This window comes from Symphalangus syndactylus, chromosome 1 (genome assembly GCF_028878055.3).
Source record: "Symphalangus syndactylus isolate Jambi chromosome 1, NHGRI_mSymSyn1-v2.1_pri, whole genome shotgun sequence".
NCBI lineage: Eukaryota > Metazoa > Chordata > Mammalia > Primates > Hylobatidae > Symphalangus > Symphalangus syndactylus.
The window spans coordinates 94,864,116-95,144,848 of record NC_072423.2 but is presented as its reverse complement, the minus strand read 5'-3'; the positions used below and the strand labels follow the sequence as shown (position 1 = coordinate 95,144,848).

At 49.1% G+C, this 280,733-nt stretch overlaps 11 protein-coding genes, 2 long non-coding RNA genes and 2 other non-coding genes across 42 annotated transcripts in view; 7 read left to right on the top strand and 8 right to left on the bottom strand.

Moving 5' to 3' along the window:
• Window positions 1–6,947: 6,947 nt before the first annotated feature.
• Window positions 6,948–7,029, bottom strand: TRNAS-GCU (transfer RNA serine (anticodon GCU)). The gene has a single exon. It is a non-coding gene; the product is annotated as a tRNA-Ser (tRNA).
• A 390-nt stretch (window positions 7,030–7,419) lies between these two features.
• On the top strand, window positions 7,420–9,768 carry B4GAT1 (beta-1,4-glucuronyltransferase 1). The gene is made up of 2 exons (XM_055264330.2): window positions 7,420–8,649; window positions 8,899–9,768. Exons 1-2 carry the CDS (start codon window positions 7,594–7,596, stop codon window positions 9,088–9,090), a joined length of 1,248 nt encoding a protein of 415 aa, XP_055120305.1. The 5' UTR covers window positions 7,420–7,593; the 3' UTR covers window positions 9,091–9,768.
• Window positions 9,769–10,010: 242 nt separating this feature from the next.
• Window positions 10,011–17,716, top strand: BRMS1 (BRMS1 transcriptional repressor and anoikis regulator). 3 transcript variants are annotated; one of them, XM_063643905.1, is made up of 11 exons: window positions 10,011–10,170; window positions 11,496–11,593; window positions 12,884–13,029; window positions 13,432–13,522; window positions 13,722–13,849; window positions 14,009–14,088; window positions 14,185–14,281; window positions 14,841–14,933; window positions 16,269–16,333; window positions 16,771–16,810; window positions 17,164–17,716. In XM_063643905.1, exons 3-11 carry the CDS (start codon window positions 12,891–12,893, stop codon window positions 17,169–17,171), a joined length of 741 nt encoding a protein of 246 aa, XP_063499975.1. In that variant the 5' UTR covers window positions 10,011–10,170; window positions 11,496–11,593; window positions 12,884–12,890; the 3' UTR covers window positions 17,172–17,716. The 3 variants fall into 3 exon arrangements, with proteins under 3 accessions (XP_063499975.1, XP_055120417.1, XP_063499974.1); XM_063643904.1 differs by having other exon boundaries at window positions 10,046–10,170; window positions 11,496–12,288; XM_055264442.2 differs by lacking the exon at window positions 11,496–11,593.
• Window positions 17,717–18,192: 476 nt separating this feature from the next.
• Window positions 18,193–22,974, top strand: RIN1 (Ras and Rab interactor 1). Of its 3 annotated transcripts, none has more exons than XM_055263910.2 (10): window positions 18,193–18,729; window positions 18,888–19,068; window positions 19,170–19,284; window positions 19,364–19,436; window positions 19,548–19,639; window positions 19,795–20,532; window positions 21,011–21,130; window positions 21,391–21,522; window positions 21,640–21,791; window positions 22,294–22,974. In XM_055263910.2, the coding sequence occupies exons 1-10, from the start codon at window positions 18,644–18,646 to the stop codon at window positions 22,768–22,770; spliced, it is 2,166 nt and encodes a 721-aa protein (XP_055119885.1). In that variant the 5' UTR covers window positions 18,193–18,643; the 3' UTR covers window positions 22,771–22,974. The 3 variants fall into 3 exon arrangements, with proteins under 3 accessions (XP_055119885.1, XP_055119814.1, XP_055119729.1); XM_055263839.2 differs by having other exon boundaries at window positions 18,194–18,382; window positions 20,825–21,130; XM_055263754.2 differs by having other exon boundaries at window positions 18,194–18,729; window positions 20,825–21,130.
• A 13,891-nt stretch (window positions 22,975–36,865) lies between these two features.
• CD248 (CD248 molecule) lies at window positions 36,866–39,427 on the top strand. The gene has a single exon (XM_055294399.2). The coding sequence runs from the start codon at window positions 36,883–36,885 to the stop codon at window positions 39,154–39,156; it is 2,274 nt and encodes a 757-aa protein (XP_055150374.2). The 5' UTR covers window positions 36,866–36,882; the 3' UTR covers window positions 39,157–39,427.
• Window positions 39,428–53,549: 14,122 nt separating this feature from the next.
• TMEM151A (transmembrane protein 151A) lies at window positions 53,550–58,490 on the bottom strand. Its single transcript, XM_055263634.2, has 2 exons — window positions 58,244–58,490; window positions 53,550–56,009 (listed from the first exon to the last, which is right to left on the bottom strand). The coding sequence occupies exons 1-2, from the start codon at window positions 58,316–58,318 to the stop codon at window positions 54,678–54,680; spliced, it is 1,407 nt and encodes a 468-aa protein (XP_055119609.1). The 5' UTR covers window positions 58,319–58,490; the 3' UTR covers window positions 53,550–54,677.
• A 2,887-nt stretch (window positions 58,491–61,377) lies between these two features.
• Window positions 61,378–66,234, top strand: YIF1A (Yip1 interacting factor homolog A, membrane trafficking protein). 3 transcript variants are annotated; one of them, XM_055263303.2, is made up of 8 exons: window positions 61,378–61,639; window positions 62,325–62,536; window positions 62,701–62,805; window positions 62,935–63,013; window positions 64,855–64,912; window positions 65,077–65,232; window positions 65,649–65,742; window positions 65,831–66,034. In XM_055263303.2, the coding sequence occupies exons 1-8, from the start codon at window positions 61,609–61,611 to the stop codon at window positions 65,975–65,977; spliced, it is 882 nt and encodes a 293-aa protein (XP_055119278.1). In that variant the 5' UTR covers window positions 61,378–61,608; the 3' UTR covers window positions 65,978–66,034. The 3 variants fall into 3 exon arrangements, with proteins under 3 accessions (XP_055119278.1, XP_063491705.1, XP_055119349.1); XM_063635635.1 differs by having other exon boundaries at window positions 61,391–61,639; window positions 65,649–66,234; XM_055263374.2 differs by lacking the exon at window positions 65,077–65,232 and having other exon boundaries at window positions 61,400–61,639.
• A 173-nt stretch (window positions 66,235–66,407) lies between these two features.
• On the bottom strand, window positions 66,408–72,173 carry CNIH2 (cornichon family AMPA receptor auxiliary protein 2). 2 transcript variants are annotated; one of them, XM_055263435.2, is made up of 6 exons: window positions 72,047–72,173; window positions 68,281–68,349; window positions 67,834–67,881; window positions 67,466–67,578; window positions 67,222–67,365; window positions 66,408–67,043 (listed from the first exon to the last, which is right to left on the bottom strand). In XM_055263435.2, exons 1-6 carry the CDS (start codon window positions 72,125–72,127, stop codon window positions 67,016–67,018), a joined length of 483 nt encoding a protein of 160 aa, XP_055119410.1. In that variant the 5' UTR covers window positions 72,128–72,173; the 3' UTR covers window positions 66,408–67,015. The 2 variants fall into 2 exon arrangements, with proteins under 2 accessions (XP_055119410.1, XP_055119498.1); XM_055263523.2 differs by lacking the exon at window positions 67,834–67,881.
• A 919-nt stretch (window positions 72,174–73,092) lies between these two features.
• Window positions 73,093–82,622, bottom strand: RAB1B (RAB1B, member RAS oncogene family). Of its 2 annotated transcripts, XM_055263086.2 has the most exons (6): window positions 81,832–82,622; window positions 78,672–78,744; window positions 78,289–78,384; window positions 78,081–78,176; window positions 74,636–74,767; window positions 73,093–74,541 (listed from the first exon to the last, which is right to left on the bottom strand). In XM_055263086.2, the coding sequence occupies exons 1-6, from the start codon at window positions 81,843–81,845 to the stop codon at window positions 74,347–74,349; spliced, it is 606 nt and encodes a 201-aa protein (XP_055119061.1). In that variant the 5' UTR covers window positions 81,846–82,622; the 3' UTR covers window positions 73,093–74,346. The 2 variants fall into 2 exon arrangements, with proteins under 2 accessions (XP_055119061.1, XP_055119150.1); XM_055263175.2 differs by lacking the exons at window positions 74,636–74,767; window positions 78,081–78,176 and having other exon boundaries at window positions 81,832–81,985.
• Window positions 82,623–82,663: 41 nt separating this feature from the next.
• On the bottom strand, window positions 82,664–92,840 carry KLC2 (kinesin light chain 2). 12 transcript variants are annotated; one of them, XM_063643619.1, is made up of 17 exons: window positions 92,606–92,803; window positions 91,655–91,893; window positions 88,520–88,750; window positions 88,300–88,369; window positions 87,458–87,680; window positions 86,749–86,836; window positions 86,544–86,645; window positions 86,277–86,450; window positions 86,055–86,154; window positions 85,422–85,471; window positions 85,259–85,326; window positions 84,750–84,858; window positions 84,501–84,659; window positions 84,296–84,420; window positions 84,023–84,080; window positions 83,841–83,930; window positions 82,664–83,638 (listed from the first exon to the last, which is right to left on the bottom strand). In XM_063643619.1, the coding sequence occupies exons 2-17, from the start codon at window positions 91,880–91,882 to the stop codon at window positions 83,555–83,557; spliced, it is 1,959 nt and encodes a 652-aa protein (XP_063499689.1). In that variant the 5' UTR covers window positions 91,883–91,893; window positions 92,606–92,803; the 3' UTR covers window positions 82,664–83,554. The 12 variants fall into 12 exon arrangements, with proteins under 12 accessions (XP_063499689.1, XP_063499697.1, XP_055118577.1 ...); XM_063643627.1 differs by having other exon boundaries at window positions 91,655–91,930; window positions 92,747–92,790; XM_055262602.2 differs by having other exon boundaries at window positions 91,655–91,930; window positions 92,606–92,766.
• On the top strand, window positions 88,833–90,911 carry LOC129472891 (uncharacterized). Its single transcript, XR_008654138.2, has 2 exons — window positions 88,833–89,229; window positions 89,896–90,911. It is a non-coding gene; the product is annotated as an uncharacterized lncRNA (long non-coding RNA).
• Window positions 92,841–104,287: 11,447 nt separating the features above from the next.
• On the top strand, window positions 104,288–106,551 carry LOC134737300 (uncharacterized). The gene is made up of 2 exons (XR_010122045.1): window positions 104,288–104,927; window positions 106,284–106,551. It is a non-coding gene; the product is annotated as an uncharacterized lncRNA (long non-coding RNA).
• Window positions 106,552–106,651: 100 nt separating this feature from the next.
• PACS1 (phosphofurin acidic cluster sorting protein 1) lies at window positions 106,652–268,125 on the bottom strand. 3 transcript variants are annotated; one of them, XM_055262484.2, is made up of 24 exons: window positions 267,551–268,125; window positions 155,078–155,165; window positions 141,021–141,110; window positions 140,216–140,341; window positions 135,074–135,218; window positions 134,726–134,817; window positions 134,562–134,642; window positions 131,538–131,597; window positions 130,550–130,710; window positions 130,094–130,187; window positions 123,799–123,879; window positions 120,773–120,888; window positions 120,496–120,631; window positions 119,160–119,264; window positions 118,374–118,480; window positions 117,497–117,651; window positions 117,194–117,304; window positions 115,994–116,096; window positions 115,457–115,499; window positions 112,538–112,580; window positions 112,107–112,242; window positions 109,726–109,952; window positions 108,348–108,467; window positions 106,652–108,214 (listed from the first exon to the last, which is right to left on the bottom strand). In XM_055262484.2, the coding sequence occupies exons 1-24, from the start codon at window positions 267,901–267,903 to the stop codon at window positions 108,099–108,101; spliced, it is 2,889 nt and encodes a 962-aa protein (XP_055118459.1). In that variant the 5' UTR covers window positions 267,904–268,125; the 3' UTR covers window positions 106,652–108,098. The 3 variants fall into 3 exon arrangements, with proteins under 3 accessions (XP_055118459.1, XP_063499517.1, XP_063499525.1); XM_063643447.1 differs by lacking the exon at window positions 267,551–268,125 and adding an exon at window positions 214,642–215,054; XM_063643455.1 differs by lacking the exon at window positions 267,551–268,125 and adding an exon at window positions 213,318–213,415.
• On the bottom strand, window positions 189,505–189,609 carry LOC129461675 (small nucleolar RNA U13). The gene has a single exon (XR_008650649.1). It is a non-coding gene; the product is annotated as a small nucleolar RNA U13 (small nucleolar RNA).
• Window positions 268,126–269,498: 1,373 nt separating the features above from the next.
• The window catches only part of SF3B2 (splicing factor 3b subunit 2), a 17,161-nt gene continuing 5,926 nt past the window's right edge, over window positions 269,499–280,733 (bottom strand). For 4 of the 7 annotated variants that reach the window (XM_055262376.2, XM_063643509.1, XM_055262289.2 and 1 more), the window contains exons 8-22: window positions 280,262–280,358; window positions 280,007–280,098; window positions 279,370–279,585; window positions 279,075–279,212; window positions 278,818–278,898; window positions 278,404–278,631; window positions 277,697–277,846; window positions 276,657–276,746; window positions 276,437–276,544; window positions 275,307–275,414; window positions 274,877–275,019; window positions 274,690–274,791; window positions 270,346–270,445; window positions 270,058–270,243; window positions 269,499–269,717 (exon numbers count right to left, since the gene is read on the bottom strand). In XM_055262376.2, the coding sequence (XP_055118351.1) occupies window positions 269,646–269,717; window positions 270,058–270,243; window positions 270,346–270,445; window positions 274,690–274,791; window positions 274,877–275,019; window positions 275,307–275,414; window positions 276,437–276,544; window positions 276,657–276,746; window positions 277,697–277,846; window positions 278,404–278,631; window positions 278,818–278,898; window positions 279,075–279,212; window positions 279,370–279,585; window positions 280,007–280,098; window positions 280,262–280,358 (1,911 nt within the window). In that variant the 3' untranslated portion in view covers window positions 269,499–269,645. Of the gene's footprint in view, window positions 270,244–270,345; window positions 270,446–274,689; window positions 274,792–274,876; window positions 275,020–275,306; window positions 275,415–276,436; window positions 276,545–276,656; window positions 276,747–277,696; window positions 277,847–278,403; window positions 278,632–278,817; window positions 278,899–279,074; window positions 279,213–279,369; window positions 279,586–280,006; window positions 280,099–280,261; window positions 280,359–280,733 lie in introns of all 7 variants that reach the window. The other 3 variants (XM_063643497.1, XM_063643504.1, XM_063643502.1) reach the window with 1 other exon arrangement.

The following is a 280,733-nucleotide window of genomic DNA, read 5'->3' as shown; positions in this document are numbered from 1 at the left end:
GGCTGGGTGCGGTGTCTGACACCTGTAATCCCAGCACTTTGGGAGGCCACGGTGGCCTAGGGCAGATCACCTGAGGTCAGGAGTTTGAGACCAGCCTGGCCAACATGGAGAAACCCCGTCTCTACTAAAAATACAAAAATTAGCTGGGCATGGTGATGAGTGCCTGTAATCTCAGCTACTCGGGAGGCTGAGGCAGGAGAATCACTTGAACCTGGGAGGTGGAGGTTGCAGTGAGCTGAGATCTCGCCACTGCACTCCAGCCTGGGCAACAGAGCAAGACTCCATCTCAAAAGAAAAAAGAGAAAAAAAAAAAACACCTTATTGCTTAAAAATGCTAGTGATCACCAGAACCTTCAGTAAGTCATAATCCTGAAACCTTTAGCAAGTTGTAATCTTTTTGCTGGTGGAGGGTCTTGCCTGGATGTTGATAGCTGCTGACTGATCAGGACGGTAGTTGCTGAAGATGGGGGTGGCTGTGCCAATTTCTTAAAATAAGGCAACGATGAAATTTGCTGCACTGATTGATCCTTTCATGCAAGATTTCTCTCTAACATGCGATGCTGTCTGATAACATTTTACCCACAGTAGAAGTTCTTTCAAAATTGAAGTCAATCCTCTCAAATCCTACAGCTGCTTTATCAATTAAGTTTACGTAATATTCTAAATCCTTGTTGTCATTTATCAGTGTTCACCGCATCCTTGCCAGGAGTAGATCCTATCTGAAGAAACCACTTTGATCATCCATAAGAAGCAACTCCTCATCCATTCAAGTTTTCTCATGATATTGCAGCAATTCAGTTACATCTTCAGACTCACCTTCTAATACTAGTTCTCTTGCTATTTCCATCATATTTGCAGTTACTTCCTCCACTGAAGTCTTGAACCCTTCAAAGTCATCAACATATTCCAAGGTCTCCAGTGCAGTGGCACAATCATGGCTCACTGCAGCCTAGACCTCCAGGTTCAGGTGATTCTCCCACCTCAGCCTCCTGAGTAGCTGGGACTACAGGTATGCGCCACCATGGCTGGCGATTTTTTTGTATTTTTAGTAGAGACGGGGTTTCGCCATGTTGCCCAGGCTGTTCTCAAACTCCTGGGCTCAAGGGGATCCGACTGCCTTGGCCTCTTGAAGTGCTGGGATTACAAGCGTGAGTCATGACGCTCGGCCTCACTTTCTTATCTTTTGTGTGTTCACTGGGGTAGCACTTTTAATTCCTTCAAGAACTTTTCCTTTGCGTTCACAACTTGGCTGACCATTTGGCACAAGAGGCCTAGCTTTCAGCCTATTACAGTGTTCACCATGCCTTCCTCACTATGTGTAATCATTTCTAGCTTTTGATTTAAAGTGAGAGAAGTGCAACTCTTCCTTTCACTTGAATACTTAGAGGCCAACATAGAGTTATCAGCCTAATTTCAATATTGTTGTGTTTCAGGAAATAGGGAGGTATGAGGAAGGGGAGAACAGTCAGTCAGTGGAGCAGTCAGCACATACACAACACTTACTGATTTTTTGATTTTTTTTTTTTTTTTGAGACAGAGTCTCGCTCTGTCCCCCAGGCTGGATGGAGTGCAGTGGCACGATCTCGGCTCACTGCAAGCTCCGCCTCCCAGGTTCATGCCATTCTCCTGCCTCAGCCTCCTGAGTAGCTGGGACTACAGGCACCTGCCACCTTCAATCTGTAAAAAAAGAAAATACAATTATCTGTGACGTGCAATAAACCTAAGTGCAATAGAGTGAGGTATGCCTGGCTGGGCGCAGTGGCTCACGCCTGTAATCCCAGCACTTTGGGAGAGGAGGGGGGTGGATCACAAGGTCAGGAGATTGCAACCATCATGGCTAACACGGTGAAACCCTGTTTCTACTAAAAATACAAACAAATTAGCCGGGCGTGGTGGCAGGCGCCTGTAGTCCCAGCTACATGGGAGGCTGAGGCAAGAGAATGGTGTGAACCTGGGAGGTGGAGCTTGCAGTGAGCGTAGATCGTGCCACTGCACTCCAGCCTGGGCAACAGAGCAAGACTCCATCTAAAAACAAAAAAAAAAAGTGAGGTATGCCTTTACCCAGAAGTAAAAAGGACTATGAATAACTGTATGCTAACAAATCAGATGAAATAGACAAATTCCTGAAAACACACAAACTACCAAAACTGATGCAAGAAGAAACAGGAAATCTGAACAGACCTATAACAAGTAACCAGATTTAATCTGTAATCAAAAACCTCCCAACAAAGAAAATCCCAGGACCAGATGGCTTCACAAGTGAATTCTACCAATCACTTAAAGAATTAACATCAATCCGGCCCGGCGCGGTGGCTCATGCCCGTAATCCCAGCACTTTGGGAGGCCGACGAGGGCGGATCACCTGAGGTCAGGAGTTTGAGACCAGCCTGGCCAACATGGTGAAACCTCGTCTCTAGTAAAAATACAAAAATTAGCCGGGCGTGGTGACACACACTTGTAATCCCAGCTACTCTGGAGGCTGAGACAGGAGAATCGCTGGAATCCAGGAGGCAGAGGTTGCAGTGAGCCAAGATCATGCCACTGCACTCCAGCCTGGGTGACAGAGTGAGACTCTGTCACAAACAAAACAAAACAAAAAGAATTAACAACAATCCTACAACAGTGTAGTGTGCAAAGTAAAAAGAAATTTACAACAATCCTTCTCAAACTCTTCCAAAAAATAGAAAACACTTTACAACTCATTCTATGTGACCTGAGGCCAAAGTAATATACAGACCATCCCAAGAAAACTACAGACCATATCTCATATGAATATAGATGCAAAAATCCTCCACAAAATACTAGCAAACCTAACCCAGCAACATATTAACAGAATTATACACTATGACCAAGTAGGAATTATTCCAGAAATGCAAGATTGTTTAACATACGAAAGTCAATCAGTGTGGTCGGGCGTGGTGGCTCAGCCTGTAATCCCAACACTTTGGGAGGCTGAAGCAGGTGGATCACTTGAGGTCAGGAGTTTGAGACTAGCCTAGACAACATGGTGAAATCCGTCTCTACTAAAAATACAAAAAATATTAGCTGGTTGTGGTGGTGCACACCTGTAATCCCAGCTAGTCGGGAAGCTGAGGCAGGAGAATCACTTGAACCTGGGAGGCAGAGGTTGCCATGAGCCGAGATCGCGCCACTTACTCCAACCTGGGTGACAGAGCGAGACTCCATCTCAAAAAAAAAAAAAAAGAAAAGAAAAGAAAAGAAAGGCTGGGTGTGGTGGCTCATGCCTGTAATATCAGCACTTTGGGAGACCGAGGCAGGCAGATCACTTGAGGTCAGGATTTCGAGACCAGTCTGGTGAACATGGTGAAACGGCATCTCTACTAAAAATACAAAAATTAGCCAGGCATGATGGCGCATGCCTGTAATCCCAGCTACTCCGGAGGCTGAGGCACGAGAATTACTTGAACCCAGGAAGCAGAGGTTGCCGTGAGCCAAGATCGCTCCACTGCACTCCAGTCTGGGAAACAGAGCAAGAATGTCTCAAAAACAGAAAAAGAAAATCAATCAATGTAATACACCACATTAATAGAATGAAGAGGAAACACCACGTGATCACCTCAATTTATGAACAAAAAGCAAGTGACAAAATCCAACACGCTTTCAAGATAAAAAGCATGTGACAAAGTCCAACACTCGTTCAAGATAAAAAGCATGTGTCAAAGTCCAACACACATTCAAGATAAAAATGCTGAATAAACAAGGAATAGGTGGAAACTTCCTTCACCTGATAAAGGGCATTTATGAAAAATCCACAAATAACATCATACTTAATGGTGAAAGACCTAAAGCCTTCCCCCAAAGATCAGGAACAAGAGGGGGATACGTGGTTTCACCATTTCATCTACTCAACATTGTACAAGAAGTTCTAGCTAGAGCAATTTGGCAAGAAATGAGCTTCTACATTGGGGTGGGAAAAAAATGGCAAGAAAAAGAAACAAAAGTTAACCAAATTGAAAAGGAGGTAAAACTATTCATAGTCACAGTTGACATAATATATACATATATAGAAAATCTTAAGGAATACATGCATACACACAGAGACACATACACACACACACAGACACGTACACACATACACAAACTTTTAGAGCTAATAAAGTCAGCAAAGTTGCAGAATTCAAGATTAACACACAATAGCCTGGCTCAGTGGCTCGTGCCTGTAATCCAAGCACTTTGGGAGGCTGAGGCGGGTGGATCACTTGAGGTCAAGAGTTCAAGACCAGCTTGGCCAACATGGTGAAACCCTGTCTCTACTAAAAATATAAAAATTAACTGGGTGTGGTGGCGCACGCCTGTAGTCCCAGCTACTCGAGAGGCTGAGGCAGAAGAATCACTTGAACCTAAGAGGCGGAGGTTGCAATGAGGTGAGATCACACCACTGCACTCCAGCCTGGGTGACAGAGTGAGACTGTGCCTCAAAAAAAAAAAAAAAAAAATTAACACACAAAATTCAGGTTGGGCACAGTGGCTCATGCCTGTAATCCTAGCACTTTGTGACGCTGAGGCAGGTGGATCACCTGAGGTCAGGAGTTTGAAACCAGCCTAGCCAACATGGCAAAACCCCGTCTCTACTAAAAATACAAAAATTAGCCGGATGTGGTGGCATGTGCCTGTAGTCCCAGCTACTTGGGAGGCTGAAGCTGGAGAATTGCTTGCACCCGGGGGGCAGACGTTGCAGCGAGCTGAGATCGCGCCACTTCACTCCAGCCTGGGTGAAAGGGCGAAACTCCATCTCAAAAAACAAACAACAACAACAACAACAACAAAAATTCAGTTATATTTCTATACACTAACAATGAACAACGTGAAAAAGAAATTAAGAAAACAACTCCATTTATAATAGGATACAAAAGAATAAAATACCTAGGAAAAAATTAACCCAGGAAGTAAAAAACTTGTCCATTGAAAATACAAAACACTGGCTGGGCTTGGTAGCTCATGCCTGTAATCCCAGCACTTTGGGAGGCCAAGGTGGGCAGATCACCTGAGGTCGGGAGTTCGAGACCAGCCTGACCAACATGGAGAAAACCCCGTGTCTACTAAAAATACAGAATTAGTTGGGCGTGGTGGTACACGCCTGTAATCCTAGCTACTCCAGAGGCTGAGGCAGAAGAATCGCTTGAACCCAGGAGGCAGAGGTTGCGGTGAGCCGAGATCGCGCCATTGCACTCCAGCCTGGGCAACAAGAACGAAACTCCGTCTCAAAATAATAATAATAATAATAGGACTGGGCACAGTGGCTCACACCTGTAATCCCAGCACTTTGGGAGGCCAAGGCGAGTGGATCACCTGAAGTTAGGAGTTCAAGACCAGCCTGGCTAACATGATGAAACCCCATCTCTACTAAAAAATAATACAAAAAATTAGCCAGGCATGGTGGTGCACTCCTGTAATCCCAGCTACTCAGGAGGCTGAGGCAGGAGAATCACTTGAACCTAGGAGGCGGAGGCTGCCGTGAGCCAAGATTGCGTCATTGCACTCCAGCCTGAGCAAGAACAAAATTCTGTCTCAAATAATAATAATAATAAATAAAAAATAAAACACTGAGGAGGTCAAAGAAAATCCACATGGCAGCATGTCTGACTTCTGAGCCTCCAGTCTGCAAGGCCTGTGCTGAAAGGATCTGCACTTGCTTTTCTCCTCTTTACAGCCAAGGTCACCAGTGGAAACCCCCAAGGACAATACCTTGTCTCCTCCAAGGCCCATCCCTCGTGCCTAACACAGTTCCTGGCAGAGAGCAGGTATTCAGTGTGTGTTTTTGCACTGGGCTGCAAAATAAAGGTTTTCTGATCACTCTTCAACTCAACAACCTTGGCACCCTACTGCCTGTGGAATAGCAGGACAAACACTTTATCCTTATTTGAAGCCCTGCCCAGTCTGTCCTGACATCCCAAAATTCAGAGCACTCTACCTTATAGGGGCCTCCCTGGCTCAGCCTAAAAAGTTGAGTAATATACGGTAACTGATTTAGCAGTGGCAGTGTCTGCCCTTCCCACGGCCTCTCCTGTTCTAAAGAGTCCACAGATGAATTAATCCACAAATACTTATTAAGAGTATAGTGGCCTGATATTGGAATGTTCAAAGCCTTCTGCTTAAGAGTTTGTGTGTGGCCGGGCGCGGTGGCTCACACCTGTAATCCCAGCACTTTGGGAGGCCGAGGTGGGCGGATCAGGAGGTCAGCAGATCCGAGACCATCCTGACTAACACGGTGAAACTCCGTCTCTGCTAAAAATACAAAAAATTAGCCAGGCGTGCTACATGCGCTAGTAGTCCCAGCTACTCAGGGGGCTGAGGCAGGAGAATCGCTTGAACCTGGAAGGCAGAGGTTGCAGTGAGCCGAGATCACGCCGCTGCGCTCCAGCCTGGGCGACAGAGCAAGAATCCACCTCAAAAAAAAAAAAAAAAAGAAAAGAAAAAAAAGAGAGATTGTGTGTGTTGGGGAGCAGGGCGTGTGGACACAAGGTCTCCGCCCTGGGAGAAGTGCTGGAGAATAGGACAAGTACCACTACTTCGGACGGGGAGGGCGATGCCTCCAATGGGGGCTTCCCTGATTTCTGCAGATCATACACTGGCCCCCAACTTCACATTGACCAGAATCCCGGTTCTAGTCTTTTCCGTGCCACCAACCCCTGGGCCCTCTTTCTAGAAGGAAAGAAAACACCTTTGGCCTCTGCCCAGAGCTACAGATACCTGAAGTAGGAGCAGGCAGGAGATGCGTGGTGGATAAAGACCAGAGAGACTTGGGATCGAATTCCACTCTCACCCCCAGTTCAGTTTTCTTCAGCTTGCTGCTCCAAACAGGCAAGATGTGAAAATTAAGATGCCTCACCCCTCTCACCTCCATTTGAGTTTTCTCCAGCTTGCTGCTCCAAACAGGCAGGATGTGAAAATTTAGATGCTTCCCCCCAACCCCTATAAAACACGGCCGACGAGGATGGGATTCGAACCCACGCGTGCAAAGCACAATGGATTAGCAGTCCATCGCCTTAACCACTCGGCCACCTCGTCCTACGTAAAAGAAATCTGTCCACATTCACTTCTCTCTCATCTACTCCGCACCTTCCAAGCACTACCACTTACCTCTTAACGCAGACCTCTTCGGACACAGAGGAAGGAGAAGCCGCTGAATGAAGGGAGCGTTTTGATTTCCTTTCTGCTGAGCCCGTACCATCCTTTACCACGCTGCAGCCGAGCTCTGCCGCGGTTTCCCTCCGAGTCCGGCCGAGCGCGCCGCGCGTTCAGAGCGCGCTCGGTCCAGGGTGCGCGCGCCGGCGGGGAGGGAGGGGACTGCGTCCCGGGAAGCCGGCGGGGCCCGAGCGAGCGGGGCGTCTCCACGGCGCGCGGCCGAGCGGAGGGCCGTGGCTCCTCCTTCCTCGCAGGGGGCGAGGCGGCGCGCCGGGGGCTGGGGGCTGCGGCTGGCGGCAGGCGGCGGGCGGCGGGCGGCGGGCGGGGCTCGGCTGGCCTCGGCTCGCCTCGGCTGCGCTCGGCAGGCTGCGGTAAATCCGGGCTTGCTGCCGCTGGCGTAGTCTGTGGCCCGGTGGTCCTTGCTGCGCGCCCCGAGCCCCGAGAGCCATGCAGATGTCCTACGCCATCCGGTGCGCCTTCTACCAGCTGCTGCTGGCCGCGCTCATGCTGGTGGCGATGCTGCAGCTGCTCTACCTGTCGCTGCTGTCCGGACTGCACGGGCAGGAGGAGCAAGACCAATATTTTGAGTTCTTTCCCCCGTCCCCACGGTCCGTGGACCAGGTCAAGGCGCAGCTCCGCACTGCGCTGGCCTCTGGAGGCGTCCTGGACGCTAGCGGCGATTACCGCGTCTACAGGGGCCTGCTGAAGACCACCATGGACCCCAACGATGTGATCCTGGCCACGCACGCCAGCGTGGACAACCTGCTGCACCTGTCGGGTCTGCTGGAGCGCTGGGAGGGCCCGCTGTCCGTGTCGGTGTTCGCGGCCACCAAGGAGGAGGCGCAGCTGGCCACGGTGCTGGCTTACGCGCTGAGCAGCCACTGCCCCGACATGCGCGCCAGGGTCGCCATGCACCTCGTGTGCCCCTCGCGTTACGAGGCAGCCGTGCCCGACCCCCGGGAGCCGGGGGAGTTTGCCCTGCTGCGGTCCTGCCAGGAGGTCTTTGACAAGCTAGCCAGGGTGGCTCAGCCCGGGATTAATTATGCGCTGGGCACCAATGTCTCCTACCCCAATAACCTGCTGAGGAATCTGGCTCGTGAGGGGGCCAACTATGCCCTGGTGATCGATGTGGACATGGTGCCCAGCGAGGGGCTGTGGAGAGGCCTGCGGGAAATGCTGGATCAGAGCAACCAGTGGGGAGGCACAGCGCTGGTGGTGCCTGCCTTCGAGATCCGACGAGCCCGCCGCATGCCCATGAACAAAAACGAGCTGGTGCAGCTCTACCAGGTTGGCGAGGTGCGACCCTTCTATTATGGGTTGTGCACCCCCTGCCAGGCACCCACCAACTATTCCCGCTGGGTCAACCTGCCGGAAGAGAGCTTGCTGCGGCCCGCCTACGTGGTACCTTGGCAGGACCCCTGGGAGCCATTCTACGTGGCAGGAGGCAAGGTGCCCACCTTCGACGAGCGCTTTCGGCAATACGGCTTCAACCGAATCAGCCAGGTGCTTATAAGGGAGAGGGCAGGGGTAATGGGGCAGGAGGGGTGGTGGGATCAGGGAGTTATGAGGAGTGGCCCTGGATGGAAAGGAGGCAATGAAGCAGGAGGGATCATAGTTCAGGAGGTGGGTGGATGGTGTGGAAGATCCAGGATACTTCCAGAGGGCTGAGGATGCTGGACTGTGGCTTTAGGGAAGTCAGTCTCAGCCCTGTCAATGTCATCAAACTTTGCTAACCTGTCTTTCCTCCTACAGGCCTGCGAGCTGCATGTGGCGGGGTTTGATTTTGAGGTCCTGAACGAAGGTTTCTTGGTTCATAAGGGCTTCAAAGAAGCGTTGAAGTTCCATCCCCAAAAGGAGGCTGAAAATCAGCACAATAAGATCCTTTATCGCCAGTTCAAACAGGAGTTGAAGGCCAAGTACCCCAACTCTCCCCGACGCTGCTGAGCCCTTCCCTCCCCTAATCTGAGAAGTCAGCCTCTTGGCTCCTCAGGCCACCATTTAGGCCTGACTGGGGTAAGAAATGTCGCTCCACTTTACAGAGGTAGCTGTGGTGTTGAAACACTGGACTTGAATATGGGGTGCTGGGATCGAGTCCTAGCTTTACCACTAACTAGCTGTGTGGCCTTGAGTAAATCCCGTTACCTCTCTGAGCCTCGGTTACCCTGTCTGTAAAAAGGGAGGTGAGAATACCTACCTCACGGAACTGTTGGGAGGCTCAGATGAGATGCTATATGTGAAAACATTCTGTAAGCTTCGTACAAATGTGAAGTATTAATATTATCGCAGTATTATTATTGTTGTTATTATTATTGTTGTTATTAACAATCTTGGGTGGGTAGTAGGAGAGCAAAAAGTATGAATGGGATGGAGCTAAAAAGTCTGAATACTTAATGAAATGGACTTTTTGGAAAGAAATCAGATGAAGGCATAAAATTTAGTTCTTAGCTCTTGAACAGAAGGCTAAAATTCCTGGTTCTCTCAGGCCTTCGCCCTCAAGGGTTCTGGAGGAGGGAAGGGTCTGCAGGCTCCATGGGTGACAGCCTGAGATCTGTTCCTTCAACAGGCTGGGCTGGGTATGTGCCTACTGATGACAATGTGTAAATAAATGCGTGTTCACACCCACAGCTGGCTCCGTTACTCTCCTGAGCTGGGGGTGGGGGGATCGGGGCCAGCTTCTCCCCTTGCAAGCCGTGGGGAGATGGCCGCGGACGAAGGGCACCGTCTGCAAAGCACTGAGACATCAGGGCCTTCCCTGCAGGCCGAAGGCCTGCGCGAATGTCGGCTAGTTACTATGGAGACCGGCCCGCGGTATCCCAGCATGCCTCGGGACCAAACTGTCCAATTGTGAGCATCCCCGACGGTCGCCTCCTGATGATGCACACGGAAGCACCGATAGGCTCTGCCTCCCGGAGAAAAGGGAGCCGCGCAGCGCCTACGGGAGTCGGGCGGCAGCAGCCGGTACCGGCAACCACGGGCACCTTTCAGGGAATCTCGGTCGTGAGGCCAGAGGCCCCAGTCACCGCGGTGCGTATCGCCTTGCATGGCTTTTGGTTCGGTGTCTCCGGTTAGTTGAGCAGGGCCGGCATAATCTCCTCCTCCGAGGCCGAAGCAGAGATTTAACCGGCCTGACGCGTGCTGGGCTGCAGGCGAGCCAGCGATATTCCGGCCCGCTCCGGCGCATCTAGAAGGGAGTGGGAGGCCCCCTGGGCGCTGCGGAGAAGCTGGGTTGACCTCTGCGAGAGTGGGGAGGGTCTGCCTACCCTAGGGCACTGCCCCGGAGGAGCTGCCATTCTGAAAAGATAAATTGCCTGTGTACAGCGCTTTACAGTGTGCTTTTCCATCCCTTACCACCTGCGAGCTCCTCCACACTCAGAGCAGGAATGGTTATCCGCTTTTTGCACCCGGGGTAAGGTGGGAAGGTTGTGACTTACTCATAATCAGAACCAGCTGGAGGAAAGAAAGGCTTCTGGAAGAGATAGACTTAAGCTGCGTCTTACAAAGTGAATATACTAACAGTGAAGAGGCATTGCAGATGTTGGGAACTGAGACTTGATAACGGGAAAGATGAAGCTGGTTTAGAGAACCGAGCCTTTCAAGTCAGGTGCAGGTTATTAGTGAAATTGTTGAGGAATATGACTAAACGCTCACCTAGGCCAGGCTTACTATACACAACTTGAACTGGTGTCAAGGAAAGTTTGCTACCATTACAGGGACCTGGGACTACCGAAAAGTAAAAGCTAATGTCTGCCTCACAAAAAAATTTTTTGTTAAATTTGTATTTGCAAATCCTCCAGTCATCAAGTGAACCAGCACTGTGCTAGGTAAATAAGGTACGTGTGCAGCCCCTGCCCTAGTGAGGCTCATAGACTGACTGGGGGGACAGACATGAGAACAGGCAAATAGATATAAACAAAGCTTCCTGGAGGGAGTGGTGTCCGCAGTGTTCTAAAGGACTACAAAGCAGTGTCCAGAGAAGTTGGAAGAACAATAAAATAGAAGCCTGCAGGGGGTTGAGAGATTATCTGCTGAGAGGACTGTTTTCTTCTTAGGTGATCCCTTGGGAGTACTTGGCACTATCAGTACAATTACTACTTGGCAGTACTTGGCTTTCTTCTAAAACTCTCTTTCTTCCGACTTCGGGTTTTGCCTCCTCCTTTGTAGGGGTCTCCTCATCTGCCCCTTTGGTGACCCTGGGCATCTTCTGATCGCACACATTGTGCCTTGCTAGTCGCACCTTCTCCTGTGGCATGAAGAACTTGCTGTATGCTGACAACCAAATCCCTGCAGCTCAGATTTCTCACTGAGACTAGACCCATGTTCCCCCAGCTGCTTTCCTTCTCTTATTTCAGGGTCTTTGCTACTGACTCTACCTGCAATATTCCCTCAATAAGTGCAGCTCACCCAGCTGGTCCATCTTTGGAAGCCTCCCTGCTGCATCGGGCTCCAGGTCCTGGTTATATACCCCTCCCTTATGCCCCTGGTCTTAACTCTTCTCCTACCATGGTTATAGTGTGCTCCTTTGCCCCTCTCTCCCAGGAACTTGTAAACTCCGTGAGGTAAAAGAGTCACACTTGGGCCCCTGCATACCATAGCGTCTGACGGTACCTAGCATATGTTAGATGTTCAATACATGTTAGATGAGTCAGTAAAAGAAGGAATGCTTACCAGTGTTCAGTGTTGCTGAGCATACAATTAAAATAAGCACTGAAAAATATTGGCATTAGCCACAAGGAAGTCATTGGTTAATGCTACGGGATCAGTTTCAGCTGAGATTGATGACATCAAACAAGTGGGAGGTGAAAGTAGGAACAGCCAGTGTTCATGAGACCTTGAAAAGTGTAACTGTGAAGTGGCAAACGGAGCAGTTAGGTGGAATGGATGAGGTTTTGTGTTTCTGTGTTTTGTTAATGCTAGGAAATACCCAAGCACATCTAAAGTTTCATGGGAAGGAGGCTGCTAAGAGTTAGAAGCTGAAGACACAGAAAAGAGAGGGGAGCACTGATGACCTGCGGTCCAAGAGGAAGCAGAAGGAGATGGGATTTGATCCAGAGCACAATGAAAGACAAGGAGATTGTAACGTTATCTGGAAGAGAAGCCGAGGGCATTATAGGCAGAAGGAACAGCTGAGGCAGAGGGCGGAAGGTAGAAGTGCAAGCACTAGCCATTATATGGTGGGATGAAGGAGCTGGACTGGTAGGTCAAATCCAGTCTGGGAAAGACCTTGAAAGCCCCAGTTAGAAATTTAGGTCCAGTTCGGGTGTGGTGGTGGGTGCCTGTAATCTCACTGCTCGGGAGGCTGAGGCAGGAGAATCGCTTGAACCCAGGAGGAGGAGGTTGCAGTGAGCGGAGATCATGCCACTGCACTCCAGCCTGGCAACAGAGCGAGATGCTGTCTCAAAAAATAAGAAGAAAAGAAATTTAGGTCCAGTTGCAAAGGCAGTGGAGAGTGCCCCCTGGGCCTTTCCTTTCTGTGGATCACAGCCTTGGCCAGTATTCCTAGGATTAGGATCACCAGTGACATCCAAGAGCAGGAGCAGTTCCACAGCTCCCAGCCTTCTGTGAGAGGTGCAGATGGCCATTTGCACCCTTGTCACCCAGTTTGTGCTCAAGGTGTGGCCAGGCCAGTCACTTCCCTGGCTTTCCCCATCTGGGATCAGGTTGGGTTCAGCTCCCTGCTGCCTCTTTCCCCCTCTGAGCTGTGGGCAGCCATAAGTGATAGCTCCATTCCTTCTCCCAGAGTCCAGATGCCCATCCAGCCTCCAAGCAAAGATACAGAAGAGATGGAAGCAGAGGGTGATTCTGCCGCTGAGATGAATGGGGAGGAGGAAGAGAGCGAGGAGGAGCGGAGCGGCAGCCAGACAGAGTCAGAAGAGGAGAGCTCTGGTGAGCCCCTACATACACACACACACACACACACATAGCCCCTATACACAAGCATGCACTCACACGCACACGCATGCACACACAGCCCCTACACACAAGCACGCACACGCACACACAGCCCCTACACACAAGCACACATGCACACACACAGCCCCTACACACAAGCACGCATGCACACACACACAGCCCCTTCACACAAGTACACATGCACACAGCCCCTTCACACAAGCATGCATGCACATGCACACACAGCCCCTACACACAAGCACACACACAGCCCCTTCACACAAGCACGCATGTGTGCACACACACAGGCCCTACACACATGCAGGACGCACATGCACACATGCGGGTACCCACCACTCCTCCCCAGAGCTAGCCCTTACTGGCCTCTTGTCCCAGAGATGGATGATGAGGACTATGAGCGACGCCGCAGCGAGTGTGTCAGTGAGATGCTGGACCTAGAGAAGCAGTTCTCGGAGCTAAAGGAGAAGTAAGCATGGGGACACCTTGGGCTGGGTCTGCGAGGATCTGGGATGAGGAGGTGGTGGGCCTGGTACTGGGCAGGTATGGTTGGTGTCCAGGAAGTACACGCCTAACAGCGGGCTTGCTGTGGAATGGGTGCTGGGTACGTGTTTGCCCAGGAGTGATGGGTGAGCAAATAGGTGTACGGTTGCCTTTTTACCACCCAGGTTGTTCAGGGAACGACTGAGTCAGCTGCGGTTGCGGCTGGAGGAAGTGGGGGCTGAGAGAGCCCCTGAATACACGGAGCCCCTTGGGGGGCTGCAGCGGAGCCTCAAGATTCGCATTCAGGTGGCAGGTCTGTGGGTGGTTCTGCACCCTCTTCCCCTCCCAGAACCCATGGCACCCTGTCCCCTTCCTCTCTCGTTCCTGCCCGGCCTTGCGCTTTGCTCTCAGCCCTCCTATGTGGGCACCGGGCTCCCCAGCCAAGCAGGGACCCTCCTCCCTTTCTCTGCAGGGATCTACAAGGGCTTCTGTCTGGATGTGATCAGGAATAAATATGAATGTGAGCTGCAGGGAGCCAAACAGCACCTGGAGGTGGGCCTGATTGGGCACACTGGGGGCGAGGTGGGGCGCAAGGCCTGAAGTGGCCCCACCCCATCCGCCCTGCTGAGCTTTTGCCCCCTCTTCCAGAGTGAGAAGCTGCTGCTCTATGACACGCTGCAGGGGGAGCTGCAGGAGCGGATCCAGAGGCTGGAGGAGGACCGCCAGAACCTGGACCTCAGCTCTGGTGAGCACGAGAGCCTGGGCATCCCGGAACTGGGCCCTGCTCTGTCAACGCCCACCCCTCTTTGGACTTTAGATGTCCTGAAGTCAAGGGGACAGTCAGAGGACCTGCCTCTTGGGGTCAGTGTGAGGACTGAAGGAGACCAGGCCTGGAAAGGGCCTGGCACACAATGGGGTCTCAGGCAGAGTGGGTCTCCCTGTCCTCTTCTGCCCCTTCTCTTTCCAAAACAGGTATCAGTGTGACATGCAGTCACATGCAATAGCTCTAGTCCCCTCCATGTTCATAGTACCTGTGTTCATGTGGAGTCCTGGGGTGGCAGGAATTGTCGTTATCACACTCCACTAAACAGATGAGGCTCACAGAAGTACAGCGGCCTCTTCCCAGGGTTGTGCAGCTGTGCAGGCAGGACCTGAACAGCCCTAAGGGGCTTCTACCCCAAGTCCAGGGTGGTGATGGGGCAGGGGAGATGAGGCCAGGCTGGCCCATGGTGCGGGCAGAGGCTACAGAAAAGGGAGTATCCTGTGGGCCAGCACCCCAATTCTAACTCTGGGTCTGGGGGCAGAATGGTGGGACGACAAACTGCACGCCAGAGGCAGCTCCAGGTCTTGGGACTCCCTGCCACCCAGCAAGAGGAAGAAGGCACCTCTGGTTTCTGGTATCCTTTCACCCAGCATGGCCTAAAAGTGGGCAGGATGTTTTGGTCACCTCCAGACCCGGGGGAGGGGGTTGGAGGGGACATGGAGGACAGTCACACTAGATGCACTCATGGTTGCTTGGTGTCATGTGAACATGTCCAGGCAAATCCAGCTGTCAGCAATTTCTTACGGGGTCCTGGGTCTCTCTGGGCTATGTGGACCCTAGGAAAACAGAAACGGGCTGGGCTCCGTGCTCACATCTATAGTCCTAGCACTTCGGGAGGCCAAGGCGGGTAGATTGCTTGGGCCCAGGAGTTCATTTCGAGACCAGCTTGGGCAACATGGTGAAACCCATTTCTAGAAAAAAATAACAAAAATAGCCAGGCATGGTGGTGTACACCTATAGTCCCAGCTACTCTGAAGGCTGAGGCAAGAGGATTGCTTGAGCCTGAGAGATCAAGGCTGCAGTGAGCCGTGATGGTGCCACTGCACTCAAGCCTGAGTGAGGTTTGGCCTTTGAGGCCTTTCCATCTCCTGGGGTTGTCCAAGCGGGTTCCCAGCTTTCCCTGGGGAGTCTTTGCTCATATCCCACCCTCCTCTTGGAAGTCCTGCCTGTCCTGACTGTCCAGGGCTCATCTCAAACGTTACCTCCTCTGTGAGGCCTCTTCTGGTCTTACGCTAGTGCCTATGGCTTCACTCTCCTGTGCGCTTCTGTGCCCTACCATGGGGTACCCACATGCCAGAGGGCACCGGCTGCCTCCGCCCCTCTCTAGGCAGGGCTAGCTTAAGCTTAGTCCAGGGCCTGCTGTGCTTTCATCTGTCCTGGCAGAGCTGAGTCCTCCTGCCCCCCTGAGGGCATTCCTGCAGCAGCCAGTCTTAGTCATTATGGCTACCTGGTGCTGGAGAGCAGGCCCAGGCAGGGAGGGAGGAATCTGGAAGGCCATGACTTGAGCGAATGGAAGGTGAAGGCATGGAGACATCAGGTAGGGAGCACTGGGGGAGGGGGAGTTGTCTCTGAAGGGACAAGCCCTGCGTCTGTCTTTGGATCAGGGAAGGGGCCAGGTCAGGGCCAGTGCTGCAGGGTGAGATGGGATGGGCCTCAGCCAGCTGACCTCAAGACGAGGTGAGGGTGAGCAAGGGACGGGGAACAACACTTGGTGTCCTCCATAGACTTGGTTCCAGGAGGACCCCCGGAACCAGGGGGCTAAGAGGTAGGAGGTGGAACCTGAGCTCGGACCCAGGTCCTCAGCTCCCACTCCATGCTGTCTGCTGTACCCCCACTCCTGAATGTCAGGTGGGTGGCCCTGCCCCCATCACCTGCCACCTCCACTGGGCTTCCTTGACCCCCACCACAGGCCCATACATCGTGTACATGCTTCAAGAGATCGACATCCTGGAGGACTGGACGGCCATCAAAAAGGTGGGGCCACTGCTGCCCACGTGACCTGCCCCACCTCAGGGCCCCCCACCCTGGCAGCAGCTCTGCCATCTGCAGGCCTGGGAGTTCTCTGCTCCCCAAGGCTCCCCTATCTTCAGCCCAGGGTCCCTGGGTCGCAGTTGGCTCACAAGTCCTCTTGCTCAAAGCGGCCCTGGGAAAAGGGATTTCTAGTCTGTGTCAGCCCCTTCCTGTTCCAGGGCAGGTTTTGATGGGGTGGGAGGGTGGCGGGGAGGTGGGAGAGCCGCTGAGCTGGCCAGCGGTCAGGAGCATGGGAGCTCTGCTTGGGTGGGGCCTGTGCTCCTGGCCCTGGGGGCACAGCACTGAGGCAGCAGCCGACAGGCCACAGAGGTGGGGGTTGGGGCGGGGATTACCAAGCTGGAGGTGGGCTCTCAGGGGGGCTTTTCTTCTCACCCACCCAGGCTAGGGCAGCTGTGTCCCCTCGGAAGAGAAAATCGGATGGTAAGAACCATGGCTGTTGCACGGCCTCCCCTGCCCCCTTGCCATCCCCTTTCCTCAGCTCAGCCTCCAGGAAGGAGCCCAGAGAGAGGCTGTGACTGTTTCAGAATCAGTGGCCCAAGAAAGTTAGGATGGTCTAGATTTGAGGGGCTTATGGGAGTTTGAGGAGCAGGAACCAGGATGGGGCTGGGGAAGCTCTGGGTTGATGGAGCTCACACTCAGGAGGGGTCAGGGAGGGCCGTGGAGCTGCCCAGGAGGCCTGTCCTGGGCCAGCCCAAAGCCACTCAGTAAGTGGCTGCCTCCCTCCTTTCAGCTTCCTCACTGATGACAGTTTTCTCTTTCCCACATACGCACAGGACCTTGACCCTGCTGTTCACAGCCACGGGGACCCTCAGAGCAGCTGGCACCGCACCCAGGATTCTCATCCTCCTGCCGACAGGCGGACCCACAGGCCCCTCAGGATCTGCCCAGCCAGGCTCCTGTGGTGCTGCTGGGCCCTCCCACTCCAGCTGGCACTGGCCTGGACTCCTCCTCTGCCCTCCTTGAGGCCTGCACAGCTGTGGCCATGTTGCTGACCTGGCCAGGCAAGGCTGCTGTCTCCATCCCTGAGCTGCCTGCCACCTCCCACTCCTGAAGATCCACCTCCTGGGGCTCCCCTGACAGAGAAGACAGCCGAAGTCGAAGCCACATCCTCTTGCTGACCTTGGATGCAGGCTTTCCGGCCTCAGGGCCAGGGAGCCAGTTTCCACTGTGCGGGAACTCTGAGTCAGACGTGGGATGGGGGTCTGTCCACCCTGGCTGGAGCTGGAGGCAAGATGCCAGGCCCCCTAGGTTTTCTCAGGGCAGTTCTTGGTGTCTGCCTCTCAGATTCCAAGGACTGGAATTAAAACCTTTCCTGGGACTCTGGCATGCTCCGTGTGTGTGTGATTTACCTTGCAAGAGAATCAGGGCTTCCGTGGGGAGCACCTGAACCAGGCCGACTTCTGGGGTGCCTGCAGATTGCCACCCCTTGCACTATCCAGCAGAGGCTGGAGCATTGTGCGTAGGGCCAGGCTGGGGAGGGGGAGGTGGGCACTGGGCTGCCTGGCGCTGGGCAGAGTCAACATATGGCACCGGGAGAGTGCCTCGGTGGGGAGGGTGGGTGCATGTGCTTGGAGCCTGGGTCATGTCTGCACCTGTCCCAGTTGCCTGGCAGATTGGCAAGGCAGGCTGACAGAGCCTGCGTGCGTGGGAGGCAGCCGGCAGCACCACCATGTGCTGACGACCTCACAGCCAGACTCCCCCTGGTTAGCGCTGAGTGTCAGAACCACCCCCAGAACCTCAGTTAAGCAAATAGGTTGGTTTCCATGGAGACATGGCGTATTTTCTCCATGGCAACCTAAAATCCTAAAACCCAGGTTCAGGAATGAGTCATCTGTGGGCAGTAGAGGGTGCTGTCCCACAAGGCTGACCTGAGGCCAGGGGCAGATGAGCAACTGACCACAGACCCAGAGGTGCCCCCAGAGCATGGCTGGGTCCTGTGGGGACTGAGGCCGCTTAACCACTTCCCGCCCACCTGTGCAATATGAGGAGCTGGTGAGGCTGCAGGAGGCTGTGTGTGGAGGTGGCATCCCCCCAGCTGGGGCCCTCAGAGCAGGGCTAGCATGGAGGGGACCCCTGACCCCTGAAGCAGGGTCCAGAACAGAGGAGGCGGGCACTGGCCAGGCAGGGTGGACACACAAGAGTTAACTGGCGGGTGTGACAGGCGGACCGCCCTCAGGAAGTGTTACTCACTGGGGATGTGCGTGCCTTGCCTTGGGACTGGATTCTCTTCCTGAAGCGAAGGAGCTCCCAGCCATGGAAAGCCCTGGAGAGTCAGGCGCGGGCTCTCCTGGAGCCCCCAGCCCGTCCAGCTTCACTACTGGGCACCTGGCGAGAGAAAAGTTAGTGAAGTTGGCAGGGCAGCCAGGTGGGGCAGGGAGGGGCTGCGAGAGGAGGGCCTATCCGGGGATAGAGAAGGTGGGAAACCCGGGAGTGGGGAAGAGGAGAGCAAGGGTCCCAGCCCCTGGCTCGATGCTCAGATCTGGGTGCCTGCCCCCAGGCCAGCCCAGGACCCACTGTATGACGCGCCCAGTGCCAGCGGCGGGCAGGCAGGCGGGCCCCAGCGGCCAGGGCGCGTCGTGAGCCTGCGGGAGCGCCTGCTGCTCACCCGGCCCGTGTGGCTGCAGCTGCAAGCCAACGCAGCGGCCGCACTGCACATGCTGAGGACTGAGCCCCCGGGGGTGAGTCTTGCCCCACCCTCCAGGGACTGGCCAGCCAGGGGTGGGAGGGAGAGGGGTGGGACGCCAAGGTCCTGAGCTGCCTGAGCCCTATCCACTTGCAGACATTCCTCGTGCGGAAATCTAACACCCGCCAGTGCCAGGCCCTGTGCATGCGGTTGCCTGAAGCCAGCGGCCCCTCCTTCGTCTCCAGCCACTACATCCTGGAGAGCCCTGGCGGTGAGGGGCTGGCCTGGCGGGAAGGGGCTGGAAGCAGGGAGGTTCCCTAGAGAAGCACCTCACTTCCCTCCTCTCTCAGGCGTCTCCTTGGAGGGCTCGGAGCTCATGTTCCCGGACCTAGTCCAGCTCATCTGTGCCTACTGCCACACCCGGTGAGTCTGCCCGCAGGGTGCCTGGTGTCCACGGGCCCTGCTCCTTGGGACAGCCCATCCTCCCCACCCCCTTTGGCCCTCACTCCCTTCTGCTCCCCTCTCTGGCCTCAGGGACATCCTTCTCCTCCCGCTGCAGCTCCCCAGAGCCATCCACCGCGCAGCCACCCACAAAGAGCTGGAGGCCATCTCCCATCTGGGCATTGGTAAGGGCTCCCTGCCACCCACTGCACAGACGAACAAGCTGAGGCTGAGGGGAAGGGAAGGCTCCCAGCACACCGCCCGAAGCCCATGCCTTGCCTTGGTTGGGAAACTTCCCCTAACCAATCCTGGAGGCCCCAGTCAGTTTCTTGTTTTCTAGAGTTCTGGAGCTCCTCCCTCAACATCAAGGCTCAGCGGGGCCCGGCTGGAGGCCCAGTGTTGCCCCAGCTGAAGGCCCGGTCCCCTCAAGAGCTGGACCAGGGCACCGGAGCCGCCTTGTGCTTCTTCAACCCCCTGTTCCCGGGGGACCTAGGGCCCACCAAGCGGGAGAAATTCAAGAGAAGCTTCAAAGTGCGCGTGTCCACAGAGACCTCCAGCCCCCTGTCTCCACCTGCCATGCCGCCTCCCCCCATCCCCGTGCTGCCAGGGGCAGTCCCCAACCAGACAGAGCGGCTACCCCCTTGCCAGCTGCTACGGAGGGAGAGCTCAGTGGGGTACCGCGTGCCAGCAGGCGGTGGCCCTAGCCTTCCGCCTATGCCCTCCCTCCAGGAGGTGGACTGTGGCTCCCCCAGCAGCTCCGAGGAGGAGGGGGCGCCAGGGTCCCGGGGGAGCCCAGCGACCTCACCCCACCTGGGCCGCCGGCGGCCTCTACTTAGGTCCATGAGCGCCGCCTTCTGCTCCCTACTGGCGCCGGAGCGGCAGGTGGGCCGGGCGGCGGCAGCACTGATGCAGGACCGACACACAGCCGTGGGCCAGCTGGTGCAGGACCTACTGACCCAGGTGCGGGCCAGGCCCGAGCCCCAGGAGCTGCAGGGCATCCGTCAGGCGCTGAGCCGGGCCCGGGCCATGCTGAGCGCGGAGCTGGGCCCTGAGAAGCTGCTGTCACCTAAGAGGCTGGGTGAGGCTCCGTCTCTCCATAGCTCCAGCACTGCCCCATCCGACCCTCTGCTCCCCTCCACAGCGCCAGCCTGTCTGATTCTGTTCTGCTGCTTTATAAACCCACCTTGTCTTACCACTGTTCGAGAGAGTTCCATCCCCTCTCTACCCCAACTCTTCTGTCTCACCCAGGCTACCTCCTCCTGCTTTCCTTGCCTCTCCTCCCATATTCTACCCCTGCTCCCTTCTCCCCCTGGCCTCTGCCCCCCATACCCCCAGTCTTCCCCTGACCCCTCCCTGTCCCTCCTCGGCAGAACATGTCCTGGAGAAGTCATTGCATCGCTCTGTGCTCAAGCCTCTCCGGCCCATCCTGGCAGCCCGCCTGCGGCGCCGGCTTGCCGCAGACGGCTCCCTGGGCCGCCTAGCTGAGGGCCTCCGCCTGGCCCGGGCCCAGGGCCCCGGAGCCTTCGGGTCCCACCTGAGCCTGCCCTCCCCAGTAGAGATGGAGCAGGTGCGCCAGAAGCTGCTGCAGCTGCTCCGCACCTACTCACCCAGTGCCCAGGTCAAGCGGCTCCTGCAGGCCTGCAAGCTGCTCTACATGGCCCTGAGGACCCAGGAAGGTATGTCCCTGCCACCACCTCACCCTGCCCTGCCCCTTTGTCAGAGGCGGGCCCCCCAGCGGCAGGTCCCCAGGACCCTGGAACAGCCCTGAGGGAGAGAATGAGCCCACCCTCCCCTCTTGCAGACGGTGAAACTGAGGCCTAGAGAGGAGCGCATCCTCTCCAAAGTCCCTCAATGGTTGCTAGGTCGTGGGGAGGGGTCACTGCCTAAAGCAAGTCCCCACAGGGGAGGGGGACTGCCTCTCACCATGTCCCCACAGGGGAGGGCGCGGGTGCCGACGAGTTCCTGCCTCTGCTGAGCCTCGTCTTGGCCCACTGTGACCTTCCTGAGCTGCTGCTAGAGGCCGAGTACATGTCGGAGCTGCTGGAGCCCAGCCTGCTCACCGGAGAGGGTGAGGGACCCCCATCCACTTCCCCGTCTGGGTGGGCCCTGAATCAGCAGGGAAGGGGAGAGGGGATGGGGTGCCCCACACCCAGCCTGAGCCGTGTTCTTCCACCCTGTGTCCCAGGTGGCTACTACCTGACCAGCATCTCTGCCAGCCTGGCCCTGCTGAGTGGCCTGGGTCAGGCCCACACCCTCCCACTGAGCCCCGCGCAGGAGCTACGGCGCTCCCTCAGCCTCTGGGAGCAGCGCCGCCTGCCTGCCACCCACTGCTTCCAGGTAACAGGCCCTCCACCGTGTCCTCAGAGCCAGACACCATCCCCGCCTTTCACCTTCCTGTCCTTGGTGAAGAGTCCAGACTCTGTAGCCAGATCCTGGGTTCTAATCCTGGCTCTGCCACTGGGTTGTGGGGACTTGGGCAAGTTACTTAACTACTTTGTGCCTCAGTTTTCTCATCAGTAAAATGGGGTAATAGGACCTACCTCCTGGGGTTGAGGTGAAGATTAAATGAGTTAATGCAGGAGAGCGCTTGGTGCACAAAGTACTCACTATCAAAGCTTCGTCTCAGGCTTATGAGCTCCCTACTGGGCTGTCCTCACACCTGCGGCTGTGGCCCACAAGCCAACCCCTGGAGCTCACAGAGCTTTTGCCGCTTGCCTCTCCCACTGGATTTCCACCTCCCCACCCTGTCCCTGCACAGCCCAGAAAGCTGATGGCTCAGCTTTGGAGCCAGATGCATGCCAGCCAGGGCTGAGTACTTGTTTTTGCTTCTCCTGCATAGCACCTCCTCCGAGTAGCCTATCAGGATCCTAGCAGTGGCTGCACCTCCAAGACCCTGGCTGTGCCCCCACAGGCCTCGATCGCCACCCTCAACCAGCTGTGTGCCACCAAGTTCCGAGTGACCCAGCCCAACACTTTTGGCCTCTTCCTGTACAAGGAGCAGGGCTACCACCGCCTGCCCCCTGGAGCCCTGGCCCACAGGCTGCCCACCACTGGCTACCTTGTCTACCGCCGGGCAGAGTGGCCTGAGACCCAGGGGGCTGCGACAGAGGAAGAGGGCAGTGGGCAGTCAGAGGCAAGAAGCAGAGGGGAGGAGCGAGGGTGCCAGGGAGATGGGGACGCTGGGGTCAAAGCCAGCCCCAGGGACATTCGGGAACAGTCTGAGACAACTGCTGAAGGGGGCCAGGGTCAAGCCCGGGAAGGCCCTGCTCAGCCAGGGGAACCAGAGGCAGACGGAAGCCGGGCAGCAGAGGAGTAGCTTGAAGTGGCCAGAAGGGTCATTCGGGGCGGGAGACCCTGAGCCTGCTGAGAAATCCTTTTAGCGCCAGCAGCCCCACCCAGGGCCCTGTGCTGTGTCTGCCACCGCCTTTGTCTGATACTTGTCTCCAGGGAAGCTGGGGAAACTGCCACATCTGAGGAACTGGAATAAAGATGAGGGGGCTTGGGGGACCCCCAGACTGTGTGCCCAAGACCCCTTGCCTCTTGTTCTTCTCCCCCAGCTGAGGGTGAGCCAGCCTGCAATGGGGAGTGTGCCAAGTGGGGGTGAATCCGACGGATGCCCAACCTCTGACGTGGGGAGGGCGATGGTCTCAGTTCCTTTTACCCTTCCCCTCATGGGCATGGCTGAGGCAGGGCTCCACCCAAGTATCCCCCACCAGGCTGGGACTTCCAGACCCTAAAAGGTTCCAATGGCTCTTAGGTGTCAGGAGGATTTAGAGAGGCCACACAACAGCAGCAAAGGCTCGAGGCCCACCCCTGTCCTGGACACCTGAAGGACCTGCACCTGCAAGCCTCAGTACTCTCATCTGTAAAGTAGGGACACTATTGCTGCCCTGCTCGGCTCCCAGAAGTGTCCCAGTAATCAAAATGGGTGATTTTGCTACAAGCAGAGCTCATGGCAGAAAGGGAGGGAGAGAGCTGGGCTGCTAACTCTCTCCCGGAGTCCACTGTCTGCCAGACAAGGCTCCCACCTGCTGACGCCCAGTTCAGGGAGGTTATTCCCCTGGAAATCAGGCCCTGGGGAGAAAGTACCCAAGTTACAGTCTCTCCCCAAGATTTGGTGTCCTCCCAGGCCCTCCAGCATCTCTGGGGAGATCCACCAGCTGGCAGATAAGCTTCCAGAATGGAGAGGGGGCTCAGAAACCATGCTCTCTGCACTAAACTCTTGGCCCTCACAAAAGCTTTACTTGGCCATGGCTTGTTGGGCCCGCCGAGGGTCAGGAAAGTGATTCCCAGGATGTCATACAGCAAGTCCTTAAGGGTTCCCCCACCCAAACCAGGGCATCAGGTTTCAACTCCACCCTCCATTCTAAGCCACCCACAAAGGCCAGGGCAGCCCCCAAGGAAGCCCAGAGCAGGCAGCAAATCCAAACAAGGAAAAGTGCCTACGACCAACCACGAGGGGGCGTGCACGGCCTGGGAAGCTGCCGAGAGGGTGACCACCCAGGGGCGAAGGCGCCTCCAAGGCTGCAGCAGCACAGGGGGTCCCGGGCCTTGTAGTCCGGCAGCGTCAGGCAACCTGGGGACAGCGCAGGGGCCAAGGCTGCTGGCCCCCAGGTCCCTTAGATTCTGGGATCTGGGTAAGGCCAGCCCCTTGGGGGCCATCCCCAGGAAGGAAGGAATTGTCCCCCCATGGAGGACGACCCCAGAGGCTCTCTCCTCGGGCACTGAGCACAGAGGGGACGTCAGCCCAAATGTCAGACATGACAACTGGGAAGTAGAAATCGTGGACTTTGACTTTTTGGGTTTTTTTGTTCGTTTGTTTGTTTGAGATGGAGTTTTGCTCTGTCGCTCTGGCTAAAGTGCAGTGGTGCAATCTCGGCTCACAGCAACCTTCACCTCCCAGTTCAAGTGATTCTCCTGCCTCAGCCTCCTGAGTAGCTGGGACTACAGGTGTGCACCACCACACCTGGCTAATTTTTGTGTTATTAGTAGAGACGGGGTTTCCCCATGTTGGCCAGGCTGGTCTCAAACTCCCGACCTCAGGTGATCTGCCCGCCTTGGCCTCCCAAAGTACTGGGATTATAGGCGTGAGCTACCGCACCCAGCCAGACATTGACTTTCAGATGAGCAGTCCAGATACAGCCCAGTTGCAGGGCTCCCCTTTTTTTGTAACTAGGTCACCAGCAGCTCTTCCCTCCCCACTTCCGTGCCCTCCCAAGGTTCTCGCTGATAGGAAGTGTCCTGTTGGCTCTTCTGTCCTTCCTCCCTGTTTCACCACGCACCCCTAGTGCCTCACACAGTCCAATGCTGAGCACAAATGCCATAGGTGCTCAATAAATGTTGTTCACTTATTGGAGTTTGATAACCAGGAGTGAGGGACAGTGAGGCAGAAACCTGGGGAGTATAAGGGAGGACTGGGTTCTGGGAATCAAACACAGGATGTGTCAAGCTCAGTCCCAGAGGAAGGACCTGGAATGTTTGTAGAGGGTGCTCGGAGGATCCCAGGGGCCGGATGTAAAACTGGTCTCATGGGAATGAGGCTCTGGGGCCTCTGCAAGCCCTTCCCACCCTTGCCAGGCTCAGCATGACCTGACCCCCTCCCTGCCCTCCCCAGTGATGGGGCACCACAGGGAGCTGCTGCTGCCTGGGTCTTGTGGTTTTTCTTCTCAAGAAACTCCGGGCTGGGCCTGGTGGCTCACACCTGTAATCCCAACACTTTGGGAGGCCGAGGTGGGTGGATCACCTGAGGTCAGGAGTTCAAGACCAGCCTGGCCAGCATGGTGAAACCCCCGTCTCCACTAAAAATACAAAAATTAGCCAGGCGTCGTGGCAGGCACCTGTAGTCCCAGCTACTGGGGGAGGCTGAGGCAAGAGAATCACTTGAACCCGGGAGGTAGAGGTTGCAGTGACCCAAGATCACACCACTGCACTCCACCCTGGGCAACAGAGCAAGACTCCATCTCAAAAAAAAAAAAAAAAGAAAAAAGAAAAAGAAAAGAAAACAAAAAAGAAACTGATTGGTCAGGGGTCCAGGCCAAATCAGCATCAACAAGATTATGATCTTGGGGCAGAGCCTCCAGGCAAGGCAGACAATGATAGGCCAGTGTAAGACCAGTCTCATTAGCCCCATTTTACAGATGAGAAAACTCAGACTTGCTCAGGGAAAGTGCCTTGTTACAGGACAAAGGGCTCAGATACCAGGTTCTGCAGTCCTTCAAAGCAGAGGGGCTGATTTATATGTCTACTCAGCACATCTATCAAATGTCTGTTATAGGTCGGGTGAGGTGGCTCAGGCCTGTAATCCTAGCACTCTGGGAGGCCGAGGTAGGCAGATCACCTGAGGTCAGGAGTTCAAGACCAGCCTAGCCAACATGGTGAAACCCAATCGCTACTAAAAATATAGAAATCAGCTGGGCAGGGTGGCTCACTCCTGTAGTTCCAGCTACTTGGGAGGCTGAGACAGGAGAATTGCTTGAACCTGGGAGGTGGAGGTTGCAGTGAGCTGAGATCACACCACTGCATTCCAGCCTGGGCGACAGAGCAAGACTCCAAAAACAAAATCAAACAATAACAACAACAACAACAACAAAAGTGTCTGTTATAGACCAAGCACCAAGCGCCCCCAGCTCCAGCCAAAGGGAAACAGGTCGCATCTCTCCATTTGCATGGTGTGATCTGGGTGGTAACTGAAAGCTCACTGTGTCCTAGGGATTCCATGCCACCCCTTCCCCAGCCTTTGTCCTTATAGAAAAAGAAGCCAAGGCTCCAAGAGGTGACATGCCTGGCCCAGCGTCCACTGCTGCAAGGCAAGACTGGAACTCTGACGTTTGGATCTATTAAAGAGCAGCCGGGTCATTTCCTTACTTGGAAACGTTGCCCTTATCACTCCTAAAGTCACGGTGGTTCTGTATGCAAGTTTATTGTCTGTTTCCCTCACTAGAATGCCAGAGCCAACCCTGCCTTGTTCGCAGCTAAATCTCAAGGGCCTTGAACAATGCCCGGGCCAGAACTGGCACTTGTAAGTCTATGTGGAATGACCGATTCGGAAAGACGCAGCCTAAACCGTCCCTCCGCTTTCCTGGGGTGCAGGGTGGCGCATCCTTCATCGCTGCCACCAGGGGGCAGAGCGCGCCTCATTCCTGGCCACGTGCAGGGTCCCCTCCGCTGAGGCGGAGGACCCAGGGGACTCAGTGCTCCCAGCCTGCTGCTAGGAGGAAAGCGCCCGGCGGTGGGTCCCTGGGACCCTGCGAATGGGGGGTGAGGGAAGGGCTGCATATCCCTGGTTCTGTGGGCCAGGGTGCTCCAGGAACCAGGGGCCTACTGGGTGGCCTGAAAGGGGTGCAGCAGAAGGCAGTCATTGAGACCCACACTACCCTGCCACACCTTCAACACAGAGCGTCTAGCACCCTGCCATGGCCTTGCAACCCATGTTCACACCCACAATTAACACACAGTGACACTGTCTGACCCACATTCCCACACAGGGTGCACACCCTGCCAGCCACGGGCACATGCAACAACCCTGGGGCACCCCCAGGGTTAACAGGCACACCCTGACACTGTCAGCCATTCACTCCTGCGCAGGATAGGGCGCAGGGACACACTGGCGCCCCTCCTCCCAGACACACCCTCACACAGACCAGCCACCCACTCAGACATCCCTGGATTTGCAAACACTGAAATATTTCAGCACCCTTGTTCTTGGGTTCAGAGTGTGACTCCCGGACACACACACACGGGGACAGGCTGACACAGAGACACATGGTGACCACCTACACTGGGATCCCATGATGCACTAGACCTACCTGTGCAGAACTGCCACTGGCACACTCCATCCCCCACTCAGACGTGACGGCGCACACTCTCCCGAGACACAGCACACGGCTGCCCCTTCCCACTCTCCAAGCATTGGAAGTGCAAACACACACAGAGACACACTCACAAAGACACACAAACACACACAGAGACACACTCACAAAGACACACAAACACAGAGACACACACACATAGACACACAGAGACACACACACAGACACACAGACACACAAAGACACACACATAGACACACAGACACACACACAGACACACACACAGACACATACAGACTTTTATATTTTGAAGCACACAGAAGCGGTCCATGCCCTCTCCTGAGTCACCTCACTCCAGCCCTGGCCTGTCCCACCACCACTCACCCACCCCAGCCCATGCTAGACCCTGGTGGGAGATGTGGGTTGCTGAGAAGACCCCATGAGGGGTGTGGTGACCCCACTAGCCAGGCAGGAGGCAGAGGCAGGCAGCGCTGGGTGGGGAGGCCTGAGCTCATCAGATTCCAGCCTGAGTGATTCACGGGAAGAGCCTGGGGAGGACCCTGGAGGAGACACTGGCTCAGGGGCTGGGGCATTTGGGGCCTGAATGGGCTTTGGACCGGAGGGTCCTGGGTCCAGAGCGAGTCTTGAGTCTGGGGGCAGAGTGCTTCCTGAGGGGATGGCCCAGCCTGAAGGGTGCCTGCTGGGCGCAGCCCCTGGGAGGGGCTCGGGGCTCAGCTGAGCCGCAGGATGAGACAATCGGCCCTTCCCACCTACCCCACCCAGGGCCAGGTGCCCTGACCCCACGGCTTCCAGGTCCCAGCAGCTGGGTGTCTAGCAGGGGTTAGGCCAAGGGTGGAGGCAGGGGTGTGGTGACCGTCTTGGCCCATTTTGGCCCCTCAGGCCCTCAGGCTCACGGCTCAGAGGCCCCAAAGGGCTAGGTCCGCCTGGCTGGGTCTGGGCCAACCGGGTTACAGCCCCGCACAGCCCTGCCAGGCGAGGCCTCTGCCAGAGAGCCGGGAACGCACGGGCTGTCCCCATGCCAGGGATGTTTTCCTGCTGAGATCGAGCCCTGTGCTCCTGCCACCCCCAGAACCCCTGTCTCCCGGGCCAGGCTGATGCTCAGAGGAGGTGGGGCCCGCAGCGCCCAGACCCAGCTGCAGGGTGACAGGAAGAAAGGATGGGGCTGGGGGCAGGGCAGGGGTGCAGGAAGTGCCTTTCTTGGAACTCTGCACAAAAATAGTCCATTCTGTCCCTACGCCAAGTCTCAGGGTCCCACGGGGAGGTGTGTGTCACCAAGGAGACCCTCAGCTGGGAGGGGCCAGTGCTGACCTTAGTCTGGCTTCTGCTAGCACCTCCCTCCCTCCACCCTCCACCCCTCCACCCCTCCACCCCCACTGCGGCCTCTGCCCTACTTTGAAGTCCTAACATAAATATCATGTCTGCTTGGGTTCCCCTTCCCGGCCTGGTCACAGCCCCCAGACCTGGCTTCCACCCCAGCCAGCCCCATGGGGGTGTGGTGCCAGGAGACAAGAGGGAGGTCTGGACCACCCAGGGAAGGTGTCGAGCCAGAGACCCTGAGACAGAGACAGGGAGATACCGGAGGTGGAGAGGGGAGACTGAAGTGATCAGAGAACGGAGAGACAGACCCCAGAAACCAAGCAAGGGACGATCCTGAGGGCAGGAGAGGAGAGACTCCAGAGACAGAGAGGGAAGAGAGGGGAGCAGAGAGAAAGAGACCCTGCAGCAGAGAAACGGAGTGAGACCCTGGGGACAGGAAGGGGCAGGAGGAAGAGGGCACAGGACAGGAAGCAAAGGGGAAAGTAAGAACCTTCAGAGAAGGTTCCAGAGATGGGGTGGGGGAAGGCAGGGACAGGGGTAGCAGGGGGAAGGATGTGGTGGAAAAAGAAGCGTCCCTGGCAAGTGGGACCAGCCATCTCGATTTCCCGGGATTGGCGGGGGTGTGGGGGTGTCCTAGGACATAGGACTTTCAGTGCTGAAACCAAGAAAGTGCTCAGCAAACCTGGATGAGTTGGTCGCCCTGGGTGGTAGGCCTCTGGCAGACACCATGGGGACCACAGTGTCCACTCCACAGGCACCCCTTGCACAGGTGAGGAAACTGTGACCCTGAGAAGGGCTGCTCCTACACTGGGCGGGAGGCCTGGGCCCTTCTAGCTCTGACACGTGCTCTGGGACTCCGGTTCTTGTGGGCAGATGGGGCCAGATGTTCAGGTCAGGATACTGCCAGGAGAGGGAACTGGGGTCCCAGCTGGGCCGAGGTTGGACAATCTGGGGGCAGCCATATGCTGCTCCCTCACAGCTCTGGGCACAGGTGTGGACTTGCGGGGACACACGCACATCACCCAGCTGTGCACTCACGGCAGTCCCAGGCCTTTGCAAGCACACACATGCACACGCACACGCACACACACATGCACACGCACACACACATGCACACGCACACACACGCACATGCACACGCACACACACATGCTCACATGCAAGCACCCAGGAACACGAACATGGCCTCTCACCATGGTAAATACACCCCCAACCCTCAGCCCACTGAAGGGTCGGCAGGATCCTTTACCCTCAGGGGCTAGGCCTGGTCTGGACCACACTTTCCTGGGCTCCCCTTCCCCAAGCCTATTCCTCCCACACGGCCCAGTCTCCAGCACCACTACCTCCCCTTCGGGCAGGGATCTCCCATCCAGAAGCACACAGGTTGGGGAGGGGGAGGAGGCTGCAGTCATTCCCTTCCCTCCCCAACTCTTGCCTGGGGTAGGTGCCTGGTCTTGGGTGGGAGGGACCTCCCAGCGCCCACCCAAAACCAGAGGCCTCCCACCCACCACATGTCAAAGCTTCCTCCTGACAGCCCGAAGGCTGGGGTGGTTTGGGAAGAATTTAGGCGTGGAGGGAGATGGGGGATGGGAACAGAAGAAAAGGAGAAAAGGAGGTGATTTGTACACAAAGCAATGTGCTGGCTCAGCGGCCTGGCGTGCCAAGGCCGTCCAGGACGCCTGCCTGGGGGGCGTCCCCTAATCACACTCGATACCCCACCCTGGCTGTTCCACTGGGCCTTCTCTGGGCCAGCCCCTCTTCAGGCCACCCTCACCCTCACCCCCACCCCCGCAAGCCCACACATGGCATCCCAAACCACCATCTGCTTCTTGCCTGTCCCAGTAGCTGCAAGACAAGGCTCCTTCTTGGGCCATGGGCTTCTGTGTTCATGCTCTTCTTCAGATGAGCTCCCCTCACATGGCTATGATCAGAGCAGGGAACCCCAGCCTCCTGACCCCCGATGTGAGCTGAGCCTGGCCTCCTGAGCTTGGAAGGTACATTGTCCCTACCCTCAGCCAGGGAGACATGTTGGCCTCAGAATCCAGCGGAAAACAGGCTGTTTGGTACCACGAGAAGCATCACGCTTGATCCCTGCCAGTGGTAGTCTAAGTTGTCCTGTCCTCCTGGGCTGCACTTCTGCAGAGCCGCAGAGTTCTGTTCTGAGCATGTCATTCATCATGGTGGCTGCTAGTTATGACTTAGGACCTCCTACTTCTGCCTGTGGCCCTGTATCCAAACATGCATCTCAAAATCTTCTCATGCACACACCTGCCCACCTACCCATCTATCCATCCATCCACTTACTCATTTCTACATCCTTCCATTTAGCCTCCTGTCCACCCAACCACCCATCCACCTATTCTCCATGTAAACATCCTCCCACCCACCCATGCATCCATGCATCCATCCATCTATTCACCCACCCACCCATGCATCCATCCATCCATGCATCCACCCACCCATGCATTCATACATGCATGCATGCATCCATCTACCCACCCACCCATGCATTCATCCATTTGCCCATCTACTCATGCATCTACCCACCACGCACCCATGCATCATCTATGCATGCCTCTGCCCACCCATCCACCCACCCATGCATCTGTCCAGCCACATACACCCCATGCATGCATACATCTATCCATCCATCCATCCATCCACCCATCCATCCATCTTCTGCCCAAGCATCCTTCTACCCAGTCATGCATCTGTGCATACATGCATTCATCCATCTACCCATCTACTCATGTATCCACCCACCCACACACCCATGCATCATTCATGCATGCATGCATTCACCCATCCATGCATCCATCCACCCACACACCCACCCATTCATCAACATCCATGTATCCACCCAGCCAGCCACCCACTCATTCATTATCCATGCACGCATGCATCCATCCGTCCATCAACCTATCCACTCATGCATGCCTCCATCCATCCATGCATCCATCCATCCATATATCCACCCACCCATCCTCCAAGCATTTATTGTATCAATTAGCATCTTCTCTCTCCTAGGCTCAAAGACTAGCAGGAAGAACAAGACCCCAACCAACCGCTCTCCAGCCCCTTAAACCCAGATCCCTGATGCTATGCCCACTACATCCCCCAGACTCACTAGATAAAACAGTTCTTGGGCAGTCTCAACCTTACCTCACACAACCTTGGGGAGGCTGCTGAGTGCTGGGCACCCTCCCGAACTGAGCAACCAGATGCCTCTCCAAGTCTCATTCCTAATCCACCAGACACTTAGTCTCGCAGAGGCCAGAGGTGGCCCCTCCTGCCTCCTTCTCCATCCCTCAGGCTGGCTCAGGCCTCCTTCCACTTGCTAGTAGGCCCAGCCAAGACATCTGGAATTTGGCCTTTGACCTTTCTTCTCCTGCTTTGCCTGCTTGCCCCCCAACCCCTCACCCCCTCAGAGGCTGGACTCCTGACCTCTGATCCCATCCACCCACTTGTCAGACGGCCTGCAGCCGTCCGTCCCCTTAGACGCCCTAGTACTGGCCATTGCCCGAATCATGACTGGGCTCGCCACACCCTTGGACCAGGCTCAGGGCTGCCCCTAAGGAGCCCCCGGAGGCTGCCTCCCCCAGCCCGGCCCGCCCTGCCGCCAGGCTCTCCAGCCAGCTCCCTCCCCTTTCCCAGACTATTGCAACAGCCTCCTAACTGGTCCCTGGCCTCCAAGCCCCCTCCACCCACCACACACAAGCCACAGAGATCTCTCATCATACCTCTCTTCCCCATGGCCTCCAGGAGGGAGCCCTGGACTTTTAGGGACAACTTCAACACCTTTCAAGACAGGCCCCTACTCCTTTTCTCCACTCCTCACTGTCCCTAACAATGTCCCTCACTTCAGCCTGGTGGAGTCCTTTGTATTCTCCAAACCCATCTTGAGCTCTGCCACCTCAGTAGTCTTGCCCAGGCTGTGCCTTCTTTCTGGTATGCCTTCCTCCCATCTTGTTTTTGTTTTTTCGAGATGGAGTCTCTGTTACCCAGGCTGGAGTGCAGTGCTGTGATCTCGGCTCACTGCAGCCTCCGCCTCCCGGGTTCAAGCGATTCTTGTGCCTCACCCTCCAGAGTAGCTGGGACCACAGGTACCCGCCAACACGCTGGGCTAATTTTTGTATTTTTAATAGAGACGAGGTTTCACCATGTTGTCCAGGCTGGTCTCGAACTCCTGGCCTCACGTGATCGGCCCACCTTGGCCTCCCAAAGTGCTGGGATTACAGGCGTGAGCCACTGTGCCGTGCCCCGTCTTTGGTTTTTGACTTGAGGCTTAACTTTCAGACTCTGCTCACATGATGCCTGAGGGTGCTACAGCAAAAAGAGAACTGGAAAAAGAATTAGGAGACCTTGGCTCTAGTCCCATTCCTGCAACCGACACTCTTTGAAACTCCTTGTACCTCAGTTTCCTCATCTGCAAAAAGGCCTGCCGATTGCCAGAGGTGATCTGACTTCATGTGGAAAGCCAGTGAGTGTTGGGGACAAGTGGGCTTTGGCTGCAGGAAGAATCCCAGCTCCCCACTGTGTCTCCCTGAGCCAGGTTCATCACTTCTTTGAAGTTCATTCACGAGGCATCGTGAATGAGTCAGGAGCTTTCTAGGCTTGGGGATAGAGCAGGGAACCAAATAACAACCCTGCTCTCATGGAGCTCACAGTCTCCAAGGGCAGAAGTTCTCCCCTGGGGGTGATGTTGCTCCCAGGGAACATGACATTTGGCAATGTCTGGAGTCCTTTTGGATGGTCCAACTGGAGGGATGCCACCGGCATCTAGACAGGAGCCAGGAACACTGCTAAACACCTTGCAATGCACCACGCAGTCCCTACAACAAGTAATTACCCAGGCCTGAATATCAGTAACTCCAAGGTTGAGAAACCCTGACTAGGGGAGATTTGGGCCATAAGCAATAAGCAAATCCACAAGTAAATTTATTTTTTTTTCTTCCTTCCTTCCTTCCTCTTTCCTTCCTTCCTTCTTTCGTTCCTTCCTTCCTTCCTCCCTCCCTCCCTTCTTCCTTTCCCTTCCCTCCCCTCCCCACCCTTCCCTTCCTCTCCTTTCCTTCTTCCTTCCCCTTCCTTCCTTCCTTCTTTCCCTCTTTCTCTCTCTCTCTTTCTTTCATTCGTTCTCTCTTTCTGCCAAGACCAGCTCGGTCAGGGAGACCCTAACCCAGTGGTGCTAGAGGAATTAAAGACACACATACAGAGATCTAGAGGTGTGAAGTGGGAAATCAGGGGTCCCATAGCCTTCAGAGCTGAGAGCCCCGAACAGAGATTTACCCACATATTTATTAACAGCAAGCCAGTCATTAGTATTGTTTCTATATATATTAAATTAACTAAAGTATCCCTTATGGGAAACGAAGGGATGGGCCGAATTAAAGGAATAGGTTGGGCTAGTTAACTGCAGCAGGAACATGTCTTTAAGGCACAGATCACTCATGCTATTGTTTGTGGCTTAAGAATGCCTTTAAGCGGTTTTCCGCCCTGGGCGGGGCCAGGTGTTCCTTGCTCTCATTCTGGTAAACCCACAGGCTTCCAGTGTGCACGTTATGGCCGTCATGAACATGTCACAGTGCTGCAGAGATTTTGTTTATGGCCAGTTTTGGGGCCAGTTTACGGCCAGATTTTGGGGGGCTTGTTCCCAACATCTTTCTTTCTTTTCTTTTTCTCTCCCGCTCGCCTCGCCTCTCCCCCCCCCTCCTCCCCTCTCCTCTTTTCTTTTCTTTTCTTTACCACAGTCTTGCTCTGTTGCCCAGGCTGGAGTGTGCGGTGGTGCAATCTTGGCTCACTGCAACCTCCACCTCCCAAGTTCAAATGATTCTCCTGCCTCAGTCTCCTGAGTAGCTGGGATTACAGGTGCACCACCACGCCCAACTAATTTCACAAGTAAATATATTTAATGTCAGATAGTGATAAGTGCAGAGGGGGAAAATGCAGGAAGCTCCAGTGGTCAAGGAGCCCCGGGGGGGCAGTGTGGGGTGGGGTGAGGTGTTCGAGGACTCTGGTACTTGAGCTGAGCCCTGGAGAAGGTAAAGAAGCAGAGCATTTTTATATTGCAGGAAGAGCATTCCAGGCAGCGCGAACAGCCAAGACCAAGGCTGTGAGGCAGAGTGTCTGGGGCATTTAAGGAACAGCAATGAGGCCAGAGTTTGGAGGCAGATCACATAGACCTGGAGGCCATGGCAAGGACTGTGGCCCTTCCTCTAAGCGAGATGGGGGCTCAGAGGGTTCCGACTGGAGAAGTGACCAAATCTGACTTGGATTTTGAAAGGATCCCTCTGGCAGGATGGAGAGGGCAAGAGAGAGACCAGGGGAGAGGCTGCTGGGGAACTCTAGATTGGCGTTGCTAGCCACCTGGGCCGGAGGTGGGTGGCAAAGAAGGTGTCCAGGAGTGGTCAGATTCTGGATCTCTTTAGAAAGTGAAGCCAACAGGATTTGCTGAGAGACTGGATGTGGGCTGTGGGAGAAAGAGAGGAGTCAAGCATGATCTCAAGGTTTGGGGCCTAAGCCAACAGAAGGATGAACTCCTCCATCTTGACTTTTGTCTCCTGAGAAGGGGAGTCATTCTGTGTGTGTCACATGTATAGACCTTGTAAGAAGGAATTTCCAGGCATATGGCAAGAACTTCCTAAGCCCTGGTTCTCAAGGGGCTGGCTGGGTCTGCAGGGCCAGCCTAGGCACTGTAAGGTGGTTTGCAAAAGCGCGCCCTGGTCTCCACCCACCACACATGCTCAGAAGACTGAGGAACGTTTGCTTCAGGCTCCACAGCTGACAAAGCACATTTGCAAACACTGAGTGCTGTGACACAATATCTCAGCCCTGCCGAGCTAAAAATCCTGGACTCATTGCCCTCATGTTGCAACTGAGAAAAAAGGAGACCCAGAGAGGGCCAGTGACCCCCCTGCAGTCACAAAGTCGATCCATCTGTGGCAGAGGGGGAAGCTGCATCAGGGCAGTTTACTGAAGGGCAGAAACTCTCCCCCACCTCCCCACCCTGTTTCTAACTTCTGCTAAGAGTGCGGCGGGTGTGCACGGGTTAATCCGCCAGCCAGCTCCCCAAAGGCCATCCTGGGTGATGGGCTCAGTGCACATGCCTCCAGAGACCTCCAGGAGGGGCAGGAAGAGGACCCTGGCAAGGCCCACACAGCAGGCCCCAGGGGCAGGGAGGGCTCCACACACGTGACGCCTGTGTCACATACACACATATATGTCACTGTGTGCCCCATGCCCATACATGGCCTTGCATGGGTCCCCTCACAGCCTTGCACATCCTGAGTGCAGCCCAGCCCCCACCCAACCCCCTAAACCACGCACCCTGCCTTCCTGATGCAGGAGCCCAGAGAGGCATTTCCTGTTTAGGGGCTGCCTCCTCCCGCTCTAAGCCCAGGTTCCCAGGGCCCCAGGCTGAGCTGGGGTGAGGGGAGGGCAGCCCCTGGCCCCCTCACTCCCCCAACACCCCCACACGCTGGCCCAGCTGGAACCAGAAAGCTTGAGGGTAAGGGAAGAGGCTGAGGCAGGGGCTCAGTAAATAAATGAGAGGCTGAGGATGCCTGTGCCTGGGCGACCAAGCTGTTTCCATTCACGCCCTGCACCCGAAGCGGAGGTCTTCATATGTCAGGCCATGTAGAATGCCACACCATTTTTGTATGTGCACCTAGGGTCTCAGCATGTCAGAATGTGTGTACGCGTGGGAAGGGAGTCATCTGCAGGCCAGCATAGGTCTACGGTGAGGTGAAGGGACAAACAGCTTGGCAGAGAGTGCACTCTTGCATGGGGTTGGGGGTGGGGGAGGAGCATGCGCGATTCTGTGGGGCAAGAAAGGAGTGGGCATGAGGGTGTTCCCGTGCATGGCGAGCAGCTGGGCTGAGACTGCTCCCGGGTGTGATGGGGCTGCTGTGTCCAGATTTGGGTCTCTGAGTCTCTGGGAAGCGACCTCACCCCACAGCCCCGAGCCCCAGCTTGAGGGTCACAGAGCTCGGCAGGCTGGCTTTTCCCACCCCCTGACTCTCAGCCCCATGGGGCCTGGGGCAGCCGTCAACTGCGCCTCCTCCCCTCCTCCGCCCCCCACCTTAGAGCCCCCCACCCCACTGCTTCCTGCTCTAGCGGCCCCCGGGGGAGAGGGAGCAGGGAGCTGGCAGCCGCCCCAGCCCACTCCTTACAAGGCCTGAGCCCGGCCCCAGGCCCGCCCCCGGCCCGCCCGCAGGAGGCCCCAGGCCCTCCCCCTGTCAAGAGCTGCCGCCGGCCCGGGGCCGGACCAGTCCGGGGGCATCGCGATGCTGCTGCGCCTGTTGCTGGCCTGGGCGGCCGCAGGGCCCACACTGGGCCAGGACCCCTGGGCTGCTGAGCCCCGTGCCGCCTGCGGCCCCGGCAGCTGCTACGCTCTCTTCCCACGGCGCCGCACCTTCCTGGAGGCCTGGCGGGCCTGCCGCGAGCTGGGGGGCGACCTGGCCACTCCTCGGACCCCCGAGGAGGCGCAGCGTGTGGACCGCCTGGTGGGTGCAGGCCCAGCCAGCCGGCTGCTGTGGATCGGGCTGCAGCGGCAGGCCCGGCAATGCCAGCTGCAGCGCCCACTGCGCGGCTTCACGTGGACCACAGGGGACCAGGACACGGCTTTCACCAACTGGGCCCAGCCAGCCACTGGAGGCCCCTGCCCGGCCCAGCGCTGTGTGGCCCTGGAGGCAAGTGGCGAGCACCGCTGGCTGGAGGGCTCGTGCACACTGGCTGTCGACGGCTACCTGTGCCAGTTTGGCTTCGAGGGCGCCTGCCCGGCGCTGCAAGATGAGGCGGGCCAGGCCGGCCCAGCCGTCTATACCACGCCCTTCCACCTGGTCTCCACAGAGTTTGAGTGGCTGCCCTTCGGCTCCGTGGCCGCTGTGCAGTGCCAGGCTGGCAGGGGAGCCTCTCTGCTCTGCGTGAAGCAGCCCGAGGGAGGTGTGGGCTGGTCACGGGCTGGACCCCTGTGCCTGGGGACTGGCTGCAGCCCTGACAACGGGGGCTGCGAACACGAATGTGTGGAGGAGGTGGATGGTCACGTGTCCTGCCGCTGCACTGAGGGCTTCCGGCTGGCAGCAGATGGGCGCAGTTGTGAGGACCCCTGTGCCCAGGCTCCATGCGAGCAACAGTGTGAGCCCGGTGGGCCACAAGGCTACAGCTGCCACTGTCGCCTGGGTTTCCGGCCAGCGGAGGATGATCCGCACCGCTGTGTGGACACAGATGAGTGCCAGATTGCCGGTGTGTGTCAGCAGATGTGTGTCAACTACGTTGGTGGCTTCGAGTGTTACTGTAGCGAGGGTCATGAGCTGGAGGCTGATGGCATCAGCTGCAGCCCTGCAGGGGCCATGGGTGCCCAGGCTTCCCAGGACCTCGGAGATGAGTTGCTGGATGACGGGGAGGATGAGGAAGATGAAGATGAGGCCTGGGAGGCCTTCGATGGTGGCTGGACGGAGATGCCTGGGATCCTGTGGATGGAGCCTACGCAGCCGCCTGACTTTGCCCTGGCCTATAGACCAAGCTTCCCAGAGGACAGAGAGCCACAGATACCCTACCCGGAGCCCACCTGGCCACCCCCGCTCAGTGCCCCCAGGGTCCCCTACCACTCCTCAGTGCTCTCCGTCACCCGACCTGTGGTGGTCTCTGCCACGCACCCCACACTGCCTTCTGCCCACCAGCCTCCTGTGATCCCTGCCACACACCCAGCTTTGTCCCGTGACCACCAGATCCCCGTGATCGCAGCCAACTATCCAGATCTGCCTTCTGCCTACCAACCCGGTATTCTCTCTGTCTCTCATCCAGCACAGCCCCCTGTCCACCAGCCCCCCATGATCTCAACCAAATATCCTGAGCTGTTCTCTGCCCACCAGTCCCCCATGTTTCCAGACACCCAGGTCGCTGGCACCCAGACCACCACTCATTTGCCTGGAATCCCACGTAACCGTGCCCCTCTGGTCACCACCCTCGGTGCCCAGCAACCCCCTCAAGCCCCAGATGCCCCTGTCCTCAGAACCCAGGCCACCCAGCTTCCCATTATCCCAACTGCCCAGCCCTCTCTGACCACCACCTCCAGGTCCCCTGTGTCTCCTGCCCATCAAGTCTCTGTGCCTGCTGCCACCCAGCCCCCAGCCCTCCCCACCCTCCTGCCCTCTCAGAGCCCCACTAACCAGACCTCACCTATCAGCCCTACACATCCCCATTCCAAAGCCCCCCAAATCCCAAGGGAAGATGGCCCCAGTCCCAAGTTGGCCCTGTGGCTGCCCTCACCAGCTCCCACAGCAGCCCCAACAGCCCTGGGGGAGGCTGGTCTTGCAGAGCACAGCCAGAGGGATGACCGGTGGCTGCTGGTGGCACTCCTGGTGCCAACGTGTGTCTTTTTGGTGGTCCTGCTTGCACTGGGCATCGTGTACTGCACCCGCTGTGGCCCCCATGCACCCAACAAACGCATCACTGACTGCTATCGCTGGGTCACCCATGCTGGGAGCAAGAGCCCAACGCAACCCATGCCCCCCAGGGGCAGCCTCACAGGGGTGCAGACCTGCAGAACCAGCGTGTGATGGGGTGCAGACCCCCCTCATGGAGTAGGGGGAAGGGATGTGCACTGGACACATGGCTGGGGCTGCACCAGAGACCCATGGGGGCTGCCCAGCTGGACAGATGGCTTCCTGCACCCCAGGCCCAGCCAGGGTCCTCTCTCAACCACTAGACTTGGCTCTCAGGAACTCTGCTTCCTGGCCCAGCGCTTGTGGCCAAGGATACACCAAAGCCCTTAAGACCTCAGGGGGCGGGTGCTGGGGTCTTCTCCAATAAATGGGGTGTCAACCTTACCCAAGGCTTCTGATCCCCACTGGTGCTTGAGGGAGGTTCTGGGAGGACTCAGAAAAAAGGAAGGGATCTTCTTTCAGTTTGTCTGAGTCCTCAAAGAGATAAGGTAAGATCCCTTTAAGGGAAGGTATGCCTCAGAGATTCTTAGGGAAGCAGGAGCCCAGAGAGGGCAGAGCCTTGCCCAAGGTCACACAGTTGAGCCCCCCAGTGGGAGGTTTGGCATGGGGAGAATTTCGTATTTATTCCTCATTTTACCAAAGCTCCAAGAAGGTGGGGCTGAATCTGGGGGAGGGTTGTGGAATTAGGGCATCTGCTGAACTGGACTGCGGTTTAGGGGTCAAAGTAGGCTCTGGGGCTGGTGATTCAGAGGAGTGAAGGAGGGGTCTAGTGGGTGAGTTGCTCCTTTCTTCAGACACTTCCCTTCCCGTCCCTGTAAGCTTCGCAGAAGTTGGGGGCTGGGGCTCAGGGTAACTCAAAGGGACTGCCAACCCCTGGTTTGTAGGTGCTCTTGAAGGCATTCCTCCTCTTGCTCCGGGGTGGAGGCTGGGAAGGGAAGGGCCAGGAACCCAGGAGAGATCCCATGCTAACTGCTTGGACAGCCGCAGGAGCAAGGCCTTCTTTTGCCAGGGCCGCACTTTGCTCCTGTCCGTGTTGGCTGGGGATGGTGGGGGACAGACAGAGCTCAGCAGACCTGAGCTTGAGCGAGGGCTCCGGCTGCTCAGGACTGAGGTGTCCCAGGAACTGGAGGGCCTGGTCAAAGATCACAGCCTGGTGGGAGTGACCTCCCTCATTTCGGGCTCACTGCTTTGGGGGGCGGGGGTGAGACCTGGGCAGGGGAGGCGCCAGTTCCCACCGCCTCTGTAATTTTTCAGTTACAGCCTCTCGGGGGCCTCTAATTAGGACGGGGCAGAGCCGCCACGACCACCCGGGCAGGCTAGGAGGAGTGGCCCAGCGCCCCCTTAGGGCCTGGACCTGAGCTGGAAGGCTGAGCTGGGCCCCAGGGAACCAGGAAAGGAGGGGCCGGAGCTGGGGATGAACCAGGGGGTCGCGGAGGGGGCGGAGGGAACGCTACGCACCGCCCCCGGTCCCGGCTCTCACGTTCCCCTAACTCAAACCAGACGTCCCCGCCAGATCCTGCACAGCTTTAACCTCGGAGACGCCGTCGGGCAGGTTTGCTGGATGCCCATGAGGGTTGCGAGGCGGCCCAGACGGCTGAGTCTGGGAAGGAGGTGAGGAAGCCTGGGGAGCGACAAGGCCTGCCAAGACGGGAAGGTCTGGAGTCCCCTCCTTGACCTCGGGTAGGGATCTAGAGCGCCTTGAGGGCAGGAAGGAGTTAAATACACTGCAGTCGGAGGCGGGGGATGGGAGTGGGGAAGGGGGCCCAGAGCCGGCTCTTTGTCATCTGGTAATGAGCACCAGATGCGGAGCTGCGTGCAGGCCTAAACAGACGGCTTCCTAGGGCAGAGCCCCCGCCTGCGCCCGGCCCGGGCTCAGCCCACTTACTCGCAGGCCCCGCCTCATTCGGGCGCGGCCGAGAACTGCATACTGCGGCGGTATCAGCCCGGACCCGGGAGCTACGAGCCACGCCTACTCGCTGCAGAACCGAAGGGAGACCCCGGGAGCTCTCCAGAGGCCCCGCCCACAAAGCCACAAGCCCCGCCCCTGCCAACTCAAAGATTCCAGCAGCGCTTGTGCCCGCCCCCTGCCCTTTTGTCCCCGCCCAGTCACCCGCCCACAACCCACAAGCCCCGCCTCCTCCGCTCGGCGCGCGCAGATTGGCAGAACTATTAGTCTCGGCTTCTAGGAGGTATGAACTTCGCCCCGAGTTTACACATTCTCTTCACGCGGCGCTACAGGCCCCGCCCAACACAACTGCAAGCTTCGCCTCACAGATCCCTGGACACTGCAGGGAAATCCCCCAGAGGTCTTAACTCTGTCGGGGGACGTTGTAAACTCCGCCCTCCAGGGAAACGTGTGAAGTGCCCCTCAACCTCCTCTTCAGGCTCCGTCCCCAGCTACAAGCCCCGCCCCCTCTCACGCTCACAAAAGTGGAAGAACTGCGCCCTTGCAGGACTGTCACACCACACGTCGAGCCGAGGTAGCGGTTCACCTACACGGAGCCCCGCCCCCGGGGCCGCCCACGAAAGATGCAAGCCACGCCCTCGAGGGGGGCCCTCGAGTCCCGCCCACCCAGAGCGTCCTAGCTGCGGCCTAGCGCACAAATACCGCTCTGCGAAGAGCGCTACCGAGCCTCATATCGCACGCCCCGCCTCCCACGGGTGCTAGCCCCGCCCACACTCAGGCTCACCCTCTTGGGCGCAAGCCCCGCCCACTCCCTTAGCACCTTCGGGATATGCCCAGATCCACCAGTCCTCCGAACCCCTCATCTCTCACCAGGATGCCCTTGAACCTGGCCCTGGAGCCCTCTTCTTCCTCCACCTACGGTTTCCGTTTGTCCAGATTTCGGGTTCTCTGGGCGAGCCCGGAGACTGGGCCTGGACAGCCGGGCAGATGGCGTCGATGGGCCTTTGGCGCCACCTGGCCTCGGCCCCGCGGACTTACAGCCACCGCGAGGCCTCGGCAGGGCCTCTCTCTCAAAGCGTACTTACTAATCGCTCAGTAAGTAGCTGCTTAATTCATTAAATGTTAGTGTTACTTAAATATCTGCCGATTCCCCCCACGGGACAGCCCATCCTTTCGCAGATGCCCTTCGTCGTATGTGGAAATTCGTCCCTAAGGGAGCTTCGCACTGGCCTTCGAGCCACCCTATGAGCTGAGCGCCCTTGACAGTCTCTAAAGTGGCTGGCTGGTCGATCTCTTGCTGTCTCTCCCCGACAAATCCTTTCGCCTGGAGGGCGAAAGCATCGCCTCTCGTCTGGCGGCCTAGAATTCCTAGGACCACGTTTCCCCCGCCCCCACCTAGTGCTCCAAAGGCTAGACACCTTCCCTGGGGGGTGTGTTGCGAAGGGGTGGGTTTGGGCGAGGAAGCCCTCAATTAGGAGCTGAAGGTCGTAGTTTTTAGGGACAGTGTCTCAAGGGAGACCCTATCTCAGCTCTCATCTCTACCTCTGAAAATACCAGCCTGGAGGGCAGGAGACGCTGAAGTTGAGGGCTAGGAACCCAGTAAAATATTTTTCAAACATTAGTGCGACAGACAGGGAGCAACCCTTGAGGAGGAAGGGAGCTGACACCACTGAGCTCCAGCTGGGCCCTTTGCTTCCTGCCTTAGCTGCCAACTTTGCCCTTGCCCACCTCCGGGCAAATCAGGCCTGGGGAGAGGGATTCTTTCCAGACCAGGTTCCAATGCTCGTGCACTAGCCATTACAAATGTAAATAGGATTTAGTGCTAAATAATGACGATAATAATAGTGAATGCTTGAAGCACTTCTGTTTTGTTTTTGTTTTTTGTTTTTTGTTTTTTTGAGACGGAGTTTCTCTCTTGTTGCCCAGGCTGGAGTGCAATAGCGCGATCTCAGCTCACTGCAACCTCCGCCTCCCAGGTTCAAGCGATTCTCCTGCCACAGCCTCCCAAGTAGCTGGGATTACAGGCACCCACAACCACGCCTGGCTAATTTTTGTATTTTTAATACAGACAGGGTTTCACCATGTTGGTCAGGCTGGTTTCGAACTTTTCGCCTCAGGTGATCCGCCTGCCTCAGCCTCCCAAAGTGCTGGGATTACAGGCATGAGCCACCATGCCCGGCCTTGAAGCACTTCTTACATGCCCGGTCCTTTTTTAAGGGCTTTACTTGGCTTAATCCATGTAAGATTCATAACAACCTCCAAGAAGTAAGTGCCATTCTTACCACAATTTACAGAGTAGGAAGCTGAAGGCACTTGCCTAACTGCATTAAGCCATCTGCCCTAGTTGACCAACTAGTAAGTGGAAGTTTGAACCCAGGCAGATCCTATGATCTTTACCCCCTACAGCAAAGCCAGTCCATATGCGATAGCCAAGTCTCTAATCAGAAAATGCCCACACCTGGCCAGACGCAGTGACTCAAGCCTGTAATCCCAGCACTTCGGGAGGCTGAGGCGTGGGGATCACTTGAGGTCAGGAGTTCGAGGCCAGCCTGGCCAACATGGCAAAACCCTGTCTCTACTAAAAATACAAAAATTAGCCAGGCATGGTGAGGGTGCCTGTAATTCCAGCTACTTGGGAGGCTGAGGCAGGAGAATCGCTTGAACCCAGGAGGTGGAGGTTGCAGTGAGCTGAGATCATGCCATTGCACTCCAGCCTGGGCAACGAGTGAAACTCTGTTTAAAAAAAGAAAAGAAAAGAAAAGAAAATGCCCACACCCTGGGAAACTCACTTTTAAGGGTGAGGCTGCAAGACGCAGACTCTCAGAGAGGCTGATGGAACTGAGATTGACCAGAGAGATTGAAGCCTTCCTCCCCCAAGGAGAGTTTGTCGTCTGTGGCTTTGGCAGGTGATGCTGGTAAATAAAGCATTTGCTGGGATCGTGGGATCTGGACCATGTGCCCAGGCGAGGTGCGGCCTTGGGACATCTGTCAGCCCATGTGTTAGCCTGGTTTCAGTGAGTCCAGTGATTTTTCTGGGAGGCCAACTGGCACAGTGGTTAAGACCTAGCACTCTGCATCAGCCTTGTTTGCATGCCAGCGCCACTGCTTAGTGGCTGGGGGAACTTAGGGACATTCCTTTATTGCTCTATGTTTGCCTCCTCATTTGAAAAGTGGAGATACTATAGAGGAGGAAGGATTCTATATGAGGAAAACCAAGGTTTCCTGCTTGAAGCCTATGAGTATCTTCAGGATGGTGCAGGAACCTGCTATCAAAGACACTGTCTGCTTTAGCTGGCTCTGGGGATCCCTGAAGACAGAGTCCAGAAACTGATCATGGGGAGAGCTGAATTGGCAGAAACTGACGTCTGAAGCCCACCACATCCCTGAGGTAGAGGCTTTGAACACTCTCCGTCACTTGTCTTGGGTGTCTCAGTAATTTTTTCCTGACACCATTGGCCGAAAAATACCTAACAGTTTCATTTCATAAATAGGTCCAACAACATAGTAATTTTTTCATGACACTATCGAACTGCTGTTAGGTATTTTTTGGCCTATGAATGTCATGAAAGCATTACTCCACAGTTCCATTTCATAATGCAGTGGCTCACGCCTGCAATTTGGAAGGCCGAGACGGGCAGATCACTTGAGCTCAGAAGTTTGAGACCAGTCCAGGCAACATGGCAAAGTCCTGTCTCTAAAAAAAAAAAAAAAAAAAAAATACAAAAATACTAGCAGAGTGTGGTGGCATGTATCTGTGGTTCTAGCTACTCAGGAGGCTGAGGTGGGAGGATCACTTGAGCCCAGGAAGTGGAGGTTGTAGTGAGTCGAGATTATGCCTCTGCATTCCAGCCTGGGTAACAGAGAGAGACCCTGCCTTTAAAAAAAAAAAAAAAGTTAGGTCCAAACAACATAAGAAATACTTGTTGGCGGCCGGGCGTGGTGGCTCACGCCTATGATCCCAGCACTTTGGGAGGCTGAGGCAGGTGGAACCCGAGGTCAAGAGATCGAGACCATCCTGGCTAACATGGTGAAACCCCGTCTCTACTAAAAATACAAAAAATTATCCAGGCGTGGTGGCACACATAGTCCCAGCTACTTGGGAGGCTGAGGCGAGAGAATTTCTTGAACCCGGGAGGCAAAATTGCGGTGAGACAAGATTGCACCACTGCATTCCAGCCTGGGCGACAGAGTGAGACTCTGTCTCAAAAAAAGAAAAGAAAAGAAATACTTGTTGTCCAGGCACAGTGGCACACACTTGTGATCTCAGAACTTTAGGAAGCTGAGACAGGAGGATCGCTTGAGGCCAGGAGTTTGAGGCCAGCCTAAGCAATATAGCAAGACTTTGTGTCTAAAACATTAATTAATTAAATAAAAAAGTATTTGTACAGAAAAGAGGTACTTGTGTTTTGGCTTTTTTTTTGAGATGGAGTTTCACTCTTGTCGCCCAGGCTGGAGTGTAATGGCGTGATCTTGGCTCACTGCAAACTCCATCTCTGATCTTTGCACACTGCAACCTCCACCTTCTGGGTTCAAGCAATTCTCCTGCCTCAACCTCCCGAGTAGCTGGGATTACAGGCACCTGCCACCATACCTGGCTAATTTTTGTATTTTTAGTAGAGACGGGGGTTTCACCATGTTGGGCAGGCTGGTCTTGAACTCCTGACCTCAGGTGAACCTCCTGCCTTGGCCTCCCAAAGTGTTGGGATTACAGGCATGAGCCACCGCACTCGGCCACTTGTGTCTTAATACCAGCTAGATAAAAAGTGGTGGGCAACTTTTATGTGGCAGTTTCTCTCATTAATAGGCAAATAATAAAGTGTAGATTTAATTTTCTGCCCTCCCAGGTGTTTTACTGCAGGACTTGCCCACAGAGCACCTGCCTAGGCTATTTTCCTGGTTCCTAAGAGGGTAACTTACACTCAGAGTTCCCATATTGGCTTCTGACCCAAGGGCTATTTCAGGTAGAGGCCACTGGAGCCCCCTGCACACTAAGATAATAAACTGTTCATTCATTTATTCAATATTAATTGAGACCCTGCTATGCCTCAGAGACTCCACTAGGGATGAGGGATACTAAAGTAACTAGATAGGAGAACAGCAAGTATACTTATGATAAGACCACTTAGGGCACTGCCCAGGCAAGAAGAGATCTTAGGCAGAGGCAGAGTTGGAATAGGAGAAGATGGCAACATTGAGGGGTGGCCGGCAGGAAGATTTGAACAGGACTCAGTGACTGGCTGAATTGAAGGAGAAGAACTGTCCTCTCCTGGGTAATGCCATGCACGGAGATGGAGACATAGGTGAAAAAGGTGCTTTGGGAAGATAGATGATATGGTCAGCTTGGGCTATGTTGAGTTTGAGGTGTTGGGAAGTTATCTAAGTGGACTGCTTGGTAAGATACCTGGCTACCCGAATCTGGGGCTCAAAACCGAGGTCCAGGTTCAAGGTCAGATTTGAGTTTCCATTATACCCCTCTGCTGGGAGAGTCCCAGAAACCACCAGCACCACCACCTTAAGCATGACAAGGAGTCCTAGCACTCCTACCCATGGTTTCCCAGTTTGGCTTCGGAAAGCGACAGAGGGCACTCCTACTCCTGACTTCATATATGTCCACATTGTTTGAGTTTCTACATGATTATGTTTTCATCTCAGAAGTTAATTATGGAGGTTTGAACTTGATCTTTTTAAAATTAGGCTGGGCGAGGTGGCTCACGCCTATAATCCCAGCACTTGGGGAGGCTGAGGCAAGAGAATCATTTGAGCCCAGGAATTTGAGACCAGTCTGGGTAACATAGTGAGACCCTGTCTCTTAAAATAAAACAAATGAAAAACGTGGTGGTGCATGCTTGTAGTCCCAGCTACTCAGGAGGCTGAGGAAGGAGGATCACTTGGGCCTGGGAGGTCAAGGCTGCAGTGAGCCGTGATCACAGCACTGAACTCCAGCCTGGGTGACAGAGTGAGATCCTGTCTCAAAAAACATTTTTTTAACTTAATTTAACTAGAGATAGGGGTTTCGGTATGCTGCCCAGACTGGTCTGGAAATCCTGGCCTCAAGCAATCCTTTGGCCTTGGCCTCCCCAAATGCTGGGATTATAGCCATGCGCCACCATGCCCAACCGGAAGTTGATCTTTATTAAAATAGTCTCTATACTTTTGGCAGTCTTTTTTTTTTCTTTTCTTTCTTTTTTTTTTTTTTTTTTTGAGATGGGCTCGCTCTGTTGCCCAGCCCAGGCTGGAGTGCAGTGGCACGATCTCGGCTCACGGCAGCCTCTGCCTCCTGGGTTCCAGCAATTCTCCTGCCTCAGCCTCCCAGTAGCTGGGATTACAGGCATGCGCGCACCACGACCCCCGACTAATTTTTGTATTTTTAGTAGAGACAGGGTTTCACCATGTTGGCCAGACTGGTCTTGAACCCCTGACCTCAGGTGATCTGCCCACCTCGGCCTCCCAAAGTTCTAGGATTACAGGCGTGAGTCACCACACCTGGCCCACTTTTGCAGTCTTTTATAGCACAATGTTATTGTCTTTTGTAATGTATCGTGCTTTTTTCTTTTGAGATAGGGTCTCACTCTGTCACCCAGGTTGGAGTGTAGTGGTACAATCATGGCTCACTGCAGCCTCGACCTCCCAAACTCAGGCGATCCTCCTACCTCAGCCTCCCAAGTAGCTGGAACTACAGGCGTGTACCACCACGCCCAGCTAATTTGTGTATTTTTTGTACAGACGAGGTTTTGCCCTGTTGGCCAGGCTGGTCTTGAACTCCTGACCTCAAGTGATCCGCCTACCTTGGCCTCCCAAAGTGCTAGGATTATAGGCATGAGCCATAGCGCCCAGCCTGTATTGTGCTTTTATAACACATAAATTGAAACTATTCTACTGAAAAAAGTATTTGTATTTTGGTCTGTTTTATTTTATATGTTTTTTAAAAAGAGAATTAAAATACATCTATGGCCAGGCATGGTGGCTCATGCCTGTAATCCCAGCACTTTGGGAGGCCGAGGTGGGTGGCTCATGAGGTCAGGAGATCGAGACCATCCTGGCTAACACGGTGAAACTCCATCTCTACCAAAAATACAAAAAATTAGTCGGGCGTGGCGGCACACACCTGTAATCCCAGCTACTCGGGAGGCTGAGGCAGAAGAATCACTTGAACCCAGGAGGCGGAGGCTGCAGTGAGCTGAGATTGCACCACTGGATTCCAGCCTGGGCGACAGAGTGAGACTCCGTCTCAAAAAAAAAAAAAAAGAAAAAGAAAAAAGAAAAATACATCTATCTTTTGGACTATGACCATGGGTTACTGAGAACTAGCCAATTTTGAGACTAGAGTCTTGCTCTGTCACCCAAGTTGGAGTGCAGTGGCATAATCATGGCTCACTGCAGCCTTGACCTCTTGACCTCCCAGCTCAAGCGATCATCCCACCTCAGCCTTCTGAGTAGCTGGAACTACAGGTGAGCTCCAACACACCTGGCCAATTGTTAAATTTTTGGTAGAGATGGGCTCTCACTATCTTGCCCAGGCTGGCTTCAAACTCCCAAGCTCAAGTGATCGTCTCACCTCAGCCTCCCAAAATGCTGGGATTACAAGCTGAAATTTTACATAATACAAAGTTTTAAAGAAAGAACAGGCCAGGGGTGGTGGCTCATGCCTGTAACCCCAGCACTTTGGGAGGCTGAGGCAGGCAGATCACCTGAGGTTAGGAGTTCAAGACCAGCCTGGCCGACATGGAGGAACCTCATCTCTACTAAAAATACAAAAATTAGATGGGTGTGGTGGCGGGTGCCTGTAATCCCAGCTACTCGGGAGGCTGAGGCTGGAGAATCGCTTGAACCCTGGAGGCGGAGGTTGCTGCAGTGAATGGAGATCACGCCACAGCACTCCAGCCTGGGTGACAGAGTGAGGCTTGGTCTCAAAAAAAAAAGAAGAGACAGCTGGGCCGGGTGGCTCACGCCTGTAATCTCAGCACTTTGGGGGCCTGAGGTGGGCAGATCACGAGGTCAGCAGTTTGAGACCAGCCTGACCAACATGGTGAAACCTTGTCTCTACTAAAAATACAAAACTTAGCCGGGCATGGTGGCATGCGCCTGTAATCTCAGCTACTCAGGTGGCTGAGGCAGGAGAATCGCTTGAACCCGGGAGGCGGAGATTGCAGTGAGCTGAGATCACGCCACTGCACTCTAGCCCGGGTGACAGCGAGACTCCATCCCAAAAAAAAAAAAAAAAAGAGGCGGCCGGGCACGGTGGTTCACGCCTGTAATCCCAGCACTTTGGGAGGCCAAGGCGGGCAGATCACAAGGTCAGGAGATCAAGACCATCCTGGCTAACACAGTGAAACCTCGTCTCTACTAAAAATACAAAAAATTAGCTGGGCATGGTGGTGGGCACCCGCAGCCCGAGCTATTCGGGAGGCTGAGGCAGGAGAATGGCGTGAACATGAACCTGGGAGGTGGAGCTTGCAGTGAGCCGAGATTGGCCACTGCATTCCAGCCTGCGTGACAGAGCGAGACTGCGTCTCAAAAAAAAAAAAGAAGAGGCTTGCCGTGCAGGTGCCTGGCTTAGGCAACTGGCTGAATGGTAGCTCTATTTCCTGAGATGGAAGACAGAGAGAAGCAGTGGTGGTAGGGGTGGAAATTACAGGTTCTGTTCCTGCCATGCTGTGGGTAGCCCATGTCAGGAGAGAGCAGAGGCAGAGGCCACTGGGGTTTGGGAGCCAGGCTTTGCACCCCTCCTCAGGCATGAATTCTCCTCTTGAGAACGGTTTAGAACAGAACACCCTGGCTTGATGTTGACTCCAAGAGAGTCTGAACACGTGGCCACCCTGTCTCCCATCAGGAGATCGTGAGCTGAGAGCTGTCCATCAAACACTGGGGTTTCTGGGTCCCTCCTCTTCCTGGCTGTGCAGGCCCAGTGCCATCCCTCATGAGGTGCAGGTGGGTTTAGAGCCTTGTGACAGTGATCATGTAACATGTGACAAATCACTCCAAAATGTAGTGGATTAAAACAAGGATTTATTTCCCCCCATTCTATAGGACAGCAGTCTGGGCTGGGATCAGCTTGGTAGTTCATCTGCTGGTCTCACCTTGGGTCACTCCTGAGGCTCCTGTCATCTGTGGCTCAACTGGGGCTACAGTGTCTAAGATGGCCTCAGTCATCCCATATCTGGAGCTGATGCTGGCTCTTGGCTGGGGGCCTCAGTTCTCCATGCAGCCTCAAATCTGTCAGGAGGCTTGGCTGGACATCTTTACAGATGGTGGTCTCAGGATTGCAAGAGGGCAAAGGTGGAAGCTACAAGAGTCCTTGAGGCCTAGCCTCTGAAGTGGGCTAACATCTCTTCCCTCACATCTGACCGGTCACAACAAATCACAAGTCCAGCCCAGATTTAAAGGGGGAACAGATTCTACTTCTTTTCTTTTCTTTTTTTTTTTTTTTTTTTTTTTTTGTGAGACGGAGCATTGCTCTGTTGCCCAGCCTGGAGTGCAGTGGCGTGATCTCATCTCACTGCAACCTCTGCCTCCTGGGTTCAAGTGATTCTCCTGTCTCAGCTTCCTGGGTAGCTGGGACTACAGGTGCACACCACCACGCCCGGCTAATTTTTGTAGTTTTAGTAGAGACGGGGTTTCATCATGTTGGCCAGGCTGGTCTTGAACTCCTGACCTCAAGTGATCCACCTGCCTCGGCCTCCCAAAGTGCTGGGATTACAGGCGTGAGCCACTGCGCCCGGCCTGATTCCACCTCTTGAGGAGAGGAGTGGCAAAGAATTTGTGGCCATATTTAATCTACCATAGGCCTGAAGGTCCCCATAAATGATCTGAGCAGCTCACTCTGCCTGGAGTAGGCCCATATCTGACATGCCACCACCTTCCTCCCTTAAACAAGCACTATAAAGAGCTTGGTGTTCATTTTGCAGATCACTTCACAGGTATCAATCAGTTAGGAATGGCAAATGGCATTTGGCTCAGTGGTCGATTGCATTTTTGAAGATGGCCACTAATACATCTCCCATCCCACATGCTTTTCTAACAATGTGACATTGACAAGCCTCCACAGAGAGATGAGATCCTATATTCCCTCCCCTTGAAACTGAGTGGACCTTCATAGTAGCCTTGACCGATGGAAAGGGGCAGAAGTGATGCCATGTGACTTCGGAGGCTAGATCATAAAGCGCAATACAGCTTTCACCCTCTCGGTACACTTGTTCTTGGAACCTAGCCACCATGTTATGAAGAAGGTCAAGCCGCTTGGAGAGGATCTGTGTGGGTGTTCCCACCAGCAGCCCTAGTTAGGCTCTCAGCCCTCAGCCCTCAGCCAGCAACAACTGCCAGACATGTGAGTGAATGAGCATTCAGATGATTCAAGCCCCAGCTTTTGAGTCTTTCAGCAGAGGCCCTGAATGTCATGGAGCATAGAAGCCATCCCCATTGTGTCCTATTTGAGTTCTTGACCCACAGAAGCCAGGAGACAGCATAATAATTATTGCTCTTTTAAGCCACTAGGGTTAGGATAATTTGTTATGTAGCAGTAGATAATTAGTAAAAGCTGCTGGTAACAGAGACAAAAAAAAAAAATGGGCTTAAGCAGACTTACAGTTTATTTCTCTTTCTCATTGAAGTCTGGAGGTAGGCAACCCAAGGGATGATATGGAAACTTGCATGGTGTCATCAGAAGCCCAGGATCTTTTAAATTGTTGCCCTGCTATCTTCAGCATGTGGCTACAATTTTCAAAGTCACTTCCTGCTCCAAGATAGCTGCTGGTGTTCCAGCTATCACATATGCATCCAAGGCTGAATGCAGGCTGAAGCAGAGAGGACAAAAATGGCCTTCACCAATACTGCTTCTATTCAAGGGGCATTCTTGGAGACCCCTTCCAGCACCTTCTGTTTATATCTAATATCCTAGAATTCAGCCACACAGTCATACCATATATGCCAGGAAGGCTGGAAATGTTGCCTTTTAGCTGGGCACATTGCCATCTGCAGCAAAACTGGGGTTCTGTTTTTGGGGAAGGGAGGAGAATGGATAGTGGCCAGTGGGCAGTTGTTGGCTATGGTGTTAGAGCAGAATGGTGGAAAAAGTGTCTTTCCCATGGCAAGGAGCTGAAACCAGCATGCTGGCCTCCCTACATGCTGGAGCCTTTTTTTTTTTTTTTGAGACAGAGTCTCAGGTGGAGTGCAGTGGCGCAATTTCAGCTCACCGCATCCTCTGCCTCTCGGGTTCAAGCGATTCTCCTGCCTCAGCCTCCTGAGTAGCTGTCACAGGTGCCCGCCACCACACCTAGCTAATTTTTGTATTTTTTGTAGAGACGGGGTAGGGGGTCTCACCATTTTAGCCAGGCTGGTCTTGAACTCCTGACCTCAAATGATCTGCCTGCCCCAGCCTCCGAAAGTGCTGGAATTACAGGCATGAGCCACTGTGCCCGGCCACCCTCTGCGGCCTTGTTGAACGTTTGGGCACCATAGAGTTTTCCACCTAATTTGCTTCTGAACGAGGAACTGATTTCACACCCAAAGAAGAGAGGCTGTGGGTTAACGCACAGGGAGAACTCTAGTCTTTCACTCCACCCTCCCCACAGAGCCAGCAGGTAGCTTTTGCTAAATATCCTAAAATGCAGCCTTGACTGTATCATGTCCCTGCCCAACCCCCTTCCATGCTTCCAGATTGCCCAGTTTGCTCCAGTTTGCTCCAGTTTAAGGACAAATTCTAGGATTTGGCATGGAAGCTGCAGCAAAGCCTTCCATGGCTTCTTGCTTCTATCTCTCTCCTCGTCACACCTCAGCTCATGCCCAGCAGCCAGGCCTTTGTCTGTCCAAGACGCCGCCTGCCCTGTCTTTGCTTAGGGAAATCCACCCATTCTCAGCACCCTTCCCGGGTCACCACTAGCCCTTACGCCATCTTTGCGTGAAAGGGAAAAGGGTCCCCCTTCTCCAAGTGGATGTAGCTCCATGCCAGAGTTTGGGGAGTGGCCTGTAGGCTGGATTCCATGCACGCTTGCCCCTTAGCCCACTGCCCTTGCCCTTTACTGCTGCACATGTGACAATGCCACGTCCAGGAATCTTTCAGAGCTCCATCAGGGAGTCAGGACCTTCCTTTTCCCTGATGTTTTCTCTGCCTTTGGATTCCATGCCAGCCTGCCCCGGTTTGGGGCTGCCCTTTCCAGCTTTGTGTCCTCTGACCTGCTTCATGCCCTTTCCCTCAGACTGATAATGTCAGTAGCCGCTGGGGGACACTGAACTCGAGTCACAGACCATAGCTCTTTCTCCCCACTTTGGGGACCGGCCACCACTCCCTTAGCCCTCAGCATGCCCAGCAGCAGAACGGAATGCCCCACTGAGCTGGAAGAAGGGCCACCTTGACAATGCCTTAGCAGTGACCCAGGCCCAGATACCAGAGTCAGGGGAGCCAGGTGCTCAGAGCGACTCACACTTGAGTCTCAGAGGCCCCAGGCTACGCAGGGGAGGTTTCCTCTCCTCCGCTTACTTGGTTCCTGGGAACACTGGAGCCCAATTCTGAGTCCCTTCCCAGAACCCCTCATCGTGCCCTGAACCACAGGGGCCCATAATGCTTGCAGTGGAGGGCTTAGACCCACGACCCAGGAATGCACAGGCCTTCCATTCCATACCTTTATTTAATCTGCATCTTCTCAGCCTCCTCCCTTCCCCACCACCCCTTAGAGGGCGTGGAAGCCCTCGTTGAAAGAGAAGGAACTCCTCTCCCCTCCCTGGGGGTCAGTGTCCCCTGGGCCAAGACTCGTTGATGGGAGAAGCAAGGGCCTGCGTGGTGGAGCAAGGACATCATCCAAGAGGCTGTGGCCGAGGCCCGGCCCCTCGGATGCCCTCTAGGCCTGGGCCCCACGGATCATGAGGAAAGTGAAGAGTAGATAAGTCTGGGAGGGCAAAGAACGGGCATCCCTGCGTGTGTGTGGCTGATGGAGGCAGACATGGACTTTGGGAGGCAGGAGCAGAGGCCAGGGGATATGGGGACCAGGTGAGGCCCTGAGAAGGAACCCCAGGTTGTAGGGGTAGCTGAACGTGGGGGGAGGGTGCGGTGGGCACCAGGGGAAACAGTATGGGTGGATGGGGCAAGGCTGTGCTCCAAGAACCAGGCTCCCAGTGGAGGAACGGCACGGCTAGGTCCGATCAGTGACTGGCCCTGAGCAGTGGGCGAGAGGGCAGGCAGGGAGAGGGGCCTATCAGGGCAGGATGGGAATGTTGGGTGAGTAGCAGGGCCAAGGCCGTGGTGCCACCACAGCCAGCTCTTCAGCCCCAGGGAAGCCAACCTGGCTGGGCATGGCCCCAACCCTCCAATTTGTGCTTCTGCGTCACTAGGGGGGCTCCCAGCATGGCCTCAGCCCCGGCAGGGAAGTGTCCACAGGCAGCCTCTGCTGCAGGCAACAGCTGGCCGCAGGACTCCTCCTCCATCCCAGCCTTTCTGGAAGCTTCTTCTCCTGCCCTTTGTGAGAGGCCTTCAGGCCAGATCATCGGCCATGGGGGTGGGTGGGGGGTGAAGCCATGCTGGGGGCGATTCTTAGGCTCCACTTAGGTGGCTTCCATTTCCTCCAAAATGACCACAGGTCACTGCATTTCAGTCTGTTTAAGGACCCCCACCCCCACCCTCACCCCTGCCCCTTGTGTGTGGCTGGTCTGTTTTCCCGCCTGTTTTGGACAACAATCACTCGGGCATCTAAGCCCATGGTGGAATGGTGGGGAGGGGGCCACTCTGGGGGCCGTGGGGGTCTCAGAGCGCACCCTGCCCATCCCCCTGGCAGCCGCTGTCTCCGTGGACAATGAGCACCGGGAAGTAGAGGGCGTCCTCATAGCAGGGCGGGCTCTCAAGGGGTTCCGTGTCCTCTCCACGGCGCCCCAGCGGCCCCCCGCTCAGGCTGCGGAAGACCCCTGGTGTGGCCCGGCCGCCAGCACCCAGCGAGAGGCGGCTGCGGCTGAAGGGCAGGCGGGGCCCGCTGGGCCGGGCGGGGGGCAGCGAGTTGCTGCTGACGGAGCGGCGGCAGCGCTGGCAGCCTCTGAGGTAGGCGCCCGAGCCCGCTCCCATGACCACGGCCTCCGAGTAGCTGGGCACCAGCTGCCGGTTGGAGCAGATGTGCCACTCGAGCTCGGTGAAGTCCACTGTGGCCACGCGGGACAACGGGGGCCCGCTGGGCACGGCCCCCGGTGGGGGCGAGCTAGCGCCAAAGAGCTTCTCCACCTGGTAGTGCACGTGAGCCGTGCCATAGGCGGCCACGACGCGCAGGGGCCACGACAGCGTGGCCGCCGACACGAGCCAGAAGACCCAGGCGCGCGCGTACCAGGGTGGGCTGCGGGGGTCGGCGAAGACCATGAGCGACTCGCGGAAGTCCACGTCCTTCAGGTGCATGCCCTCGCGCGCCTCCAGGTAGTCGTCCAGGCCCTCGTTGGCGCTGAAGAAGCGCGCCCGCTGCGTGAGGTACGAGGCCTCGGCCTCCGCGCTGCCGAAGCTGAAGCACTTGGTGAAGCGCAGCCGCGTGGCCGCGTGCTCCGCCAGCCCCACCAGCTCCTTGGAGACGTCGCGGACGCCGTGCGCCGAGTAGTCAAACTCGCCGCGGGCCGTGCGGCTGTCGGCGCGCTCATGGTACACCTGTGTGGTGGTGTAGGCGTCGCCGTTGCGGTAGCGCGTGATCTGGCGGGTGCGCCGCACGTAGTGATAGCTGGTGGCCTTCCACCAGACGCACGGCGGCGCCTGCTGCAGCCGGCGGATCAGCGCCAGCACCGTGTGGGCGTCGGTGCGTGGCGCCTGGCAGGACCGCACGTGACAGTGCCAGCACTCAGCCAGGTAGAGGAGGTAGAGGAGGGAGACGAAGGCCAGCGGGATGTACAGGTAGCCATCGGAGCAGGGGCTGGCCGGGTAGGTCGGTGGCGGGCCCCCGGCTCCCCGGGCCAAGGCGGCCTCGGGCCCCAGGACCAGCCGCGGCACTGTGGCCAGGCGACACCAGGCCACCACGGCCCCGCAGGCGTGGATGAGCAGCGTGAGGAGCAGGCACTTCCAGTGCGACTCGCGGCACAGAGAGCTTCCCAGGGACTGTTTCAGGGGCCGCTGCTGCAGGTGGGCAGAGAAAGGGAAGTCTGTGTCAGGTGGGGCCATCAGTGGGGCCTGCCACTTTGCTTAACCCGGCTGAGGGAGGTGATACCGTGAGCCCCATTTTACAGAGGAGGAAACTGAGGCTTAGAGGGATGAGCGGCTTGCTCCAGGCTTCACATTTCCAGCTCACTCACAGTGGCGCTGCAGATTCAAACCCAGGACTCGCTGCCCCAAACCCATCCTCCACTGTGCCCTGCTAGCACTCGGCCAACCGCACACAGGACACAACAGGCCCACCTCAGCCAGGAGGGATGGATCCTTACACTGGCTATTGTGGGTTCTAGTCCTGGCTCTGCCCTGATTTGCTGTGTGGACTTGGCTATATCTCTGCCCTCTCTGGGCCTTGATTCTTGGTCCTGTTGGTCTGGGAAGCCAGGGTGGAAGGGGTCTGAGGTGTAAACAGCATGGGATTTGGAGTTCCACTGCCCAGGAGCCAGTGCTGGCTCCACCACTTACTGTATGACTTGGGCAGGTCCCTCATCCTCTCTGGACCTCAATTTCCTCATCTGTAAACTGGGTCTATTGTGAGGATTCAACAAGATCATATGTGTGAAGATGTGAGCACAGGGTCTGGCCATGGGAATAAATATGATCACCATTACCCTGAGACTCCCTCTGGTCCCTTGTTCCACAGGGACTCAGAAGTCTCGGCAGAGGCTTTTGAGTTGACAAGAAAGAGGGAGCCTCAAGAACGGGGGAAGTGCGAGTCTTGGGGTGGGGAGCAGATGGAGGGCCATCCTCCACTCCCCATCTGTGCTGAGCAAGGGGGTGGGACACAGCTACTGGGCAGCAGAGGGCTTGCCACACCCTCCCTGGCAGGGCTGCCAGCCTAGCCACATCACCCTCAGGTGCCCATGGAGAGAGAGGCAGGTAGGGATAAAGTGGGGAGAGGGGAAGGGTAAAAAGGGGAGGAAAAAAGTGGAAACAACAAAAGAGGGGTTAGGGGCCACCTCTCCTACCCCAGACCTACCAGGCCTCTAGAGGCCCAAGAGGAGAGGAACCACCCCCCAGCCCAGCCCAGATACAGCCTGTCCCCATCACTCAGCACGGGAGCACAGCGCCACCTGACCTGCAAGGCCTGTCAGGTGCACACACACTTGTCCACGCCTCTCCAACACATGCTCCTCACAGACCCACCCACCATGGAGGGCCACACTGCCTGTCACCCAGGAAACTCCAGATCCTCGCCTGTCCCCAGGGCACAGACTCCCAGAATCGTAGCATGGTACACATACACATACACACACACACACACACACAAACACACACACACACACCACATACCCATCCACCACAGGACACACACGTGCACATACACGTTGCACACGCAGTGAAGCCCAGAGACATACCAGACCTTCACCTGACCACAGTGCACATCTCCCCACCCCCCACTGCAAACTGACCCCCATGCTCCTCAGACTCCACAGGGAGAGACCCGCCCACAACGGGACTCACTCACATGCACACACCTAGACCACTGGGTGACAACCGGAGCCAGGCACACATTCGCCCCTCACCTGACTACAGGGCACACACATCCAATTCACACACCCACACAACACACACACAGAAGCAGGCTACATTCACCCAAATGCACACACAGCCCCACTCACCACCCTATCACCCCACACATCACCCGGGGCCCCAGGTCCTGCAGACCTTCCTGGCTAGGGCTGAGGAGGGGCCGTCGGGGGTCCCAGCCAGCAGAATGGGCCCTCAATCCTCACCTCGAGGACAAGGAGAAGGGGTACCCAGGCGCCTCCCTTCCTCTTCCCCTCCTCCCCTCTAGGCTCTGCGACTGCTGCTGCATTGCAGGCGCTGCCCGGACACCTCGTGAGCGGCTGGGCCGGGCTGGGGACCTGACCCCGCGGCCCTGGGGGTGGGGGCAGCATCCCCCGCTGCGCTGCGGCACTGGGACGCGTGGGGGCCAGGCGCTGACGTCACAAGACGGGCGAGGCTGGATGAGGGGGCGCCGGGGGCGGAAGTCGCCCCGTATATTGCTGTTCAGCCGCCCCACCCCTACCCCCAACGCGGGCCCCTGGACCCCTGGCAGGGCGCAGGTGACCCCAATGACGTCATTGGCCGTAAGGGCTCTGGGACTTCCCTCCTCAGCCCCTCTGTTGGGGTCGCCTTCTGCACTGGTCCCTCTCACGCCGCCCCAGGCCCGGCTCCGGCCCCCCCCGCGCCGGTACCTCTTCCCGCAGCGGCTCGCCGTCCGGGATGAGCGCGGGCACCTCCCCGCCATCGCCACCGCCGTCCTCGGGCATGGTGTCCTGGCTGCTTGGGCGGCCCCAGCCCGAGCACCGGGCATGATAGGGGGGAGCACGGAGGGCTGCGGCGCGGCCCCCGGGGGCGTCCGCTCGGCTCAGCGGCCGCGGAGGGAGTGCGCGGAGCTCGAGCCCAAGCGCCGCGGCAGCGGCTGCGGCGGCAGCAGCGTTGGCGGCCCGGGTGCCCGGCGCCCCGCCCTCCGCTGACCCCGCCCCCGCGGCACCGGCGGCGCCGCCGGCAGCGCCTGGCACCGCGGGCGCTCCGCCCGCCCCCGAGAAGCCCCCGCTGGGCGGCTGGACCCCTGGGTTCTCCTCCGGCCGCGCTCGCGCTCGCGACCTTGAGCTGGTCTAACCCTCTGGCGCCTGAGCTTCCTGGGCTGTAAAACCCTCGAGGAAGGAGAATCTCCAAGGTGGGTGGGCGCTCGCAGGGTCCCATCTCTAAGGAGTAGGCCCAGAGTTAAGCCCACCCAGATCCCATCCCTGAAGCCTCACTTGGAGAAGAGGGTAGTTACAGCTGAGAAAAGCGTGGTGAGTCTCACTGGCTGGGCAGGGGTGCTGGGCTCAGCTTAGGACAGGCAGGCTGGGGCCAGGACACAAGGGACCCTAGGCCGCGTGACCTTGGGCCAGCATGCTCCACTCTCAACCTCAGTTTTCCCATCTGAGAAATGGGGATAGAAGCTGGACTGAATGGCTCATGCCTGTAATCCCAGCACTTTGGGAGACCGAGGTGGGAGGATCACTGGAGCCCAGGAATTCCAGCAGCCTTGGAAACATGGTGAAACCCTGCCTATACAAAAAATTAAAAAATGAGCTGGGCATGATGGTGTGGTGTGCACCTGTATTCCCAGCTACTCGGGAGGCTAAGACAGGAGGATCGGATCAATTGAGTCTGAGAGTAAGAGGCTGCAGTGAGCTGTGTTTGCACCACTGTTCTCCAGCTGCGTGACAAAGTGAGACCCTGTCTAGAAGGAGAAGGAGAAAGAGAAGGAGAAGGAGAAGAAGAAGAAGGAGAAAGAACGAAAAAAGAAAGAAAGAAAAAGAAAAAGAAAGAAAGAAAGGACATAGAAAGGTTTTGGATTCAGTTTACAAGCATCCATCATGCCCTGTACTTCAGCCTGTGTGACAGAGTAAGACCCCGTCTTGAAGAAGAAGAAGAAGAAGAAGAAGGAGGAGGAGGAGGAAGAGGAAGAGGAGGAGGAGGAGGAAAGAAAGAAGGAAAGAAAGAAAAGAAAGAAAGAAAGAAGGAAAGAAAAGAAAGAAAGAAAGAAAGAAGGAAAGAAAGAAAGAAAGAAAGAAAGAAAGAAAGAAAGAAAGAAAGAAAGAAAGAAAAGACATAGAAAGGTTTTGGATTCAGTTCACAAGCATCCATTGTGCCCTGCAGTGACATGGGAACTGACTTGCATTAGATGACCCCCTCCCAGGTACACGTGGCCCCAGTGCTACCTCCTAGCCCTTCAGGGCCTCAGATCTTCACATCTGAGCCTGGGTCTAGCTTTGCTCCCAAATCAGACAATCTGGGCAGAAAATGAGCTGCAATACTGGTGGGTTAATTCATTGAGTATGTGCGTGTGTTCAGGCAAACAGCAACTCAAAGACCATTCAATTAAACATCCTTACCCACTTAAAGATTAGGTAACTGAGATGTGGACACAGGAAAGGACTGGTCCAGGGTTTTGTCTATTTATTATGTATTTCTTGGACACAGATGTTTATTAGGTGTCTTCTATATGCAAGTATTGTGCTTGGCACTGGGAAGACAAGGGTGGAAGTGGAAAATGACAACAGGGCCTGTCCTCATGGAACTTACATGCAGGGCAAATTGGGTGCACCCAGAGGGGGCCTAGAACCCAGCCTATGACCTCCACCCCTGACCAGGTCAGGTCTCTGTTCCCTTTGTCCCTCTGAGAGGCACGAGATGAACTGGCTCTTAAAGATAACTAGGCTTATGGACAAGTGGATATGAGGGGGAAGGGCATCCCAGGTGGAGGGGACCTCTGGGCAATGGCACTGCAATCAGACCACGTGGGCTGAGTTTGGGGAGCAGGAAGGTCATCTGGTGTAACTGGATACCTGGTAGCTAATTAGAGAGGTCGCAGAGAACCTGCTCATGCTCTCTAGAAAGCGGTGGCTGAAGGTCTGTGAGAGGGAGGCCCCCGAAGACTGTCTCCGCGGGGGTGGGAGTGATCAGAACCTAGGTGGAGAGAAAGGAACCCCCGGGACTACAAGTGAGGCTTGGGGGCCTCACTTCGAGAAGACCACAGGCCCCGCGATGACTCAGGAGTTTAGGCTGCAGCTTCAGGACGCATATCAGCACACCTCTGCCCCCAAATCTGCTGGACTACGGGAGAGTCTATGAGACATGCCCGAGGCAGGATCCTGCCCCACCTATACCACCCAATCTCTCAGACTTCGGATCCTCTGGGCCCCAGTTTTGCAGTATGCGTGTATGTGTGCGTGCGGCCACGCGCTCGCACCCCAAATCTTCCCATCCGCAGGCCCCCGGGAGTCTACAGGATGGCGGCAGAGGCGGGAGGGCATTTTCAGCACCGGACGACGGACAGCACCCGCGCGGAGAAGAGGAGTGGGAGGCGGGAGGAGTCAGCATCCTGGGGCTTGCTTGGCAGCTCTGTCACTGATAGGTCCGGACTCCCACCACCACCTCCGGGGCTGCCAGGGCTCCGTTCCAAGATTGGGTGAAGTGTAGGTGACGGGGGAGGAAAACAAGCCCAGAGAGGGAGGAACAGGCGCCCCGAAGGGCAGGGCTTGGTTGGAGCTCGACCGCCCCATTCCCTCCCGGAGTACGTCCCACCAAGGAAGCTTTGTTCCTGACTCCGGCCGCAGGTTACCTCTCGGCTCCCTGGTGTAGTCGTGGCAGGGTACGTCAAGTGCCTCACTCCGCAGGCGCGCAAATAATTCTCGCCCACCTTCTTCCTTAACTCTTCTATTGGCTGTTCCCACCGTGAACTGGCAAGCCCGTGATCCAATCCCAGGCACCGCAAGTGGCTCCGCCTATCCCTCACCCGGATGTTGCCTTCTGCCGAATCCGCTCAGGGCAGAGCTCGTCAGTGGCCAATTGGGAGAGGGGAGGGGCGAGCCGGCGCCGCCGAAGAGCCAATGGCAGGCGCGGGGGATGACGCCACGGACATGGTGGCCGAGACCGGCGAGGTGGGGGACGTGTTGCGCGGCCGGGTGGCCTCGGTCGGTACCCTGGGCGCGGAGCAGCTGCCTCATTAGTATTCGTACCCACGAGGCGGCGCAGCGGGCCCTCGGGGAGAGCGAGCGTCGCGGCCATGGCTTATCACTCGGGCTACGGAGCCCACGGTGCGTGGGGCGCGGGCGGGGCGCGGCGCGGCCGGCGGGGGGAGTCGGCGGCGCGGCCCGCTCACCCCGAGGGAGATAGCGACTGGGACCGCTGCCCAGGGCGGGGGTGTCACTCGGGTTCCTGCCCCTCGCAACACTCCAACACGTCCCGGACTTCGCCCTCTCGGCCCAGTCCTGAGACCGGGCGGTGGTAGCACAGCTGGGAATCCTATGCCGGAGTCGGGCAAAAACGGGGTCCGCCTCCGCCTCCAGAAACTCCTTTGACTGTTGTGAACCTGGGGAGGTCTCTGAGCACTGTCCAGGGCCTCCGGGTAGCCAGCTGTCGCTTCTCCCCGCTTTGCTCACGGAAGGATGCCCTCCCAGTTATTCTCACCTAGCAAACTTCTACTCACTGTGGCTCAGTTCAGAGGTCACTTCCAATGAGAGGCCTTCAGAAACCCCGAGTGGGCAACCAGTTCTAGGCGCTGCCTCAGCTCTTCCTTTGCCTACATTTAGCAACGGATTTCTCGCAAAGGATCCGTCATCAAAGTTTTTTCTCAGTTAGCTCCCCCTCACCCAATTTGGGGTCCCCTCACTGATCGGTGCCTGCAAGACCCGTGCAGGGCTGTCCAGCCAGGGAGGGGGCGGTGGTTTGCGCTCATGCTTGGAATTTATGTCATCTATTCTGATACCTCCAAACCCACAGGCTCCAAGCACAGGGCCCGGGCAGCCCCGGATCCCCCTCCCCTCTTCGATGACACAAGCGGTGGTTATTCCAGCCAGCCCGGGGGATACCCAGCCTCAGGAGCAGACGTGGCCTTCAGTGTCAACCACTTGCTTGGGGACCCAATGGCCAATGTGGCTATGGCCTATGGCAGCTCCATCGCATCCCATGGGAAGGACATGGTGCACAAGGAGGTGTGACCTGCCCCCGGGGCACGGGTGGCAGAATTTTTGGCTAGGGCTGGGGCGTCATGGGATTCCACCCGATTCCTCACAGTGCTCTCAGGGATGGAGCACACAGAGGGGCACCCTGAGGCCTGGGGTGCGGCTTGCCCACAGCCTCCTCTCTCCCCTCCCAGCTGCACCGTTTTGTGTCTGTGAGCAAACTCAAGTATTTTTTTGCTGTGGACACAGCCTACGTGGCCAAGAAGCTAGGGCTGCTGGTCTTCCCCTACACACACCAGGTGAGCTTCCTACCAAGGGAGCTGGTGGGCCTTCCTCATTCTGCCCGAGTCTGGCCCCCAGACCTCAACCCCCTTCTCTCCTCTTTTCTCTTTTTCCTCTCCTGATGTGGCCGCTGCTGCCACTGCCAGAACTGGGAAGTGCAGTACAGTCGTGATGTTCCTCTGCCCCCTCGGCAAGACCTCAACGCCCCTGACCTCTATATCCCCAGTGAGTCTCCAACCTGGGCTGGGGAACATGGTGGGATGGGGTCGAGGGGGACTTGTGCCTTGAGGGATGAATGGGAAGAGAGGCTCAGCTACTGAGTCAGCATCTGTTCTTGGTGCTTTGTGTATGTGTGGCAGTTGCAAGACACCAGGCAGGCAGTGCAGGGTGACCAGTAAGGAGCTTCCTGAATGTGCCTTCAGTGTCCCCAGGACACCCTTTTGAGACCTTCCTGTCCCTTGATTTGGACTATATCCCTCCCCAGCCTGGAGCTCTGGGTTTAGACCTGGCTTTGCAGATTCCAGCTGTGGGACTTCAGGCTGGTTATTTGTACTTTTCGGTGAAACAGGACTAATGTAGTCCCTACCTCAAAGGACTGTTGGAGAGATTCAGCAAGGTGATGTTTGCTCAGCACCTCACCTGGCACACAGGAAGGACGTAGGAAACATTAACTCTTATCATCGTTATTGCTTGTCCTCCAAGGCGTGCTCTGTTATCCCTTCTTCCAAGAAGCCTTTCCTGACCCCCTGAGCAAGTGGTGGCTCCCTTCTGGGTTCCCACAACTGCCTGTCCACATGGCATTTTTCAGGCTGCCCACATGTACAGGTGACTCTTCTCTGTCCTGTTGGCTGCACAGGGCCAGGCCCATCGTGGACACCCAGGGTGAGTGAGTGTGCAGGGACCAGCCCGCAGATGAGCTTCCAGTGAGGGCAGCCAGTGGGACTGAGGGCAGGCAGCCAGCCTAGGTGTGCTGGGCAGCACAGGGGCTTCCATCCTTCATCACGTGTGCCCATCATAGCCACCGTGTAAGGCTGGAACTGGCATCCCCATTTTACATGTTGAAGCCAAGCCTCAGAGGACCTTCAGTATCATTGAGGCCTCAGAGTTGACAGGTGGTACAGCTGATTTCCTGACTCCAGAACTCCAGACACTCCCCGCTGGTGGTCATGTCAGTGCTTTTTTTTTTTTTTCTTCTTTTGAGACAGGGTCTCACTCTGTTACCCAGTCTGGAGTACAGTGGTGTGGTCTTGGCTCACTGCAACCTCTGCCTCTCAGGCTCAGGTGGCGATCCTCCTGCCTTAGTCTCCTGAGCAGCTGGGACTGCAGGCTACAGGCGCCTGCCATCAGGCCCAGCTAATTTTTGTATTTTTAGTAGAGACAGGGTTTTGCCATGTTGCCCAGGCTGGTCTTGAACTCCTGGGCTCAAGTGAGCTGCCTGCCTTGGCCTCCCAAAGTGCTGGGATTATAGGCATGAGCTACTGTGCCCAGCCAATTCTAGTGCTTTAAGCGGGGCAGAAGACAGAGTTAAAACTGCTACTAATGCCCGGCTCCCAGTGGCTCTGAGCTTTTATGAATACTGCCCAAAGTTAAAGTTGGAGTTCCCTGCATTGTTGGGCAGCCAGAGCCCTAGCCAATGCTGAGACTTAGAATTGCTGACTGCGGTGAGGTCATCTCCATGGCCCCAGACTCAGGACAGCATGGGTGTCCACTGAACCTGCATTCTGGTCTTGCCAGAAACCAGTTTGGTCCCTGTATAGGCGGAACAATGGCCTTGGCCCACGATACAGTTTCTGAGATGCAGCAGAAAACTGATGAGCTTCCCAGCACAGGGTAAGGAAAGGTGGCTTGTGGTCCTGGAAGAAGGGTCAGGTGGCATTTACACAGTGGGAGAGAGCTGATCGGAGACAGGCACCCCAGTCAGGGCATTCGGGAGCAGAATGTGGAGGTCAGGCCATGCTGGGCTATGCAGAGAAGGAAGTATGGGACGTGTCAGTGAACCCGAATGCCTAGTAAGGCAGCTCTGATGGAGGAAGCCAAGCTGATCGCATCTCTCTGGCACTTGGCAGCGATGGCCTTCATTACTTACGTGCTCCTGGCTGGGATGGCACTGGGCATTCAGAAAAGGTCAGTGCCAAACCCCTCCCTTACCCTCCCCTCCCTGTGAGCTCTTCCCCCAACCTCCCTAGGGCATATGTGGTGGTCCCCAGCTCACCCTCTGTTGCCCCAGTCTATCTTCCTCACCCCTGCCTCAGGATGCCTGGCTCTGAGCCACCCCTGCTTTGGCGCAGGTTCTCCCCGGAGGTGCTGGGCCTGTGTGCAAGCACGGCGCTGGTGTGGGTGGTGATGGAGGTGCTGGCCCTGCTCCTGGGCCTCTACCTGGCCACCGTGCGCAGTGACCTGAGCACCTTTCACCTGCTGGCCTACAGTGGCTACAAATATGTGGGGTGAGCACTTGTGGGCCAGGGGGAGGTAGCCTTGGGTCTGGGCCTGCATAGCTGTAGCCTCAAACTGTGACCCTGGATATGTCTCGGCCACCAGTGACCTCTAGCACTGCTCTGTTGAGAGGGAGCAGCTGTCTCCAGCAGTCTCCTGAGGACCTGCGTGCCATGCAGAGGTTGGGGAGGTGTTGAGAGTCACTCTGCGAGAGTCTTGGGGAGAGAAGGGGGTCTCAGATCCAGGTCCTGGGGCTGAGTCCTGGGCCTTCCATATCCCTTTGGGGTCTGGGTCCCTGTGGGGACAGATTGAGAGTAAAAGGCGCTGTGGGAGGTGGGGTCTAGCTGGGCTCTGGGCATTGGGGGTAGGGCCAATCTCAGGCCTAGACCCTTGGGGGTCACCAACCCTTTCCTCCTCCCACCTCCAGAATGATCCTTAGTGTGCTCACGGGGCTGCTGTTCGGCAGCGATGGCTACTACGTGGCGCTGGCCTGGACCTCATCGGCACTCATGTACTTCATTGTGAGTCTGGCGCGCCCCCCATTCCCCTGCCTTCACTTGAGGGCAAACCTCCCCCTCCTGGCCAGGCTTCAGCTCTCCTTTCTTCCAGGTGCGCTCTTTGCGGACAGCAGCCCTGGGCCCCGACAGCATGGGGGGCCCTGTCCCCCGGCAGCGTCTCCAGCTCTACCTGACTCTGGGAGCTGCAGCCTTCCAGCCCCTCATCATATACTGGCTGACTTTCCACCTGGTCCGGTGACCCCCTGGCCCCAGATGGCACTGAGTTTTTCATTCATTGAAGATTTGATTTCCTTGACTTTGTCTGGCCCTTGTTCCTGGGGCCTGATGGGGAGCTACAGATACCTCTGGGCCTCTATATTGCCCAGGGGACCAGGCTTGGGGCTGTCTAGGAAGAAGGTGGACCCAGGGAGGGCTTCATGACTTTGGTGACCTTGATACTGCCTTGTAAGGGTTTCAGCAGCCTCAGCTGGGAAAGAGAAGATGGAAGGAGGCTGCTGAGGGGACCTGGAAGGCCTCTGATCCCTCTGGGGGGCTCCAGCAGGGTCTGTGGGCTAGTGGGGTGAGACAAGCCAGGCTGGGGATTCAGCTTAGGGCTGCCCCCTATACAGTCCCTGTAATCAGCCCCCATCTCCTCTTCAAGCTTTCCAGGAGCAGAACCGGGGCCCACATATTTGCAGTAGTTTATTCATGTTTTGTCACAAATGGCCGGGGAGGGGGTGCCGGACTCCTCCAGGCGACATAGAAAATAGGTCCAAGAGACAAGGTGGGCTGGGGTTGGGGCAGATGGAGACAGGGCTGGAGAAAGAGCCTAGGGGAGAGGGGAGGGCAGACTAGGGGTGGGGCTGCCCCCCTGCTGAGCCTGCTCATTCCCGGTGTGGGTACCCCCCCACCTGCAGGGGGAGCCTCAGGGTGGGGGTGGAGGGGGTGGCCCAGAATTTCCAGGGTCAAGCTCTGCCCCTTGGCAGGGCCCAAGTTTCCCCCGAAATGGACAAGTTCGGAGGTCCTGCCCCTTCCAGGAATGACTGCCATGCTCACAGGCTGGCAGAGGAGCCCCTGCCCCTGTTTCGAGCTCTGCCCAGCCGCTCTAGTCCAAGGGGGAGGGCTCTGAAGGCGGGGGGGGGGTGGTTCCCCGCAGCAGCAGTTTGGGGGTTGGAGAGGCTGGGGGCACCAGTGCCCCCTCCCTCCCCAGGGCTGAGGCCTCTGCGGCCAAGGGGCAGGGCTGGGGGTGCACAGGCGTCCGGTCCGTTCTGGGCTCGCTCCCTGGCCGGCTTCCCCCTTAGAAACTCACCAACGTATAAACCATACTGTGGGAAGATGAGCCAGTGAGCCTAGCCCTGCACACACACAGCCACCCAGATGCCCACCTGGCCACACCCTGGGCTGCCCTCAGTCCTCAAGGGCAAAAAGCAGGAACTTGGGATTGGAAGCGTGATGCTGGGACATCCCTTCCCTGAGTTCTGACTGCCGTGGGCAAGGCCTCACCTGTACAGGTAATAGAAGAAGGAGAGCAGGTAGAAGGCAAGTTTGCACCAGGACTCCTTCTGGCAGTAGTTGAGAATGTCAGCATTCATGATGGAGACCGCATCATACATGACCTCAGAGCCATCTGCAGGACGGTGGAAGTACCTGAGGCAGACAGGGGCTTGAGTGTCTGCCATCAGGGCTCCCACCCCCATCCTGCCCGTGATCCCCATCTCAGCCTCCCCAAGGCAGCTGCTACCCTCACCTCCAGAGGTGGTAGAAGAGGAGGGGGATGTTGAGGCCCAGGGTCACCCACTCTGCTGCACACAGAAACATCAGACAGAAGAGGCCGTGGATGGAATATTCTGGGACCACCAGCTGGGGGAGTGAGGGTGAGAGGTCAGCAGCCTGGTGCTATGACAGACCCAGGCTTCAAGGGCACAGAGAGGAGCTGGGGTTTGGGAGGTGCCCACCCACTGTGACCTCTGGGGATTAAAAGGCCTCTGGCTTCCCACTCCCTCCCAAGTAGAGTGGATCAAACAGGCCCAAAGCAGGGGAAGGCCTGGTTCTGGGCCACAGACAGTGGGGGCAGCGCTGGGCTAGGAGCCTCCTGCCCCCAGCCCTGACACTGACCTTCCTCAGGAGGCAGCAGATGCGTTCGATGTTTTTTAAACGCTCGCGCTGTTGGGGGAAGGAAAAGGCCGCGATGGGGGAGGCGGAGAAGCAGGTACTGGATCAGCTTCCACCGCCCCGCATGTGGCCGCCAGGGGGCGCCAGAGCGGTCTCTGCGGCACTGTCGGCGCGGCCGGGAAGCAGCCGCGCCGTCCCCATGGAGACCGTCACCATGGAGGGGCCTTCACCCGCGTCTCCATGGCAACGGCCCAGAGCCTGGCAACCACCGCCCCGCCAGGAGGAACTCAGCCCTGAGCCCGCGCCGGGTGTTTGCTGGGGGCGGAGACAGAGAGGAAGGGGGTATGGCCCCCCACCCCACCCCCGTCTTCCCGTCTCCCACCCCCAGCTCACGACAGATGGAAAGACAGACGGACGGACACACCTCGGCACAGCACATGTATCACTTACTGCCCGCGCAGGGTTCCCCTGGTCGATGGGGTTCTTGAAGTCGGTCCGCAGCTCATCAAAGGCTATGATCTGGGGGAGGGGCGTGTGCCCGTCAGGGTTGGGGCAGCAGCTTATGTCCTCCCCTCAAGTCCTTCTATGGGATAGTTTACTGAAGAGGACCAGCCAGGTGGAGCTTGTTGCAAAGGTGGAGAAACCGAGGCCCAGGGAGGGGCAGGGCCTGGTCCAAGGTCATTACAACAGTCCAGAATGGAACCCTAGCGTCTGGATGCCCAGTTCAGGCCCATGTCCACTACACCCCCTTCCAAAACATCCCGAGACATGGCCTCGTGTCTGTCCTGCCCCGTCTCAGGCCCTGTGCGGAGCACTGGGGCTCCAGAGGCCTGGGATGCAGCATCTGCCCGGGAGGAACCCAGGCCCAGAGGGATGATCACTCTACCTTCCAGGTGATCAGGGTTTGGGGTACAGGGAGGACCTGAGGTGGGCGCTTAACCCTGTGTGGGGGGTGAGGGAGTTCAGGCTCGACTCGGAGTAGGTGTTGGTGAGCAAATGGGGGAAATGCAGTCCAAGCAGTAGAAGGTGCAATGGCAGAGGGGTGAAAGGTCAGGAGACATTCTGGAGGCTGTGGGTTTCATGGGGCTGGCATGACAGCGCAGCGAGCAGGAAGAAAAGAGAGTGGTGAAAGAGGAGTTGGAGAGTTCAGCAGAGCCAGACATGGGTGCCCTGCGAGGCCAGACCAGGATTTTGGACTTTAACACAAAAATATTGGGGGGAGGCATTGAAGAGTACACAGCAGCAGAGTGGGGTGGTCAGGTCCATGTCTTAGGATTGGTCCACGTCTCAGGATTGGTGGGGCAGGAAATCCGAGCTCAATGACAGTCACAGCTGAGATCTAAGTGGTGCTTCTGCTGGCCGGTATGTGGATTAACTCATTTAATTCTTACAACCTAATGACTTAGGTACTAGTTTCATTTTCATGTCTGTTTTGCAGATGAGGAAACTGGGGAAGGTTAAGTGACTTGTCCAGGGCCACACGGCTGGTTAGTGGATTCTAACCCAGTGTGACTCCAGAGTTAAAATTCCTAACCACTGTGTCATACTCAGGCCAGACCAGCAAGGGGACGGTTTGGAGGGTTAGGGGCAGGGCTGATGGTGGTCTGAGTGAGGAGAGTTGTAGTGGAGACGGAAGGCATGTATGGGATTCTACAGCTCTTTAGGAGCCAGACTCCAGAGGGTTCAAATGGCCGAGAAGTGAAGGCAGAAGTCTAAGGTGGCTTCAGGTGTTGGGGTGTCTGACAGACAGTGTCCTCATGGGTGGAAACTCTCTAGGGGAGCAAGTGTTTGAGGGGATGATGGGATGGGCCTGGAAGGAGCTGACAGGTGACTTGGGGGAAATGGGCTGGCAGAGGAGCCTGCTGGGGTCCCCTCCCGTCAGCTCCAGCCCCAGGATGAGGCAGCAGGCCCACCACCCCCACGCATCCCAGACCCCAGACGGCTCAGAGAGAAAGAACATGGACTTCCTGGAGGGAGCTGGGGCCATCTGGATCACCCCCGCCCCTGCCCAGCTCCCCATTGACTCTGGGCAGCCGCCGCTTGGCACGCACAGCAACAGGGTCCACAGGGAGCAGAAGGGTGCCGTCTGTGCCCCAGAGCTGGCACCACCAGCAGGCGGCGGGCGTCGCGCCTCCCACCCCCCAGCCTGCTTGGCGCTGACTCAGCCCCCCGGAACAAACAATCCCCCATGGTGACAGCTGACACGCGTCACTCACCGCCAGGGTTGCCTAGGAACACTGGGGCCTGGGCTGAGGGCCTGAAGTGGGATCTGGGGTCCTGCCCTGTAAGAGTCTAGTTCTTAGCAGCTGTGGACTGAGGACCACACCTCCTATCCCCCTACCACCCAGCAGACCGCACTAGGTGCTCTGATGTGCACAGGCCCACTTTGCCGGCGAGGAACCAGACTCGGGACAAATGACTTGCTAAGATTGTCCAGCTAAATGGCTGAGTGGACAAGAGTACCTCACACAGGTGCTCAATCAATATCTGTTGAATGAACAAAGACATTTCTTCAAAGCTTGGGCCTTTCCTCCCAGCCTGAGCACTCCACAAGGGCAAAGTCTGGGTTTTATTCATCCTTGACCCCCTCAAAGCCACCCAGAGCCTGATCTTTGGGAAGCATCAATGCAGGCGTGGTGGATAAACTGCTGAGAATCCCCTGAGGACAGGGACCCTACAGGGGCTGTGGGAAGGCCCTGGGTGGGTAAGGCCCCAAAAAGGGGCTTCTTGAATTTCAGGAGCCCTTCTCCCAGGAGCTGGTCAGCTCTGCATTCCCTAGCCTGCGGCCGCCAGCTCCCTCCAATCCTTAGAACCCTAGCCCTCCTGCCCCTACCCCACAGAAAGAAAAATAGAGTAACTCGGGGTGCGGGGGAGGGGGGGAAACACAAAGCAACCAAGACCCAGAGAGAGAGCAGAGCCAGGCCAGGGAGTGACAGTGCTGAGGTGCCTGTGGGGGCTCACTCCTCACACAGTAGGTGTTCAGTCAGTCTATGGAATCCCGATGTCAAAGAGCAAGGTGTCAGGGGATGGCAAAGGGAGCGCAGGGGGAACCACGGAGCAGGCGGCAGGTCCCAGGAAGAGAAAGGAGAGAGGAAGTGGGGAGCCCGGGAAAGAAGCAGGTGAGGCACCGGGAGGAAGGAGGGAAGGGCTATGGGAAATGGGATCGAGGGAGGGATAAGAGGACCCCCGAAAGGGAATGACAATCAGGGAGGTGTGCGCGGGAGGTGTGAGCAGAGGATGCTGGGCTGAGCCGGCCAGGGCCGAGCTGGGCAGGCTGTTACAGAGACAGGCACGGGGTTTGGGTGGGGGTGGGGAGGGAGGGCAGTAAAGTGGGGCCAGGGGCCCCCCAACAACCAGCTGGAGGCTGATTGATAGTTCTGTAGTGAGGGGAAGGGAGCCAGGCAGAGGAGGCCCTGGAGGAGAGGGGCTGGGAGGGGAGGAGGAGGGAGCCTGGGGGAAGCGATGGGTCGGATGCAGGATAAGGAATGGACATTTTGAAGAACCAGGTGTGAGGCTAGGCCAGGGTGAGGGACAGACCAAGGGGTATGTGAGACAAAGGGGAAGGGGAACAGGAAGAGGAGGGAAGCTGGAAAATGGAGAGGAAACCTGGGGGGCTGGGAAGCCCCCAACAGGAGGGGTAGGGAAACCCAAGGTGAGCCGGTGGTGGGGGCTAGGTCTCTGGGAGCTGATGAGAGCCAACTGCTGCTTGGTCAGGGAGGGGGCGGGGAAGGCAAAGGGTTAATGGGCTCTGAGATCTGTGGGTCCTGTAAACAGATGCAGTTGCCGTAGCAACCAGCTCCATCACTCTGGCTGGAAAAACCCACAAAGGAGGGGGGGGCAGCAGACAGACAAACTGCCCGACGGACTAATGGAGGCGGCTGGATGGTGTGGGGGGGGGGGGACGTAGAAGAAAATAAAGGAGCAAAAATTCCAGAAATTCCACTCCCCACCTCACGGGCTGCATGGGGCAGAGGACGAGGGCAGAGGAGGGGGTCAGGGACCGACTGACATACACACAGACAGGCGGGGGCGGCGGAGGAAGGGGGGCCCCAGGAAGAAAGCCGACCATGGGGGGTGTTAATAGGGGCGAAGCCGACAAGCCAACGGCTGGGGGATAGCAAGTTTCCCCTGGGCTCTGAGACCACCCGCCCTGGGTCCCTCCAGCTCCGCGTGGCCCCTGCCCCCCACCCCGCCCCCAGCCCCAGCCCGGCCTTACGTGCCAGATGACAAAGAAGATGAGGGAGGCGCACAGCACCAGGGTGAGCATGTAGCAGAACGCGGCGAAGGTGAACGCCATGGCCCCCGCGCCGGGCGGCGGCCCGGGGGGCGCCAGCGCGGGGCCCGGGCGCAAGGGGACGCCCCCCGGCCCGCGCTTAGGGCCGGCCGGGCATGGCCCGTGCGGCTCGGGGGAGGTGGGTGATGCGGCCGGGACCGGGACCGCGGGGCCGTGGGGGGCGCGGGGCGCGGGCCGGTGGGCTCGGGGGGCGCGTCCGCTGCCGGCTGCCCGGGCCCCGATCGCTCATCCTGCGATCCCTCGCCCGCGGCTCCCTCGCTCTCCAGCCCGCGAAGCCGGCGGGGCGGAGCCGGGGGCGGGGCCGCCGCTCGAGCGGCCTCGGGCGGGGCTGGGTCTCCGCGCGCCCCTCGTCTGCCCGCCCGGCTCGGGCGCCACCCCCAGCCCCGACGAGCTCGCGGCCGTTCACCCTCCGGACAGCATAGACGCGGCCGCCCCCCAGCACCCCGCACCCCTAGGCACTCCAGCCACCAGCACGGTCGCACTCGGCCCCCTCGGGCGGGCGCTCAGGGCAGAGGCTGAAGTGCGAGGCACTTGTCACTGTCGGAGGCGGCAGAAGCACCTGGCTGGGACACACAGTGAAGCCAGGACAGGGGCTGAATGGGGGCAGCGGGGTTTTGGGGGGCGCTGAAGGAGGTCGGGCCAGGTGCAGTGGGGGCCCTCTCATCGGCTGCCCGACCCCACACCTCTGCCGTGTGCCCCGCGGGAGTTGGCGAGGGCACGGCAGGTATGAGCTGAAGGCCGCCCGCCTCTTTCCCTGACAGAACGGTGCTGGGCCCTTGGGGACAGACCACAGAAGCACAAGCAGCTTTCCTGGCCCCAGGAAACGGGGTCAAGGGCTTTCGCCAGCAGCCTTAGGACACAGAAACCAAGCCAGGACCCCCGTGCACCCCACCAAGCCCAGTGTTCCAGTTCCATCCCCCCACCCCAAGGCTGGGCTTAGACCACAGACCACACTTGGCCACCACAACTTCCTTGCAAAAACCCTCAGCTCACCCGAGGGCCAATGGAAATTTATTAATTTTTTTTGTCCTTTTCCATCTTTCCCCAAGTGGCTTTTCCTTGCAAAATGCCTGACATGACACCAGAGGGGAACCTGGGAGCGGGGGGCACCCCAAGGGGCAGCCCAGGGACTTAAATACAAGCTGGAGGGCAGGGCACAGGTGGGACAGGCAAGAGACAGCACAAGGGACATGGCTTCTCAGGGAGACCGAAGACTTGCTTTCTTGCAGGAAACAGCTGTGCCAGAGGGCAGGGGACTAGGATCCTGGGTGCAGAGTGGGTGAGCAGAGAGGCCCCCAACCCTGGATGGAACCCACATTCCCCAAAGAAGTAGCGGCAGGGGATGGGGGCCTTCCCTGGTGGGCTCCAGAGACCGAGGGGAGAGTGAGCCAGATGTGCTGCCTCGGGGAAAGGGAGGAGGTGCTAGCAGAGTGAGGGTTAAGGCTGGTGCCCAGCCTCTGGCACGGTGGGCCTTCCGCCTCCACCTCACATGGGGACAAAGGGGCACGGTGGGCAGGCAGCGCATGGGTCTGTCTCTGGCAGGGCAGAGGGCGGCAGAAGCAGACTCCCTCCAGGCTCAAGACACAGGCCCAGCGCTGCTACCCACCCACCCGCCCTAGATATACTCAGACCCCACCGCAGCTGGACGGCTCGAGCTGGGAGTGTGGGAGGGGAGAGGAGGCGGTGGGGAGAGGAAAGGGTGGGCTGCTGGGCCCCTGTGGCCTCCATGCCTGTTCTGAGGTCCAGCCCAGGGCGCTGGATCCCAGGTCCTGGATCCCCTGGCCACACTCCTGGCTCTGGGCACTGACTGCAGCCAGGGCAGTAGAGGCCGGGGAGACCCTCAGCTCTTGGGCAGGACAGCAGGAAGGAGGAGGAGAGAAACCCAGTGCAGCATACATGGGGGTGGGAGGAAGACCGACAGAAGAGCCCTCGTTCCAAAGAAAGGTGTGTAGGGGGGCATCTTGGAAAGTCACCTAGAGGCAGCAGCAGAGCAGGCCTCCGCCCTGCCTGGCCACAGGTCCTGAGTGTCCTCCCTTAGGGACCCTGACAGAACTGGGGCTCAGGGCAGCAGGCAGATGGGCCAGAGGGAGATGGGGAGCCCAGGACACCCCAAAGCCACAGACTCAAATGCCCCAGGAGAGGGAGAGGGAGGCACCTCCTGCCCCCTCCAGGGACATCATCTGGAGAAGGTGCCCCCTCTTGTCCCACTCCATGTGCCCCTCCTAGCAACAGCCACCGCCAGCCGGCTTTACAGGGGTGCTGTCGATCTTGAGATTGGGCCGCTCGCCCCCAGACGCTGCTCCAGGCCCCATCCGCTTTTTGATTTCAGCAGCCATGGTCATGAACGCCTGCTCGACATTGGTGGCATTCTTGGCACTCGTCTCCAAGAAGGGGATGCCCAGAGAGTCTGCAAACTCCTGACAAGGGAGAGGAGAGAAGAGGAGGGGAGAGCAGGGTGAGGGGCAGCAGGCTCCAGTGCCCCCACCATGGGCAGACCAGCCCATCTGCTACCTTGGCTGTGGTGTTGTCCACCACCTTCTTGGTGGTGAGGTCGCTCTTGTTGCCCACCAGGAGCTTATTGACATTCTCGCTGGCATAGCGGTCAATCTCCTGCAGCCACTGCTTCACGTTGGCGTAGGATTCCTAAAGGGGGCCAGGGGCCAAAGTTATTTTGCTCCTGTCACCCCTACCCCAGGCCCGGAGAACAAGACCTTCTCTGAGGGGAACAGTACAGCTCCGGGTGCCTTGAGTCCTGGGTTCAGGGATGTAGAGGAAGCCCTCTGCTCCAGGCTGAACCTTCCTCCTTGCCCTCCTCCATCCAAGACCCCGAACAGCCCCAGCAGCCTGCCAACTGCCCCAACACCTCAACAGCTGCCCCAACTTGGGCCTGCCAGCTCTGCTCCCTGCAGCTGTCTCTCTTCCTGAGACGCTTGCAGGCCTAACCACATGTGAGAAGCAAAGACAGGGCGGAAGGGAGACAGGAACAGAGAGTAACAGGTCTGCAAGTCACAATTCCCACCGTGGCCTGAAAATCCCTTTGAGGTTTGAAGCCTTGGAGCACAGAAGGTCGAGGGTCCTCTCAGAGGCGGCCCTGGCCTGTGGGGAGACAAGAATCCTGGGAACAGCCTAAAATTCATCCTACTTTTGGCACCAACAGCCTCATTACTCGGCTTCAGACTCTCCCAGCAGCTTGTGCCCCTACCCCACACACAAAGGCAGGACTTTCAGGAAAGTGCTCAAGCTAGGGCCACTTTTCCTCCTTAGGAGCCAGAGGCCTGGTGATATCACACGGGCTCAAACTTAGACCTCCTGCCATGTTCCAAGTTGGGTCCTGTGCTAAGTGCTGGGGACAAAGGGGGAAATCACACTTGGGCCCGGCCCTAACATGTTCACGGGACACTAGGTGAATAGACCAGGCCACATACAAGGGCAAAACAGGTTAGAAGGCAGGGGCTGGGGAGCCCCCAGACCACCTCTGCTTGAGGTGGGAGCAACAGTGGACCTAAGCCTGCAGGTGATAACTGGCCTTGTGCAGGAGAGGTGCCAGCTGGGGAGCCAGCATGTGCCAGGTCACTGAATGGGAGGGGCATGGTGTCTCTGGGGAATGGGAGGAAATGGAATGTTGCTGGGATGCAGACACTCAACAGGGAGGGGAGAGGGGAAGGGGAATAGGGAGGGGGGAGGAGAAAGGGGAGAGGGAGAAGCGGGGAGGAAAGAGGGGGGATTGGGGAGAGGCCAGAGCACAGACTGTCTTAGCCTGGCTAAGTCTTAGACTTAGACCACGAGCCAGTGGGCGTTTCTTAGGCCAGAAGCAACAGAATCACACCTATGCTAGTCTTGACAGGAGGCAGAGGCCAGATCAGACTAGCAAGATAGAGACCAACTGCGAATGGTTGGAATAACCCAGGGAAGAGAACGTGCACCGAGCCGGGGAAGCACACAGGATTTAGTCAGACCACCGCTGCTGAAGGCCTGGCTCAGCCATTTACTGTGTGACCCCAGGTATGTCACCTGACCACTCTGAGCCTCAGTTTCCTCATTTCTATAAACAGTACCTCCCAGAAGGGCTGATTGTGAGCATGAAGAGAATGAATGCAGGCTTGTCTCATAACAAGTGCTTAATTGGCAAGAGCTGCTGTTATCCTCATTACTGCTATTATTATGAGGGGACAGATTTGAGAAAGATGATGGGGAGAGAATAGAGGGGACTTGAGACTGACTGGATGGGGGAGGGAAGAGTTTTCTGGTCAGGCTGACAAGGATTGTGTCACAAAGATGGGGATGCAGCTGGGGCATGGTGGTGTGTCTATAGTCCCAGTGGCTTAGGAGGCTGAGGCAGGAGGATCCCTTAAGCCCAGGAGGTTGAGGTTACAATGAGCGATGATCACACCACTGCACTGCAGTCTGGGTGACAGAGTGAGACCCCACGTCTTAAAATAAATAAAAATATTAAAAATGGGGATGGAGGCACTGGTTTGGGGAGAGATAGGCCAGCGCTGGACATCTGAGTTCTGCAGAGGCTGCTTGAGGGTGGGAAAGGGTGTGCTCAAAAGCTAAGAGTCCTCCAAAACTGGCTTTGCCCTTCCTGTGAGACCAGCGGCAAGTTACTTAACACCTTTTCAAGCAAGTTTCCTCATCTAGAAAACACAAACCCCACCATTTAGTTTACTAGAGAAGATCATGAAGATCAGGATTAATACAGACACAAAGTGCCAGCGTAGACATGGACAGAGGAGGGACGCCACAGCCACGGCTGTTAAGATGCAGGAATCACAGAACACAAGGCAAAAGCAAACCACAGAGTGGCCACAGCCATGCACAAGAGTAAGGAGGAGAGTCCAGGGCAGTGGAGAAGCACCAAACACAGGGTGATGGGAGGCAGCACTGGACAGACCAGCAAATAGACACTGACAATAGAGAATCGAGTGCTGCAGGAGACTGAGGAGCTGGGGACGGTCCACTTTTCAAGGAGAGAGAAGAGAACAGTGTCCAAAGCCACGAGAGGTCAATCTGCTGAAATAAGGTCACTGGATATACGGCAGTCAGGTGGGCCTTGGTAACCTCTCTAGGTGGTATGTAGCTTCCTCACCGCTCGTCCAGAGCTGGGGACATCGAGTCCCTGGTGAGCTAGAGCCCGGCTGCTCCTCAGACAGGGACTCTTCCCGGCCCACAGCTGATTTAAGCTTCTCCTTATCTCCAGGGCTTGGCCCTGTTAAGCAACAACATTTGGTAGAAAAAAACAAAGCAGGTGGAATGAGCCATCCAGGCTTTCTGCCTCTGCCACCGGACTAGCTGAAGGACCCTCGGCAAGTCACCTCACCATCCTGAGCCCAACTCCTTACCTGTGCGATGGGAACACAGACCTCTTCTGAGCATCAGAGGCAATCTGAGGGCTGGGCCAGGTTCTGTAAACTACAAGGTTTCATGGAACCATTTTCAGCTCTTGCTACCACCGCCAGTCACATGGTTCTAACGCTGCTGCTGGAGGCAGAGCTTCTGGATCTCTGCTCGCATTGGGCCCAGATCTCAAGCTTCCCCGCTTCTTTGTCTAAGGCCCTCTAATTGTCCCCCTGCACCGTGTCTTCACACAGGAAGCCACAGGCCCAGCATAGCAGCCAAATGCCTGACTAAACTCCCACAACACACAGGTGCCCAGAAGGTCTACAATAAGGTGGCAAGTTTGGCTTGGCGGGGAGGGAAGGTGTGAGGCCTTGTCCTGCCAGAACCTGCAGCAGGGCCTTCGGAGGATCCATTTCTGTGGCTGTTTCCCTCCTTGTGAAATGAGTCCAAGTACAGTCACCTATTTTTTTTCTTTTTCCTAATTAGTTCCTGCAAGCAGACAAATACAGTGTCCTTTCCAGGAAGCATCAGGAAAGAGAGGATGGAAGGAGGAAAAAGAAGAGTCAAAGACCTAAGGCTAAGGAGGCCAAGCTGAGGATGGCTAGTCCAGGAGTACCTGGTCAGTGACGTCATACACCACGATGATGCCATGAGCCCCCCGGTAGTAGCTGGAAGTGATGGTCCGGAACCGTTCCTGGCCCGCTGTGTCCCACTAGGAGACAGGAGGCAGAGGAGCAGGTCAGCTGAGGTCCAGAGTCCCAGAGTCCCTTCCCTCCCAAGGCGGATACCTCTGTACCGGGGATTTTGGGAAGAGCGACACTCACGATCTGAAGTTTGATAGTTTTGCCATCCAGCTCGATGGTTCGGATCTTGAAGTCCACCCCGATGGTGCTGATGTAGCTCTCTGTGTATGTGTCATCCTGGAAGTTCAGGGGCCAGTGAAATGATGGGAGTGAATGAGGTGAGGCCCACTTGGAGAGCCTCCCTCCAGCTGCCTGCCCCAGCTGGGTCTCCAAACCACCAAGCCCCAATTCCCAGCACTCAGCTGGCCAGCCCTGTCTTGTTCAGGGCAGATGTGCTGGTGGCAGGTCTTACAGCTTCACCCCTGGTTCCCAGATCTTGAAACTACTGTGCTGTGGGTTGTCCCTTCTCCCCCCAGCTGCCAGTCAGGACCCCAGGTGGATGGTATGGGAGGCTTCTTACTCACAGCAAACCGCAGGAGCAGGCACGACTTGCCCACGCCTGAGTCGCCAATCAAAAGCAGCTTAAACAGGTAGTCACTGGAGAGAGAAGATGGGAAGGCGTGAAGGGAGGCAGGGAGCCCACCTACCATCATCCTGGAGTCACAATTACAGGATTCCCCCACCCCATGAGGCATCCCTTGGTTTATTTTTATTTTTTTTTTTTAGCAATAAGGTCTCACTCTGTCACCCAGGCTACAGTGCACTGAAGTGATCACGGCTCATTGCAGCCTCTGCCTCGCGGGCTCAAAGTGATCTTCCCACCTCAGCCTCCCGAGTAGCTGGGACTTCAGGTGTCCACATCCACCACCACTTCTAACTAATCTTTTTTTTTTTTTTTTTTGAGACTGAGTTTCACTCTTGTTGCCCAGGCTGGAGTGCAATGGCACGATCTTGGCTCACTGCAACCTCCGCCTGCCGGGTTCAAGCAATTCTCCTGCCTCGGCCTCCCGAGTAGCTGGGATTACAGGCACCTGCCACCATGCCCGGCTAAGTTTTGTATTTTTAGTAGAGACAGGGTTTCACCATGTTGGCCAGGCTGGTCTCGAACTCCTGACCTCAGGTGATCCACTTGCCTTGGCCTCCCAAAGTGCTGGGATTACAGGTGTGGGCCACCACACCTGGCCCCTGGCTAATCTTTTCATTTTTTGTAGAGATGGGGTCTCACTATGTTGCCCAGGCTGGTCTCAAACTCACGGGTTCAATTGATTCACCTGCCTTGGCCTCTGAAAGTGCTGGGATTACAGAGGTAAGCCACTACACCTGGCCATCCCTTGGTTTAGAATACTATGGTGCTCACCAGATCTTCCCACCAGTCCCGGTCAGGGAGGGCTGATGCCTCCCTCCACAAACAGCTAGCCCAAAGGGCTCTCAGCTTGCTGAGTCTAAATTCTCACTTTATGGAGAAAGAAATCAAGACACAGAGAGGCATGTCACCTGCCAAGGCGACAGAGCTGGGTATCCTACCCTGATTTCTGAGACTTCATGGTTTGGTCCAGTAGGGGCTATTTAGGGAATCCCCAGTACATGCCCTGTGGTGTGCCTGGCTTGGCAGAGGAGGCCCCAGAATTAGAAGCCAGGGCCCAGTCTAGAACCTATTAAGTGGAAAACCCATGTAAAGAGACTTGATGGCCGGGTGCTGTGGTGTGTGCCTGTAGTCCCAGCTACTGGGGAGGCTGAAGCAGGAGGATCCCTGGAGCCTAGGAGTGCATGACCAGCCTGGTGATGCAGCATGACCCCGTCTCTCTTTTCTTTTGTTTTTTCGAGATGGAGTCTCACTCTGTCACCAGGCTGGAGTGCAGTGGCACGATCTCGGCTCACTGCAACCTCCAACTCCCTGGTTCAAGCGATTCTCCTGTCTCACCCTCCAGAGTAGCTGGGATTACAGGCACGCGCCACCATGCCTGGCTAATTTTTGTATTTTTAGTAGAGACAGGGTTTCACCATGTTGGCCAGGATGGTCTCGATCTCCTGACCTCGTGATCCACTCGCCTCGGCCTCCCAAAGTGCTGGGATTACAGGCGTGAGCCACCGCACCCGGCCAACCCCATCTCTTTGGAGACAACAACAACAACAAAAAAAAACCTGTTATAAAGTCACCAGGAAGAGGTGGTCAAGTTGCAATGAAAATTGCACTTGAGGCTGGGTGCAGTGGCTGATACCTGTAATCCCAACACTTTGGGAGCCCGAGGCACGAGGATCATTTAAGCCCAGGAGTTTGAGATCAGGCTGGGAAACATATCGAGACCCTGTCTTTACAAAAAATTTAAAAATGTGCCAGTTGCGGTGGTGTGCCTCTGTATTCCCAGCTACTCAGGAGGACAAGGCAGGAGGACTGCTTCAGCCCAAGAGCTGGAGACTGCAGTGAGCCATGATCGCGCCACTGCACTCCAGCCTGGATGACAGAGAGAGACCCTGTCTCAAAAAAAAAAAAAAAAAAAAAAAAGGTAAAAGGTAATCACATTTAATATTATTGAGTTCCAACCTGTGGACAGACCCTGTGTGAAGTACTTTAAATGCATCATCTCATTTAATCTTCACAACAGTTCAATGAAGTCAGTTTTGTCACTGTCAACTAATGAGGAAACCAGAGGCCAGAGAAGGGAAGTGACTTGCCCTAACTTACACAGTTTATCGCTTTAAGACTCAAACCAGGTTTGTCAGACTCCAAAGTCCCTTCGAGAGCCTGCTGGTTCCCTTCTCTGTTCCCCTCCCAATCCAGCTCAGAGCTTCACCCTTCCCCAAGGAAATCTGAGACCTGGATGTGGAGGAGAAAAAGGAAGTGGCAGAAGAGGAAGAAGATAACTGATACTTGGGGAAAACTACTAGTCCTGGGCATGAGATGTGGGCCACCTACCCGCAGGGGGAGTGACCAACAGTGAGGAGAGTCTGAGGACCAGAGAATCCCACTGGAAGGGGGAGAGCAAATTCCATATTCATCTAAACTTCACAGGCAGTGTGACAACCAAGGGAAGGGGTGTGACGGTGGCGTTGGGGGCCTGAGCAAAAGCGAGGAGAGGGCGGGAAAGGACGGACCGCCGGGAGCGACAGGACAGCGCGACCCAGGCAAAGGGTAGGAGGCAGCCCCGGAAGAGAGGACCTGCGGGAGACGCGACCCAAGCGGCTCTTCGGGGCCTCCCGCGTAGTTGGCTAGCTTCTGGGCCGGCCCCAGGAGCCGGGCTTCAGGAGAAAGAGGATAGAGGGATTCACTGCCCGACCTAAAGGGCCCGAGCCTGAACCCGAGACCAGAAACTATCAAGACGGGCTCCAAAACTCCGGGACACTTGTCAAGCAGCAGGTGGGGAAACTGAGGCCTGAAGTGACCGGGACTGCGGGGTCATCTGACCGATAAGGCCTGGTAGGACTGGTGTCTCGGACTCCAAGAGCTATCCCTCGGGGTCGCCACGTCTGGGCCCCGGGTGCGAGGGGTCGGGGTGTTGAGCCGGGGTCCCGGGGCCCCTGGGGGGAGGGGCAGAACCCGGATGTGGGGGGGGGAGGTCAGCGGAAGAGGGACCCGGATGTGGGGACGCCGCACAGTCCTGACACGGGCTAGACAACCCCGGTAAGCGTACGGCCCTGTATTCGGGATCGAGGCTGCGCTGGACGGCGCGGGCGGGGCTCACTCACTATTCGGGGTTCATGGCGGCGGCGGCGGCCCGCTCGGTCGCTCCCAGTCGGCTCTGCTCCGCCTCCCGTTCCAAGATGGTGGCCACTCCGCCCCAGAGGCCCCGCCCGCGACGCGCAGGCGCAAACGTCCTCTTCTCAGTCCTCGCCGCGCTGATTCTCGGAACTTGTAGTCTGAGATGTTCTCCAACTCAGCCCCGCTGCGCAGGCGTAGTCGGGGAGCCCGCGCCTCCGCGCCCACGCCCATCACTGCTGGCGCATTGCCTTCTGGGGCTTGTAGTTTGCACGCCGGACGCACTTAGGCTTGAGGACAGTGCTGCAAAGCCTGACCGCGACTCGGTGTTTAAAAAGCTCAATTTAGGGCTGGGCTTGGCACGTTTCACATCTGTCTGACGGAGGCAGTCATCCTTGCCCTCCCAATACCCACATTGTGAACATTAAATGAGAATGTGGGTTCTAGTAAGACTAGTAAAAGTTCATTTGTCCAGGGTTCTTCGTGTACTGGGCACTCCTAACTCGCAGCCGCGTGTCATCACCCGCATTTCATAGATGAAAAAACTGAGTCTCGGGAAACTCACTCAAGGTCAAAAACTTTGTGAGGAGCAGAGCTCATAAGAGCCCGCGGTCTCCAGAACCCCACAACTGAGTGTTTTAGGGAAAGCCTGACTTGTGGGCCCCCACACAATTCCGGGGTGGGGCAGAGTATCTGGGCCCAGCTGCGCGGACAGCGGTTGACCGAGACACACTGTCCCCCACTCACGCACGACCCTTCCCGGCTCCACCCCAGTCTAGAGACGCTGGGGGACCCCGACCTCCGTCTCAAAACAAGCCCGGCTCAGATTCAAACCGTCTTTATTACTACAGCAACATCTGAAAATAGCAGCCGCCTCACCCGCAACAGGGGGAGCCCCTCCTGCCACCAGGGGACCGTCGCCGCCCCTCGCGAGAAGCAGCAGGCGTGGGAGGAGGCGTGGCAGGATGGCTCGGTGGGCGGCGCCCGGGGCGGGGTCGGGCCGTGCCTGGGCGGGGGCGGGTGGGAGGGGCAGTGCATAAGGCCGGGATGCGGGGCAGGGCCCGGCGGTGGGAGGACGGACTAAGGGAAGGCCCCCGTCCTGGGGCACGGGGCGATGGCGGGGGTAGGACGCATCCCTCAGAGGCCAGGAGGAGCGCGAGAAGGTCCCAGGACCCCCTTGGGAGGCGCCGCTCCCAAGAATGTGGAGCCTGGGAGATACCACCGCACGGAATGGGGGTGATTAAGGCCTGGGCGGTACCACTAGAAGAGGGACGAGGGGGCCCGGGTAGTACCGTGGACTGAAGGGAGGGGCGCGGCCAATAACTTATTTCTCTATATACAGAAGCAACGGCCGGGTTGAGTCGGGAGGGAGGGCGAGGGTGCCGAAGGGCCGGCGAGTGCTTAGTGTTCTTGGGTCGGGGAGGCCAGGCCACTGAGTCTATGGTGGAGACTCCAGCCGGCACCTCCTGCTGGCCCCGAACCTAGGGAAGAGGGCCCTGCTGGAAGGAATAAATAAGGGATCGAGCTGGAGTGGGCAGGCCCAGCCTCCAGGGCTCAGGCTGAGATGACAAGGGAGAAGGTTACCCTGAGATTGAACAGAAAAGACAGGGGCTGTGGGAGAGACAGGTGGGACAAGCAGCAGGCCCATGCGCAGGGCTGGGGTGAGGGGGGTGTGCCAGGTGGGCGCTCTGGTGACTGGCTGCCCCTTCAGCATTAGCCCACCAGGGAGCTTCGTCGGGAGAGGTCCATGGAGCTGGAGCTGAGAGTGCGGCTGTCAGAGAGACCTGTGCCTCCAGGCTGTGGGCAGAGGGGGCAGGTGGCTCAGCCCTGTGCTGCTGCCAGTCTGTGCTGCCCTGGCCTGAAGGGGCCTGACCCGGCAGAGGCAGCCGGAGTCCCTGAGCTGGGCAGAGGCAATGGCAGTTCTGACCCAAGGCCACGCCCTGGTGCCCTGACACTCCCACCCATCTCCACGGTGACTGTGTTAGCACTGATCACTTACACGTCCACCCCCAGGAGAGGCTGGGTTCCCCTCATGTGTCTCCCCGTTGTCCACCCCAAAGTAGGCCTGAGACAGAGCCAGGAACTGTTGCTGGATGAAGAGGCATGCTGGAGGGAAGCTTGGCAGCGCGCATGCAGCCCCGGCCGCAGCTGCCCAGTGCCCAGACACCCGCCTGCCCTTACCTGGGTCTGCTCTTCCACGCTTTTGTTGAGGAAGTTGAGGGAACTGGCCCGCTTCATCCTGAGGGAAAAGGACAGCCTGGGATTTGCCCAAGGAGGAACTCAGGGGAGACGGGGGCAGGGAGCAGGGTGGGGCTGGGGAGGGAGCAGACTGGTGGGTGGTGGAGCCTGAGAGGGATAGGGAGGTTGCCTGGGGTCAGTGGGGCACACTCTGGGTCAGGAGCTCATCCGGGGTTGCTGGGTGGTTCTTGAGGCTCACCTTGGTGGGGGGCTCACCTGGGGTTAGGGGGCTCCTGGGGGCTGCCCCCCTGCAGCTTCTTTACCAGCATCTCACTGCTGCGCCTCAGGGCGTCCCGGAGTTTCCCAAAGGAGCCGCTGCGCCGCAAGGAGCCACTGCCATCCTGCAGGTGGACAGGCTCGCCTCTAGGCCCTGCTGGCCACCTAGGCTCCCAGCCTGGCCCGGCCCAGCCCCCGAACTCACCCCATTCCACTCAGCTGTAGGTCCCGCATCCTCGAGGTCAGACTCAGACCGAGGCCCGGCACCCCCGGCCACGTCTCGGCTGCCGCGGCGGTCTCCCCGCCCGCCACTGCCATCTTTCAGCAGTTCCACCACCTTGGTCTGGCTTGCAGGGTCCAAACCCTGAGGGAGGGGCAGGGATATCAAGCCGTGACTGGGCCACACCCAGGGCCACACAGGTGTCTGCCCACCCCCTCCTGCATGGAGCCCCACCTGCTTGCGGTTACGGCTGGCACAGTCCTCTAGTGTGTGCGCGGCTTCCAGCTTGCCCTGGCGCCGGTACAGGGCCCCCAAGCTGCGCAGGGTGGTGTTGACTGTCGGGCTGTGGATGGGACAGTCTCAAACTCCATGTTCCCCCCAGACCCAGGGCCCATCCTGGCACCCAGCCCACAGGGGGCCCTGAGGAAGCATGGACCTCTGGGGTAGCCAGAATCCATTCCCTCCCATGTCAACCCCTGTGCTGGGCCCACCCAGCCTCTTCTGTCCTGGGGAAATCACCCCAGGGCCCTCATGGGATGTTGTCACCAGGACCAAAAGCTGGGAGACCTGGAGCAAGAGAATTAGGCTGAGAATTAGGAGACAGAGCCTTCTTGGGACAGGTGACCTGTGAGTTGGGCCTTGCCAGATGAGCAGCAGAGGAGGGGTGTGTTGGGGGTGAGAGTATGGAATGTGGAGCCCGCCCTGTCGTGCCCTGCTCCCCAGCCCAGCCCTGCCCCCCTCACCTGTCTACTTTACAGGCCTTGTACCAGCTGCCGTATTCCCCATAGGGGGCACTGTCCCGGCGCTTATCCTGGAGGAAAGAATGGTCACACGAAGTGAGAGCAGGCCCCCCTCTGCACATCCCAGCCTCCTCTGACAACCGCCCAGCCTGCCCCACAGAGCTACCTTGCTTTCCTCCCGCTCCTCTGCATGCATCCAGATGGGCTTGTTGTCCCCTGGGGAGAGAAAGGGGACTGTCACCAGCCTACCATATAGGTCTCACCTGGTTGGGCTGGACACAGGACTGGGGTCAGGGGAGGGGAGACCACAGTTGGGCTTCGTTGAATGAATGAACAAGAATAAGACCCAAAACATTACTGACCCTCTTCTGGACAAAGAGATGAGCAGAACAGATCCTTGCACCTCAGGCCACAGCCCAAGACATGTGCTAGGCCTGAATGATTGGCCAGGCTCCAAGGGACTCAGGAGCAGGAGATGACTGACCATCCGGGGCCAGAGGTGGTTTCCCAGAGTGGGAGATGCTGGAGCAGGCCCTCAAGGTGAGCAAGAGTCGCCAGTGGAGAAGGGGGATGCAAAGGTGTGTGAGGCACTGGCAGGCCAAGGGGGCTACATGAGTTGGGTATGTGCTCATGTGTGCAAACGTGAGCACAGGTGGCTGGGCACCATCTGAGGGTGAGGCTGGGGACCAGCCAGGCCAAAGCCTGAGGGCCTGCCCTGCTGAGGGATTTGTCCTGGGTGCTGATGGCAGGGCGGGCCTGGGATGGATGGGCTAGAGGCATGTGGCGACCACGCACTCACCATTGACAGAGCCAAACTCTTTCTCATGAGCGCGGGTGAGGATCTCCTTGTACAGGGTCTCTGCATCCTGGTACTTGCCCTGCTTCAGGTAGCAGGAAGCCTGGAAGCGGGAGACCCAGAGAGTGAGCAGGATGCATGCAGCCAAGCCTTTTTCTCTCCTTCCCCAACCTCATCCCTGCCTCCCTCCTTCCCATCCTCCAGCCCCTCCCAGCCCCAAGGTACCAGGTTGTTCTTGGTCTTGGCCACATTGGGGTCATCGGGCCCGAGGCGTGTAGCATAGATCTCCAGCGCCCGCCGATAGTAGTATTCCACCTCCTCGGCTTTGCCCTGGTTCTGGCACAGCAGGGCCAGGTTGCTGAGCTGCTTGGCCACATCTGGGTGAAACTTGCCCAGGACCTGGGATGGGAGAGGGAGCCAGGGGTTGGGCTCAGGGCTGCCCAGGCCCCTGCCTCCCAGACCCCCGGCCTGCCCAGTCCTGCCTGTTCCCACCTTCTCCCGGATCTCCAGTGCCCGCTTGCACAACGGCTCAGCCTCCTTGTACTTGCCCCTCTTGCCATACAGGACCGCCAGGTTGTTTAGTGTCGCAGCCACCTGGAGGTGGGAGAACGGAAGCTTTGTGACCCAGGCCCTGCAGGACTCTGGGACCTGCAGGGGATAGGGCACAGCCCCCACCTCCCACCCAACCCTCACTCACAGCTGGGTGGTCCTTGCCCAGTGTTTTCTCCCGGATGGCCAGAGCATCATTGAGCAGGTGGGCAGCCTCCTTGTACTTGTTCTGATCCCTGGGAGCAGGTGGAGCATGGTCAGGCTGTCCTCCAGCTCAAGGCCCTCCCCAGTGGTCTGCAATCCCTGTGGTCACTCCTGTACTCACTGAGTGAGTATGACAGAGTGAGACCCAGAGTGTGGGGAGACCTGCTCAGCTCCTGCTCTCTGAGCTCCAGGGGCTGTAGGCAGTTTTCTCACAATTGGCTGGGGTGCGTGGTGCTGGGGTCCCACCGACTGCCTGGTGCCCAGTGTCCTTGGGTGCCACATGGCTCTCCTGCTGCCCCTTTAGCGTGTCCCGCTCTCCAGGTCCCAGTGCCTTTGCTCATGCTGGCTTTTTGCCATGGGAACCTTTTCTAGCCCTCTTGTGTTTGGGCAAACTCACTTTCTGGCAAAGCCCCTCCTCCAGCCTTGGTGCCTGGAGAGGCTGTGCGGACTCCCCAGGACCCCTGGAGTCCTCATGTGCAGTCCCTCCCCAGTTCTGGCCAAGCCTCTCTCTTACACTAGACAGTTTTATTTGCATCTGTAGCCCAGCTCCACGCAGGTGGGCCACGAGTCCTGGCCCACAGCAGGCACCAAGGGTTAGTGATCCAGGGATGAAGCCTTCCAGAAGAATTTGGGCACCCCCAGAGAGTCCTCACCGATAGACCAGTGCCAGGATGTTCAGCATGGTGGCAACATCAGGGTGGTCGTGGCCTGACGTCTTCTCCAGGTCTTCGAGTGCCTGTTTGCAGAGTGGCACAGCTACCTCGTAGCGGCCCTGTGAGGCGTATTGGATCACCAGGTTGTGCAGGGTGCGGAGCCGGGCCGGGATCTCGTAGCCCCCATGCTGACCAGACACATCCCCTCCTCCTGGGCTAGGGGCTGCAGGGCCAAGGGCAGGAGGTCAGATGTACCATCTGCCCACTGGGCTGGGATGGCACATGCCAGCTGTGCCTTTGAGCCACTTGACACATGGCACTGGGCAAGTCACTAACCACTCTTTCTCAGTGTCCCCATTTATAGAGTGGGTCTAGTTACCCCATAGAAACAGTGGGTAGAGGCCCAGCTCCAGTACTTCAGGCTGTGTGTCCTGGGGCAATTTGCCTAACCTCTGAGCCTGTGTCCCTGTGTACAGAGTGGAGGCCCCAATGCATAACCAGTACCATGAGCAAAACAGGCACTGGCCTCATTGTGGCTGCATGTGCCTCCCTCAGAGGTGACTTGGAGAGGAAGAGAACTCTCCCAAGGGTCAGGGGAGCTAGTGGCAGAGCAGCACTGGAAACCAGGCTGGGACTCCACAGCTCTTAACTGTGATGTCTGCTCCCCACAGAGCTGGGGGGATGTGAGAAGCAGCAGCACGTACAACCGTTCTTGAAGCTCTAATACACTAGGATGTCATGATCAGAAGTGAGGCAGGAAGGAACATGGCAGCCACTCAGTCCCAAGGACCAAGAGTTCACACAACCTTTCCTTCCCCCACTCCAGAACTGCCCATCTGTACCTGGGCTCTGCTCATCCTCATTGGGGAACAGGTCATCCAGTGTGTCTTTGGGGACGTCCCCCTTCTCCTCCTGGGGAGGAAGACAGGATGAGCGTCAGGGAAGGAGGCACAGGGCAGCCGGGGTGTCCATGGGCTGGGGTGGAGCCGAATCTGCTCCATGCTGCCCCTCCCTGCTCCCAGGCCCCCTTGCTGGGCAACAGTGACCATGGCAGGAGCTCACGTTAGGGGAGGTGTCTTCATCCAACTTTCGGATCTGGCTCATGAACAGCAGGTGCTGCTTCTCCTCCTCGAGCTGGGCCACGGCCTGCTCACTGCGCTGCAGCTTCTGCTGTGTCCCCGCCAGCTCCTCACGCAGCCACTGGTTCTCCTGTACCAGGCGCCGCACCTGCGCCCGCAGCTTCTGCTTCTCTGATTCTACGGCCCCCAGGTGGCTCGACAATGCCAAGATCACCTGTGCAACCAGCCCAGGTAAGGGTCAGAGCCCTGTCGACCCCCTCGCCTATGACTGTAGCCTGGGCCTAGTTGGGCTCTGGGACCCAGTGAAGGGCCAGGCGTGGCCCTACAGTGAGGAGCTGCAGGTCTTTTCTCTCCTTGTCAAGGGATAATCCCCTCAAGGCCCCAAACACACCATAGTGCAAAGCCCAAACCCAGGAGGCTTGGGAGTCCCCAGTTCCTTCCTTCTGGGATCAGGAGAACCCCAAAAGGGCTAGTTGGGGTGCTGTGCTTTCCCTGAGATACTAGCCCCTTCCTTCGTCTCTCCCTGGGTTGTACTCAAGCCCCTGCTGCCACAGCCACTAGGTTACTGCTCCCTGCCCCAGGGCTAGCGCTTGCCCACAGAACTCTGCTAGATGGCTGAAGGGCCACCCAAAGACTCCATCCCCACTTCTGCTGAGGGGGCCACAGCATCCCCTGCCTTTCTGCAGCTCCCAGGTAGGGAAGGGGCATGTGTCCCAAATGCTCAGTGGGCATGAGGAGCCACAGGGGCAGGAAAAGTATCCAAAGGCCTTGGCCTCAACCCCCACCCCTCTCCCCAGCCTCTATAACTCCTTTCCTTAGTTTCCAGTCTCTTCCTGCCTTCCTGCCTAGGGTCCAACCTCCCTTCTTGCTCTCTCTCTCTTTTTTTTTAAATTTGAGACAATGTCTCACTCTGTCACCTGGGCCAAAGGGCTATGGCACCGTCACAGCTCACTGCAGCCTCTATCTTCCAGGCTCAAGTGGTCCCTCCACCTCAGCCTCCTGAGTAACTGGGACTACAGGTGCACACCACCACACCTGGCTAATTTAAAAAATTTTTTGGCCAGGCACGGTGGCTCACGCCTGTAATCCTAGCACTTCAGGAGGCTGAGGCGGGTAGATCACGAGGTCAGAAGATCGAGACCATCCTGGCCAACATGGTGAAACCCCATCTCTACTAAACATACAAAAATTAGCTGGGTGTGGTGGCTCGTGCCTGTAGTCCCAGCTACTCAGGAGGCTGAGGCAGGAGAATCACTTGAACCTGAGAGGCAGAGGCTGCAGTGAGCTGAGATCGTGCCACTATACTCCAGCCTAGGCAACAGAGCGAGACTCTCAAAAAAAAAAAATTTTTTTTTGTAGATACGGGATCTCATGAACTCCTGGATTTAAGCAGTCTTCCCACCTGGGCCTCCCAAAGTGCTGGAATTACAGGCATGAGCCACCACACCTGGCCTCCACCCTTTCCCGGTCCTTCACGGTCCAGGGTCATTTCTGCAGTGGTGTCTCCAGCTAGTCACGCCTCCCGCTTTGCTCCAGCTTCACACTTGGCCTTGCTGCCCATGCCCTCTGTGCAGACTGTTTCCCCCCCTCTGTGAGAGTGCGTGTGCTCCACCAGGCATGGGGCCCCTGAGTGGTCCTCCCTGCCTCTGACGGCCAACTGGCAGGGAGTGAATGTCCTTGCAGACAGGCTGTCTGAGACCCTGTACTTTGTAGTTGGTTAGCAAATGCCTAAGTGACAGGTGTTTCCATAACCACTAGCTTTAAAAAAAAAAAAATTCCCCCAACAGCCTGGAAGTGTACACAGCAGATGGCATGATCCCTATTTTAGAGACAAGGAAACCAAAATGATACAACTTCCCCAGGGTTCCCATGCCAGGCAGGGGCTCAGCCAAGCTCTGAAGGGAATAAAACAAGTCTAACTCCTTGTACATCCCAATGGCTCCTGGACATCTCCAACTGCATATCATCCTTGCAGCCTCAATTAAAGGGGGCCAAAACAAAGTTCTGATCCACCAAGGCCCTCTCCTCCCTTAATTTGCTTAAATCACAAACCTGGGAGTGATGCTGCCTTCCTCTCTCTCCCTTATTCCACCCCCAGGTCTTGCTGGATCTACCTCCAGAACATCCAGAACTGGTCCCTTTTCTCCACCGTCATAGCCACCCCTTAATTCCAAGCACCGGCTCTCATTTGAATTCCAGCAGTGGCTTCCTAACCACTCACTGGAGAGTGATTCCATCCTCGACCCACTGAGGTTTATTCTCCACATCTCAGCCAGAGAGAGTTTTTAGAAACTCAAGTCAGACTGTGTTGCCTGCCTGCTTAAAGCCCTCCAGAGGCTTTCTGATTTCCTGAGAATAAAACCCAAACCAACCAGGCCATGATCTGGCTCTTGGCTTCTTCCCAGGCCTCTTCTGTCCCTCTCTCGCTTCCATGAAGCTCCAGTCACACAGTTCTTCCCCGAGTTCCTCCACCACAATCTCTTTCCTACCCTAGGACCTCTGCACATGCAACTTCTCCCCTGCCTCCCTTTCCTGGAGGCTGGTTCATTTCTTCCCTCAGGTTTCAGTTTGTCATTTCCTCACAGAAGTCCTGCCTGACCAGTAGACAAGACTCGCTGCTGTGAGCGATCATAAAATCTTGTTCTTTTCTTTGCAGAACTCATCACAATTTGTAACAACCAATTATTTCTGTATGTGTGTTTTTGTCTCTAATAGGGCAGGAATCTTGTCTATTTTGTTGGGCCCTGTATCCACCTAACACCCTGGCTGGCACTCAATAATTCATCTGTTGGCGAGTGAATAGAAGAGTGAATTGGTGGGAGGCTGTGTTTCCTTAAGGATTTTCTTTCTGTTCTCATATGCCATCCAGTCTCCCTTAGGTAGAGGGGAGCCGGAAATAGGGCTCTGCGTGGGGGCGAGGGTGATCATGGTCTCTTGGGGCAGGGCTGGGGTCGCCAAAGTGCATTTATTTCTTCAAAAGGTATTTACTGGGGTCCTAACATGGGGCTCCAGGAAACAGACGGTTCCCTGCTCAGATTCTTCTCCTACATTACCGGATTCCTCTTGAAGGCTCGATCCCTCCAGTGACCGCCCACCTCAGTACCCCAGACTGACCTACCTGGGCCTCCCCCAGCCCAAGCTCAATGGCTTCCAGGGAGCGACGCAGGAGGATGCAGCGCTCCTGCGAGCCAGGCTCGGCTTCGCCGGCCTCAGGCGCAACCAGAGGAGCCAGCAGGGCACGATGCTCCCCACGCAGAGTCTCCAGTCCCTGGATGACGGCCTTGGTGCCCAGCACGATCTCATCCTGGCTCAGCTTCTCCTCCCGCGGAAGCACCATCATGGCCATGGTTGTGGCGTCTGTGAGGACGAGGGTGCGGGCAGGCGGGCGCCGGGTCTGGGGCCACACCACCGTCCGCCCCGGATTAGGTAAACAGGCGGTCCACGGACGCCTGAGTCTCCCGTGTGCCCAGGTCCCCCAGCCGGCGGCCCGCACCGTGCCCGCGCTTGGCCTACAGAGGGCGCGCCCGGCTTGTCTAGGCCTGGGAGACGCAATGCGGTGCAGCCGGATCGTGCTTCGGCCCCAGACCACCGGCTTAGGCCGACTTAGGCGGCTCAGTGTCCGGGTTTCCCCAGGGACCCCCTAACCAGGACAGGTATGGGGAACGTGGGGGCTCACTACTGTGCAGGAGACCCTGGCCCCTCCGGCGATCCGGGCCCAGCCCCTCGGACAGCCCCATCCCCAACAAGCAGGCCAAGCCGCGGAGCCCATCCTCCCGACGAGCCGACCCTGCGGAGGCCCTCCCGCTAGAGGGGCTGAGTACGCGGCCCCTAGTCCTTCTAGGCCACGCCCACGACGACCCCTCCCCTAGGCCAGCGCAACGCCCTGCGGCCTCCCCTGAAAAGGCCGCGCCCCCGCCCCGGGCCACCCGGGACCGCGCCCCCTACCAGGGCTGGCCCGATCCTCCCGCAGGCCGCGCCTACGACGACCCCCTCCCCTAGGCCGACCCGGAGCCTCCTCCCCCGCTTTAGAGCCTGACCGGGTCTCCCGGCCCAATCGGCCCGCGCCGACCTGCGCTTGGTGCTCGGGCCCGGCTCCGGCTCTGGCTGCCTCCCGCTTCACCCGGACCCGCAGCCGCGAGCTGGTCCCGCCGCCTCCATCCCGCCGGCCTTCCCAGCAGCCCCAGCGCCGCCTTAAAGGTGAAGCCGCTACCTCGGTGGCGTCGGAGGGGGCGAAACACGCTTCTCTCGGCCCGTTCGCTGCCTTAAAGGAGCGCGGGCCGGGCCGGCTCCAGCGGGAGGGGGACAGGGCGGGGCCATCGAGGAGGGGGCGGGGCCGTCGAGGCGGGGTCGGAGCGAGGACCCGCCAGGGGCGCAGTTCCCGGGGCCCGCCAGTCCCGAGGGGTGCCCTCGGCCGCAAAATGCCGCGGGGCCTCAGCGTGTAGAGCTGCTCGGGAGGTCGAACCCGAAGGTACCTAGTGTGGCGCCATGGCGCCACCGAGGACGTCGGGAGAAACTGAGGCGCAGGGAGAAGGTTGGGCTTCCTGGAGTACAGAGCGAGGCGCCACTAATTGAGCGCCTACTGCGTGTCGCGCTTTAGTGCCCTGGGTTCATTGACTTAATGCTCACGAAGACCCGAGAAGTGAGTGCCGCTGTTATCTGGCTCGCAGATCTGACCCCAGGCTCCGCATCCCGGGGTCACATCTGGTGGCGGATGCACCATCTCTGACAGAGGTGGTTCAGCGCCCTTAGCTCAAGCACATCCGGTGACAGGTAGCTTACTACATTCGACTCTGAGACAACTCGAAAGGTTAGCAAAAATTTCCTCTGATAGACCCCGAAGTGCCTTCCTGCAGTGCTCATCCACAGCGCTAGCTCTGTCTTCAGAAAGAAAGCTGCTCCCTTGTGTCAGTTAAGGTATTTGGAGACAGCGATGGTGCCCCGCGTGGTCTCATCTCTTCCCTGGGCTGCCCCTGGTCCCTTCACTCAGTCCTACCGCAGTTTCCTGACCCTTCCCCATCCCAATTTCTCCTTTCTAGGTGTAGTCTAGCTTGTCAATCTGGGTCCTGCTCAGAAGGTGGTGATCAGCCCAGGGCCCAGTGACCAGAGACAAGGAATGAACTGCACAGATCAGAGGGACAGTCCCCCCATAATAAGGATGCCACCTGTCCACACACAAAAAAGCTGCAAATCAGGCTGCCTTTGACACAAGTGAAGACCCTCTATTTTACACATCCAGTTACATCCAACCAGGTTCTTCTCAAACCTGTGCTCTGCCAATGATTTTTTTTAAGAGACAGGTTCTTACTTTATCATCCAAGCTGGTGTGCAGTGGTGTGATCATAGCTCACTGTAACCTCAAACTCCTTTTTTTTTTTTTTGAATGGAGTCTGTCTCCCAGGCTGGAGTGTAGTGGCACGATCTTGGCTCACTGCAACCTCTGCCTCCAGGGTTCAAGCGATTCTCCTGCCTCAACCTCCCCAGTGGCTGAGATTATAGCACCCACCACCACACCTAGCTAATTTTTTGTATTTTTAGTAGATATGGGGTTTCACCATGTTGGCCAGGATAGTCTCAAATTCCTGACCTCAGGTGATCCACCCACCTTGGCCTCGGCCCAGCCTGTAACTTCAAATTCTTGGGCTCACAAAATCTTCCCATCATAGCCTCCCAAGAAGCTAGGATTACAAGTGCATGCCACTATACCTGGCTTTTTTTTTTCCAATTTATTTTCTTAGAGACAGGGTCTCGATATGTTGCCCAGGCTGGTCTCAAGTGGTCCTCCATCTCGGCCTCCCAAAGTGCTGGGATTACAGGCATGAGACACTGTGACTGGCATGTAGCTAATACTTTCATTTGTGCAACATTCAAAAGACATACAAAGACTGGGCTCAGTGGCTCACACCTGTAATCTCAGCACTTTGGGAGGCTGAGGCAGGTGGATCATCTGAGGTCAGGAGTTTGAGACCAGCTTGACCAACATAGTGAAACCCCGTCTCTACTAAAAATACAAAAATTAGCTGTGCGTGGTGGCGCATGCCTGTAGTCCCAGCTACTGGAGAGGCTGAGGCAAGAGAATCGCTTGAACCTGGGAGGCAGAGGTTGCAGTGAGCTGAGATGGCACCACTGCACTCCAGCCTGGGTGACAGAGACAGACTCTGTCTCAAAAAAAAAAAAAAACCTTAAAAAAAAAAAGGCAAACAAGCAAGTTACAATGAAATGTAGTTATCTCTGTGACTGCTGTCCTCAGCCATCCAGCCCCCGTCTCCGGAAGCACTTTCTGTTGTTTCTTACGTCCATTGATTATGTTATTTGCATCAGTGCTGAGCTTGTGTTTATCCTTGTCCATTTCAGCTAGTCAGTTTTCCTCCAGGGCCTCTGAGGTTGGAGTCTTTTGCGTTTGGGATCTGTGGTCCTTCAGCCCTCACATTGGCCTTTTTTTCCAGATATATTGCCACTGGTTGGGCTGGGCTCAGTGGCTCATACCTGTAATCCTAGCACTTTGTCAGGCCGAGGCGGGCAGATTGCTTGAGCTCATAAGTTCAAGACTAGCCTGGGCAACATGGTGAAACCCCATCTCTACAAAAATACAAAAATTAGCTAGGCATGGTGGTGTGTACCTGTAGTCCTAGCAACTCAGAAGGCTGAGGTGGGAGGATGGCTCAAGCCAGGAGGTGGAGGTTGCAGTGAGCAGAGATAACATCATGCCACTGAACTCCAGCCTGGGTGGCAGAGCCAGACCCTGTCTCAAAATATATACATACATATATGTTGCACTGATTGCACTTTGGTAAGTCTGCCTCTGTGCATAGAGACTACATCCGACCATGACTGGAGGAAACAGAATATGGAGCGCAAGGCACTTAAGTTCTTCTTCATGACACTGGGTTTCAAAATCTTTTGAGAAATAACTTTCTTAGAAGGCTTTCCCTCTAGAGATTGAGATTTGGTGGTGCCAGGGTGAATCCTGGGCACCTCTTGGGACTTATTTTTTTTTTTTTTGAGATGGAGTCATGCTCTGTCGCCCAGGATGGAGTGCAGTAGTGCAATCTTGGCTCACTGCAACCTCCACCTCCTGGGTTCAAACGATTCTTCTGCCTCAGCCTCCCGAGTAGCTGGGACTACAGGCGCCCGCCACCACACCTGGCTAATTTTTGTGTTTTTAGTAGAGATAGAGTTTTACCATTATTTTTACCATTTACCATGATCCGCCCACCTCGGCCTCCCAAAGTGGACTTTTTTTTTTTTTAAGAGACGAGGTCCCACTGTCACCCAGGGTGCAGTGGAGTGCCACAATCATAGTTCACTGCAGCCTTGAACTCCTGGGCTCAAGTGATCCTCCTGCCTCAGCCTCGAGTAGCTGGGACTACAGGAAGGTGCTCATCATGCCCAGCTAATTTTTATTTTTTGTAGAGATGAGCTGTCCCCCCAGTAGTTCTTGAACTACTGGGATCAAGCGATCGTCCCACCTCAGCCTCACAAAGTGCTGGGATTACAGGTGTAAGCCACGGAGCCCGGCCGCCTCTTGTGTCTTTAAAACTTAAGTGGTGCCTGTGCTGTGCACCCTGGATTGAAAGTGCTGTTTCAGTGTCTCTGCTTTGCAGGTGAAGAAACTGAGGCTCAGAGAAGTGAAAGGCGGCTGCACCGGGCTCAGTGGACTTTTTTGTTTGTTTGTTGGTTTTGAGACAGAGCCTTGCTGTGTTCCCCAGGCAGGAGCGCAGTGGCGTGATTTCGGCTCACTGCAACCTCCACCTCCCAGGTTCACGCCATTCTCCTGCCTCAGCCTCCGGAGTAGCTGGGATTACAGGCGCCTGCCACCACACCTGGCTAATTTTTTGTATTTTTAGTAGAGATGGAGTTTTACCATGTTGGCCAGGCTGGTCTCAAACTCCTGACCTCAGGTGATCGGCTCGCCTCGGCCTCCCAAAGTGTTGGGATTACAGGCGTGAGCCACTGCTCCCGGCCAAGGAGCACATTTATTTTATCACCTTTTTCCCGGTAAATGGAGAGAACACTTCTCAATCACCCTTTGTGACTTGTGCAGGTTCCTCGCTCCGATTGTTCTGCTCACCGTCTGCAGGCTTCAGTGGTTCCTTTGTGATTCTCCTTAGGCGCTGGCTGCTCTGCCTGGTGTGCTGGTGGGGGAAGGCTGGGCCTTCCCTGCTGGTTCTCTTTTTCTTTTTCTTTTTTTTTTTTTTTTTGAGACGGAGTCTCGCTCTGTCGCCCAGGCTGGAGTGGAGTGGCACAATCTCGGCTCACTGCAAGCTCAGCCTCCTGGGTTCAGGCCATTCTCCTGCCTCAGCCTCTCCGAGTAGCTGGGACTACAGGCGCCCGCCACCACGCCCGGCTAATTTTTTGTATTTTTAGTAGAGACGGGGTTTCACCGTGGTCTCGATCTCCTGACCTCGTGATCCGCCCGCCTCGGCCTCCCAAAGTGCTGGGATTACAAGCGTGAGCCACCGCGCCCGGCCTGGTTCTCATGCTCTTATCGCTTAGCCTCGCATGTGTTCGGCCCTTTCAGCCACTTGGCTTTTTATCTTGTCTCTGAGGATTGCACTGTGTGTCTCCCAAAGGAAGAGACTATTACTTCATCCTGCACTCTCCTATGCTCCCCCAGCAGCTGCTGATCTCATGCAAGGCTGCTGATGGGCACTGAGTAAATGGAGAATAAAGGAAGAAATCCATGCCCAGTGGTGATTCAGCTCCTTATGCTCTTTCCACAGTGCTCAGCAGCCCCCTGTCATCCCATGCCTGGGAAGTTGTTCTTGCTACTTTTAATATTACTGTTTCCTCCCTGAAAATCACTCCCACTTCTCCTACTCCATCCCTTTAGATCCTCGGAAGCCCTCGTCCCACTGAAATCTGCTTTCTTAAATTATTCTTTTTCTTTTGGCTAGATTCCCTCCCTTTCTCTGAAGTGGCTGGGGCACTTTTGCCAAGGCTATCATCCCACTTGAAATGTCAGCAGATAAGGCCGGGCACAGTGGCCCACGTCTGTAATCCCAGCACTTTGGGAGGCCGAGATGGGTGGATCACTTGAGGTCAGGAGTTTGAGACTAGCCTGGCCAACATGGTGAAACCCCGTCTCTACTAAAAATACAAAAAATTAGCCAGGTGTGGTAGCTCTTGCCTGTAGTCCCAGCTACTTGGGAGGCTGAGGCAGAATTGCTTGAACCTGAGAGATGGAGGTTGCAGTGAGCCGAGATCGTGCCACTGCACTCCAGCCTGGGCGACAGAGCGAGACTCTGTCTCAAAAAAAAAAAAAAAAAGTCAGCACATTCACCCATAAGTGCTCAAGATGGGAGGCTCCTTAAAGACCGTGTCTCCCCAGCTTCCTGAGCTTCCTGAGGGGCCCTTGTCTACCTTGGACACCACTAGTTGTTGGTTCTTTCTGCCACCGAGCCAAGAATCAGTCCACTCAAAGCTGTCCCCAGAGGCTCCTGGTTCCTGTCCTGTGGCCATATGGCAAATCTGCACCCTCTCTTCCTTGTGACCTCCCAGCCAGGGTAGATGGATCCTACCCTGCTCAGTGGAGGGACCGCAGGCCTTGGGGTCAGACACAGCTAAGTTCAAAGCCGCGTTTCTCCATTTGCTAGTGGTGTCACTTTTTAGGCATGGGCTGTTATTTTACCTGCTTCCTCATCTGTAAAGCAGGATTCCTACTACCTACTTTGTTGGGTCATCCAGAGAATGCAATAAAATGGCATAAAGGGGCTGGGCGCGGTGGTTCACGCCTGTAATCCCAGCACTTTGGGAGGCCGAGGTGGGGGGATCACGAGGTCAGGAGATCGAGACCATCCTGGCTAACACTGTGAAACCCCATCTCTACTAAAAATACAAAAAATTAGCCGGGCGTGGTGGCTCGGGAGGCTGAGGCAGGAGAATGGCGTGAACCCGGGAGGCGGAGGTTGCAGTGAGCCGAGATCGCGCCACTGCACTCCAGCCTGGGGGACAGAGCAAGACTCCGTCTCAAAAAACAAAAACAAACAAAAAAGGCATAAAGGCGGCCGGGCGCGGTGGCTCACACCTGTAATCCCAGCACTTTGGGAGGCCGAGGCGGGTGGATCACAAGGTCAGGAGATTGAGACCACGGTGAAACCCCGTCTTTACTAAAAATACAAAAAAAAAAATTAGCCGGGTGTGGTGGCGGGCGCCTGCAGTCCCAGCTACTCGGAAGGCTGAGGCAGGAGAATGGTGTGAACCTGGGAGGCGGAGCTTGCAGTGAGCCGAAATCGCGCCACTGCACTCCAGTCTGGGCAACAGAGCGAGACTCCATCTCAAAAAAAAAAAAAAAAGGCATAAAGGCTTAACATTAGGCCTTGTACATAACAGAAACTATTCTCATCACCATCAAGCTTAGTATTCAACAGACCCTGTGCTAGTGAGTGCAAGGTGTGGAAAAAGAATGAGAAATATGGGGCAGCTTCTGCCCGCAGTGTTGTTGGACAGAGATGCACTCAGAATGAAGGTGAGCCACAAATGAGGCGGCAGAGACTGAACGGAAGCAAGCATGAGCTTTGTGGTGTGGACAGCAGGTGCCCATGTGATCAGGAAGGAGATCAGCCCAGCGAGGGATGAGCTCACCTTTCCCCAACGTCAGCTCTCCCACATGGTGGGGAGGCCCACATCTCCATCTCTGGCCCAGATCAGTACCCTGAGCTCTACCCAGAGCCATATATTCCATTTCCAGTTGGAATAGCACTAAGTCCTGTCCAAATCTGCAGGGATGTTCACACAGGGCAGTCAGTCTGTCCTGGACTCTCTTTCAACTCTGTTTTCTTTTTTTTGAGATGGAGTTTCACTCTTGTTGCCCAGGCTGGAGTGCAATGGCGTGGTCTCGGCTCACTGTAACCTCTGCTACCAGGGTTCAAGTGATTTTCCTGCTTCAGCCTCCTGAGTAGCTGGGATTACAGGCATGCGCCACCATGCCCGGCTAATTTTATATTTTTAATAGAGACGGGGTTTCACCATGTTGGTCAGGCTGGTTTTGAACTCCTGACCTCAGGTATCTGCCCGCCTCGGCCTCCCAAGGTGCTGGGATTAAAGGCATGAGCCATCGTGCCAGGCCTCTTTTTTTGAGATGGAGTCTCACTCTGTCGCCCGCCCAGGCTGGAGTGCAGTGGCGCGATCTCGGCACACCGCAACCTCTGCCTTTCAGGTTCAAGCGATTCTCGTGGCTCAGCTTCCCAAGTAGCTGGGATTACAGGTGCCCGCCACTATGCCCAGCTAATGTTTGTATTTTTAGTAGAGACAGGGTTTCACCATGTTGGCCAGACTGGTCTCAAACTCCTGACCTCAAGTGGTCCGTCTGCCTCGGCCTCCCAGAGTGCTGGGATTACAGGCGTGAGCCGCCATGCCCGGCCTCAACTCTTGTTTTCTAACCAGCTACCAAAACCTGTTAATTCAACCTCTTAAGTCACTCTCAGATTTATCTATTTTCCTCCAACCCTTCCACCTTTACGATGTCCTCATCACATCTTTTCTAAATGGCTGCTGCAGCCTTCAAGCTCATCTGCTGGTCTGCAGAGCAGGTCTTGTTTCTCCCGGCGTGTTGTATTAAGATCTTTCTAAAATACATCGTCTCACTTCTCTGCCTAGGTCCCTTTACCAGCTCCCCTGTCTCTCAGGACAGAGTGTGCAATCCTTGCTCCGGCTCACAGTAGTAACAGTAACAGCTACAAGGCTCCTCAGGGCCTAGACTCTTCCTCCACTCCTGCCCCATTGGCACTCATCATCCCCATTGTCTCCAGCTGTACTGAGCCCTGTGTGGTTCTTGGCATCGGCCACATTCTCCCTTATCTCTGCTTTTGAAATATGCTACTTCCTATGCCCAGAACATCCATCCTTGTCAGATGTCTTCAGGATGCCACTCAGGTGTCATTCCTTTTGGGACATCTTCTTAGACACCTCTTCCTGCAGGGTGGACATCCCTCCTGTGTGCACCAGTGCAACCTGTCACGCTGTGTGGTGATGGTCTGTTTTTCTCCCCTACTGGCCTTAGAGTTCCTGTATATGTTGGGACCCAACCTAGGTTCATGCTGTACCTAGGAAACGAACTAGTGGGAAGTTAATAAAAGCCAGATGTATGGATGGTTGGGAAGATGGGATCTGAGTAGGGCCCTGAGATATGGCCTGAGTCAGATGGTGGGGTTTAGAAACCTGACCTCTTCTCAGCCGATCTGTGTGCATTGGACAAGTGACTTAACCCTCACTCACACATTGAACCAACCTTTATCGAGGGTCCGCTGCATGCCAGGGTGCTGGGTACTGCAACAATGAGTCCGGCGGCTTGGGTCTTTGTCCTCCTGGAGCTCTCATTCGAATGTGGTACAGAGACATTTGCTGCAGGTAATAGTGAACTCTATGACTGAAGAGACAGAGGCTAACAACCAGGCTTTGGGTGGGGTGGTTGGGGAAGGCTCTTGGAGGAGGTGATACAAAGGCCACATCTTAAAGGAAAAGGAGCTTACTCTGGGGTTGGAAGAGGGATGTGAGCACTGAAAGGTCAGGTGTGGCGCAAGGGTGGTGAGCATGGCAGGGGGAAAGCAACTAGAAGTGAAGGTAGTGAGCCAGACCACGGGCCTGGTGGACGGTGGTTGGCCTCTATTCAGAGGGCACTGGGAGGACAGGACGACAAAGGACTCTATGCGAGGAAGATGCCCTGGCTTACAGTTGGAAACAGTGTTTGGGAGGCAGCATGGACAAGAGTTGTTGATGGATTGGGAGGGGTGGCGCAGGATGAGTCTGGGTTTCTGGCTGGAGTAACAGGATGGATGCTGGTGCCATTACCGACTGGGGAAGATCAAGGGAAATCAGGAGTCTTGCTTTGGCCATGTGAAGTCTGGGATGACTGTGAGTGTTCAGGTCGCAACATAAGTGGTTAGATGGGAGGCTCTAGAGTTGGGAGGAGAGGCTCTGACCTTTGGTTTCCTCCTTTGCAAAAGGAAGCATCAGCAGAATTGATTTCACAGGGAGGGCTGCTTTAAGGACTTGATGAAATAAACCATGTAAGGCACTCAGCAGCAGCCTGGCTCAAAGGAAATGCCCTGTAGGTGACGGTGACAGCTATTAATGCTATCAGTCCTTGGACACAGCAGGTGAAAGGGGTGGCGAAAGAAACAGTTTAAAGATTAGTCTGAAACCTCCTGTACAGGAGAATCCCAGATGATGCATGTAGGGATAATCAATGCCTCACCCGAGTGTGGGCTGCACCAGCGACTTCCTTCCAAAGAGAACAGCATGGGAGCAGGTGTGTGGGACTTTACAGTGAGGAGCCCAGGTCAACCTCATCAGAGATGTCATGTTGACGGCATGTGCCCTTGACAGGCTGCGCTGAGAAGGACATTCACCTTTGAGGTCTTCCTCCCCACAACCTATAACCTCCGTCCAGCCACAAGAAGAACATCAGACAATCCCCAACTGAGGGACATTCTACAAAATGCCTGACCAATACTCCTCAAAACTGTCAAGGTCATCAAAAATAGAGATCAAAAAGTCTAAGAAAATGTCACAGCCCAAAGGATCCTAAGAAGGCAGAATGGGCCGGATATGTTGGTTCACACCTGTAATCCTAGCACTTTGGGAGGCCAAGGTAGGATTGATAACTGAGGTCAGTTCAAGACCCTATCTCTATCAAAAAAAGAAAGAAAACAAAACAAAACAAAGAGCCAGGTGTAGTGACACATGTCTGTAGTCCCAGATACCCAGAAGCCTGAGGTGGGAGGATGGCTTGAGCCCAGGAGTTCCAGGCTGCAGTGAACTAAGATGGCACCACTGCACTCCAGCCTGGGCGACAGAGCAAGACCTGGTCTCTAAAATCAACAACAAAAAAGAAGACAGAATGACCAAGCGTAGTGTGGCATTCTGGGTGGGAGTCTGAAATGGAGAAAAGACATTAGGGAAAAACTAAGGACATGCATAAAATAGGGACATTTATTTATTTATTTGAGACAGAGTCTCACTCTGTCGCCCAGGTTGGAGTGCAGTGGTGCAATCTTGGCTCACTGCAACCTCCGCCTCCCAGGTTCAAGCTATTTTCTTGCCTCAGCCTCCCAAGTAGCTGCGATTACAGGTGCCCGCCACCATGCCCGGCTAATTTTTGTATTTTTAGTAGAGACAGGGTTTCACCACATTGGCTAGGCTGGTCTTGAACTCCTGACCTCAGATGATCCACCTGCCTCAGCCTCCCCAAGTGCTGCGATTATGAGTGAACCATCGCGCCAGGCCAAAATAGGGACTTTAGTTAATAATCGTGCATCACGATTGACTCACTAGTTATGACAAATGCACATGAATGTAACATGTTAACAGTAAGGGAAACTGGCAGGGCGGTATATAGCCACTCTTTCTACTAGTTTTGCAACTTTCCTGTAAATCTAAAGGTATTCTAAAATAAAATAGTTTACTTAAAAATAAAACCAGTCTGGAGTTGGCATGCAGGTTAGATAGACGCTCTTCCACTTTCTGCACCAAAAGGCCATCCCTTTGCCTTTAGTCTCTGGCAGACCTTGGGCAGCTCTGCTCTGGTCCAGCCTTAACTCCTGGTGACTGGGCACAGCTGCTTCAGGGTCTGAGTCAGCACCTTCCACCTGAGTTGCCTGGTGCTCCAAACTGCCCCTACACAGCTGGTTTCCTCCTCTTTGCTCGGGGTAGGAGTCTATCTTCTTACTTGTGAGCCTATGAGAAAACCCAGGTGTCTTTGGGCTAAGGCATCAGTTAAAATGTCTTGAGTAGCACATCTGGATTTGGGACCCAATTCCAGCAGCAAGAGGGAACTTCATTCTGTAAACGAATATGTATTGTGCACCTATGATGGGCCAAGCAGTATTCTGGGTGCCAAGGATACAACAGGGAAAAACATTTCCTCTTTTCTTGGAGCTTGCATTCTTGTGGGAGAGACAAATGAATAATTAATGCCAAGGAGTGAGAAATATGAGTAAGAAAAAAAAAAAAGAGGGGTTGGAGAAGGGAAGGCCTCCTGAGGTGACATTTCAGCCAAGACCTGAATGAGGGAGCAAGTCACATGGGCCTGAGGGCAGCAGCAGGATGGACAGCACCAAAGGTCTGTGCAAAGGCCCCGAGGCTGAGTGGTATTTGAGGAATGTTGAGAGGCCAGTGAGGAAGTGTAAGAGGAATTAAGATCCAGCAGCTCCTGGGAGATCAGACCATGTGTCAGACCCTCACAGGTGAGGCTTCAGCTTACACACCTAGGTAGGTGGGACACTCTGCACAGTTTGGATCAGCAATCCAACATGATCTGCTCAGCTCTGAAAAATCTCTGGCTATTGAGTGGAGAACAGGCTACAGGGAGAAGAGGGTGGGAGCAGGGATAATTAGGAGCCTATTGCAATATCCAGACAAGAGATAATCGCAGTAGAGGAAGGGGCGAGGCACTGTCAGGGTAAGCCTGGAGGATTTGCTTATGGATTAGATGGTGGGTACAAGAGAAACAGGAATTGAGGAGGATTCCCCAGTTTTCGGCCTCGGAACTGAAGAACGGAGTTTGCATTTATTAGGAGGGAAGTCTCCCCAGGGGAGCACATTTCACACCATGGGGCCGAGTGAGCTCCCTTTAGGGCTGAGTGTGGGGAGAGAGGAGGCTACATTAGAGGCTGGAGCCCCGAGTCCTCCAGGGTTTCGAGGCTGGGAAGCTGAGGACACCGTAGCAAGGGAGGCCAAGAAGGAGAGGCCAGGGAGGTGAGAGGAGAGCACAGAGCTGTCCACAGGCCAGGTGGAAAGACTCCAGCGGGTGATTATTTGCATCCAACGCTACTGATAGGACTGGGCAACCTAGGTCACTGGCAACTGTGGAAAGGAAACTTTTGGTGGGATTGTGAGGAAAAAACTGGAAGGGAGTGGGCAGAAGTGGAGACGGGGAACACATACAGCTCTTTGGAAGAGTTTTGCTCTAAGGGGAGCAGAGACAAGCCATGGCAGCTGAAGGGAATCTGGAAGTCTCTGGTCTTTAATATTGAGCTATACCCACTTGGGATGCATGTAAGTGGGTGGAAAGTCCTGGCAGAGGGGAGAACCCGCGGTGCAGGAGAGAGGGCGACTGTAGGAGAAAAGCCCTCAAGGAGTGAAGAGGGATGGGCCCCGAGGATGGGAGCAGGGTGGGGCATTTATTGCCACAGAAGGGGAGGCTGAGGATATGGTGTCAGATGCAGATGGGCTGAGAGTTCACCCTTCACCCTCTCTCCTAGGTCTGGGAACCTAAGAGGGCCAGAAGCTGGGGTCCAAGTCTACTTGTCCCACCCCGTCCACTGGAACTCCCTGGCCCCCAGCTCTGCACAGCTCCTGCCCTGCAGCCCTCGCCTGGCTGTGCTCCGGGAAGGCCTCGTGGGCACTTCACCCTGCTCTGCAGCCACACTCACGCCCTGGTCCAGGTCACACAGGTATGATTTGCTTCTCCTGGCCTTTCCTCTCACCAGCGCCGCTATCACCTCATTTAGAAGGCAGGTATGATTTTCATTTTCTAGGCTCAGAGAGTTTGTGCAGGGCCACACAGCTGGGTCCCTGAGCCTCTCTATGCGAGGTCGTCTGGGCACAGGGCTTGGGGAACTCAAGACTGAGGCCAGTGACAGCAGGCTCTGGATGGCCATCCACTCCTCTGGGGCTATACCTGCAGGGCAAGGATGCCAAGCGCTGCCTCTCCTGCAAGCCTTCACTTCTGGACACTTCTTTTCTTTTGAGACAGAGTCTCATTCTGTTGTCCAGGCTGGAGTGCGGTGGCATGATCTCAGCTCACTGCAACCTCCGCCTCCCGGGTTCAAGTGATTCTTGTGCCTCAGCCTCCTGAATAGCTGAGATTACAGGCACACACCACAACGCCCGGCAAATTTTTTTTTTTTTGAGACGGAGTCTCACTGTGTCGCCAGGCTGGAGTACAGTGGCGCGATCTCGGCTCACTGAAACCTCCACCTCCTGGGTTCAAGTGATTCTCCTGCCTCAGCCTCCCGAGTAGCTGGGATTACAGGCACGTGCCACCACACTAAGCTAATTTTTGTATTTTTAGTAGAGACGGGGTTTCACCATGTTGGCCAGGATGGTCTTTTTTTTTTTTGAGACAGAGTCTGGCTCTGTCCCCCAGGCTGGAGTGCAGTGGCACCATCTCGGCTCACTGCAAGCTCCGCCTCCCGGGTTCACGCCATTCTCCTGCCTCAGCCTCCCAAGTAGCTGGGACTACAGGCGCCCGCCACCACGCCCTGCTAATTTTTTTGTATTTTTAGTAGAGACAGGGTTTCACTATGTTGGCCAGGATGGTCTCAAACTCCTGACCTCGTGATCCGCCCACCTCGGCCTCCCAAAGTACTAGGATTACAGGCTTGAGCCACCGCGCCCAGCCATGGCCAGGATGGTCTTGATCTCCTGACCTCATGATCCACCCACCTCAGCCTCCCAAAGTGCTGGGATTACAGGTGTGAGCCACCGCACCCAGCCAATTTTTTATATTTTTTAGTAGAGACGGGGTTTCGCCACATTGCCCAGGCTGGTCTCAAACTCCTGAGTTCGGGCAAAATGCCTGCCTTGGCCTCCCAAAGTTCTGGGATTACAGGCGTGAGCCACTGCGCCTGGCCACCTCTGGGCACTTCTTCATAGGGGAGGCTGTGTTTGCAGGCCTGTCTTGGAAGCCACTGGAAAAACCGGGTGCCCAGGGAACAGTGGCTACCACTGCTTTCCATCTCTAAGTCAAGGGCAGGCAGGAAAAGGAACTCCACAGATGTACCTCAGCCCTATTCCTCCACCTGCAGAGGCAAAGACCCCACTGGCTCAGACTTCACCAACGTGGAGCAGGGGAGAGAAGCTAAGTTCTGACCTTTGATCAGAAGATGGGGAAGCCACACTCAACACGTCACTGCCTTGGGAGGTGGATTTGGGGATGGTGGGTCCTGGGGAAAAATGGGCCTTTGGTGTGGAAATGACATCTTTCCTGTTTCCGACCTCTGCCTGCCTCATGCCAGGTGAGACACTTTCATGCCTGTTTCCATGATTGAGAACATGGGAGTACGCTTCTTTCCACCTGCGTTCCTGGTGGATTTTCACTGGAGTTGGGCTGAACTGTGGAAAAGGGTTTGGGCAGCTCCTGTGGCACAGTGAGGGGGCACAGAAGCCCAAGGCAGTCGGTAAGAAATTACCAGTTTATTGAATGAAAAACCCAACATCAACTCAGTCCCTCCCACCCCCATCTCCTCTCTCTGGCCCAGGAGACACTCAGGACAGCAGGGCTGAGCCCTGGGAAGGGCTGGAGGAGAGCTTGGGGGAGGTATGGAGAATGAGAAAAACACTTTCAAAATGAAGTTCTGTGCAAAAACTTCTGGGGAGGAGTGAGAGGACAAGAGAAAAGCTCCAAAGGGGCTGTGGGGCGCGGAGGGCTGGGCTGGGGCCCTGTGTCCTCAACCACTCCTGAGAACGTGGACGGTCAGGACTGAGGGGCTCAGACCCCGGGTTGGTGAGAGGGAGGTGACAGGGAGGGAAGGAGCCTGCTGGAGGGAAACCTGGCTGGGAGGATGGGTCTAGGCCCAGGCCGGTGCCTAAGGAGGGGGAAGAACAGAGCAGGGAAAGGCAGAAAAACTGACACAGTAGGAGGAGGGAGATGAATGGGAGATGAAACAGAATGTCTGAGGGGCCACAGACAGCATGTATGGTGGTGGGGGTCTGCCTCCCATCTCTCCAAGTCCAGGCAGAGCTGTGCTGGGTGAGGGGCTAGGAGGCAGAGGCAGGAGCATCATCAACAAGGGTGGAAGCCACGAAGACAGCGACCAGTGCACAGGGTGTGTCACATGGTACAACCAAGAGACTTGGCATGCAAAGAACCAAAGAAACACTCAGGACACACACGACATCTGCAGGGAACCTGGGGGTGGTGAGGAAGTCGTGCACGGGTAGTGGGGGGAGACTGGGAGGCCCCTCTGTCCTAGAAACACTGCGTCACCATAGCAACAGGGTCCTGGAGGCGGGGGAGCTGCCTCCTGCCCCTGTGAGCTGTGAAGCAGGGGTCCCCTGGGCTCAGGGTGCCCCCTTACCCTCCCTTGGGAAGCTCTGGGGCAGGTGGAGAACCCCACAAGAGTGGAAAGTGGCCCTGGGTCCTGCTGGAGGCGGCAGAGTGAGTGGATCTGGCAGCTGCATCTTAGAGGACACCCTGGTGGCTGGAGGGGCCGGGGAAGGACTAGGCTCTCCTGCTGGGGACCAGGATTCCAGTTTTCTCATTTCCGGGAAGGAAACTGATACCACAAGGAAGAGGTTGGAAGTCGGGTGAAGGAAGGCCTGGAGGACTCAGTCCCAGGGACTATGGGCACCAGAAGGCAAAACCAACACGCCTTAGGCCTGGAGCAGGAGGGAGAAGGGGAAAAGCGGGAACCAGGAGGGGCTGTGCAGGGGTGGGCTGGAGGGGAGGGGAGGGGAGGGGAGGCGTCCCTGTGGCAGTGTCCTTCGGGACCTGGGCGAGTGAGAGGCAGACCCTGGTGCCAGGGAAGGGATGCTGGGCCCGGGCCTGCTGGCCTCCCCCTGCCCGCAGGCGGTGAGGCTGGTGGCAGTGCCAGGAGAGAAAGTGGCTGGGGGACAGGGCCTCAGGTGGCCTTGCTGCCACTGAAGAGTCCCACTGGAAAGTGCTTGACATGGGTGGGCCACTGGGCTGCCAGCTGGAAGAACTTGATGTCACTCCACTCGACCCCATCGATGGACACTGGGGGTGACAGGAGAGGAGGGGTGACCAGACTGCTCAGGCCATCTCCCCAGGGCCCCTTGGGAAAGGCCATTGCCTGCCTCCCTCTCCAGTCCCTTTCTTGCCCTCTTCCCAGCCCTGCCCGCCCTCGCACCTCTCAGCATAGTCTGCTGCTGCTTGGCTGAGCAGATGAGGCGGCTGATGCCTTCGATGACTTGGCTCTTGGAATCCACCTCCTTTTCTCGGGGTTTCTTGCTCAGGAAGATGGTGGGAACTGGAAAGCAAGCAAGGCCACCTGTGTCCCAGCCCCTGGGGAAGCCGCCACCCCTCTCCTCCCCAGCCCACTGTCCCCTTCTTCCTGTGGCGAGGGGAGGTGATCTGCAAACCAACCCCTCCTCCCTGGCGCTGGGCTGTGGGTCAGGATCTTCAGGTTCCTGACCCGGTCCAAGCACTGGGCTGGTGACTTTGGCTAAGGTCCCACTCCTCCCCCTGGGGCTCAACATCTTTGCCTGTTCAGCAAAGACCTTGGTCCAGATGGTCTCCGAAGTCCTTTCCAGCTGGAACGTTCTAGGCAGCCTGTGGGGCAGGGACCTGCCTCCCTATCAGGCGCATGCTCTATGCAGGGGCCAGTGCAGCATGAGTTTGTCCTCACGCTGTCCTGGGGATGCCGGAGAGTGCTCCCTGTTCCACTCCCACTCCAGAAAGGAAGCAAGGACAGGGAGGACACTGCTGAGCAGGCAGCCGCCCCTTGCAAGTTTCCGTGCTGCAGGCCGTGGGTTTTGGCTGTGGGCCTGGCACAGCCCCCTGCCTCACCCCCCAGGGGAACTCTGCAGAGGGGAGTCACACACAGAAATAGGCACAGCTGCTTTGGAGCACCCAAAGGAGGCAGGGTCAGGGTCATGCCAGCGCTGCAGGTGTACTACCAGTTGCGAGTCCCCAGCTGGCACCAACGGTGGCAGGCACTGCTGTAGCACTGGCCCAGCCATGGGGGTTCCTGCCTCATTCCCACGCACAGGAGCCAGGCCAGCTCCAACTCCCCTCCAGCTCCTTAAGCTACCCTTTCTATCCAGAATGGACTGTATGCCCCTTAATCCTGAAAACACAACCACGTCCTTTTGCTCATGATGCCTCTTTGGAGCGGCCTCCAGGGCTGGGTGCAAGTGCTCCACTCCTGCGTCACAGGGACCCGGAGCTGTGGTATAGAGAGGCCTCTCCCTGTCTGCAGTCCATCCCGGACAGCAGTAGCCAGAAAGGCCCCCTTCATTACACAGTAGCAGCTGCCTCAGCCCCTAAAGTACTGGAGCTCAGCAGAGAGTGACCAAGCGACTCTCTGCAGCCTCGGTTTCCTGCATGACAGAAGGAATGGCCTTGTCCCTCGAGGGGAGGTGGGACTGCCCCCTCTGCACCCCACGCCAGACCATGGGATGCTTCTTCATCCCAAATATCCCCAAAGCAGATTTATTCCCAGGCCCTGAGAGAGGAGATGGGAGGCCTGGTGGCCCCTGGTCTTCCCTGGCCTTGGGGGTACTTACCTTTCTTGTTCTTTTCTTTGGTGACCACAGTCATGGCCATGGTGCCAGAAAGCTGGGCCTCCCCACTATGGGGCAGGCGGGACACCTGCACCGAGCGGAAGACACTCTTGAGGGTGTTCTTCGAGCTGGCGTCCCTCTTGTCGCCTTCCCTCCTCCGCTCCCCGGGGTGGCCCAGCCAGTAGTCCACCTGGAGGCCAATCACGTCCCCATATGGGCTATTGGGGCTCCTGAGGAAAGGGAACAAAAAGGAGAGGTCAGCTCTGCCTTCAGCTCCCAACTACATAGGCCTGATGGGGTAGGGGCCACGCCAGCCCCTGGGAGGGCAGGCTGAGGAAGGCTGTGGCTCTGTTCCCTCCAGTCACACAGAGCAGTTCATGTAGGAGAGGAGAATCAGGCTGATCTGAGAACAAAGCCGGGGAGAATAAAGGCCCAAGTCACGAAAAGGAAACCAAATAAAAGCTTCACAGGATGACAAGGGCAGCAGAGAAGGAAGCTTTATGAAGGAAGTGTGTGTGTGTACATAAGTGCATGCGTGCACACACATATAACACACACACACACACCCAGCAGGCAAAGCCTGGGCCAAACTGAGCCTCGAGCTGGAGAGAAGACCTGAGCCTGGCAGAAGCCCCTGCGGGCGGCTCCAGTGCAGCCTCAGGACAGTGGCTGGTGCCGCCCGACCTGCAGCTTTCTCCTTTTCATGGCACTCTTAGCTCAGCGATAATTTTAGCTCCCGGGAAAAGGGCTGATGTGTCTTGAAAGGAGGTGTCAGACACAATAGGTACACAGGCTAGGAAAGTCATCTGACTTTTCTCTTTCTGCCTCATTTCGGAGGTTCCATTAAAAAACAAGATTAACTTGGAAGGGAAAGGAGGTGGAGGGAAGGGTTGGTGCCAAGGCTCCCCAAATCCATGCTGGACAGGAACCCTTCCACTGTGGGGTGAGATGAGAGAAAACGCCTCCAAGAGGCCAGGAACCTGAGGTCCCCAGGGCAGAACTTGGCCACGTGGGTACTTCCTCCTTTCCTCTACTGTTCCCTCCAGAAGACCCTGGAGGGAAGTGCCCCGAGGAGTAGAGAGTACCGAGGAGGTGCGGGAGACCAGGGACTGGGATTCTAGCTCTGCGGCAGACCTCGTGCCACCCAACACATTACTGGCACTTTGGGGGAAGCCACCGGCCAATGCCATCCTCGCTGTTGCTACAAGGAAAGGGAAGAGGTGAAGGTGGAAGGCAGTGAAATGGGGGAAGGGAAGGCAGGCTGCTCCTTCCCAGCGCCGACCACGCCTGCTCTCCTCACCTCAGCCTTCTTGTCAGGAGCCCACCCCTCCACCCTCTCTCTGCCCCTTGCTCCTGGACCCTTGATCTAAGCTGTAGATACTTGAGATCCTAAAGACACGGCCTCCTGCTATATCACCGCTTCCAGTGGTCTCAGAGATTCAGCCTGAACCCAAGCTCCGCTGCTTGTTCCCGCTCCGGCTCCAGCTCTAGCGCCTCAGCAGGGCCGCTTCACTGTGCCAGGCGCTGACATGCATGTTCTTTTTCTCTTCTTTTTTAGAGACGTGGATTGTTTCCTTTAGAGAGGCCCTCTGACTGTCACCAAAGGAGACAATCCACGTCCCTAAAAAAGAAGAAAAAAGGAGGACACTAGAAAGGACAGCCCAATCCACGTCACTACGTGGCCCAGGCCTAGCTTTGAACTCCTGGGCTCAAGCGATCCTCCAGCCTTGGCCTCCGGAATGGCTGGAACTACAGGATGAGGCCCAGTTTCCATGTTCTTATGTAACCTGCTCCACAGTCCTGTGAGGTGGCCACTTCACCTCTCTTCATTAGATGAAATTGAAGTTCAGTAACTTGTCTAAGCTAAGGCAGTGGAGAGACAAGACAGAACCACTCAAACCCACGTGTTTTATTTCCCAAGTGCCATGCTCTTTCTACCACCTGGGAGGTCCCATAACAACACCTGGGAGGTCCCATAACAAGACACTTGCACGGCACTTTACAGGCCTCTCTGCCAACATTGTCTCATTCAACCCAATACTGTGAAACAGGGCAGAAAGTGTCCTCCCATGACCAGTGACCAGGCCGGCTAGTGATATGTCTCTGAATTCTAACTTTAGTGTTTTGGGTTTTTTTTTTTTTGAGAGACAGGGTCTTGCTGTCACACAGGCTACAGTGCAGTGGCGCAGTCATGGCTCACTGCAGCCTCAAACTCCTGGGCTCAAGCAATCCTCTTGCCTCAGCCTGAGTAGCTAGGACCACAGGTGTGCACTACCATGCCCGGCTTCCTGTGGCTACCTTCTAAGCCCATGTGCCTGTCACTGTAATCAGCCGGGTGGGCCTGATGGAGGGCATGGCAGGACAGGTACGGGCAGAAGCCTTACCCCACGATGGCCAGGGCGCTGCTCATGGATGGGGAGGAGGGAGGGGTGGCCGTGGCGTCTCGGCTCAGGCCCGAGCTGGAGGGTGGTGACGTGGAGGGCACAGTAAGGCTGACCACAGGAGAATCGTCCCCATCGCCTGTCAGGGGACAAACGACAAACACAGTTGGCCAGAGGACGCTATCCCTGACTTGGTAGTGGCAAGGAGCTGGGGTTCCTCCCATCCTGTGGCCTGCTTTTCTCCTTTGGCCCCAGGCTCCTCCCACATCCCCCAGCCACCACTGCAGCAGGGGAGTGAGGGCACCCACAGGCTTCCTGCTCAAGCTCTGACTTCCCTCAGGGCATCCAGAGCTTAACTTTTGGCCTGCTGGACTAGAGGGAAGACAGGGAGGGCACCAGCCTTACTCCACAGAACAAGGGAGCTCCAGGCTCACCTGCTGTGGAGGGAGAGTCTTCAACCAGACCCACCTTCACCACCTGCAAGGAGAGAAGAGGCACTCATTAGATCCTCCTGTTAAAGCAGGCATGTTCTGATCCAACCAGAAACAGACGGGTGGCACAAGAGTCATCACTACACATTATTTTATTGTCGGCTTTAAAAACTTTGCAAATCTGGGCCAGGTGTGGTGGCTCACGCCTGTAATCCCAGCACTTTGGGAGGCTGAGGCAGGAGAATCGCTTGAACCCGGGAGGCGGAGGTTGCAGTGAGCTGAGATCGTGCCACTGCACTCCAGCCTGGGCAACAGAGCAAGACTCTATCTCAAAATAAATAAATACATTAAATAAATAAATAAGTAAGTAAATAAAAGAATCTTTGCAAATCTGGAGCAGCCCAGCTGTAGAAACAAAAAAAAACAAAACAAAACCCAGTTGCAACAATGAGGTGGGGCATGCAAGACTTTGCAGCTCTTCTCTGGGGATAAAGGGCTGAAGGCAGGAACCACTGTGATGTCCTGATGTCGTTTCTCTAAGGTCCTATGGGCAGAGGGCCTAGGAAGATGGCTCTGTCTCTGCCAGGTGGGAGAGTCTAAAGGCCAAGTGGACGTGCTAAGGTGTGGACACCAGCCCTCTCCTCTCTGGTCTTCCTGGAATCTGGAGGTGTACTGAATGGGGGTGGGGGGATTCCTTATGAATTTTCAATTCTCCATAGAGAATTCTGGAAAGGACAGCCTGGGCCCTCCAGTGGCTAGAAAAGAACACAGCCACAGACTAGGTGAGCATCCAGGCTGTGGTCTGAAGTGACAGGTAAAGTCCTGGGCCCTATCACCTGGGCCCAGTCCCAGGCAAAGAGGCAGCTGGGCTGGGAGTCCAGAGGGCTGGACCCTGGTGGGGCGAAGTCTACCACACAGGCCTGCAGGTGGTTGCCTGGAGGCTGCCGCTACAGCAAGGCTGTGTTCGCTGAAGTCTGTCCCGATTCTCTATGCTCCCTTCTTTTGATTCCCGGAGAGGAACAAATTGCCACTCTGGGGCTTCCTGGATACAACTCCCCTTCTCCCCTTGTTCGCCTGGCATTTGATGAGGTTGCTAGCTCTTTTGGTTTTTAATTTGTTTTAAATTTGTTATCTCTCTCTCTCTCTCAGTTGCGAGGCCTGAGTGAGCAGCAACTCACAGCTCCACGAAGATGTCAAACCACCAGCCACGGCTATGGGCCATGGTCTTGGGGCCTGTAATGTGGCTATGGGAGCAGCCCAGGGGCTAACCGGGGACTGGCTAGACTGCAGGACAGGAGGCTCTGCAAGGCATGAGAAGGGGCTGCTGGATTTCCCCAGCTCAGATGTCTCCTGAGATCACTCAAGACATCCACATCTTGGATGTGCAGAGAGCAGGGACAGCAGGGAGCTAGGCCCCCTCATCCACATGAGCCCCTCCCTGTCTACAAGCTATGAGGGAACCTCAGGGAAATTACAAAAAAAGATACAAGCTGGCCAGGCACAGTGGCTCAGGCCTATAATCCCAGCACTTTGGGAGGCCGAGGCAGGTGGATCTCTTGAGTCCAAGAGTTTGAGACCAGCCTGGGCACCATGGCGAAATGCCATCTCAGCAAAAAAATACAAAAATTACCTGAGTGTGCTGTGCACGGTGGCTCACGCCTGTAATCCCAGCACTTTGGGAGGCCAAGGCAGCCGGATCACGAGGTCAAGAGATCAAGACCATCCTGGCCAACATGGTGAAACTCCATCTCTACTAGAAATACAAAAATTAGCTGGTTGTGGTGGCACGTGCCTGTAATCCCAGCTACTCGGGAGGCTGAGGCAGAAGAATCACTTGAACCTGGGAGGCAGAGGTTGCAGTGAGTTGAGATCATGCCACTGCATTCCAGCCTGGCAAGAGAGTGAGACTCTGTCTCAGAAAAAAAAAAAAAAAATTTGCCAGGTGTGGTGGCATGTACCTATGGTCCCAGCTACTCAGGAGGCTGAGGCAGGAGGATCACTTGAACCCAGGAGGCAGAGGTTGCAGTGAGCTGAGATTGTGCCATTGCACTCCAGCATGGACAACAGAGTCAGACTCCATCTCATAAAAAAATAAAAAATAAAAAAAGATAGAAGCTGGTTTGGAAGGGAAATGCAAAGCTCTTGTAAGTGGAAATCAGAGTTTTCAGTCCTGCTCCGGTGCCATGCTCCGGCCTCTGGCAGGGCTGCACAGCTCCCCCAGACCCCTCCCTAGGTCAGGCTGAGCCTGTGGCCCAGCTGCTGATGAACAGACAGCCGGCAGTGCACCTGCCATGAGACTTCCACGGGGTTCTTCCTTGACTTTCAAAGTTTACTAGTATAGAGATTTCTCCTTGGCTAAATAGAAAAGGAAAGAAGAAAGCCTTCCTCTCAGTGGCCTATCCAACCATGAAGACAGAAGTATCTGTTTTCAGACTTTTCTGAATGCTGCCTTCCACTACTGCCAAAGCAGCTCCCTTTCCAGTGAGCCACATCTGGACATCACTCCCTGGGCGAAGGCAGCGAGGTCAGGGCCTGGTGTAATAAACAGGAGACACCAGTGAGGGACCCAGGAACAGTTCATGATTTGGAAAAGGCGGACACTAAAAGGGACAGCCCAATCCACGTCTCGGCCCAGAGTTCCTCCACCTCTGCACTACTGACACTTGGGGCCAAGCCATTCTCTGCTGCGGGACCTCCTGTGCACTGGAGGATGACCAGCGGCATACCTGGCCTCCACTCACTGGGTACCCCCAGTATAACAACCAAACACGTCTCCAGACACTGCCAGGTAGTCCCTGGAGGCAAAATCTCCAGTGTCTGGAGAACCACTGTTCTAGATGAATCTTTTGTTTTCCTGTGTAAGGGGGAACAGGAAGACCAGGAGAACGGGTCAGGTGCGAAGCAGAGGGAGTCAGTACTCACGCCAATGAAGGGAATAAACTTCTGATAGGAGTCTTCATCAGGGCTGTTGGGAGACACAGGAGAGCTTCATAGTTAGTAGGAGAGACAGGGAGGAGTGCTGGGGAATGGGCCTTTCCTATTTCACTGTGGCTGCAGCAGAGTCCAGGATGCTGGGCTGCCTCTGCTCATCACATCCTGGGGCAGCATGGGGAAGGTCTGGGACTTGCTGTGCATGTGGAGCTCACAAAATGAGGGCAAATAACCTGATCATGTAAGCTACGCTCCCTGCTTCCCACGTCTGAGTTCCAGCTACGAGGATGGGCTGCTTTATACTGAAGGGCAGGAAAGGAAACTGATGAACTCAGGCTCCTATGGGTGGGAGGCCCTGGGCAAGGAAGGAGTGCTGGGGAGGTGGTGGTAAAAACCACTCATATCCTTTTGGGTTCCTATGAAGGAATATAGCATGTGGAGAAGGAAAATGTGAAAAAGCAAGGAAGACTTAAGATTTCTCTAACCCACCCAACCTATTTTTAAGAAACCCCTCAAAGTCAAACTTACAACTTATGGCGGCAAGTCAGCATGGCTTCGGCCACAGGAAGCTGGTGTGTCGTGGCTGCCCCATTGACGTACTGCATCACCCGCCCTGCCACGTCCAGTTGCTCTGCAGAAAAGCCAAGAGATCACTAACTGCCTACTGACTTCAGCTGGCAAACCTGCAGACCCTCTCGGAGAGGGCTCCCTTCCTGAAACCCGTCAGACTCTAGGAGTTGAGTGAAGGATGGGGCTCTACGGTCCTTCTGGTTTGAAGGAATCATGAGCCCAAGGATGGTCCTCTCCCTTCCAATCTTTGCAGTTCCTCGAAGCCCTGCTCTTTCTTGGGCCACTCACACCCTTCTTCTCATGTCCACTTGCTCCTGCCTGTCCTTGCACATACCCGTCTGGTGGCCTGGAGGAGCCTCACCCCACGGACCTCTGCCATCACCTCCTTCTCAGCTGCGCCAGGCCCTCACTACCTCTGAGCATGGAAGAGCTCAACCTCATTCTGATCCCTGCCACCTTTATTTTTTTATTTTTATTTTATTTTTGAGACAGAGTTTCACTCCGCTGCCCCGGCTGGAGTGCAGTGGCATGATCACACTGCAGCCTCAACCTTCTGGTCTCAAGCAATTCTCCCACCTCAGCCTCCCAAGTAGCTGGGACTACAGGCACACACCACCATGCCCAGCTAATTTTTGTATTTTTGTAGAGACAGGGTCTTGCTATGTTGCCCAGGCTGGTCTTGAACTCCTGGGCTCGAGTGATCCACCCACCTTGGCCTCCTAAAGTGCTGGGATTACAGGTGTGAGCCACCGTACCCTTGACCCCTGACACCTTTATCTGATATTCAAGAAAGCACCTGGTTGGTGTGGTGTTATTCATTTATCAAGTGACTGCTTTGTCACTCGACTGCTATTCTCTGCTCCTTGTATTTCATCTCTACAACTAGAGATGCCCTGGCCACTATGCCAGCATGGCCCTCGTTCCTTCCAGATGAACAGGAGCAGAGCAAATAGCAGAGGCTGAAAACTGGCAGAGTGGAGGGGCTGTGCACAGTGAGCCTCTGCTTAATAAACACTAATGGAAAAATGAATGGGCAGAGTGACTGGGAAGGTGAGAGCTGCAGGGAGGAAAGCAGCATGACCTCAGCCTCCTCCTGCAGCCAGGCTGGCACCTGTGGACCCCGGGGGTGGGAGTAAGCTCCTTACCCGGGGCCATTACCTGACACTGGTGGCTCCGAGCGACTGAACAGATCTCTCCAACCAGAATCCAGGAAGGAACTACTGTATTTACTGTCGACTGACCCCAAGTATTTGGCCACAGGGTGAGAACCTGGTAGATGGAAAACCAGAGGTGGTGAATTCATCAGGAGATGAGACAGTGTGGGAGCAGCTGTCCCTGGCCACGGCCTTGGTCTCCTTGACTGTCCCTTCCTAGGCCCCAACGCCACCGTCCTGTTCCAGATGAGGCATCTGTCTACAGAACCATCATGCCCAACGCCCTCCTGGTGCCTCCCGTCTTTACCGAGGGGGATGATGAGGAAGCGCATATAGCCAAGCCAGTCGGAGGTCTTGTTGGCCAGGGACTTGACAAAGAACCTGAGGATGGAGCTCAGGTAGCTCTGGCCTCCCACAGCAGCCACCTTCACGGGCCTCGGCATGGAAGAGTTGCAGTTGCAGCTGGGGAGGAAGGGGAGCGTCATAGCAGTGCTCAGGGGGTGCCAGGATCCTGCCCAGGGGGAGGCCCAGAGCTGACTTTCTGTGATCTCAACAACCCACAGGGGAAAAGCAAACCAATCCACAAAATAAAACAGAGAAGATCATACAGGGAATAAGCCACAGTGCTTTCACAATCAAGAGAAAAATCCAGGGTCAGAGGGCATTGCCCATGAAGCAGACAGAATAGCTGAGGCTAATGTAGGACTCAGCAGTGTGCCTGGGATGCCCGCAGGGTGCGTGCCCCCAGGCCTGGAATCCATAGTTCTCTTTTACAAGGGCAAGGGACTTGGGCCTTTTAAGAAGGCCCTGAGGGTGGGGAAAGCACTGACTCTTGAGTGTCTAGCAGCATGTTGCAGATGGAAGGAATAAAAGATCTTTTTAAAACCTGTGTGTCCTCTCCTTCATCATGGGTTTAAGAGGATGAAGCAAGTCAAGGCATGGTGGGAGTCCAGGCAGGGAGGCAGGGAGCACAGGAATTGATATTTCCACCCCCGATCCTCTGGGGTCTGCAGGGGCCTTGAGCCCTACAGCCTGCTGCCGCCACCCCCCTAAACATATACGCCCCTCTGCAGATTCTTGGTCTGATGAGGCCGGGAGGGTCTATCATTGCTTAGAATTCAGGGTAGGAAGATGAGGTCAGAGGGAATCTCTAAGGGCAGGAGAAGGGAGGCCAGAGCCCTTACTAGCGCTGGATCCGGGTGAGCAGGGCGGACAGCACGGCCTGGACCTCCACAGTGGAGCAGGTGCACACCACAGGCTTCCGCTGGTCCTGGAGCAGCTCAGCCACATACTGGGATGGGGAGGGAGGAGAGCAGGGACACAGGTGAGAACACACCACTCCTTCACTAGGGCCAAGAGGCAAGCGAGACCCAGACCGAGCTGCAGGGCCCCTGTCCTCTGCAGTTCAGACCGAAGCTGGGCAAAGGCAGCCAGGTCTCCGGAATGCCAGTAAGGAGAGGGTGGGGCCGACCCACGAGACACGCAGAGTGTGAGAGATGGGAAGCCTTAGGGGGTTTCACATGCTAGGACACTCCAGGTGCCCCCGGCACCAGTGTCTAGGCCAGGTAGACAGCGGTGAGGGAGCATGCAGGGATGCTCTGCCCTGCTGACCTGCCTTCACAGGGCAGCCCTGGAGGTTACAGCCAGGTGCTTCTCCAGGGGCCTCCGTTCCGCTATGCTGCCTGATGCATGTGGTGCCCTGGAGGAATTACTGTTGCTTTTTGTTTGTTTTTTAACATATGAGGAAGCTGAGGTGCAGCAAACTTAGTGATTTAAGATCCTGCAAGTTGGACAATGACAGAAGTTGGACTAGAACTCAGAGTTCTGGGCTCAGTTCAGAGCAGGCAGGGGCGGATGGAGGGGTGAGTTTCCCACCTCCCCACCCAATAGCATGGAGGCCACACTGACAATGCAACCGGGCATCGCCTGCCCTCCAGGACCCCACATGGCCTCGCAGTTTCAGCACTTACCTGGCCCTGCCAGTCAGTGGTGTTCACCAGGATGACATTTTCTGGGAGGGCTGCATCTGACACCAGGATCTGATTCAGCTGGTCATACACCACCTTTCTTGGAATCTGCAGGAACAAAAGAAAGTGTCTCTTGTTAGGGAGGCCCCGGGGAGCCTGAGGGCAGGGCTGCTGGATTGGTGCATGGGGAGTCTCTGGAGCAGGGGTGTTAGAGAGAACAGATACGAGGACTTTGGGAGGGAGACTCAGTCTCCCACTGGCCAGACCAAGATGGAAAGGAGGAGAAAGAAGCAGCAAAGCGAGTCCTTAGAGGACACGTGGAGATGAGGAACAAAGCCACAGCGGTTGTCCTGCCAGGGCAGGTGGAGAGGATGGAGGTGCAGCAAGCCTCGCGGATGGGAAACGGTGTGGGTGGCAGGAGGAGCAGCAGTGTAAGAACCAGGAAGGGAGAGGCAGAGGGCAGCCACCAGGTGCTCAGAGAAACAGAAACGAGGGCAGTAGGGAGAGAAATAATGAGAGTGGCAGCGAGTGCTGTGTGGGGACCTGCTGTCTGAGGGAACAAAAGGTATTTCAGGAGCAGTGATTAACAAGAAGGACAATACCTCACCCCAGGCACTGGGCTATTCTAGTCTCAAGTTCATTTTCAGCCATGTAATAGCATGGAGCTCAGGAGGCCACACTGACAATGCACTTGATAAGTTATCAGGGGAATGAACAGGCTGGCTGTTTAACCCTAGCAGAACTGGAACTGTGTAAGGTGTGCTGGGAAAATCCCTGTCCCAGATCTCTGACACCACAGGCCTTCAAAAGGAGAACACAATTCCCGAGGACCAGTTCTTCTGACTTCTTCTCCAGCCCACTCTCAGGTCCTTCCATTGAAACAGTTTAATACTGTTGGCTTCCCGGCTTGAAAGCACGATGACCAACCATAGCAATACTCAGGTCGGGAGCTCAGGTCAGGGTGTCCCATGAGATCCAGAGGCTGCTGTCCTCTGCAACAGCGGATTCACAGCACAATCTCCAGACTGATGTCTGATGAAGGCAGAGACACTGGTGGTGTGGAATCGACACTCACAGCCATGACAGGCCAGGACCGCACTGCGTTTCTGGCTCCCCTGCCTGCGCCCCAGAGGTCAGCGTGGAAGCCAGTTCCACGCTGGCAGTAAGCAAGGAATATAGGAGACCTCTCTAATTTAGTCTTTCTTCAAGAGTTTTTGTTCAGAGCATTTCCAAGTATTCCTCTTCTCTCCAACTAACTGTCCAAGGAAGCCAACAAAACAGAGCCTGAAGTTCAGGGAATTTCAGAGGGTCCCGGTGTTTTGGGGGCACCCAGAAGTACCTGCGTGCTGTGGCCCAGATCTGGGGAGCGCTCGCTGTCGGAACTGTTGGTCCTCTCACTTAGGGGCTTGGAGAGCTGCCGCTCCTTCAGGGGCGTGCTCCTCTTCTGCCGGGGTGTGTGCACCCCCTCCACTTTGCTGCCAGGGAGGTGGAAAAAGGGTGGTGAAATAGCCCCTCCAACCCCAAAGCTGCTGCCAGCCCCGCTTTCCCTCAGCTCCGAAGCCCACGCTAAGCACAGCTGCAGGCTGTACCCTCTGCTTCCTTTCCATCTGCAGTACCTGGGGGAGGCAGAGCCCTGGAGATCTGTTTTGCTGGACTTCATGGGAGTTTTGACTTTCTCCGGCACAACCAGACTCGTGCTGGCATCTCCAAACATGTCCTGGTCAGTGATTTCCTACCACGGAGGAAACAGTGAAGATGACCTCCCACTCAGTGACCACCCAGGAGCCTCCTGAGGAGAGAGTTACTCATTCTCTTTTCCCAAAAGCAAGTGGTCCTAAAGCCCCTGCCTCAGCCGAAGGAAAATTGCCACTGTTCGCGGGTGACGAGTACACCCCGTATGGGCACCATATGCTGCAATCCAGTAAATAACCAGTTACAAATGACCTGCTGGCACACGAAGAGTGGACTGATGATCTGCTGTCTCCAGGAGTGAAGAGGGGACCCCTAGATGCATCTCCCTGGTGCCCTGACCGGAACTTATCTGGTCTAGAAGACCAGGGAGGGCCATAGCCCCATTCCTTACCTTGGCCAAAGCCACCTGCATCTCCGTTGAGATTCTCCCTTCCTTCCTCATCCCCATGCCACCGCTGTCTGTCCCCACTCTGGCCACACTCTCACATCCACCCTCTCTATCCCACCTTCTGAGCCCAGGCCTTTGCCTTTCCTCAGATCACTTTTTTTTTTTTTTGAGATGACTTTCGCTCTTGTTGCCTAGGTTGGAGTGCAGTGGCGCAATCTTAGCGCAACCTTGGCTCACCGCAACCTCTGCCTCCCAAGTTCAAGCAATTCTCCTGCTTCAGCCTCCCGACTAGCTGGGATTACAAGCATGTGCCACCATACCTGGCTAATTTTGTATTTATTTTTTAGTAGAGACGGGGTTTCTCCATGTTGGTCAGGCTGGTCTCGAATTCCCGACATCCTTTTTTATTTTATTTATTTATTTATTTATTTGTTTATTTATTTATTTATTTTATTTATTTTTGAGACGGAGTCTTGCTCTGTCACCCAGGCTGGAGTGCAGTGGCGTGATCTCGGCTCATTGCAAGCTCTGCCTCCCGGGTTCACACCATTCTCCTGCCTCAGCCTCCTGAGTAGCTGGGACTACAGGCACCCGCCACCACGCCTGGCTAATTTTTTGTATTTTTAGTAGAGACGTGTTAGCCAGGATGGTCTCGATCTCCTGACCTCGTGATCCGCCCGCCTCGGCCTCCCAAAGTGCTGAGATTACAGGCATGAGCCACCGCCCCCAGCCTAATTCCTGACATCCTTTTAAATTTTTTTAGACAGGGTCTTCCTCTCTTGCACAGCCTGGAGTGCAGTGGCATGGTCTCAGCTTGCTGCAGCCTTGAACTCCCGGGCTCAAGTGGTTATCTTACCTCAGTCTTCCAAGTACAGGTGCATGCCAGCATGCCTGGCTAATTTTTTTGTATTACTTTTTTTTTTTTTTGTAGAGACAGGGGTTTTTCCATGTTGCCCGGGCTGGTCTTGAATCCCTAGGCTCAAACAATATGCCTGCCTCAGCCTCCCAAAAGTACTGGGATTACAGGTGTGAGTCACCACACCTGGCCAAGTCTGATTCTTTAGTGGGGCCTTTGAGGCCCGCCATGACCCAGCCTGGGCCACCTTTCTAAATTAATCTCCCATGCCTCCTCCCTGGGCCCACTACCTCCCTAATGCTCCAGCCCTCAGGGAGGACTCTGCTACCAATGCAGGCCGCATACCTGCCTACTTCCCTGCCTCTGCGTGGACTTTTATGTTTTCAAAATGTTTACTGAGGGCATAACTTCTATAAAGTAAGAAGCACAAATCTAGAATAGTCAACTTTAATTTTTATGCAAATATGCCCCCAGGTGACCATTAACCAGATCAAGACAGAACATTCCAGCACTCCTGAGGGCTCCCTATGCCCCTCCATCTCCCCTGGGTAACACGTATGCTCACATCACCCTCATGGATTAGTTTTGCCTGTTTGTGAGTTTCACAGAACTGGAATCCTATGGCGTGCATTTTTTGGCATTCGGCTTCTTTCACTCACTCAACATTAAATTGCTGAGATTTGGCCAGTCACTGAAGAGTTTTAATCAGGAAGTGACACAATTGGAATTTAATTTTGAAAAGGCTACACTGTACTTGCCACGTGCAGCATGGACTACGGTGGGGCCACAGTGGAAGCCGGATTATTCAGATTACTGGTGAACTAGAAAATATAAGTTAGGGTAGTGAGTTTCAAATTAATCTTGAATCAAGCCTAAATATATAGTATCTCTAATGTAGTCTTATTTACTATAGAAAACATAAGGCTAAAATAATTCTTTCACAGATTCTAGTCAACTCCCAGCAGGTCCCACCGTGAGGCTCGTCCCTAGATGGCATTCCGTAAAGTTCTCTGCTCCTTCCCCACAAGGGTCCTGCCTCTGGTCCCACGGGATGAACTTTGATGTAACCTGCAAAGCCCAGCTCAGATGTCGCTTCCCCAGTTTGCACCCCTGTACCTCTCTGTGGCCTCCACAGAGAGGTACAGGGGATGCAAACTGTGGCTTGCTCATGTTTGCATTTCAGTGCCCAGCACAAGCAGGTGCACAGTAAATGTTTCTGCAATTCGACCTGTAAAAAAACTGGGCATCCCAACCAACTCAATTCCACTTCACTGGGGCTTAGGCCTGCACTCCTGGGCAGCTCCAGCACCTCTTAGAACATGGACCAGTACCAGTCAGAGACTGAATGTTGTGGGTTGCCTGGCCACGGAAAGAACAACATCCAATGAGGAAGGGATGATTTTCCAGGGAGAACGCTGGTGACAGATGGTGAGAAGTTTCCCCAACTAGCATTTGGTCAGCTCTTATTAAAGGGCAGAATGAGGACATTTCTGGTATACTAAGTTTGAGAGCAACCTGGTGTCTATACCAGCTAGTAGGTTGCATTCCACGGGTAAGGATTTCAGGAGAAAGAGAGTGCAGGACATTCATAAGCCTGTAGATTTAGGTGAAATTTCTACGGTGGTCCTGAAGGTCCTTCTGCCTTTATTTCTAAAGGGACAAACACTATTTGAAACAGCTGAAACAGGAAACTGACCCATACATACCAGAGTGTCTGTTTCAGTCAAGCTGTCATCTTGGTTTTTAATCCAAGTAGATTTAACTTTTTCTAGAGCAGCCAATTCCATCTGCAAAAATTATAAGAATTAGTTATCACTGATCCAAGTAACTACCACTTTAATTTGTTTTACTAGGACCCTATGAAGCTTAAAATACTTTCATTTAACCTCAAACCTCATAAAATCTTCAGGGCTTTTATCTTATGGGGGGGTACATTTCTGTGAAAACCAGGTTTTGGAGGGATCAGTTATCTTTGTCATCAAGTCAATAACATGGAGATTCAGAACCCAGAAATTCTGACTCCATGAGATGTCACTAGGCAAGAGAAGCTCAAAATTTAGATGGCTTTGCTATTGCATCCATGAAGTCTTTGACCCTGGATCCAGTGAATACCCTTGCCCAGGAAGGACATAGAGGGGAGGCCTCCTTTGCTTGCCAGAGAAAGGAGTATGCTAGGTTCAGGTCTTTGATTTTGAGACTAAAGACATCCATGGTAGCCAAATGCTTTTTGCCTGGTGGCAACATCCAGAAAACCCTCTAACAGGATATACTAAGCAGAAAGACACCCAATGTTAAGTCATTTAGGTGTAAATTAATTCTCCATTTGACCTCAACTCTTATTAGCATTTCTCATAAATATTAAAAATTTCCTTTGCAAATATAGACACACAACCAGATTTTCGTATTTGTTAATATTGCTTCTTGCTGTGCAGACAGCAACTCAAAGTCACCAGCAGTGACTTGTGGGTTGTAGGTCTTAGATGCAGGGAAGGTACTGGCTTTAGTGAATCTTTTTGTTTCTTGTAGGGAACCACAGGAGGCAGAAAGTATAAATGATATCCCACTTCCTCCCAATGACACAAAGTCCTTTCTCTGAGTCAATCATATAATACTGAGAAGCATCAGGCTAGTAAGTTCAGGGTCACCTGGTAAACTATGGAACAAGGATCACCACAGCAGGCTCCCTATGTCACACTCTAAACCAGGGTTCCTCCACCTTGGCACGACTGACATTTGGGGCTGGGTCATTCTTTATTGTGGGGGCCTGTCCTGTGTACTATGGGATCTCTGGCAGCATCCCTGGCCTCTACTCACTAGGTGCTGGTAGTGGCAACTCTCCACTCCCTAATTTGTGACAAACAAAAATGTCTCCAATCATTGCCATATGTCTGGGAGGCAAAATCATCCCCAGTTGAGAACCCCTGCTCCAGGCCATTTGCAGGACTAACTCAGCATGCCTGAGCCAGACCCTGGGATCCCAGATCTTCAGACGGTTTGGCTTGTGTAATGGCTCACAGCCACAGAACAAGTTGCTTCCAGATTGCAGAGCTAGCTCATTTTCACCTTATCTATATGATCAGCCAATGTTGTTGTTGCTGTTGTTTTTTTGAGACTGAATCTCACTCTATTGCCCAGGCTGGGGTGTAGTGGTGTGATCTTGGCTCACTGCAACCTCTGCCTCCCGGGTTCAAGTGATTTTCCTGCCTCAGCTTCCTGATTAGCTGGGATTACAAGCGTCTGCCACCATGCCTGCATAATTTTTGTATTTTTAGCAGAGACAGGTTTTATTATGTCGATTGACCAGGCTGGTCTTGAACTCCTGACCTCAAGTGATCCGCCTGCCTTAGCCTCCCAAAGTGCTGGGATTACAGGTGTGAGCCACCACGCCCAGCCTCGGCCAACGTTAATAGAATCTAGAATCACAGAAAAGCTCTGGTTAGACCTGAGACTAAAGATAATTTCACTCCATTTTCGATCTCAATATGACAAATTAATTAAATGTGTTTTAAAGAGAATGAACTGGGTGATAACACAGGTCTGCTGGGAGGTTTTGAAGTAGCACGCCTTGTTGTTAAGCCATATGACAGCTACAGCATTGCTTCCATGTCAAAGCTGCAACATTTAGTAAGATCTTCCCCCCCAGCTTTATTAAGCTATAATTGACAAATAAAAATTGTATATATTTACAGTATACAACATGTTTTGATGTATGGATACACTGTGAAATGATTAAATCAAGGTAATTAGCATATCCATCTCCTGATAATATCTTTAACTTGGATTGGGCTTAGAGGACACCTGCTAGCTATTTACTGGCTCTTCCAGATGTCCCAGACAATCCTCCTGGGGACAAATTCCCAACTTCACCACATTTCTCTTCCTGCTTTTTCCCCCAAAAGATGCTGGAACACCAGCAGGACTCCAGCTGTGTCTGACCAAGTGTTTGGCATGGGATGTGGACGAGGCATCACTAGAGGTCCCAGAAGTCTGCACCACTGTGCTCATGGACAATGTCAGCTGCTGAAGGGTAAGAGTGTAGGCCCGTGTCAGAGAGAAGGGGGCAAGAGTGGGTGATGTGTAGGCTATCATTTCATGAAGGACTAGGCTCTAATGCCATTATTTATAGTGCTGTGGAAATAGCGACTTGGCAGCAGGCAGTCCTGGCTGGAAGTCTGCATCTGTGGCTGCCCTAACTGAAGCACTGTCAGGGCTCATTGTTATCAGCTTGGAGAACCAAATTATGTTGCCATTGTGTGCTCAAGCCTTGGGAAAATTCAACAACTGGAATAATTTGTATCAGCAGAAATTCTTTCTGGTTCTAGCGATAAACTGAATCCTCTAAAATGTGGGGAACAAAAAGCAACATCAAGAAAAATAAACAAATAACAGTGCTAGGAAACCAGGGAAGAGAGGACACAAGTTGAGGTGGTGTGTGCACGCCTGTCTACATGTGCACAATCTCGTGGTTTTTCCTAATCCATTCAGAAGAAGTTCTCCATTTAAGAGCACAGCCTTGTTCTGCTGTTCCCAAAGCGCCTTTCATACCAAAGGATTCCAAAGTTTCACATCCACATCCAGACATATGGGGCTCTTCAAAATAGAAATATCAGCACAGAACCAGCAAAGTGAGTCTGAAACGTGGCCAAGGGAACCGGAATTTGAAGGACTCACTAAAAAGACATCTAGATTCTATCAATTTTAGGAGTCCACAACTGAAATGGCACCAAGGAATTATAATAATAAAAGCAATAGTAGTCGGTGAGCAATGAGCAGTGCTCCGTGTGCAGTCAGTCAGTCAGGCACACCCCACGCGGCAGTCTGATGTGCATGATCCTGTTTCATCTCCTCACTACCTTGGGAGGCATGAGCTTTAACACGTACCTCGTAGATGAGGAAGCAAAGGCGTGGTAACATGCCCAAGATCACAGTCAGTGGAGTGGTGGAGTCAAGACTCAAACTCAGAAGCCCTACCCCGTGTAGGGCTTGCCAAATGTGTTTTTGCTCTGACAGGGGCCCTTAGGCCATCATATTATAAAGGCTGACACTCAACTGGCTTTTTTTTTTTTTTTTTGAGATGGAGTCTTGCTCTGTTACCCAGGCTGGAGTGCAGCGGCGGAATCTTGGCTCAATGCAACCTCTGCTTCCCAGGTTCAAGTAATTCTCTGCCTCAGCCTCGCGAGTAGCTGGGATTACAGGTGTGCACCACCATGCCTGGCTAATTTTGTATTTTTTGTAGAAACAGGGTTTTGCCATGTTGGCCAGGCTGGTCTCGAACTCCTGACCTCAAGTGATCCACCCACCTCGGCCTCCCAAAGTGCTGGGATTACAGGTGTGAGCCACCATGTCCGCCCTCAATTGGCTTTTGAGCCAAATGGGCTCCTATACCGACACCACAACCCTACAGATGAGGCATCGAGGCTCAGAGTGTCTAGGTAATTTTTTCTGTAAGTTTTATAAGTCAGGTAACTAACATTTATTTAACATCCACAGTGTTAGGTGTTCTGCTTACTGCTTTTGGGGCACTGTCTCAGTAATTTAGTTACATTTTGTTACATTAGGGCACTTGCTCTACATTCCTGGAACACTGAGAAAGAGTCCTCCCTCAGCCAGCTCCCAGGTATCTTTCTAGAGTCACCCCATATAGTTAAGAGGGAATTTGGCTCTCATGGCCAGGGGTCGGGTTTGCCCACGTGGATGGTGTCAATTCAGCAGGGCCATTCAGCAGTTCCATGTGAGGAAAAGCAGCTCCAAGCCACGTCCTAAACACTAACACTAAAGAAAGTGAGGTGGCTGGGTACACACTGCCACACTGCACTCCAGCCTGGGGACTACAGCGAGACCCTATCTCAAAAAAAAAAAAAGGCCAGGCACAGAGGCTCAAGCCTCTAATCCCAGCACTTTGGGAAGCTGAGGCGGGTGGATCACCTGTCAGGAGTTTGAGACCAGCCTGGCCAACATGGTGAAACCCCATCTCTACTAAAAATACAAAAATTAGCCGGGTGTGGGGGGCACGCGCCTGCAGTCCCAGCTACTCGGGAGGCTGAGGCAGGAGAATCGCTGGCACCCAGGAGGTGGAGGTTGCAGTGAGCCAAGATCACTCCATTGCACTCCTGCCTGGGTGATAAGAGCGAAACTCCGACTCAAATAAAATAAAATAAAAAATAAATTTAGAAAGGGTTTTTTTTTTTTTTTAAAGCGAGGTCTCCTCAGTTCTTGGATCCCCATGAACCCGGCCTGGAACGGCGTCTAGGGTGCAGGGTCTGCAGGGGCAGGCCTGGGGTTTCTCCCAGGGTGGAGTCTATTTGGGCTGCAGTTTCCCACTCATTGCCTCACTAACATCACGTGGGGCGCTGTCCTAAGCAGGAAGAGCGGTGAGCTGGGAGAGAGCCCCACCTGGTGGCAGCAGGCAGAAGGGCAGCCAGGGGATGCCCCAAGAGAAGGTGATTTCCAGGACAGGCACCTGCCCTTTCAGACCCCTGCTTTTCAGTGGTAGAGGCCTCTCCTGTTTCCTATCATGTCCGCACAATTACTACCGATCTGCAGGGCGAGTTTGGTATTCCCCCTGGGGAATCATGACTAGGCTTCATCTGCCAGTAAAGCAGGTGAACAGGAGGACTTAAAGGATTTGTTTCTTTGATCTACAGAAAAGACACTGGGCTTTGGAGGGCAAATCCTAAGCTGGGCACTCACATCGCGACAACGCTCACTTGCCTTCCATTGTAAACGAAGGAAGAGCAGCTTCCTAGGGCCTGAGGTCACTTCAGGCTCACACCCACCCCTGCCTGTGATCTGCTGAGGGAGCAGGGCCTTTCTAGGAGGGGTGGAGCAAGGCCCAGGTCATGGCTCCAGCTGCTACAGTACATGCCCCTTTTTCCCCTTGCTCACCAGGAAAAATGGAAACCTCTTGACTGAATTATAAATTTTCTCGGGGCACTGCTCCCTTCTATGGATTCTTGGCCCAATAAAGCCTACTAGGGCCTCCTGAGCACATCTCAGTGGCTCCCCTCCTCTCCATACCTGCTCCTTCCCCAGCCTGGTGCGGGGCCACTCACCACTGGCCAAACGCCCACTCCATGCCACACTCTCAGCTACGACAGAACAGACACGAAGGGAGAGGTTTTTGTTTGTTGAGATGAGGTCTTGTTCTGTCACCTAGGCTGGAGAGCAGTGATGCGATCACAGCTCACTGCAGCCTCTGCCTCTTGGGCTCAAGGGATCCTCCTGCCTCAGCCTCCCGAGTAGCTGGGTCTACAGACGTGCACCACCATGCCTGGCTAACTTTTGCATTTTTCGTAGAGACAGGCTTTCGCCATGTTGCTCAGGCTGGTTTCGAACTCCTGGGCTCAAGTGATCCACTCGCCTTGGCCTCCCAAAGGGCTGGGATTATATATCTGAGTCACCGCGCCCAGCAGAGGGGGAGACTGTATGTGTTCTGAGAGGGAAGTCTCTGGGCCATGGCAGAAACAGACCAAAAGGAACAACCCGGCCTGACACAGCAATGACCCAAAAGAGCTAAGCTCCCAGCCAGACTGAGGGGAGGAAAACTGAGGCTGAAACAAGATGAGGCCATTTTCTTTCTTTCTTTTTTTTTTTTTTTTTTTTTTTTGAGGGAGTCTCGCTCTGTCACCAGGCTGGAGTGCAGTGGCTCAATCTTGGCTCGCTGCAACCTCTGCCTCCTGGCTTCAAGTGATTCTCCTGCCTCAGGCTCCTGAGTAGCTGGGACTACAGGTGCACACCACCAGGCCCAGGTAATTTTTGTATTTTTAGTAGAGATGGGGTGTCACCATGTTGGCCAGGATGCTCTCAATCTCTTGATCTCATAATCTGCCCAACTCCACCTCCCAAAGTGCTAGGGTAACAGTCGTGATTCACCGTGCCCAGCCAATGGGGCCACTTTTCTAAGGTCACAACATGAGCCCTGATCAGAGATGCAGAGGGCTGGAGCGCCAAGCCCTGACATGCCACGGTCCCGCCCCGCCCCGCAGCCGCGGTCGCGCTCACAGGGCTGGTGGTGTCTTTTCCAAGGCTGCCCTTGCTGTTGAGGCTGCCAATCTCCGTCTGGGAGCTGGACTGCGACATCCCCTCAAAGAAAGGCCTGCGGTGAAGAGCACAGCCAGGGTCAGTGCTGCCAGAGCTCAGAACAGCACGCTGGGAGAGCTGAGTGGAGCTGGCATTCAGGGCGGGTCAACAAGCTACGGGTGTCCAGAACGCCCGGTGAGCAGGGAAGTGCAGGGTGAAGAGGCGGGGTGGGTCAGGAGAGGGGGTACTTCCTGAGAGTCCTATAGGACTTCTTTCAGTGAGAGGCAAAACAGTGACCTTCTCCAAGAGAGCCAGAGGTTCAGAAAGGATGAAGGATCAAGATTCCCTGGTAATAGAGGGGACAGCGAGGGAGGGGCCAGGAGACTGCTATGGCCAGGAAAGAGAGTCCGGAGGCCAGCTACAGAGAGGGGGGCTCACTTGAGCTTGGGCTTTGGAGTGCTGAGGATGCTTTCTGTCTCCTCCATCTCAGGGCCACTGTCGCTGGGGTTGTACATCTCCAGACTGTCATACAATTCATCCAAGTCCTCTTCCACCTCCCGTATCTGCTCGCGGGACACATGCTCCAGCCCAAAGCCCACCTGCAGGGAAAAAAGAGTCTCTGAATTTAGGGTCATCCCTATTAACAATTTTGGTCGACGAGCAGCTCCTTTCTCTTGGGCCACCCTTATAGTCCTGCTTAAGGGACACGCCAGAGCTTCACACTGGCTGGAGTAACCTTCACGTCATTTCCACGATCCAGTCTGAGGGCAGGGACATGGTGAGGCCACCTTCCCCCCAAGTTCCTGCCACCACTCCACACTGTGAAGCTGTGCCAAGAGGGATAGCTGAGGAATCCCAAGGCCCAACGCCCGTGTGGGCTCTTCTTACCCTCCTTACAGCCCACAGGAAGGCAAAGCAATCGCTCTCAATAATTTTCATCTTTATCCCTCTGTTAGCCCACTGAGAGGCCTGTGGAAACGGGCCCCTCCCAGAGCCCAGGGAAAAGACTGCTCCTCTCTCAGCGGCCCATTCCTGGTTATTCCAGGGCTGACCACCAAGGACATTTCCACCTCACAAGCTGCTGCTCACTGATGTTCCCGTGGGATAAGAGGGGAAATTAAGTGACAACCGCAGCAGCATCCGCCGGGTCTGTCCCTGTATTGCACACCAGAGGCTTGGGCATCACCAAGGGTTGGGTGTAGATGTGCTGTCCTGCGTTGTGTGCATAGCCTCTTTCTCTCCTCCGCTCGCTTAAGTCCTTCTTAGCTACCCTCTCCCTTAGGGCTCTACCAGGTATGCCACTGGGAGCAGGAATATTAATCCCAGAATCCTGACACTCAGTGGCAATACAGAGTGTACTCCAGGGATACTGGGTGAAACCTGGGGAATTCTACTCACCATTAACCTTGGGAGTAAGAGGCCATACCTCATCTGAAACTTTAAACCGCTTCAGGAGGGCCACAAACTTCTGTTTGATGTTAGGTTGCTGTAGGGACAAATCGCACGATAGTTCTCAGCAACGTCCACTTGGGGTCAACTCAAGTCAATAAACACCCACCAGAGCCCACTTTCATGACGAGCTATGGGAGGACACGAAGACTGGAGGACTTGGTCTCTGCCCTTGGCACTCAAAGCCTGTCAGGAAGACAGGCCAAATTCCAGTGTAGCTCCTGGGCCTTGGGTGCAGCTGCAGGGAGAAGGAATGTCTATCCCCAGGTCCTCCACCCCCCTGTACCCCAACACCTCCCAAATATGGGTCTCCAGCTCATCTCTTTCTCTTGCCCTTCGGATTCACAGTGCCCACTGCTGACTCCTACGTGCGCATGCACAGTGCGGGCACCTCAGCCTTACCACCTCCACGGTGGAATGCAGCGTCTTCTCTTTGCACTCCGATCCTCTTACTGATGTCGCCAACACACCTGAACCCACATCTACACCTGGAGTCTCTCCTCGTTCTCCCCGCAGGCCCATTCTAGCTACCCCAGATCCTCCCTTTTCCATCTGTGACACCACTGTTTCCAGTCAGGCCTTTCTCCTCGCCTCTCTGGGATCATAGCAACAGCCTTCAGCTGACATCTCATACCCTGCCCGCCTGTTTCTGGTCTTGTTCCCTCCACAGCCCACAGTGGTCCTTTCCGAGTGCAAACCTGCTCATGCTACCCTCTGACTAGAAGTCTTCATTGGCCTCCACTACTTGAACAGAGCTCAGCGGTCAGGCCTGTACGTGTCCGAAGCCTGGGTCTGCCTGTTTCTAGCCTTATCTCTCTATTTGACCCTTCACACCCCATAGTCAAGTGGAAACTCACTGCTTCGAGTTCCTGGGAAAAACTGCATGCTGTTGTACTGGGCCTTTTTTTTTTTTTGAGATACAGTCTTGCTCTGTCGCCAGGCTGGAGTGCAGTGGGGTGATCTCGGATCACTGCAACCTCTGCCTCCCTGGTTCAAGTGACTCTCCTGCCTCAGCCTCCTGAGTAGCTTGGATTACAGGCACATGCCACCACACCAAGCTAATTTTTGTATTTTTAGGAGAGACAGGGTTTCACCATGTTGGCCAGGATGGCCTCGATCTCCTGACCTCATGATGCGCCTGCCTCGGCTTCCTAAAGTGCTGGGATTATAGGCGTGAGCCACAGCACTGTACTGGGCCTTTATACAGGGTATCTTCTGCCTTGAATAAAAATTTTCCCCCAGTCTACTCGGTGAAGTTTTATTTCAAAAAACCCACCTCTCAGCATCTCATCTGGGAAGCTGTCCTGGCACTCCTGGGACAGGTGGCCACAGTCCCTTGGTGTCATTGCAAAGCTCTGTCTTATGGCACCTGTCCTACTGGGCTGTAATTATTTGTTGAAATGTGTGGTGTCACTAGACGCTGTGCACTTGATGGCATGGACTGGGCCTTATCTCTCTGTCTCTGGGCACGATGCTTAGCTTGTGGTTATATGTACTTCCTGCCTGAATGACAGACTCGCCATCTGGGGATGAAAACAATGAACTTGCGAGGCTGACAGGTCTTCAAAGAAAGGGCAGAAAGGGCATTCACAGAAGAGAAAAAAAGTCAAGCTCCCAGTGACAGAGCAGCACGAGACATGTTCAGAGAAGGTCAAATACATCTGTGTTCTTGGTGGGAGAGAAGAATGCGCATGTACAGAGGAGATAGGCACTAAGGGAGGTCACTAAGTCTCTGGGATAGAACTGGAAAGTGCCTGAAGCTTAAAAAAACACCTCAGGGGGAGTGAACATTAGCAGGAGCACTGAACTCCGGTCGTGTGCCAGGGTCATGACAAGGAGGAGACCCCACATAGGAAGAGGTGACTTATGAAGCTCTGGGGGCACCCGCTGGGAAGAAAATAGGGCCGCTTTCTGGTTACAGAGCAGGAAAAAGAAAGACTCAGCAGCAGGGGCTGACTAGAGAGAGATCCTACCGCCACTCCCTATTTCCAGAGTGCAATGGAGGTCAAGCATTTGGGGCACTGGTGACACACCTTATGGGGAGCATTTGGAGCACCAATCAAGAGGTGGATACCTGAGGACAAGGAAAAAGTCCTCCCGCTCCCTAGTTGCTGACTGGATGGGAAATCCAGGTCACAGTCTCACGGATTTACCTGAAGTCCAGTGACACCTCAGTGTGATGGAAGAGGTGACAGCATCTGGCCTCCGTTTCATCCCTGAAGGGGTGGGCATCTCGGCTCTCAGGGGGTTGGTCCCTAGGCTAGCTCTGCACTGGGGAAAATCAGGATGCCTCTGGAGAAATGGAGCTGTGAATTCCCCTTCGGAAATGCTCCCAGCACTTCTGGCCCTCCCACACTTCATGCAGGCACTCCAGAATCTGTCAAAGACCACCTAGGAATTCAGGTTTTTAGCTTCTCAGTTCAGGACTCAAATGTCATCAAAACAGTGACTCTTGAGGAAGTCTTATGGAGGAAAAGTATCAAAAGGCACCTGGTCTCCAGGGTTATGGATCCGTTCAGGCAGGAATGGTATCTGATGTAATTAAAGCTTAGCAAGCCCAGGGTCATAGGAGCACCCCACGACTAGCCTATTATCTCTGCATAAGTTCAGCACATGATTAAAACTAGTGCTACTCCTAGAGGGAGCTGGCTTTCTCCTTGCAGAGGACAGCATGTGACATGAAGCAGCCACTGGAGTGGGTGGGAGGCGGTCTGTTCCCTGACAGACCACTATCTGTTCTGAATTCTACAAGAAGGGTTCTCCTCCTTTTTTCTATCTGACGATAACCCGAAGGATGTAACACTCTTATCAGTAACTGTGGTTCCCAACAACAGTGAGTCTAATTGGGCGGTGGTGAGGATATAGAGTGTGCATGGGAATTGTTGAAGGGATGACCCTGTGTTGATTTTAAGAAGCCTCCACTAGGCCTGAATATGCTGCTGCCAACCTACCCCCAGACTGAAAATCTTAGCCAACCACTCCCCAGACCTTTGAGGCTCACCCTTGTGATGGCAGAGGTTGAAGTTAGTTTCCTCCGGGTCTTCTTCACTTTCCGGAGATCTTCGTCTTCGTAGAACAAGTCCTAAGTGGGTACAGGGACAGAATGAGTGTGGGAAACCCCAGGAGCTTCTTGGACACGCCATGTGAGGGACCACAGAAAGTTACCTGCCCATGCAATGGATCATCGCTGCCTTCCTGTTCTGATGAGAAACTCTCTTCCTCTTCCTCAGAATAATTGTCAATATCAGGAGAACGATCTGCAACAGACACCCGAGTAAGATAACCTTGCAATGGGAAAATCTGACCTAAGAGACTTCGATGGGCTGGAATCAATGGTTCTCTTTGGGTGGAAACACAGCCAGGGTGGAGGGGAGGGCCAGGGCCAAAGCCACATTTTACTTTCAGGGGTCTCTAAAGGTCTCTTGCCCAGGAACATCTTGGGCACTGTCTTGTTCAGCTTTCCCAGGATGGGCTCCCTCTTCGTAGGGTCTCCAGATACTGCATGCATCTTACCAGAGAGCTTGGATTTGATTCCTTCATGGTCAATGGGCTGGCTGGACAGGGAGTAGATCTTTATTTCTGCCACAGGCACAGAGACATCCTTCACATTGCTGTGTAGGCCAAGCACCAGTGCGCCTTCATTAGGATGCTGCATCACCTAGGAGCCAGGGGAGGTGGTGGAGGCGTGTTACTACAGAGGCACCTGGAGAAACACAGCCAAGGAACGCACAAGCCCCCCAGTGGCAATGGCATTCTGCTGATATGTTTTCTTCCTTACTTTCAAATCCATGCCTACTGTCCTACTGCTTCACGGTCTTACTTTATTATTATTATTATTATTATTATTATTATTTTTTTTTTTTTTTTGAGACGGAGTCTCACTGTCACCCAGGCTGGAGTGCAGTGGCGTGATCTCGGCTCACTACAACCTCTGCCTCCCAGGTTCAAGCAATTCTCCTGCCTCAGCCTCCCAAGTAGCTGGGATTACAGGCGTCTGCCACCACGCTCAGCTAATATTTTTTGCATTTTTAGTAGAGACAGGGTTTCACTATGTTGGCCAGGCTGGTCTCAAATTCCTGACCTCGTGATCTGCCCGCCTTGGCCTCCCAAGTGCTAGGATTACAAGTGTGAGCCACTGCACCCAGCCTGTTTTTTATTATTTAAAGATGGTCTCACTCTGTCACCCAGGCTGGCACTCACTGGTGTGATCACGGCTCACTACAGTCTCGACCTCCCAGGCTCAAGTGATCCTCCCGTCTCAGCCTCAGTTGCTGGGACCACAGGCACATACCACCATGCCTGGCTAATTTTTAAATTTTATGTAGAGATGGGGTCTCACTATGTTGCCCAAGCTGATCTTGAACTCCTGGGCTCAAGCAATCCTCCTGCCTTGGCCTCCCAAAGTGCTGGGATTACAGGCATGAGCCACTGCACTTGGCCTAAGGTCTTAACTTTAAAATTATCCCCAGAAGTGCTGGTCAGGGCCATGTGCTTAAAGATAACAATAACGATTGAAAATGGCTGCTCAGGCTGGGTGCGGTGGCTCACACCTGTAATCCCAGCACTTTGGGAGGCTGAAGCAGGCGGATCATAAGGTCAGGAGATCAAGACCATCCTGGCTAACACAGTGAAACCCTGTCTCTACTAAAAATACAAAAAATTAGCCGGGCGTGGTGGTGGGCGCCTATAGTCCTAGCTACTCAGGAGGCTGAGGCAGGAGAATCGCTTGACCCCAGGAGGCAGAGGTTGCAGTGAGTCGTGATTGTGCCATTGCACCCCAGCCTGGGTCACAGAGCAACACTCCGTCTAAAAAAAAAAAAAAAGAAGAAAAGAAAAGAAAATGCTTGCTCGGCCAGACACAGTAGCCTGTTCCTGCAATCCCAGCACGTTGGGAGGCTGAGGTGGGCAGATTGCTTGAGTCCAGGAGTTTGAGACCAGCCTGAGCAACATGGTGAAACCCTGTCTCTACTAAAAATAAAAAAATCAGCTGGGTATGGTGGTGCATGCCTGTAGTTGCAGCTACTCAGGAGGCTGAGATGGGAGAATCACCTGAGCCCAGGAAGTCAAGGCTGTAGTGAGCTGTGATTGCACCACTGCATTCCAGCCTGGGTGACAGAGTGAGACTCTATCTCGAAAAAAAAAAAAAGAAGAAAGAAAAGAAAAAGAAAGAAGGAAGAAAGAAAGGGAGAGAGAGAGAGAAGGAAGGAAGGAAGGAAGGAAAGAAGGAAGGAAGGAAGGAAGGAAGGAAGGAAGGAAGGAAGGAAGGAAGGAAGATGGAGGGAGGGAGGGAAAGGAAGGAAAAGAAAGAAAGGAAGGAAGGAAGGAAGATGGAGGGAGGGAGGGAGGGGAAGGAAAGGAAAGAAAGGAAGAAGGAAGGAAAGAAGGAAGAAAGGAAGGAAGGAAGAAAAGAAGGAAAGAAAGAAATGGTTGCTAATCTCTAGGACTAATTTTAGTGTAAGTCCTTCACAGAGAAACTCGCTCTTGAGTCTGGGTGAGGCCAGGCCTATAGGTGGTGGTCGCCTGTCACTGGCAATGAGGAAAAGGAGCCCAGTCTACAGGGAATGGCAGAGCCCGGCGTAGCAGGGGCAGTGGGTGCTGGTGGGAATTCACTGCCTCCTGTCTCCACACTGACACAAACACTGACTGAGCAGGACAGAAAGACGGGCTGGAACTATCTCAAATTTTCTATCATGGCCACAGAATTGTTCCTACTTAATTTACTAAAGTACAGAAATAATTTTAAAAACAGATTAGTGGCTGCTTTCTTCTTCCCGTTAGGATTGAGAGGAACTGCCTGGCACACAGGGAGCTGCACCAGTGAGTACATGCATTGAGAATAATCACAGCCTGACTTCTTTTTTTTTTTTTTTTGAGATGGAGTCTCGCTTGGTCACCCAGGCTGGAGTGCAGTGGTGTGATCTTGGCTCACTGCAAGCTCCGCCTCCTGGGTTCACGCCATTCTCCTGCCTCAGCCTCCCGAGTAGCTGCGCCCACCACCACGCCTGGCTAATTTTTTGTATTTTTAGTAGAGATGGGGTTTCACCGTGTTAGCCAGGATGGTTTCAATCTCCTGACCTCGTGATCCGCCTGCCTCAGCCTCCCAAAGTGCTGGGATTACAGGCGTGAGCCACTGCGCCCGGCCCACAGCCTGACTTCTTACTATTCCAAAAGGGAATTAGAAACATGGAGAAAGAAAAGCTATAAAAAGGCATTGGGTTAGAACTGAAATTATCGATGTGTGCTCACGGTTAGATAGATCTGGACCTAGACCTGAAAGGAGCTGTGATGTGTGTGTAGACACGAGCACATGTGTGCATACAGACAGATCTTTCTCAGCTCTGTCTGCTCAGTGGGAGTGGATGACACCCAGCTGGGGACATGGGCACTCCTGGTACCCAGATCTTGGTTTCTGAACACCATTCTCCACTGAAAAGAACCAGGGCTCCTCGGAGAATCTGCTCATTCTGGGAGCTGGGTCAGGGAAAGTACAAGATGAGCCTGAAATGTTTTGTACCAGAAAGTATGGCAGGATGTAAAGAATGATGAGACATAGTACTAAGGACTCGAAGCCGGCATGAAGGGGCTCCCATGGGCCAAATCTGATAAGTTTGTGCATCAAAATAAAAAAATGTAGTACAGATGCAGCCCCATCAAATAAAACAGGAATCCACGGTCCATAACTGACACAAATAAATGAGAGCAAAGGAAAAGCACTATCTTACTAAAGAAAACCAATTAATGAGGCCGGGAGCAGTGGCTCACACCTGTAATCCCAGCACTTTGGGAGGCCAAAGCAGGCGGATCACTTGAGGCCAGGAGTTCAAGACCAGCCTGGACAACAAGGTGAAACCCCATCTCTACTAAAAACACAAAAAAATTAGCTGGGCATGGTGGCAGGCCCCTGTAATCCCAGCTACTCTGGAGGTTGATGCAGGAGAATCGCTGGAACCCGGGAGGTAGAGGTTGCAGTGAGCTGAGATTGTGCCAGCGCACTCCAGCCTGGGTGATGAAGTGAGACTCTGTCTCAAAAATAAATAAATAAATAAAGCCAGTTAATAAATATGTAAGGAATGGTGGGATTAGAAATTCACTGTCTGGTAAGCATCAAAGTATAGTGATGACCAATTCAGCCAAGAATCATGAATAGATGCTAAAACTAGTGGGTGGAATGTGATAAGGAAAAAGATAGTTACCTATCTTTTTCTCCCCATAATATATTTATTGCCTCGAAAATATTTTTTCCAGTAAGTACAAAATGCTTATTAATTAACTTTGTGGTGGAAAAACCCTGCAGACTCCCTGTTAACCAAGTGATAATATCAGGCCGGCACAGAGGCTCATGCCTGTAATCCCAGCACTTTGGGAGGCCAAGGAGGGAGGATTGCTTGAGCCTGGGAGTTTGAGACCAGCCTGGACAACAGAGCAAGACCTCGTCTCTAAAAAAAAAAAAAAAAAAAAAAAAGGTAAACGCTGGGTGCAGTGGCTCATGCCTGTAATCCTAGCACTTTGGGAGGCCAAGGTGGGTGGATCACAAGGTCAGGAGACTGAGACCATCCTGGCCAACATGGTGAAACCCCGTCTCTACTAAAAATACAAAAAAAAAAAAAAAAAAAAATTAGCTGGGCATGGTGGTGCACGCCTGTAGTCCCAGCTACTCAGGAGGCTAAGGCAGGAGAATGACTTGAACCCAGGAGGCGGGGGTTTCAGTGAGCCAAGACTGTGCCACTGCACTCCAGCCTGGCGACAGAGCAAGACTCCGTCTCAAAAAAAAAAAAAGTAAAGATAAAAACAATTAAAAGTTAATATCCCCAGGAAAGGAACCAATTGCCATCAGGTGCTGCCTAAGCTGCACTGAGAACAGAGTACTTCTGTGGTAATGCTGCCAGAAACACACAGGTAGAATCTAATCTTGAGGCAACATCAGGCAAACCTGGACTGAGGAGTATTCAAAAAAGTAACCAGCCTGTGCGCTTAAAAAATGTCAAGGTCACGAAAGGTAAGGAAAACCTAGGGGCTGCTGCAGACTGAAGGGGACGAAGGACACAGTGATATGTGGCACGTAATCCTAGATCAGATCCCAGGCCCATAAAGGGTATCACTGAGACACTCAGCACAATCCGAACAGGGACTGTGGGTTAGACGGCAATCTTATCTCAACGTTAGTGTCCTGATCTTGATGGTGGCAGGGAGTTTAGGCAGCAGAGTATTCTCATGTTAAGGAAATTAACATGGTGCAGTATTAACGTGTAATGGGGCATAGTGCCTGCAACCTACTCTCAGATGGCTCAGAAAATAATACCTATCAATATATCTATGAGGAAAGCATAAGAAATGTGGTGATATGTTAAAGAACTTGGATGAATCCACATATGGGAATTCTTTGTACTATTCTTGCAACTTTTCTGAAAGTTTGAAATTTTATGTAATTTTTTGAGTTTTACCTTTTTAAAAATTAAAACTTTTCATGAAGGAGAAAGTATTTGATAAAAACAAGTATACTCTGAATTTCCAGCAAATAATTAACTTGTAAAACAGAATTAAGCACCTAGCCAGCAGGCTGGGAAAATCATCTGGAAGGCTCAACTGGCTGGGCTGGGGTCTCCCTTGGGCTCTGTGACTCAAAGGCCAACAGTCTGGAGACTGTGTTCCTCTCACCTCTGCCATGTTGATGAGTCCCACAGCCAAGGTCTTATAGCCCAAGATGGTCCGATTCTTGTAACGTTTTCTCCTTTGAAGCATGATCTGCAGCTTGTTGGCATCTCGCTTAAGGAAATGAGGGTACTACGAAATACAAAACAGAGTCGAGCATGGTTAATGAGCAGCTGGTCCTTGAGGGGTTCTAGAGGACACACAGTCTTTCTGTGCTTCAATTCTTCCTGTCTCTAAAAGGGGGCAGTCAGGGTTGAAAGGAGAGCCATGAAGTTGCTGCTGGTGGAGCTGACTCGGCTTGATGCCTGGCTTCCATGCCACAGCTCTGGGGTCCACACCTGTTCAGAAAACTGTCTCTTCCCTTGCCACTTTATCAGGTGTTTTCTCCGTGTGTTTCAATTCAGGCATGGAATTACTGGAATTATGATGAGAGGGACACCGACTAGGAGGGATACGGAGTAGAGGGGAAGGACGGAGATCCCGATGTGGAGGCTGAAGGTGGCGCGGTCCATGGGGTGTGCGAGGATCACTAAGGAGATGTGATGTGGTGCAGCAGATGGCTAACAGTGTTAGCCAAGGCAGAGGAAAGGAAGGGGCCGCGGTGCCCACCCAGGTTTCCACACCCTTACCGTGGCTGGCTAAAGGGTTGCTTTGGCCCTCCAGGCCAGCCATACACCTCCAGGTGACTTTTATTCATTCCTGCCCAAGTTGGGGAATGGGGGCTCTGGGATAAAAGTCTCTGGGTTAGAGGACTGTCTGGCGACTAGCCAGGATATAACATGTTAGGGGCCTAAGATTAGGAGAGTCTCACCTGAAGGGAGAAGGTTAGTTGGAGCTCTGTTTCCACCAGTCCACTAGCTGGAAGGACGATCTCGTTGGAGCGAAGAATTCTTTTTGAACCCTGAAACCGAGAAGAAAAGTCTGTTTGGCCAGGTGCAGTGGCTCATGCCATTAATCCCAGCAGTTTGGGAGGCTGAGGCAGAAGGACTGCTTGGACTCAGGAGTTTGAGACCAGCCTGGGGCAACATAGTGAGACTCCTGTTTCGACAAAAAATAAAAAAATTTACTGGGTGTGGTGGTACACATGCCTGTAGTCCCAGCTACTCAAGAGGCTGAGGTGCGAGGATCACTTGAGCCCGGCAGTTTGAGCCTGCAGTGAGTCATGATCCTGCCACTGCACTCCAGCCTGGGTGACAGAGGGAGACCCTGTCTCAAATAATATTAATAATAAAAAGAAAAAAAAAATCTGTCAAAGCTGTGTCACCAAAAATCAGACCAAAAGAAATACTGTGCGGCCGGGCGCGGTGGCTCACGCTTGTAATCCCAGCACTTTGGGAGGCCGAGGCGGGCGGATCACGAGGTCAGGAGATCGAGACCACAGTGAAACCCCATCTCTACTAAAAAAGACAAAAAATTAGCCGGGCGTGGTGGCGGGCGCCTGTAGTCCCAGCTACTCGGAGAGGCTGAGGCAGGAGAATGGCGTGAACCCAGGAGGCGGAGCTTGCAGTGAGCCGAGATTGCGCCACTGCACTCCAGCCTGGGCGACAGAGCGAGACTCCGTCTCAAAAAAAAAAAAAAAGAAATACTGTGTTTGCAAACAACTTCTAAACTCTACAAGCATTCTTAAAAAAAAAAAAAAAAATTAAATTTTTTGTTTTGAGATGAGTCTCATTCTGTCACCCAGGCTGGACTGCAGCGGTGTGATCTCGGCTCACTGCAACCTCCGCCTCCTGGGTTCAAGCGATTCTCCTGCCTCAGCCTCCTGAGAAGCTGGGACTACAGGCACCTGCCACAATGCCTGGCTAATTTTTTTGTATTTTTAGTAGAGACAGGGTTTCACCATGTGCTGGCCTTGAACTCCTGACCTCAGATGATCAGCTCACTTCAGCCTCCCAAAGTGCTGGGATTACAGGCGTGAGTCACCGCACCTGGCCCAAACATTCTTACCAGTCCAAATATTTCATGAGTCTTTACTGTACTTATTTGAATCAAGCCTCTACCATAAGTCTGATTTTACATGTATGATGCTGCAGGGTGCATAAAAGGTTAGCACAGCAAAATGATTTGTTAATGTCCGTGAGTTCCCAGCACTCCTGGGGAAGAGGCCGGTAGTGTCAGCCCCCAGGGTGTGTATGACCCTCCCTGCCCACTGTTCCTTTTTTTTCTCCCAGGAACTTCCTTTTTAACCTCCCTGCTCTCCAAACCTAATATTTGGGTTAGACAGCCCTCTTACTGCCATGTTGGCCAGGCTGGCCTCGAACTCCTGACTTCAAGTGATCCTCCCTCTGACTCCCCAGGCATACTGTCTTGTCTCTGGGCCTTTTCATGTGCTTTTCTCCTCTTCTTGGACGCTTTTTTGGCTTCTGAACACAAGTAACCAACTCATATTTCAGGTCTCAGCTGAATTTTTTTTTTCCAGAACTTCCTCTTTAACCTCCCCACCTCCAAACCTAGTATTTGGGTTAGACAGCCCTCTTACTGCCAGTTACTGAATCTCACTGAACTTCGAGATCCATGAGACAAAGATATGTCTTGTTCAATATGATTCCCAGCACACAAATAAACGGTGTTGAATAAATTTGTCTTAAAAAAATCAGTTTTAAAATTAATACCAATAATAAAAAAACCCACAACATCCACAGTTGGTAAGGACGTGGTAGGATTCCCAAATTCATTCATTGTTGAAGCAAAGTAAATTGCAATAACCCTTTTAGAAAGTAGCCTGGCAATAAAGAAACATTTCCATTCAAAAATTGTAATCCAAAAAAATAAATTCTAAGGGCATGATTTTTATACATTATTTTCTTTTTTCCCCCTTGATCCCTTGACCTTGGAGGGAATGATTTTTTTCTTTTTCTTTTTTTTTTTTTAAATAAAAAGACGAGGTGTCACTATGTTGCCCAGGCTGGTCTTTAACTTCTGAGCTCAAATGATCTTCCCACTTCAGCCTCCCAAAGTGCTAGGATTATAGGCCACCACGCTGGGCTGGGAATGAGTTCTAAAAGGAAGCAAATCTGTAAACAAGGAGCTGTTCATTGAAACACTATTTTTACTATTTTTATTTTTTATTTGTAAAGACGGGGTATCACTACATTGCCCAGGTTGGTCTTGAACTCCTGGGCTCAAGGGATCCTCTTGCCATGGCCTCCCAAAGTGCTGGGATTACAGATTTGAGCCCCACACCCATCTCTGTTTATAATTAATGACAAATTTTTGAGGTGCTCATCTCTCACGTGTCTTCGGCAAAGCTGTGATTATGCTGGGAGCTGTTTCTGTTGAAATGGTAGTATCCCTTAGGGGAAAATTCCACACATGGAAAAATGCCTCGGCCACTCATGAGGCCAAAATGAGACCAAGGAAGTGGAGCCCTGTTGGTTATGTCATTCTATAGCGATGCTGCCTATGGGTAACGGCCACAGGGAGAAGGCTGGGTATAAAATCAGCAGAAGGCTGGGTGTGGTGGCGCCTGTAATCCCAGCACTTTGGGAGGCTGAGGTGGGCGGATCACCTGAGCTCAGGAGTTCGAGACCAGCCTGGGCAACACTGGGAAACCTCGTCTCTACAAAAAATACAAAAATTAGCCGGGCATAGTGGCAGGCACTTGTAATCCCAGCTACTCAGGAGGCTGAAGTGGGAGAATCATTTGAGCCTAGAAGGCACAGGTTGCAATAAGCCAAGATCGTATCACTGCACTCCAGCCTGGGCAACAGAGCAAGACTCTGTCTCAAAAAACAACAAAAATAACATAACATCAGCAGAAGCACACAGTCAGCCCGTACACAGGCCAGGGCCTCAGGACACCCAGAAGCTCGAGTGCTATAGTGGCAACTGAAGACCGAATGCGTCAAATAAACTATAAAAAGCAAAACCGACAGCCACTCTCTCCCACAAGACCCACCCATTTATGAGATTCATGCCACAACTGGAAATTTGAACACTGATTTTGTGATATTAAGGTTTTTGTTTTGTTATTTTAGACAGAGTCTTGCTCTGTCGACTAGGCTGGAGTACAGTGGTGTGATCTTGGCTCACTGCAGTCTCCACCTCCCAGGTTCAAGTGACTCTCTTGCCTGAGCCTCCTGAGTAGCTGGGATTACAGGTGCATGCCATCACGCCCAGCTAATTTTTGTATTTTTAGTAGAGATGAGGTTTTATCACGTTGGCCAGGCTGGCCTTGAACTCCTGATCTCAAGTTATCCGCTCCCCTTGGCCTCCCAAAGTGCTGGCATTATAGGCGTGAGCCACTGCGTCTGGCCAAGGTGTGATAATGGTGTCACGGTTTTGTTTAAAAATACTGCCTACATTTTTGAAACACATATTGACATATTTGTGGGTGAAATGCTATGATGTATGGATTGCCTCAAAATAACACTGGTGAAGGGAAACAAGTGGGGACACAGATGAAACGAGACTGGCCATGAGTTGATAACCATTGCAGCTTAGTAAGGGGTTCGAGGGAATTGTAAACTACTCTGTCTACTTTTGCACATGTTTGAGATTTTTCCAAAATAAAAGTTGAAAAAAGTAATCAGTGCTTAGGGTTCTTTTAAGATTTCTCAGCTCAGAGCATATATTCACAGACTATGAAGGCCTGAGGGCCTGGTCCTGGGTCTTCCCTCTGCCTGGAAGGCTCTTCTTCCAGATACCTGCACGGCCCTCACCTCCCTCAAAGTCTTTGGGTAAATGTCAACCAGGTCTACCGTGACCACCGTAGGGAATCCGTTAACTTCCTCCACCCCAGCCCTCTCCGTCCCCTTTATCTTATTTATTGTCACTATAGGACATCACCTTCCAACAGCAGTAGCCTCATTATATATGAACTCTCACCACCCAAGTATGTGCTCTAAATACCTGTAAAACTTTCTATCCCAAATTCACTATCTGAATTTCAAACTCGCTAGAAGGAATCTGCGTGTGCAGGTAGCAGGATGCGGAGTGCAGTGTGTCACGGGATCGCAGCCAGGCCCGGCCCAGCCCAGCCCCTTCAAGCATGGTGCGCTACTGTCCTCATCTTTCCTACCCTTCCCCAAGGGTTTAGCTTTCATGGGTTCCAGTATTTGCTTCTTCCAGGTGCCTGGGGCACTACCAACCAGGGTCCAATTTCAAAATTATTTTTAATATACTTTTGTATCATTTGCTTATCTATATAACAGTATATCTTCTTTTGCAGTATAGAAGCAAAACCATTTATATTTAATACTAAAGTAACATTATAGCACATTAAAATATCCAATATTAATATTAATATATTTTTAAAATTAGGTTACTAGTGTTTTATTATTATTATTTTGAGACAGAGTCTCACTCTGTTGCACAGGCTGGAGTGAAGCTATCAAGGCCTGGGCTTTTCTTTGCTGGAAGACTCTGTTAATGGCATCTAGCTCATTTTTTGTTATTGGTCTATTCAGGTTTTGAATTTCTTCATGGTTCAATCTTGGAAGGCTGTATCTTTCCAGGAATTTATCCATTTCTTCTAGGTTTTCCAGTTTATTGGTATATAGCTGCTCATAGCAGCCACTAATGATCCTTTGAATTTCTGCAGTGTCAGTCAGCTCTTTTTTCATCTCTGATTTATTTGTGTCTTCTCTCTTTTTTTCTTAGTTGGTCTGGCTAAAGGTTTATCCATTTTGTCTTCTCAAAAAACAACTCTTTGGCTGGGTGTGATGGCTCACATCTGTAATCCCAGCACTGAAGGCCAAGGCGAGCAGATCACCTGAGGTTGGGAGTTCAAGACCAGCCTGGCCAATGAGGTGAAACCTCGTCTCTACTAAAAATACAAAAATTAGCCACCATGGTGGTACGTGCCTGTAATCCCAACTACTCGGGAGACTGAGGCAGGAGAATAGCTTGAACCTGGGAGACAGAGGTTGCAACGAGCTGAGACTGCACCACTGTACTCTAGCATGGGCAACAAGAGTAAAACTCCGTCTCAAAAAAAAAAAAAAAACACACAAAACATTTTGTTTTGTTGATCTTTTTTTTAAAAAATTCATTTATTTCTGCTATGATGTTCATTATTTCTTTTCTTCTACTAATTTTGGGTTTGGTTTGCTCTTGCTTTTCTAGTTCTTTGAGAAGCATCATTAGGTTGTTTATTTGAAGTTTTTCTTCTTTTTTGATGTAGGCACTTATAGCTATGAACTTCCCTCTTGGTACTGCTTTTGCTGTATCCCATAGGTTTTGATATATTGTGTTTCCATTATCATTTGTTTCAAGAAAATTTCAATTTCATTTTTAATCTATTCATTGACCCACTGGTCATTTAGGAGCATACTGTTTAATTCCATGTGTGCCTATTGCTTTCAAAATTCCTTGTTATTGATTTCTAGTTTTATTCCATTATGGTCAGGGAAGATGCTTGATATTATTTCAACTTTTTTTCTTTTTGAGACAGAGTCTCACTCTGTCATCCAGGCTGGAGTGCAGTGGCACTATCTCCGCTCACTGCAACCTCCACCTCTAGGGTTCAAGCAATTCTCCTGCCTCAGCCTCCTGAGTAGCTGAGACTACAGGTGCCTGCCACCACGCCCAGCTAATTTTTGTATTTTTAGGACAGACGGGCTGTCACCATGTTGGCCAGGATGCTCTTGATCTCCTGACCTCATGACCCACCCACCTTGGCCTCCCAAAGTGCTGGGATTACAGGCGTGAGTCATCACGTCTGGCCTCAACTTTTTTTTTTGAATGTTTTAAGACTTGTTTTGTAACCTAACATATGGCCTATCCTTGAGAATGATCCACATGCTAAGAAAAAAAAAAAGTGTATTCTGCAGCCATTGGAAGAAATGTTCTGTAAATATCTATTCGGTCCATTTGGTCTACAGTGCGGTTAAGTCTGATGTTTCTTTATTTTGTCTGGATGATCTTTCCAATGCTGAAAGTGTGGTGTTAGTCTCTAGCTATTGTTGTCATGGGGTCTAACACTCTCTTTAGCTCTAATGATATTTGCTTTATATATCTGGGTGCTCCAGTGTTAGGTGCATATATATTTACAATTGTTATATCCTCTTGCTGAGTTGACCCCTTTATCATTATATAATGAACTTGTCAATTTTTACAATTTTTGTCTTGAAATCTATTTTGTCTGATATAAGTATAGCTACTCCTACTCTTTTTTTGTTTGTTTGTTTCCATTTGCATAGAGTATATTTTTCCAACCCTTTATTTTTAGTCCCTATGTGTCTTTACAGGTCAAGTGTGATTCTCGTAGGCAATAGATGTTTGGATCATGTTTTCATTTTTGTTTTTCTGAGACAGTGTCTCACTCTGTTGCCCAAGGTGGAGTGTGCTGGCACAATCATAGCTCACTTTAGCCTTAACCTCCTGAGCTCAAGTGATCCTCCTAACTCAGACTTGTGAGTAAATGACTCTACAGGTGCACACCACCACACCTAGCTAATTTTTCAAATTCTTTGTAGATGCAAGGTCCCACTATGTTGCCCAAGCTGGTCTCAAACCCCTGGGCTCAAGCAATACTCTCGCCTCAGCCTCCCAAAGTGCTGGGATTATAGGCATGAGTCACTGTGCCTAGCTGGGTCTGTTTGTTTGTTTTTTTGAGACGGAGTCTCGCATAATTGCCTGGGTTGGAGTGCAGTGGTGCAATCTGGGCTCACTGCAACCTCCGTCTCCCAGATTCCAGCGATTCTCCTGCCTCAGCCTCCCGAGTAGCTGGGATTACAGGCGTGCACCACCACACCCAGCTAATTTTTTGTATTTTTAGTAGAGATGGGGTTTCACTGTGTTGGCCAGGCTGGTCTCGAACTCCTGACCTCATGATTTGCCCGCCTTGGCCTCCCAAAGTGCTGGGATTACAGGCATGAGCCACCGTGCCCAGCTGGGTCTTGTTTTTTAATGCATTCAACTACTCCATGTCTTTTGATTGCAGAATTTTGTCCATTTACATTCAATGTTATTATTGATAAGTAAGGACTTACTATTGCCATTTTATTATTTGTTTTCTGGTTGTTTTGTGGTCTTCCTTCCTTCTTTCCTTCTTGTCTTTCTTTTTGTAGAAGTCATTTTCTCTGATGGTATGTTTTTAATTTCTTGCTTTTTATTTTTTGTGTATCTATCTGCTTTAAGGTTTTTTGATTTGCAGTTACCATGAGGCTTGCAAATAACATCTTATAACCCATTATTTTAAACTGAATGGTAACTTAACTCTGATTGCAAAAACAGAAAACAAAGAAGCAAAGAGAAAACCAATAAAAACTCTACACTTCATCCCCCCTCCCTCTTTTTTTTTTTTTTTTGAGATGGAGTCTCACTCTGTTGCCAAGGCTACTCCGGAGTACAGTGGCGCCATCTTGGCTCACTGCAACCTCTGCCTCACGGGTTCAAGCGATTCTCCAGCCTCAGCCTCCTGAGTAGCTTAGATTATAGGCATGTGCCACCACGCCTGGCTAATTTTGTATTTTTAGTGGAGACAGGGTTTCATCATGTTGGTCAGGCTGGTCTCAAACTCCTGACCTCAGGTGACCCAGCCGCCTTGGCCTCCCAAAGAGCTGGGATTACAGGCGTGAGCCACCGCACCTGGCCCATAGTTATTATTTTTGATAGGCTCGTCTTTTAGTCTTCCTACTCAAAATATGAGTAATTTACACACCACAATTACAGTGTCAAGATATTCTTTATTTCTTATTTTTCCCACTTAAATAATAAAATACAGGCTTCTGCCATCCAACATATTTTCAGAAATGGATTAGATTTTTAAGGAATGTGGCTGGGTGTGGTGGCTCACAACTGTAATCCCAGCACTTTGGGAGGACAAGGTGGGTGGATCACTTGAGGTCAGGAGTTTGAGACCAGCCTGACCAACATGGTGAAACCCCATGTCTACTAAAAATACAAAAATTATGAGGTGTGGTGGTGCATGCCTGTAATCCCAGTAACTTGGGAGGCTGAGGCAGGAGAATCATTTGAACCCGGGAGGCAGAGCATGCAGTGAGCTGAGATCACGCCATTGCACTCCAGCCTGGGCAACAAGAGAAAAACTCCATCTCAAAAAATAAAACAAAATTTTTCAGGAATGCCTATATATAATTTTCTTATTTTGTTTATTGTTTCTTTCCTTCTACTATAATAATTCTCAAATTTTTGGCCTCAGGACCTTTTTACATTCTCTTTTTTTTTTTTTTTTTGAGACAGAGTCTCACTCTGTCACCCAGGCTGGAGTGCAGTGGTGCGATCTCGGCTCACTGCAAGCTCCGACTCCTGGGTTCACGCCATTCTCCTGCCTCAGCCTCCCAAGTAGCTGGGACTACAGGTGCCCGCCACCATGCTTGGCTAATTTTTTGTATTTTTAGTAGAGATGGGGTTTCACCATGTTAGCCAGGATAGTCTCGATCTCCTGACCTCGTGGCCTCAGCCTCCCAAAGTGCTGGGATTACAGGTGTGAGTCACCACGCCTGGCCCTTTTTACACTCTTATAAAGAATCCCAAATAGCTTTTGTGTATGTAGGTGTATCTATCAATATTTTGTTTATGTAGGTTTATCTATCAATAGTCACCATATTATGAATTAAAACAGATATTTAAAAATATTAATCCACTTAAAATTAACAATAAACCTATTATGTGTTTACATACAAAGTTTTAAAATGAAAAATCTATGTTCCCCAAACAAAAATAATTTAGGTTGAAAACATAGTTTTTTAAAAAAATTACAGCTTTACTGGGATATAATTCAAATACCATACAATTCACCCATTTAAAGTGTACAATTCAATGGCTTTCAGTATGTTCAGCGCTGCGCAACCATCACCACAGTCAGTGTCAGAACATTCTCATCATTCAACAAAAAAACCTCATATTCTTTAATTATCACCCTCCCCAGTCTGCCCACCCCCACCCCTAACCCCTGGCAACTACAATCTATTTTCTGACCCTATGGATCTGCCTATTTCATATAAATGGAATCATACAATATGTGGTCTTTTGTGTCTTGCTTCTTTCACTTAGCATCATGTTTTCAAGGTTCATCCATCTGGAGCATGGATGTACTTCATTCTTTTTTATTGCCAAATAGTATTCCGAAGCTGTATGACTAGACCACATTTTATTTATCCATTGATCAGTTGATGGACTTGAATTGTTTCTACTTTTTAGCTTGTGAAGAATTCTGTTATGAATATTTGCATGTTAGATTTTGTGTGTTTTCATTTCTCTTGGGGACATACCTAGGAGTAGAATTGCTAAGTCATATGGTTACTCTGTCTTTAACCTTTTGAGAACCAGGCATGGTGGCACAAGCCTATAATCCCAGCACTGGGAGGTCAAGGCGGGAAGATTGCTTGAGGCCAGGAGTTTGAGAGCAGCCTGGGCAACACAGCAAGACCTTGTCTCTAAAATAAAAACAAAGCAAAACAAAACAACACAGTGGCTGCATTATTTGACATTCCCAACAGCAGTGTATGAGGGAGATGGCATAGTTTTACATTTCTGTAAATCTTTTTAATGAATGACTTAATAGAAAACAATTAGATTCTCACTCCTATTTTGGACTCAGTGTTTTGCAAAACATTACTTTGGTTGAGTATATGAAAAAAATCCAGACGCAAAGTGATACACAGTTGGAAAAAAGAGGAGCATTTTAACCACCTTTACAGACAACTGTGAACTTTTTAATTTATTTTTATTTTTTATTTTTAGAAACAAGGTCTCATTCTGTTGCCCAGGGTGGAGTGCAGTGGCGTGATCATAACTCATTGTAAACTTGAACTCCTGGGCTTAGGCAATCCTCCTGCCTCAGCCTCCCAAATAGCTGGGACTGCAGGCATATGCCACCATGCCCAGATAGTTTTTATTTTTGGTAAAGATGGGGTCTTGATGTGTTGCCCAGGATGGTCTTGAACTCCTGGGCTTGAACAATCCTCTCACTTTGGCCTCCCAAAGTGCTGGGATTACAGGTATGAGCCATTGTGACCAGCAAGTTGTGGACTATTTTCCTTTGATACTACACCATTAACTCTCTAAGTGGTAGTTTCCTAAAGATTAGTTGCAAAGTAAAAATTTTTTTTCCAAAGTAGAATTTTAAATAATATCAATAAGACTTTTGTGCTCTTATATGTTAAAATCCAATTAACAGAAAAAGAACGTTAATGTAAAAACTAGGAAATCTGAAGTCTAATTTAATTAATAGTATCATACTAATGATAATTTCTTAGTTTTGATAAATGTACCATGGTTAAGAGAGATATTAGTGTTGGGAGAAGCTGGGTGGGGTATACAAACTCTTTAGACTAACCCTGTATCTCTTGGGTACATTTAAAAGTATTTTAAAATAGAAAGTTAAAAACCCAATCCACTGGTCTATTTTATTCTTTGAAAGAAAATCTTTTATCCAGCATGATTTTGTAAACTCATGCATTAGTCATTTAGAAAATATTCAAATGTTACATATTATACAATATAAAAAACTCAAAATCTTTAATATCACTTCTGATTTCTTCAGAAAAGTCTTTAAGAACTGGGAAGCTGTTAAGCTTTCAGTGACAGAAACAAGTTTTCCAAAATTCTAATTTTTACTTAAAAGCTCAAATTTTGGCCAGGTGTGGTAGCTCATGCCTGTAATCCCAGCACTTTGGGAGGCCAAGGTGGGCAGATTACCTGAGGTCAGGGGTTCGAGACCAACCTGGCCAACATGGTAAAACCCCGTCTCTACTAAAAATACACAAATTAGCCAGGCATGGTGGTGGGCTCCTGTAGTCCCAGCTACTCGGGAGGCTGATGCAGGAGAATCGCTTGAACCCAGGAGATGCAGATTGCAGTGAGCTGAGATCAAGCCACTGAACAACAGGGGCAAGACTCTGTCTCAAACAACAAAAAAAAAGGTCAAATTTTATTTATCACTGGCAATCAATATTAAGTTGTTTTCCTTGAATTGATAGGGTAACTCTGTTCATTTTTAAGAAAACACTTTCCAAATACCTGAGTCTAAATAATCTGTTTGTCTGTAAGTCCCTCTTTGAAGTAAAAATGGTGTTCATGAAAAAAGCAGCTACTGTAGTTCACAACTCAGTAGCTCTACCTCACACAGGCACTAGTCTTAGACATTGTACTTTGCTGCGTGGCAGAAGTGCTCAGTGTATACCTCCCATCTCATCACACACAGCATGAAAAAGATGCAGACTCAAGGTTGAGATATAATATATTAGCAAGTTTTACTGCTTTCTTAAGAACATTCTTAAGCAAAACTGGCTTTCTCTCCCTTTTTTTGAGTTAGAGTCTCGCTCTGTTGCCCAGGCTGGAGTGCACTGGCACAAACAGCTCATTCCAGCCAGCTCCTAGGCTCAAGTGACCCTCCCGCCCCAGCCTCTCAAGTAGCTGAGACTACAGGGGTGTGCCACTGTGCCCAACCCTTTTATCTTCTTATTTCACTCATGAGATGGTAAACAACACAATGACCCCTGGGACATTGGGGGTATTTGTGCTGAGGCATCAGCAGCTTTATCCACTGTTGCTCTTGTACTTTCAGTGCAAAAGTCAACATGCTGAAAAAGGCAAATAATGCCACAGTATTATCATGAAAATAGTTGTGGCCTCCTGTACCCCCGAAAGTGTCTTAGAGACCTCAGGGTCTGCAGATCTCCTTTGGGGAATTACTGCTCAATGCTTCTTAAAGGCAGGGATTTTTGTCTGTTTTGATCACTGCTGTATCCCCTGTGCCTAGAACTATGTTTGGCACATAATAGATGCTCAATAAGTATTTGTTATATGAATGCATAAATAAGTGACTGAATAAATGAATGTGGTGACATCTGTAATTACTTTCAGCTGCTTGGAAGTAAAACAATTTAAAAATTCAAAATATTTGTAGTTGTGGTATAATTTAGAATTATAGAATGTTAAATATTTCATCAGGAAATAAATTATTTCTTTGGCAAAAGCATTTAGCTGCAGGGATGGCTAATGCAGTGGGGAACTTTCAGAACCACCCCAATGGTATCGGCACAGGACAGCAACATTCTTTAGCAAAGGAAGCAATTCCTGAAAATGAGAACACTGCCTGTGACCTAGAAATGGGGACCACAATCGGGAGAGGAGGACAAGACACTAATAGTTCACATCGCTGTCCCACACTTGGTTTCCCAACACAGTCTCTGGGAACATTTCATAGATTTGGAAGGAATTATGCACAAAATGAACAGGGAATTAGAATATAAGGTGGGAAACACAGGAATTCATGAGTAATTAAAACATTTTAAGTTTTTGTTGTTGTTGTTTTGAGATGGAGTCTCACTCTGTCACCCAGGCTGGAGTGCAATCGCACAATCTCAGCTCACTACAACCTCTCCCTCCCAGGCTCAAGCAATTCTCCTACCTCAGCCTCCTGAGTAGCTGGGACTATAGGCACACCTGGCTAATTTTTGTATTTTTAGTAGAGACGGGGTTTCACCATGCTGGCCAGGCCGGTCTTGAACTCCTGACCTTGAGTGATCCACCACCTCAGCCTCCCAAAGTGCTGGGATTACAGGCGTGAGCCACCGCACCCGGCCCAACATTTTAAGTTTTGAGGACTAAATTTTGTATTTGGGACTAATGTCTTTATCCCAGAAAGAGGCCCAGGCACCTCAATGTATGATTCACACACTGAGAGTGATAATAGAAATGGATTTTAATGAAGGTGATATAGTACAATAAACTGCAGCATAGTAGGTGAACTAGCCAATATAGGGAGTTATCATACAGTTTGCTATTTTTCAATGAATAAGAATTCGGTAAATACACCATCCTTAAGCTGAAAACTCCAGTCATTATTTAGTGACTCCAGAGGCACTGCAGAATCTCACTCTACTCCAGGGAGTCATCAGCAGAAAGGACTAATCAGTTAAGGGAGGTCTGGTAATGGGATTTAATGAGCACACAAATTACCCTCTCTTTAGTTTCTGGTCCCAATTCTGCCGCTTGGTAATTAACTGGCAACAGGTAAATTCCTGAGCCCCTCTATAATTCAGCTTTTCCTTTCTCCTTTCCTTAAATTCCGGAATACTTAAGAGTGCAAATGTTTGTGAAATATTTTGGGTCCTTTGAAAACACTAAATGTAAGGAGTTATACGTGGGATTTATACAGAAGATAAAATATCCCAGTAAACTTTAAATTGCCGAGTCCGAAATAACAATCTGTAAGTTTCTTCCACCCTATAGAAAACCTCTAAAGTGTAGGCTGGGTGCGGTGGCACACACCTGTAATCCCAGCACTTTGGGAGGCTGAGGTGGGCGGATCACGAGGTCAGGAGATCAAGACCATCCTGGCTAACACAGTGAAACCCTGTCTCTATTAAAAATACAAAAAATTAGCCGAGTGTGGTGGCGGGCATCTGTAGTCCCAGCTACTCGGGAGGCCGAGGCAGGAGAATGGCATGAACCCAGGAGGCAGAGCTTGCAGTGAGCCGAGATCGCACCACTGCATTCCAGCCTGGGCGACAGAGCGAGACTTCATCTCAAAAAAAAAAAAAAAAGAAAGAAAGAAAGAAAGAAAACCTCCGAAGTGCTTCCCACACCCGTGCATCTACCTGGATCTAGCAATCCTGGGACTAATATCGAAACCAACGCTAGCCAGCCTAGTAATTTCTGAGTAGTTTACAATAAACACTTTAGGTCTATATCACTTGATCCTCACAGTATGTGTAGGAAAAACCATTTCTGTTCTTCAGACAAAGAAAGGTTTGAAGAAACTGAGTGTCTTAACCAAGAGGCAGAGCTGGGCTCAGAAGGTCCCGTGGGCTCTGTCATCTTTCCACTGTGCACCTTGCTGTGCTGAGAGGAGGAAGACAGAGGTGGTCCCAGTGGTGTTTCTGAAGCCCCAGCAGTGGACAAATGGTTATCCAGCTTCCCTGGGCCCTGAACAAACAGTCTTGCCCTGCTCACCTGCAGCTTCACAGCAATGACCACTGAGTTAAGATCTTTGTCCATTTCTTTTAGCATGACGAGTTTCTTCAGGGTCAAGCTGAATAACCTAGAAAAACAGAGAAGGAAGATGCTGTCATATGCGAGGAACTTACGAGAAAAGTGATGAACAATTGGTTAGGCAACCTGCCTTACCTGAAGTAAGAATGTGAGAACGCTGTCCTCAGTCCCACGGGTCCCCTCTCAGTAGAAGAGCATCCCCTCTTATTTAATGTTTATACTTTTAAGAGATGGGTCTCACTATGTTGCCCAGACCGGACCCCTGGGCCCAAGGATCCTCCCGTCTTGGCCTCCTGAGTAGCTGGGACCACAGGCACATGCCACCATGCCCAGCTTCTAAAGTTGTGTCAAAAGGTACATTATTGCGTGAACTTCCATGGATGTCATTCATCTCAAGCCAAAGGCAACACATTTTCCATGCCTAGTATGTTGGAGCCATTTCTGAGGGGGAAGAGGAGATCAAGGGAGGAGAATCACACAGTTCCTCTTCTACTTTCCACCTGATCACACCTGACAGATGTACATATGTAAATCTTTAGCAAGAGGAGATAATCCACACAAACGAAACATACATCATTTGGCAGGAAATGGTTAAATGGTCACAAATTCTATTTCAGCTGCATTTTGCTCCAAATATGCAGAAAATCTTCAGTGCCCCAACTCAAGAAATTCCCTGCAACTCAAAAGTAACAGGATTGTCCCTCACTGTGGAGTCTCAGTAACTCTGCTCTGACTTGACCTTGGCCTTACCACAGCAGGGCCACCCTGGACTTCTAGCAGGAGTGGGAGGGAGATTCTGGACGCTGCCTTTCTGTGGCTGCCCGGGTGGTCAAAGTCTTTAAATATTCTTCTCCTGGAAGAGGTTCTAGGGAACAGGACACACGAGGGATGTTGCTGACCAGAGTCATGACAAGTCCAGAGAATCCGGCTGGATTTCATCCCTTTTTTTTGCTCTGTGCTGAGGCCCTCTAGGCCCTGCTCAGGTCCCTGTCTTGCGTCTCCACAGCCCTCCCTCAGCTCCAGCCACACTAACTTTCCTTTGGCTCCGTGGCAGTGCCACCCTCTCTCGCCTCGGGGCCTTTGGAGGCTGCTGTTCCTTCTGTTGGCACCACCCTGCCATCTAACGCCTCCTCAGCCTTGGGTTATGCATTTTTGCCAGAAGAACTTCCCCCAATGCCTTGCAAAGTCTGTGATGTGTCCCCAGCACAATTCCTATCCTGTCACTGGAGTGTAAACTTCCGGCGGGCAGGCAGCAGGCTTGCCTCTCCACCGTTCTCCCCCCAGCATCTGCCCAAATGCTGGGCACAGTATAGTTGCTCAGCAAATATTTGTTACATTAAGTTTCCTAAAACGGTTTCTAGCTAAAATCAGATTAACAAAAGTATGTGAAGAAATTAATATAATTCGTTTTTTTTTTTAAAGGAGGACAAATCCAGGTCAGTAGAACTAAATTCTGGTTTTGAATTAACCTCACCCAAGTACTTTCTTTCTTTTTTTTTTTTGAGACAGGGTCTTGCCCAGGCTAGAGTACAGTGGCACGATCTTGGCTCACTGCAGCCTCCGCCTCCCGGGTTCCAGCAATTCTGCCACCTTAGCCTCCTGGGTTGCTGGGATTACAGGCGCCCGCCATCATGCCCGGCTAATTTTTGTATTTTTAGTAGAGACCGGTTTCACCATGTTGGCCAGGCTGGTCTCGAACTCCTGACCTCAGGTGATCTGCCTGCCTCTGCCTTGCAAAGTGCTAGGATTACAGGCGTGAGCCACCACGCCCAGTCACCCAAGTACTTTCAAAGACCTGCTGACTAACACAAAGAAAAACAAATAAATCTCTTTCTTTGCTTTAAGCTAGAATCAAAATCAAATACAATGTATGAAAGCTTATCAGGTCTCTTCATCTATATCATTTCACCTAGACCTCAAAAACAGGACTGTGTGGATGTGTGTTGGGGGCTCACTGATCTACGCATGCAACAGAAAACATTTCAAGTGGAGTAGTGACCTGCCCAAATTCACTTATAGCCAGTAAATGACAGAGCTGGATTCTAACTCTAATCTCCTTGTGGTGGACCGAATACCCAACCCCCACCACCCAGATGTCATCTCCTAATCCCCAAAACCTGTGAATATGGTACCTTGGCAAAGTCCCATGGCAAAAGGGACTGTGCAGATGTGATTAAGTTAAGGCTCCTGAGATGGGGAGATTATCCTGCATTATCTGGGTGGGCCCAATATGATCACAAGAGCCTTTAAAAGAGGGGGCCAGGAAGGGCAGAGTCAGAGGAGGAAGCAGGAACTGGAGATGTGGCTGATGGCCTTGAAGATGGAGGGAGGGGTCAGGAGCCAAGGAATATGCAGCCTCAAGAAGCAGGAAAAGGCAAGAAAATATGCAGCCTCCAGAAGGAGCACCGCCCTGCCCACACCTTCCGTGCTGCCCAGTGAAACCTATTTTGGACTTCTGACCTGCAGAACTGCAAGATAATAAACGTGTGTTGTGTGAAGTCACTAAGTTTGTGGCCACTCGTCACAGCAGCAGTAGGAAGTGAACCACCCCTCATCCCAGGGCCTGGCCCTTCCCCATCACGTCACTGTCTCCTCAGCCTGTGACCTGGGTGCCCTCAACTCTGATGTCCTAAAACACTCTCCTGACATCTGTTGCTCTGGAGCCATCTGGGTTCATGGTCTGTCTTCCAAAATCCCCCCTTCAATGACTGCCCACCACACTGCCTGTTTCTCCCTTCCCTTCAGAGCAGAGATGTGCTGTCTCACAGGGAACTCTGGTTCTACAGATGCCAAAGGGATTATTACAGTTCACAAATGGCTATTCAGAAATGTAGTTAACTCCTGCAGTTCCAGCTACTCAGGAGGCTGAGGTGGGAGGACTGCTTGAGCCCAGTAGTTTGAGGCCAGCCTGGGCAACATAGAAAGATCCGTCTCTTACAAATAAAAAGAAATGTGGGAGGCTGAGGCAGGAGAATCACTTGAACCCAGGAGGCGGAGGCTGCAGTGAGCCAAGACTGTGCCATTGCACTCCAGCCTGGGTGACAGAGGGAGACTCCATCTCAGAAAAAAAAAAAAAAAAAAAACACAAATGTAGTTAACTATGTAAATTGTTTAACTGAATTTTGTGCCTTCATCAAGGCACAAAATGATGGCTCAAAACGAAATGGGACATGACTGGGATGAGCAAATGGAAAAGGCTGGCTGAATATGCCCAACGTTCGTCCTCATCTGAGGCTTGCCAAAATCAAATAAAATAGAAACAAATCTCTGAAATTCAAATGTTTTATTTGAGAAGAAAAAAAACTGCTGCAATTGGGAGCATACCTGTAGATCAGGTAGTCTTCGGTATGTCCAAAGAACAAAGAGAAGCTTAGATGTTTTATAAAAAAGAGAAATGTTACTATTGCTCTTCGAGAAAGTTCATCGGCACAAGTAAGGTTTTGGGAAACTGGCAAGCTCTGATAGCTGAGTGACAGTGGTGGGCAAAACTAGTCTTAGAGCTGCAGCACGTCGTCACAGTAGACATCAGATAAAACGGGTTTCAGGTTATAGCAGGCAGTTTCAGCAGCCAGGTTTGCAGAGAATTCCATTTCTGGAGCAATGACCTGAGTGCCTTTCCCCTAGTTTCTCAGCTCTGTTTTAGTTGGGTATGATGAGGATAACTCAATGTGTATGATCAGCTTTCGCAGACTGCTAATCATGAACGCTTCTGATGGGTTAGGTTTTTCCTTGTTTTCAAAGCAAACGTTTTCCACCTTCAAATTGATTTGAGGCTGCCGAATAAACTCACTGCAAGATAAAAGTCTCACAGGAGTCAGTCAGGGACGTGCGTTTCTTCTCTGCTTAAGATTCTTCACTCATCAACACTGCCCACATTTAGAGAACATTCGCTCTGCGCCTGGTACTGAACCAGTTGTTGGAGTTGTAGAAGGATGTGGGCTACACAGTCCAGCAGGAAAGGCAAACAATCACGTTACGCTCTGTGCCGCTGCTCTATTATGCCCCAGAAGGCTCTTACATAACATATAAAACATCATAGGATAATATGGCAGAATTATGTTACAAGGAAAAAACATCACAGACCAATAAATATTTGTTGAATAAATAGACAAGACAGACCTTTATGCCACAGCACTTCATGTTAACAAGATGGCCAAGAAAGATTTAGTACCTTAGGTAAAGCAACAGCAAGACTGGATATGTTCCATGTTTTCACAGAAATACAACACAACACACTGATTTTGAAACCTGTGGCAATCAGTTCAACAGGATTTTTTTGTTTTCAATGGCATGACTCAAGGGGACTTGGGGACTCAAATGTATAATAATTCTTCAAAGTACAAGAAAACGTCTATCCCTCATTCAGCATCTATCAGGTACTAGTTGCTTGACATGCATTTCATTATCTCTTTTAAGTTTCACAGTAATGCTAAGAGGTGGGTATTATACCTATTTTACAGATACGGATGCTGGAAGAGTTAAGAAAATGTCTCCAGGTCACATAGGAAGTAGTCAAGACATGATGCACACTTAGGCCTATCGCAGTCCAGAGACCAATTTAAGTTGGTATAAAGCATTTTATCAGCAAATTAGAAGAAATTATTTTAATTATAAGTAACATTTTTAACATATATCTTAATATAACAGAGAACACTAAGGAAATAAGATAAATTTCTCCATAAACCCGCATTCGCACACATTTGATGGAAAGACTCCTAGATATAGTTGTGAGGATGACTCACGCTGACTGTGTCTGGCAAGACGTTGTAACAAAGTAGTCTCAGTGATTAGGAAGCTGAGTTAGTTAGCTGCCCACCCCAGTTTCCTGCTACCCTATGTTTCACTGGTGGGTGCTTCTCATGCAGTGAAAATGTAGGATCCAAGGCCTGAAGGGAAGAGTCTTTCCCTGATGACACTCCTGCTTTAATTGGTTTTTCTACAGCAGAGAATAATTTTACAGCAAAATTATAAAGGCTGATAATTCCAAGTGCTGGTGAAGATGTAGGGTAACCAGAACTTACACACATGTCTGGGGACAGTGGAAAATGTACAGTTACTTGAGAAAGCCATTTAGTAGTTGATTAGATTTTATGTGTGTGTGTGTGTGTGTGTGTGTGTGTGTGTGTGTGTGTCTACTCCTATACGCAGCTCCCAAGGGAACCCAAGAGAAAGGAAGGCACACCACAAGACAGGTACAAGAACGTTCAAAGCTTCTGCACACTAAAGGAAACAATCTACAGAGTGAAAAGAATAAGATAAAATACTTGCAAACTACTCATCTGATGGGGGATTAATATCCAGAATATACAAATAACTGAAATATCTCAACAGCAAAAAAAAAAAATCCGATTAAAAAAATCGCCAAACGATCTGAACAGATATTTCTCAAAAGAAAACATACAAATAGCCAACGAACATATAAAAAAAAATTCAACATCCCTAATCATCAGGTAAACGCAAATCGAAACCACAATGAGGTATCATATTCCCCAGTTGGGCTGGCTACTATCAAAAAGACAAAAAATAACAAATGCTGGAGAGGATGCAGAGAAAAGTGAACTCTTCCACTCTTGTAACTAGTGAATGTGAACTAGTGCAGCCACTATGGAGAACAGCATGGAAGTTCCTTCAAAAAACTACAAATAAAACTACCACATGATCCAGCAATCCCACTACTGGGAATCTGTTCAAAGGAAAGGAAATTATTGTATCAGGGAGACAATGCAGACCCCCACGTTTACTGAGCACCGTTCACAATAGCCAAGAGACAGAATCAACCTAAGGGTCCGACAACAGAGGAACAGATAAAGAAAATGTGGTGTGCACACACCATGGAGTACTATTCAGCCATAAAAAAGTGTGAGATCCTGTCATTTGCAGCAACATGGATGGAACTGAGAATATTATGTTAAGTGAAATAAGCTGGCAATAGAAAGTAAAACACTGCATGTTCTCACTCACACATGGAAGCTAAAAAAGTTAATCTTATAGAAGTAAAAAGTAGAACAGATGATACCAGAGGCTGGGAATAGCAGGGGAAAGGGAGGGAAATGGAGAGATTTATTAAAAGGTACAAAATTACAGCTAGATAAGAGGAATAAGCTCTAGTGCTCAGAAAGATGACTACAGTTAATAATAATATTAATTACAGATAGCTAGGAGGAGGAGAGTCAATGTTCTCAACACAAAGAGATGATCAGTGTTTGAGATGATGGGTATGCTAATTCTCCTGCTCTGTTCATCATACACTGTATGTATCAAAACATCTCTATGTACCCCATGAATATGTACAATTGGTCAATTTTAAAATTAAATAAAAACTTAAAAAATAAGGTTCAAAGCAGCTCCACTCACAATGGTCCTATACTGGAAACAACACGCCCACCAACAGAAGAATGAACAAACAAAACGTAGTATACAAAAAAGACCAAGCTATGATACATGTGACAACATGGATGATTCAAAACCACTACACTGAGCCGGAAGAGGCAGACCCAAAAGACCACGTACTGTCTTACCATCCATGTGAAGTTCAAGAACAGGTAAGACCAACATGTGTTGATGCCAGTACAGTGACCGAGGCAGGTGGAGGCACTGATTGGAAGGGATATGAGGGAGCCCTCTGGCTAATAATGGCAATGTTACGAGCCTACACACCAGCAGAAACCCATAGGGCTTATATCCAAAATCCATGCACTCCACTGTATGCAATCTGCACATTGATTAAAAAAAAAAAAAAGGCCTGAATGAAGGCTGTAGGGTCAGATACACTCTAGTTTGAACTGCAGCTCTGTCACGTTACTCTGTCACTCATCTATCAGCCTTATAATGAGGCACATGCTGTTCTGGTCACTTGTGATACATCAGTAAACAAAGCAGACAAAATGTCCTGTCCTTGAGTTCACATTCTAGTGAAAGGACACAGTCAATAAGCAATAAACATAATAATTAGGTAAATTATGTAGTAGGTCAGATTGTGTGAAAATACAGCTAGGTATTGCGAGCATGAGGCAGAGGAGGGCGGGGAGGGCTGTAATTCTGAGTTAGGTGGCCAGGGTAGGCCTCCTTGAGAAGTTCTAGGTTGAGGGGAAGAAGTACACAGGGGTTAAGCTGGCTGCATGCTTGGTCTGCCTGTGAAACAGCAAGGCCAGGGAGCCTATGTGGGGCTGCTTCACATGCAGGCCTCTGTAAACCATACGCATGATATGGCTTTTTTTTTTTTTTAAGAGACGGGGTCTTGCTCTGTCACCCAGACTGGAATGCAATGGCATGATCAAAGCTCACTGCAATCTTGAACTTCTGGGACTCAAGCAATCCTCCCATCTCAACCTCCTAAGTAGCTGAGACTACAGGTGCATTCCACCACACCCAGCTAATTAGAAAAAAAAATTTTTTTTGCAGCGATGGGGTCTCATTATGTTGCCCAGGCTGGTCTGTAACTCCTGGGCTCAAGCGATCCTCCTGCCTCGGCCTCCCAGAGTGCTGAAATCATAGGTGTGAGCCACTGCTCCCAGCTGATTTTTTCATTTTTATGTGAGAAAGAAAGAAACCTCTTCTTCATGGCTTTTCTATGATGTATGCAGGTGAACCTATCTTTAAGTAATGTTCACCAGGAACAGATCCCCAAGGTGTTAGGACTTTAGTTACAACCCCCCAAATATTAATACTTTCAAAAAGAACCAGCTGGCCAAATTATTCCCAAAGTCCATTTTAAAGGGCAGTGCCCTATCAGGAAACCCTGGGTCTCATCCTTATGAAGGAAGAGAAGATATCTCAAAAGCTGAAATAACAAAGTTCTCTCCAAGATCCCTAGGTGAGCCAAATCTCTACTTTCTGCTCTCTAGCTACCTCTGTGCTACAGTGGGCTGGAAGTCAGGTTCCATGGTCCGGCATGGGGATATAGCAGCTGGCTGAAGACTCCTGTCACTCCCCTCCTGTCCTTTTCATCTGGGGATCAGGCAGAAGAACACTTCTAGCCGAGTCCCTACTCAAAGGGATTTCAAACACAATGGACAGCTGGGGTTTTCCAGCGAGTCCACCTTTGGAAGGTCAGTGAAAAGGTGGATGAGACAAGCAGGGCTCAATGTGCTGGAACTCTTAAGAAGTTGAGTCTGCATTCAAAGTAAAACAGAATATTACAAAGATGATTAGAGTCCAAAGGACTTTTAAAGGAGGATCCCAGGTTACTCAGCTCAGAAATAATCTTCCTCTACACATAGGCATTCTGAAAATATATTAGTAACAGGTCATTTATTTTCAACTTTTAAAACTCCATTTGGAAATCCTAGACCATCATTAATAAAACAATAACAAAACACCAAATCTTGGTCCCTTGATCTGCTCTCACCCCTTACTTTTCATATTTTTATGAGTTCACTGTTTTAGCCTGTCTTTGGCTCTCTTTGGGATCAATTTCCTTCCAATAAGAGCAGTCCAATAAGAGCAGCGAAGCAACAGCTATTCTAATTAGGCCGAGAGTTCCTGGCCTGCCCCCTCATTCCCTGCACCTCAAGCCATTTCTCTTCCACTTCGTAGGCATGCAAGCCCTCGTGAGCCTTGCAGAGAACATTCCCATTGCCACCAGCAGGAAGGACAGAGTACCACTGATACAGTGTTCCCAGAAAGATCTCCATCAGCCTTTTACTGTACATATTCTCTGTACTTAGCTCTGTGCTAGGAGCTGAAAAAGGAAAAAATGGGCATAATCTCTGCTTTTGAGCAATTCATAACCTAGTTGGAAGGACAGGATTTAAGTATATCAAACAATTAACCAACAAACGTGACAGTGCATAATTAAGTTCTGAATTACACAAAAGGAGATCACTGAGTAACTCGGCTAAGGCTTCAGTGAGGACATATTTGAGCACGAGCAAATTCTCTCAAGAAATTATTTAGCTCTCATTAGACTAAGTCTGAAAGAATAAGGCTGTCTACTTGATAACTGGGTACGGAAAAGAACAAAATATAGTGACAAGAACCTTTGAAACCTTCTAAATAATTCTAGTTTCTACGTGACTGAAGGATAAACGAGAAACAGCCTTGAATAATTTCTACAAATGATCCTCAACTTGCATTTAACAGCTGTTTCTAACCTACTCTCATGCAAACTTGAGAGGCTCACTAAGAGAGAAATGGTCATATTCCATTCCCCTCTCATCTCCTTTTTTTTTCTTTTTTTTGAGACAGGGTCTCACTCTGTCACCCAGACTGGAGTGCAGTGGTGCGATCTTGGCTCACCGCAGCCTCCGCCTCTCAGGCTCAAGCGATTCTCCTGCCTCAGCCTCCCAAGTAGCTGGGATTACAGGTGCGTGCCACTACCACCCGGCTAATACCCTTCTAATAAGATATCAATAAACGGCAAAGTGGTCACATTTTGAACAGAAAAAAGGGGAAGAAAGGAGAAACAAAGATCTGGATGAAATAAAAACCTGAATAGTTAGACCCCAAATCAAAATGATGGTCGTGAGGTAGGAGGCAGAACTCTGGACCAGGTTGAAGACCGGCTGTAACAGAAAAGAGGCAACACCACCACTCCATAAGACATACCCACTGGTGTATGTCAGTTTACCACTGCCATGGCAACACCCAGATGTCACTACTCTTTTCCATGGCAACAACCTGGAGGTTACCACCCCTTTTCTAGAAAATTCTGAATAATCTGCCTCTTAATTTGCATGTAATTAAGAGTGGGTATAAATACGACTGCAGAACTGCCACTGAGTGGCTGCTCTTGAGGCTGCCTACAGGGTCTATCCCTGCTCTGTAGAGCAGTCACGGTGCTGTAACACTGCCACCTCAATAAAGCTGGTTTCTTCTACCACTGGCTCACTCTTGAATTCTTTCCTGAGCAAAGCAAAGAACCTTCCTGGGCTAAGCCCCAATTCTGGGGCTTGCCTGTCCTGCACTGGTCCCTTTGTGACCAGAGCAGATAAATGCAAGGAATAGAAGACAAATGACCTGGATTACTCCTTTGTCCTACCAAGCAATGGCTGTGTCATATGAGCAAGGCATTTTCCTCTGTGTGAGTTCTTTAATCAGAAGATGGGAAGAATAAGCTCTGCCTCTTCCCTTAACAGAATTTATTCACATAAAGAGTAAACCAAGAGAAAAAAATTGTGAAAAAGGTTTCCTTTGTGAGAGTAAAAACATTTCTAAAATTGTTTCTATTTTACAGGCACCTGTGGAAGTCTCAACAAGCTTCAACAATAACACCAACAAGTAAATTTCTGAGCAGTATATTCTTACTGCTGAAGAAGTTACCCAAATATATGTAGATACTGAACCTATTATTTCATATGAAATAGCATAATTTTGATAGTGAAACAATGAACTAAGGCATTATTTATTTATTTATTTATTTATCTATTTATTTTTGAGACAGGGTCTCACTCTGTCACCCCGGCTGGAGTGAAGTGGGATGATCTCAGCTCACTGTGGCCTCCATCTCCTGGGCTCACGTGATTCTCCCACCTCAGCCTCCCAAGTAGCTGCGACCACAGGTACACACCACCACACCCAGATAATTTTTGTATTTTTAGTAGAGACGAGGTTTCACCATGTTGCCCAGGCTGGTCTCAAACTCCAGTTCAAGTGATCTGCCCGCCTCAACCTCCTGAAGTGTTGGGATCACAGGTGTGAGCAACCACACCCAGCTTAAGGCATTATTTTTAAACCAGTAACCTTAAAGCAGATTTTTCAAAAGCAAAGCAACTAGACCAGGTATGGTGCCCCATGCCTATAATCCCAGAACTTTGGAGGGCTGAGGCAGGAGGCTTGCTTGAGCTCAGGAGTCCAAGACCAGCCTTAGCACATAAGTGAGGCCTTGTTTCTACGAAAAATAAAAACATTAACAAACATTAGCCCAGGGTGGTGGCACATGCGCCCATGTGCCTACGTGCCTGTTGTTCCAGCTACTCAGGAGGCTAAGGTGAGAGGATCACATGAACCTGGGAGATGAGACTGTAGTGGGCTATGATCATGCAACTGTACTCCAGCCTGGGTGACAGCAAGACCATGTCTCAAGAAAAAAAAAAAAAAAAAAAAGGCAAAGCAACTAAGCAACTAAATTTTCTTCCAGAAAATGTTTGAATGGGGCAATTCATCCTGAAATCGCTCAAATGGGAGAATATCAGAGAATGAGAAAAAACTTAAGCCCAAACAATAAACAGAATCCAGGAACATCCTTAGGGATATTTTACTCCATAGTCATAGGATGTGGCTTTCTGTGAAATAGAGGGACATAAGATTCTAAGAAAATTTTCTGTTACTCAGGGTATGTTTATCTTTGGGTTATGAATGCCAATTACTTGCACAGACCAACACAATGTATGACATTTTCTATCTCTCTCTGCAATCTCCTTCATGATAATTTTCTGGATTGGGAAACAGGCCTCAAAGGTAGGGTGGGGACTTTTGCTTATTAAAACCAGATACAAAAATTCTCAGGTCCAAAGTAGCTCCTTTAGTATTGCAGAAGAGACTTAAATGTAAGCTTTCTCATCTATAAAATAGAATCGCTGTGCGAACTACCAAATGTGAAAAGCTCCTAGCATAGACTCTGGCATATCAGAAGTGCTCAAAAAGGTGAAGTGCCTTCCTTAAACTTTGCTGAAGAGAACCTTACATATCATCAGTATTTGACGAATCCTAGTCACTTAAATTCCAGTTCTTCATTCATGACAACCCATTAGTCCATGTGTCTCAGTGACTGAGGCAAAGCAGCTATGTGGGAGGAACGAAAACAAACAGAAACTGTCCAGGGTGTGTGGGGAAAAAAAGAACAAACAAAAAACCATCCAGGTTCCAGTCAAAACCAATGTGGGCAAGAACTAATCAAACAAAAATATATTATATCTAAGGGAGACTCCTAAGACAAGAAATATTAGGAACTTAATACATTATCATATTAATAAGCTCAAAAGAAAAAATAGGCATAATTATTTTATTAGATGCTAAAAAAAGTCATTTGACAAAATTCAACATACACTACTAATTTTAAAAGAGCAATAGGGCCGGGTGGGGTGGCTTACATCTATAATCCCAGCACTTTGGGAAGCTGAGGTGGGTGGATCACCTGAGGTCAGGAGTTCAAGACCAGCCTGGCCAACATGGCGAAATCCCATCTCTACTGAAAATACAAAAAATTAGCCGGGTGTGGTGGTGGACACCTGTAATCCCAGCTACTCAGGAGGCTGAGGCAGGAGAATCGTTTGAACCCCGGGAGGTAGAGGTTGCAGTGAGCTGAGATCCCGCCACTGCACTCCAGTCTGGAAGACGGAGTGAGACTCTATCTCAAAAAAAATAAAATTAAATTAAAATTAAAAAAAGAGCAATAGAAAAAATACTTCCTTAACATAAATTTAAAAAATATACTTTCCATAAATGTATACATCTACATATTTGTGTATAATTAGCATTAGGATTAACAATGAGAGACCAGAACATTCCTTCTGAAGACAAGAACAATATAAGGAAGGGCTTATCTGTATTACTTACATAAAACTCTGGAAAGCTGGCTGAAGTAATTAGAAATAAAAGGGATAATGGTTGAAAGGGCTGAGCATGGTGGCTCACACCTGCAATCCCAGCACTTTGGGAGGCCAAGGAGGGTGGATCATTTGAGCCCAGGGGTTTGAGACCAGCCTGGGCAACATGGTGAAACCACATTTCTACAAAAAATTAAAAAATCTGTCAAGTATGGTGGCTCATGCCTGTAGTCCCAGCTACTAGCGAGGCTGAGGTAGGAGGATCACTTGAGCCCGGGAAGTCAAGGCTGCAGTGGGTTATGATCATACCACTGCAATCCAGCCTGGTTGAGAGAGCAACATCCTATCTCAAAACTAAGTAAGTAAAAAAATAAGGCTGGGCACGGTGGCGCACGCCTGTAATTCCAGCACCTTGGGAGGCCGAGGTAGGCGGATCATGAGGTCAGGAGATCGAGACCATTTTGGCCAACATGGTGAAACCCTGTCTCTACTAAAAATACAAAAATTAGCTAGGCGTGGTGGTGCACGCCTGTAATCCCAGCTACTCAGGAAGCTGAGGCAGGAGAATTGCTTGAACCAGGGAGTGGGAGGTTGCAGTGAGCCGAGATCACGCCACTGCACTCCAGCTTGGTGACAGAGTGAGACTCCGTCTCACAAAAAAAAAAAAAAAAAAAAAAAAAAAAGCTGAAAGAAAGAGACAATACAATCCTCATTTGTAAATATATGACTGTGTACTATTGGATCTCAAGAGAATCAACCAAAAAAGCTGGTGGAAGCATTAAGATATTATCTTGTTTTTTGTTTTTTTGAGACAAAGTTTCTCACTGTTGCCCAGGCTAGAGTGCAGTGGTGTGTTTGCGCTCGGCCAAGATAATATCAAATTAAAATATAAAAAATCTTCTGGGCGCAGTGGCTCATGCCTGTAATCCCAGCACCTTGGGAGGCTGAGGCAGGTGGATCACCTGAGGTCAGGAGTTTGAGACCAGCTTGGCCAACATGGTGAAACCCCATCTCTACTAAAAAAAAAAATACAAAAATTAGGCCAGGCCTGGTGGCTCACGCCTGTAATTCCAGCACTTTGGGAGGCTGAGGTGGGCGCATCACCTGAGGTCAGGACTTCAGCCAACATGATGAAACCTCATCTCTACTAAAAATACAAAAATTAGCCAGATGTGGTGGTGAATCCCAGCTGTTCGGGAGGCTAAGGCATGAGAATCACTTGAACCTGGCAGGTGGAGGTTGCAGTGAGCCAAGATCATGCCACTGCACTCCAGCCTGGGCAAAAGATGGAGACTCTGTCTCAAAATAAATACATAAAAATAAACAAACAAATAAACAATGGGAGCAAAAGGAACAGACTGAACAGAATTCAGAAGGCCACAATTAACTGTTAAAGGGCACTTAAAGAAAAAGTACCTATGGTTCAAGTTAATTTCAAGCCCCTTTATACAACTGAAGTAAAGATTAAACAAAGTCAATTAGAACCCAGAGTACTGGAGCTGAAAGTACTATTTCCAGTTTACTGATGGAAACTGAGGTCCAAAGAGATAATAGAAACCTTTTAAGTCAAGATACATTTCCTCTGATTAGAATGGGTATATATGTTAATACTGAATGTTATATTGACCCAAACATTACACAAGTTTCCCCCTGCAAAAGTGCCAGTTAATCGCTCCCAAAGAAATCTAGGAAACCTCTAGGCCTGGCACAGTGGTTTTAAACATAGCAGGACCCTGCCTCTACCAAAAAAAAAAAAAAACCCAAAACCAAAAAACATTTTAAGATAAAAACAGAGTTTACTACCAGAATACTCTCACTAATGTGTATTAATTACTGCTGTGTAACAAAACTGATAACACTTTTTTTTTTTTTTTTGAGACAAGAGTCTCGCTCTGTCGCCAGTCTGGCATGCAGTGGCGCGATCTCAGCTCACTACAACCTCCGCCTCCCGGGTTCAAGTGATTCTTCTGCCTCAGCCTCCCGAGTAGCTGGGACTACAGGTGCGCACCACTAGGCCCGGCTAATTTTTGTATGTTTAGTAGAGACAGGGTTTCACCATGTTGGCCAGGAGAGTCTCAGTCTCTTGGCCTTGTGATCTGGCTGCCTCAGCCTCCCAAAGTGCTGGGATGTGAGCCACCACACCCGGCTGCAAAACACATTTATTATCTCACAGTTTCTGTGTGTCAGAGATTCAGAAGCAGCTGGGCTAGGTGGTCCTAGCTCAGGGTCTCTTGTGAGGTTGCCATCCAGTTGGTGGCTGGGGCTACAGTCACCTTGATGGAGCTGCAGGATCTGCTTCCCGTGTGGCTGCCTTGCAAGGCTGGCAAGTTTGTACTGGCAGTTGACAGGGAGCCTCAGCTCCTCTCCACGTGGAATCCTCCAAGGACTGCTTGATAACCTCATGACATGGCAGCCGGCATCCCACAGTGAGTGGCCCAAGAAAGGGCAAGGCAAAAAGGTGCAATGTATTTTATGATGTAGCCTCAGAAGTCACACTCCATCACTGCTGCAATGTTCCAATGGTTACACAGGTCAGCCCTCTTCAGTGTGGGCATGTGAATCACAGACAGCCACAGTCACTGGGGAGACCCTGGAGGCTAGCTCACACATTTCATGAAATGTCTTAAGGATATACCATAAAAGTAAGGAAAGGTCCCAGAAAGAAGATCAAGGATAGAAAAAGAAATGATGGACGAAGAAAATTGTAAAAATATAGGGAAATTTAAACAAACATTGCTTTTATAAAACAAGAATGGCAATGTCTGATTTACACACAGTAAATGGTACAACAAGCGTGGTGGGAGGAACTGACTGGATTAAAGCATTTTTTAGGGACTTTAATTGTTTCAGAAGAGAATGGAAATTAACTTTAAACTCTTAAGTATTCACATTCAAAGCTTGAGAGTAAACTAAGAAAATAAAAATTGAATGTCTATCTTTCAAATGCATAGTTTAGAAACTGGCTAACACAGTGAAACCCCGTCTCTACTAAAAATACAAAAAATTAGCAGAGCGTGGTGGCGGGCGCCTGTAGTCCCAGCTACTCGGGAGGCTGAGTCAGGAGAATAGTGTGAACCTGGGAGGTGGAGCTTGCAGAGAGCCGAGATCGTGCCACTGCACTCCAGACTGCGTGACAGAGCGAGACTCCGTTTCAAAAAAAAAAAAAAAGAAAAATGGAATGAGAGAAAAACTGTCAACAAATTCAAAAGGAGACAAAGAAGGCTAAAGAGTCATCCAGAAATAGAGACACCCCCCAAAAAAAAGAACAAATAGAAAGCATAAATTAAGATGGCAGAAAAAACACCTATGGATATCAAAAGCCACAGTAAGTATAAATGTGTTAAACTCGTAAGGTAAAATATATAGATTAGATTTATAAAACAAAACCCACTTATATGCTCTTCATAAGAATTCACCTAGAATAAGACTAGAAAGTTATACCGGATATATAATAATCAAAAGAAAGCTGGAATAGATAATATTAGACAAAACAGAATTACTAGAGACAGAATAATCAGGGAGATAATTCTAGACCTATATAAACTTAATAAAATGGCTTAAAAATAAATACCACAAAAACTGACAGAAGTATAAGACAGTGACAAGCTTACTTATCAGAGGGGCATATTTTAACATACCTCTCTTAGTAATTGATAGTTAAACAGAAAAAAATGCTAACATTACCAATATTCAAATGAACACATGGAATCCAGAACCCCACAACAGGAGAATACAGAATCTTTTCAAACATACATAGAATGTTTTCAAAAATTGATCTTGTATTTAGGTATAAAGTAAGTTACCAACAAATTTCCTTTTTTTTTTTTTTTTTTTTGAGACAGGGTTTTGTTCTGTCAACCAGGCTGGAGTGCAGTAGTGCAATATCGGCTCACTGCAATCTCTGCCTCCCGAGTAGCTAGGGCTAAGGTGCATGCCACCACACCCTGCAAATTTTTTTTTTTTTTCAGAGATGAGGTTTCATCATGTTGCCCAGGCTGGTCTTGAACTCCTTGACTCAAGCTATCCACCTGCCTCAGCCTCCCAAAGTGCTAGGATTACAGGCATGAGCTACCATGCCCACCCAGCCTTTACCAATACATTTCAAAGAATCAGTAATATGAGAACTACTTTTTCTTATTAAAATGCAATTAAATTAGAAATCAGTAATAAGAAGGTAACTTTAAAGAGAATCCATTTGAAAGTATAAAAACATCCCTGTAAAGAACTCATGGGTCAAAGAAGAAGTTATAATATAAATCAGACAATATTCAGAACCAAACACTAAAATATGACGTATCAAAACGTTGCTATGCCATTAAAGCAGGTATTAGGGGAAACTTTATTTTTTTTTAAAGGAAACAACAGCTGTAAGTAGTTATATGAGAAAACAAGAAATGCTGAAATTAATGAATTAAGCAGCCATTAAGAAGTAAAAAATAAAGGGAGAGCCAAATAAGCCCAAAAATCTAAAAGAAAGCAGGATAAAAGCAAATTTCACAACATAGAAAGCAAATATATATTAGTCTTAAGAGGCTAATAAAATCTAGAAACCTACAATTGTTTTTCAAGAACATACTCCAGATTAAGCGAAGATATACAAGATTAGACTATGCCACAAACCACTTTATGCAAGTAAAGCTGGAAACTTAGATGAAAAAGGTAGATTTCTAGAAACATATAATGTAACAGAAATTATTAAGGAAGCTAGAGAATGCCTGAAATGTTCTACAACTATTAAAGACAGTGATCAGTAGTTTACACTCTTCTGAAAATGAGAACACCAAGTCCAGATTATCTTCACAGGCAAATTCTACCAAACATTCAAAGAAAATATCATTTTAGTCTTATATACATTCTTCCAGAGGATCAAAAGGAGGAAACACTTTCCAATTCATTTCATAACATTAACATAACCTCAGTACCCAAGAAAGAAAAATTATAAGCCAATCTCTTTTATTATCAGTAATGAAAAATTTTAAAACAAAATATTAGCAAAACAAATAATGTATTTAAAAAATAGCCGGGCACGGTGACTCATGCCTGTAATCCCAGCACTTTGGGAGGCCAAGGCGGGTGGATCATGAGGTCAGGAGTTCGAGACCAGCCTGGCCAACATGGTGAATGAAACCCCATCTCTACTAAAGATACAAAAAAATAAAATAAAATTAGCTGGGCGTGGTGGTGCACACCTGTAATCCCAGCTACTCAGGAGGCTGAGGTAGGAGAATCGCTTGAACCTGGGAGGCAGAGGTCGCAATGAGCCAAGATCGAGCCACTGCATTCCAGCCTAGGTGGCAGGACGAGACTCTGTTTCAAAAAAAAAAAAAAAAGTCATGAACCAGTTAGATTTAGATTTATTCCAGGAATTTAAAGATGCTTTAACATTAGAAAACCTATGCATGTAATCTCCATCATTAACAGATTAAAGGACAAAATATATTATCATTTCAACAGATTTATATCAAGAATTTGGTAAAACTCATCCATTTATGATAAGTCCTCTTATCAAACTTGGAATAGAAAACATTCCTTGACATAAAAGATACACACCAGAAATCTACAGCAAACACTTTAATAGTGAAACATTAGAATGTTCTATTAAAAACTAGGAATAAGACAAGCTGTTCACCATTCCCACTTTTATTCAAGGTTATACTGTTGTCAAGACTCTGGCTATTTGAGAAGGCTGTTCAGCTAAAAGCAAAAAAAGACCCTAGCCAGCTCAGTAACAGAACAAAAAAGACATAAAAATATGAAGTTTGAAATGGAAGAAACAAAAGCCATTATTTGCAGGTTTATTTATGACAGCCTATTTGGGAAATCCAGAAGAATTCTCATTATTAGGATTAATGAGAGATCAACCAGGTTCCTAGATTTCTGAAACTCAAATGCGTTTCTAAACACCAGCAACAAAGAATTTAAAAATGTAATTAAAAAATATATATATATACTATTTAGGAAGCAACAAAAAATGAGACACCTAGGGATAAAACAAAATAATAGCAACAGCTACCAACCACTGAGCATTTACTATGTGCCCCTATGAAGTAGAAACATTAGCCCCTATTTTACAGATGAGGAAAACGAGGCACAGAGAGGCTGACTTACCCAAGATGACATTGTAAGCAGCTAGGTGAGGATTGAAACCAACAGGATTGAAACCCAAGATGACACTGTAAGCAGCTAAGTGAGGATTGAAACCCAGGCAGCCTGGTTCTGAAGCCTTTGCTCTTAAAACCACTACTCTATGCTGTCTCTACACTGTCTCACTCTGTAAGATGTGCAAGACCTGCGTGGAGTTGTAAGATATACTGTATGTATACAAATGTCATTGTAAGACAAAACAGATGCCATGTTCATGCATAAGAGACACTCTAGCATTGATATGTTGATTCTCCTCCGAATTGACATAAAAAATTAATACAACACTGATCAAAATTCCAACAGGATTTTCCACAGATGCTAATTCTAAAATTTATAAGGAGGAGCAGGCCAGGCACGGTGGCTCATGCCTGTCATCCCAACACTTTGGGAGGCCAGGGTGGGCAGATCACTTAAGCCCAGGAGTTCAAGATCATCCTGGGCAACATGGCGAGACCCCATCTCTACAAAAAATTTTTAAAAAGTAGCCAGGCTTGGTGGTGGCATGTGCCTGTGGTCCCAGTTACTTGGGATGCTGAGGTGGAAAGATCGCTTGAGCCTGGGAAGTTGAGGTTGCAATGAGCCATGATCATACCACTACAAGACACTCTTGAAGAAAAGAAACAAGGTGGGGAAATTAGGCTATCAGGTATCTAGATTTATTGTAAAGAAACAGTAGTGGAAGCAGTATGGTATTAGTGAAGGAACAACAAAAAGATCAGTGAAACAGAATAGAGTGCCCAGAAACAATCCCACAATCATGCAGAGACAATATAAGAAAAAGGCAGTATTTCAATAACTGGGAAAAAAAATAAACTATGAAATGCAAAAAAGGAAATTTGGATCCACACCTCACACCATACATAAAAATAGTCTTCATGTAGCCTAAATACTTATATGTGAAAGGCAAAATTTTAGAATATTGGACAATATTTTTATGACTCTGAGGTAAGAGTAGATTTCTAAAACTAAGACATTGAAAACAATGAGAAAACCAACTATATTAAAATTAGGAAGTTCTATTCATCAAGAGACACCAAAAAGAGACTCAAAAGACAAGCCAAAGGCAGCTGTGGTAGCTCATGCCTGTAATTCCAGCACTTTGGGAGGCAGAGGTGGGAGGATCAGTTGAGGCCGGGAGTTCAAGTTCGAAGTTGCAGTGAGCTATGACTGTATTCCAGCCTGGATGACACAGAGCAAGACCCTGTCTCAAAAAAAAAAAAAAAAAAAAAAAAGACAAGCCAAAGCCATGAACCTGGAGAAGACTGAAACTCCTAATACTGACAAAGGGAAAGAACTATAAGTCTGTAAGAAAAACACTGACAAATCAATGGAAAAGTGGGCAAAAGACAAGAACAGATGCTCCATGTTTCAGGAAGAGGAAACACTAATGGATAATAAATATACAAAAATATGCTCAAATCATTAGGAATCGGGGAAATGCAAATTGAAATCAAAATACCATTTTACACCCACAAAATTGGCAAAACTAGGTGTGTGTGAAGATGCGGCACGATGGGAACTCATATGCTGCTGGTGGGAGTATCAACTGGTACAATCACTTCAGAAACTATTAGGCATCATCTTTCGAGGCTAAACATATATGAAGTCCATGATCCAGCAATTTCACTCATTACCAGATGACAAGGGTAAGTTACTCATCTTCCTATGCCTCTGCTCCCTCATCTGAAAAATGAGCATTGTAATAATACCAACTCATAGGGTTGCTCTTAGTGCCCATATATATAAAAGCACTCAGAACACTGCCTGGCCCATTATAAGTTCCTTATATACCTGACAATATTTGCACTGTTCTCATCAGAACCCAAGTGTACACTGTCAGAGGAGCAGACAAATCTGTAAATTCACACAATCAAAAGCTATCCAGCAATGAAAGTGAATGAACTAAGCTTAAGCTGCAGAAAACTACCTATAATATTGTACTATATCAAATTCAAAACCAAGCAAAAATAAATGATTAATTGTGCAGGGAAATACATATAGAGTAAAACTTAAAAGAAGAGGATGAAACCTAAATAAAGTGAGGCTGGGATATTTGAAGGAAACAAGGCAAGGATGTCTAGTGCATGGCAAATGAAGACAGCTGTAAGATGTGACGTCAGGCTGGGCATAGTGGCTCACGCCTGTGATCCCAGCACTTTGGGAGGCCAAGGCAGGTGGATCACCTGAGGTCAGGAGTTCGAGAGAGCCTGGCCAACATGGTGAAACCCCATCTCTACAAAAAATACAAAAATTAGCTGGGTGTAGTGGCGGGCACCTGCAGTCTCAGCTACTCGGGAGGCTGAGGCATGAGAATCGCTTGAACCTGGGAGGCGGAGGTTGCAGTGAGCCGAGACCATGCCATTGCACTGCATCCTGGGTGACAGAGTAAGACTCTGTCTCAAAAACAGAACAAACAAACAAACAAAAAGATGTGAGGTCAGAGGCAAACGGAGGCTGGACCATGCAGTAGGGACCTTTATTTTGTTTATGATGGAAAGCCACTGAAGAATTATAAACAAGGGGGTGATAGATCTGATTTGTGCAAGATCACCCTGCTGCTAGGTGAATAATGGACAAAGAAAGGGGAGAGTGGAAACAGGAAAATCAGGAGGCTGTGGCATGGCCCAGGAAAGACAGGAAGAAGTTTGTTCTGAAGTAGTAGTAAAGCTGGATTTAAGTGTGGAACTCAGGAACACTGATAGAACTGACAGGTCTTGCTGATGATGAACTGAACGTGGGGTATGGGGCAAACAGAAAACTCCAAGATGTTTCTGGGCTTTTGGCTTGAGCAATAGGGTGGATGGATGGTGGTGCTGTTTCATCAGACAAAGGAGACTGGGAGAAGTTTTGGGGTGAATAGGGCAGAAAAGTCAGGACATGCAAGTTTGAGACATCTTAAATATCTGAGTAGAAAACTGAAGTACTATTAGGCCGGCTACTTATGAGTTTTGATCTCAAGGGAAAGATCAGCCTAGAGAGACAGATTTAGGAGTTGAGGCATAGAGATGATATTTAAAGCAATGGGATTGGCTAAGATCTTCCAGAGGAGAGTTCAGGTAGAAAAGAGAATAGGCCAAGAATGGGACCCTGGGTATTCCAAGGCTTAGAAGTCTGGCAGAGGAGAAAAGTTCAGCAAAGGAAACCGAGGAGCTGTGGATGAGGGAGGAAAACCGGAAGGATGCGCCTTCACAACTTAGAGAAGAAAGTGGTCGAGAAGATGTGTCAGATGCTGACGAGGAGTGGAATGAGCTGAGAACAGAAAACTCATCACCGGATCGGGCAGAATGAAAAATACTGGTGACTACAATACTAGACATTTCAGTGGAGCAGGAAAAACATTTGACTAAAGGATCTTTCCTTCTTAGGAAGACAATCAGTTGCAGATGAAAAGTGAGGACAGAGGACAAGATTTCGAGCTGCAATAAAGGGCATGCTGTACAGAAGAAGGAACCTGCACCTGCAGCTTGGTCTCCACACTGGCCAGCAGTAAGGCCACCAACTCAATTTCTAGCACAGCTGGTTAAGATGTTGGGACCACATGTTCTCCTCTAAGATCTCTTGTGGTTCTGAGAATTCCCTGTTAAGAGAGAAGTGAAGTTTCACTTGAGAATATAGGGATGAGATGTGAAGGGGAACCAGAATGCAATGTCAACAAACTATATACAATATTTTAAAACTGTTATTTAAAAAAAATTTTAGAAGGCCAGGTGCGGTGGCTCACACTTGTAATTCCTGCACTTTGGGAGGCCGAGGCAGGAGGATCACTTGAGCTCAGGAGTTCAAGACCAGCCTGGGCAACATAATGAGACTTCGTCTTTACAAAAAAAAAAAATACATACATAACATATATATATGTGAGTATATATATGTGTATATATGTGTATATATGTATATATGTGTGTATATATGTATATATATGTATATATATGTATATATATGTGTATATATGTATATATATGTGTATATATGTATATATATGTGTGTATATATAAAAGACAGTGATTTCACTATGTTGCCCAGGCTGGATTTGAACTCCTGGGCTCAAAGGATCCTCCTGCCTCAGCCTCCCCAGTAGCTGGGACTATACTAACAAATGAAAATTTTTTTTTAAATAGATCTGGTGTCACTCTAGAACTACATACAAGAAAAATGACATAGCACACAAGTGCCCAGAAAGGTTCAATTATGTCCTACCATATCATTACCCCAGGGTCACTGTGCTATTTTTGAAATCATATAGATCAGGAGTTGATCTGTATCTCCTCTGTAACGAGACTTGAGTAATGAACTGAAAAACGCACATGGAAGAAATCTTTAACTCTGTAGAGTTCAAAAGCTGCACAGTAATACCAAGAGGCTAAATATGAAGATTTTTGCTCTTTTTCCCAATTATGTAGGTATTACATCCAGATTCTGCCACTTCCCATGAACCGAAAAGCCAGGACAGGAAACACCAACTTGTGATTTCACTCTTTTTCCTTTCTTACTTGCATTCTCTCCTCACTTGACTCCCCTCCCGCAAAGTTCAGCTTCTGACAGTCTTACAATGCTTAAACAGAGTAAGAAAACTGCAATTCGGACTCAAGATGTCTTTATCTACAAAGAAAATTAACATTTTTAAAAATAGGTCACGGAGGCCGAAACAACTTGCTATTTTACCTTTAAATGGTACATTTTAAAGCATTGTATAACCAGCTGGGGTTTTTTGACCAGAGATAATTCCATCTTTCTCTGATCTCCCTTTCTATCCCACCTCAAGGCAAGACCTGTATTTTGCTTTAGAAACAAACAGCTGCACTCAGAGAGAGAAAACAAAATAATCCTTAGACATTCCTGATAAAGGACTTCACAGACAGAAAATACCATTATCTTACTGTTTGAAACCAGAAGACTTTGATTCAAATAACAATACACGTCACATCATAGCTACCTATTCAAAGATCTTCCACCTTGTAAAGAAGAATTCTGGGGTATGAATGAGCATCTTTAAGTCTACTGTTGAGACCCCAATACAGGAAGTATAAATTTTAGACCTAAGATCTGAATAATCATCTAGCTTTGTATCAGAAATGTTAGCAGCAATGCTGGGTGTGACTGAGATACTGGGATAGGAGAGCATCAGGTCAGACTACCAATAACTTTTTTATTTTTTTTTTTGAGACAGGGTCTCACTCTGTCACCCAGGCTGGAATGCAGTGGAGTGATCTCAGCTCACTGCAACCTCTGCCCACCTCGTTCAAGCAGTTCTCTCACCTTAGCCTCCCTGAGTAGCTAAGACTACAGGCACGCACCACCACACCCAACTAATTTCTGTATTGTTTGGTAGAGATGGTGTTTCACCATGTTGGCCAGGCTGGTCTCAAACTTCTGACCTCAAGTGATCCAACCACCTCGGTCTCCCAAAGTTCTGGGATTACAGGTGTGAGCCACCACACCCGGTCACCAGTAACTATTTTTAAGGAGAAACTGCAATAAACTTTTTTGTACTAATAGGAAATGAGACTTACTTGTATCACTTTTAGATTTCTAGTTATTCTCCAATGGCAAATTTAATAACCATACTCAGTCTCCAAATTTTCCAAATAAAAAGGGTCATTTTATTATACCCATCAGGATTGCTGATATCTAAAATGGTATCTTTGACTTCTCCAAACCCACATTTACTGCGGATAAAATTTTAACATTGCTTACTTGGTTTTACATAATAGACGCATTAGTCTTAGCAAATGTATTTTTGCATATGTACATAAAATAATTTTCCCATTGACAACTTCAAATTATGCCTTATTTTCATCTCCTAAAGCTGCCACAACAAATTACCATAAACTTGGTGGTTTAAGACAACAATAATTTATTCTCTCATAGCTCTGGAGGCCAGAAGAGCAACACCAAGGTGTAGGCAGGGCTGTGTGGCCTGTAAAGGCTCTAAGGGAGCATCCCGCCTGGCCCCTTCCAGCCCCCAGTGGCTGCTGGGAATCCTGGGCATTCTTGGCCCTGTCACTCCAACCTTGGCCTCTGTCTTCACATAGCCTTTCTCCCCTGTTTCTGTGTCTTAAAACTCTCTCTCCTTCCTCTTATAAGAACACCTCTTATACAGGCGCGGTGGCTCAGGCCTGTAATCCCAGCACTTTGGGAGGCTGAGGTGGGAAGATCACCTAAGGTCAGGAGTTCTAGACCAGCCTGGTCAACATGGAGAAACCCTGTCTCTACTAAAAATACAAAAATTAGCCTGGCGTGGTGATGGGTGCCTGTAATCCCAGCTACTGGGAAGGCTGCGGCAGGAGAATCACTTGAACCTGGGAGGCAGAGCTTGCGGTGAGCTGAGATCGCACCACTGCACTCCAGCCTGGGCAACAGAGATGCTGTCTCAAAAAAAAAAAACCAACAACAACAACAAAATACATCAGTCATTAGATTTCAGGTCTATCTTCAATCAAAGATTATCTTATCTTCAAAGACTCTCGATCCAAATAAGGTCACATTCCTAAGTACCAGGGGTTACTTGAGGGCCAATATTCAACCCACTACACCAATTAATATCCATCAGGTTGGGCTCCTAAAATAATGCATGTTTGCCTCTCATGGCAATCATCACATTCCTCCTGGAATCCAACCTGACTCTGGAAAAGCTATTATTTATAGGAAGTCAATAGGGAATCTCTCGAGGCTGTGAATGCTCATTCTCTAATTTATCTGTTTTGCAAATCAGAGTAAGGGTTTTTCCGTAGGAAAAAAAAATGTAGCCAATTGAATTTCTACTTACTTTTCTGGCTGAGATTTAAAGTGGGAATTTATTCATTGTCCCAATGAAATTAGAGTAATAGGATCTTTTTTTTATTACCCACAATATAGACATTCTTATCTTTTACTTGAGTTTTAAACCACGGGTTTATTCACTTTTTTTTCTAATTGCCCAGGAAGAAATTATTTTCCATTTAGCTAGGGGGAACTAAGATTCCATCTGCTCTACTTCAGTTTCCTTTCTCCACTCTAGTGCCCTCTTTATTTATTTGGTGTTTTTATTTTTGTTTTAGAGATAGATTCTTGCTCTGTCCCTCAGGCTAGAGTACAGTAATGTGATCTCAGCTCACTGACGCTTTGAACTCCTGGGCTCTGATGATCCTAACCCCCTCAGCCTCCTGAGTAGCTGAAATGTCAGGTACATGGCACCACGCCCGGCTAATTTTTTTTTAGTGCCTTTCAGCCATCTGCCAGGTCATGCAAATTACATATTTGTGTATGTTTATCCCCTGTAGCACTTCTTGCCTGCCGGCACCACTCATTAGTGATATATATATATATATATATATATTTCAGAAGCTGATGAAATTTCTTTAAACCTTGGCCATACACACAGAGAGAATAAGAACAACAACACAAACACATACACTTACCTCTGCCTCACCTATTCTAGATGCTCTACATATATTAGCATCCTTTATCCTCACCAAGTGAGGGGTACTATTAGCCACATCTTACAGATGAGCAAACTGAGAGAGATGAACAGAGATTAGTAAACAGTGGGACCTGAATATGAACCCAGGTAGGTGGCTTCAGAGTCCATGTTCTTAACCACAATGCAAGCAAGACTGCCTCTGAGGATGTGCCCAGATGCTAACACTGTTCTGTTAGTGGTGAGGTGATAGATGAGTTTTTAAAAAATGCTTTTTGGTCAGGTGTGGTGGCTCACACCTATAATCCTAGCACTTCGGGAGGCCGAGGCAGGAGGATTGCTTGAGCCTAAGGAGTTCAAGACCAGCCTGGGAAACATAGCGAGACGTCATCCCCACCCTCACGCCCCTGCCAAAAAAAAAATCAGCCAGGCATGGTGGCACATGCCTGTAGTCCTAGCTACTTGGGAGGCTGAGGTGGAAGAATCACTCGAGCCCAGGAGATTGAGGATACAGTGAGTCATGTTGGGGCTACCGTACTCCATCTTGGCCAAGGGACTTCATCTCAAAAAAAAAATAAGCTTTTCTATATATCCCACATTTCCTATAAAGATCATGCGTTAATTTTTTTAATCAGGAAAATTTTTTTTAAACAAAACTTTCACAATTTGTGGGGGTGTAACATCATAATGGCAAACATATAACACTATAAGCCAGATACTGTTATGTGCAATGTATATAATTTAATCCTCAAAACAATTATCATCATTATTTTATATTTGAGAAAACTGAGGTGCAGAAAAATTCAGTAGATTACCTGAGGTCACGCAGCTAGTAGGTGTCAGCCAGGATCTAGCACCAATCTGTGTTAACTAGGTTAGGCTGCCTAAATTAGATATAAAACTTCGGTGTCAAACTCCCATTTGAATTACAGTCACACTGCACTAATGCGTTGAAGAACACAGACCATGTCCAACTCTTATTTGAATCTAACTCCTAGCACAGTGGTTTAAAACAAAACAGGAAATGTGTAGCTTATTTAATTAAACTATAACCTTTACCATTCAATATAAATATACTAAGGGGAGAAAATAAATCTGCTTCACCACACTAAATATTAAAAAACCCAAGTGTTATCATTCTAACAGACTTCTTAATTGGACAATACTAGCCCAGATTAAAGGGCATTTAAATTACCCCTTTCTAAACAGTGTCACAAATGCAGAATATTTTCTCCCTCTGCCGCTGGATGAGCTGGGCATGTTGCCAGATCTTTTTCTAATTAGCTCCTGTGGTTAATTTCTTAATCTGTTAGCATTTCCTTACAGCTTGTTAAATGTAAAGATAGCTGAACTTTTCCACTGTTTCTGTGAAAGTGGAGTAATCTTCCATGTCAGTCTCATAAGGGTGGATTAATCAACATTAAACAGCTGCCATCCTACACTTACCAGATCAGCAAATACCACTTGCTCCCCCGCCCCCCAAACTGAAAAACCTACGACAATCTCTTGGCCAGGCTGTGGGGAAGCAGGCACTAGTACCTAGCTTGTGGGAATGTAACTGGCACACTCCTATGGAGGGCAGTTTGGTAATGTCTCCCCACCTTGCATATGCACATACTCTTTGACTCAGTATTTCTTTTTTTTTTGAGACTGAGTTTTGCTCTTGTTGCCCAGGCTGGAGGGCAATGGCGTGATCTCGGGTCACCGCAACCTCCGCCTCCCGGGTTTAAGTGATTCTCCTGCCTCAGCTTCCTGAGTATCTGGGATTACAGACATGCGCCACCACGCCCAGCTAATTTTGTATTTTTAGTAGACACGGGGTTTCTCCATGTTGGTCAGGCTGGTCTCGAACTCCCGACTTCAGGTGATCCACCTGCCTTGGCCTCCCAAAGTGCTGGGATTACAGGCGTGAGCCACCACACCCGGACGAGACCCTGCATTTCTGAAAACATTTTTCACTCTTGATTTGACAGTTTGACTAGGTGTAGAATTATAGACTGAAAATTTTTCCATCAGGCTTTAGATGGCATTAATCTATTATCTTTTAGATCCTAGTGCTATTGTTAACTGGTCTAATATCACTTGTTTTAGATCATTTTTATGTGACTTTTCTCTCTGATGCCTTTAAAATTTGTCATCAGTGTCACAAAATTTTATGACAATGTACTGTTGAGGGTCTTTTTCATCACTTTTTTCATTCTGGACACTGGGTGAGCTCTTATCCATCTGAGACATTTTTGGGGAAAACCTCTTGTGTTGCTTTTTAAATAATGCCTTGTCCTTCACCTTTCTAGAACTCCAATAGTCAGATGTTGGACCTCCTAGATATCCTTTAATTTTCTTTTTTCTTCCACTTATTGTCTGTTATCTTTGACCAACTGCTTTACTTTACTCTCTCTGCCACCCAGGTTGGAGTGTGGTGGTGTGGTCATAGCTCACTGCACCCTAGAACTCCTGGGCTCACCCAATACTCCCACCTCAGCCACCCAAGTACTTAGAACTAGGGGTGTGCCCTACCACACCCAGTTAGTTTTTTCTATTTTTGTAGAGACAGGGTATCACCATATTGCACAGGCTGGTCTTAAAGTCTTGGTCTCAAGTGAGCCTTCTATACTGGCCTCCCAAAGTGTTGGGATTACAGTTGTAAGCCACCACGCCCGGCCTACCTTCCAACTGCTTTACTGCAATCTTCACTTAGTGAGATTTTTCAATTCTCAAGAACATTCTTGAATAGTTCCTTTACATGGCATCCTGCTCTTGTTTCCTTGATGTAACATCTTATCTCTGAGGAATTTGTTTTTCAAAGTGCAGGCCGGGCACAGTGGCTCACACGTGTAGTCCCAGCACTTTGGGAAGTCAAAGCCAGTGGATCACTCGAGCTCAGGAGTTCGCGACTAGTCTGGGCAACATGGCAAAACCTTGTCTCTACAAAAAATAAAAAAAAACTAGCCAGGTGTGGTGGTGCGTATCTGTAGTCTCAGTTACTTGGGAGGCTGAGGTGAGAAGATCACTTGAGTCCAGGGGAAGGAGGCTGCAGTGAGCCGAGACTGTGATCATGCCACTGCACTCCAGCCTGGGCAACAGAGCCAGACACTGTCTCAAAAAACAAAAGAGGTGCTGAAGAGCTAACTAGAAATTCTATGTGGATGAGCACCGCTTGCTTACTGTGGGACCTCACAGCATGTGATGGGATAAGGAAATTCTAAATACTATGTTTGTTTGTTTTTTTTTCCCATAGGCTAGTCAATTTCCCCAGACAGAAATGTGATAATGTCCTGGCTGAGGGGCTTATAAATGAGTGTTCTAGGAGCCAAGGATGGGTCAGTTGCTCTGAGGTAAGTCTTTCAATGTCTTGGTGGGCAGAGATGGTGTCTGTGATAACAAGCCCCATAGCCAAGACAGTAGGAGCCAAGACAGGAAGGTAGGTGGAAAGATCTGGCTGAATATGCAGACATCAACTTGATCTACTATTTTAGGTAAGAAACCTGCCTCCCATCCTCATTTATAACAGGGTTTCCCCAGGTTAGACTTTGACACACATATTCTTTGGGGATGGGGATCTGGGGTGCTAACTCTTCCACATTCAGACTTTCAACTCATTTTCCTGTTTTCAGCCCCAGTGTACATCCTATATTCGCAGGTACCTAAAACTTATCTCAGAACATGGCCCACATGCGGCTGAAAACAGGATTGCTTCCTGTTAGCTTCCTCCACTGCAAATACTTACTGGAGCAGATAAAGTTGAAACCTAAATTACTCATCATATATGCACCTACATTTCAGTTTTCAAAATTTTGTAGGGAAAAATTCTGGCCCACTGCGATCTCCTCTCCCAATCTCTTCATCCTTATAGATTTGTAACTTTTTAAAAAGAAAATTCCTTTACTGTCATTTTAGTGGGGTTGGGGAGGGAGGAAATATAATCCATCCCATTTCTCCATCTTTTCTAAAAGTCTCTCCTGACCCTGAAGACATCTGTTCATTTGTCATTGGTCACAACTTGGTAACATGTACCATCCTACGTAATTGAGGGGAGACAAAATTATCAAACAAAGCAAAATGACCAGAACTTGGGGTCAGAACATTCTTCCTAGAAGAACATCACCACAAAGAGGAATCTGATACCTGAACAAGAGGTTCTGGGAAAGAGAATAAACAACCTAAAGTATAATCATCACCTAGAGAGTGAATACTGAATAGCTGCCTTTATTAAACCACGGAAAGATTTTTTTTTTTGAGACAAAGTCTCGCTCTGTCGCCCAGGCTGGAGTGCAGTGGTGCCATCTTGGCTCACTGCAAGCTCTACCTCCCAAGTTCATGCCATTCTCCTGCCTCAGCCTCCCAAGTAGCTGGGATTACAGGTGCCCGCCACCATGCTGGGGTAATTTTTTGTATTTTTAGTAGAAACAGGGTTTCACCGTGTTAGCCAGGATGGTGTCGATCTCCTGACCTCGTGATCCACCTGCCTCGGCCTTCCAAAGTGCTGGGATTACAGATATGAGCCACCGTGCCCGGCCGGTAAGATTTTTTTTTAAATCAACCTTAGGCTGGGCACAGTGGCTCACGCCTGTAATCCCAGCACTTTGAGAGGCCAAGACGGACGGATCACTTAAGGCCAGGAGTTCAAGATCAGCCTGGCCAACATGGTGAAACCCCATCTCTACTAAAAACACAAAAATTAGCTGGGCATGGTGGTGCATGCCTGTAATCCCAGCTGCGGTAAGCAGGAGAATCGCTTGAACCCGGGGGTGGGGGGCAGAGGTTGCAGTGAGCCGAGATCACATACCACTGTACTCCAGCCTGGGGGACACAGCAAGACTCTGTCTTAAAAAAAATATATATACATATATATATATATATAATTAAAAAAAGAAGAAACAACTTTGTGGAGGATATAATTTACAGACAATAAACAAAATTTACATACAATTTACATAAAACATACCAGTGTCAACACCCCCACAATAAAGACACTGAGCATTTCCATCACCCATGAAAGTTCCTTTATGCCTCTTTGCAATCTTCCCTCCACCCAAGCCCCAGGCAATCACTCTTCTATTTTCTTGTCACTATCCACTGGTTTGCACCTTTGAGATTTTTATATAAATATACAGCATGTACACCTCTGGGTCTGGCTTCTTTCGCAAAGCATGTTTTTGAGCCGGATACATGCTGTCTAGAGCTCCTTTTTCCTGTTCAGAGCTCTCGTTGGACGGGGACAGCACAGTTTGTTCATCCATTTGCTGATGAGCCCCCGGATTGTTTCCAGCCTTTGGCCATCATGAATACGCTGCTATGAACACTCATAGAGAAGCCTCTGCGTTTTCATTCCTCTCAGATAAATATCTAGGCATGGAATTACTGTATCCTTGAGTAACTGTTGTTTAACTTTAAAACAAAGTACTGTTTTCTGAACTAGTACTACTTCACATTCTCAACAGAGGATATGAAAGTTCTGCTTGTGCCACATACTTGCCAACACCTGGCGCTATCGGTCTCTTAAATTTTAGGCATACGTAGAGGGTAAACAGCGGTAGTTCAATATGGCTGGAAATTGCTTTTCTCTGATGATTAATAATATGAAGTATTTTCTGTAGCTCCTGGCTACTGTTTTATCTTACCTTGTGAAGTATACTTTGAAATCCTTTGTGCATTTAAAAAATGGGGTTACTATTATTGAATTGTAAGAGTTCTTTACAATCCTTCGTCAGATTTATCTATTGTAAACATTTTATCCCATATTGTACATTTTCTTCATTCCTTTCTGAAGAGCAAACATTTTAATTTTGATAAAGTCCAATTTAGCATTCATTTATTTTATGGCAAGTGCTTTTTGTATCCTACTTAGAAAATCTTTTCACACCCAGAAGTCACATGAACGTTTTCCCCTGTAATTTTTCCAGAAGCTTTATAGTATTAACTCATTTAGGACTTTGGTCCGTTTTGAGTTTTCTGGGCAGCATATCAGGTATGGGTTAATGTCTGTTTTCTTCCACACAGATATTTAGTTGCTGCTGTACCATGTGTTGAAAAGATGTTCCTTTCCCCACTGAATTGCCTCAGGACCTTTGCTGCAAATCAATTGACTATTTACGTGTGGATCTATTTCTGGATTCCATCTTCTCATTTATGTACATGTCTATTATTTTGCCAGTATCACAGCCTTGCGGTGCTGTAAAAGTCAGTCTTCAATTTTTGCTGGCTTTGCCAGTTCTAAGTACTCTGCAATCCATACACATTCTAGAACCAGCTTTTCAATTTCTACAACGAAAATACAGCAGAAATTTTGACTGAGAATGTATTGAATCTACAGATGAATTTGTAGAAAATTGCTTATGTTTATGATACTGAGATTTCCAATCCACAAGCCTATTTATACTAATATTTTGTAGTTTTCGGTATGTAAGTTTTACATACATTTTGTTAAATTTATCCCTAGTACTTCATGTATTTGAATGATACGGCAAGTGGAACACTATACTTAAAAATTTTTTTCCAGTTATGTTTTTTTGGTATTCTGACCAAAACATAAATGGTTTTCTTGATATACTGACCTTGTATTCTCTTACAGTAGTGAGATCCTACTGTTTCTCGCTAAACTCACTTACCAGTCCTAGTAGCCTTTTTATTTTCATTTTTTAGAGACAGGATCTCACTCTGTTGCCCAGGCTGGAGGGCAGTGGTGCTATCATAGCTTACTGCAGCCTTGAATTCCCAGGCTCAAGCAATTCTCCTGCCTCAGCCCCTAGAGCAGCTAGGACTACAGGTGTGCACCACTACAATGAGCTAATTTTTAAAACTTTTTTGCAGAGATGGGATCTCACTATGTTGCCCAGGCTGGTCTTGAATTCCTGGCCTCAAGCAATACTCTTGCCTTGGACTCTCAAAGCACTGGGATTACTGACGTGAGCCACTGCACCTGGTTCAGTATTTTGAAGCTGTTATCAGGGACATACACATTGAAGATTTTTATAGCTCTGTAAGATATTGACCTTTTTATCATTATAAAGTATCCTTCATCTCTAACAATATTCCTCGTTTTAAAATTTATTTCATTTGATGTTAATATCGCCACTTCAGCTTTCTTATGTGTATTCTTTTCATGGTATAATCTTTTTCCATCCTTTTACTTTTAACCTGTGTCTCTGTGTTTAAAGTGTGTCTCTTCTAAGCAGGTAAAATGTACAAATCTTACAACAGTAAATTTCCATTTGCCCTGCCCCATCTTAGTGCTACTGTTGTCATAATTACACCTATATATACATTATATGTTTAAAAGGCTTTGTTTGTTTTTTGTTTTGTTTTTTTTGAGACAGAGTCTCACTCTGTCACCCAGGCTGGAGTGCAGTGGCGCCATCTCCGCTCACTGCAAGCTCCGCCTCCCGAGTTCACATCATTCTCCTGCCTCAGCCTCCCGAGTAGCTGGGACGACAGGTGCCTGCCACCACGCCTGGCTAATCTTTTGTATTTTTGGTAGAGATGGGGTTTCACCGTGTTAGCCAGGATGGTCTCCATCTCCCGACCTTGTGATCTGCCTGCCTCAGCCTCCCAAAGTGCTAGGATTACAGGCGTGAGCCACCGCGCCTGGGCAGGTTTTTTATTTTTTAGGTAGAGAAAAGGTCTCACTATGTTGCCCAAGCTGGCCTCAAATTTCTGGGCTCAAGCAATCCTCCCACCTTGGCTTCCCAAAGGGCTGAGATTATAGGTGTGAGCCACCGTGACCAACCTATATGTACATTATAAACCCAGCACTACAGTGTTACAAAATCTTTAAAATCTTCTTTCTTATGTCACCAGCAGGCACAGTGGCACACGCCTGTAGTCTCTGCTACTCAGGAGGCTGAAGCAGGATGATAGCTTGAGCCCAGGAGTTCAAGGCTATAGTGCACCATAATTGTCCTTGTGAATAGCCAACGCACTCAAGCCTGGGCAACACAGTGAGACCCCCATCTCAAAAAAAAAAATCATATGTATCTTAAAGAAATTAGAGAAGGAAAAAAATTCATAGCCTTTTATATTTACCTACATATTTTCTATTTCCAGTGCTCTTCATTTCTTCCTGTAGATGAGTTACCACCTGGTATCATTTCCCTTCATTCTGAAAACTTCTTTTAATGGAAGTCTGCTGGTGATGAATTCTCTCAATTTTTGTTTTTCTGAAAATGTCTTTAGCCCTCATTTTTGAAAATTTGTTTCTCTAGATACTGGATTTTTGGTTGACAGGGTTTTTCTTTCAGTATTTGACTATACTATTCCAGTGTCTTTTGGCCTCCTTCGTTTCTGATGAAAAGTCAGTCACATTTGTAACACTGATCCCTTTTATGTAATGTGTCACTTTTCTCTACCTGCTTCCCCTCCCCACGCAAGTTCAGAGATGTAATGTGCTGATGTTGTAACAAGGTTCAGAGGGTGGCACACCTCACACACATGCATGAACACCCAATCGTCACACTCATGAGCTGCAAAAGGATCTCTATCTGCTTTTAGGATTTTCTTTTTATCTTTGGTTTCAGCAATTTGACTATGATGTGCCTATGAGTGCTTTTTCTTTGTGCTTAGACTCCACTGAACTTCTTGAATCTATAGTGTTTTCTACCATATTTAAGAAGTTTGGGGATATTATTTCTTCAAATATTGTTTTTTGCCTATTTTTCTCTCCCCTTTCTAGGACTCCAGGTACACTTATATTAGGCTACCTGATATCGTCCTACAAATCTCTGAGGCTCTACTCACTTTTCTTCAATCTTTGCTCCTCTCTTCATTGGATGGGATAATTTCTATTGATCTATCTTCAATGGTACAGATTCTTTTCTCTGTCATTTCAAAACCGCTGTTGAACACATCTAGTGAACTTTTTTTTTTCTTTTGAGACATGTTGTCAGCCAGGCTAGAGTGCAGTGGCACGATCACAGCTCACTGCAGCCTCGATCTCTTGGGCTCAAACGATCCTCCCACCTCAGCCTCCCAAGTAGCTGGGACTACAGGTACATACCATCATGCCTGGCTCATTTTAAAATTGCTTTGTAGAGGTGGGGTCTCACTATGTTGCCCGGGCTGGTCTCAAACTCCTGAGCTCAAGTGATCCTCTTGCCTTGACCTCCCAAAGTTGTGGGATTATAGGTGTAAGCCACTGCACCCAGCCTCTAGTGAGTTTTTATTTCAGCTATTACTTATTTGAGCTCTACAACTTCCATTTTTTCACTTTCCATTTCTTTGTTACAATTTCTTTATCTGTTCACTTATTTTTTCCTTTAATTCTTTTGATCAAATTTTCCTATAATTCTTTGATCATAGGACAGCGGCTTTGCAGTCTGCCTGCAAAATCCAACACTACCCACTTAGACGCTCAGAGTCAGTGTCTACTGACTGCTTTTCTTCCTGAGTATGAATTAGACTTTCCACTTTATTTACATGTCTAGTAATCGTAGATTGAAAACTTGGCATTGTAGATAAAATGTTATAGCAACTCTGGATTCTACTGTGTTCTTCTGAGGACCTTCTCTTTTTATATTCTAGTAGGCAGTTAACTTGCCTGGATTCAAACTGCAAACTGTCTCTCCTGTCGTATGAAGCAGCTGCTATCTCTGCTCAGCTCTTACAACGTCTAGCCTAGCTCCCTGGGGTCTCCCATGCTTCTGTGTAATCTGGCAGACACCCAGGGATTTAGGCTGATCATACTCAGATTTAGGGGCTCACACTCTCTGTGACTTTTGTGTTCTTGTGATTTCCTCCTAAGTTTTCAGCTGCTTGGGCAATATTAGGGTCTTTCCTCTGAACCCCAAGCCAGTAAGGCTTCAGCTTTCCACTGCTTTGCTGCTCACAGTTTAGGGATATACTGTTTTAAAAAGCATGAACCTCACAGATCTCATCTAGTATAGGTCTGTCTTTTTTTTTTTTTTTTGAGACGGAGTCTTGCTCTGTCGCCCAGGCTGGAGTGCAGTGGCGCGATCTCGGCTCACTGTAAGCTCCGCCTCCCAGGTTCACGCCATTCTCCTGCCTCAGCCTCCCGAGTAGCTGGGACTACAGGCGCCCACCACGCCCGGCTAATTTTTTGTATTTTTAGTAGAGACGGGGTTTCACTGTGTTAGCCAGGATGGTCTCGATCTCCTGACCTCGTGATCTGCCCGCCTCGGCCTCCCAAAGGTCTGTCTTTTAAGGGTAGATTCCTCTCTAGCCTCTGCCTGCTTGCTGTTTCATTGGTTGGCTGGTTTTTTTGTTTTTGTTTTGCTGGGCTCCCTGGGATTTCACGATACAATTAGAGTTTAATAATCAACCAGGAATTTGGGCAGTTTTCACTCAGATGTGGGGCCTCACCCTTTCTGTAGTCCTCTCTTGTTTCCAGGATTCCCCCCTGAACTTTCCAGCTTCTCTTCTATCCCTGACTTCTCTTCTTTGGCACCTCTCATCTGTAATGCTGCAGCTTTCCACTATCATTTCTTTCTACTGAAACCACCATGGGTACTGATGCATAACTTCTGGCAAAAAAGTCATAAACTTGCAATTCTTGCTCCTTCTATTATAGTGTTTCAGGAGTCAATTCTCCTCAGGTTCTAGGGAAAGCTTTTGGATGCTTTTAGTTGTTTCTTATATTTCACCCACATCTTTCAGTTGTGATCTGTAGGAGGGTTTATGCAACCACTTCACTCAATCTCCCTTAATGGAAATTTCCTCTAATCCAACAGAAAGTAATTTACTTTTTGGATTTTTAAAAATAACACCTTACTTTTAAAAGCATAGTGCTATAAACAAAATATTTAAAAGTAACACGTTTTCAAGTAATGAACAATAACACTTCAGTGGCAAAGTCCTAATTGTCTTTATAAATTTATTAGATCAAATATTCCAAATGTTGCATGTGATAAAGCCATATAGCAAAAGTAGAAAGGCTTAAAATGTTTTTTTTTTTTTCTATTTTAGTGAAAAGGAAACAACATAAAAGAAAAAGAATAGCTCAGTTAGACACAGGAATTCTGTTCCTAGAAACAGAATCTGTTTCCTGCCTAGAAGTCAGCAAAACCTAGTCTGTTCTACATTTAGTAACTGGAGAAGATGGGAAAAGCTAGAGCTCTTTGTTTCGGTTTTGTTTTGGTTTTGTTAGTCTCAATGGTTATTTTTGGGAGAAAGAGAAAGAACATATGTCAGTGGATCAAATAACTGTATTATAGATTACTGCATTGGATTCCAATTGCTGTAGAGAATAATTACTATTTTATATGTCTTTAATAAAGTATAAATATTCACAGATGGTCTGTTATGTGCAAAGCACTATATGATAGGAATAGAGAGAGGGGATGTGGGGGGAGGAATTGAACAAATATGAATAAGATCAGTTTTGGCCGGGCATGGTGGCTCAAGCCTATAATCCCAGCACTTTGGGAGGCCGAGACGGGTGGATCGCCTGAGGTCGCAAGTTTGAGACCAGCCTGACCAACATGGAGAAACCCCATCTCTACTAAAAATACAAAATTAGCCAGGTGTGGTGGTGCATGCCTGTAATCCCAGCTACTCAGGAGGCTGAGGCAGGAGAATTGCTTGAACCCGGGAGGCAGAGGTTGCAGTGAGCCGAGATCACGCCACTGCACTCCAGCCTGGGCAACAAGAGCGAAACTCCGTCTCAAAAAAAAAAAAAAAAAGATCAGTTTTGCCCCCCAAAGATCTTATAATGTACAGAACAGATATGTAAAACACACACACACACACACACACACACACGAACACAAGATGTGGAATGGATGTAGAAAGTGCTGTTTATAGACCGGGTACTTGATTTAATCTCACAATTTCAAATGCAAAGTTAATGTTATGCTATGAGCTACTTTTTAAAATGTATATGTTTATAAAATATTTGTTTTTAAAGTAATAGTTCGAAAAGTAGAAAAAGTAGAAACACACAGTAGAAAAAAAACTCTTATTTTGGAAATATATAATAAAGTGGAACAATCCTATAAATCACCAGAGAAGATCACTATTAAAAGTCTGAAGAAAAAGAAGTCTGGGGATGGTGGCTCACACCTGTAATCCCAGCACTTTGGGAGACCGAGGCAGGTGCATCACCTGAGATCAGGAGTTCGAGACCAGCCTGACCAACGTGGTGAAAACCCGTCTCTACTAAAAATACAAAAATTAGTCATGTGTGGTGGCGCACGCCTGTAATCCCAGCTACTCAGGAGGCTGAGGCAGGAGATTTGCTTGAACCCAGGAGGCAGAGGTTGCAATGAGCCGAGATCACACCATTACACTCCAGAATGGGTGACAGAGGGAGACTCTATCTCAAAAAAAAAAAAAAGTGTGTGTGCATGTGCACATGCTCACACATACCTTTGAGCATATACTTCTGTGCTGCTCAATCTCTTTTCGACCAAATGCATCACATTTAGCAACTGTTAAGTGGACACCTTTCCATGTTAAAACATATATAGTGACTTCATTCTTTTTTGTTTTGTTTTGTTTTGTTTTGTTTTGAGATGGAGCCTCACTCTGTCGCCCGGGCTGAAGTACAGTGGTGCGATCTCGGCTCACTGCAACCTCCACCTCCCTGGTTCAAGCGATACTCATGCCTCAGCCTCCCAAGTAGCTGGGATTACAGGTGCACGCCAACATGCCCAGCTGATTTTTGTATTTTTAGTAGACAAGGGGTTTCACCATGTTGGCCAGGCTGGTCTTGAACTCCTGACCTCAAGTGATCCGCCCTCCTTGGCCTCCCAAAGTGCTGAGATTACAGGCGTGAGCCACAGCACCCGGCCTGACTTCATTCCTTTTAATGGTTATAATATTTAGTCAAAATAAATATACTACTTACTTAATCAGTCCCTTTCTGATGGGCATTTGACTTTTTTATAGTTTTTAGTTATTACAAAGCTATTGTAGTGTTTCTATACGTTCTTAAAACTGAAAGTGCTAAGTCAAAAGGACTAAACATTTAAATTTTTAATGGCAGGCCAGGCATGGTGCTCACACCTGTAATGCCAGCACTCTGGGAGGCCGAGGCAAGAGGATCATTTGAGGTCTGGAGTGTGAGTACAGCCTCACAAGACACCCATCTCTATAAAAAATACAAAAATTAGCCAGGCATGCTGGTGTGTGCCTGTAGTCCCAGCCACCTGGGAGGCTAAGCTGAGAGGATCACTTGAGCCCAGGAGGTCAAGGCTGCAGTAAGCTGTGATCACACCACTGCACTCTAGCCTGGGCAACAGAGTGAGACTCTGTCTCAAAAAATAATAATAATAATTAATTTTTAAAAAGTAAATTTTTAATGGCTACTGCCCAACTAGCTTTCAAAAGGATTATGCCGATTACACTCAACAAACTACAAGAGAGTCTCAGGTATTTTTTTTCCTTATGTCTTTTGTTATTATGGCCGTATATTTCATTTCTAAATTTTAAAAATTTATTTTTAATTTTTGTGGGTACATAGAAGGTGTATATATTTATAGGTTATTTGAGATGCTTTGATATAGGCATGCAATGCATAATAATCACAACAGGGTAAATGGGGTATCCATCACCTTAAGCATTTATCATTTGTGTCACAGACAATAATTAGTTATTTTTATATCACAATTATTTCTGATTATAGTCACACTGTTGTGCTAGCAAATACTAGCTCTTATTCATTCTTTCTTTTTGTACCAATTAACTAACCCCACTTCCCTCCCACTCCCTCCTACCCTTCCCAGCCTCCAGGAATCACCCCTTTACTCTCTATTCTACATGTTTTAACTCCATAATACATTATTATTTTTGCTTTTTACTATTACCATTTAGAAAAATTACATTAGAAAATTTGTTATGTTTACCTACATACTTACTATTTTTAGCATTCTTTATTCCTTTAAATTGACCCAAGTTTCCATTGTTATCATTTTCCTCTTACCAGGAGAATACTCTTTACTACTTTGAGCCTCAGCTATTTTTATACATTATCTTACATTTACCCAAATATTTGGCAATTTTGGTGTTCTTCCTTTAGTCTTGTGGATCTGAATTACTGCCCATTGGTAGAATTTTCCTCTCAGTCAAAAAAACTTCTTTCAGGTAGATCTGGTAGCAAGCAACTCCTAGTATTTTTTTTATCTAGGAATGTCTTTATTTTGCCTTCATTTTTGAAGAATACTTTTGCTAGATATAAAAATTTTGTTTTGTTTTGTTTTTTATTTCAGTACTTTTAATATGTCATTCCATTGCCTTCTACCCTACACTGTTTCTGCTGAGAAGTCAGCAAACATTCATACTGTTACAATACAAAACTTGAGGAGTTATCTTTTTCTTGCTGCTTTCAAGACATTCTTATTCTTTTTGTCTTTGTTTGTTTGTTTTTAGACAGTGTCTTACTTGGTCGCCCAAGCTGGAGTGCAGTGGCGTGATGTCGGCTCACTGCAAGCTCCACTTCCCAGGTTCAAGTGATTCTCCTGCCTCAGCCTCCCGAGTAGCTGGGACTACAGGCATGTGCCATTACGCCTAGCTAATTTTTGTATTTTTTAGTAGAGATGGGGGTTTCACCATGTTGGCCAGGCTGGTCTCGAATTCCTGACCTCAAGTGATCTGCCCACCTTGGCCTCCCAAAGTGCTAGGGTTATAGGCGTGAGCCACCGCACCCAGCCTCTTTTTGTCTTTGCCTGTCAATTATTTGACCAGGATATGCCTAGGTGTGGATCCCTCAGTATTTATCCGATTTGAAGTTTTCATAGATTCATGATTTTCATCACATGTAGGAAGTTTCTGGCTGTTACTTCATACATTTTTTTTACTGCCTTTCTTCTCCTTTCCTTGTAGGATTCTGCGACATGTGTGTTGGTATGCCTGATGTTGTCCCACAGATCTCTGAGGCTCTGTTCATTTTTTTCTCTCAGGTTCTTCAGATTGGCAGTTTCTATTAATCTATCTTTAAGTTCATTGATTCTTTCTGTGTCTCAAATCTGCTGTTGAATTCCTGTAGTGAATTTTTAATTTTAGTTACTGTATTTTTCATCTCCAGAATTTGCATTTGGTTCTTTTTTATAGTTTCTGTTTTATTGAGATTTATTGAGTCACTGTCATCATACATTTCTTTAAATATTTAAACATGACATACGTAGTTTCCTGTATTTCCTGAACACATCTATAATAGCTGTGTTGAAGTCTTTGTTTACTAAACCTAACATCTAGGCTCTCTCAGAGACAGTTTCTATTGACTGATTATCTTCCCTAAATATGAACCATCCTTTCCTGGTTTTTTTGTCTCATTAGTGTTTGTTTGTTTGTTTTCTGTAGCCATTCCTTACAGACATAACCATAATAAATTACAGACATAATCATAATTTTAAAAAACTAGATGTTTTAGAGAATATATTGTAGCAACTCTCAACTGTAATTTTTCATGTGTGTTATTTCTTTAGTAATTTGCCTCGACTAAATCTACAAAATCTGTCTCCCCTGTGATGTGTGGCTATCTGATGTCTCTACTCAGTTTCTTTTCTTCTTTTTTTTTTCCAGTTTTTCTTTTCAAATTCTTGTTTTTATTTTTAAGCCTGACTTGCTAACACACAGCTTAGTGATCAGACAATGATTGGTTACAGGTTGTGTTCGCATCTCTTGAGCCTGCTAGGCTTCCAACCTCTGCCCATGGGTCTGTGCAGGGTTAGGAAGCAGAAAGTTCAAGCAGTTTTCAGGTCTACCCCACTTTTCCTTTCGGATCAGCCCTCTCGCATTTCCTTTATACATTCATGCAGATTCCCAGCCAACCAGGGACAAACGGGTACCATGGGATCTCTCTAGTTTTACCTGCATGTGTGCAGAGGCTTCTAAGTCAGCCAGAAATGTGTGGACAGCCCTTCAGACCCCTCTGCAACTGTCTCATTTCCAGGATCTCTGTTAATTAAGTTTTGGGCTAGTTTGCCAGTCTGTTGCTTGACCCACCTGGGATAGCTCTCTCACTACCAGAACTGTTGGCCTTCCTTGTTCTCTTGCTACTGAGGGTCATTACTTCCACTGTCAATGCCACTGGACGGTGGCCGTTCACCTGCTCCAAATCAAGCGCGTTCCCTCTGGCAGCCAAGCTGTTAGTTTTCACGGCCTGCTCTACCCTGACAGAACTACCACACCAATGGCAGGAGGGGATGGGAGTAACCCTCTACCATTTAGGCAAGGATATCAAAGACTCCCATTGTTCTTACCTGAAGTTCGGCAGTTTCTCTTGGATAAATGCTTCTCCATTTATTTCTTGCATTTATTCTATTTCTAGAGCCCTGAAACAGTTGTTTTTAACAATTTTGTCTGCTATTATTGTTGTTTTGTGGGGAGAGATTTTGATTTCCTCACTGTAACTACTAAAGTTCTGATTCTGTCCTCAGCTACTTTTAAATGCCCTCTTTCATCTTCAAACATATCACCTCATCACATGACATAAAAGTGCATTGTAAGTCAAATGTGAGATCAGGATAATGAACAGGCCTGGCGCAATGGCTCATGTCTGTGATCCCAGCACTTTGGGAGGCCAAAGTGGGTGGATCACCTGAGGTCAGGAGTTCGAGACCAGCCTGGCCAACATGGTGAAACCCCATCTCTACTATAAATACAAAAAATTAGCTGGGCGTCATGGTGCATGCCTGTAATCCCAGCTACTTGGGAGGCCAAGGCAAGAGAATTGCTTGAACCCAGGAGGCAGAGGTTGCAGCGAGCGGAGATTGTGCCACTGCACTCCAGCCTGGGCAACAGAGTGAGATCCATCTCAAAGAAAAAAAAGAATAATGAACATACTTCATACCAGTTGTCTTTCTAAGCTATTATACCACGCATTTCTAGGTCTTGAGAGTGGAAAATGTAAAAGATTGCTGTACAACTCTATATTGATCTAACAGTAAACCAAATAAATGCCTGTGTTTCCTTCAAGTCATATCTAAGCACCTCGAGCAAGTTTTACCTTCATTCTCACATGAAAGAAAACTCAGACAGCCCTGATAGCCTTCTATGTATATTTGTACAAATAACAAATTCAAGATTTGTTTTCCTCTTCTCTAAAAAACTTTGTTTACCCTCTCAACATGATACATTTCCTTTTTGTTATAGAAATGGTTCATACTGCTGTACCTCACCCTACTAAAACTGCAAATCACCTGGCTAGCTCTCGTCATACAGCAAACACATATTATTGTTACTATTAGTTAGTCTTCTCATTCTTTGATAAGGACCCAACCCAAGAAAAGGCTAAATATAGTCCATTATCAGTAAGAGGCAAACAGGAATCAAGGTTCAAGAACTTCTGATTCGTAGTTCATAAAATTAAAAGCATTTTTCAATATTGTTACCATGTTGACACCATTAAGTTTGTGACAAAGCATTTATTTCACACAGTCCACTCTAAATTAATTCCAATATTACTTACAAAACCTTTAAAAATGCTTTGTTTCACAAAAGCCTTTAACAGGGGCCAGGTGCAGTGGCTCACGTCTATAATCTCAGTACTTTGGGAGGCCTAGGCGGGCAGATCACTTGAGGTCAGGAGTTGGACACCAGCCTGGCCAACATAGCGAAACCCCATTTCTACTAAAAATACAAAAATTAGCCGGGCATGGTGGTGTGTGCCTGTAAACCCAGCTACTTGGGAGGCTGAGACATGAGGATCGCCTGAACCCAGGAGGCAGAGGTTGCAATGAGCTGAGATTGTGCCACTGCACTCCAGCCTGGGCAACAGAGTAAGACTCTGTCTTAAAAAAACAAGAAAGAAGGTCTTCAACAGCAAATGGCTTCCCAAACTAAGTACCATATGTTAAACCAGGACACAAATCATGGCAAACTAAATTTCCCATTCATTTCTTCCTGGGGGTTAGTGGTAGAACACTACAGGCAGATGGGAATGGGAAGTGCAGTAATAATACTGACAAGGACTCAGAAGCAACCAGCCCCAGCCTCTGGAGAACCCGCAGCACGTTGGCATCAAGCAGACAAATGAGCCCTTGCTCTGTGGGCTTCGGACCTGTTCCAGAACCCCTCCCAGCCAGGGCAGAGCTCATAACACTGCAGCCTCCAAAGTGCTCCAACAGGGGATGCTCCACCCGGGGAAGGGAAGACACTACAGGTGATGTCTCCTTTACAGCAAGAAGTTTTAAATAATCCAGACTCAGTCTCTTGAAGCCAGAAGTCCGTTACAAGTAGAGTTAACTGATAAGGTGGAATTGATTACAAAAAGGTAATTCAATTGCAAGACTCCTGACAACACTATAAGCTAATGCTGCTTAGGAGGGAAATCACTCTTTCTCTTTGGCATTTTCATTAACAGCACCACCTGACTGCAGTTTAAAAAGCACCATCACGAAAAATAGCCTCTTTCACTGTCCTTCCTAGATAGATTAATCTGACCTGTGTGTAAATAATGGAATTTCTATTCAAGCCCCAGCTTGTGATTCATTTTGTTTGCCCAGTAATGGCATGCGAGATGACAAATATTCATGGATTGCGGGTTTTTCCATGAAGGTGGCTAACAAGTAAGGGGACAGTGTTGAAACCCAAGACATCATTCAGAGAAACCCAAGTCTCATAGGGCTGCTCTCCTGGGAGAAGCAGTGTTAAATGGCAGCAGGTTGAACCTTCTTCCCTCTTTTTTTTTTTCTCTTAGTAGAGACGTTGCCCAGGCTGGTCATGAACCTTCTTTTTCAGGAGCCCCACTCCCATTCAGCTGAAATTGACAGTTCGAACTATCAGGTTTCGACGCAATTATCTCCATCCTCTTCTTTTTTTTTAATAAAATGCTGATAAGCCAGGTGCAGTGCCTCACGCCTGTAGTCCTAGCACCTTGGGAGGCCAAGGTGGGAGGATTGCCTGAGCTCAGGAGTTCAAGACAAGCCTGGGCACTGTGGCGAAACCCCATCTCTACTAAAAAATACAAAAAATTAGCTGGGCGTGGTGGCAAGTGCCCATGGTCCCAGCTACTCAGAAGGATCAGGTGTGAGGATCAGGTGGAGGTTGCAGTGAGCTGAGATTGCAGCACTGCACTCCAGCCTGGGTGACAGTGCAAGACCTCGTCTCACCCCAAAAAAATAAAAATAAAAATAAAAAAATGCTGATTCTTAAGCGATGAACACATTTTACCTGGGTTTTGGAAAAAATATATGCAGCCCAGCTGGGCAGTGACTGCACACCCAGCACACATTGGTATAGATCAGTGTCCATAATCCCAGCACTCTGGGAGCCGGGGCAGGAGGATCAGTTGAGCCCAGGAGAGCAGCCTGGACAACATATCAAAACTGCATCTCTGGCCAGGAGTGGTGACTCATGCCTGTAATCCCAGTATTTTGGGAGGCCGACGCAGGCAGATCGCTTGAGGTCAGGAGTTTGAGACCAGCCTGGCGGCCAACATGGTGAAACCCCGTCTCTACTAAAAATACCAAAAGTAGCTGGGTGTGGTGGCGGGGCGCCTGTAATCCCAGTTACTCAGAAGGCTGAGGCAGGAGAATCGCTTGAACCTGGGAGACAGAGGCTGCCATGAGCTGAGATTGCGCCGCTGCACTCCATTCTGGGTGACAAAGTGAGATTCCGTCTCAAAAAACAAAACAAAACAAACGAAAAACAACTGCATCTCTATAAAAAAACAACAAAAAATAGCTAGGTGTGGTGGTGCATACCTGTAGGGCCCATTACGTAGGAGGCTGAGGCACCAGGATTACTGGAGCCCAGAAGTATGAGGTTACAATGAGCTTTTTTTTTTTTTTTTTTTTTTGAGATGGAGTCTCACTGTCTTGCCCAGGCTAGAGTGCAGTGGTGTGATCTCGGCTCACTGTAGCCTCCGCCTCCCAGGTTCAAGTGATTCTCCTGCCTCAGCCTCCTGAGTGGCCGGGACTACAGGCACCCACCACCATGCCCGCCTAATTTTTATATTTTTAGTAGAGATGGGGTTCTACCATGTTGGTCAGGCTGGCCTCAAACTCCTGACCTCTGGTGATCCACCTGCCTTGGCATCTGAAACTGCTGGGATTACAGGTGTGAGCAACAGTGCCTGGCCTACAATGAGCTTTCATTGCACCACTACACTCTAGCCTGGGCCACACGGCGAGACCCTGTCTCTAGGGAGAAAAAAGGAAAAATGCATACAAATATATTTAATCTGTTCTGTGTTAATAACATTAGGAATGTGAAAATGCCTTCCAAACTCATCAAAGGAGAACTTAAAGATATAAAAATAATATTTCATTAAACATAAAAAGTTCAAGATACATAAAATTTTAAGACTTCATAAAATAGAATATTGCTGAATAAAACAAAACGTGTAATGTACATAAAATATACGAATGTGAATTTATTCTTTGCATTTATCAGCAAGAAATTGGAAACAATCTAAAGTCCATTAGTAAATAAGTTTCTAGTTAAATTATGGTAGATCCATACAATAAGATACTATGAAGCTGCTGAAAGAAAACAAAAAAAAGCTCTTCATGTGGACGTGTGGAAAGATCTCCAAGATTAATTTTTTCATGAAAAAAGAAAATCAAGGTGCAGAACAATGTCCATACTATGTTAACATTAATTTGTTTTAAGGTGAGAAAAAGAAACTATATATAATTATATATGAATAAATTTATGTTTGCTTGTATATACATAAAATAGTTGGAAAGATACACAAGAAACAAATAAAGTACTTTTACTAATTTGGCAGAGTTGGAGGGGTGAGAAAAATTGGGAACTCAGCAGATGGGGAATTAAGGGGAGGGCACTACTCACTGTGTATCTCCTTCTATATCTTTTGAATTTTGAACCTTGTAAATGTATTGCCTATTCACACATTTAAAAAAACGAAACAAAGAGTTCCACCCAATGGGCATCCCTCTCTCAGCCATGCACCGTGATGGCAGAGTACAAGTTACAAGTCATGCCTGAGTCTGGGAGGTCCACGGTTGGGAATCCATCACTGGCTTTTGTGAACAAGGCAGGTCACGCAGATGCAAAGCATCTTTCCCTGTCTGCTGAAGTAAAATCCATGAATAACTTCTCCAACCATTCCTAACCAAAACTCTCACACGTTAGGAAAAGGTTCCGAACTAGAGGTCAGTCAAAAATCTCCTTGGTTTGCAAGCACAGCTATAGAGCTAAAGCTTCATCACCCTCTAAAAGCTTGTCAGAAATGCAGAATTATAGGTCCCAGCCCAGGCCAGGTGAATCAGAATCTGCATTTTAACAAGATACCCAGAAGATTCTTACCCGCATTAGAGTTTGAGAAGCACTGAGCTATGGTCCACTTTCAATTAAGCTTTTTACCACATAAGAGTTGGATTTTGAGCAAAAGCCACGTTATCAGATTCAGTACGTGGGTAAAGGTTAGTTTTGTCAAATACGAGCAGGCCTTCTCCTGTAGTTTGGCACCACTTGAGTAACTACCGTCAATATTTGCAACTTTACAACCACTGTGGAGAATAGTTTGGAGGTTCCTCGAAAACTAAAAATAGAGCTACCTTACAATCCAGCAATCCCATTGCTGGGTATATACCCCAAATAAAGGAAATCAGTATAGAAAAGAGGTCTCTGCATTCCCATGTTTACTGCAGCACTATTCATGGTAGGCAAGATTTGAAAACAAATGTTTATCAACAGATGAATGGATAAATAAATGCAGCGCATATACACAATGGAGTACTATTCGGCCACTATTTGGCCACAAAGAATGTGATCCTTTGGATGGATGGATGAATCATGGATGGAACTAGATCATTATGTTAAATAAAATAAGCCAGGCACAGAAAGACAAACTTCACATGTTCTCACTTACTTGTGAGAGCTAAAAATTAATACAATTAAACTCACGGAGACAAAGAGTAGAAGGATGGTTACCACAGGCTGGGAAGGGTAGTGGTGGGGTTAGGGGGGTGGATGGGAGGGAAGTGGGGAGGGCTAATGGATTAAAAAAAAAAACAGTTACAAAGCATGAATAAGACCTAGTATTTGCTAGCACAACAGGGTAACTACAGTACAAAACAATTTAATTATACATTTTAAAGTAACTAAAAAGTATAAAAAGTATAACTGGATTGTCCGTAACACAAAGGATAAATGCTTGAGTTGGACACCCCACTTACCCTAATGTGATTATTATGCATTGCCTGCCTGTATCAAAACATCTTATGCAACTCATAAATATATACAACTACTATGTACCCACAAACATTAAAATTAAAAATTTATATATTTCGGGCTTAGCCACCACTATCTCAAGCACATCATGAAAACTAAAGGTAAACAGTAGCATGATGTTTTCAGGTTGCAAGCACTGGTTTCATAACAGGCTATAAATTAATCCTAAAAGTCAGAACTTCTCTTTTTCAGTGGTTCTCAAACTTTGGTGTGCCTAAGGGTCACCTGGGGAACCTGTTTAAGAATACAGACAGCGGCCAGTCACAATGGCTCACGCCTGTAATCCCAGCACTTTGGGAGGCTGAGGTGGGCGGATCATGAGGTCAAGATATCGAGACCATTCTGGCCAACATGGTGAAACCCTGTCTCTACTCCAAATACAAAAATTAGCTGGGTGTGGTGGTGCATGTCTGTAGTCCCAGCTACTCGGGAGGCTGAGGCAGGAGAATCACTTGAACCCGGGAGGTGGAGGTTGCAGTGAGCCAAGATCGCGCCACTGCACTCCGGCTTGGGCGACAGAGCAAGACTTTGTCTCAAAAAAAAAAAAAAAAAAAAAAATGCAGACAGCAAGAGCTCACCTCTCAAGAGTCCTATTTAGTAGGTTCATCAGCAGTAAGCCTAACAATAATAAGAAACACAATATCAGGGCTGGGATTAGGGTGAGGCAAGCAAGGGACCCAGGGTACAAAACTTAAAGAAGTGCTTGCTCTCAGGTATGTGCAAGTGCCAAGACAGTAAGTGCCTCCTCACACACTTCGTGGGGCATGTCACTTGACTCACCCTAGTCTTGGTCCTGCAAAGTATAGGGTAGTCCATGGACCAGCAGCATCAGCATGGCCTGGGGACTTACTAAAAATGCAAAATCTGGTTGGGCACCATAGCTCACCCTGTAATCCCACTTTGGGTGGTTGCTTGGGGACAGGATTTCAATACCAGCCCAGGTAATATGGGAAGACTCCCATCTCTATGGAAAAATTTTTTTAATTACCTGGGCATGGTGGCAGAAGTCTACAGTCCTATCTACTAAGGCTGAGGCAGGAGCATCATTTCAGTCCACGAGTTTTAGGCTGCAGTGAGCCATGATCAGGCCACTGCACTCTAGCCTGAGTGACAGAGTGTGATACTGTCCAATAAATAAATAAATAAATAAATGGGGCAAAATCTTGGCCTACCCCAGACCTACTGAATCAGAATTTGCATTTTATGCTAGGTGCTGTGGCTCATGCCTGTAATACCAGCACTTTGGAAGGCCAAGGCAGGTGGATCACCTGAGGTCAGGAGTTCAAGACCAGCCTGGCCAACATGGTGAAACCCCGTCTCTACTAAAAATAAAAAAAAGAAAAAAAAAAGAATTTGGATTTTAACAAGATTCTCAGGTCATTCCTGTTCACATTAAAGTCTGAGAAACAATGAATAGAAGGGATGCTCAAATTTAGTTCTGCAACTGAAACCAAAACCCTAAGCACTTTTTAACCTATCATGCTGCATTTCTAAAATAGGAAAGAGTGAGTAATGGCTCTCCACTGGAGTCCAAAGGACAGCCCTACAATGGCCAACATTATTGTCACCCCTTGGTCAATGGCCTGGGTAACGACATAAGAGATGCTTATTAACCTGCAGGTGGCACAAAAGAGGAGGCTGCTGAGGCAGGAAGGAGCAGAGTCAGACCATCTTGACCGGCCAGATGCCAGGTAAGCACATAACAAGTTTTACATTTAGGTTAAAAATTTCAATAATGAAGGTATAAGATGTATGTGGTGGTTTGCTTGGAAATAAAACATATGAAACACTCTAGGAATAAATCCAAAAGTGTGTCATGAATTTAATATAATGGCATTTCAAAACAGCAGGAAAAAATGAGTAATTCAATAACGTTGGAGTAACTAGACAGCTAGCTGGAAAAAAAATTAATTTGAACCCCTACCTCACATCTTATCTTAAAATAAATTCTAGATGCATAAAAGATTTAAGTATATACACACACACAAACACAAACACACACACTCACACAAATCCATTTAAGTACTAGCAGAAAATATGGGTATTTTTAAAATAGCCTCAAGTGGACAAGGCCTTTCTAAGTATGAATAAACTCCAAACGCATGAAGTCCAGAGGTCATTTTTAAAAAGATGGCTACATTTTATCATATTAAAGAAAAAATTCTGCACGGCAAACACCAATGTAAACAGAGCTTGGAGACAAATGACAAAATGAGGGTGGTGGAGGCAATTTGTGACTCATATCCAAGACATAGGGCTATTTTCAAAAATCCCCAAAAATCAAGAAGAAAAAAGCCCAACAAGCCAAGAGAAAAGTGGGCAATGCTGAGGCTGGAGAGCCTTCGGAGGCTGGGCACTGTCCTCCAATAGCTGAAGACCACTTCTGTGGGAGTGAAAAAACGGAGTCATTCGTTTCTACAAATGGTTAAATCAGGACTTACGGTGGAAATTCCCATGAGTTAAGTTTTAGCTGAACATAAAGAACTTACTAATAATTCGGGCAGTCCATACAATGGAATGGGCCTGCTTAAAAAACTGCTGAATTCTTGTTCAGTGGAAGCACTCTGGCCAAGGCTAGATGAGGGTCAACTTGCATGAAGTTTTTTGGAAGGCATGAGATGGGAAACTAAACTGCACGATTACTAAGGGTGCTTAAAACCCTAAAATTATGCAATTCTATTCAAAGACTACATCCGCTCTGGAAAAGATAGGAGAATAAATCAATTAACGATGGGCTCTCACAGCTCCATAAAGACTGGAAGCCATGGTGCTCATCACTCCTAGCTTTTTATTCTAAGTAGGGTGTTCTCTGGAGTGGGGAAGGAAGAGGATATGAAGGTTTTGTTAAATCATAACTCCTGCACTCAGGAATATTTTGGTTTGTTTTGGTTGTGTGTGTGTGTGTGTGTGTGGTAGTGGGATTGGGCAGTCCTGTTTCACATTCCTGGCGTGTGTGTGTGGGGGGGGGGGTAGCGGGATTGGGCAGTCCTGTTTCACATTCCTGGCGCGTGCGCGCGCGCGCGTGTGTGTGTGGTAGCGGGATTGGGCAGTCCTGTTTCACATTCCTGGCGCGTGCGCGCGCGTGTGTGTGTGTGTGGTAGCGGGATTGGGCAGTTCTGTTTCACACTCCTCTCCTGGGCTCCCCAAACACTAAAAGCAAAAGCATAATTTTGAAAGAGAGTGAATTAGTGCTGGAGGGTTGAGTGTGAGGTCTCAGCAGCACAGTCACATAACCTGTAGGACATACTTACGTATCTACGTCATTTACGATAGTCCAATTATGAGCTAAAAGTCAGACAAATCAGTAGCTCAATAATTCAACTGACAGGTGGACAGTGTTCCAGAAGCTAGTCTGGAAGGCACCTGGGCAGAATCTGAAACCACATTAAGAGGAGCGCAGGAGGCTGGGTGCGGTGGCTCACGCCTGTAATCCCAGCACTTCGGGAGGCCAAGTGGGGTGGATCACTTGAGGTCAGGAATTCGAGACCAGCCTGGCCAACATGGTGAAACCCCGTCTCTACTAAAAATAAAAAAATTAGCCGGGCATGGTGATAGGCACCTGTAATCCCAGCTACTTGGGAGGCTGAGACAGAAGAATTGCTTGAACCCAGGAGGTGGAGGTTGCATTGAGCTGAGATTGCACCACTCCACTCCAGCCTGGGTGACAGAGCAAGGCTCTGTCTCAAAAAAAAAAAAAAAAAAAAAAAAAAAAAAAAAAAAAGTAGCGCAGGAGAAGAGGCCAGCAGGGAAGAGGGCAGGCCTCAGGCAGCCATGGTACATGCTGAACCTGTGCACGGTGTGTCTGGGTGACAGTGCTGGCATGTTTTCCACACAGAAAATCGTTCTGTAATACTAGTAATTTATCAACTAAAGTTAAAATGAAGAACTTTCATTTATCTTGAGTTCTAAAGCTTAAGCCAAAGCAATTTTAGTTGGAGAAAGCTAAGGAGCTAATAAAAACCCATAAAGATTCTGAAGGGCGTGCTTTACCTATCTCAGAGCTTGTGAAGCTGGCAACCATGAGTCCTTAGCGTGGCTTCTAATTTCTCTTCAAAATCAAGGGTTTCCTTTCTTCTTGATATGGACACGCCACTAAGCACTTTTTAGCCATTACCAGGACAAGCTTTTAGTTCAAAATATAATGAAAATAATGAGTGGTGAGAAGAAATAAGATTTTTTTTTTTTTGAGATGGAGTCTATCTCTATTGCCCAGGCTGGAGTGCAGTGATGTGACCTCAGCTCACTGCAACCTCCACATCCCGGGTTCAAGCCATCCTCCTGCCTCAGCCTCCTGAGTAGCTGGAGTAGCATCACACCTGGCTAATTTTTGTATTTTTAGTAGAGACAGGGTTTCACCATGATGCCCAGGCTGGTCTCGAACTCCTGACCTCAGGTGATCCACCTGCCTCAGCCTCCCAAAGTGGCTGGGATTAGAGGCATGAGCCACTGCACTCGGCTGAAATAAGATATTTTTGAGGTAAGAGAGCAATAAATAAGAGAAGAAATAAGAAACCCAAAGAGGAGATAAGAAGGATTATCTCAGGCATAATTAGCTAAGATTCAAGACAGAATAAAAGTGAGTAAACGCTGGGGAGTGAAGGGAATCCCCAGTGATGGTGAGAAAAAGATGACACCATGACCAAGTTTCTACACTGGCCATCAGGGGGCACCATCGGTCAGAACAACGCTCTGGCGCCAGGGTACAGGAAGCCCTACCTAACTGAACTTCCATATGTATAGGCTGCTCCCACTTTGGGAACACACACTAAACTATAAGCCATTGGAAATGTTTTTACAGCCAGATTAAGAGAGAAAAAAAAAAATACATAAAAAATAAACACAAACCCATCTGTCCCTATATTTGTACATCCAAATCAGAAATGGCAACGATATGTAGCGCGTCATTTGGATTCCAGAAGTAGGGAGGGCCAGAGAAAGCTGAAGAAATTTCATCACCCAGCCAGGTGTGGTGGCAGGCACCTGTAGGTCCCAGCTACTAGGGAGGCTGAGGCACAAGAATCACTCGAACCCGGGAGGCAGAGGTTGCAGTGAGCCGAGATTGCGCCACTGTACTCCAGCTTGGGGGACAGAGCGAGACTCCGTCTCAAAAAAAAAAAAAAAAAAAAAAAAGAAAAGAGAAAGAAAAAGAAAAAGAAAAAGAAATTTAATCACTGAGTCCCTGTTACTTCTGAAACTCAGCCAGCCTCAGAACAGTCGAGGGCAGCAGCACACGGTGGGGCAGTGGACTCCGCACAAGGGGACGGTGAGGAATTACGCTAATGGGGATTTCAGGGAGCACAGAGAGGAACCTGAATAATGACAATGTGATCAATGCCTCAGGAATAGGCATTTCATGCATATGTTAGAGCTAGGTTCTCATATCTTTAAGAAATTAGAATAAACATGGGGTATGTATCACAGGCATCTGAAGAAGGAAGTCAACAGCTTGCCCAGTATCACACTTAGCCAGGACAAGTATCCGTTTGGCTTGCTAATCCAGTTTCTTTCCATTAGATATTTTTATAAATAATTAAATTTGTGATGGGAAAAAAAGAAAGCATTGCTTTAAGGTACATTTAACAAAAAAGCCTGGGGCTGGGCGCGGTGGCTTACGCTTGTAATCCCAGCACTTTGGGAGGCCGAAGCGGGCGGATCACGAGGTCAGGAGATCGAGACCACGGTGAAACCCCGTCTCTACTAAAAATACAAAAAAAATTAGCCGGGCATGGTGGCAGGAGCCTGTAGTCCCAGCTACTCAGAGAGGCTGAGGCAGGAGAATGGCGTGAACCCGGGGGGCGGAGCTTGCAGTGAGCTGAGATTGCGCCACTGCCCTCCAGCCTGGGCGACAGAGCGAGACTCCGTCTCAAAAAAAAAAAAAAAGAACTTGCTGACAGATTACACACGCAGAGCATGAAAAAGAAGCAAAGATGACTCTGGGGTTTTTGGCTTGAGCAACAGGGTGGAAGGCAGCACCATTTACAGTCGGCCCTCTGTACCCACAGGTTCCATATCCATGAATCAAAAATATTTAGGAAAAAAGCCAGGTGCCATGGCTCACTTCTGTAATCCCAGCACTTTGGGAGACCAAGGCAAGGAGATCACTTGAGGTCAGGAGTTCGAGACCAGCCTGGCCAACATGGTGAAACTCCATCTCTACTAAAAATACAAAATTAGCTGGGCGTGGTGGCGTGTACCTGTAATCCCAGCTAATCAGCAGACTAAGGCATGAGAATTGCTTGAACCTGGGAGGCAGAGGTTGCAGTGCGCAGAGACCCCACCACTGCACTCTAGCCTGAGCAAGAGAGTGAAACTCCATCTCAAGAAATATGTACCTATATGTATATTTAGGGGAAAAAAAAGGCTGGTTGCATCTATACTGAACATGTACAGACTTTTTTTTTCTTGTTTATTCCCTACATAATACAGTATAACAACAATTTACATAGCATTTACATTGTATTAACTATTATAAGTATTCAAGAGATTTAAGTACGAGGGAGGATGTGTGTAGGTTATATGCAAATACAGTGTCACTATATAAGGAACTTAAGCATCTGTGGATTCTGGTATCTGTATTAATCCGTTTTCACACTGCTATAAAGATACTACATGAAACTGGGTAATATATAAAGCAAAGGGTTTTAATTGGCTCGCAGTTCCACAGGGTAGGGGAGGCCTCAGGAAACTCACAATCATGGCGAAGGGGAAGCAAGCATGGACTGTCTCACATGGTGGCAGGAGAGAGAGGTGTGTGAGAGCGCAGGAAAAAACTACCATTTAAAAAACCATCAGATCTTGTGAGAATTCACTCACTGTCAAGAATAGCATGGAAGAAACCGCCCCCATAATCCAATCACTTCCCATCAGCTTCCTCCCTTAACACTCGGAGATTACAATTCAAGATGAGATTTGAGTGGGGACACAAAGCTAACCTGTATCAGTATCCACTGTGGAGGGCTGCTCGTGGAACCAATCCCCCAGAGATACCAAGGGACAAGTGTACTCAGATGAATAAAGATTGGGAGAGGAACAGATTTTTTTTTTTTAATGATGAAGGGATAAACTAAGTTTTAGCAATGCTAAGTTTGACATATCTATTAGATATTTAGGTGGGGCTATCAGGTAGACAGTGAGTATGCAAATTTGGAGATCAGAGAAAAGATCAAACTGGAGATGTAAATTTGAGACACATATAAACCTAATTAGAAGAAAATATAGGATAATGCCTTTTTTTTTTTTTTACATACAGATGGAGTCTTGCTACGTTGCCCAGGCTGGTCTCGAACTCCTGGCTTCAAGCAATCCTTCCACCTTGGCCTCCCAAAGTGCTGGGATTACAGGCATGAGCCACCATGCCTGGCCCAGAAAAGATTTCTTAAGTAAGACATCAAAAGGCACAAATCTTTATAAATGGAAAAACCAAAGGAAATGTCTAAATTAAAACAGAAGATTTCTGCTGAATAAAGGACACTGTGAACAAAGTTAGCAGGTAGATGAGGAACAGAAGACATCTGAAACATTTATAACTGCCTTAGGATTCATAGCTACAATATATAAGAAACTCTACTGGAAAAATGGGAAAATGATATGACCAGGTCATTCATAAAAGGAAACTCCAAAAACTACCCAGTATATACAGAAATCTAGGCATGCTCATTAGTAATCAGAGACATGTGAGTTAAAAAAGATATTAATAACATGTGAAACCTGCCAAACTCACAAAGTTTTAAAGTCAAATACTAAGGACTGCACTTAGTGGAAATACAAATTAAGCAATCATGCATTACTTAGTGAAATTAAATATGATTATACTCTGTGACCCAACAATTATACTTGTTGGTATTTAGCCAGAAAAACTCTTGTACAAGTTCGTAAGAAGGCATATATGAGGATTTTCTTATTAATTTATTTAGCTTTATCTTTTTTTTTTTGAGACAGTCTCACTCTGTTGCCCAGGCTGGAGTGCAGTGGTGGCACAATCAAGGCTCACTGCAGCCTCAACCTCCTGGGCTCAAGCGATCCTCCCACCCCAGTCTCTCAAGTAGCTGGGACTACAGGCACATACCACTATGCCCAACTAAGTTTTTAATTTCTGGTAAAGATGAGGTTTTTGTCACATTGCCCGGGTTGGTCTCGAACTCCTGGGCTCAAGCGATCCTTCTGCCTCAGCCTCCCCAAAGTTCTGAGATTATAGGTGTGAGCCACTATACCTGCAGAGCATTGTTTGTGGTACAGGGAGAACAAATGAGGTGTCTGTCACTAGGGGAACAGACAAATAAAATGCAGTAGACAGAGCAATAAAAATACAATGCAGTGGCTAAAAGCACCATATAAACACAACATCAACATAACTTAAAAACATAGTTTTAAATGAAGAAAGGATAAGAATGAGAATTATCATGTAATACTATTTATATAAATTTACAGAAAACACCATATAAGGATACATATATATCCAAGGATACATATTAAACACATCAGGGAAGATGCTAATGGGAGTGGGATGGGAATGGGAGAAGAGATACAAAGTGACAACAGAAAACAATAAAAACACCAGGGACCCTTGCAATGTCAATATAATGGTATTGTAAAAATAACTAATTTTTATTTGGAAGAAAAAGTAACAAATTCATTGGGGCAGAAGGAAGTTTCCTTCTGCTTCAACTCTCCTTTCCAAACTGCCTGACATTTGGTTCACTTGACTTACCAAGTAAGGAAGGGGCTAGAGGGGAGGGAGGGAGGAGGCCAACATGTATAAATGTGGCCTACCACATTGTATCTTGTACTCACTTTGACCATGGCATTTGTCATGCTGCTGAAATTATACATATACACAGCTATCTTCTCAACCTGAAAGTTATATCCTTAAGGGCAGGACTGTATCATATTCATCCTCATGCACCCAAAACCCAACTCGGGGGATGGTGCAAAGAATACATTCAATAAATGCTGACTGGCTGACTGGTTGGTTGGTTGGTAGACTGGATGGAAAATAAATCAAAATTAGAATCCAGCTGAATTGTTTTCAGCTCAGGTGTACCCTTAATGCTTGACTATTATAATGTAGCCAACTGAATGTTTAAAAAATTATCATAAATGGGTAGATGTCCTCCTAGAATCATTTATTCTAGCATAAAAATGCATGTCCTTTTGGATGACAGACACATGGACAAACATCACAAAATTCAAGCTGACTCTACAGCTGCAAGGAGAAATTAGAGATACTACTGCAAAATCAGAAGTATGAACGATAAAGTTAACTTGAGGTGAAGGGAAAAATAAAGATGCAGCACAAGCCAGGTAATCCCTGCTGCCCAGCAGTGCTGGGTGCCTCACACCTCTGACACTACTGATTCCACACTGTGTGTATAATACACAAAAACCCTTCTTACTGGCCAAGCACAGTGGCTCACACCATTATCCCAACACTTTGGGAGGCCGAGGGAGGATCGCTTGAGCCCAGGAGTTCGAGATCAGCCTGGGCAATATAGTTAGGCCCTGTCTCTATTTTACTACTAATAATAATATTTTTAAACCGCCCCCCCTTTTTTTTTTTTGATATGGAGTCTTGCTCTGTCACCCAGCCTGGAGTGCAGTGGCGCGATCTCAACTCACTGCAACCTCCACCTTCCAGGTACAAGTGATTCTCCTGCCTCAACTTCCTAAGTAGCTGGGATTACAGGTGCACGCCACCACACCTGGCTAATTTTTGTATTTTTAGTAGAGACGGGGTTTCACCATCTTGGTCAGGCTGGTTTTAAACTCCTGACCTCAGGTGATCTGCCCACCTCGGCCTCCCCAAGTGCTGGGATTACAGGCATAAGCCATCACACCTGGCCCCTTCTTACTAATTTTAATCAATTTTTAAATTGACATTACAGTATAATTTACATACAACAAAATACACACATTTAAATGAAGTTTGATTAGTTTAAATGTATGTACCCATGAAATTGCCATCATAGCCAAGACACAGATCATTCCCATCACCCCAAAAGATCCCTTGTGCCCCTCTGCAGCCACACCACCCCTTTACCCAGGCTCCAGGCAACCACTACTCCATCTTTTGTCAAGATATCTCACTCACATTTTTTTTTTTTTTTTCTGAGATGGAGTCCGGCTCTGTTGCCCAGGCTGGAGTACAGTGGCGCGATCTCGGCTCACTGCAACCTTCGCCTCGTGTGTTCAAGTGATTCTCCTGCCTCAGCCTCTTGAGTAGCTGAGATTACAGGCGCGTGTCACTATGCCTGGCTAATTTTTGTAATTTTAGTAGAAACGGGGTTTCCCCATGTTGGCCAGGCTGGTCTCGAACTCCTAACTTCAGGTGATCCACTCTCCTCAGCCTCCCAGAGTGCTGGGATTACAGGCATGAGCCACTGTTCCCGGCCCTCACTCACTTGTTAAATTTTAAAATTTAACTCTAAAATTTTCAAACATATACACAGTAGAACAGTAGAATGAGCCTAGTTTGCCCAACACCCAGCTTCAACGATGTTTAATGCATAACCAATCCTGTGTCAGTGATTCTCCCACCTACTCCCTTGCCTGCGTTATTTTGAAGCAAATCACAGACAGCATTTCTTTTCATATGTAAATATTTCAATATACATGTCTCTTTAAAGAATATTCTTTTAAAACGTATCCACAATTTTCACACTTAACAAATTTTTTTAATTTAATTATTCGTTGTCAATATTCAATATAAAATAAATTTCCTCTTGTCTTTTTTGGTTTGTTTTATAAAATAAACTTCTTAATACCATTAATACCATTAATACCATCAAATAATCAGTCAGTGTCCACATTTCCCAGATTGCCTCACATTTTCTTCATTTTGTCTGAATCAATCATATATGACTATTGGTTCATTCATCTCTTCAATCTCTTTTTCTCTATAGAGGCTTTTTTCTCACCTTTTCCCCTTGTGATTTATTTGTTGAAAAAACTGTTCTGTTTATCCTATAATGCAGTTTGGAATTTGCTGATTCTATCCCCAAAAAGCCATTTACAACGTTTCTCCATCCCTCGTATTTCCTATAAATACACAGTAAGATCTAGGCGTTTTATCAAACTCAGGGTCTACTTTAGCAGCAAGGCTGCTTCATAGGTGGTGGTGTGCACACATACCAGCACATACATATAATGTCCCATATACCTTTTTCTGTCTCACTTTTTGAAAAATACCATCTTTTTCCTCTACTAACTAAAAATAAAAGCATTTACTGTAGAGTATTAGGACCATTTAATCTAGAAAAGTGTCACAGGACGTCAACTCCCATTTAACAGACTGATTCTGGCCTACAGTGTTCCTACAAAGAGACAAGCAGTCCTTGAGCCGCTGTCTGAAATACACACAGTTCTGCCCACCACACTACGTCTGTTACTTATTTTAAGTTACACACTGAACGTACCCTGATGCACTTGCCTTTGTGTGCATGTCCTGCTCCCCAGTTACACAGAGAAGAGGCCTTCTTACACCTCTTCAACATCTCCCATGAGCGCCCTGCACACAGACAGCACGTGTGAGTGAGGAGGACCAGCCGGTTCTCTGCTGAGGAGAGGCCCTTGATGCAGTCGGGCCCACTGGTTCTTCTCCACTTTCCTCCAGAGTCAGGATCCTTGCCACTTCCCCAATCGGGAAACAGAGGCACAGAGAAGAAACAGGAACAGTGAAGCAGGGGAAGGTTGCACTGAGAACTCAAAATTCACTGGGGGTTCAGAAAACCTGTTGACGTAAATGTGTTTCTACTTGAATGCCTCCTCCTTCCCTTCGGGAGTCTCAACACTGAGTCTTTGAGAGAAGGGACTACAGACATTGTGTAGACAGGAACCAGAGGGCCTTCCCGTTCTGCTTGTCAGGACAAGTCCCTGCTTGACAGTTAAATAATTACTAAGAGAACAAGAATCAGTTAGAGAGAACCCATGATGGGCTTGGGATGGGAAAGAAAAGAAAGTCGTTTGCATCCTAACCTCACTGCAGGCCTGTAAAGACGAGGCACGCAGGGAAGTTAAGAGTCATAAGCAGAAAAGGCCTCCCCTTCTTCCTGCTTTGATGAAACGCTCCTCCACCTGCAGCAGTGTTGCACTAATAGCGACGAGGCCCTTGCTGCCAGTCACCTCCCACTCTTCTCTCTGCTTGGCTGGCTCTTTACTGCCTCCGAAATAAAAGCTAGAATATGATACTTATTATGCTAATAATCACTCCCTAGTAAACATAAGTTCCAGAAGCACAAACCTCTGCTTACAAACAGTATAACTGCCAATGCAAAAGGACATCACTTCTCCCTCATCCCCGCCCCCACCTAGGAAAAGTGCAGATTAAATTAACAATTCTCAAAATTCCCAATGGTGTCAAAAGCATTTAAAGTTGCTGGGTCAAAGATTCATTTTTGCAGCAGACAACCACAAAGGATTTCAGTGTTACATACAGTGGAAATGATTGCAAGAAATTCTAAATATGGACAGACCAGTAATTTAAATTCATTTTCTAATGGCTAACACTTTTTTTTTTTTTCCTCAGTTCAATAGCTGATTCTAAGTCAGGTTCCAATTAAGGAAAACAAGACCCAGTTTTCTGGTTCCACTGGGATTTACTTGTTCAGGGATTACCTGTCTGCCAGTTGTGAACACAAGCATGTTTCAGAACAAGGAAACACCCTGATTACTGGAAGTCAAGGGCAAAGTAAAGCCCAAAACAAGGAACTCTCACTTTCCGTCTGGTGTGTTCCCCAGCAGGCCACTGACTCTGTCTCTAACCAGAGATTACTGTATACAACCATGAAACCACTGGTGATAGAAATCAGAAAATAGAGCACGAGAAGCAAAATCCCACTAGTAATGTTGAACACTAACACATAAAGTGGACTACTGAAGCAAATACCTAAAAGTATTAGAGTTGCCCACAATTTTTTTTTTTTTTTTTTTTTTGAGGCAGAGTCTTGCTCTTGTCACCCAGGCTAGAGTGCAATGGTACAATCTCGGCTCACTGCAACCTCCGCTCCCTGGGCTCAAGCAATTGTCCTGCCTCAGCCTCCTGAGTAGCTGGGATTACAGGCATGTGCCACCATGCATGACTAATTTTTGTATTTTTAGTAGAGACGAGGTTTCACCATGTTGGCCAGGCTGGTCTTGAACTCCTGACCTCAAGTAATCTGCCTGCCTCGGCCTCCCAAAGTGCTGGGATTACACGCATGAGCCACCATGCCCAGCCTGCCCAGATATTTTAAACAGGAGTAATTTTCTTCAGTTACTTGAATACCTGAATTATCCCAGTTTTCTACTTTATTTTATCTACACAGGCATAGTTAGACACTGGTTAGAGTAAGACTAGAGGCAAAAGACACCCCTGGTTACTCTACTTGAATCTGTGAGATAATGTATATTTTCATACACTTTGAATTATTTAACATGACTTAGCTCTCTGACCCTGGAAAATCACTCTGAATCCAGAACATCTTCAAAATAGAGGATGGAACAAAATTACTTCTAAGATCCTTCTGACTTATTTGGTTTATATCTTCTTTACTATGGGATCAAATCCCATTAAACAGCAAGCTAGTGGCTCAAAATATTTCAAATACTAGAACTTCATTGCAGCAAATGATGCTAAAAGTAGAAATTTAATTGCAATAAGATTTGGTCTACACATTAATTGATGTGGTACTTTAATTTTTTACTTCCATAGGGTTTTGAGATTTTGATGCACCCAACACCCAAGCAGTATACACTGTACCCAATTTGTAGTCTTTTATCCCTCACCTGCCTCCTGCCCTTTCCCCCGAGTCCCCAAAGTCCATTGTATCATTCTTATGCCTCTGCATCCTCATAGCTTAGCTCTCAGATGCTGTCTTTTTAAAAAGAATTTATTGTTCACCAATGTTCACAAGCAGCATTATTCACAATGGACAAAAGGTGGAAGCCACCCAAATGTTCATCAATAAAGAGACAGACATGGAAAGAAACAGTTCCTCCTCCTCAGTGGGATGTTCTGGTGTCTCCCTGTGGGAACTGGAACTGCGACAGGCCACCTGAGACCATGGGGAGCCAGCGGGCAAGCCTGTACTGAGGATGACAAAGCAGGAGGGCAAAATGAACTTGGCTCCTTGACGCCTTTGCCAGGCTGCTCAGTTAATCAGCACTGGACTTACCCTTGCCCCAGACTTCTGTTTTCTGAAATGACAAACATCTGTGTGTTTAAGTCATTGAGCTGGCTTTTCTGTTTCTTGAAGGTGAAAGCATTCTAACTGATGACACACACTGACCTAAGAAGTCTGACACACCATGAGACTTACGCAGTAATGAAAGGCAGAGTTTGATCTTCATAATTAACAAACTCAATGAAAGGCAAAATAGACCGTTCTTGTCATTAAAATGCAAGAAAGGTTTTAGAGCAGGTAAAAAGGTTAAAGTGCAGTAAGCAGATCCATACATTTAGCCATTCAATACATAAACGTGGACCCAGAAGTTATCCTGAATGAACCAATTATGCCCCACTTCAGAAATATTAGAAGATGATGACTTAAAATTCTGTCTTTATGATCACAACAACCCTAATTATATAACTCTAGGTTATATTATTCCCATTTTATAGATGAAGACACTGAAGCAGAGAAGAAGCTGAGTAACTTGCCCAAAGCCACTGTGTCCACAGTTTTCTCTGCCTGGAACTCTTCCTTCTCTTCACTTAGCTAATTCCCACACATCCTTCAGGTTTCAACTTAAATAAACAATCACTCCTTAGAAAAAAGGCTTCTTTGATGTGTTCAGACAAGGTCCAGAGCTCCTATTATGCTCCACTGCACTCCTGTTCTATGGCAGCATTTTGTACACTCGAGATTAAATATTTGTCTTCCCACTAGAACGCCCATGGCCTGAAACAGTTCTGTCTTGTTCACCACTAGATGGTATTGCCAAAGCTGAGCAGAATGCCTGCCCTTGACAGTCTCACAGTCTGATAGTGAGACAGCAAGTAAATAGTTCCTTGGAGATATTGTGGCTTTAGTTCCAGACCACTGCAATAACGCAAGTCACATGAAATTATTTATTTCCCGGTGCATATAAAAGTTATGTTTACACTATACAGTAGTCTATCAACTGTGCAATAGCATTGTGTCTTAAAAAAAAAAAAGTATATACTTTAATTTAAAAATGGGCCGGGCGCGGTGGCTCACGCCTGTAATCCCAGCACTTTGGGAGGCCGAGGCGGGTGGATCACGAGGTCAGGAGATCGAGACCATCCTGGCTAACACGGTAAAACCCCGTCTCTACTAAAAATAACAAAAATTAGCCGGGCGCGGTGGCAGGCGCCTGTGGTCCCAGCTACTCGGGAGGCTGAGGCAGGAGAATGGTGTGAACCCGGGAGGCGGAGCTTGCAGTGAGCCGAGATCACGCCACTACACTCTAGCCTGGGCAACAGAGCGAAATTGTCTCAAATAAATAAATAAATAAATAAATAAATAAAATAAATAAAAATGGCTTATTGAGCCAGGCACGGTGGCTCACGCCTATAATCCCAGCACTTTGGGAGGCCGAGGCAGATGGATCACCTTAGGTCAGGAGTTCAAGACCAGCCTGGCCAACATGGCAAAACTCTGTCTCTACTAAAAATACAAAAATTAGCTGGACATGGCGGCACATGCCTGTAATCCCAGCTACTCGGGAGGCTGAGACAGGAGAATCGCTTGAACCCAGGAGGCGGAGGTTGCAGTGAGCCAAGTTCATGCTACCGCACTCCAGCCTGGGGGACTGAGCAAGACTCTGTCTCATAAAAAAAAAAAAAAAAATGCCAAAATCTGAGCCCTCTGCAAGTTGCAATCTTTCTCCTGGTGGAGGGTCTTGCCTCAGTGTTGATGGCTGCTGACTGATCAGGATGGTGACTGCTAAAGGTTGGGGTATCTGTGGCAATTTCTTAAAATAAGACAATGAAGTTTGTCACACTGACTCTTCCTTTCATTAAAGATTTCTCTAAAGCATGCAATGCATTTGATAGCATGCTATCCACGGCAGAATTTCTCTCAAAATTGGATTCAATTCTCTCAAACCTTATTGCTGCTTTATCACTAAGTTTATGTAATATATAGTTATTGTTATAAATTATTGTAATACATTATCATTTCAACAGTGTTCACAGCATCTTTACCAGGAGTAGGTCCCATGTCGAGAAACCACTTTCTCTGCTCATCCATAAGAAACAACTGCTCATCCGTTCAAATTTTATCACGAGATTACAGCAATTCAGTCATATCCTCAGACCCCACTTCTAATTCTAGTTCTCTTGCCATTTCCCCCACCTTTGCAGTTACTTCCTTCACTGAAGTCTTGAGCACCTTGAAATCATCCATGAGTCAAAATCAACTTCTTTCAAACTCCTGTTGATGTTGATACTTTGACCTCCTCCCATGAACCACAAATGTTCTTAATGGCATCTAAAATGGTGAATCCCTTCCAGAAGGTTTTAAATTTACTTTGCCCAGATCCATCAAAGGAATCACTACCTATGGCAGCTATAACCTTACAAAATGTTTCTTAACTAGTAACACTTGAAAATTGAAAATATTCCTTTATCCATGGGCTGCGGCATGGACATTGTGTTAACAGGCATGAAAACAACATTAACTTCTTTGTACATCTCCATCTGAATTTTGGGTGACCAGGTGCATTGTCAATGAGCAGTGATATTTTGAAAGGAATCTTTTCTTCTGAGCAGGTCTCAACAGTGGACTTAGAATATTCAGTAAACCATGCTCTAAACAGATATGCTGTCATCCAGACTTTTTTGTTCCATTTATAGAGCACAGGCAGAGTAGATTGAGCATTATTTTTAAGGGCTCTAGAATTTTCAGAATGGTTAATGAGCACTGGCTTCAACTTAAAGTCACCAGCTGCATTCACCCCTAACAAGAGTCAGCCTGTCCTTTGAAATTTTGAAGCCAGACACTGACTTCTCCTCTCTAGCTATGAAAGTCCTAGATGGCATCTTCTTCCAATAGAGCACTGTTTCATCTCCACTGAAAATCTGTTGTTTAGTGTAGCCACCTTCATTTCATCATCTAGCCACCTTAGCTATACCTTCTGGATAACTTGCTACAGCTTCTGCATCAGCACTTGCTGCTTCACTCTGCATTTTTATGTTGCTTTTTTTACTTAAAACTCATGAACCAACCTCTGCTAGCTTCAAACTTTTCTCCTGCAGCTTCCTCACCTCTCTGAGCCTTCATAAAATTGAAGAGAATCAGGATCTTGCACTGAATCAAGCTTTGGCTTAAGGGAATGTTGTGGCTGGTTTGATCTTCTGTCCAGATCACTGAAACTTTCTCCACATCAGCAATAAGGTTGTTTTGCTTTCTTAGCATTCCCGAGTTCACTGGAGTAGCACTTCTAATTTCCTTCAGGAACTTTTCTTTTACATTCACAACTTGGTTAACTGCTGCAAGACGTCTGGTTTTTAGCCTGTCTTGGCTTTCAATATTCCTTCCTTACTAAGCTTAATCATTCCTAGCTTTTGATTTAAAGTGAGAGACATGTAACTCTTCCTTTCACCTGAACATTTAAAAGCCATTGTAGGGTTATTAATTGGTCCAATTTCAATACTATATCTCATGAAATAGGGAGGCCTGAGGAGAGGAAGAGAGATGGGGGAATGGGCAGTCAGTGGAGCAGTCAGAGCACATGCCAACATTATCAATTAAGTCTAGCGTCTCGTATGAATGCGGTTCATGGCACCCCAAAACAATCACAATAGCAGCATCAAAGATCACTGATCACCGTAACCAACACAATAACAAAAAAATTTTAAGTACTGCAAGAATTACCAAAATGTGACACAGAGATACAAAGCAAGCACATGCTATTAGAAAAATAGTGCCGACAGACTTACTCAACATAGGGTTGCCACAAATCTTCAATCTGTAAAAAATGCAGCATCTGCGAAGCACAATAAAAGGAGGAGGTAGGGCCCGCACACAGCGGGAAGCAGAGAGAGGTGTGCACAGGCCCTGTGGAAGCACAGGGCTGGGGCGAGGGGGACTTCATGAAGACGTCCCTTGAACTGGGCTCTGAAGGATAAGTAAGTTAGGAGAATAGAGAAGTGAGGAGTTCTAGCAGACAGAGCATATGTATGTGTCCAGAGAGTAGGAGGCCATGAAACTTTAGAGTGGCACTGCTTAGGTACCATGCTAAGCATTTCACATGGGCAATTTCATTTAATCTTCACAGCAAGTATTATTATCATTCCCAGGAGGAAATGGAAGGCCAAGATCATACACAGCTAGTAAGTAAATGGCAAAGCCAGGCTTTGAACCACAGCTATATTATATGGCTCCAAAGTGTATGCCCTTAACCACAATCTAATACATGTCTAGCTTCCTATGCATTGATATGATCTCATATAATTGGATGTAATTCAAATAATGTTGATTCTAGTAGAAAAGCTGGCTTTTAAAGGAACGCCATATCTCTTTCATTAAACAAATCCTAAATCCAGCTATTTCACAAATTGAGTTTGATTAAAATGAAGTATATAATTAGTATTCAGGCTGGGTCCGGTGGCTCACGCCTGTAATCCTAGCACTTTGGGAGGCCAAGGCAGGTGGATCACTTAAGGTCAGGAGTTCAAGACCAGCCTGGCCAATATGGTGAAACCCCATCTCTACTAAAAATACAAAAATTAGCCGAGAATGGTGGCACACAGGGGGCAGAGGTTGCAGTGAGCCGAGATCGTGCCACTGCACTCCAGCCTGGGCAACAGAGCGAGACTCTGTCTCAAAAAAAAAAAAAAAAAAGAGTTCACAGACATAATTTTCACAGTTATAGTAGATTAAATACCTATTAGTGCCGAGAGTTTTAAGAACATGATCTCAGTCCATTCTCATGAGGTCATTCTTACAGCCACATTTTCAGATGAGCTAACAAAGGCACACAGCATTTAGATAAGCTGCTCAAGGTCTCCTGGGCAGAAAGGGACAGAACCAGGATTCACACTGAGGTCACTCCTTCCACCATGCAGCAATGTCGCTACTGAGCTGAACGGTGCCTAGAGATGATCTAGTCTAATCCCCAAACAATCCTACCATTTAGAGACCTGCAGGGAGGTTAAAGGACAGTTCTGACGTCCTTCAGCTAACAGCACACCAGGAGTGGATCCCGCATTTCCTATTCTCCAGGCAAGCATGTTCTATAATCATTCTGACTCATACCAGATACCCTCTTTTTGAGAGATATTAAAATATTCCCATAACTAAATTCAAAACAGACAAAACAAGAATGAGGCAAATGCCTGTGCCTATGCACTGAGATCCGCCTGAATTATGCTTTGGTGGGAGATAGGAAAAGAGATGTCTCAAATATATCCTGTGTACTACTTGCAACCAGCTAACAGAAGATAACAGGATTTCATGCATTCCTTTTGACTACCATCATTTTTTCAGCCTCCTGCCTTTCAGTAGGGCAGTTAAAGCATTAAACAGGAGCCAGCAAGCTTTCTCTGCAAAGGGCTTAATATTTCTGGCCTTGCAGGCCATAAGGTCTCTGATGCAACTGTTCAATTCTACCGTTGTAGGGAGAAAGCAGCCACAGACCATATACAAACGAATGAGCATGGCTGTGTTCCAGTGAGGTTTACAGACAGAAATTTGAATTTCATATAATTTTCACATATCACAAAATATTACTATTCTTTCATGTTTCTCAGCTATAGTACTTAGAAAGGTATGTCTTATGGGCTACACAAAAACAGGTTGTGGGCCACAGAGTCTGGCGATCCTGCATTAAACCAAAGAAGTATTAACAATACTGCTCAGAAGAGAGCAGAAGACAAGCAGGGAGCAAGGGGCCTCTCCCTTGTCCATCTGGTGCCACTGGTTCAGGAAGCCTTCTTGGGCCACCCCTACTCCCACTCAGCTCAGGCATCCCACTTCTGTGTTTTCTCTGACACTTGTGCCTACCTTTATCTTAGCACTTACCATAACATGTTGTGGTTGATTATTCAATTGTCTATATCTCCCCAACCACGAAGGCAAACAACGTTTTTTAGTTTCTGTATTCCTAGCTGACACAGATGCTCAAAAAAATATTTGGGAAGGGAGAGAAGGAAATAACAAGAAAACAAGCTCAGAATATCTTTTTTTCTTTTTTTTTTTTTTTTTTTTTTGTAGACATGGGGTTTCGCCATGTTGCCTAAGCCCAGGCTGGTCTTAGACTCCTGAGCTCAGGTGATTGGCCCACTTCAGCCTCCCAAAGTGCTGGGATTACAGGTGTGAGCTACCACACCTGGCCTAGAAAATATCCTTTTTATTTATTTATTTTTTAGAGACAAGGTCTCACTCTGTCACTCAGGCTGGAGTACAGTGGCACAATCATGGCTCACTGCAGCCTTGACTTCCCAGGCTCAAGTGATCCTCCCACCTCAGCCTCCCAAGGAGCTGGGACTACCAGCACACACAACCACATCTGGCTGATATTTTCATTTTTTGCAAAGACAAGGTCTCCTTATGTTGCCTAGGGTGGTCTTGAGCTCCTGGGCTCAAGCAATCCTACTGCCTCAGCCTCCCAAAGTGCCCAGATTATAGGCATGAGCCGCAGCACCCGGCCCCTGGTTGGAAATTCTTATCTTTTTACAGACACTAGGTAGCAGCTCAAGGTCTTGATAGTGGCTCAATGGCATACACGTAACAGGTTAAATCAGTGGTTCACCTGTGTTTAGCATCTGTTAACAATCTATGCTGTTTATGTTCCATAAATATGCACCAACCCCTTAGTCTATTCTCTTTACTTATACCTACCTCAAAGCCAGGCATCTGATTACTTGTTTAGACTAACGCAGACGAATAATCCAAACATATGTTTAAAATGACCCTCACGTGTGCCAAAAAGGCTTCAGGGTACCCTGGGGTTCTACAGAACACAAATGGAAAAAACATCCTACAAACACTAGTCTCAAAAGTGAATGACAGCTTCAAATAATTTAAAGCCACAATTACCAGATATAATAGGGAGATATGTGGAAAGTCTACCACATCATTATCACATAAAGCATCAAAGAGGAAACGAACATCTTTTTTTTTTTGCTTTTTTTTGAGATGGCATTTCACTCTTGTTGCCCAGGCTGGAGCGCAATGGCGCAATCTTGGCTCACTGCAACCTCATCTCCCAGGTTCAAGCAATTCTCCTGCCTCAGCCTCCCAAGTAGCTGGGATTACAGGGATGCGCCACTACGCCCGGCTAATTTTGTATTTTTAGTAGAGATGGGGTTTCTCCATGTTGGTCAGGCTGGTTGCGAACTCCCGAGCTCAGGTGATCCGCCTGCCTCAGTCTCCCAAAGTGCTGGGATTACAGGCATGGGCCACTGCGCCCGGCCATAACAAACATCTTTTAATCACATGTTGAGGGCTGGTCTTGTAACTCTAATGCGGGGTCCTTAACCTTTTCTTTTTCTTTCTTTCTTTTTTTTTTTTTTTTTGAGATGGAGTTTTCCTCTTGTTGCCCAGTCTACAGTGCAGTGGTGCCATCTCAGCTCACTGCAACCTCTGCCTCCTGGGTTCAAGCAATTCTCCTGCATCAGCCTCCTGAGTAGCTGGGATTACATGTGCCCGCCACCATGCCTGGCTAATTTTTGTATTTTTAGGAGAGATGCGATTTCACCATGTTGGCTAGGCTGGCTTCAAACTCCTGACCTCAAGTGATCCATCCACCTAGGCCTCCCAAAGTGCTGGGATTACAGGTGTGAGCCACTGCGCCCAGCCTCCTTAACCCTTTCAATGCCAGGGTCCCTTTGGCAGTCTGGAGAAGTCAGAGGACCCCTTCTCAGAGCAATGCTTTAATGCATAATACACATAGTTTTTAAAAGGAAACAATTTATAATAATAAAGCCACAGTACTACCCCTGACACTTCCTGTCTTCTTCCCCTGCTTAGTTTTTTCTACCCAGCATTTGTCCCTACCGAATTCACTATACACTGCCCTTTATTTGTGTTATCTTATTTAGTATGTGTCTCCTCAGCTAGAATCTGGGTTGGTTTTTTTTTTTTTTTTTTTTTTTTTTGAGACGGAGTCTCACTTGGTCAACCAGGCTGGAGCACAGTGGTACGATCTTAGCTCACTGCAACCTCCACCTCCCAGGCTCAAGTGATCCTCTCACCTCAGTCTTGTGAGTAGCTGGGACCACAGACACATACCACCATGCCTGGCTAATATTTTGTATTTTTGGTAGGGATGGGATTTCAACATGTTGCCCAGGCTGGTCTTGAACTCCTGAGCTCAAGTAATCCACCTGCCTCAGCCAAAGTGCTGGGATTACAGACGTGAGCCACTGTGCCCAGCTAGAATCTAAGTTCTATGAAGGCAGAGATGTTCATCTATTTTGTTCACCACTCTATTTCCAAAAACCTAGAAAACTGCCTGGTATAGAATAGTTGCTCGTAAGTATTTGTGGGATTATTAAATGAACTTTATGTCTCATAAGAGCTGTTTTCTAGCATTAATCAAAGGCAGTTCTTCTAGGTTCTCACAACCTTAGGAAAGATAATATGTAATACTTCATATTTACAAACAGCTTTTGGTGAGCACTGGAACCCTTTTGTAGACCGTCTCATTCATCCACAGTAGACCTAATATCTAGCGACTGAGGGCAAAGAAGGGATGTGAGATGAGCAGTCAAATGCTTTCAGGCCAGAGAACAAAATCGATGACCCAGGCCCCTGCTTCTTCGCTCTGCCCTTTGCCCCTGGAGCTTTAGCTGCTTTGCCTTAGAGGACAGTCTCTCCCTCACTGAAGATACCTAATTGCACATTAGCAATAGGAAGGTTTCACTGGACCCAACCAGACTCATTCATAACAAATAGCGACACATTCCTTTGCAACAAGGTTCTAGGATTTCCAACTTCTTGCCAAGGCAATTCTTAAATAGAGGAAATGGTTTTCTTTTCAAATTCATCTTAATCACAATAAGTTAAAAGGTTAACAAGAATTTAAAACCCTCAGATACGACAGCTGCCTATATTATTTGTCCAAGAGGAAGAAAGCTTAAAGTCAAGATAACTGAAACCGCCAGAGAACATAATAATCTCTAACAACTGCAACGCCTTCGTGCTTTAAGCGTACTTGCAACAAATTGAAAAGGAAAACCAGAAACCAAAAAACGAAGGGGAGGAGGGAAGGTGAGATTAATACCGAGGTCAGCTAATACGAAAGAAAACAGGGTCTCAGGCTGTTTCATAACTAAACATGCAGGCAAAACCTAACAGGAAGGCAATTTTGGTCCTTCTTGGGTAGCTAAGACAAATGTCAGCCTGCTCTGCAGCCCCACTATTTGCTGAAAAGCAGAGCTGAAGAAATATACTTACCTCATGTGGGGTTTTGAAAGATTCAAATCCATCTACCTGAAATATAACTAATTCTGCTTAAACATCAGAATTTTCCATATTTGTGCATCTTCATATACAGGGCAAGGAGATGGAAAGACATGTTTCTTGCTTGTTTTAAATATTTTGAGTGCTAATAAACCAGCAACAGCTGGTCACCAGTAGAGGCTGGTAGAAAGTTCCACAGAAATTAGTGTATTAACAGGATTTCAAACTGAAAAAGGGAGAGAGAAAAAACATTTTTCACAAATGCTTGGCTCCAGCTCCATGGGAAAACATTAACTTAAAGCACTCATTATAACCAACTGCTGATCATGTTACAACCAAAGGTCACTGTTCTAGTTATTATTATTTTTTTTTTGAGATGGGGTCTCGCTCTGTTACCTGGGCTGGAGTGCAGTGGCACAATCACAGCTCGCTGCAGCCTTGACCTCCCAGGCTCAAGCAATCCTCTCCCACTGCAGCCTCCCAAGCAGCTGGGACCACAGCCATGAGCCAGCATGCCCAGCTAATTTTTGTCTTTTTTTTTGTAGAGATGGGGTCTCCCTATGTTACCCAGGCTGGTCTCCAACTCCTGGGTGCAAATGATCCTCCCACCTCAGCCTACTAAAGTGCTGGGATTACAGGTGTGAGCCACCACACCTGGCTTATGGTTCTAGTTCTAATCATTAGAGATGTATGCTTCTTTTGAATGAGGTATACAAACTGTAAGAAAATTATGTAACCACTTATAGTGCTTTTGGTTTATAATCACACCTAAAGAGAAAGCCCTGGAGACACAATGCTAATGAAGCCCGCAGTAACAGAGAACTTACATTCAACTTTTTCTTCTGAAACAAGGTTTTCAGCGTAGTTCTAACATTACAGTATCAGTGAGGAACTTCCCACCCTACTAAGCTTTTTAAAAAGGTAGAATAATTACATAACTAAATAAGAAATGAAAGACCCTAAAAACACAAATTATTTGCATTTCCTAAATTCATTTTTTGACTGTTAGAGTGAAAATTAGAAATAAATGTCCATTTAGTAGGTGAAAATTAGAAATAAATGTCCATTTAGTAAGATTAGTTAAATAAACTGTTTTCTCCATTCTATGGTATACTAAGCAGCCATTAAAAAGTATGAGATAAGCCTGTAAGTACAAAAACAGAAAAATCCCCCAGATACTTTTTTTTTTTTTTTTTGAGGTGGAGTCTCGCTCTGTCGCCCAGGCTGGAGTACAGCAACGGGATCTCAGCTCACTGCAACCTCCACCTCCCCGGTTCACGCCATTCTCCTGCCTCAGCCTCCTGAGTAGCTGGGACTACAGGCGCCCGCCACCACGCCCGGCTAATTTTTTGTATTTTTAGTAGAGACGGGGTTTCACCGTGTTAGCCAGGATGGTCTCGATCTCCTGACCTCGTGATCCGCCCGCCTCAGCCTCCCAAAGAGCTGGTATTACAGGCGTGAGCCACCGGACCCGGCTACCAAGATACATTTTTATGTGAAAAAAAAACAAGCTGAACAACTCATAGTGATTCTGCTTATGTAAACAATGTCTATGTATCTGTACACATGTCCTATGTCAATGCTTAGGAAAAGATCTGGAAGAATGTCTGCCAAATTCTTAATCGTATTTTTGTCTGGGGAGGTGGAGAGACGCAAGAGAGCTTCAGTGGCACTTTCACATTATACCCTATGTGTTGCTTGAGTACTTTATGTGGTCATATATCACTTGTAAAATAAAGTATTAATACAGGAAGAAAGGACTGGGTGATTCTGTGAACTAAAGGGAAGAAAAATAAAACATGAAAATTAGACTTGATACTAAATAAAGTGTATTAATGTCAGAGCAAGAGTTTGATCACGAGACAGTCAACTATTCACCACATCTCTACACAGCTTTCAGTTCAGCTGCTGTATTAACAGGAACAGGAGGAATCCTAAACATAAAGACTACGACTTCTGAAGAGGAAGTCTGATCAAAGCATACAAGTCATCATACCTAAAGGAACTGAGAGTTTAAAATATACACTTCTTATGTCTTCTTGTCAAACTACATGTGCTGCAAACATTTTTTTTCCTTGCTTGTTACGTTGCAAAAGTGTCTGTTTGAAGACACTTAGTCTTTGAGGTGGAGACCCAACTAGCCTTGATGGTAAGTTCCAATAGCATATCTGAAGATAACCAGTAACCCTGCAATTAGATGTTTTGCCAACTAGAGATCGAGGACAAGAGACCCAAAGGATGTTGGAACTGATTCAGAAACAGGAATGCAAGTACGTCTGGGACGAGTCAGCAGGTAGCTAGGAGATCTTGAAATTAAAAGAAAAGTCATCTGCCCAAGAAGTGGGTAGGTAAACAAAACAAAAGAAATCCAAAGTATATTTAAATGTCAGACACCAGTTCAACTTTGAGAAATAGTTTATATACAATAAAGTGGACCGATTTAATTGTACATTTTGATAAGTTCTGACAAATTTATACCTGTGTAATCACCACCATATTTAAGATACAGAACATTTCCATTACCCTAAAAGTTCTGTGTTCCATCTCAGTCAACCCTCTCCCATCCTGGGTTCTGGTTAGCCACTTTTCTCTTACTATAAATTAAATGTCCTTTCTAGAATTTCGTATCAATGGAATCCTAAGTATGTGCTCTTCTGTGTAAGGCTTCCTTTCACACAGCATAATGCTTTCAAGATTCATCCATATTCCACCATGTATCAATTCATTCTTTTTATGGCCAAATCATAGCCACAGTTTATTCATTCATGTGTCAGATGGGCATTTGGGTTCTTTCCAGCTTTTGTTATTATGAACAAATCTGCTATGAATAAGCAAAGCACCAGAGGCTTTTGATAACTTTCATTTCCCCATTCAGCACTGCCCATGTACTCTCAGTTCACTACAGCTCGACCCCTAGCACTGGCCCACGCACAATGGGAAAAGCAGTCACTTATTCAACAAATAGATATAAAGGGTCTACTGGATGTCAGGAACTGTTCAGGCACTGAGAACTCAGTCATGAATGAGACAGATACAACCCCTCTTCTGTAAAACACACGAATAAAATCATGTCGGGTAAGGTATGTAATAGACAAAAAGTTTAAAGTAAAATATTAAAAAAGCAATGAGAGGCATTTGACTAACTGGGCGGCCAGGGAAGGCCTGTCCGCGCTGAGTGAGACCTGAATGACACCAAGGGGACAGCCACGTAACTTTCTGAGATCCAAGCATTCCCAAGAACTGCAAGCGGAAAGGCCCTAAGGAGAGACTGAGCCTCTCCTATCCAAGCAGCAGCAGAAGGCAGGCCATGTGGCAGGCATGCAGCGAACTAGGCGAAGCGGGTAAGAAACAGGCTGGAGAGCAGGCACAGGCCAAGCCAAACAGGATCTTGCAGGCCAGGAGAAAAAGTCTGGGTTTTACTGGAGGGTATTAAGCAGATGAGTGCAACAATCAGATCTGCATTTCAAAGAGACCACTCCGTCGGCAGTGTAGAGAAGAACTGCACAGGCAGTGAAACAGATTAGTCTGGTGGCTACTGCGTAATGCAGGTGAGACAGGGTGGCGTGAATGACAGGAGAGCGAGGGAACCACAGGGGATGGGAAGGGTTCAGAATCAACAGCTCCTGCTGGTGGACTAGATGAGGCAGGCATTATAAAGAAGAATCTCAGCTGGGTGCAGTGGCTCACACCTGTAATTCCAGCACTCTGAGAGGCCAAGGCAGGCAGATCACTTGAGGCCAGGAGTTCGAGACCAGCCTGGCCAACATGGTGAAACCCCGTCTCTACAATATAAAAATTAGCTGCGCATGGTGGCGCGTGCCTGTGATCCCAGCACCTAGGGAGGCTGAGGCAGGAGAATCACTTGAACCTGGGAGGTGGAGGTTGCAGTGAGCTGAGATCACGCCACTGCACTCCAGCCTGGGCAGAGTGAGTGAGTCAAAAACAAAAAACAAAAAAAAAGAAGAAGAATCTGGGACAATTCCTAGGTTTCTGGCTTAGGCAGCTAGGTGGATAATATAGTTTACTGAGGTGGGGAGAATTAGAGGAAAAATAGATTTGGCGTTGTGGAGAGAATCAAGAGTTAGGTCCTTGTATTAAATTTGTGATGCTGATCGAATATCCAAATGCAGATGTCAAATAGGCACTTGGATACATGAGTCTGGAGTTAAGAAGAAAAGTCAGTGCCACATGTCTGATATTAGGAAATAGTACCTGAAGCTAAGAAGTGGATTATAGAGACAGTTTTGCTTTTAAAACTAGTACAGTCATGCACCGCATAACAACATGCAGTCAACAATAAACCACATATACAACAGGGGTCCCATAAGATTGTAATGGAGTTGTTCTATACAGATGCAACATTTTTTATACCATATTTTTACTGTACATTTTCTATGTTTAGATCCACAAATACCACTGTGTTACAATTGCCTAAAGTATTCAGTGCTGTACAGGTTTGTAGCTTGGGAGCAATAGGCCATACCACACAGCCTAGGTGCGTAGTGGGTTACGCCATCTGGGTTTGTATAAGCATACTCAATGATGACACGTTTCTCAGAACACATTCTCATCCTTAAGTGACACATGACCCTGTATATATACCTCTAGCGGCGTACCAGGATAATACCAGTTAAACAGGTCAAGTGACTCCGAGGTCAATTTTACTTAGACTTGGGAGGGTTGGTAGGGAAGAAAGTTTTGTAGCTGAACACACATGTAAAGACTAAAATGTTGGCCGGGTGCTACAGCTCACGCCTGTAATGCCAGCACCTTGGGAGGCTGAGGCGGGAGCATCACTTGAGGTCAGAAGTTCATGACCAGCCCGGCCAACATGGCAAAACCCTGTCTCTACTAAAATACAAAAATTAGCTGGGCGTGGTGGTGCACACCTGTAGTCCCAGGTACTCAGCAGGCTGAGGTGGGAGGATCACTTGAACCCAGGAGGCAGAGGCTGTAGTGAGCTGAGATCACATCACTGCACTCCGGCCTGGGCAACCAGAGTGAGACCCTTTCTCAAAAAAAAAAAAAAAAAAAAGGAAGAAAAAAAAGAAACTACAGGAAAGAGAAGGATCACAGAGAGTATCTATCAGACTTTAGAGTTTTTTGTGGAATGTGCTATGAAGACAAGACATGCCATTAAAATCAAGAGGCATTTAGCTAGGCACAGTGGCAGGTGCCTGTAGTCCCAGCTACTCAAGAAACTGAGGCGGGAGGATCCCTTGAGCCCAGGAGGGCGAGGCTGCAGTGAGCTATGATCATGCCTGTGAAAGCCACCGTACTCCAGCCTGGGTGACACAGTGAGAACTTGTCTATATATACACACACAAAAAAATTTTTTTTAAATCAGGAGGCATTTGATATGAGTGTTGGTAGTTTATCAAAGGGTCATGAAGCAATCAGGCATGTAATAAGTACTTTTTAATTATTTCAATTCCATGAATCATCAATGAGACTAAGGTAAGATATAGCTACTCCCTCAATCTCAATGCTTTCAGAGAAATCAATTATACTCTCATAAACATATCTGAGCACAGGCACCAGATCCGTTTAAAGTAAATGGCAACCAAGACAAACTTAATTTAATGTTATGTGTGTCCCGTTGAGAGGGGAAAAATAAATACTGGCATACTATGTGAAGAATTCTCTGGAGCTGTAACTTATCAAATCACTTGTGCTGTTTATATCTTAAGAACTTCACAAAATACTGCATCAGTAACTGTAATTTCATAAACAGAGTATTAATGCTGGCTGACAACCTCCCTTATCACTTATTAATGGCAAACAGTAGGCTCTAACAGGAACAGCTTTCACTTAACACCAGGAATTGCCTTAGTAGAAAGCGAGGAGATGAGGAGGGAGAACTAAAGGTTCAACCGAAACTTACTAAGGAAAAGAAATCAGAAACAAATCAAAATCAATTTTTACTTCATCATTAATAGAGTATGAACAGAAAAGTCACTGGCTGTTGAAACAACATGGCAGAAAATTTGGAAGATAAAGGCTGGGGAGAGAGGCTGGAGTAACTGTAGCAAAAGAACCAAAGCCAGGTGAAGATGAAGAAAAAGGGCTTAGGTTACAGTGTGAAGGAACTACCTTCTTGTTACTTTAAAGATGGGTGATGACAATAACGATGGTGACATGACTCATATGCTGTTGTGTGGTAAACTATGCACACATTTCTTGACAGACCTGAAAGAACATATGGGACCTTCTCTTTTTCTTTTACTTTTTGTTAAAATAGAGATAGGGTCTCACTATGTTGCCCACGCTGGTCTCAAACTCCTTGGCTCAAGTGATCCACCTCAGCCTCTCAAAGTACTAGGATTACATGCGTAAGCCACCATGCCTGGCCATATGCGACCTTCTCAATGAAACCTTTCCTGACATATCCATCCATCCCCAGGTACTCACCACCCTTCTCTGAAACTGGCTCCATCTCCTCTACTGGTGGAGGGTATGGGGTATCTCCTGCAGCTGGCATAAAACTTGGTACATAGTTTTGTCTTCAATAAATGCTAGTTTAAAAAGTGAATGAAGGCCATAGTGTCTGTGTGAGATATTGCACCTGAAGCATAAGGTTATTTGTTCCAGTCAAAGAGGTATCACTTGTTATGGACTGAGTTGTGTCATCCTAAAATTCTTAGTTTTGTTTTGTTTTTAGAGACATGATCTTGCTGCTCTGTCATCCAGGCTGGAGTACAGTGGCACAAACATAGCTCATTGCAGCCCTGAACTCTTGGGCTCAAGCAATTCTCCTACCTCAGCCCCAAGTAGCTAGGACTACAGACACATCACCACACCCAGCTAATTCATTCTTTCTTTTTTTCTTTCTTTCTCTTTTCTCTTTCTCTCTCTCTCTCTCGTCTCTTTCTTTCTTTTTGAGACAAGGCCTCTGTCACTCAGGCTAGAGTGCACTGGCACAATCATGGCTCACTGCAGCCTCAATTACCCAGGCTCTAGTAATCCTCCCACTTCAGCCTCCTAAGTAGCTTGGACTACAGGTACATACCACCCTGTCTGGTTAATTTTTTTTTTTTTTTTTTTGTAGAGATAAGACCTTAATACCCAGGCTGCCAGCTTTTGTAGAGATGGGGGGGGGGGGGGGGTCTTGCTATGATGCCCAGGCTGGTTTCAAACTCCTGGGCTCAAGCAATCCTCCCACTTTGGCCTCTCAAAGCTCTGAGATTGCAGGTGTAGGCAGCCGTACTTGGCCCTAAATTCCTATACTGAAGCCCTAATCCCTAAAGTGACTGTATTTGGAGATAGTGCCCTAAGGATGTAATATGGTTAAATGAGGTCAGAAGGGTGGGGCCCTAATCTGATAGGGCTGGCACCCTTATTAAAGGAAGACACAAGGGCTTACACATGCTCTCTGTGCACAGAGGAAAGGCCACGTGAAGACACACCTAGAATGCGCCCGTCTGCAGCCAAGAAGAAAGGCTTCACCAGAAACCAACCCCTACTGGCACTTTAATCTTGGACTTCCAGTCTCCAGAACTGTGAGAAAATGTTTGCTTTTTAAGCCACTCATTCTATGGTATTTTGTTATGGTGGCCCGTGCAGACTAACACAACACTCAAACTAGAAAATGGGCCTTGTTGGGTTCTCTTGGCCTTGTTGGCAGCTGTCATGATGTACAAAAGGGAGCTCCTTAGTAGCAGATTATGAGATGGTGCCACATGCAGGGCATCAAGGCAAGGTCAGGACTAGTCCTATGAAGCTGGAATTAGATTTCTCCTAAGTGGGTAGATTAGGATGGGGCCTGCAAAATATGACAGCAAGCTAGATATGGCAGCTCCAAGAGTGAAACACTATTAAGCCAAACTGTTGTAATACTTGTTGCATTCTCTATGCTGGTTTCTCTACTGTTCTTAGTACTAAAAACACTTCCTTGAACTCTCCAGCCTATCTCAGTTATGCTAAGAAAGAATCAAGAGAAGATGTTTTTGTCCTTGTTCATTAAAGGGGGAACAGAGCATCCCTGGCCAGCGTGGTATAGTGGTAACAATCATATAAGTAAAAGAATTTCAAGCAGAGAGTGAAACTCAGTGTCCCAGCCATTTCATTCATTCAACAAATATTTACCAAGCACTTACTATGTGGTTGACCCTAATCTAACCACTGGGGATAGAACAGTGAACAAAATCAGTAAAAATCATGGCCCTCATGGAGCTTTCATTCTAGCTGGAAACAGGGAGACAGTAAACAATCAGCATAGTATACAGGAAAAGGATATAGTGTGTTAGCAGTTGACAAGTGCTATGGAGAAAGGGAAGCAGGAATAATGTGGGGGGGTGGGGGAAAAGGACAGGCCTCACTGGGACGGTGACACATGAGCAAACACTCTGAGGAGGAGTGAAAACGAACCATGACTCTATGTGGTAGAGGCAGTGCAGAGACCAAGGCAGATCATAATTGACATTTTCAGGAAAGAGCAAAGAAGCCTGCGTGGCTGCAAGGGAGTGACCTGGGAGGAAGTAGTAGGTGGTCAGACTGGGGGAGGGTGCTGTCCGCAGGGAGTCATTTCATGTAGACTCACAGACCACTGAATGGAGTTTGAATGAAATGAGAACAGGTAGTTCATCGTCTTCCCAACTGCTAAACCTGGGAGGTACTATTCCCTTAAGGAGTAGGCTTCTCAAAGGGTAAAATCTTTAGTATTTTGTTTGTGCTGCATAATTCCTAACCCGGGCAAGAATGCTCACATGAAGCCCAGAGGCAATGGCTTGAACACCGACTGTAGATATCCTGGAAATGTAGTTTGGTAGAAGAAACACAAAAACCTATTTAGCAGCAAACTCACCACACAACCTTGGGAAAGGTATAAAGAACAAAAGGTTTGCATGTGGAGAAACTGAGGTACAAAGACAAGATTTATCTCCTTTTTTTTTTCTCTGAGACAGGGTCTCGCTTTGTCATCCAGGTTGCAGTGCAGTGGTGTGATCCTGGCTTACTGCAGCCTCAACCTCTTGGGCTCAAGCGATCCTCCCACCTCAGCCTACCTCTTCACCTCCACCCAGTAGCTGGGATTACAGGCACGCACCACCACGCCTGGCTAACTTTTTTATTATTTTTTTTATTTTTTTGAGATGGAATCTCATTCTGTCACCCAGGCTGAAGTGCAGTGGCACGATCTCAGCTCACTGCAACCTCCCCAGGTTCAAGTGATTCTCATGTCTCAGCCTTCCAGGTAGCTGGGATTACAGGCACGTGTCACCATGCCTGGCTAATTTTTGTATTTTTAGTAGAGACGGGGTTTCACCATGTTGGCCAGGCTGGTCTTGAACTCCTGACCTCAAGTGATCTGCCCACCTCAGCCTCCCAAAGTGCTGCGATTACAGGCGTGAGCCACTGCACTCGGCCATTTTTGTATTTTTTATTTTTCATTTTTTGTACGTTCTCCCTCTGTCGCCCAGATTGGTCTTGAACTCCTGGGCTCATGCGATCCTCCCGCCTCGGCCTCCCAAAGTGCTGGGATTACAGGTGTGAGCCACAGCGGTGGGCCTCAGCTACATTTTTAAAGGCAGGCTGAAAGTGAAATGAGAAGAAAACCAAATGACTACTCCAAATGACTTGCATCTACTAGAAAATGTCGCCTTTACATGACACTGTGGAAAAGCTAGCCAGAATAAGAGGAAAGGAGGAATGATGCTTTGAGAAAACCCAAACATAAGACATTCTCACCCAGGCCACTCCTTTCTACCCTGCCTTTATAGGTTTCATCTCAAATAAAAAGGCTTTTATCTAAATGTAAGCTTGTAAACCCAATTCAGGTTCCAGCCAAAGATGCTTATAGGTATACTCCTCCCAGAAAGTATACCGTAGCTGTGTATCTCAGGATAAAGTGGAATATCTATCCATAAAGCCTATTCTCCTTACCAATGCTGAGATTCAATACCATCTCTAATTTCTGATTATTGTGTTATTTGTGATCCACATTAAAGATTCTATTTCTGTACATAGTGCAGAGAAGGGCATGGAAAGTTTATACATATTTAAAATCGCTACTGAAAAGATGAGTAAGCAATAGTATTAAAGAAAATTTTGGAGAGAAAAACCACCAAAAATTCCACTGTCTTAAAATGATTTCATTTTCACATTATCTTCCAGTCTTTGTCCATATTCATTCATATTTTAGGGAGGCAGTGTGCATAAGATTTTGACCTACCATAAACATTTCTCCTCATTTCTATAGTTATCATAATTACTAGTTTGTTTGTTTGTTTTGAAACAGAGTTTCGCTCTTATTGCCCAGGATGGAGTGCAATGGCGCAATCTCAGCTCACTGCAACCTCTGCCTCCCCGGTTCAAGCGACTTTTCCGCCTCAGCCTCTGGAGTAGCTGGGATTATGGGCATGCACCACCATGCCTGGCTAATTTTGTATTTTTAGTAGAGACGGGGTTTCTCCATGTTGGTAAGGCTGATCTCAAACTCCCTACCTCAGATGATCTGCCCGCCTCGGCCTCCCAAAGTGTTGGGATTACAGGAGTGAGCCACCGCGCCCAGACCATAATTACTAGTTTTAATTGCTGCTTACTACTCCATTGTACTAATGAAACAATTTTCTGAACTTTGGGGAAAAATTATAACAGATTTACATAATAACATAATTGCCACCTACAAATATATCATCCTTGTTCCCCCAAGAAACTCCAAATGTGTGTAATACAGAAGAGAAGCAAAAAGACTAAAATATTTGCTTACTTATTCAACAATTACTTACTGAATCCCTACTAAATGCCTGGCATTGATCCAGGCCCTGCCAATAGAGTAGTGAGGAAAAGACAAAAACCTCTGATTTCATAGACCTTAGTTCACAATATAAAATCAAATAATAATCAAACAGAGGCAGAGAGATTCTTAGACTTACTTTCTCAGGCTATAAAATGAATGATAAAGACAGAGCAAAACAAAGTCCACTGTTTCTGACTCCTGTATACCCCTATATTATCACAAAGACATGGCTGTTTCTAATCCACATACTCTACTCAACTCCTCTGAGAGCAAGCACTAAATCCAGGGCCCAGTTTCTTCTAGATCAGAGGTTGGCAAACTTTTTCTATAAAGGGCCAGATAGTAGTAAGTATTTGAGGCTTTACAGGTCATAGAGTCTCTGCTGCAACTGCTTGACTCTGCCCATTGTGGGGTGAAAGCAGCCATACACAACAATACATCAACAAATGGGTGTGGTTGTATTCCAGTAAAACTTTATTTACAAACACAGACTGAGAACAGGATTTGGGCTACAAACCATAGTTTGTCAACCCTGTTCTATAGGGTTCAAAATGACTACTATTAACCAGAAATAGAAGGAAGATATACATGCTGTCCTCAACTGGAAAATTCCATTAAGTTTACCTCTGCCATCACTGATATTTGCAATTTCCTTTCCGCCCAATGCCACAGCCCTAAATCAGACTTTTATTACCTTTCACTTACACACGGTCCCTGATTTTCCATGTGTTATTCTCTCTATCTGAATTCCCTTCCTCCCATTCACCATCTATTAAAATCTTCTCTTTGTAAATTCCAACTAAAGTGACTGCAAATCAAATAAAATTAAGGACTTACTATTAATTATTTTAAGAGAGTTAATGGTATTGTGGTTACGTATTTTTTAAAGTGTTCCTATCTTTTGAAGATACATATTGAAATTATTACAAAAGAAATGTGATGATATCTGGGATTTGCTTCAAGATAATCTGGGGGTGGGAGTGGAGGCAAGGGATGGGGGCACAGATAAAACAGCACTGCCCCCGAGCTGATAATAAAGCAGGGTGGTGAGTACATAGGGATTCATCACACACCTTTCTCTATTTTTGTATATTTAAAAAATTTTCCAGCTGGGCACAGTGGTTCAGGCCTGTAATCCCAGCACTTTGGGAGGCTGAGGCGGATGGATCACTTGAAGTCAAGAGTTTGAGACCAGCCTGGCCAACATGGTGAAATCCCATCTCTACTTAACAAAACACAAAAATCGGCCGGGAGTGGTGGTGCACACCTGCAATCCCAGCTACTGGGGAGCCTGAGGTAAGAGAAACATTTGAACCCAGGAGGTGGAGGCTGCAGTGAGCTGAGATCGTGCCACTGCACTCCAGCCCCAGATTCTGCCTCAAAAAAAAAAAAAAAAAAAAATTCAAACAAAAAACTGAAAAGAAAAATTCCAGGTCAAATGCCAGATTATAAAGGAACGAATGTCCTTTTCTCCTAAACTACCTCACATGTAACTCTAGTTGTTACTTATTTCAATCTGCTCTGTCTTGCAGTGAGCTGTATATACCAAGATGGGGAGCTCTCTAAAGACAGGCCTGAGTCACACACATCCTTGCAGCTTTCTCCATGTACTTTACATATAATTGACACCCCACGTTCTGTTGAACTTATCTGAAAAAAGACCAAACCAAACAGACTACAGGAAAAACCAACAAGAGGAATACCTTTCACTCACTTCCCCTAATCAAAATTAAATCTTAAGGACGTTTATCATTTCAACTGTGCCATTTATATAAAACTCACAGGTTGGCCAGGCTTGGTGGCTCATGCCTGTAATCCCAGCACTTTCAGAGGCCAAGGCAGATGGATCACTTCAGGTCAGGAGTTCCAGACCAGCCTGGCCAACATGGTAAAACCCATTCTCTACTAAAAATACAAAAATTAGCTGGGTGTGGTGGCACGTGCATTTAATCCCAGCTACTCGGGAAGCTGAGGCAGGAGAATGGCTTGAACCTGGGAGGTGGAGGTTGCAGTGAGCCGAGATCGTGCCACTGCACTCCAGCCCGGGACACAGAGTAAGATCTGTCTCCAAAATAAATAAAATGAAATAAATAAAAATAAATAAAACTCACAGGTCATCTCACTCTGAGCTTCAATAATCCAATTTACAAGGAAAAAATAACAACCATTTCCCTCAATTTTCCTACAGCCGGTGGGGCATGGGGAGAGCAATATTTTTATTCCTAAAAAGATGACATTATTATTTTACATTGATTTCAAGGCCACCAGTATTTTTAATAATAATAGTAAACTTGGCTGGGCACAGTGATTCAGGCCTGTAATCTCAGCATTTTAGGAGGCCAAGGTAGACAGATCACTTGAGGTCAGGAGTTCCAGACCAGCCTGGCCAACATGGTGAAACCCCTTCTCTACTAAAAATAGAAAAATTAGCCTGGCGTGGTGGTACGCACCTGTAGTCCCAGCTGCTTGGGAGGCTGAGACAGGAGACTCACTTGAACCTGGGAGGCAGAGGTTGCAGTGAGCCGAGATTGCACCACTGCACTCTAGCCTGGGTGAGAGAGTGAGACCCGTCTCAAAATAAAAAATAAAATAATAATAATAACAATAATAGTAAACCCGATGGAAGCAGAGTGGTTATCAGGGTCAGAATCACGTGTCTGTCCTGTTCATTCTGCATCCCTTTTGTAGCTGTACTGCGGATCTCCTCTGTAACATAAAAGGGGCAAATAAATCCTTCTTCAGCCATTCAATTGAACTAATTATTACACGTGGCCTAGGTTGGTTTGATTTGGAGAAGAGATCAAGGATGTTCCCCCATCGGGTAGCTCTGGTTTGAAATTTTAAATGCCTTCAATGCCTCAGAAAGACTAGCAAACTCACATTGTTATATTTAGCAAAAGATTCCTTCAGCCCACACCATATAAAATGAAAATAAAAACTCTCCTTCTAAAAAACTGACAGCTTTTTAAAGATCAGAACTTAATGCATCAAGTATAAATACACTGGACCCTGGTCTGGAATGAAAATATTTCAGTCACTGTCTGGGCCCACCACTAACAGCAAGTGATGCTAAGCGAGACAGAGCTCTCCCCGCAGTAACCGTCTCCCTTTATAGCTTTGTCTATCAACTCCAGTCCTATCCTTGGACTCACTCCCTGCTCCTATGTATTCAACTGCCTGGTAGGTAATTTTAGTGCATACAAAAAAATACTCATTTCCCCGCTAAAACCAACCAACACACCTCCCCACCACCATTTTCCCAACTTCCCACCCACTTCGATGACACATCAGGTTGAAGACCCCAGGAATACCTAGTACTCCTCCTCTTTCTCATTCCTGACTACCCTTTCTTTGAAGCCTGTCCCTCTCTATTTCTATCCCCTCATGATCAAATAACCAAATCAGAAAACAGAGTGTGTGCAGCATCTAAAAAGAAAAAATTAGAATGAAACCTCTTGATTTATGGGGATTTCTCCAAGGTGTTCAGAAAAACAGGATGCAAAAATTAGTTTCAATGTGATTCTATTTTTTAAAAACAATATTCCCAACCCACTGTATGTATGTGTATATATATTTCTGTATCACACAAGAATGAAGAAAGCATGAACAGATGCATACATGAGTTAGCTGGCAGCAGGGTTCTGCAAAAAGAGAAAGTAAAGAGAAAAGGAAATGGGGCAAGCATACCTATATACCAGTAGATATAAGTGTTTAAAACTTTTAAACAAAATGAATTAAAAATACTGAACAAATGCAACTGTACAAATGAATCTTCCATTCTTCCAGAAAATAGTATATTTTTAAATTCTGTGCCAATCTTAAAACATATCTATAAGTTCTTTAACAGTCCTCTCACGAAAAAGTGGAAACAAATTACCCTCCCTCTGAATATGGCTGGCTTTAGTGACTTCCTTCTAACCGGCAGAATGCAGTAGAAATGAGGCCGTGTGACTCTCCAGGCTGGAGGAGGCCAGGCACAGAGGCTTCCGCTGGCTCGCTCTTGCTTGTGTGATGCCTGCCCTTGGAACCCAGCCACCGTACTGTGAGGAAGCCAAGCAGCCACGTGGAAAGGCCACTACAGGTGGTCCAGCTACAGTTCTCACAGAGGTCCCAGCTAATAGCTGATATCAGCCGCCAGATATCACATGGGTGAGGGAGCCTGCACAAGATTCTAGCCTCCGCCCCTGGACGCTCCAACTTTGAACCAGCCCACCTCACTTGAGTGCCGCAGAGAGAATTGAGTATTGCCCAAAGTGCAGTGTGTATGCAAAATAGTTCTGCCCTTATTTTAAGTGATAACTTTTGGAGAGGCTTTTTTACACAACAGTAGATAATAGAACAAATACTACTTATGATTTTGCAGAGTAAATCGGCTTCTCGCTTTCCACCTATATTGTCTTATGAGTCACTGTTATGAAGTTTACACATGTCTGTTTTCCTGCTTCCACCTACTAGTGCTCAAGGACACAGGGTGCTGAGGCGGGGGTGTGAGGGCACGTGCAGATGTGGTAGACAGAAGGCAAGGTCAGGGTAGTTGAAAGATCAGTTACAAGGAGCAAATAAGTAAATATACTGAGAATAGTGAAAGCCAGGTTTCTTCCAAGTACCTCTTGGAAGAGGTACTTACAAACATGCAAAGGGCTTAGGCTGGAGAGAACCCTAAAAATGTTACATTGGAATTTAACAGATCAGTCTGAATACATGGTTTTTAAGATATACAAAGAAAAAGGCAGGCCTGGTGGCCCACGCCTGTAATCCCAGCACTTTGGGAGGCCGAGGCAGGCAGATCACCTGAGGTCAGGAGTTCGAGACCAGCCTGACCAATGTGGCGAGACCACGTCTCTACTAAAAATACAAAATTAGCTGGGTGTGCTGGCGGATGCCTGTAATCCCAGCTACTCGGGGGCTGAGGCAGGAGAATTGCTTGAACCCAGGAGGCGGAGGTTGCAGTGAGACGAGGTTGCAGTGAGCCAAGGTTGCGGTGAACCAAGATTGCGCCACCGCACTCCAGCCTGGGCAACAAGAGCAAAACTCCATCTCAAAAAACAAAAACAGATATAGGCCAGACACGGTGGCTCATGCCTATAATCCCAGCATTTTAGGAGGCCAAGGTGGGTAGACCACTTGAGCCCAGGAGTTCAAGACCAGCCTGAATAACATGGCAAAATCCCAACTCTACAAAAAATACAAAAATTAGCTGGGTGTGGTGGCACATGTCTGTGGTCCCAGCTACTCAGGAGGCTGAGGTGGGAGGATGACTTGAGCCCAGGAGGTGGAGGTTGCAGTGAGCTGATATTGAGCGACTGTACTCCAGCCTAGGCGACAGAGACAGACCCTGCCCTCAAAACCCCTCCCAAAAAGAAAACGATATAGAAAGTGATAGGCTGGACACGGTGGCTTATGCCTGTAATCCCAGCACTTTGGGAGGCCGAGGTAGATGGATCACAAGGTCGGGAGATCGAGACCATCCTGGCTAACACAGTGAAACCCCATCTCTACTAAAAATACAAAAAAATTAGCCGAGTGTGGTGGCAGGCGCCTGTAGTCCCAGCTACTCGGGAGGCTGAGGCAGGAGAATGGAGTGAACCTGGGAGGCAGAGCTTGTAGTGACTAGAGATCGTGCCATTGCACTGCAGCCTGGGTGACAGAGCAACACTCTGTCTCAAAAATAAATAAATAAATAAATAAATAACTATTAGCCAGGTGTGGTGGCGTGCCCCTGTAGTACCAGCTACTTGGGAGGCTGAGGCAGCAGAACTACTTGAGCCCTGGAGGCAGAGGTTGCAGTGAGCCGAGATTGTGCCACTGCACTCCAGCTTGGGCTACAGATTAAGACTCCGTCGAAAAGGGAAGGGAAAAGGGAAAAAAGAAAAGGAAAAGAAAAGAAAAGAAAAACAATGGCATTACAGTAAGAAAAACAGAGATACCTGGAAGACACCAACATGAGCAGGTGATGAGGGCCAACAACAGCAGTAACAGGGCTGGTTAACAGAACGTGCCCCTTGATGTGATGTGCTGAGACTATTACAGCATCATTTTTGTGATACTTTTGTCAAGAAATCATGACCTGAATTTGGTCATAAGGAAATACTACAAGATCTGCCTTGCCAATCATCCTACAGGACATCTAACAGTTGTGGACAAGAACGACTGGGATGACAAAGGATGATCCCAGACTGGAGGGTGTGAAGAGACGCTGACAGCTAGGTGCAATGCACACTCCTCCCTGGGATTCTGGGACAAAACAGAAATGAGACATACTTGGGGCAGCAAAATGTGAATGGGGTCAATAGATTGGACAATAGGGTTTTATCACTGCAAACTGCCTGACTTAAAGGAGTATGTAGTGGTTATTTGGGAGTGCCCTTAACTGGGGGAAAATAAACACTGAAATATTTAAGGGTGCTAGGATAGCATGTGCATAACATGGTCTCAAATGACCCAGAAAAAACTGATTTAGAGAGAGAAATAGCACAATAGAGTAAATGCAGTAAAACGTGAACAGTTTGGAAATCTGCATGAGGTGAGAGGAATGTGCAAGTTCCTCCCCATCACAGACTAGAAGAAAACTCTATCATATACACACAAACATACAACACACATTCATGCAGAGAGACACACACACACATCTGATAAAGAACTTAACCTGTCATATATAAAGAACTTCTACAAATAAATTATAAAAAGAAAAACATGTCAATTATTATTATTATTATTTTTATTATTTTTGAGACGGAATCTCACTCTGTAGCCCAAGCTGGAGTGTGGTGGAGTGATCTGGGCTCACTGAAACTTCTATCTCCCGAGCTCAAGTGATTCTCATGCCTTAGCCTCCTGAGTAGCTGGGACTACAGGCACCCACCACCATGCCCGGCTAATTTTTTGTATCTTAGTAGAGACGAGGTTTCACCATGTTGCCAGGGTGGTCTTGAACTCCTGAGCTCAGGCGATCCACCCACCTTGGCCTCCCAAAGTGCCAGGATTACAGGTGTAAACCACCATGTCCAGCATACCTATTTTTAAAATAGGAAAAAGACTCGAACAGATACTTTGCAAAAGAAGGTATCCAAATGTCCAATTAGCAGGTATTCAATGTCATCAGGGAATTGCAAATTAAAGCCTCAGAGTTTCCATTTCATGCCCACTAACATGGCTAAAATTTAAAAGACAGGCACTAAATGTCGGTGGAGATATAGGGCAACAGGAACTATATTGCTAGTATTAGTTATCTACTGTAGCATAATAATACTAGCAAAGCTTAGCAGCAGCTTAAACTAATGCATGTTTATTATCTCACAGATTCTATAGGTCAAAAGCCCAGGCACAGCTTAGCTGGGTCCTCTATAAGGTGCCATCAAGGTGTTGGCTGAGACTACGGTCTCATCGAGAACTGAGTGGGATAGGATCTGTTTCCAAGCACACATGGTTGTTGGCAATACTCAGTTCCTTGTGGGCTGCTGGACTGAGGGCCACAGTCTCTTGCTGGCTGTGGGTTTGAAGCTGCCCTGAGCTCCCTGCCACAGGGCCCTCTCCATAGGCAGCTCACAACACAGCACCAAAGCCAGCAAGGGAGAGAGTCTCCTCACAAGATGAGCATTACAATCTGACTGGGAATAATCAGGTATGCATGACCATACACGTCCTGTCACCTCTGCCATATTCTATCAGCGAGGAGTCAGTCACAGGTCCCACCTGCACCCAAGGGCACAGGACTACTAGGCCATAAATACCAGGAGACAGGGATCATGGGGGCCACTTCAGAATCTGTCTGCCTCAGTTAGTGGGAATGTAAACTGATACAAATGCTTTGAAAAATTGGCAGTTTCTTACAAAGTTTAAACATACACCTACTCTAAGACACACCATTCCACTCCAACATATGTACCCCCAAAGAAATGAAAATGGGGCTGGGCATGGTGGCTCATGCCTGTAATCCCAGCACTTTGGGAGTGTGAGGCAAGAGGATTCCATGAAGCCAGGAGTTCAAAACCGGCATGGGCAACAAAGCGAGGCTGTCTCTACATTAAAAAAAAAAAAAAAAAAAGAGAGACAGGGAGAAATGAAAATGTATGTCTGTAAAAACACTTGTATAAGAATGTTCATAGCGGCTGGGCGTGGTGGCTCAGGCCTATAATCCCAGCGCTTTGGGAGGCCGAGGCAGGCAGATCACCTGAGGTCAGGAGTTTGAGACCAGCCTGACCAACATGGAGAAACCCCATCTCTACAAAATACAAAAAATTAGCCGGGCATGGTGGTGCATGCCTGTAATCCCAGCTACTAGGGAGGTTGAGGCAGAAGAATCGCTTGAACCCGGGAGGCGGAGGTTGCAGTGAGCCAAGATCGTGCCATTGCACTCCAGCCCAGGCAACAAGAGGGAAACTCCTGTCTCAAAAAAAAAAGTTCATAGCAACTTTATTCATAAAAGCCAAAAGCTGTAAAGAACCTATATGTCCATCAACAGGAGAATGGATACGCAAATTATATGTTTCAATGAAATACTTGGAAATACAAAAAATGAACTACTAGCTGGGCGCGGTGGCTCAAGCCTCTAATCCCAGCACTTTGGGAGGCTGAGGCAGGTGGATCACTTGAGCTTGGGAAGTTAAGGCTGCAGTGAGCCATGATTGCATCACTGTACTCCAGCCTTGGTGACACAGCGAAACACCTTATCTCAAAAAAAAAAAAAAAAGAAAAGAAAAGAAAAGAAAAGAAATAAAAGGTAAAAAGGTAAAAAGAAAACCAGGCATGGTAGCTCACTTGAGGTCAGGAGTTCAAGACCAGCCTGGGCAACTGGCAAAACACCCTGTCTCTACTAAAAATAAAAAAAGTAGCTGAGCATGAGAGCATGCCTGTAATCCCAGTTACTTGGAAAGCTGAGGCAGAAGAATTCCTTCAACCCAGGAGATGGAGGTTGCAGTGAACTGAGATCACGCCACCACTGCATTCCAGCCTGGGCAACAGAGTGAGACTCTGTCACCAAAATTAAAAAACAAAAAAAAAGAAGAAATTACAAACTTACTGGGAAAATATGGGTGCCGATGAAAAAGCCAAACAGTCTTCGACAGCTGGAATTCACCAGATAATACCTAAAGATTGTTTTCTAAATAAGTCTGTGGAACTACTTGACTCTCTAAAATATATGTATAACTTTGATTAAAAATAAAAGCAATAATGAGGCTGGGCGTGGTGGCTCACGCCTGTAACCCCAGCACTTTGGGAGGCCAAGGCAGGTGGATCACTTGAGGTCAGGAGTTCGAGACCATCCTGGCCAACATGGTGAAACTCCGTCTCTACTAAAAATACAAAAATTAGCCAAGCATAGGAGCACGTGCCTGTAACCCCTGCTATTCAGGAGGCTGAGGCAGGAGAATCACTTGAACCCAGGAGGTTGAGTTTGTAGTGAGCGGAGATCACATCACTGCACTCCAGACTGGGCAACAGAGTAAGTCTCCATCTCAAAACAACAACGAGAAAAAAAACTACTGGGGAATTTGGACTACCAAAAAATAAAACCAGGCTGGGCGTGGTGGCTCACGCCTGTAATCCTAGCACTTTGGGAGGCCGAGGTGGGTGGACTGCTTGAGCTCAGGAGTTCGAGACCAGGCTGGACAACTTGGTGAAACCCCGTCTCTACTAAAAATGCAAAAATCAGCTTGGTGTGGTGGCACACACCTGTAATCCTAGAGACTCGGGAGGCTGAGGCCTGAGAATCACTTTAACTCGGGAGGCGGAGGTTACAGTGATCTGAGATCCACCACTGCACTCCTGCCTGGGCTGGAGTCAGAGTCTGTCTCAAAAAATAAACAAATAAAACAAACCAGGGAGGAAAGTAATCAAATGCTGAAACTTCAAATGAAACAAAAACACAATTAAAAGGAGCATTTGTCTTTTATAAGAATCTGTATGCTAAATGTAATGCTAATTAAAGAGACTAAGATTTACTGGGGTGGAGAAATCATATTGAAATTCAATATTTTATTTGTATTAGGAATATGCCTAACACTAAATTTTATTAATAATAAAATGAAATAAATGTTAAATTGTAAATAAAATAAAATAAATATTAAAATTGTAAAAACTGTATCCCTTCTTCTTCACAACTTACATTCCAAGTTCTCATTATCTTTTTATCCACTAACAGGCCAAGGATTTCTCAATCCATTGGCTGGAAAGTCAGGGTTATTGTGAATTTACATGGAAGAAAATCTAATTATAATAATGTATCACCTCTATTCATCTGATACCTTTCACTGAGGAACATAAAACTCTTTAGTGATTCTATCTTTCTCCTCAGAGCATTTCTAAGCAGTAAGACAATGAAGGGTCTGGAAAGTGAGTGGTTTGCCTACTTTCATTTACAAAATCAGAATTAAGACATAGGAATCCCAACAGATCAGTGCTCTTGTTGCCTTCCTACATACACACACTTTTAGAAAACAGGTGCCACTTTTAAGCAGGGCACAGTGGCTGATGCCTGTAATCCCAGCACTTTGGGAGGCTGAAGCAGGAGGATCGCTTGAGTCCAGGAGTTCACCAGCCTGGGCAACAGTGGGACCTTGTCTCTAAAAAAAATAAACAAAATTAGCTGGGTGTGGCAGCACGGGCCTGTAGTCCCAGCTACCTCCGAGGCTGAGATAGGAGGATTGCTTGGGCCTGGGAGGTTCAGGATGCAGTGAGCTGAGATCACGCCACTGCGCTCCAGCATGGGCAACAGAGCAAGACCCTATCTGAAAAAAACAAAGAAGGGAAAGAAGAGAAAAGAGAGAAGAGAAGAAAAGAAAAGAAAAGAGCCAAGCCAAGCCAAGTCAAGTCAAGCCAAGCCACTTTCTATAAGTTATGGCTAAAGTGTCCATGTTCGAAGAACCCCAACCTGGATGGATCCAAACTATTTAGGAGGTTTCCTCTTGGTAATTATGCCCACAGTCTCGGCAAAGAAGAGTTAACAAATACGTGAATTTATACCAATGGCATTTCTTTTTTCCTTTTTTTTTTTTTTTTTTTTTTTGAGATGGAGTCTCGCTCTGTCCTCCAGGCTGGAGTACAGTGGCGCAATCTTGGCTCACTGCAAGCTCCGCCTCCCAGGTTCACACCATTCTCCTGCCTCAGCCTCTTGAGTAGCTGGGACTACAGTGCCTGCCACCACACCTGGCCAATTTTTTGTATTTTTAGTAGAGATGGAGTTTCACCGTGTTAGCCAGGATGGTCTCGATCTCCTGACCTTGTGATCTGCCCACCTCGGCCTCCCAAAGTGCTGGGATTACAGACATGAGCCACCGCGCCCGGCCACCAATGGCATTTCTAGTGCTCTGAGATACAAAGCATTTATAAGTTGTCTCATCTGTTCTTCCCAAGAACTCTGAGTAGTCAGCTAGATAGTTATATTTACTTATTTCTATTTCGAGGAGAAGATTGAGCCTCAAAAGGTCATAGACCCCAAATCACAGAGTTTCTAATTGTTAAAAGAAGGATTTAATTCTTCTGGTTCCAAGTCCAGCGTTCAATCCACTCTACCAGGAAGCTTGTAAACAGAAGTCTGTAAAGATTAATCATTTGCTAATTTTTAAAGTCTAGGTTGTATTAATAAATGGCAACACTTGAAACTGTTGACTTATTTTAGGTCTCTTCCTAAAACAAACAAGCAAAAAAATCACACACACTTGGGGACATTCAAGCATGCTTACATTTATGGACTATAATAACTGTCATAATAACAGCAAAATGTCTTTAACAATTGAGTCTCAAAAGAATGATAGTGGTGGTAATGTCTCTGGGGTTGTCACAAAGATTGAGAATTCACTGACATTCAGTGGTGGGAAAAATAAGAATGCCAAACATCCTACAACCCACAGTTGTGGGAACCTTCGAGTCCTGCACAATTAAGAAATGACTAGCTTCCCACATGATTTTCAACATTCATGTAAGTGAAAACATTCTGCCCAGGGACAGAATGCGGTTTTTGTAGGGCCCACAGCTTAAAAAAGAGTCCTCTATAAGAAAAAGCATACAAAATTACAATTACAAAATTAGCTTTAGGGTTTAAAAATATCAAATATATAGGAATACATCTAAAGAAAGGTGCAGAATACTTCTATGCTAAAATATGCAAAACCATGACCTAAATAAAGGGACATATGTCTATGAATTAAAAGATTCAATTTTAAAGATTTCAATTCTCTGCAAATCAATCCATAGATCAATGCAATCCTGAATAAAATTTCTCCCCCAAGAGAAGTTTTTAAGGAAACTGAAAAGCTGATTCTAAAATTTCTAAGGAAATGCAAAAGGCAAAGACTCCTTAAGGCAATTACGAAGAAGCACAAAGCGGGAAGACACACTACGTAACAGGCCTATTATAAAGATACAGTCACTGAGACAGGGCAGCATTGATGCAAGGATGGACAGACTGAACGATGGTACAGAATAGAAAGCCTAAAATTAGAACTACATGTAAAATATCATGGGACTTATGATCAAGGTGATAATGCAGTGCAGAGGGAAAAGGATGACCTTGTAAATAAATGGTACAGGGTTGAGTATACATATCAGGGGAAATGTGACTTAATCCATACCTCACATCACATACAAATATCAATTTCAGATGGACTGGAACTCTAAATGTCGAAGGCAAACAATAAAACTTTTAGAAGAAAACAGTAGAGGACATCTTCATGATCTTAGAGTAGGCAGAGATTTCTTAAATAGAAAATAAAAGGTACTAAACAAAGGAAAAAACTGATAAATTGAATTATAAGATTAAGAATTTCTGTTCATCGAAAGACACCACTAAAAGAATAAAAAGGTTGCTTGATGATATCATGTCATAAGAATAAATAAATAAAGAGTAAAAAAGGAACACACAGAGTATGAGAAGATATTTTTGAGAAAAACAACTCCTAAAGGTAAATAAGAAACAGAGAGACAACCAAAATAGATAAATGTGCAACCAACCTGAACAGACAGTTCATAAAAGAGGATACGCACATGGCCAACAAATACATGAAAAGGTGCTCAGCATCATCGGGGAAATGCAAATTAAAGCCATAGGAGAAACCATTTTACTCCAGCCTGATTCTTTGCCTTGAAAAAGGCAAAAACAAAAAACAACAAACAGTTGTTGGTGGAGATGTGCAGCAACAGGAACTTTCATATATTGCTCAGCTGAATATACTGTCCATATACCCCACAACCCAGCAATCTGACTCCCTGGTATATACTCCAGAGAAATGAGTGCTTTGGTCTACCAACAGACATGTACAAGAATGCCCACAGAAGCACTACTCAGCACAGCCCAAACTGGAAATCTCCCATATAGCCATCAACAGCAGACTGTTTACACAAACTGCGATATACTCACACCATGGAATACAGTACTACATAGCAACAAGATTACATTCACTACAACTCCATGCAACAAGGTGGATGCATCAGATAAACATAATGTTGAGCAGCAGAAGTTAGATACAAGTGTTCTTGGCTGGGCTCATCCCTGTAATCCCAGCACTGCGGGAGGCCAAGGCAGGTGGATCCCCTGAGGTCAGGCATTCAAGACCAGCCTGGCCAACATGATGAAACCCTTCCTCTACTAAAAATACAAAAAATTAGCGAGGCATGGTGGCGCATGCCTGTAATCCCAGCTACATGGGAATGCTGAGGCAGGAGAATCACTTGAACCTGGGAGGCGGAGGTTGCAGTGAGCCAAGATCGTGCCATTGCACTCCAGCCTGAGCGACAGAGCAAGACTCTGTCTCAAAACAACAAACAAACAAAAAAAACAAGTGTTTTGTACTTCATCCACTGTATGAAGTACAAAAGCAGGCAAAACTAATGCATGATGCTGGAAATTAGGAAACCAGTTATCACTGGTGGAGTGGGGGGGTGGTATTAGAAGGGGGCATGGTAATGTTCTGGTGAGTTGGTAATGTTGTTTCTTGATGTGAGTGCTGGTTATATATGTTTGGTTTATGAAAATTTATCAAGTTGGGCTTATTATATATGTCCTTTTCTGAGTGTACATTACATTTCAAACAAAAGGTTTTTTGTTTATTTCCACGATACAGCCTCAGAAGGCCCTGAAAACGTGCTCAAAAGGTGTTTGGGGCCGGCCCCACGCCTGTAATCCCAGCACTTTGGGAGGCAGAGGTGGGTGGATCACTCACTTGAGGTCAGGAGTTCGAGATCAGCCTGACCAACTTGGTGAAACCCCATTTCTACAAAAAAATTAAAACATTGGCCAGGCGTGGTGGTGTGTACCTGTAATCCCAGATACTCAGGAGGCTGAGGCATGAAAATCACTTGAGCCTGGGAGGCGGAGGTTGCCACGAGCGAAGATCACACCACTACACTCCAGCCTGGCGGAGAGAATGAGACCCTGTCTCAAGGGAAAAGAAAAAAGGTGTTTTTGCTTTTGTTTTTCTAATTAGGGCCCTGGAAGTAGCCTGTGCATGTACAGGGCCCTAAAACTTAAGCTTCATCAGGTTCATAACAAATCGGCCTTTGGCCCTGCCAGACACATCATCTAAGTAAAAAGCAGTTTATAACTATCTCAGCCTAGACCTAAAGAGATCTTACAAAGAAATCATAAGCATTTTTTCACCACTAAATATACATTAAATTTTCCAGGAATGTAACTACTATGTAAATAAGGGAAAGATTATACTTTGTTTTGTGTAGAACTTTATGAAGATTTATTTACCATTTTAGAAAATCATATCGCCAATGGCACTGGTACATATCTGAGTCACCAACACAATACACCTGTATTGGCCTCTATTTATAGGTGTCATATTCACACAGATAAAGCCACGTGTACCCGCAAGCACCTGATGGCTCCAGTTTCCAATGTGCTGTGAGCATTTACATTTGTCTTCTGAGAATTTACACAGAAATACATATTTTATTACCATAATGTTTTATTACCATAATGTTCCTTTTATTTTTCTTTCATATTACAGTTAAGACTTTGTAGACAGGTCAGTAGATTTTATCTGGGAATTTTATTTCAGGATATTAAAGGGAGTCATAGGGTATGACAGGCTTGAGAACTAGTTACAAACCATCAGTCTATTGTTAAGAACTGTAAAGAGAATTCTAATTCCTAAACTTGGTAACTATTCTTTTATACTACTCACCTCATCAAAATCACAAGTTGAATAATACACTTAACTAAAATGTAAAAGAACGAACGAAAGAAATAAATGAAAATCCAGCTGTCATTTTCAAGAGTAATTATCTAAGCATATCTATCATAAATCTGATCTAGACATAATGAGCAGAACGAGAGGGAAATAGGAGTTCAAACTGCAAACTCTGAGTCCTTCGCCTCTATAAAACAGTAAGATCCAGTTTGGCAATCTTGAGCAAAGGGCTCCATTATTTTTCTGTTCTCTTTCAAAAATAGCTCCACCTTCAAGATTACACAAATTAGATCATTCTGCAGCAGGATTCCTCCTCACAGAGCAGCTCCTAGGAAGTGCAGACAGGCTGTCTGATACAGCAAACCAGTCTTTTAAAAAAGAAAAAACTCTTACATTAGAAAAGAAAAAAATATCAAAAAAGAAAAAAACATGATGTTTTGGACTTTTCTATTTCGCTGGGCTAGTGACAAAGGCTATGGGGCTACAGTTATTAATGGCTTCTGCAATCTACCTCTTTGGAAACCATCAAATAAATAAGGATTGCAGAGGGGACACCAGACAGCAAACACAATAGCAGAGTAATTAGGGATATTGAGACTCAGCCATTCCCACAGCATCACTGTGGCCTAAAACATAAGAAGAACTCATCCAGGTTTTTAAAACAATCAGGTGCCAACCTATGGATTATTCTATCACCCAGTACATTCCCAAGAAATTTTATTTCCAATTAATTACAAATGGCAAAAGTGGAAACTAAAAAACTCCCTCAAGAGCTCTGTTACACAGATCTCATTCTCACAGAACGTCGCTAAGATAAAGAGATGACAATAATTATTTTTAAAGAAAACTGACACAAAGAAGTTAAATGAAATATTGGTGTCATCCTTGAATCCTTTTGTTCTGTCACACCTCAAATCCAATCCATAGGCAAATCTTTCAGGCTTGACAATATGCCCAGACTCCCACCACTTTCTCATCTCCACCTCCACCACCCTAGTCCAAGCCAGCATCAGCTCCCACCTAGATCATCACAGCAGCCCCCCGACTGGACTCCCTGCTTCCACACACAGTGGTCGGGGGTTCTTTTAGGGTGGAAGTGACCATCATGCCTCTTCGCTGGCTCAAAAGCCCCAGTGACTTCCCGTCTCACTCATGGTCAAAGCCAGAGTCCTACAATGGCCTGTGAGATCACCCCTTCTACCTCTCTGACTTTATCCATTACTCTCTTTAATTCACCTGGCTCCAGCCAAACTGGCCTCCTGGATGCTCTGGAACCTGCCAGTACTTCTTGTTCCCTCTACTGGGGGGCCTCATCCCATAAAATTCACCCAACTTACCTAAATGTGTGTTCCATGTGGCTGGCTCGCTTTCTGAGGTCTTTCTAGACCACCTTGTTTAAAACCGTGACCTCTGTCCTCTGCCCACTTATCCCCATCCAACTTTATTCTTCCCGTCCAACACACCCTAATATTTGCTCACTCACTCATCACTGCCTGCTGCCCACCCTGTCCCCAGAAGGTAAGCTCCGCAAGAGCTGGAATTTCTGTCTGTTTTGTTCACTGTTCTCTCCTCAGTATCCAAGCAGTGACTGGTCTGTAATGTGTGCTCAATAAGTATTTTTCAACTAAATGAGGAAACAGTAGAGGTATGTGCAGGAAGAGTTACAAAGACTTATCCAAACCCACATGGTGGGGTAAAGCCAAGTGAGAAATCAAACTTTAATGTCAAAGCATTTCTGGCACATGGTTTTAAAGAGACTATAGCAATTTGCTGGCTTTTTTTCCTCCATATTTATTATAATTGGCAGAAACACCTAAATGACAAACAAGAAAACAGAGCCACAGTCCTAAACAGTCATTCTTCTATAGCTGTTCTCTTAAGTGGATTTAAATACAATGAAGCCTCTCCACACTTGATACAAGGCATTCATTTATCAGTGTGGCTGCCTTAGAACCAGGCCCTTCTGGAGCCTAAGTAAATATATCACTTGGCCCAAGTCCAAAGCATACCAAACTAAGATCTTCTGCCAGATCTTAGATTTGGGAGACCATGACCTATTTCCAGCCCAAGCTTGCTTCCCCAGTGAGATGATACTTTCCTTTTTCTCCATGGAGGGAAAAGTCAACCAAAGGGATTAATGGCCAGTGTTTAATAATTATGGCCATTCCTTTTACACTTTTTTTAAAAGGAGAGATAGGACTATCTACAAGTAATAAAAACAAAGCGATAATGACATTACATGCATTTAATGAACAATTCTCCCCACTAACGGCAAGGGCATAAACAATTTATTGCATATCTTGGTGGCAGAGAGGAAATACAATTAAATCCATTAATAGCCACAGGAGTTTTTATGTTCCCAGAGGACCTTGGTTTCCAGAGTTGCTTATTCATTTTCATCCACAGCAAAAACGGTGCATGGGAGAGATGACAGAATGCTGTCAACTACTTTCTACATATTTTAGCTCTGAGGACATAATTTCATAAACAATAGACTTAAGGCGTATTACATTGCCCCATTCCATCGCCTGTGATTTAAAGTACCAAACAAAAACCTGCTTGTGAAGACAACGTAAAAGGTGGCTAATATGAGAGCTGCTGCAGTATAAATATTATACCATCATATTCATAGTTTCACTGACACTCCTCAAAGATGTGAAGGTCATGATTTCTATGAACATAGATGCTCAGACATGTTTTTTATTTTATTTTATTTTATCTTATCTTATTTTATATTTTTTGAGACAGAGTTTCACTCTTGCTGCCCAGGCTGGAGTGCAATGGCATGATCTTGGCTCACTGCAAACTCTGCCTCTCAGGTTCAAGCGATTCTCCTGTCTCAGCCTCCCAAGCAGCTGAGATTACAGGCGACCGCCACACGCTGGCTAATTTTTTTGTATTTTTAGTAGAGATGGAGTTTCACCATGTTGGCCAGGTAACTCCTGACCTCAGGTAATCCACCCACCTCGGCCTCCCAAAGTGCTGGGATTACAGGCGTGAGCCACAGTGCCCGGCCTGATGTGCAAACATTTTACAAACAAACATTTTATCTATCTTCATAACAAATGAGGTGTTCTTTTTTTTTTTTTTTTTTTAAGGTGGCCAGACATAGTGGCTCACACCTGTAATCCCAATACTTTGCGAAGCTGAGGTGGGAGGATCACTTGAGGCCAGGGCAACATGGCAAAACCCCGTCTCTACAAATAATTTAAAAATTAGCTGGGTGTGGTGACGTGGACCTGTACTTGGAAGACTGAGGTTAGAGGATCACTTGAGTCCAGGAATTCGAGGCTGCAGTGAGCTATGATTGCACCACTGCACTCCAGCCTGGGGGACAGAGTAAGACTGTCTCAAAAACAAACAAACAAAAAAAACCCAAAAAACTAAAGAAAGCAGTTGTGCCCCATGTACCAGTCTACACTCTTCATTAAGCCCCGATGTTTACCACGAGAATCCATTCATCATTAAGATCCAGATTCAAGGAAATGTCAATCTGTGTTTTATACATTCTTAAAGAAGAACCAGAAACAAGTAAATATAATTGTAGATTTCCAACCAAAATGGAAAAATAAAGTCCTGATGCTTATTAAAGTTGAAAATTAACATACACCCAAAGATCCACATGTTTCAGAAGAGACCACAAATGTATTATCAGGTTTCTCCTGTAAAAGTAGAATGTAGTTTTTCTATGATTTGAGACACAAAAAGGAAAACTTAGAAGACAAGAGAAAAAAAAATTAACTACATTTAAACCCTCATTTTCCTAGGAGTTGCTCAGTTTTCATTGGTGACAAATGGCAAGCTGTAAACCGGTTCAGTTGCTCTTCTGGCTGCCAAACCAGGGCTAAAGAAGTCAGCAGGTAAAATAGGGAAGCTGTCAAGTCAAGCTGGCTCAAAACAAAGCTGTGGTTTGCAGGCGGGGCCTGTACCATCTCTTCCGTTCATATAAGCTGGCAGGATGTAGAAACAGGATCCCGACCCAGCCACTGCTTCAGAGAACCAAAATATTTTGCTTTGACTTTGTAGTCTAATAAGCTTGGGGTTTGGCAGGATCTGTGCCTCAGGTGAACCCAAGACCTTGTGATGGTCCCACTGAGGAAATCTGAATATTACCCTAATTCTAGAAAGAAAGCATGTTTGTTTTGTTTTGGTTGAAAGAGGGGCAGGGAAGACAGAGAAATTAGGTTGACAAGAAAAATAGCAACAGTAATAGCTAATATTAAGTGCTTTCTATGTTGCCACACACATGATTAACATGTGTTAATAACAAAATTAACCTTATTTAATTCTGATGATAATCCTGTGAGATAGGGACTTTTTTTTTTTTTTTTTTGAGACAGGGCCTTGATCTGTCGCTCAGATTGGAGTGCAGTAGTGCGGACACAGCTCACTGCATTCTTGACTTCCTGAGCTCACATGATCCTCCAGCCTCAGCTTCCCAAGTAGCTGGGACCACAGACATGTGCCACCAAGCCCAGTTAATTTTTTGCTATTATTTGTACAGACGGGGTCTCCCTATGTTGCCCAGGCTGGTCTCGAACTCCTGGGCTCAAGCAATCCTTCCACCTCAGCCTCCCAAATTGCTGGGGTTATAAGTGTAAGCCACCACACTCAGCAGGGACAATTATTATGCCTATTTACAGATGAAAAAAGTTGAAGCATTATAGAGGTTAAAAACTTGTTCAGAGTCACTCAAATAGTAAAATCTGACCTGACTGGCTCCAGAACCCACACTCGCAGCCACCATGCCACACAGCCTCTCACTGTCTATGATGGAAATTGAGCAACGTTCTGTAATTCCAGCTGGCAAAGAATAAGGCATTAAATATTATTTGTCAGCTATGAGAACCAGACAGGGCTTGGGGGACCAAGTTTAAACACAGAAACAGCTCTGGTGTCCGGCAATCATGAGTCATGAGACAAATCCCAGCCCCGCCCACTTTTAAACTGTGTAGTCTTAAAAAATTGCCTTCACCTCACAGGGCCTCAATTTTCCCTTCTGAGAAAAGGGATCGTAGCACCTGGCTCTGGCAGTTTTGTGGCACACAGTAAATGCTCAGGTCATCAGCTTCACTGCAGCGAGCATCAGCGCAACTGTCGCCTTACCAGAGGCCCTCCCTGACCAAGACAGCCTTTCCCCCCACACTCAGTTCCCCACCACACTATTCTTTGTGACCCTACTCGCTATCTGACCATTTTTCACAGATATAACAATATAATTGTTTCTCATCTGTCACTCCCACCAGAAAGCACACTCTTGGAGAGAATGGACTTTGTCAGCCTGTCTGCTGCTGCTTCTCCAGAGCCTAGATCAGTGCTTGGCACACAGAAACACTCAGTAAATATTTGGTGAATGGAGGAATTGTGCATAACAGATAGTCATTCAATAAACATTATAAAACACTATAGGAAAATCAGTGTCATTGATTTGACAAATATAGTTATTGAGCATCTATAAAGTAACTAAATAAAGGAACAAGATTCTTTCCGGTAATGACGAGTAGGTGTGAAGTAGCTTTATAAACTCCCAGAAGGGGTTGGGCAGGTGAGGACAGCCTTCCAAGGTAGCAGGTCAGTGAAGAGCTGAATGATACCCAGGAGCCAGTCTCAGTGATCCAAGGATCCAGGGAAAGAGTATCATAGGTAGAGGGAACAGCAAGTGCAAAAGCCCTAAGGCGAGGGTGACCCACTGCAGGAGCAAGGGGAGAATGCAAAGGTGTGGTCAAAGACATGGGAAGGGGCTGCATCGTTTAGCATCTCCTGAACCATGAAAAGGGGATCTTTTTTAAGTATGACGGAAAGTTATTGGATGGTGTCTCTTATCTTCAACCACTAGAATGCAGACTTCATGAGATCAAGGATTTTGCTTGCAGCACATATCAGCTGGTCTATAAGCTTTTGCTGAATGAATGAACTGGAAGATTACAGAGGGGGTGTGACAAGTTCTGATTTTCATTTTAAAATATCACTCTGAACTGCCACTAGTGGTTACTTTCTGGGAAGGACTAGGATGGCAGAGGTTGGGAGGGATTACAATGCAATGTGTTTGAGAGGTTCCATGAAACAGAAAAACAGAAGGGAAAAGCTGCTCCCTAAACCCTGAAGCCATTTGGTGTTTGTAAACAAGAGGCAGGAAAAGGTTAGTGAGGAGGGATCAGTAAATGATGACTGATGCCCCAAGCCTTGTGCTCTAAACTTTTTTTTTTTTTACCCAGACCTTTTCCCAGCAATAAACCATTAAAAAAAAAAAAAAAAAAAACCTGCTACAAAGAATGTCTCACCTACCAAGAGGAACAAAAGAAAACTCACAGACAGATACAGAAGTGCACATACTCACACACAAACACACACAATGTTTCAGAAAAACAACTGAAGAGGCTGGGAGGTGGCTCATGCCAGTAATCTGCTGAGGCGGGCTTGAGGTCAGGAGTTCAAGACTAGCCTGGCCATCATGGTGAAAGCCTGTCTCTACTAAAAATACAAAAATTAGTCGGGCATGGTGACATGCACCTGTAATCCCAGCTACTTGGGAGGCTGAGGCAGGAGAATCACTTGAACCCGGGAGACAGAGGTTGCAGTGAGCCGAGATCGTGCCACTGCATTCCAGCCTGGGCAAGAGAGCAAGACTCTGTCTCAAAAAGAAAAAAGAAAAAGAAAAGAAAACAGCTGAAAAGAAAAAACACCTTCCTATATCTCAGCACAATAACCAGTCTAGCCTGGGTGCGGTGGCTTACGCCTGTAATCCCAACATTATGGGAGGCTGAGGCGGGAGGATTGCTTGAGCCCAGGAGTTCGATATCAGCTTGGGCAGCATAGTGGGAACTTGTCTCTGCAAAAAATTAAAAAGTTAGCAGGGCATGTTGGCATGTGCCTGTGGTTCCAGCTACTTGGGAGTCTAAGGAGGGAGGATCACTCGAACCCAGGAGGTTGAGGCTGCAGAGTGAGCTGTGTTCATGCCACTGCATTCCAGTTTGGGCATCAGAGTGAGAGCCTATCTCAAAATCAAAAACAAAATAACCAGTCTAAAATCCCTCAGAGACAATTAATATGCCAGTCATACCCAAAATGTTAGCTGGGGGAAATCCTATTCAAAATAAGGTTTTGAGAGGTAGTTTGGAAAACTAGTTTAGAAAGAAATCACGTAACCGCTAATGTGTCCAAAAGATGTGTCATTTGGAGGAGTTACACAGACTACAAAGAGGGGAACAGGTGTTAGAGTAGGGAACAAATTTAAGGCACCATTCCTTTCACATCTACCTATATTTATACCAGGTCACTCAAAAACATACACAGCAAATTACCCACGGCACAATTTCTAAGATGCATACAGTTCTAAAAAGTGTTTTTGCCAAAATGGCCTGTGGATACCACTGTATTTACAAAACTAAAAGTACCGAAAGTGCTGAAAGGATGAAGGGAACACAGGTTGATCTGAGAGTTGACATAGATCATTACTCACAAGGAGAAAAGTGGAAGAACGATATTTGAGATTCAGAAAAATTGTTGAAGCTAGCACTAAACTCAAATATTCCAACCTTTGTTGTACCTTAAAAACCTTACAGTTCACGCCATTCTCCTGCCTCAGCCTCCCCAGTAGCTGGGACTACAGGCGCCCGCCACTGCGCCCAGCTAATTTTTTGTATTTTTAGTAGAGACGGGGTTTCACCATGGTCTCGATCTCCTGACCTCGTGATCCGCCCGCCTCGGCCTCCCAAAGTGCTGGGATTACAGGCGTGAGCCACTGCGCCCGGCCCAGATCGCGCCACTGCACTCCAGCCTGGGCGACAGAGCGAGACTCAGTCTCCAAAAAAAAAAAAACACGAAATCTTACAGTTGGCCAGGCATGGTTGCTCACACCTGTAATCCCAGCACCGTGGGAGGCTGAGGTAGGCGAATCACGTGAGGTCAGGAGTTCAAGACCAGCCTGGCCAACATGGTGAAACCCCGTCTCTACTAAAAATACAAAATTATCCATGCATGGTGGTGCATGCCTGGAATCCCAGCTACTCGGGAGGCTGAGGCAGGAGAATTGCTTGAACCTGGGAGGCGGAGGTTGCAGTGAGCTGAGGCTGTGCCTTTACACTCCAGCCTAGGTGACAAGAGCAAAACTCCGTCTCAAAAAAAAAAAAAAAAAACCTTACAGTTTAAAAAGATCTGCACAAAATTAAATAAACAAACCTGCCATCAACACTATTTTATCACCTATGCCTCGCCATCTACCTCAACACAAGGAAAGTAATGATTTAGAACATTCTCTATTCAACCATTTTTGTCTGAAACAGGGTCTTACTCTGTTGCCCAGGCTAGTGTACAGGGGCGAGATCATGGCTCATTGAAGCCTCGACCTCTAGAGCTCAAGTGCTCTTCCCATCTCAGCCTCCTGAGTAGCTGGGACCACAGGCGCACACCACCATACCTGGCTAATTTTGTTTATTTTTTGTGGAGACGGGGTTGCCATGTTGTCTAGGCTGGTCTCGAACTCCTGGGCTCAAGTGATCCTTCCGCCTCAGCCTCCCAAAGTGCTGGGATGATAGGCGTAAGCCACCATGCCCAGCCTTGGAATGTTTTAACAAACTATTTTCTAGAAGTGTTCTAGATGTGTTTCATTGGTTAACTGTCTGTTCTACTGCGATTCCCAAGGTCAAGAGGCAGGGTGCAGGTCTGCCTAAGTGGCGATCCCTGAGCTGTGACCAAAGCCATTCTCTGGTTTTTAATGAGATAACAGGGAACACAGGTCCAGTCAACTGCCCTGTGAACGTCTATAAGGTGTAACACTCTAGAGCTGGTGCATATCTTGGTCTCTAGAACCTTTGGAAGCTGGTTATTCCTCTATCTAGGTCCACAAAGAAGACCCTGTCAGTGCTCGCCAACCTAAGAGCCTGCCCACCTTGCTTGATGGCCCTCTGAAAGAAGTTCTAAGTCCAACTCCAAACTCTGACTTTCCTCAAGAGCCCTCAATATCACCCCAAGCCCTATGCTGGAAGAAGACCAACGCTGGCAAATCATTCCCACAGCTACGCTAGATTCCCATGGAATTTCCGGAATGTGACAACATGGGTGCAAGCCAGGCCAACACCAAATTTCAGAGGACCCACCATGTAGATGCATGCTGGCATCTACATCAACACCTTCAAGTCAGGGCCAGTCCAGGTGCAGTGGCTCACATCTGTAATCCCAGCACTTTGGGAGGCCGAGGCTGGCGGATCACTTGAGGTCAAAAGTTCGAAACCAGCCTGGCCAACATGGGGAAACCCCGTCTCTACTAAAAATACAAAAATGTGCTGGGCGTGGTGGCGCACGCCTATAGTCCCAGCTACCTGAGAGGCTGAGGCTCAAGAATCCTGGGAGGCGGAGGTTGCAGCGAGCTGAGATCGCACCATTGCACTCCAGCCTGGGCGACAGAACAAGACTCTGTCTCGAAAAAAAAAAAAAAAGTCCAGGTCCAAACTGGACAAGCCTCCTGAACTGAGGTAGTGAAAAGACGCAGCTCAAACATTTTCTGACGCATACCCGCCCTCATTCCAGCACTGACAACAACAGTGACAACTTACTGGCTTAGCTAAGAAATTGGAAAACTAGTTTAGAAAGAAATCACATAACCGCTAAGGTGTCCAAAAGATCTGTAAATCAATACATGTAAAATGGACTCTGTGAAAGTCATTATCTTTCTAACTCAAGTAATCCGAGCTTCCACAGGGACGATGGATACTATTACCCTGATAGAGATGATATTCTATTACAACACTCACAATGTGAAATTCAAATCTCCTAAGGTACAAACATGCTTTTAAGACTTTTAATGTGGCTGAGTGCAGTGGCTCACATCTGTAATCCCAGCACTTTGGGAGGCCAAGGCAGGTGGATCACGAGGTCAGGAGATCAAGACCATCCCGGCTAACATGGTAAAACCCCGTCTCTACTAAAAATATAAAAAATTAGCCGGGCGTGGTGGTGGGCACCTGTAGTCCTAGCTACTTGTGAGGCTGACACAGGAGAATGGCGTGAACCTGGGAGGCGAAGCTTACAGTGAGCTGAGATCGCGCCACTGCATTCCAGCAGGGGGAAAGAGCAAGACTCCTTCTCAAAAAAAAAAAAAAAAAAAAAAAAAAAAGACTTTTAATGCTAGGGTAGTAATAGAAATTTCATCAGGTCTTTCTTATTTGATCAATGACATTTACTTTATACCTATAATTTAAGAAGTGCTTTCTCCCACGCTTCTATAGATCCAATTTTATATATATTTCATCCACATCTAAGAATGGATGGTCAAGTGCCTATGGTCCCAGCTACTCGGGAGGCTGAGGTGAGAGGAATGCTTGAGCCCAGGAGGTCTAGGTTGCAATGAGCCATGATTGTGCACTGCACTCCAACCTGAGTAACAAAGCAAGACTGTGTCTCAAAAAAACAAAACAAAGGCCAGGTGCGGTGGCTCACGCCTGTAATCCCAGCACTTTGGGAGGCCAAGGCGGGCGGATCATGAGCTCAGGAGATCGAGACCATCCTGGCTAAGACGGTAAAACCCCGTCTGTACAAAAAAATACAAAAAATTAGCCAGGCGTGGTGGCAGGCGCCTGTAGTCCCAGCTACTCGGGAGGCTGAGGCAGGAGAATGGAGCGAACCTGGGAGGCGGAGCTTGCAGTGAGCTGAGATTGCATCACTGCACTCCAGCCTGGGTGACAGAGCGAGACTCCATCTCAAAAAAAAAAAAAAAAAAACACACACGAAAAAATAAATTAATAAAATTAAACTAATGCATGGAAGAGTTTGTCCTAGTATATAGTAAGAAGATAGAGTAGTATATCTTGGCTTGTATAGTGCTTCTGTGGTTAAAGGGGCAACTGCCCCCAAGTGTTTTCAAGAAAGTAACACTTCTGCTGCAGGCCAGTCATGCCAACTCAACTATGGCCACCTTCTGTGGCTCCAACGCTTTTGTCCATTAAGGCTTGACCTCAGCACCCACTTAAAAAAAAATGTGGCCTAAGTAGAAATGTGACTGATAACTGCTGAACTCCTACCCTAAGTTCACATACACATAAGGGTATGCAAATGGGCTTTGGATATGGTTTGTGAGTGATATAGCAGAGCACATTTCATCTCTTAATAATCACTTTTATGCCACTGAGGAAATTTTGAATGCTTGTAAAATTTAGTAATTTTTCTGCCTCTCCTACTTACAGCAACACAAAAAAAGAAAAGAACATCAGGGAAACCTCACCATACAAAAGCAGAAGGGAAGGGATCAACAATGAGGCTCTAAAACCCTTCCTTTAACATCAAGCAGCATGCCACCTGGTCCCCATAACCCTGCACCATGGTCCATGCCATACTGGATCATAGTAGAGAAAGTACTACTTAGCATGAAGGGAAAACAATGCTAACTTCTAAAGCTTGAATTTCATAAAAGGTAAAGGAACTATAGCAAAACTACCTTTTTGTAACAGAATCTTAAAAGCCAACTGTATTTCACAGTGATTACCTCTGGAAAGTGAGAAGACGGATGGACTGGGGGCTTTTTCCTTTGTGCTTTCCATCTTTCCATACTGCTCAAATTTCTAATCATGGACATATATTAATCATTTTGTCTTTTAAAAAAATGCTGGTAAAAGGCTGGGCACAGTGGCTTACACCTGTAATCTCAGCACTTTGGGAGTCCGAGGTAGGAGGATAGCTTGAAGCAAGGAGATCAAGACCAGCCTGGGCAACATAGTGAGACCCTGTTTAAAAAAAAAAAAATAGCCAGGTGTGGTGGCATGTGCCTATAGTCCCAGCTACTTGGGAGGCTGAGGCTGGAGGACTGCTGAGCCCAGGAGTTGGAGGCTGCAGTGAGCTATGACTGCACCACTGCACTGTAGCCTGGATGACAGAGCAAGACTCCATCTAAAGAAAAAAAAACGAAAAATGCTGGTGAAAAATGTGATCAACAGAACAATTTCGTTCTTTTAAAACCAGCTGTGAGTAAGCTATTCATCTATATAAAGTTTTTCAAAAGTACTATGTATTCTGGGGGAATTTAACAGATGTTAAATAAGAGCAGACACTTACCTGAGGAACAACTACACTGCTCTTCATTTAAATATCTAATACAGGAAATGGTATTTTTTTCAAAAGAAAATTATATTTTGACTGGCATCAAGAAAAGCAGCAGGACCTTCCTAACACTGTACTGTTCGAGCCCCTCTTCTCTGCCCTAAGAGACCAAATCCCACGACATTCTTATGCACACCTAACCTTAGATCCACAATCACGTTTACATTTCTTTTTTTTTTTTTTTTGAGACGGAGTCTCGCTCTGTCGCCCAGGCTGGAGTGCAGTGGCGCGATCTCGGCTCACTGCAAGCTCCACCTCCTGGGTTCACGCCATTCTCCTGCCTCAGCCTCTCTGAGTAGCTGGGACTACAGGCGCCCGCCACCACGCCCGGCTAATTTTTTGTATTTTTAGTAGAGATGGGGTTTCACCGTGGTCTCGATCTCCTGACCTCGTGATCCGCCCGCCTCGGCCTCCCAAAGTGCTGGGATTACAAGCGTCAGCCACCGCGCCCGGCCATCACGTTTACATTTCTAAAGGGCATGTATCTCATATATTTGTGTCCCATTTGAGTTACGTGAGACAAGAATGTTAATCCCTCCACAGAGTGCTGCACGTTGCCAATATATTCTAAACAACATGAACAAGGACACCCAGGAGACCTCAAATTAACCAGACAACTCTAATAATTGGAAAGACCAATGGCAGGCCATTTTCTCCCCACAGGGTGTTATTCCGGCCTGCAAAATGCTCAAAGAGCACATGTGTTCCACAAGGAGTGAGGAGGTACAAGGGCGATGGATGGAAAACAAGGTCAGAGCAGGACAGTGGACAAGCTCAAGGACTGGTCAGTAAACGCGACATAACTGCACACTCCCAGAATGCAAAAAGAAGTCTACCTAAGCCTCTCACAGCAAGTTAGCATAATAATTATACATTTGATCAGGATGCCTGGCTGTTTCTTGGGCTAATAATTTATTACGTGGACTTTGCAGTGACCAAGAGACCTAGGGGCAGACCAAACATCAACAGCAATGATTTTATTCACACCCCTCTGCTGCAGCTCCTCGCCAGTTGGCTCCCGCCTTTTCAACCTAACAAGATGGAGAAGGCAGCTGCCCAAACGTCACCAAACACAGGCATGGAAGTGAAGGAGGAATGGGAAAGGTTGGACTCACGTAGGAAGGAACACGGTGTTTCTACGTGTGAAAGAGGTGGGTTAGGATACTTCAGCGATAGATGGGCCTGTATAGAAAGAGACAGGCCTGCTTAGGATCAAGAGAGGAACACCATCACCTACTCAACTCTCACTTGAGCTTGGTGTTGTGCTATGGATCTGGCCACAGCAAACTAAACTAATGTGGCTCCTGATTTCCCTAGAGAAAGGACAGAGGAAAAAAAAACAATGTGTAAATCTGTTAAGTGATGTAGAAACGGAGTGGAAGGAGCCTGTGGAAACAATCTACCTTTGCCTAGTGGCGTCCCAGATCTATACCCTGCGAGCGGCAATCCCACCCCTCCATATGAATACAACCTAAAGAAACTTCTGCACAAGAGCACTAGGAGTCCTGGGGGGAAATGTGTGCATTACTGTGGGTGTTAAACAGGAAACAACCTACATATTCATCAAGAGAATTACGGTATATTCATTCACACATCAGAATACTACCCTTCATGAAAATATTTAAACTGTGGCTACCATACCACATGGATGATTCTCACAAACCTAATGCTGATTTAAAAAAAAATAAAAAAACCAATCAAGTCACAGAACACATACAGGGTGACACCATTTATACAAACTTCAAGAACATTCAGAACTATAAAATATAGAGAGATGCATTATGCGGTAAAACTAATTTTTTTCTAAAAAGGGAAATGATAAACACAATTCAAAATAGTGTTTACCTTTGTAGAAGGAAGAGGAGAGATGGTCAGGAAGGGGCACCCTGAGAGCTTCAACAGAAGTGATAATGCTCTGTTCCTTAAGCTGAGCGAAACAGAAAGATGCACTCTCCTCATTCCTATCTGGGATATATATATAAAATAATATTATCCAGAATAAAGGTGAGGAAAGGAAGACAGTTGAGGGGGGAGCCCAGCAATGCTCTGTAACTCTGACTTACACATCCGTCTGCCTAACCAACAGTGAGGAGAGAGCCCAAGACTTCAAGGCAACAGAATCAACTCAGCTACAAGATGACAAAAAAGAACACCTCCAGGCACTTTTCTGGGCTTTCTGGGTGAAACCAGCTCCACACACCTTCTTATTCAAGTGGCAAACTGTAAGACACAGCACACTGTCCCCAGAGTTGGAGACAGACTGCCTTGCCAATACAGAAACAGAAAATATTCCCAAACTCAGGCCTAGTTTGCCAATGGAAGGAAAGTCCCCAGATGGTTCCAACAGACAGAGAAGAATGGATTGAATTTAGGAACAAGGCAGTAATTTCATAGAGTCCTGCAGAGCTGGGAGATTCTGGGACCAGTTGTAGTGGGGGAGGGGAGGTAAAGATACACTTGAGGACACATTAAATAGGGCCCTAAAACTAAGAGCCTAGGGCTTGGGACAGAACGTGTGTAATATGAAGTTCAAATGAACATGTGTGCCGAAGGCTAATGAGAAGCCCCTAGGGTGATTATATGAGCTTTACCTGCAAGAGGTGACAATCGAGTTTGGCACATGCTGAGTCTATTGGGAAATAATAATATCAAGAGATCTATACCACATCCATGTATGTACAGCCCCCGGCGCCAGCGAGGCAGGAGAGTGACTTACTCGGGTAAACTGACTGCCAGGAAGGCCGGATTCGGTCAGCCCAACCGGAGAAAACCCGGGGGCGAGGCCAGAAGGTCCCTCGGGGAGGACAGAAGGGTGGTCCCGGCCCCAGGCAGAAGGTGGGGCTGCCAGGAGAGGGCGGGTCCCCGTGGCAGGAGTCCCGGGAGGCCTGGCTGCAGCCAGGCCGGGCCGCGGGACAGTCGGGGAGATGGAGGGCGGGGACCCCTTGGGCGTTGGGGCGGGGAGGGCTGGGCCCCGGCGGCCACCCCGCTCCCACGGCGCTCCGCCGCACCCTCCCGCGCTCACCTAGGCACGCAGCTGGACGAGCTCCGGTCCACCTCCCAGGTGGCGTACAGGTTCATCTGCACTGGGGCGGGGGTGCGGCCTGGCCCCGGGCCGCCGGGAGGCGCGGAGCCCGAGGCCACCGCCACGGCCATGGAGGTGGAGGTAGACGAGGACGAGGAGGAGGCAGCCGCCGCCGAGGTGGACGAGGACGAAGAGGTGGCCTGGGCCAGCTTGGGGGGCGTCGGCTGCTGCGGCGGCTGCTGCTGCTGCTGCGGCGGCGGCTGCTGAGGGGACTGGGCGACCCCGGATCCCCGCTGGCTGCTGCCGCCCCCGGCGCCTCCGGGACCACCGCCCGCCCCTCCGCGTTCCGCCATGGCCCGGCTAGGCGGGGGTTACGGAGGCCGAGGCGACGCCGATCTGGCTCCCAGGCTTCCCCCGCGGCGGCGGCGGCGGCGGCGGGGGCTCGGCAGCCTCCTCAGCCCGCCTGCCCGAGCGCGAGCCGCCAGCGAGCTGCACGCACGCGCGGGGCCTCTGGGCGCGCGGGCCTCGCGCTCGACCGCCGCTGCCTGTTGCGGCTCGCGCGGCCGACACGGGTGGGCGTGTCCGGGAGGGGGCGGGGAGCCCGGCCCGCGCGGCCCCACCCAGCGCCGAGGGGCCGGGCCGGGCCGGGCGCGCTCGCGCCCTGCGTGTAGCGGCGCGCGCCCCTCGCTCCCGCGGAGTAGAAGGGGTGGTCTGTGGCCAGCGCGCGCCCACGGGTCCTGCCCTCAAATCCGCTGCCCGTCTGCCCCCGCTCCTCCCCTCCCCGCCCCGCCAGCGGAAACCCGGCTTTTCCGGGACTCTGTCTCTGCAGGGTGGGGGCTGCCGCAGGAGCGCGCCTCGGCCCCTCGGGTCTTCGGAGCCAATGCGGAACCCGCCGCCAGCGGTGGGGGTCTGCCCGGGGAAGCCGGCTCTCCGCCTGCCAACCTAGCTCTGCCTTGCGGCCCCGTCAGAGAGGTCGGCGGAGACCCGGGGCCCGCCGCCACCGCGGGTGCCTGTGATCCGGGAAGTTCCCGCCCCGAGGGCAAGCGGGGGCTCAGGGACCTGGAGTCCAGAAGGTTCTTCGCATAAGTGAATTCTCAAACTACCCCGGGGCCCATCTGGAGCCAACCTTCCTCTTCTTTCCCTACCCCCCAAATCCCTCTATTTAGAGTGCCAGTGCTTTGTTGCTTACCAAATTTCTAAAATTCCATTCCTCCTAAGGCCTAGCTCAGCTGCCACGTCCTATCTGAATCAGCCCCCCATGCCCCCGAACCCCGAGACCATCTTGAACCCTCCAGCAAGTGAGCGCCTCCACTGGTGCACTTAAACACCAACAGTAGTACAACAGCAGCGCATGACTCCCCTCCCCACAGGCTGGCAAATGCCCATGGGAGCCAGTGATCCAGCCTGCTCTAGTCTGTCAGAAAGGCTGCTCAGGACCAGGGGATTACAACCTGGAGAAAGTAAGTCCCTCCATCCCACACACAAACCCCAAACCCCAGCGACTAGTGTTGCTTGAACCCAAGGGTTCACATGGACTCAAGACAATTTAGCTTTTGAGCTATGTTATCGCACAGGTAAGGACTTGAACTTCTGGTCACAAGGTCAGTTGGGAAGGCCTGCCCTGGCCTACTTCCCAAGCCCACTGTTACTTCCTCCGCCGCGCTAGGGCGCTAATCTGGCTATTTTTACTCCCCAAGGACAAAGTAGTAAGGTCAAACCAGACCTAGAGGTACTTCCCCCAAGCCTTCCTACAAAGCAGGGCAGTGGTGAAACATAGATTTCAGCCCGGGGTTGGCGTCACCACCAGTCAAATACGCCGTCTGATCCCAGTTTATGTTCGTGGTTACTGGGGCAGCCCAGTGATTGTAGAAAGAGGCTATTTTAGTCCTTTTGCAAGAAGGGGCTAAAAGGAGATGAGGGAGGATCAGGAGTGTTAAATATTCATCTCTTTCCTTGGGAAACAGCTTTATTTACAAAACAGGTCTAAAATAAGAACATGAAATGACAAGTCCTTGGGAAATGCGGGAGAGGTGGCTCTTGTGTGAAGGCCAGGCATCCAGACGTAGGGCCAAAAAAAGGGCCAGTGTGAGGGGACCTAAAACTTGAACTCCTTATATTTCTTGCTGCCCCCACGGCTGTCCTGGGGCTGAGCTTTCCGTTTCTTTTGCTGTATAGGGAGAAAGAGACACAGGTTACAACAGGTTGAACCACCCCCGGACCCCCAAAACAAGGGTGGGCAGCCTGACATAGACATAGAAGTCTGTGGGAAAGGTGCTGAATCTGGATTCTCTTCGAGCTCCCTCTCAGACTTGGCTGAGTTCCTCCCCCTCATCGTCCTTAAAGAGGGCAGCCCACTGGAGGATTTCTAAGACTTCCAAATCTGAGGAAGCACAGGACAGCAAGCAGAGGCCACTCTCACTCTCACCACTAGAGGGCACCATGCCACTGAAAACGGCAGGCCAGGGTCCCTGGCTTTCACCCAGCCCAGCGCCCCTGGAAGCGCCTACCTTCTGTTTGGCAGCATGCTCAGCCACCATGTCGCTGAAGTCCTCCTTCTCTACTTGAGCCTGCTGCTCCCGCACATGCTCCTCATACTTCTGGGTCATGGCCATAGGATCCAGCTCCAACTCTTCAGGCGCCAGCGCCACTTCCACACCTTGCAGCTCAGGAGCCGGGCCCTTCCGGCTCATAACCTGGAAAGGAGATCAGGGCCTTGTCATCTCCAAAGAGTCAGAGAAGCCCTAGCTTCTGCTGCCTTTCTCAGCCTCCAAAAGCAGTATCCTCCAAGTACTCACCGTGGACATGTCATAAATGTGGGTTGATCCCATCATGGCTCCCCCAACAGTGGCTGTTCTCTTCTCTGGCAACACGGTGAAGAGCTGAGGTGTCTCACTTCTGCGAAGGACAATGGGATCAGACCCAAAAAGGAAGGGACAAAAGGGTCTCCAGAAGTGGAAACAAAAGATACAGGTGGCACCTCCACTCAGCGCCTTGGAGAGCTTCTGAGCTCCCCAAGGATGCAGCCTCTGCAGTTCTGCCCATGACAGAAAAGAATTGGGTGGGGGTGGGGGGAGGGGGCAGAGTGCTGACTCCAGGGAACACAGATGGAGCTAAGGGGCCCCCTGAATCAAGTCAGGGGATCACAGACCAGGACTCCCACATGCACATAAGGGTCAAAAGGTCAGAGAGGCTCAAAGTTTCCAAAATAACTTTGGTACAGAGAAGCTGGCAAGAGAGAGCAGGTGACAACAGTTCCCACCCGAAGAATGTCATGCCTGGAGTTCTCATGTACATAATTCACACTTCCAGGCCTTCCAACGCAAGAGCCATCCACAGCCAGTTTCACCACCAATTTCAAGGATTACACTAGGAACAAGAGCAAATCTACCACTGTCACCCCAGACTATGCCCATCATCTCCACCTCTCCCACTGGAAGAGGTGACAATCTACTCTCCACACAGGAGCCAGAGAAAATGCCTTAAAACGGATGTCGGGTCCTGTCAGACCTTTGCTCAAAACCCTCTGAGGCTTCTGATCATTATCTGAATAAAATCCAAACTCCTTAACATGAACTAAAGGGTTCATAGCCTGGTCCCTTACCTAAGCCCTCCTCACTATACTCTGTCCACAGTACCCTTCTTTATTTTTCTTCCTTGAATATGCAAAGCTTGAGACTTCTACTTCTTGACAAGGAGCAAGAGGAACCAGATACACCCTCCTGCCTGAAACAACCAAAAAATGGGCAAAATATATGAAACAGTGGTTTTCAAGACACTACACATGGGGCAACAAAGCACAGTGATTCCTGCGAGACAGGAAACAAATGCGATGAGCCCTGCAACTGCCCCAGCATACTGCACCTGAGAGTTTGCAGGCCACAGAACAGAGGGGAGACTCATGGAGAGCCCTGAGGACTCCAAGAGTTGGGAGGATGAAACTGAAAGTCCAGGGAGATCAAGGCAGCTAGAGTTCACACGATAGAGTACTGGAGAAAAGAGCAGAGAGAGAACTCAAGAGACCTACAGAAGGTCCTCAAGTATGCAGGGGAGTACTAAGCAGCACATGCCTACCAAGGACAGGGAAAGAAGCACCCAAAAGGATTCGTAACAGCACCTGCTGCTCACTCAGAACTGGGAATAGTGCCACTCCCACTAGCCAGAAAGAAAAACCTCCTAATTCACAGGGTGGTGGGTAGAGTACACAGGTACTTGTGCCTCACAGTGGGGAGGACTGCTTCAGTCCTGCCTCAAGAACCCCAAAAGCAAGACCTGAAAGGATCAAACTATCTCCATATAACTATATTCCTGAATGAGCTGAAGAAAAGGTACAGGAAGACAAAAATATCCTGGACCCAACAAGGTAAATTTCACAAAGCCTAGCATTCAATAAAAAATTACCAGGCACTGGACAGGCCTGGTGGCTCACACCTGTAATCCCAGCACTTTGGGAAGCTGAGGCAGGATGATTGCTTGAGCCCAGAAGTTCAAGACCAGCCTGGGCAACACAGTGAGAACCTCTCTCAAAAAAAGAAAGGAAAAGAAAACAAAATTACCAGGCATGCAAAAGAGTAGGAAAATACAATCCATAATGAGGAATATGAATCAACTAATGGCAGTCAACCCAGAAATGGCACAGATGTTAGAGTTACCAGACAATACATTAAAATGTTGTTATAGCCAGGTATGGTGGCTCATGCCTGTAATCCCAGCACTTTGGGAGGCCGAGGCAGGCGGATCACCTGAGGTTAGGAGTTCAAGAACAGCCTGGTCAACACGGTAAAACCCTGTCTCTACTAAAAATAGAAAAAAATTAGCTGGGTGGGGTGGCGCACGCCTGTAGTCCCAGCTACTTGGGAGGCTGCAGCACAAGAATCGCTGGAACCTGGGCGGCAGAGGTTGCAGTAAGCCGAGATCACGCTGCTGCACTCCAGCGTAGGCAACAGGGCAAGACTCCATCATAAAACAAAATAAAATAACATAAAATAAAAATAAAATATTGTTATAACTGCATTCCACATGTTCAAAAAGAGAGAAAGAATAGATTTAAAAGACTCAAAATCAAGGAATAGATTTAAAAGACCCGAAATCAAACTTCTAGAAAGGAGAATTATATTGTATGGGATTACTGTTAGATCAGAAATTACAGAAGAAAATAATAGTAAACTTGAACACATAGCAATAGAAATTTTCTAAAGTGAAATACAAAGAGAGAAGAATTTCTTTAAAAATGAAGAGCATCAGTGAGCTCTTCATTTATTTTTTCATTTATTATTTCATTAATAGAGGAATAATTTGAGTTCCCAAAGAGAAGGGAACAGAGAAAATATTTGCAGAAATCATGACCAAAATTTTTCCCAAATTAATAAAAACTAAAAACCCAGATCTAAGATGCTTAAAAAACCCCAAGCAAAGAAACATTCAGAAACTACACCAAGGCACATTGTAGTCAAATTGTTAGAACTAGCGATAAAATCTTAAAAACAACCAAATAAAAATGACACATTATGTACACAGGAACAAAGGTAAGAATGACAGCAGCTTTCTCACTGGAAACAATGCAAGAAAGAAGACACTGGAGCAACATCTTAAAAGTACTGAAAGAAGGCTGACGCAGTGGCTCACGCCTGTAATCCCAACAAGCTGGGAGGCCGAGGCAGGCGGATCACTTGAAGCCAGGAGCTCGAGACCAGCCTGGCCAACATGGCAAAATCCCATCCCTACTAAAAATATAAAAATTAGTTGGGTGTGGTGGCATGCACATGTAATCTCAGCTACTCAGGAGGCTGAAACAGGAGAATCGCTTGAACCCAGGAGGTGGAGGTTACAGTGAGCCGAGATCACACCACTACACTCCAGCCTGGGTGACATAGCGAGATTACATCTCAAAGAAGAAAAAAAAAAGTATTGAAAGAAAAAAAAATTGTCAACCTAGAATCCTATACCTGGCAAAGATCTTTCAAAAATGAAGGCCAAATAAAGAATTTTTAAGACTACTCAAGCAGAACGAATTCAAAACCAGCAGACCCACAATACAAGAAATGTTTTTTTAATATTTTGTAGAAATGGGGTCTCACTATGTTGCCCAGGCTGGTCTCAAATTCCTGGACTCTAGCAATCCTACCACCTCAGCCTTCTCCCAAAGTACTGAGATTACAAGCATAAGCCACCATGCCCCCTAACTTAAGAAACGTTAAAGGAAGCCCTTCAGGCAGAGGAAAAACGGTATCAGATAGAAACCTGAATATACACAAAGAAGAAATGAAAGAAACAAAAATGGTAACTACATGGCTTCATGCATGATTCTTATTTAAACCTCCCTAAAAGATAACAGGCCATTTAAACAAAAATAATAACTATATAGCATAGGATTTATAACATATGTAAAAGTGAATATATGAAAATATAGTGCAAAAATTGGGAGGAGAGAAATGAAGTATACTATAATGGCTCTTAATACTATCTGGAAGCAGTGTAACATCAAGAGAAGGTAGATCCTGATAAAGACATGATCTATAAACCCCAGAGCAACCACTAAAATAACAAAGCAAAAACTTAACAGCTAATTAACCAACACTGGAGATAAAATGAAATCATAAATATTGTTCAAGTAATCCAAAAGAAGGTAGAAAAACAAGAAAAAGGGAACAAAGAGCAGAATGGATAAAGAGAGGGTCATTTCATGATAAAGGGGTCAATTCATGAAGCCCTAACGACACTACACATTCAACTACCTAAAAATGGAGCTTCAAAATACTAGCCCATCCCTGTCTCAGGGCCTTTGCGCTTGCTTGCACTTACTGTTACTTCTGACCCAGATGATCCTGTGGCTGGCGCTTTTTCACTCGGGTCTCAGTTCAAGCACCACCTCCCCAATGAGGCCTTCCCAAAGGCCTCCCTGCCACCCCATCCCATTACCCACTTTCCTCTGCTTCAACATCCTTATCTACATCTGAAAGTATCTTGTTCTGTGATTACCAGTTTACCTCAACTGCTGACTCCTCACTGCCTAGAGTAGTGCCTGGCAGAGAGTTGGTTCAATAATTGTTTAAAAAGGGATGAGGGAGAAAGGAACGACAGTCAGCCAGCCAGCCAAAGGGAAGTGAAGGTCCTCCCCTCTCAGCCCTGTCTGGTACCCTTACCCATCCATCGCCTCCTCAATCTTCTTCTTCCTCAGCTCAATGAGTTCAGGGGTCTCCATTCCAGCAGGCACTGATGAGAAGCCTCCAGGAGTGATGAGGCCACTGTGAAGAGAGGAACAAGCTCTGGAGTAAAGAGAAGGCCCCCAAAGATAGGCCACTTCCAAGCGGCATTCTCTGCTTCCCCCACCTGTCTGCAGGGGTAATAAAGCCTGTCTCATCTGGTTTGTCTTCATCACTTTCTTCCTCTTCCTCTTCTTCCGAGGATTCTTCATCAGACGGTTCCAGTTCCCCCCAAGGGGTCCGATCAATCTCTTCTTCCTCAGTCTTGGTCTGAAAGAGATCACTTAATCATTCAACAAATGTTTTCTAAGTACCTATTATGTGCCAGGCTGTTTTAAGCTGAAGGGGTGAAAGAGTCAACACACAGACAATAATTCCTACCTACCTAGAGCTCAAATTCTAGTGAGGAGCTTCCATTAACATCTCAGGAAAATGTATGCCCTTTTCCAGGCTCTGCTGTGTCGGAACACACAACTCCCTGATAATGAAGCTATAAACCAACAATCTAACCTTCATGACATTAAGTAAAACCAAGATCACCAGTACACGGCCCATACCTGAAATTCAGCAGCATTGGTTCCAAACACGTCCCCATAGAGCGGTTTCCCAGTCTCATCTACTGGAGGTTTGCCCCAGCCACCAGCATGGTACCCAAAGGAACAGCTCTGCAAGACAGTGAGCATAATCAGTTCACTCCTTAGCTTCAAAAGAAATTCTGAAGCCCTAGAGAAAAGGCACACTCAAAAGTACAGAGCTGATACTTGGGAACTCTGGAAATTATGACTGCAGAATAAAATTAAATGTTATGAAGCATTAGAAACCAAAATTAGTAACTAAAATCTGGAGGCAACAGGATAAGGAGACAGGAGGCAGAAAGTATACTAATAACTTCTGTCATGGCAGAGTCTTTGCTGTCTGAAACCAAAATATGTATGTTGAAAACATGACTTCAATCTCTTATTGAGTTTTCCTAACTTTGGAAAGCTAGCTTGTTCAGAATCTATTTATCTTAAGGGGCAGAAATTTCTATCTAAAGTTTAACAATACTACTTTTTTACTTTAATGACTCTTATCTGTCAATTTTTTAAATGCTTATTTTAAAATAAGAATAAATTTGAAGACATTCTTGAGATAAAATTATTTCTGAGAGATAGACTGAAATGAAACTAAAAAAAAATTATTTTTCTTTTTTTTTTTTTTTTTTAAGTAGAGGTGCGGTTTCACTATGTTGCCCAGGCTAGTCTTAAACCCCTGGCCCCAAGGGATCCTCCCACCTCAGCCTCCCAAAGTGCTGGGATTACAGGTGTTGAGACACCACATCTAGCTGAGATAAAATTATTTCTCTCTGGTCATTCTTAATATTCAGAGACATATCTGGAAACACATTCACCAAATAGTGAATTTGGCTATTTCTGAGTGGTAAAATTGTGACTTGCTTTCACCTTTGTACTTGTCAATTCTGACTGAATATTTTATGATGAGCATGTCAGTTTTTTTAAAAAACAAAAACCATTACTTGTTTTTCTACACATACACATGGTATATGACAAATATTATGTGTCAATAAAATATTTTTTAAGTAAATAAAGAGACACACAGTGGAGTTAGAGAAGGAAAACAAAAAAAAAAATTACCTTCCAGTTCAAAAGCAGAAACGGCCAAGAATGAACGAAAGGACAATGCTCACCTCAGGGATGGGCGAGTTCAGCCCAGGGATTTTCAGGTTGGGATACGATGGGGGTGGTCCGTATCGCTGCATGGCAATCAGCCATGGGGGAGGGACCTTGTGGGCATTCTGCAGGAAAAAGAGAACAGGATACCATCTGCCAAACCCTATCCCTGTCTCTGCCTTCCGCTCCAATCCCCACCCTCTTCGCTGCTTCCCCAGACAGCTAACTGACACTCACTGGTCCTACTGGCATCCCCAAGGAAATCCTTAGTTCATCAGACAGATCTCCTGGCTTCTTCTCCTTCAGTCGTGTCTCAAACTCCTTCCCCTAAGGGAAAAGCAGAGCATGCTACATTGTAGACCCAGACACTCAGTGGGAGCACAATCCTAACCCACATCAGATATAAAACCCCAGTGAGGGCTACCTGGCTCCCACTCTGATTCTCATCACTTCTTTCCCTGGCCAAAGTGGGGGAAGGAATAAGAACCAGGCCAGACTCACAGTGCTGTCAATAACCCACTATGAGAACATGGCCAACGTTAGGACCTGCCTCCTCATCTGTAAAATGAGGGCACCCGACAGGATGATCTGCAAAATTCTTCCACCTCATAAATTCCATGACATCATGGTGACTACAAGTTCAAGGATCAGAAAAAAATACCAATTTCTCTACCACCCCCAATATTAAAAGTTTCCTAAAAGCATCTGCCCCTTGGCCCCTCCATCCCTAAACCACCTACCACAAACGATTATCATTTCTACGACAGGATACGAAGAGTCTATCAGGGAAAGAAGCCACCAGGTCTGCATCTCTCCTCCAAACAGAACCTCATTTTTAAATTCCATCTCATCTGAGGGTAGTCAATGGGCAATTCTAAGGCGAAGAACTATGGTAGTTGCTTCAAAAGCCCTCCTTAGCCAGGTGCAGTGGTTCATGCCTATAAACCCAGCACTTTGGGAGGCTGAGGCGGGTGGATCACTTGAGCTCAGGAGTTCGAGACTAGCCTGGGCAACATAGCGAAACCATCTCTACCAAAGATACAAAAAATTAGCCAGGTGTGGTGTGCCTGTGGTCCCAGCTACTCAGGGGGCTGAGATGGGAGGACTGCTTGAGCCCACAAGGCAGAGGTTACAGTGAGCCGAGATCACACCACTGCACTCCAGCCTGGGTAACAGGGTGAGACTCCATGTTTTTTTTTAAAAAAAAAAAAAAAAAAAAGCCCTAGACAGTCTCAACCCCAAGGCCCAGCCTGACCTCTCCCAGCCCCCTCCCGAACCTCATAGTACAGGTCCCCATGGATGGTCAGCTTTGGCTTGGTCTGCCACTTGAAGAAGGCATCATGCAGTTTCTGGTAGTCGATGTCAATTTTGCCCATCTTAGGCCGAACTTTCTCTCGCATTTTTGACTTCATGGTCTTCTGTTCTTCCTGTGGAGAATGGCAGAAGACAAGCCTTAACAAGTACTCACCAAATTCATGTAGAGAATCCAGCTCCCAACTCCAAAAGAGATCATGGGAAGCCTCAATTATCTCACCCTGAAAGTCACCAAAATCCTTCCTGCTCAAACCTTTCAAAATTACATAATCCATACTGAACAAAACAGACTATACAATATCAGCCTCAGCTGTGTATTTTTAAACCATCTCATCAAGAGGTGAATCTCGTCAGTTCTCTGGAAAGCAGATATCCCCGTGTTCTTTTCTACCTCCTGAATTCAAAGCATTTAACTAAAAGCTTTAAAATTAAGAAGTTACACAACCACCATGAATCTCTAGCCACAAAGTACATCTGAGAAAGGAGTCACCAGGTGAGCTGGCAAAGTGAAGGCAGAGGGGAGGAAGAGCAGAGGAGGAAAACAAAAGGATAATTAGACAAGTAACAAGTAGGTGGTAGGTGGGTTTCAAACCAGATTCCCATTTTGAAGCACACTGCTGTGAAGGATGGGGACACCCGAGGGCAGGTCTGAGCCCTGCCAGGCCCTCACCTTCTCCTGCAGGGCCTCACGCATCTCCTGGATGCCTGTGCGTTTGATGAAGTCCGGCAGCTCGAAGGGGGGCTTCTCAATGCCCCGTTTGCCCTGCAGGTATTTGCGCTTAAAACACCAGTGGCGTGGCACAGGCACAGAGTTCCGAGTGGCCTTGAGGTGAACCAAGAGCTTAGGGTCCTGCGCTGTCACATCGTGCATCTCCACGACATCGGGCCGAGCCACCAGCTGGAAAACACATAATAATGCATGTTCTTGAGAGCCCCAACTTCTCAGTTCTGAAGCTCTTCTTCCTCAAAGGACCCAAACCCAAATCACCCACACCTCCTTCAAAGAACTCCTTTTCACCTCCCTGGCTTCCCAGGTGGTCTCCCAGCTGGGCTCCAGGGCCTGCAGGATCCTCTCAGGTCTTACCTGCTTGAGTTCAGCCACAGTGAAGCGGTTCATTCGGCGCAACTTCTTCTTGGACAGCTTGGGGGCTTCTGGCTTCTTTTCCTAGAACAGAACAATCAGCTCTTTTAAGCAGGACTCAGATGTGAATGAAACCACCCAACCCACCCCAACCTTAAGCCACCAAAGCTCTGCAAGAGTTCACCATGGTCCCTCTCTGGATGCATCTCAGCCACCTGTGCCCAGAGTCCCTGCTTCCCACCAGGAGGGCTGGGCCTGACCTGCTCGTCATCACTGCTGTCATCATCACTGTCCTTGTGCTCCTCTTCAAATCCCTTCTTCTTGGGGGCTGCAGAGTTCTCCAGTTTGTCGAGTTTTTCTGGCTCCTTCTCTTTCTCCTTCTTCACATCATCAGTGAGCTGAGGAGGCAGACAAGGTGAAACCCCTGCCCTCTGAGCCCCTTTCCCAGTTCCTAAGGCCAGCACTAAAAAGATGCCTGTTCACCACTGCCTCTCACCCACCTCTGAGCCCCTTCCCTGTTTGGCACTGCCCCTTCCTAGTGTGCTCTCCTTGTACCTTAAAAGCCTCAAAGATCCTCTTAAAGAAGATAAAGTTGGGTTCGTAAATTTCAGGTTCTTCAGTCACATACTCAATCTCAACATCAGCTGCTGGGGAGTCAGAGCCACGGGACCGGGTTGAGTCTTTCTCCCGGTCCCCAGAGCTCTCAGAGGACACCCCTCGCACCCGCTGGGGCTTTTTCTTCTTCTTTCGGTTCCTACGCTTCCGGTTTTTCTGTCAAGAGGAAAACTAGCTGGGTCAGAGAATCCAAGCACTGTGCCAGCACCCCAACCCCTAAACTCCTCCCCCACTCTCCCCCACAGTTCAACAGTCAGGCTTTTCCCAAGGAGGCCATCTCATGAAGTAGCTGCGAAGGGGCCTTGGAGTCAGACTCCAAAGTTCTGCCATTCACAAGCTGTGTGCCTTTGGGTAAATTACTGTGCGTCTCAGAACCTCTGCTTTTTCAGCTGTAAAATGTAGGCATGCATAGTACTTGGAACTCAAAGCAATTAAATGAAAAATATCTGTAAGATGCTGAGGGCGGAAACTGGCACAAAATAGAAGCTATTACTTACTGAACACTTACAAATTGTGTTATTTCCGTACCCAAGTCCCATCTCCTGTGTTTCCTTCCAGACTCAGCTCCAATCCCTACCTCCTTTTTAGATACGGACACTGTGTCTTCCTCAGTCTCTGAAGCTGACTGGCCCAGGGACGAGCGAGCATCTGTTTCCATTTCCTCTTCCTCTGTAAGAAAGAAGGTGGTGATGAGTCTTCACGGTGCCACTGCCCTGCACTTGTTCACAGTAACCTGCTTTTACCAAGAGCCAGGGCAAGGGACAGAGGGATGAGGACTCAGCTCAGCCTCTCCAGGTTCTACGGCTACAGCATCAGAATGCCTGGCACTCACCCTGCTGAGAATTCATCTCTTCCTGGCGGCTCTCCTTCAGCTGCAGGATCTTCTCCAAAGCCTGGGGGATCTTGGGGCCCACAGAGGGGTCATCCATCTGCCAGAGACAACCAGTCAGAGAAGGCAAATCACAGTGCCCTTTTTCTTTTTTTTTGAGACGGAGTTTCGCTCTTGTTGCCCAGGCTGGAGCGCAACGGCGCGATCTCGGCTCGCCACAACCTCCGCCTCCCAGGTTCAAGCAATTCTCCTGCCTCAGCCTCCCAAGTAGCTGGGATTACAGGCATGCACCACCACGCCCGGCTAATTTTGTATTTTTAGTAGAGATGGGGTTTCTCCATGTTGAGGCTGGTCTGGAACTCCTGACCTCAGGTCATCCGCCCGCCTCGGCCTCCCAAAGTGCTGGGATTACAGGTGTGAGACACCATGCCCGGCCCACAGTGCCCTTTTTCCACCAACTTCCACCTCTTGGACT

Bases quoted from the DNA above. Each gene is read 5' to 3' on its own strand.
- CD248 (XM_055294399.2), top strand. From the start codon at position 36,883: ATGCTGCTGCGCCTGTTGCTGGCCTGGGCGGCCGCAGGGCCCACACTG.
- KLC2 (XM_063643606.1), bottom strand. From the start codon at position 91,882: ATGGCCATGATGGTGCTTCCGCGGGAGGAGAAGCTGAGCCAGGATGAG. The intron at 85,472-86,054 runs GTGAGTGCGTGG...TTCTCTCCCCAG, and splicing joins AGAGTTTGGCTCTGTCAATG to GGGACAACAAGCCCATCTGG. The intron at 84,421-84,500 runs GTGAGTTCGGGG...GTCCACCTGCAG, and splicing joins CTACAGCTGAGTGGAATGGG to GATGGCAGTGGCTCCTTGCG.
- YIF1A (XM_063635635.1), top strand. From the start codon at position 61,609: ATGGCTTATCACTCGGGCTACGGAGCCCACG. The intron at 61,640-62,324 runs GTGCGTGGGGCG...CCAAACCCACAG, and splicing joins CTCGGGCTACGGAGCCCACG to GCTCCAAGCACAGGGCCCGG. The intron at 62,806-62,934 runs GTGAGCTTCCTA...TGCCACTGCCAG, and splicing joins TCTTCCCCTACACACACCAG to AACTGGGAAGTGCAGTACAG.
- CNIH2 (XM_055263435.2), bottom strand. From the start codon at position 72,127: ATGGCGTTCACCTTCGCCGCGTTCTGCTACATGCTCACCCTGGTGCTG. The intron at 68,350-72,046 runs GTAAGGCCGGGC...CCCCTCCCCCAG, and splicing joins TCTTCTTTGTCATCTGGCAC to ATCATAGCCTTTGATGAGCT. The intron at 67,366-67,465 runs GTGAGGGTAGCA...TGTCTGCCTCAG, and splicing joins CTCTTCTACCACCTCTGGAG to GTACTTCCACCGTCCTGCAG.
- BRMS1 (XM_055264442.2), top strand. From the start codon at position 12,891: ATGCCCATCCAGCCTCCAAGCAAAGATACAGAAGAGATGGAAGCAGAG. The intron at 13,850-14,008 runs GTCTGTGGGTGG...CTTTCTCTGCAG, and splicing joins GATTCGCATTCAGGTGGCAG to GGATCTACAAGGGCTTCTGT. The intron at 16,334-16,770 runs GTGGGGCCACTG...TCACCCACCCAG, and splicing joins ACTGGACGGCCATCAAAAAG to GCTAGGGCAGCTGTGTCCCC.
- RAB1B (XM_055263086.2), bottom strand. The intron at 78,177-78,288 runs GTGAGTGTCGCT...CCTGTCTCCTAG, and splicing joins AAACTATCAAACTTCAGATC to TGGGACACAGCGGGCCAGGA. The intron at 74,542-74,635 runs GTAGCAGATGGG...CTCCCTTGTCAG, and splicing joins TGGACAACACCACAGCCAAG to GAGTTTGCAGACTCTCTGGG.
- B4GAT1 (XM_055264330.2), top strand. From the start codon at position 7,594: ATGCAGATGTCCTACGCCATCCGGTGCGCCTTCTACCAGCTGCTGCTG. The intron at 8,650-8,898 runs GTGCTTATAAGG...TTCCTCCTACAG, and splicing joins GCTTCAACCGAATCAGCCAG to GCCTGCGAGCTGCATGTGGC.
- TMEM151A (XM_055263634.2), bottom strand. From the start codon at position 58,318: ATGCCCGAGGACGGCGGTGGCGATGGCGGGGAGGTGCCCGCGCTCATC. The intron at 56,010-58,243 runs GTACCGGCGCGG...GCCCACCTGCAG, and splicing joins GCGAGCCGCTGCGGGAAGAG to CAGCGGCCCCTGAAACAGTC.
- PACS1 (XM_055262484.2), bottom strand. From the start codon at position 267,903: ATGGCGGAACGCGGAGGGGCGGGCGGTGGTCCCGGAGGCGCCGGGGGC. The intron at 130,711-131,537 runs GTATGGCCTCTT...TTTTCCCTGCAG, and splicing joins GGTTTAAAGTTTCAGATGAG to GTGGGCTTTGGGCTGGAGCA. The intron at 120,889-123,798 runs GTATGTATGGGT...CCTCCGTGGTAG, and splicing joins TGACTGAAACAGACACTCTG to GAAATCACTGACCAGGACAT.
- RIN1 (XM_055263754.2), top strand. From the start codon at position 18,644: ATGGAAAGCCCTGGAGAGTCAGGCGCGGGCTCTCCTGGAGCCCCCAGC. The intron at 19,069-19,169 runs GTGAGTCTTGCC...ATCCACTTGCAG, and splicing joins TGAGGACTGAGCCCCCGGGG to ACATTCCTCGTGCGGAAATC. The intron at 21,523-21,639 runs GTGAGGGACCCC...CCTGTGTCCCAG, and splicing joins CAGCCTGCTCACCGGAGAGG to GTGGCTACTACCTGACCAGC.